This window comes from Magnolia sinica, chromosome 19, assembly GCF_029962835.1.
Source record: "Magnolia sinica isolate HGM2019 chromosome 19, MsV1, whole genome shotgun sequence".
NCBI lineage: Eukaryota > Viridiplantae > Streptophyta > Magnoliopsida > Magnoliales > Magnoliaceae > Magnolia > Magnolia sinica.
Window position 1 is genome coordinate 30,242,511 of NC_080591.1, and position 288,358 is coordinate 30,530,868.

At 40.8% G+C, this 288,358-nt stretch overlaps 3 protein-coding genes and 1 non-coding gene across 5 annotated transcripts; 2 read left to right on the forward strand and 2 right to left on the reverse strand.

Moving 5' to 3' along the window:
- Positions 1-6,291: 6,291 nt before the first annotated feature.
- On the forward strand, positions 6,292-25,193 carry LOC131234944 (uncharacterized). 2 transcript variants are annotated; one of them, XM_058231954.1, is made up of 6 exons: positions 6,292-6,587; positions 7,503-7,615; positions 9,090-9,225; positions 9,455-9,522; positions 11,482-11,568; positions 24,906-25,193. In XM_058231954.1, the coding sequence occupies exons 1-6, from the start codon at positions 6,320-6,322 to the stop codon at positions 24,984-24,986; spliced, it is 753 nt and encodes a 250-aa protein (XP_058087937.1). In that variant the 5' UTR covers positions 6,292-6,319; the 3' UTR covers positions 24,987-25,193. The 2 variants fall into 2 exon arrangements, with proteins under 2 accessions (XP_058087937.1, XP_058087938.1); XM_058231955.1 differs by lacking the exon at positions 24,906-25,193 and adding an exon at positions 21,140-21,160.
- Positions 25,194-27,957: 2,764 nt separating this feature from the next.
- On the reverse strand, positions 27,958-38,793 carry LOC131234324 (protein FAR1-RELATED SEQUENCE 4-like). Its single transcript, XM_058231121.1, has 3 exons — positions 38,575-38,793; positions 29,403-31,519; positions 27,958-28,538 (listed from the first exon to the last, which is right to left on the reverse strand). Exons 1-3 carry the CDS (start codon positions 38,662-38,664, stop codon positions 28,508-28,510), a joined length of 2,238 nt encoding a protein of 745 aa, XP_058087104.1. The 5' UTR covers positions 38,665-38,793; the 3' UTR covers positions 27,958-28,507.
- A 59,372-nt stretch (positions 38,794-98,165) lies between these two features.
- Positions 98,166-210,798, forward strand: LOC131235508 (BTB/POZ domain-containing protein FBL11). Its single transcript, XM_058232697.1, is given in 21 exon segments — positions 98,166-98,479; positions 99,611-99,661; positions 115,490-115,610; positions 121,097-121,238; positions 121,367-121,416; positions 128,981-129,069; positions 129,153-129,261; positions 129,466-129,606; positions 129,609-129,692; positions 148,011-148,047; positions 148,144-148,295; positions 156,821-157,346; positions 158,353-158,631; positions 158,715-158,860; positions 186,034-186,402; positions 186,872-187,115; positions 187,457-187,512; positions 188,047-188,127; positions 209,394-209,438; positions 209,522-209,590; positions 210,004-210,798. Coding segments are annotated over 21 exon segments (3,189 nt in total). The 5' UTR covers positions 98,166-98,258; the 3' UTR covers positions 210,181-210,798.
- A 1,802-nt stretch (positions 210,799-212,600) lies between these two features.
- On the reverse strand, positions 212,601-212,754 carry LOC131235875 (U4 spliceosomal RNA). Its single transcript, XR_009166392.1, has one exon. It is a non-coding gene; the product is annotated as a U4 spliceosomal RNA (small nuclear RNA).
- Positions 212,755-288,358: the final 75,604 nt, after the last annotated feature.

Genomic DNA, 288,358 nt, shown 5'->3' on the forward strand with positions numbered 1-288,358 from the left:
AGTTAAAATTTGAATCTGATCATGATGGATCCAGATTGAGTAATTTAGAGATGATAAATTCATACATCTAAATTTAATAAAACATCAATTGATTTCAAACACTAAGTTTAGAAATTCAAAAACAACAAAGTAAAATGCTTAAATTCTTCATGAAACCAGCTACCAAACTCAACTTACTGATGTGGCTAAGCTAACATAGCCCCATAACAAGTGCACTTAATGTAAGAATTAGCAAAGTTCGTTGAGTCAACTCACCTGAAAATGCCTTAACTTGAATCAACCCAAGTTCAACGTGTAGGAATAACCTCCTTCTAATGTAGCTGGACCAGTCTGATCCCACACTCAGCTGCCACATCAAAGAGAACTGACACTAGGTCAGCCACAATCAGAACTGGTGATTAGCCGAGTTAACTCAATAGTAAACCCATTTCGGACCCGATATCCCCTTCTCTCTATAATCTTCTTCTTCCTCCATTTCTTTTTAGCTTGACTAACAAGGTTTGCAAACTAGGCCCTGAGTCAAAACCAAGTCAACTTAGCGGGTTGAGTCAATGGAGTTAAACTTGGCTCGGTGGTTATCTCAGCGAGCCGAAGCGAGTCCTTCCCGATTCCTTTTATCCCCTTCTTGATTTTCTCTCCATAACCAGATGAGCTTAACAAACCCGGGCTTCCCTGAATCAAGTCATGACTTGGCCAACTCAGTCCCAGCGAGTCATTCTACTCGACTCGGTAGCAACTCGAGAAGTGAACCAGCGAGTCACTTCCCGACCTTCTTCTTTCTTTCCAATCTTCTTTTATTCTCTCTCTTTCTGCTTCACGTATCCTTCTAATAATAGAGTTGGAATCAACTTAACACAACACAACTCAACCCGAACCAAGTCGACTCAACTCAGTGCGGCACAAAGAAATGACACTCACTCACCCTAATTTTCTATTTTAAGCATGGTTGCCCTATAAAGGGAATAAAGTTATTTATAGTCTCTCAAACGTTCAGAAGGACCGACAACTCCTACAAGAATTTTCTAACACTTACAAGAATTTGTGTTTGTTGTTGATTACCCACAAATCTATTTGCATGAGTTCAAACAATGGTCAAGAATGTTTCTCTGGAACCAAGGGTTACACATTGAACGTTTGAGATCAGCCAAATGAGGCCCAAATAGAACTAATGTGTTTTCTTGCCAAAAGAAGAAGATGTGTTGGCTGATAATAGGGGTGTACATCGAACCAGTAGAACCGTGGAACCAGACCGGAACCTACCAAATGGCCTGGTTTGGTCCGGTTCTAGAGTGCACCAGTTCTGGTTCCTATTCTAAAAATCAAAGAACCGATTACATTGGTTTGGTTCTCGATTTGGGGGTATATAGAATCGAACTGAATCGTGAACCGATCCATAGAACCGAACCGTGGATCCGAACCGCGGAATCGAACAGTGGAACCAAACCTGGAACCGAACTTGGAACCGAACCAAGAACACTTTGATTGTTTCCATATTTGACCCATGGTTTATGGTTTACAATGCATCATTTGATTGTTTCTATAAATGTATTTTTGCACACCTTATACAATATCTAAATCATTCATCAAATGGATCACAACATAAATGGACATGGGCTAAATTATAAAATAAAAGATACAATTGGGCTCGATCATAAAAAGCCCAAAATTGTGGAACTGAACCGGTTTTAACCGTTCGGTTCTAGCGTGCTAACGGTCCGGTTCTGGTTCCAAATATCCTAGAACCGTTAGGAACGGTTTGGTTTCGGTTTCACCCCAGAACCGGACCAAACCGACCTGTGTGCACCCCTAGTTGATAATGGCAAATTGTGATTGATCGACTTATGTTCCAATCCGATGTTCATAGTCGAACCAGATTATTCCCAAGAAACTTGTGGGACCCACTAAATGAAGAGAGATTAGCAATATCTCATGGGTTGTGAGGTTTCATGATAATGCGCGAGATTTTGAGTTCTCACATGAGAATTTCTAACCGACTCTAAGGTAGCTCCTGAAAGCCCTATATCAGATGTCTAGGATGAGCCTGAGAGGGGTTTTTTTTAAAGCAAACGAGTGACTAGAATTGTGCCAACACTCCCATGAAAAGATTCTTTCTACACTCCTTAGGTTATGAAAGAAAACCCTAAAATGTGGTATGAATGGAGGTCTAGGATTTGACTCATTCCAATGGCTGAGATGATGCGAATCAAGCTGTTTCGGATTGCCAACAAGGCAACAGAGAATTGTTTCCGTTTTAAAAAAAATACAGCACACTCAAATTACGCATGTAACTGTGCACATGCACATGTATGAAAATGTGTGAAATGACCTATGGTTTGGTCGGAATTGTTTGTCTTACAAGATGGATGGTTTGGATCATTAAGGCCACTAATGATGGTGGGCCACAATATCACAAATGGACGTTGTCCGTTCGGACAGTGGCTGGGCAGGAAAAACGGAAGGAGAGAGAAATCTCTCCTTTTCCAGAAAATCACGGGGCAAACCCGATTGATTGGGATTCCCGATTCAGTGCACAATGGGCGCATGCCCCCTAATACACACGCAATTCTTACAGTGGGGTCCACAACGATGTATTGCAAAATCCACACCGTCTACTAATTTCAACTTGCCTTGACTGGACATTAGTCTAAAGATGAGGTAGATTCAATGCTGAGGTGGGTCATACCAACTGAAATATGGTATTTATGTGTCGATTATCGTTGATCCAACGGTCGGATTAGCCTTCTCCCAAACCTCAATGTTAGTGAGAGTCCACTGATGATAATAGGAATGATCAGGACCTCCCAGGTGTTTTTAAATACTATTATTATTATTATTATTTTTTAACATTATTTTTAATATCATTATTATTATTATTATTATTATTTTATTTATTTTATAATATTATGAATTGTACACATTAGATTTTATTTTTATTTTACTTTAAATAATCAAATCATTAATAAATAAATTAATTTATATTTATGCTTTATACGAGCTTACAATACACAAATATTATTATTATTATTATTTTACTTATTATATGCTTATAATTTAAGCTAGTAATGGTTCTTAAAATAATAGTTTGTTAAAAAATGATATTTTATAATCTATTCCAATAATACTTTATTTTCTTTATTGTATTATTATAATGCATGCATATAATTTTAGACGTGGGACCTACTTTTGATTAGAGACGTTCAATTAATTTAGACTATAATTGGCCATATACTTTAAGATTATGATCACTCAGTATATAAGTGGGCTACTTGACAAGAACCTATGTTAGTTGTAAAACTCTACATATCCAATGGTCAGATTGTGTAACCTACGGATAAAAATTCCTCCTCTTAACAGTCATATTCAAATTAGAATGAAGGTGAACATTCAAATAAATCAAATATGTTTATACTAAGTTAGGCCTTCATGGTAAAACCCGAGTACTGAAAAGTACGGGGTGTTACAGTGCGTGTAATAAAACAATACAATATGGACACTTTGGATTCATGACACAGACGTTGTTTGTAAACCATAAGTAAAAACATATGATGAGATGATACAAATGAATGATATATTTAAGCCAAATATACTTGTGAACTAATAAATTGCAAAGATGATAATGAAAATTAATGACATTTTGAGTTGATTAACAATTAAAATTGAGTCAAATCATACTGTAGGTTGGGGTCGCTATTTGATATTTAGGTGCATTTAGGGCAAATCATTGAAATTGTTAATTTGAAATTTGTGTAATGGATCTAGTTATAGAGGAGAAGGGTTAGGCACCACTTCTTGCACCTTTACATGGTTTTCACACTAAGAAAAATGAATAAGGGAGAGTATTCAACCCAACTTTTAATACATTCGACGGAAATTAAATATAATAAATGATATAGCTAGGAAAAGAACAATAGTAAGAAAGTAGTAATTCTTCGATGCGTTCTTATCTTTGTTCTCTTTTATTGATCAACAATTCAACTACAATTATTGGAATTTGGTCGGTCAAGAGGAAAAATGCAAGCTGGAGTAATTCTTTTTTAGTTTTTCTGCATTACACTAAGAGTGTATTTGTCTTACCACTTTAATAAATGGAATATGCAATGATTACAAATTGTTTTACTTGTCAATGGCATTTGCATTTGACCACAATGGTGACAATACTTTCATTATTTGTTTTATCTATGTAAAATTATGTAGATAATAATTTTATAATATAAAATGATAATAATTACAGATGCATTTACATATCTCCTATTACATCTGCATTTGACTATTGATTTATATGCTATAATACTGATTTAAACAAATATTATGAAATATCAATAATAGCCCACTTACATTATTTATAGTGAAATTTGGAAAAACAAACAAGCCCTCAAGTTCTAGCTCTTCTTCGTCTCCATGAATCCTAAACCAAACACGCTCTTAATTACTAATAAGTTTGGCTTTATTTATTTATTTTCTCTCTCCAAACTTGCATACCTCAGATCAGATGGAATGAAAATTTAGCACAATACGCACGTTTTAGGTGGGGACCTAAAATAAAATAAAATGACTTAGACCATTGGTCTTGCATCCACATTTCATAGGAGTAGCCTACCTCATGAATGAACTATCCTTGTTGTACTCCCCCGCCTATCCTTGTGATGTGACCTACCTTTTGCATGGCTTGAATGTTTTGCGTTAGCACCAACGTCTCTCTTTAAACAATAACCATCAATCTAAGAGCGGATTAGGTGAGACTGTGGCCTCACCCAAGACATTGCAACCCTCATTGTGGAATTACCGTGAGGCCCACCTTAGTGTATGTATTATGTATCGTTGCTATCCTTCCATTTTCTTAATATCATTTTAAAACATTATCCTAAAAATGAAATACAATTATCAGGAGGACCATACGATTAAAAAAAAAAAAAAACAATGGTGGTTGACCATACACCATTAAAAACTTCTTAGGGTACACCTTAATGCTTCCGTGTGTTTGTTGTGTTCCTTTGCCATCCAATTTGTTGACAAGGTCACATAAGCTAATGAATTATCCAAAACTTTTTTACCTCATTAGTAGTTAATCAACAGTGTTTTTCATGGTATGATCTACCCGATCATTGGATCCATTTCATTTTTTGGTTAATGCCATGAAATGATCTAAAAAAAACATATAGATGAATAGATACATAACACATATATCAAGGTGGGCCACACAATAAGAGCTGCACTGAGGCTGGTCTCACCTTCTTTTTTATTTACATATGCACTCACACCCATATACTCACATCACAGTGGGATCTCACCGCAGTGGATAGTGAACTCATGATCAGAAGGGTCAATGGGCCAGACTCGAGCGAGAAAAATTAGAATTTTGAATAAAGCTGGCAGGACAGCCTAGCCCGAAACGGTTTAAAATCCGGTTAGACTCGCAAGACTACCATAATACATGAATCTAAAAATCAGGCAGATCAAAAACACGTGGGCCACACCACATGAAACAAACAGTGGTAACAGAAACGTATGCCCTTGAAACCTTTATGAGCCGACCATGATGTTTATATGCTATCAAACCCGTTCATTGGGTTATTACCACTCAGATAAACGGTAGTCACAAATATCATCCTGACATATAACTTCTGTGGCCCCTACAAAGTTTCCAATGGTGGGCATTCAATCCCCAATCTTTCGTGTGGTGTGGCCCACATGAGTCTTGGATATGCCTAAATTTTAGAATCCTGTCCTACTGTGGTCTTTCAAAACTGATGGACGGGGTGGATTTATCAGATTTATCATAGGAATCTCTGTAGGCTACAAAGAGCTTCCCACCACAGGAACTTAATCTATGTCCAAAATAAATACTGTCTATGTTAAGTTAACACACACCAACATTTCTCTTTCAATAATAACCCTCCAAATCCCAATTAGTCAATCGTGTTCTGCTCTTTGAGGAGTTTGATGATCCGTGCACATATCCACCGTACATGACCACACTTTGCAAACATATACCTCAATCCAAACCATTCAAATCACTGGCCCCACTAAGATGGGACACCACCCGGTCCAAATTCGACAAATATGTCCTGCTGATCAGCTGCTACCTACGATCATCCAATCCATCTAATCGTCAGGCCATGCCCCATCTACGGTAGGGACCATGATACGAACGGCCCTGATTGTGCTATACATATGTATGCAATGCATACAACGGCTGTGTGCACCTGCATGGATTCTCAACCTCTGAATGCTTCGATAATGACGAAATAACCCTCCCATTTTATTTTCAGTTCTCTCAAATCCCAACTCCCTGCAGAGAGTGAGAGGAGAGAGAGTGCCGATGATGAGAGGAATCCACGGCGGTGTATCAACAGTCGTCCCAAATCTAGGATCCTGCCCTTCCTTTTCTACTTCAGAATACCCTTCTCCGCGCCTTCCAAATACCCCATTTCTTCATTTCCCTTCTCTGTCCACCATCCAAGGATCCAATCTCAGCCGTTCGTTCCCTTCAAAACACAAACAGCCCATCAGAGTCGCAGCGGCAATGTCTTCTTCTACTCCTCCATCATCAGATTCCAAACCCTTCTCCGTTCTTTTCGTCTGCCTTGGCAATTCTCTCTCTCTCTCTCTCTCTCTCTCTCTACTGAGCAATTGTACAGGTGGGGCCCACCTTTCGGCAGTCTAGAATGTCCATTCAGTGGGCCATCATCCAATATCTAGGTACCAGATGATCCCACGGGAGGCTCGCGAATGGGCAATTAGTGTCGATGGTCCGTGCTGGTGGAGCCTGATCGGACAATTTGGACCGTGCAATGGGAAGAAATTCTTGCCATGATAGAGGCCACCATATGAACGTTTTGGATCCCAAAAGGCCACACCTGATTGGGCTGTTTGGATATTGGATGGGGGAGAATTCTTGGGGTATCCCCCATAGATGATAGGGCCCACCATATGAACGGTACGGATCACCAAAAGGTGGCTCATATTAGTTTCCTGGGCTGATCAAAATTCTGGACTGAACATTTTACAGTTTACACTTCCGATTTCATTCACCTCTGGACGAAACACCACTTCTTTTTTTCTTTTTTTTTTCTTTTTTTTTTTTTAAATTTATTTCTGCTAGGCCCAGAATCTCTGCAGTCAGAGCCTGCCTTTCGGTGATCCAGATTGTTCATCTGGCGAGCCCCAACATAGATGGGGCCAGTACCTTTTAAAAGAAAAAAGAATTCCATTGTCTGAATTGTTCGATTGGTGGTGCTGCAAGTAATCTGTCTAGCCAAGAATCCACACTTGTCTGGATTTTGTAATGAGGAGGACATTGGGGGGTGGTCCATTTTATGATGGGGTCCACCAGGTGAATGGTCCCGATGGAAGAAAAGTGGTGCCCACCCGTCCAGTTGTTGGATGAACAAAAAAAAGCCATTTGCCCAAAACAGTTCTTCCTTCTTGCATCCTTCATCTCTGCCTAATAACTTTATTCGAATTCACTTATTCTGATTCTTTTTTTTTTCCCTTCTTTTCAGGCAACATATGCCGAAGCCCAGCAGCAGAAGGTGTATTCAGGGGCATTGTGAAACAAAAAGGAATGCTACCCAATTTCAGAATCGACTCTGCCGGCACAATCAATTACCATGAGGTAAGAAGAAAAAGAAAAAGAAAAAGAAAAAAGAAATTATGCACATGAGAATAGAGTATCATAATGGGATCCTCCACTTCTTCCAGTCCTGGATGGGGATCACTTGTGGGAATGACATAATGCTAATCCATGTTCCCATTTTGGAATCCATTATTTGTACATGTGAAATCACACTTATCTTATTTCAAATGAATGCAAAATCACACAAACAAACACAATCAAGTGGGAACATTTTAATTAGAAGAGAAACCAAATAAGAGAATTCAAAGGTTTTCGAAATGAGTCGATTTTGACAATCTTGATGTAATTTTAAACAATGTCTTTAAGGGTACATTTGGAAGTTCCGCACAATTCACGAGCGGCAAAACACAAGTGAGATATGTCTGGCAGGAGTGGAAAAAGCAAGAAAATTGAAGCTCGATTAACACAGGTTCCATTTTTCTGCACCTTCTCATTGTGGAAGTCCCACTAGCAATTGCTACTTGGCATTACATCCAAATACTATTGAAACCGAGATGCTCAAACCTATTCTATCCAAATTTAATGCAGTGATCTCCTTTGCTCTCATGGTATCATGGCCACGTTATTGTTGTAGATCTAGTTCAATCTTCAGTAACAATCCAGCTTTGAAACTTTGAATACAATTACCTGGCTTGCCAATGCACTATCGCACTTGCAGCATTGCCAAACTTCAGTAACATTTTCTTAGAGCATCCTTTGATAGCCCCAGTTCACTATCTTTTGGATCAATCAACACTAAATGTCTTTGTTTGCTCCAATCAAACAAAAACAAAAGGCCTACATTTGCATTTCTTTGGATCAGTTTGCCGCCAAACAGTCATTCTTTTGCTTTCTTCTGAATCACTTTTGTCGATGTCCAGTTTTGGATCACATACCTTTGAAAGCTTATGCTTATTGAGAAATTTTCGAATCTCGGATGCAATTGATGCGAAAACCTTCTCCCGGTTCCATTTGTTGGAAAAAGTTCAACTTCTTAAAACACGTGACTTCCCCCTATTCCAATTCAATGCAACTAGAATTGATCTATGGATGCAGGAAAAAAAGTTTTATGAGAAACCCCTGATAATAAATAAAAAAAAAGTTCTGATTAGAAAAGTGAGTGAATGACAACTTGACAGAGAGCTTCCACTGGCACTGTTATGCTAGAGTTGCGAGATGAAGAACCAGAGTGCATAGCAATCCCACTTAATCAGAAAATTCATGGCACAATTTAAAACATCACGTCTGATTAGATTATCTTCTGTAAGATTTGATCAATCCTATTTCAACTAAAAGAGAAACGATATAAGAAACCAGAATTTACTGCAAGGAGCTAAACTGTAGTCAACTCTAAGTTCTAACAATTCATGCGTCATAAGAACACTCAGGAAATCCTTTTAGAATTCATCTTTTCTGTATTAACAAAGAAGTGCTGCTGCTGATCTCTTAATGAGTGAAAGCTGTTGTATTTAAGGGTAATGAAGCTGACCCACGAATGAGAGCTGCATCGAAAACACGTGGGATAGAGATAACATCCATTTCAAGGCCAATACGACCGTCAGATTTTAGAGATTTCGATATTATACTGGCAATGGACATGCAAAACAGAGGTACAGAATTTTAGGCAATTGCTTTTTGTTATTTGATTTGGTGGTTTTGATGGGACAACTTTCTTTTCCTGTTATTTCATTATAGGGGTTTTGAGTGTTGACCCTTCTAGAACTCTAGTGTTTGTTTAGAATTATGAAAAAAATGGATTGGTTTCTTGTGAATGTGTTTTAAGCTTTTTATCTATTATTCAGAGTAGCCACTGAATTATATTGTTGTTTGTCGCTTCAGATGACATATTTGAGGCTTTTAATAGGTGGAAAACCAAGGAATCCCTCCCTGATGATGCTTATAAAAAGGTTAGTAGAAGCATTAGGTTTACTTTGATGGAAAAAATGAGGAAAGAAAACCTCATTAAACCTGTAATTGAAATTAAAAAATAAAAAATAAATAAATAAAACAATTCAGCTTCTGTATTACAATTTTTAAATTTTATTAAAGGTGGGAAGCATCAATGATTTTAATAAGATTTATTGTTATTAGAGGAATGATATGATCTTTGACCTGATTATATGTACGTTTACTTGGGTTTTCAGTTTGTACAAGTGGCAGTCATGGGATGGTGATCTGGACCAATTGTCTATTGAACCCCAAAATGGATGGATCATGCTTACTACTAACCTTTCAGTTTTGTGGCCTGCCAATTGCCAATTGACTTCAAGAAGATAAATATAGCAATCTCTGATGCCATCAGGTGGGTTTCTTATGCAATCATGTGGGGTCTTTGGAAGGAAAGAAATTTTAGGATCTCCAGTAAGAAAATAACCCCGGCCGATTAACTTCAGTGGACTTGATCAAAGGAAGAATCACATATTTGATCATTAGCTGGGCTTTTGTGAGACCCGAGTTTTTAAGAGATGTCACAGACAGATATTTTTGGGATTGGAAAGCCAAGGCAGGAGGACAGTGATCAAGAAGTTAGATGAAGCCAACTAGGAGCTGCCTTAACCATGTATTTTGAAGCTGAAATCCAATGGGTGCTCTCAAGGCATCCTAGGTTCATCTGGGGCTGGCAGTGTTCTGAGAAATGAAAGGGAGCTGCTGTGATGTCCTTCTCCGTGTCTTGCAGCAAAGTGGGGCCAAATGTCACAAAGTTACTTGCTCTTGGTGAAATGCTGTGAACTATATCTTCCTCTTCTTCAGCTCTTCTTGAAAGTTGATTATTGAAGGATTTTCTTGGAATGCCATCCAATGGGTGTCTTTGGATAAAGCCAGGGCAGTGGAGGGTCTGGAGGTTGCTTCTTGCATCTTAGAGATAAAACATTTAGTGGCTATGTCAATGTTTTTTCGTCCTAGTTCTGAGGGAAGCATTTGTTATGGCCAATAATCTTGCTGAAGAGGCAGTGACGAGTGGGCTCTCACTATGGATCCCTTGGGGCCTATGTAATACGTTTCCTTGGCTTCTTTAAATAAGATTTTGTTGCCTTTAAAAAAGGGAAGAAGAACAAGAAAGAGGCAATGACCCATATTCGACTTAAAAGAGGTGAAAATTGATGACTAGGATCTTCTAATCCAGGGGAGTTCGAGGGTGTAATCCATCCAAGGTGGGGTCTAGCATATGACTGGTTCGGATGACTGAACTGTGGGCCTGACTTAAACAAATTGAAGACCTGAGCATACTGTGAATAGCCTTGGGTATAATTCCTCCTATTATTATGCAGCCACGAAATCTTCTTTCTCTGCATTCCCTTGTTTGGAAGTGAGCCATCTTGTTTATGCTTTCATGGCAGTTCCCATGTTTAGATAAAACTCGCTTCTTGAGGGCACTGAAAGCACTGCTAAGAATATCGACGCAAAAAGGATTGGCATTCCTCTTCACAACATTTGTATCAGTGCGGCACACTCATCAATGGACTTCACAACATTTGTACGTGAGATTTGGACCATTTCATTAGGTGGGTGTGACCGGAACATGTTCTTGCCCCAAAGATCTGGCTGGCTCACTCATCAATGGACTGCACATTTATGATAGAAATGGATGGTTTTAAAGTAATTGATCTATGGTCCATAATCAATGCTGTATCTGTGGCCAACCCAATGAGCACACTAACCTGATTTTCAGGCCAGGGCATTATCATGCATAGCTTGCCTGATGAATGCCAGAATCTTGCACACATACTGTGAAATGGATTCTCACTCCTCTTAATGGGCCTCGATGTTTTCTCAAAATGAAAGTGAATACTATTGTAGGCTTTCTGTTACTACTATTTAGAATTGGTTGATTTTTTTTCTAACGATTTTGAAATTGCTTATTGCAGGTTAGGCTAATGTGCTCCTATTGTAAGAAACACAAGGAAACTGAAGTTCCTGATCCTTACTATGGTGGACCCCAAGGTTTTGAAAAGGTAAATGATTCAAGATACCATTGAACGTATTCTGTCCTGTTTCATGAAAGAAAATATGGCATTTGGATAGCCAACTAAAGTGCCTTGATAAGCTGTGATCCCCATATATACATATATCTATATGGTTGTATTGGGGAGCTGCCTTGGCAATGCTACTTGTGGGAGTAGGATTTCAAATTCTACTCTATTGCACATGCCAGTATGGTATGTGCTTGAGAGATCCAACCCATTCATCAGGTCAGCCCACCATGTATGTGCCATGGCCCGAAAATCAGTATTGTTAGATCATAGGTGTCTATGCATGTGCTTAATTGTTGACACCAAAATTGTGGTGCCCTACGATGTAACATCATGCAGCTTCAATCACTAATCCAATCCACGCAGATCCCAAACCAATACTCAAGGCGTGCCACCCTTAAAAAAAAAAAACAAAAAAACAAAAAACAAAAAAACAAAACAAAACAAAACAGAACCAAAAAGTAAAAAACCTTGATGGGTGCCCCATCATCAAGGTATGGTTCCGACCACTCTATGTTGTGCCCTATTACTAAAAGCTAGCTCCACTATATATGTGCTTTGACGATGGCCCGCCAGGCGCCACTCCATGGTAATCCAAGTATCCACATTCCCCGTATGCCTCTAACCAAAAGGTAAGCCTTGTGATTCACATGGTTCCCATTGCCAGGGAGCAGGCCCCACCATGCCATGTGGGTCCTATCACAAGAGGAGGCTTCCTTTTCACAAGAGATGTCTCTCTCTTCCCTTTTACAAGAGGCATCTCTCCTCCCCATGAGAGACGTGTATCTCCTCTCTTTTCACAAGAGGAGGCATCCTCTTCTCCATGAGAGACTTGTGTTTCTTCTCCTTCTGCAAGAGGAGGCACCCTTAATGCAGGGACATTTCACACCGGGCTCGAGTGGGGTAGCCCGTGGGATGCGGGGACACACTCGGGATGGGTGGCCCATGTGATTTGGGGCCCACGAGCCCATGAGAGGGGTTCAGCCGAGGTCCTAACCCATGAGATGTGGGGCCTGGGCTATGAGATAAAAGGATTAATTCGCCATACTCTAACAGTTCGAGCTTTTAGAGCAAGTAGTTAATTGTCTTGCATCAAATTGGTATCAGAGCGGGAAGTCTCGTGTTCGAGACTCCTCACCGAGAGTGATTAATGTAGGGGCATTTCACACCGGGCTCGAATGGGGTAGCCCGTGGGATGCGGGGACACACTCGAGGTGGGTGACCCATGTGATTTGGGGCCTATGGGGGAGGTCTTGTGTTCGGGACTCCTTACCGGGGGTGATTAATGCAGGGGCATACCGGGCTCGAGTGGGGTAGCCATCCTTTCCAAGTGAAAGATGTGTCTCTTCTCAATGTTTGCTAGGAATCCTACTCTCAACAGGAGTCATGTCTCGCATCTTATTTTACAAGTGGCCCCCCCCCCCCCCCCCCCCCAATGAGTGATCCGCGTGAGGCGTCTCTCTCCCTCATAAAGGAGATGTGGGTTGTCTCCATGGGAGACCCATCTCTCCCCTTACATATAAGAGAGCGCTCTTTCTAACAAAGGATTCTCTCTTAAGACAAAAGAGGTAGTTGCTCTCTTGGAGAGAGACCTCTCTAGCAAAATAAGAGAGGCATCCTTCCCATATATAAGGGGCGTCTTCTCTTTATGATCAACATATCTCCTATCCAATAAAAGGAGGCACTCCCTTCTTTGTGAGTGTTGTCTCTCTTTGCACAAGGCAAGGCCTATCCATGAAAGTCGTGGCTCTCTCCCTCCTTACGTAGGAGAGCCATCCTCTCTTCCTCAAGAGAGACATCTCTCATTCCTAACATTAAGAGAAGGCACTCCCCTTCATGAGAGATTTCTCTCTAAATTACACTCTCTTTCATCCACAGGAGAGAGGGAAGAGGTTCCTCTCTTGAGAAATCTCTTTCTTGGGCACCTTTTCTTGTGCATATGAGAGTTAGTAGAAATAAGATGGAGAGAGGACAACCACCTCCTCTCAACATCTCTATATAGGTTGCTGAGGCTTCTCCCAAATAAGGGCCCCCAAGTGTATGGTTGTAGTTGGCCTTTGGTAACATCAACCATGCCATCGCCATCTTTGACAATGCTGACCAATCCTCATGCTTCATGCACCAACAGTATAAAAGTCCTCACGTGACTGTTGCTATCAGTGCCGCATGCCCTCATGGTCAGCTACTATGTCTACTGCATCAACTTGCTCGGCATCTCTAATATGGTTTCTAAGACCATGAGGGAAGGGGAAGGCCCATTGCATGGATGTTGCACTCCAACTGCTGCCTTTGTAGCCGATGGTTTTGCACACTGCCAACTACTCTTGCAACCCATGCACATGCCTTGTGCACATGGCACGTTGTCTTTGCAACCTCTACTCATGTATTTCTACAGCCCATGCTCATGCATTTCTACAGCCCATGCTCATGCCCACAGTTTGTTACCTTTCCGCCTGCGCTCATGCACACAGCCTACTTGTCACGCCCTAGACTCGATGACTGGACTCACAAGGAACCCGATAGCCAGTTCTGATCGCAACAACTTCCGTAGAACCTCATTCTCGGCTCCTGACACCATTCACCAGGTTCCGATCCTGGGATCCCACAAGGAGGATTCCTATAACATAAGTCTAATCCATAAGAGCATACCCAAGATCATAACATAGTAACCAAAGGAAATAACTACAGGTACACATTACATCCGCTAGGAATTTAAACTTTTACAATATAGAGTTCCAAAAAGGGGAAATACAATGATAACAAGAAGAAAACTCCAAGAGGATCAGTGACATGCTCTAGCTGCTGACACGCTCTAGCTGCTGCTCCGCTCTCCAGCCTAGGATCACCTGGACGCATCAATCGTGCATAAGCTTATATAAAGCTTAGAGGGCGGTGTAAGTGTGTGTAGGACAAACGTCGTGAATGCCATGACAGAATACGAAGGATATGCGATAAGAACCATAAACACCGCTAGCCATAATAAGGCTATGAAATATAATGCAAGGATACTGACAGCCTTCCCATGGCTAACAATACAATGCAGGGCTTATGGAGCCGATGCCATGTGCAACATGCAATATGATCAAACTCATCTTCATATCAATCCAACGGATCAGTATAGTTTTACTCTGGGGAATCCACTGGGGTCAAATGCACTACAGATAGACTGTCACTCTCCTAGCCGCACAGCCCAACGAGCGTAAGAGACCTCGATACCCTCCCGTGGTCAGCCAATCACCAACAAGGCTCGTCGGTAGCGGACCCATTTACGAGCTGGTCAGACTCAGCCTAGCTATTGCCCCCTCACTCAGGCGGGTAAGGCCAAACCCCATCTCAACCGACCTCGCAAAAGTGGGAGCTGCGGCCTAATGGTATAAGGCACTCGGGTGCTCATGTTTTCCACTCAGTCTCAGCGTTGAGGCATCTCCTGGTACCATGAAGGTTTAGGGGCTTTCACCCAAGGACATCCTACGTGCCCTAAATGCTCAAGTAAATATTTCCGGTGTCCAAATCTAGTCATCCACGATATGCCTGTGGAGGCTATAGCCCTGATGGAGCAAGGGCGAATGTCAACGTGCTATGCAATGCCAGATGCATGAATCACACCAATCAATCATGCATCCAATCTTGCGCATCCAGCGCACCAAGTAGGGGACAACTCCATCACCTTGGGAGTCCCATCAGAACCTGCCCAAGGGCATAAACCATGACCAATCACATCAAACATACATATGATGCACATGGGAATGGGTCATGAAGATAACCAAGTATGCCATGCGGTGATGTTGTACTCCCTTCTAACAAGGTTAAGTCTAGATACTTAGACAATTTTCCAAAAATATAGAGGATACATACTACTAGTGGGGGCCCAAAAGTTTGGGGTGGCCCACTAGGCTAAGACGATGCTATGGGCCTAAATGGTAATAAAGAAGTGGGTCTAGCAAGAGACTAAGGTGGCCATTCAACCACACTTAGATATAATGGGCCTAGAGGGGTCCGAATGGGGACTTTCAACCACCAATTCCCTAAGGCAATCCAACAATAAGACATAAAGATACAAGGCCCAAAGCTCAGATTAAAACACAATGGGTGGCCACATACACATATCTCACATAAAGGGGCATACAGAAAGTAGTCAAATCTACATACAATAATATGGGCCAAAAAGGAAATCATGGCCCAAGAACAAAGCTACCAAATCCATACATTATGTAGGACTAGATGGGCAGCCCATGAACCCAAGTACATGGCCCAAAATCATGTCTAAGTTGGGTAAAACGAGCCTCACAACGTCAGCCCAAGAATTGGTAATATAAGTGGGCAACTAAGGGCCCAATTTCGCCCATAACTCAGCCCACAAGTCCAGCAAAATAGTGGAAAACAGCCCATGCATAAGGCTGGGCCAAAGGTAGACGTCCAATGATATATGGGCCTGCTGGATGGCCCAAAAATCTGATCTTCTATGGCCCTCAAGATCACCCCAAAGGTGGGCCCCAAAGGGCACTAATGAGACCCAAAAATATTTGAGAAATGAAGGCAAGGTTTGTATGCAAAATTCTCACAATCCGGTGGCCTCACAACTCCAAACAATACCATCAAATGCAGCAATTTTGGGCCCCTTGCCGGAAATCCAGCCCACCCACTTCCTGGGCTTGCTGGAGTCCAGCAAATTAATTTATTTAGACAAAATAGTTATTCCATGGTGACCCTCACATGTCACAGTGGGCCCCACCAGATGAAAGAAGTGAATACAACCCATATATCAAGTGGGCCTGCTACTGGTCTACAAGCCCAGCAGCACCCCAAATAGACTGGGTGTCCCAAGGGCTGGGCGGTCCATTGGGCTGGGCGGCTGGCCCTCAATCAACACTAAGGTGGGGCCCATGTGAGGCTGTGGGCTGCTGGTGCAGCTGCAAAAATCCCTAGACTTGGATGGAAATGGTGGCCCACACCTACCTGAGGTGGGTCCCTACATGTTGGACCACCAGATGGGCAATTGGGGAGGCCATAAACTTAAGCAAACATGAGACAAAGATATGGACAGCAAGGTTTTAAAATAAAAATTCTGCTGTAGAAATGTTGCTGTCCTCAACACTGTACGTCCATCAGAGTGGGCCCAGGCCTGTCTAAAAGGGGAAAAATGGGTGGCCAATAATTACCCTTAAAAGTATAGCAAGGTAGGGTACACAAAAGTGTTCCACCACTCAAAAAAATCAAGCTGATAAAAGTGTTTTCCCTTCATATGGCATGGCTGGACGGTCCAGAAAATTGGACCGTCCACCCCTATGGGCCTGCTCCTTTGGGTGCATTGTCGAGGGCGGATGAAGATGGGGTTCAACATACATCAAGGTGGGGTCCACTCCTCCAAGGGACACCCCACATCAGGGAGAAAAGAGGCTACAAACATGGGTAAACTCCATGCCAAAGATCAACTACATCAGTCCATGGAACAGTCCAAAATTTTCTGGACAGCAATATGTAGCTGGACATACCAGCCCATAAGATGAAGGATAAGGAGAAATACATCAGATAGGACATGGTGTGGCCATCTTTAGTGGGCCCCACAAATGTCTAGACCAAAATCCCAAGCCACAATACCTTGCATGCAACAAATAGGCAGCAAGTAGGACACCAATGTCCAGAAAATGGACAGCCTGGGCGTCCCACCTTGCTGAAATTTCTAGACGTCCCAGGCCCATCAAATGGGCCACACTCATCAGTAAATAAATAGGGGAGAGAGAGAGAGATAGATGATCCGGCCATAAGAAGTGCTCCGCCACTATGAGCCCTTCAAAATCAATCACAACAATACATCATGCATATATTAACAAGTACATCTTAGATCTTAAACATGCGTGGGTCTAGAATCAAAATCTAAGATGGGGATGCCACCCCCACCAGGGATCTAGGGTCTAGATGACCCAATCATGCCATGATATTAAGAAAACTACCATGATGGGGCCCATAGAGAATGGCCCCATGCATGGATCATGCATGCACATGGTGGGCCGTTGGCCACACCCATGGGATTATGTAGGATCTCCACCATTGATTGGTGGGTCCTACACCTCCCTCATGAAAGAAAGAAGAAGATCTCAGCAAAGAATTCAGAATTTCTATTTTAGGAGAGCACCCAGCTCTTAGATCTTCAAGCTTCTACCATCACCATGTACCTTAAGTTTCAAGGGTCATGAATCTATGGCCAAGATGAGATTGTAAGGGTGAGATGGAGGGGAAATAAGGAAGAAAAGGGGCTGGAATGGAGGGAAGATGGGCTGGACGTCTAAGGCTAGCAGGGAAAGAAAGAAGAGAAAATGAAAGAGAAGGGAGAGAGAGAAGTAGTTGTAGAGGAGTCATGATTGCCATGTAAGATGTTGGGAAGAAAAATAATGGTAGATTTTCTTGTTTAGAGAAGCAATGATGGGTTTTGGGGAAGAAAACTCATCATGAGTTGATAGGCTCTAGGTAGGCTAGGTGGGGTAGCCTTTATGGGAGAAGGTGCACTAAGGTGGGCCCCATAGGAAAACATGTACACCCTACTAGGTGGGTCCCACAAACATGATCAAAGGCTCAAAATGATGTGCGCCTACAACTTATGATATATAACTCGGATGGACGCACGAGACACGGCGTTGGAACTGCGGCGACGATGCCGTCGCAAAGGCATAGGTCTCGGGTCGGGTCTACATGACCAATCTCAAGGACGACCGCAAACACTATCCGTAGGTCACAGGTTGCCGGAATTCGACCAGTAGGACCGCAAGACCTAAAGGAACGACGCGCACACTTGGGTTAGGGTCTTACATACTGCCTTTGCAAGCCCATGTGCTCTCTTGCATCTGGCCTGTTGCCTTTGGAGCTTGTGCTTATGGACATAGGCTGCATGCTCTTGTGCACATGACTCACTATCCTTGCCGCCTGCACCCTCTCATGCACCTCGCCTACTACTGTTGCAGCCCATGCATATGAGCTACTTCATACGTATGAGGGAGAGACTCCACAATAGAGCTAGCAGGAGGGGCAGCTGCCCCCACCATGATGGACCTCCATCATGTGCAGAAGAAATGAAAGAAGAGGATGGATTCTCATCCTCTATTGATGGGTCCTTCAGCCCTTTTATATATAGGAAAGGTGAATCCCTTTCTTGAGAGACATTTCTCTTTTTTTGTACAAAGGAGAGTTCGAGACCCTCTCAAACATCTCTTTGTTTTTATGCAAGGAAGAGGGTAGGCCCTCTCCATGAGTGACATCTCTCTCATCTGATAGAAGCATTCTCTCCTCTTGGTGAGAGACATTTCTCTCTCATCAAATAAAAAAGAGGCATCCTCTTTGTATTCAAGAAATAGATCATCTCTTCTTTATGGGACATATTTCTTTTTCCCTTGCACAAAAGAGAGTCATTCGCTCCTTTTCATGAGAAGAAAACAAGAGGAATCTCTCTCTCTCCCTTCCTCCATGAAGAGAATCTCTTTTGTTCATGGAGCTCATGTGTCCATGTTTTTATTGGAGAGGAGGGTTCTTTTTTCTTATAGAATTAGAGACATGCCTCTCATGGAAAGAAGGGTGCGTCTTGTAGAAGGAGAGGAGACACAAGTCTGTAATGGAGAGGAATCTCTTTTTTAGAGAGAGAGAGAGAGAGAGAGAGAGAGAGAGATGCCACTTATGGAGAGAATGCCTTCTCTTGTGCAAGGAGAGGAGGCACACGTCCAGACGAAGAAGAGAGAAGACTCACGTCTCATGTAGAGCAATGCAATCACCCTCCATTCCATGTACACAAGAAAAAAGCCTAGATGGGGACCCACTTGATCATATATGTGGTAGGATACAAAGGCTCATTTCCCATTTTTAATTGATTTTTCCTGTTTTTGTTGTTCTTATGTTAGGAAAAATATGTTATCAGGATTTTCTATTATGTTATTTTAGTAATTTAGATTGTGAGGGAGATCTTTGCTAGCAGGGAATTTTATTTTTAAATTCTCTAGACTATGCTAGGGATTTTCTCAAGCAAGAAACCTTGTAAACCTCTCATTTTAAAAAAGACGCATGCCATGTGAAATAGCACAATTAAATGATATTAACGCAACTGGATTTGAAAGAATTGATTGTAAATCTGAGTTCTCTCACAAGATTTAGCAATAACAGTAAAGAAAAGAATAAAAAGAATGCCATGACTGTGAACAGTGCTCAACAACACTTTAGTCCATGATGGGGACGTCCAAGCTAGCCAGGAATTTTATTTTTAAATTCTCTAGATTATGCTAGGGATTTTCTCAAGCAAGAAACCTTGTAAACCTCTCATTTTAAATAAGATGCATGCCATATGAAATAGCACAATTAAATGATATTGATGTAACTGGATTTGAAAGAATTGATTGTAAATCTGAGTTCTCTCACAAGATTTAGCAATAACAATAAAGAGAGCTCCCGTTTCTTTATGTCTTGGTGATACATACATGGGGCCCCGTGGGCCCAATTCGAGTGCCTAGCCCGTTGAAGACCTCACATGCATAATCATGCATCTAGAGCTGTACACGAGTCGAGTCGAGCCGAGTATTGCCCAGCTCGTGCTCGGCTCGAGGCTTCGAGCTCGGTTGCCCAGCTCGTGCTCTGCTCGTCCGAGTTCGAGCAGATATTGAGCCGAGTCCAGTCCGAGTTTTCGAGTTGAGTTCGAGTCCGAGTCCGAATTTGAGCTGAGTTCGATAGGGCAGGGACGAGCAGCAAGGACTAGCACCGAACAGGGGAGTGAGAAAGAGAGAGAGGGATGGGCCGGACGGCACCGGATAGGGGAAATGAGAGGGGAAATGAGAGGAGAGAGAGAGAGAGAGAGAGAGAGAGAGCGAGAGAGGGATGGGTTTTTTGGTTTTGAACGGGCGCTGGGAGGGGCGTATGGTTTTTTTGAACGGGCGGGCTGAAAGCGATTGGGAGTTAGCGTATTTTTTTTTTATTTGGGGTATATATATACCCCTGGTCGAGTACGAGTCGAGTATTGCCCGACTCGTACTCTGCTCGAAATCTATTCGAGTACTAAAAATCAGCTCGTGCTCGGCTCAAACTCATTTTGAGCCGAGTCGAGTCAAGTAATTCCGAGTCAAGTCGAGCGAGTAATCGAGCTTACTCTGCTCGTGTACATGCATCTTTGAAGGCTCCACACTAGGAAGATGCATGTGGGTTACTTTGTTGAACCATTTGGACCATTGCATTTCTATCGTGGACCATTATGACTGTTGGATCAATGTCATTGGACGTCTTGATCGTGGACGCCACGGGCCACGAAATAGTTTAGCTTATTTAGTTGTTTATGTGTTTTTTATTATTATTATTATTTATTTATTTTATAGCTTATATTTTTTGCTGAGATTAGGGAGTTAGGAACAAATTTTATTTTATTGAGCATCTTTATGTGAAACTTTTATCTAAGAGCGTCTTTTTTTTTTTTTTTTTTTTTTTTTTTTTAAAGGAAGTCTTTCTTGAGACTATATAAGGCTTGGACGTCCAACCCTGGCTCATTATTGCATATGAAATAAAAAAATTCTCTCTTTGCTTTGTGATAAAGTAAAACCTCTTGTGATTGGAGTGGTGTGAAGCCATGGAGTGATTCTATCTTATCTCTCTTTTTTTCTTCTATCAAGGTAATATCTACACTTTTCTTTTCTTTTTTCTCCATCTACTTTCCTCGATCTCTCTCAATCCTTCTCTACTTCTTTATTTTCTTTGTTTTTCCTAAAACCCACCCCCAATCTCCTCAAAAACCCATCTAAACCTAGGCTGACTTACACTGTACCACCGTACGGACCTCCACACGTGACCGTATGACGGTACAAACAAGGCCATACGGCCAACCCATCTCCTCCCTATTTCTCTCTTTAAATGCCCGGTCTCAATGCTCGGGAGAGGAGGGAGGGAGGGAGGGTTTGGGTGCGGCGGGTAGGTTAGATTAGATTTAGGTTCACACACACATACACACGCGCGCGCGCGCACACACATACACACGCACTATACCCGAACCCGAGTCAAGTCAGGTTTTGGATCGAGTCGAGTCAACACCGAGTCGGATTTCGGGTCTGGTCGAGTTGAGTTACCCAGTGACCCGGACTCAACTCGGCTTGAGTTCAGATTGGGCAAAGTCTACCCAATTCGGATCGACTCACCCACTCGGTTCGGGTCGAGTCAGGTCTGAACGAGTCATGTCTGCTGAGTCGACTCGTCCCATGCCCAGCTCGATATTCAACGAGAACATGAACGGTACAAATCAATCTAACAATGCAATCCGGGGGTGGAAATCAGGCCAATGTATTGTATTATGGTAGCTAGCACCATAAACTATCAAAACTCCCATTAGAGAGGAGTGACAGAGTCCAGACTCTTTCATGTGTTAATAATAGCTATATTGGACTTTGTCTATGCATGAAGCTTGATTTGCAGGCACATAAAAAAGGTATGGTAGCATATATTTACTCAAATTAAACCGACTAAACTGTGTAGCCTGCTGTCACTAAGCCACCCTCCAAAAGCAGATTGTTTAAACAATCTTAATCACTGATTTCTGCACACTAGTTTGTTGATATAAGATCATGGAATATTTATATATTAACCATCTAGAAAATGTGTCCACTATTCTGACAGGCTGAAAGTCAAGCTATCAAGATTTTTGGTCCATGGTACATCTAAGTGTGATATTTAACTCTCTCCTTTACACAAGACAGAGGTTTGACCATCAAATATGCCACCCTTTCCCCAACTCATCGAAGATGCGGTCGCATTATGCTTATTAAGGCAGCCCTATCAAATCTCCCCTCATATTTTATGTCTATCTTTAAATGCCTGGCCTCAATGCTCTCTAGGCTTGAGAAAGTAAGGCACGACTTCTTGTGGTATGCTGTGGAAGATAAAAGAAGTTTCACCTTGTGGGTTGGAACAATGTTTGCAAGACGTGAAGAAGGTGGGGCAGGCATTAAAGACCTTAAAACTATGAATCTGGCGTTGCTTGGGAAATGGCTATGGAGATTTGGGAAGGAAGACGGGGGTGCTTTGGAAAGAAGTTATTAAAAGTATGGGTGTTCCAAAGTTGGTTGTTGGATGAGGGACTCATCTTATTATAGAGCTTCTGCTTTATGGAAAGGTGTGATGTCAGCAAAATCGGCGTTATGAGAAGGGATCAGGTTCTTAGTTGGGAATGGAGAGAGAATTCGATTTTGGAAAGATGTGTGGATAGGAGACTATCCTTTGACATGAATTTCCTTAGATATTCCTCCTTGCCTCGAATCCTTCTATTGCAGTTTCAGATTGCTTCTCCCATGTAGGGGAACAGGTGGTGTGGAACCCTCTGTGTAGGCGAAATCTTCGTGATGAGGAGGTAGAAGATTTCGTAGCTCTTCTGAATCGAATTCATCTGTGCCTCCCGGATTCTTCCTCTTCAGATAGGATGGTTTGGAGACATGATAAATCCAAAGATTTTTTGGTTCGCTCCTTCTACACGTTTCTTAGCAAAGTTCCCATGACAAGGGACAAGGATCTAACTCAGCATGTTTGGCACTATCAAGTTCCTCCTAAGATAGCGGCTTTTGGTTGGTTGGTAGGTAGAAAGAAGGTTTGGACTGTTGATAATCTGCGAAAAAGAGCGATGATTCTTCTTAATATTTGCTTATGCTGTATGGGGGATGAGGAAACGGTGGATCATCTCTTCGTTCATAGCCGTTCCATTGGTTTGATTTGGAGGGATATATTATCTTGTTTCAAAGTGATGTGGGCTTTCCTGAGGTCAGCCAGCGAGTAATTGAAAGCATGAAATGGAGTGTGCTTGGGAAGACAGAGGACAATCCTTTGGAGAATTTCCATGCTTGCTGTTTGGTGGGCGGAGTGGGAAGAAAGGAATGTGAGATGCTTTAGAGGGGTTAGTCAGTGGAGGGCATTTTCATTATTGAATGGGCCTCCACCATTGATAAGATCAAGGGATGTAATCTTCTTTTTTTGGGGATGTAATTGGATCGCCACCTTGGCGGCTTAGCGCTGTCCTTTTGTTTCCCTTCTGTTTTTAATAAAATCCTAGTCATCTTTCGAAAAAAAATTATTTAAATGCAAATCATTGGGACATTTGGTTCCTGCAAGATGTCTGGGCCAATGCTGAAACACATTGAAAAGGTACCTTTTTAAAATCGATTTCCCTTTGCTCCTTCTTGAAATGAAATGGACAGGGATACCCTATCCATTCAATGCCATCCCACATTCAAACAGACTCTAAGAATCATACCTTAGAATACCTTGAACTTTTTTAGACATCTCTCATCTTGGGACACTATGGAGTTTTTTGGTTGCATGGCTCATTCATAGGCACTCATTCTTGTTCTACTTGTACTGTATACCATGTAACACATGCACATGCACATGGACATGCACATGCACACGCGCACACGCTAACATCCTCACATTTATAGGGATGTGGATGTTAGCAATGTCCTGAAACATCTCAAATGGTACATGGTACTGTCCAATCATCGATCAAGTATTGTATGATCAACCTTCCAAATGAAAAATAAATGCACGATCAACTAAAGAATGCAATGGTGTCAGGATTCACAGCTGTTAATGATGTTAGTGTTACTTCAATCATATGATTGGAGGGAAATGAAATGGAATCATTGGTAACAGGCAACTCAACATTGGTGTTCCATCCCGCATCTGATGATTCTAAGGTGTTGACACCAAATAACTGGAATGAAGGTATGTTCTCGATGATTTGATTAATCGAAATATGCTGTATGTATTTTAATTAATGTATGGAAGAGCAATGCCACACAGAATATCACATCCATGCAATTTTAACCCATACCTCCATTGTGACATGTGTTGGATGTGTACAAAATCTGTACTAATTTGGTGGATCCCACCATGGATGGGCCATAGACCAAAAATCACACTTAGTTGGAAAATCATAGTTGCTTGATTGGAAGACTTCTATCTATTTGGTGTGAACCGTTGATCGACTTCCTCTCAACCATCCCCTTCTCTCTCAGTATTCCTCCAACCAGCATGCTTATTCGGGCATGGCCAATTCCATTCCAAGCCCGCATTATGCACGATCTAGATGATGTTTGTGTGTTCCATAATATCCAATGGTAGCGTGTACAGCATTCATATGAGCATAGCATTTTTGTGTAGAAACATGGTTAAATAGTCACTGTAGTTTCCATCTTAAAACTCCATTGATCCGATTTCTGTTTTATGATTGGATTCAATTGCTCATTCCTTCTCAAGTGTCGAACACATGCTCAGTACTAAATTCTTGCTCAAGCTGGGAATCTCATTTTCTCATTTCATTGCAGGTTTTAGATATACTAGAAGATGCATGCGGATCGTTATTAGACAGCATCTTGGCAGAGAACAGTCATATTTCTGATTCATAATTCTTCAAGACAACCATTTCTATCAAATTCCAGCTCGGATTTCGATTGATCTGTCTACCGAATCAGATTGCATCTGGAATTGATAAAAGAAAAAGAAAAATGAACACAGCTTGTTCTTAAAACTAGAAATGAATGTAAAAGATTATTGGAGTTTCTGTAACTTTGTTGTTCCTTGTTTCTGAGAATACCAGTGCACTTTGTAAGGCATTCATGGCCCATACACTAGAACATGGGTCACCCTTTCAAGATCCAATTCACTTATTTGGATGGCTTGGATCTTCCATTTTCATTTTCAATGGGCTGTGTGCCTGTGGGATCGCCACATCATTACCACGTACTTGTTGGATCTTCTGCGGCCAATCAGAGATGGACAAGTGGATGATGCTCCTGATGGATCCATTATCACTTGCTATGTGGGAAACAATTCACAAATGAAGTATGCTTTAATAGAGTAAATGATGTAAAAGCACCCACCACAACAGAAGTTTGATATAGATGAATCTTGTAACCGGCAGGCCTCACTTGCATTCACTGATTAGGAGCTGGTGAGAGAATGGACAGTGATAAGTCTCACCAGTAGTGAAATTTTCACTATGGGTGTTTCAAAGCAGATGAATATCCCTGATGTCGTGCACGCCGAAAGAATGTAATGTAGGACTACACCATTTGATCATGACTCATATGGCGATAGGATGTGGGGCCCAAAATCTGAGCAAGTCAATATGTGGGTCCCACATCCCATTGCTTTCTGATCATCAATCAGATGTCTCTCATTCAATTCCAATGGATTGGACCCACTGATGCTTATTTAGGGGGCATTTGGATCATAAATTACTTAATATAAGTTGCTTATGCCTTAAGTAGCTTATCTTGATTTCTACTTATTAAACTGAAGTGATTAAGTAACTTTAAATAATAACAAAAAAAATTAAAATAAAATTTATTTTTAAAAAAAGAAAAAAAACAAAACTACTTATAATTGATCATAAACCAAACTTATGTACTGCTGTAAGTAGAAAAAGTTATTTGGAGAGAGAGAGAGAGAGAGAGAGAGAGAGAGAGAGAATGTATATAAATGGTGGGTCCAATTCAACACTTGTGGGCCATTTGCTGCCACCAATCTGGCACCGTTGTGTTGAGCGTGGGCCACTCATTGGGTGTGGGGTCAGATAACTCATTATGTGGGCCACAGTTGTGCGAGGAAATGGTGTCCGGTAGAAGGAAAAAACCAACGTTCTATGTTCAACATGCACATCATCTAATGAATGGCACTCCCACCTGTTTGGGGCCACCTATGTTTCCTGTGGCCCCCACTTAATTGGAGCAAATCTGGCACGTGTGCTGCAAAACGCCCCCTTCAATTTCTCAGGAGACGTTTGAGGGATCAGCTACATCCAAAACTTTTGTGGCCCCAAGAAGTTTTTAATGGTGGGCGTTCAATCACCATTGTTTCCTATGGTGTGGTCCACCTGAGATTGGGATCTACCTCATTTGTGGGCTCATGCCCTAAATGAGCTGGCAAAATGGATAGACGGCATGAATAAAACACATACATCATGGTGGCGCCACTACTATTCCATAGCAGTGGGCCCCACAGAACTGCAGGCAGGGGTTAAGAGGAAAGTGGCGCCCATCCCACTTCTCCAAATGAGATTTGCTGAGACACAACTCATGCACACGCCACACATTTCCCATAATGGCAAATAGGTCTGAGATCCAGTCCATCCATTAGAAAGACACCAGTATATGATATGCCCTAGCACAAAATTTTGGTTGATCCACTGGTTTGGTGGGCTGCTGATTGAAAACAAACGTAAAGCTCCAAAATACTTGGCTGAATTTTCTAACCCACCCACCTGTTTCCAATACTAGAGCCCACCGTCTGAGCAGACCAACCGGTGGATGGATTTAGTCTCGAACCTACATGCCATGAGGGCACATGTGGCATAATTAACAAACCTTCCACACACACACACACACACATACACACACAGATCAAACATATAGGAAAGGGTGGACAAGACATTGCAAAAAAACAAACAAATTTGAAAAATCATTTTTCTAAAACTGATTAGTTAGGTGGCTGATAAAAACACTTAAAAGCCTTAAAAAAGTGATTTTCATGCCAGGAGATTACGGGCCAACCTCTTGCACACCTCAGATGTCCTACGCATGCAACAGATTGCTGGTAAAGAAGTACAGTATGGTAAGCTTATGGTACTTAAGTAGTACATGATCATTTCTCAATTACATCTATTGAATTAATTATTGCAATTCAATTTGATACTTTACCCAAATGCAAAGTTGCAACCAATTTAACAGATAGTGGAGACCAGATAACAGAGACTTCATTTATACAAACAGTTCGGGAATTTTTCAACAGAAAAGACTCGGGCCAAACCCGATACATTTTCATGGAGCTACTAGATGATCTGCGGTTACAAAATACATGCACCGACAGCGATCTTGGGCACCCAAATCACCGGCCTTGACGCAAATGGAGCATGGGCTGAAAATATGGATCAGATGATCATAACCATCTGGTTTTGCTTGTTGAATTTGGACTCCTCCATTTTAATGCCCACCTATCGTCTAATTTTGGGTGAATCAGTGTTTTCAAGCTATATGCTCCTGCCTCCAGATTTGGCCCCACGGTTTGGACAGTCAAAATTGATATACATGTATACCATGTGCTGTGTAGACAACTCACCGCCATTTCACCACCATAATCTTGTGCATTTTCTAGATTTCTATTGTAATTCTCACAAATCTCAGAACAGCACAAGCATCAGCAAAACACCAATCATCTCATGGAATTTAAAATTTTAAAAAATATATAACAAAAAACAAAAAGATCAACATGAACCAGTTTCTTCCCAGAGTTTTTAAGGGGTAGTAAGAATGAAATTGCCCTTTCTAGCCGCTGTCCTAATAAACTAGGACAACAGTCTTTCAGTTCTTCAAAGCCACAAACCAAAGATCCCTGGATTTGACCATATCTTAGAAGAGTTATATACTATACATCTTCACCATACACATGGCTAACATGGTGATGTGGACTGTTGATCTGGTTGGTCACAGTGATGGACAACTTTGACCATCCAGCTGTCGTGTTTCATCCCTCTGAATGTGGACCTTTGCACTGCTTCGAGTGGCCACCACAGTCCAACCCACTCGATTTTTGGCATGTGGCCCATCCACGTGGTGGCCCACCAAGGCAATAGTCCTTGTCACCGTACGCAAGTACCATGCGTATATAAAGAAATGATTTGCTACATTTTTTATAGTAGCATTCCTGAAAAACTAAAATACAGGTACTTCATAGTGTATCTGCACTACAGTTGGGAATATTTGATACAAATTCAGCTTACCTTAATCTCCTACCATTGAAATTCCACATACAAGCAGCAGATTGACAGCTGGCTATGTCCATGTTGGCTTCCCTGTAATCCAGTTTGGTTTTGGACAAACAAAGCATGGACCACACTTCATCCAAAATCAAGGCTTCCTGTAAAGCGCTTTCACCGTCGATCAGTCAAACCTAAGCCAAACCTGCAAGTAAACAGCCTCATGTCAGCTCATTGAGCAATGCTAGTGGGATTTGCAAGGCCATGTGCATATGTGAACTTTGCAGGATCCAAGCCATTCATCGGATGGGTCCCACTGTGACCATGTCCCAGGCTCCCAGCCCAAAAATAAGGCCTCTTGGCTCATCAGGTAGAATCCACATGTTGGACAAAAATGGGCAGTTTGAAAAAATGGCCAAGGTCCTATATTCAGTCTACACACATGCCCCACCAAATGAGTGGACTGGTCTTAAATTTCGGGCTGGTCTGAGTTTTAGTTAGACACCTAATGACTGATCGAGTTTTGGGCTGGGGCAAGTTTTAGTTGGACTGCACCTGATGATTGACCCGTATTGCCACATTGTCATGTATTCCACAAAGAAACCTCCCCATCACATGTGCACAATTCCTATTGCTACATTGTCTCTACCAGCTCATCTACTGAGCAGGAGACAAGCTTTTTGTTAATCATGATACACTGACCAACGGGCCTGATTTTCTGCTATGAAAAAAGGGGCCAGGCCCATGTTTAAATTTTACGACATTTTCTTTGTTACCATGTCCAAGCCTGAACTAGGTCTGTTCCGGCCTAAATTTCAGGCACGCGAGCCAGGGCGAGGCCTTTAAACGGGTCAGGCATGAGCTGATATCCTGGATCTGATCCTTGGACAGCTCCAGCTATTTTCATCAGATAATTTTCCAAGCCCTGGTGCAGGGATGCAGTCATGATGCACCTACCTGCACCATTCCTCACAAACCCAAGAAGAAGAAGAAGAAGAAGAAGAAGAAGAAGAAGAAGAAAATTTGCATCTTTGCATGAGAAATATACATGTAATCAGTTGATCTTTACCTCCAAGTATTGGTCTCACTGTCTTGGTGGCCATATTGGTTGGTAGGTATCGAAGGGCGCGGATTAATTCTCGGCGGTGCATTTCTTACCATCCCAATAGACTTCTTCGTAATTGCAAGTTGTTTCATCGCCTTCTGTAGTTCTTGTGATGCAGTGTTGTACATCTCTTCTGATAATGAGCCTTGCTGTGCGAATTGCATGAATCGCTGGCATATATCATTATAACGCTCACGCATACTTTTAGGGTGGTGAACACCAAATGTCGGTTCGATATGGCAGTCATCCATCACATGCCTATTCCTCATTTCCTTTGTCCATCGCTTCAAAATGTATTGTGATGGGATTGTTGGTACACCCGATGCCATGAGGACAACTAGTGCATGCCTACAAAGAAAACCTCTGAACTCAAACAAACGACAAATGCATGAAATACTCACCTCATACGCATTCCACAAAACCTTGTATTCCTTCCCCTTTAACTTCTCGAAATCTTCCCATTCTTTCACTACGTATGTTATGAGTGTCCCTTGTTGCTGCACAATGTTTGCATATGAAGCAGACATCCCAAGAACCTCAGCTTGGAACCTCTTGAATATTTCTCTAGTGTAGACAGCTGCTGCTTGTCGTTCGAAAGGTGATGGTGTACTCAACGAGGGCGTTTTGTGAAATGTTTCAAAATCTTCTTTGGCTTCCTTCTCGTACCAGCTCTCTATTGTCGACTCATACCGATCGATAAACTCTTTCAACGTGGTTCTTACATTCACATACTTATCAAAAAAAGGGTTGACCCTTTCGCCACGTTGGGAAGTAGACATACCGGCAAAAAATACGTCCTTCAAGAACACCGGAACCCAAAGCTGCTTATCCTCATACAGTGTCTGAAGCCATGGGTGTTCCCCAAGATTGAAATCTTTGATCAGTTCACTCCATTTCATTTCAAACTCGTCGATTGTCAAGGAGTCATATACGCAATCATGTAATCTATCAGTAAATGCTGGGTTAGCTCTACATACTTGATCCAGTTTCTCTGGAACCTTTTCTAGGATATGCCACAGGCAAAGACGGTGGCGAGTTTCTGGAAACACCTCCATTATTGCAGCTTTTATGGCCTTATCTTCATTGGTAATTATTGCCTTTGGAGGCTGTCCAGACATCGCCTCAAGCCATGTTCTGAACAACCAGACATAAGACTCTTTCGTTTCATTTGCAATAAGCGCACAACCAAGCAACACTAACTGCCCATGGTGGTTCACTCCAACAAACGGGGCAACCGGGACGTTGTATTTGTGTGTCACATACGTAGTGTCAAACGTAACCACATCGCCGAAGTACGTATACGCCGTTTTAGACCTGGCATCAGCCCATAAAACGTTTCCCATATGTTGTGCCCCATCTACTTCCACTGCATAGAAGAATGCAGGATTCACAGCATTCATACGTGTGAAATGAACGAGAATAGCTTCTGCATCTCCTCCCGCAAGGTGCTTCCGCCGTTCATCTGCTCCCATGATGCTTAAACCATCACCCCCATCAGCAGCATACCTGTTCCTTCTCATCCCTGAACCACGTGAACTTTTGGAAGCACTCTTTAGAGGTTTCCCGGGCTCCCTGTGCGACCGGAAAAATTCCGGTTCCCCAGGACGGAGTTCATGATTATGCCCCGTCAAAACTTCTGTCAACACCCATTTTGCAAACCCTTTCTTCTTCGCCTTTATCATTGCTTTGCAACCCGCCACCGGAGGCGGCTGCGGGTTCTCGGTTTTCCTTCTTTTAGACTTAAGGCCATGTTTCGTGCATGCATAATGCCCAGCAATTTTGGACCGGTTCGTACGTGAACGGCGGATTGATAGTCTCGTGATACCAAACCCAATACGCCTGGCATATTGATTGTAGAATTGATAAACCGCCTCTTCAGATCCAAACTCCATACCCACAGAGGGCTCTAAATTCAGATCTTCGTCATTTACAGCAAGCACCGTAGCAGGAGGTATCTCCACTATTGCATTCTCATTCACAATCGCAGGAGGCTCAACATGTTCGATTGCAAGCTGCTCACCCATTGCATAATTCTCTTCCGTTTCATCAGAAGAGTAGAAGATCCTCTTTGCAAATGCAAGCTGGAAGAATCAAATAAACCACTCTAAAGCAGCTGACTTCATCATATGAACAATACTAACTATAAAATCATAAATTTTCCGAAGCAACAAATTTGATAAAAACGGCGAAAACTTCCCAGATCAACCCACTAATTATCTTCAAGGAGAAGAAGAAATAAGAAATAAAGAAAAACAAAAACCACCCAAACCAGGAAAAGTAAAAAACACAAACCCAATGAATGAAGAAAACCCCACAAAAGAAGATCGGCTCATAAAAGGCACTCGTACATATAGAATGCTATGTATTGTGTATGTGGTTTGGTGGTTAGTGTAAGTGCATGTGCACACTTGGTTAGTGTAAGTGCATGTGCATACTTCCCTTTTCTCCTGTGGTGTACTATATGCTTTATTATAATAAAATATTATGTGTTAGGCCAAGCAAGCCTAACACAACATCTCTCCCAAACTCTCCTTCTTCTTCTCTCTCAATATTTTCCTCTCCCTTTCACATTATCATCATCAAATCTTTCTCTACTTGGTATCAGAGCGGAAGATCCTATGTTCGAATCTCGAGAATAGCAAAAATATGCCTCTCTAAAATATTATTCTCCCACAGGGGACCAGGAAAATCAGGTCCGTCTCCAGGACCGGGAAATCAAGCCCGGCCTATTTATGGTGTGAGTGTCCCTCCACCCTCGTCAGTATGTTCCCGTGTGGAGTTCCCACCCCGCATGTGTGGGGGGTGTTGAAGTGATAAAAGTCCCTTGATATACATTGATACACCACACTCTGACAGCTTGAGCTTTTGGAGTGAATGGTTGTTTAACAATACAAGCCAGAGAATAAAGAAGAACTATCACATCCTGACGCATTATGAGGACACCAAAAGTGTCTGGAGTCTCCTAACACAGCCAGTCTGTACACATGGGTCCATGGTTCGGTCCAGACCATCGATCCAATACGGCCAACTGCAGACAGGATACAGCCAATAAATCTATCAATCTAGGAAGATCCCAACCCTTCAATCAACAGTGTACATATAGACACTTAAAGAACACATGGACGGTTCCAACCCTTCAATCAGTAGGCGTAGCCTACATATAGACACTTAAAACACATGGATGGTTCAGGCAAAAGGCCTAAAGAGGATGGCTGGGAAGATCTTTTTTAGGGCAACCCCAATCCACAGGGATGCCTATCACATCAACGGTTCAGATCACCAGATAGCATCCCCCCATCAGAAATAATGCATCCCTCATTTTTAGCGATGAGTTAGCATCCGAGTCAGCATATGAGTTAGCATGTTAGTTGCATACAGGTTGAGTCAATGGATGAGTTGGCAAATATTTAACTAAATAAAGGGATGAGTTGTAAAAGGATTTGGATAGTCATTGACGATTGTTAGGATTTAGTTATTGGAAATGAAATGGGGATTATGCGGATGCAGTTTTGGCATTGAGGAATGAAACTCTAATATTTTTTAAGATGGATGATCACCCACCCAAGTGATTGCTCTTCTTTTCTTTTCTTTCTTCTTTGATTTCTTCTCTTATGCCTTCTCTTATCTCTTGATTCAAAGATCAAATAATCCTTTCCTTGTTGGGATCATTGGGGTCATAACAATTTGGTATTAGAGCCATGATCGATGGGACAAAGCTCATGCAATTAGACATTGAGATGAAGAGTTGAAGGAATCAACAAAGCGGCAAAATTTGGAATATCAACAATTCGCTAAGGTGTTCTTGCACGGCTAACATGGTGGAGGAGAAACACTGTCAAGTTTCTGCTAGCACAAAGGCTAAGCTCAATCAATTATTGAAGGGTACATCCAATCTTGGAGAGGAGAAGTCTAAGACTCTTAACTCACACCTTGAATCAATGGTAACAATATCTCCTCAAGTATTTACAAAGTCATCCAACATGCAAGCGGTCCACAACTCAAATAATGATTACCAACAAAGATCCCACAACATCTGATGTAACATGTAAGAGAATGTGGGCAATTGGTTGGCTAGACTAAGCATCTCAAGATTGACTTTCCTCAATTTGATGAGGAAGACCTTTGTAGGTGTATCCTTCAGGCTTAGCATATAAGATATATAACCAAATTTTGGATGGGGAAATGGTATTAACGCAAGGGCATTTTCACACCGGGCTCGAGTGGGGTGGCCTGTGGGATCCAGGGGCACACTCGGGGTGGGCAGCCCGTGTGAGGCGAGTGGCTCGTGTGAAGCAGAACCCATGTGAAGTGGGGCCCACGAGGGGAGTTCGGCAGAAGTCCTAACCCATGGAATATGGGGCATGAGCTATGAGATAAAGGGACTGATTCGTCATGCCCTATCAGTTTGAGCTTTTAGAGCAAGCGGTTAATTGTCCTGCATCAAAATGGCATCAAAGCAGGAGTTCTTGTGTTCGAGACTCCTCACCGAGGGTGATTAATGCAGGGGCATTTTCACACCAGGCTCGAGTGGGGTGGCCATGCTCTATTAGTTTGAGCTTTTAGAGCAAGCGGTTAATTGTCCTGCATCAGGTAGATTTAATGACAAAATATCCGTTTTGGAAAAAATGGCCCGTAACAGGCCGATACAAGCTTGTAACTATCCAATATGGGGGCTGACAACTTCTTCCTTAAAAAAAATTTAACCGTTACAGCCTGTATCATAACAACGATAAGGCTAGTAGCTACGACCACAATTTTTTTACTGTTACAGGTTGTATTATAACAGCCATAAGGTTGGTAGCTACGACCACAGTTACCATTATTGTATACCTTGTGCTATGCTATAGTTGCATGAAGCATGAAGTGAAGTGGTAACAGATTCGGGTGTGGGAGCGGGGAAGCTTCTATTTAAAATGTTTTCAAGTATAAACGGCTGGGAAGAGAGAAGGAACGCAAGTCCGACGTGCAATTCGAAGCAGAATCGGGACAGTTGGAAGGATACTACAACTAAGTGTGATTCCCTAGTACCAATGGGTTGTGAGAAATTTTAGAGCGGTGACATCGGTTTAGTCCACCAAAGCTTTGTGCACTGGGTTTGGGAACCAGAAGCAAGCTAATCCTGCAGGTGCATTGGCCAGGAAACTAATCCTAAAGATGCTTTATCCAAGTTGCGGCAAACATCAACTACCTTTGATTTCCAAACAGAGTTCGTAGGTTAATTAATCAAATCTGATGGCTACAGGAATCCTTCTTAGAAGAATTCTTTGTTGGAGGCCTTAACAAAGAAATAAAGGTGTGAGATCTGCAACATTCTCTATTCGCGTCAATGGATCACCTAAAGGTTTCTTCAAAATCTCACGTGGGCGTCGAGGAGGGGGGGCTATCGCCTTTTTCATTCTTGGTTGTGGCGGAGGCTCCAAGCAAAATGATACACAAAGGGGTAGAGGTCGGTCTCACTAATGGGCTCAAGATGGATAAAGAAGAGTTTTCCATATCCCACTTTCAGTTGGCATCTGATGCGATACTCTTTTGCGATGCAAATACTTTGGAGGTGGACAATTTAAGGAAAGATAATCAAATGCAAGGTATGTCAGGTTTAAGGGTCAATACTTCCAAAAGCGAAATATTGGGTGTCAGAATATCAACGGAAGAATGACTGCACTAAATGAGACTTTTGGCTACAAGAAAAGATCTTTCCCTACATCATATTTGAGGCTACTTCTATGTATTGCCAAGCATTTATGGAATAGGGTGCTTGAAAGAATGGAAAGGAAATTAACATCCAGTAAGCAACACCATCTCTCCATGGGCGGAAGGTTGACACTAATTAAAGTGGCACTATTGAATCTCCCAATTTACTATTTATCCCCAACATTTGTGTGAAACTGGACAGATTAAGGAGCGATTTCCTATGGAAAGGGTTGGAAGAGAAGGGCATGTTCTATTTGATGAAATGGGAGGAAGTCTGCAAGTCGTATGAAGGAGCAGATATTAGAAAGTTGGACACCATGAATGAGGCGCTTTTGGGGAAGTGGGTGTGTGTGTGTGTGTGTGTGTGTGTATATATATATATATATATATATATATATATATATAGTGGGGAAAGGGGGATGGTGTACAAAAGATTTGTTGCTGCATAGAGCCATGTCAGTGTGGAGGTCAATTGTCGGATTGAGGACGAAATTTGTGGAGGGTATTCACACCACATAGAGCTTGGAGTGGTAAATCCCGCAAAAATATTCAAATAACATAAAAGGGCTTGATTTGGGGGCCCTAGGAGAGCATCAATGGACACACATTCTTTAGTCGGCTTAATCAAAGGTTTTGAAGTTGCAACGCGGGGGGAGGGGGGCTCAGATTAGCCACCTTCTTTATGCAAATAACACCATTTTGCTATGTGATACGAATGCAGAGTCGGTGGATAACCTTCATAAAGTGATTGTTTGTTTTGAAGTTGCTTCTAGGCTTAATATCAATATTGCTAAAAGAAAAATACTCATAATACAGATGGGCATCGAAAAGCTTTCCGGGTTGGCAAAGACATTTAGATACAAGACTAGTCCGTTCCCTTTGTCTTATCTCAGTCTTCCTTTGTGTATCGGGAAACCGGCTAAATGCATATTTAAGATAAGGTAATTGAAAAAAATGAAAAAAGAAAAAAAGTTGTCAAGTTGGAAGAAAAGATATTTGTCATTGGGTGGCAAAATAACTCTTAGCAAGGCCACTTTTTATAATATGCCAGTTTATTACATATCTTTATTCAAATGTCCGAAGTTTGTGCTTCATAGATTGGAAAAGTTGAGATGTGCTTTTTCGTGACAAGCTTTGGAAGATAAAAGGAAGTTTCAAGGACCTTGAAACCACGAACATGGCTCTTATTGGGAAATGGCTTTGGAGGCTCGAAATTGAGGAAGGATGGCTTTGGAGAGAAATAGTATGGCAAAATGTGAGCTTTGTCATGACAGGTGGAGATTAAAATGTTCATCTTTATATCGGGCTTCTGGTGTTTGAAAGGCAATTTTTTCGATTGAGCATTGCTTTCGCGAAGGTATTTCCTTCTCCTTGGGGAATGGTAGCCGGATTCATTTCTAGACTGACGTTTGGTGCGAAGACCAGGCTTTGGTCCAATTTTTCCCTAGTTTAGCTCGTATTGCTTCAGATGGAGACATGTTGGTGAAGGATTGCTATTCGCTTTGCGGCGGTTCGGTGGTATGGTATCCTCCTTATAGGAGGAATTTGCCAAATAATGAGATTGTTGAGATGGTGGAGCTTCTCAAGCTTTTGAGGGACAGTCCCAGCAACTCATGAAACAGACTACTTGAACTAGCACGACCACAACTCGGGTCAGTTCTCGGTCAGATCCTTCTATTGTTTGTTGCATGAGAAACCTTCTATTCAGTCTTTCCCGTATTATTGTTGGTTTTATGAAGCTCCTCCTCAAGTGGCGCCGTTTGGTTGGTTAGTGGGAAACAAGAGAGTGCTCACTCTTAATAACTCATAAAGAAGATCTCTTATTTTGTCCAATATCTACCTTATGTTTATTGAAGCAACGGGGTCGGTGGACCACCTTTTTATTCATTGCTCTTTTGCTCATAAGGTTTAAAAGCATTTTTTTCAGGTCTATTCCATATAGATTGGGTGAGGCCAGGATCAGTTGTTGACCTGATGTGGGCTTCACGTAAGGGGGGAGTTGGAAAACTGGGCAAAGTGTTGTGGAGGATGCTTATTTTGGGGGTTTTTGACCATTTGGGATCATCAAAATAGGAGGGCTTTTCATAACAAAAGCTCTTCTATCTAGAGGTCATTAAGGAGATCAAGTGGATTATGGTGGTTTAGGCTTCTTTTGGTAAAGAAGCCAAATCTGTAAATCTCTTTTCCTTTTTTGGTTTGCAGTTAGCTTGTATTCGTTTGCGTGCTAGGCATGCCTTTTAATAAATTATTGTTATCTCTCTCAAAAAAAAAAAATCAACGGACACACATGCTAGACGGATTTGATGTCTCGCACCCAACATAATGAGCCCCACACACAATCTGGAAGGTTTTTAATGGTCTGCGTCACATCCCAATTGTTCCCTATTGTGTAGCCCACCTGATGATCAATTGGCCTTATTTTCTTCTTTTTTCTTTTTTCTTTTTAGGCCAGATGAGAGTATGAAGGTACATGCATGACGGATGGTTGGATGTATCGTACGCATTATGCTGGGCCGCACACAGCATATGTGTGTTCACCATTGTTTTCTGCCATGTATAATGTCTTTTCATGTGTAAAGACTTTACATGTGATCTGAAACATAGGTTTTTGCCTGGGAAGAGAAAAATGGTGAATTTTTGGTAAATTTTGCAATCCAAACACCTACCAGTAAACTCTTTACAAGTGGATTTTACAGGCATCCAAATGACCCCTTACGAAAAGGTGATGTTGTCAACAGTACTTGCCATAACAAAGTGGAGACCCCGACCTTTTAGGCCGGCACTTCATCATCCCAATCGACCATACAAGCAGAGGACATCTTCTAGACCAGAGAATCACTACCACTGCACCACAATATGATTAGCAGAGTTAACACTGTAAAATACTACAGGCAAGGTTGGAAATTTCAACATGGACACTCTATAGCAGAAAATAGAAATGGATGAAATCATGGCCAAATGACTCGGCAGATCAGATTGACTCATAAGGTCTCGACTCCAGTTGAGACTTGCCCGACGAGTGCTCTATAGCAGAAATAGAAGGTGGTGAAATCATGGCCAAATGACTCGGCAGCTCGGATTGACTCGTTTAGTCTTGAGTAGAGTCGTGACTCAGGCAAGTCGGGGGTGAATGAAGCTCTAGTCTTTTCAAGGTGGACGATCACCTAAGTAAGCGATCTCCCTTCGATTTCTTCTCCCATGCGATCTCTAATCTCTTGATTTAAAAGCCCAAACAATCCTTTCCTCGATAATTATAAAATTTATAATTTAAATAAAAAAAAAAAAAAAAAAAACCTAGTGCGCTGAAAAAGGAAAAGCATTTGCAAGCGAGGATAATACCAAAAAAACGCAAACGGTGCGAGCAAATGGGATTAAAAGGGAGGAGGGAAAGAAGAAGAGATGAAAGAGGGGAAACGAGAATGGCAAAATGGTAAATAAAGAGAACCTGTTGGATGAAATCTGTAGTGGTGACGTTGTTGTTGTTGCTGTTGTTGTTGCTTGGGTCGATAGCAGAGGCTCCAATCAGGGGCTGCATCCTCTCTCTCTCTCTCTCTCTCTCTCTCTCCCTGAGCCGAGCTGGAGATGGTAGCGCGATTCGCGAGAGGAGAGATGGATGTTGATGGGGTCCTGCGGGGTGATTCGCAGCGCACGTACCAGAATGCACACGTGCTTAGCTGGAGGTCAATGAGAGAAGCGGATTGGGTGGTGACCCATCACCACCCAGCTCGGTGCTGTTGGGCGCTGTGGGGGACACCTTGATCTATTTGTTTTATATCCACGCCGTCCATCCGCTGTGACAGCTGATTTTGGGGGCATCAACCCAAAAATGAAGCAGACCAGAAGGGGCGTGCCATAATACACACGTGCGCATATGGAGGTTAAAGACGAGAAGGCACGCACACGAGGGGGTCTGCGCTGGGAGCGTAGGTGGGGCTCACCGTGATGTTTGTTAGAAATTCACCCCGTGTATCCTTTTTCTGAGTTTATTTCAAGACGTGTAACCAGAAATGAGCCGGATCCAGTACTCAGGTAGGCCGAAAACGTGAAAATTGAAAGTCCGGTTCAAATAATCGTGGGGCCGCATAAGTTTTCAATCAAGATAATATTTGTGTTTTCAGTTCATCTTAGCCCGAAAAATGTTATGAACGGTATGGATGGCATATAAATATCATTATAGATCTTGGAAAGTTATAACATTAGGAATTTCCCTACCCACCTTTTCTTTTTACGGCTCACATAGATTGAGTCTTGGATTCTACTTAATTTTGGTCTCAAGTCTTAAAATGAGCTCAAAAAATGGACCAGTGGAGTGGATGTCTGGCAAACATTATGGTGGCCCCACTTAAGTTTCCCATGCAGGAACTTTCTGCACAAGGCTTTTCCAAAAGATCCAAGTCCGAGGAGGGTAAAGGGGAGACTTGCGAGGAGAAGTTGGATAGCAGGTAGGATGTGGGTTCATTTGGTCACTTATATTTTAAATGCACTTAGTTGAGGGAAAAATAGAACGACTTATGGAATGGACTAACTCTACAAACCAGCACAGACCCAATAGAGCTAAACCACTTAGGAGGCATCTACTGGTAAAAAAAGGTCGACCTTTGAATAGGTCGATACAACTGTAAGCCACTCAAATAAGATACAGCTGTAAGTCCACTCAAATGGCTGACTTATTGAATAAGTCGAGATAATCATTTATTGGTTATAGGTCGGCTATGGGTCAACCTAAACCATAGGTCGGATATAGTTCAGTCTCTACCGCCCTGCAGGTCAACCCGACCAAAGGTCAGACATAGCTCGGTCATACGTCGGGATAGCCTTCAACAAGATAAATGTCGAAGGTTGGCATTATTTACTTTTACTGTATCTAGCACCTCTATTGTCATGCCCCAAACTCGGAAACCGGGCTCACAAAATTTTCGATCATTGAATCCGTTGCCGGCAGCCTCTGTAGTACCTCATTCTTGGCTCCCAGCGCCCATACACCAGATTCGAATCATGGGATCCTATAAGGAGGATTTTTCAACGTACATTTATCTCGTAAGAAGCATAACAACAAGTTTACCCAAATCACAAAAGCAACATCATCATCACATATCCACTAATATAAATAGTTGAATACAGTGCTGAAAGGGAAATACATATATCGAGAATCGAAGCTCCAGAAGACAGTTGCGCGCTCCAAGCTCAACGCTGCTGCGATCTAACGTCACATGCACGCATCTATCATGCATAAGCCTATAGAAAGCCTAGAAGGTAATGTAAGTGTGTACGCAATATAAGCGTGCTCAAGATGCAATATCAGAGCAATGCAGAAACATGCTGGTAAGTCCATAAATATCATCAGCCTTATCCAGGCTATACAATACAGAAGTATAATAAACAAAATGTTATGTGCTGAGGATGCAATGCAATATATAGTGTGAATGAAATGACTAAGCTGGAGTGTGAAGTCGGGATGACAGTACGTAGTATCGCAGGTCACGGGGTCCATCACAAGGGACTTTTATCCAAACAAGTCTCATACCTAAATTTGGACAGATAGACTCAATGTGATAAACTCCTGATCTCAGGTTAATCGTGTGCCTCAACTGAAATCCTGGCCATTGTGAAGGTACACGTAACAATTAGCTACGCGCCACCAGCCCGAGTGGATAATGAATGAATGAATGACTAAGTAAAATGATGAGTATACAACTCCTGCTCAATAAGTCCACATATCAATTCCGTACATCTCTGGGATCATCACTGGGGTCTAGTACACTCCGCAATGGCTGCCGCCTCCCTAGCCACATAACCAGCAAATGGAAAAGACCTCATTATCCGCCTAGCCAGTAGTGTGTCAATACCTACCCGGCTCATCGATAGCGGACCCATTTATGAGCTGGTCAAACTCATCCTAGATTACAGCCCCCTCACTTGGGCGGATAAGGCCACACCCCCTTCCAACTGACCACGACACAATAGGAGGCGCAGCCTATTAGTATTCGGCACTCGGGCGCTTATGTATCTACTCGGTCTAGACTTTGGAGCGTCTCCCGGCCACGGAGGTTTAGGGATTTCACCAAGGGACATCTATAGCACCCCATGTAGAAAAAAATTTTTGGTGTCCCATCTGGCCATCCACGATATGCGTGTGGAGACTACGACCCTGATATCACTAAGGCGTACAGTAGTTATATCACAAACTGCAAGATGCATGAGTCATACCATCCAGTTATGCATCAAACCTCCGCGTACCATGCGCTCATGTGGGGCAACTCCGTCTATCAGGGAGTCCAATAATAATCTGCCCAATGGCACGTGCTATGATCAATCACTCTTCATATCAAGCATACATATAATGCGTATGAGCATGGATCGTGGAGCTATACTAAGCATGTTATATGATGATAATGTACTTTCCTCATATCAAGGATGGGCCTAAACGGCCTACTTATATCAAGAATGGGCCTAACGATGCCTAATGGAAGGTCACAATGTGGACATTTAACCATCATTGCCCATCAATGTAGACATTTAACCAACATTGCTCCCAAGGAGTGGCCCACATATAGCCAAACACATAGTGAGGCTCATGGCCTCATATAAGGGCCTCACATACAACATAATGGGCCTCACACAAGAGGCCAATATACATCATAATGGACCTCACACAAGGGCCTAATATACTTCTCGACGGGCTTCATCATATGGGCCTTGTATACATTATAATGGGCCGCATCACATAGGCTTCATATACAACACGTTGGGCCTCAGACACGGGCCGAACATACACACAATGGGCCGCATCACATAGGCTTCATATACAACACGTTGGGCCTCAGACACGGGCCGAACATACACACAATGGGCCTCATATCTGGGCGGCATATACATCACAATGGGCCACGCAAATGGACGACATAGACGAAACATGTACAACATGATGGGCCCACGTGGATGGACGGTGGGGTGAAACAAATACATTATGGTGGGGTCCGTGTCCAGGGATGGACGGACTGGATATAAAGCACATCTCAAGGTGGGCCCCACCCGTCCAGTAATTAGGACGGCGTGGATAAAACAGATACATTATGGTGCGTCCCACAGCACGTTCAGATGGACAGTGCTGATATATAATGCAGACATTAAGGTGGGTCCCACCCCAGAAAAATAGATGGACGGCGTGTCTACAAAGCATATACATCATGGTTGGCCCTCATAGCACCGTCCAGATGGACGGTGTGGCTGTAAAACACATGCATCACAGTGGTATCCTACTATCCCAATCAAATGGACGGTGGGGATATAGAATACATAAATCATGGTGGCCTCACATGGGACCCATGGATGCACGAAGTGGATACAACACTACATCAGGGTGGGCCCCACTTGAAATTTAGATCTTTCTCATTCTCATTGCAATGCCACAAAACGATCTCTGCAAATGGTTGGATGGTATGGATACAACACATACATTAAGGTGGGCCCCACCCCACACGTGCAGCACGTGTGGGTGGGTCCCTCGCCTAGAAAATGGATGGGCAGCGGGGATAAAATACATACATTATAGGTGGGTTCCCACCGTCGCAAATAGTGGATGGTGTGGATTTAAAACACACACATCAAGTTGGCCCACTGTCCAAAAATGTTGGACGGTGGATATAACACGTACCACATGATATTGGATATAACCCATACCTCATGGAACCTACAGAACTTGACACCTACATAGTAGTTGTTCTACTGCTGGGGCCACAGATGGACGGTGTTGATAAAACACTATCCTCACGGTGCAACCCACCATCTAGCAATCTGGATGGTGGTGATATAATAAATAAATCATGGTGGGTCCATGTCAGCGTGGCTCACCGTTAGATTAAACTAATATTTGCAGTTCCCTCTACACCAGGACCTGCTACAGGATAGCAGTTTGTTCGATCGATTACGGCCCATTTGGCCCACGTTTTGGATGGTCAGGGATTGGACGATTGGGATCAAATACCTACGTCCCGGGAGGGTCCACGCAGGTGGGCCACATGGCCCCAGGACCAATCTGATATTTATATTTTCCCTTGTCCAGCCCTGCCCGAAAATGGGCAGCAAGGTGGACCCATATATGGGCAGCGGATCGTCCCACTTAAATGGATAACATGGATGAAATCTATACATCGGGGTGGGCCATCGATCAGGGAAAGAGAGAGATAGAGAGAAAAGAAAGAGAGCGGCATGCGATAGAGGGCTCCACCACTATGAGCCCTCCTAGGATTTACAATACACACATCAAGATGGGTCCTAAATAGGATCTATACCATCAATCGATATGCCCCACTTGGTCAATCACAAAAATCATAATCTAATCCTGCAAACACCCACCGATTGCAAATCTTCTAAGCTCCTTGATTGCCCAAGCTCCTAAGCTTCCTCGTTGATGGAGGATGATGAGAATTGAAGGGTTGGATGGTAAGGCTGCTGGACTGTAACATCTCAGAAAAATCCGTACAAGGACCCGAGTACCACCTCAGGCAGAAATTACCCAGGACCAAAACCTTTAGAAATTAGGTTAATATTAGCAAGTGCTAAACTAGAGTGCTTATGAAATTAGCACTAATCACTTTAAATATGATCTGTAAGACCCAAACTGTGCAATATCATTGATGCTATGTTACCCTAAAATCTAGAATCCATCTCAAAACCCGGTTGCTCTCGGGAGCACACCGAAACTCCGTATCGGACCTGGACCGTACGTCGAAAGTCCGATTACCCCGAAACTATACGGATATGACCGCATTACTGGACTTGACAACCCCCTCGAAAATCAAGTCCTAATTGTGTCTAGAAATGCACAACTTGAGCCTGGAGCAAAGTGTGTGAGAAACGTGAATATATTTAGAAGTAAATTTTGAATTTAAGTAATCTGAGTCGTGTCGCTTGCGGGCCAAATATAAGGATTCAGACCATCAGAATCTGACCCAAATACACCCTCAGATCAGGAGAAATGTCCCACACATGTCGGTGAACTTGTGGCCCTGATCGAGTACCGGTGACCGTTAAACTGAAATTGGTCTACCACGGCTGATCTGTAAATCCGATCGGAACGAAAACTCAGCCTGACCTAGATCCATGGTCAGGGAGCTTAAGTCTGATCGCACGTGGAAAAGGGGCCACCAGAAGTGCTCCGTTGGACCGAAAAAGTCCGTATTTCGATATAACCTAAGTATACCTTGGGCCTAGGGCCATTTCCATCAATCCTGGGCATATATAAGGACCTTAAACCCTCTCTCTGTCACCCCATATGAATTTGAGAAACCCTAGGGGAGAGAGGAGAGAAAAGAGAAGGAAAAAGAGAGAAAGTGAGAGTGAGAGTTGGAGATTCTTCCTAGGATTCGATCCCGCTATTTCACACACTCAACCACCATTCCTGTATCGCTATACAGGCGATTCTGACTCCGTACTTAGGTAAGGAATCCTAACCCTAACCTGTCTTAAGGTTTTCAACTAGTGAAAGTAACGAAGTAACTAACCTATTTCATGAAATAGGTTGCCGTTGGGCCGTAGACGGAGCGTGAGTGAACAAACTGAGTTCGTTACGTATCTACCCGCGTAAGGTGCGGACTATAAACGTATAGGTTATGGTTTTCAAGGCTTTTAATGTTAGTTAATGGTTTATTACTGATGTGGGTGCTATTTCACATGCCAAATGCGATGTCTGTTTTGCTTTACGTATATATATGTGAACTATGTTGGGTATATTGTAATCCGTGTGTTCGTAGAAATGATCGTATATGTATGGAATTTGAAATTGTATTTGCCATGATTAATTGTTGTGTATATATGCAAAATGTATGTGTAACAACTCCTTGATGAAAGGATTTGCCCAAATACATGTTATCCCAACATACGTCGCGTATGTTATAAAGTGTAGCCTAGGTGTTTGTGAAAATGTCTGAATGAGTGGAGGATTTGCATTCGTGCTCGCCATGACAATTGTTATGGGTATATGGTTGTTGTGTAGGCGGCAACCCCTTGGCGAAAGGTTTTGCCCTAATACACATTATAATCAACATACGTTGTGTATGTTAAAAAGGTGTAGTCTAAGTGTTCGTGAAGATGTCTGAATGAGCAAGTGTGTGATAAATTGTACTTTATTTGGGTGTTGAGATAAGATTCTCAACTACCTTGACTATGTGTATGATTTCCTCCATGTAATTTATATTTTATTGTCTATTTTACTTATCAAATGCGCATGTGTGAATTCTTGTATATGTTGTACTCCATAACATGCTCAAATGGTTGTGGGATTAGAATTATATGTTTATTATGCTTTGACTATTTCATACGAATACTTGTTATAATTGAATGTGTTTGGGGCTGCGATATAGTCCAGGCAATCGAACAAGCCACGATTTGGTGGTGAGGTTGTTTTCGCCCCGCGGGACGTGTTCGATGAGTCCGAGTCGTACTTCGACTTGTCGCAGTGGTTAGGCCACACGGAGTACTCGTGCACTTCATGTAGATCAATTCGATGTGCGCTCGTACCAATCAAGCTCGTCAAGTAACCCTATTGACCCGATGTATGTTCATCGTGTATGGATGCTACGCTTGAATCTAAGGTACCAAACTCACCGGTGAAAACCCCTTTAACCTTAGTACCTCGATCCACTAAGACTCATGAGCCGGGCATGGTGGTATGGGACACCGTGGTCGGGCTTCGACCTACACCGGGGTGACGAGCCTCCCGTAGTGTCCAGTGAGCAACCCAGACACGTGAGCCGAATACGGTGGTATGGGACACCGTATTCGAGTTGTTGGCCTACACCGATAAGGTGATGAGCCCTTTATAGTGACCTTGAGCGTACTCTATGACCACGTAGAGGCGACGAGCCCTTACATAGCAATAAGAGTACACTAGGCCCGCACTGATAATGTGATGAGCCCTTTGCAGTGACCTAGAACGGCAACATCGTATGAGAATTGCTAGGACTGACGACCATAGAATGGATCATTGTTTGGGAATTGATATAAGGGAGGTACCTTAGCTTTCCAATCCTGTTATATGAAAAGGACTAATAAGAACTTGGTAATTATATTCATGCACCACATTGCATGTGCTGTTTGGCTATGTGTAGAGAGCACGAAGAAGTGACTGACATGCGCGAACGTTAGATAAAGATCGCTGAGGAAGTACAGGCGAGGGCATGCATCATTTATTCATACCATTCCTGCATTAATTAGAGTACTTAGGGATGTTCAATTGTATTGCTTTATCATTACTACTTGATTGAATTGATAACATGTTAACCTTTGCTTTATTGTTCCACTGAGTTGATCACTCACTCCCATGTTACGGGACGGTGTTTTAAACACCAACCAAACCCTGTTGTAGGTTCAAATGATGGCATAGTCCGAGAGGCGAAACCGGACTTTGAGGATGATGAGGAGGCATTCTCATATATGCAGTATTCAGGCCGGTTTACATAGACCGTTCTGAATACGGGGCTTTAGGGTTATACTTGTAGTGGACTATTACATTTTTGACATTTTGTATTTTGAAACAATACGTGTAATTATTGACCTGGCAATGCATACATACTTTGGGGACCTATATTGATTTGTAAAGTTATACGTATTCGTTTCAGTCTTCCGCTTGTGTATTACAACTATCCCTGGATTATGTTTTGTTGATTTGGCTTAATCTTATTCATGTTTTATGCATTAATGCAGACAACATTTAATCATCATTAAATATGTTGCATAAGTGATGCGTTGGAACTCGGGAGTTGGACTTCTACTCGACCCTCGATTTTCGGCCGCAGGGTTGTACTTGAAGCTCACGTAGATGAGAGGTTGTTTGGGCTACACCCGATTATGGACCGCTTGGTGGACGTTGAGTGGGGTCCCATGTTTGAAGGTAAGTCTCACGCATGTGAGAATACGGTTCGTGCTTTCTACGCCCATATCCGAGACCCATCACTGGAGCCTCTCCAGTTCACTGTTTATGTAGGGAGGCGGGAGCACACAGTCAATGTGGATCTGGTAGCCCGGATTATGGGGATTCCACGTGGTGAGGTACACGCCAATGAGAATTTTTTTAAGAGTGCGCGAGAAAGAGATCGCCGAACGCGATACCTCTGTGGCCGACTGGTTCCCTGGACGCGAGAAAATTGCCTCCCATCGACGAGGTTAACAGATGACTTCCGTTTGCTTCACCACATTTTCACGTACAATGTGTATCCACGGTGGGGCAACCGCACTGAATGCACTCGTTTGATGGTAGACTTCTTGTACAGGGTTGGACATGGGGACAAGTTGTGTCTGCCCACGTTCGCCCTACTCCAGATAATTCAGACCGTACACTCTGTCAGGAATGACGTCTCACTCTCGTTCGGCCGGCTGGTATGTAAGATTGCTCAAAAGGTCAGCTATAGACTTAACATGGATGTTATTACACCGATTCGGTTCATAAACGACGCTACGCTTAACAACATGGGGATCGGCCCTCGACAACGTCAAGCCCGACTCGATGAGTATGGCGAGGAGTCCGATAGTGAGGGGGAGGAAATTATTAATCTAGAGGAAGAAAGCGAGGGAGAAAGTGGTGAAGAGATAGAGGAGGAACAGAAAGAAGAAGAGGAGGCTCAGGACACGGAGGAGAGCTCCCCTCCTACGGCACCGGGGTGTGACATTAATCGGGCTACTAGGGAAGCCCACTTAGCTCGACTTAAGGAGGGCCAGGCTGCCCTGCGATAGGAGATTATTGATGTCCGGGCCCTCGTGAAGCATAAGTTTAAGAAGGTGACCTTGAAAACTATCCTGTGTTGCCCGAAGGATAAGGGCGCCCCTCCTCCGTTGCCAGACTTAGATGTCTAGTCATCCATGTCGTTGCCCTGTAGTTTATTTTATTGCTGTTTTAGAATATTTACATTTTAATGTTTAAAAGCTTAGTAGTATTGTAGGTAAATAGCGTGGTTGTGTTTGTTAGTGGTCTTAATGTTTACAGCTTTATTTGCAATGGCTCATATTCATTTCCTGTCATGATTCATGTAATGTCATATTTCATGTATTGTGACAATTTTAGTAAATGAAATGTATGAAGTTTCTTTAAACCGTGTGTAAATGTTGTGTGGTTGAGGTTGTGGGCATCTTGAATCTTACAGGTTGCACCCTATGTGGTATATAGGGAATGCCACCTAAGGCCACACGAGTACGGCACGGCTCACTCTTGGCGATTCATTTGACGGGCACCTCCCCCGAGCGATAGCCATACGGACCCTAGTTTGGGCCCGTCTCCCTCCGACACCATGCCGGACTCTCGGCTGGCCACTGCCCCACCAATGGGCCTACACTTGTTGTGCCACCGGTTCCAGGCAGAACCGTGCGTCCTCCTCGACGCCACCTGTATCTCGTCGGCTCCCCCTACCGATAGGTTGGAGCAAATGATATTGTTGATCGCAGCGAGCAAAGAAAGAGCACAAAAAGATCCACCATGGTGAGGAATTTTTGCCCAGAGCATGGGTGTGACTCCGCTTACTCCATTTACGCCCCCTGTTGGGAATGCAGGTGCCAGCGGCCACCTTGAGAGATTCCATCGCTTACGGCCCCCTACCTTTACGGGTACTCACAGACCCGAGGAGGCCGAGTATTGGCTTGACCGTATCTCTAAGATACTAAAGCCACTGCACTGCACAGAGCCTGAGTAGGTGGAGTTGGTTACCCATGTTCGAGAAGGAGGCCAGCTTATGATGGGATAGTGTCCTCCGTACTGTTGAGGTTGGACACATGTGGATGTGGGTAGATTTTGAGGCACACTTTCACGAGAAATACTATCCCGTCACCTATCACCACGAGAAGGAGAGTGAGTTCATTCGCCTCCGACAGGGAGAGATGACATTAGCTGAGTATGAGAACAGGTTTACGGTGTTGGGTAGGTACGCCTCGTTGATTCTGGCAGACGAGCCGATATGTATGCAGCATTTTTCTGAGGGTCTGCGACCAGATATTCGCTCGAAGATGTGTTGCACTAGCATACCTAGCTATGCTGAGCCACTGAGTTGATCACTTGCTCTCACATTACGTGACGGTGTCTTGAACACCAACCAGACCCTGTTGTAGGTTCAGATGATGGCGTAGCCTGCGAGGCGGAGCTGGACTTTGAGGATGATAAGGAGGCATTCTCATATATACAGTATTCAGGCGGGTTCTCATAGTCCATTCTAATCGATGGGGCTTCAGGGTTATACTTGTGGTGGACTATTACATTTTTGACATTTTGTATTTTGATGCAATACATGTAATTATTGACATGGCAATGCATACATACTTTGGGGGCTTGTACTGATTTGTAGAGTTATATATATTTAAGTCAGTCTTCCGCTTGCGTATTACAACTGTCCCTAGATTATGTTTTACTGATTTGGCTTAATCTTATTAATGTTTTATGCATTAATACAGACAACATTTAATCATTATTAAATATGTTGCATAAGTGATGCGTTGGAACTCGGGAGTTGGACTTTTACTCGACCCCCGATTTTCAGGGTGTTACACATATAGACATGGATTAATAGAAAACACAATTATAAGCTTAACTTGGACAGTTGCTCCCTTGGTTGCTTGGGAGTGAAGAGAGAAATGAAATAGAGAGAGAGAGAGAGTGATGGATGGGAGAGAGGGATGGTGATGGGTGTAAGAAAGGAATGGGTGGAGAGAGAGAGAGAGAGAAAGTTGACATTGGATGAGAGAGGTATGGGTTGTCATGCCTTGTTGGTAAGAGAGGGATGGGTGTTGTACTTTATTGATTAATGGGATTGATTTGATAGATTGTAGAGATTCTCTTCTTGGGATTTGCAATGCGCGACGTTTTCTCGAAATAAACGCGACCCCGTGACTCCTGACATAGGTATCACATCGATGCGCAAGACACAGTGTTGGAACCGCGGCAACGGTGTAGTCGCAAGGGTACAAATCTCCGGTCGAGTCAACTCGGGTGACAGGGTCCGACTTAGGGTCACGCGCAAATGCCGACTACAAGTGACGGGTTGCTGAAATTGGATAGGAAGGATCGAGGAAGTCTATGGAACGGTACGGACTAGGATACGGGTCTCACATCTACATTTCTACATTTTCTTGAACTAAAAGTCCGGGAAACCCTCCAACGGCCTGAAGATCTCTCCCAAGATCTTCGGGAGATAAAATCATATCCTGAGGATCTCGGACAACCATAATCTCGGGAAGATCCTTCGTAAATCTGGAAACCTGTGCGGGAAGATCTTTGACATATCAGGAATCCTAAATGAGAAAGACTCATTACGGTGTGATCTTCCCTATCATATCAATAGGGGTGCTTCTAGCCAATGTAAGGTACGCATACTTATCCTTATACTCACCTATATGCGCAACTGGTGACTCTTTTACTTGAGATCACCTCCTACAAAGACCCAAGGTCCTGACTTAGGCATCGAAGGGTCCCTTGTACTAGCCAGGGTATCCTTTGTCTCTTACTTTCTTTTGTGCAGGTCCCAGAGGGTTAGCCAAGGAGGGTTTATTGGAAAACTGCATCAACAGTTTGGCCCCGTCTGTGGAAAATGAGATCAAAGTTGTTTCCTGCTTTACCAAAAACACTGTAATGGCCAAAGGAAAGAAGAAAGTCTGAACTCCCCAGTTGCACCTAACCATACACCATCCCCAGAACAATCTGACAGTCATCAGGGTTCCTCATCCCAGCATCAGGCTGATTCTGGCCTAGGGAGGTAAGGTTAGTACATTCGTAAGTGGAGATGCTGAATAATAATATGAACACAACAAAACAATTGTTGGAACGAAAACAGCCCCAGCATATCCACGGGGCCACTAACGTGGATGGGCAAACGGGCCACATTCCTCCTCGGCCATATAACACGTCCGTTGCGTCTCAGAGGAGCCAGCAACATGGTTCGACCAATCCAGCCCCGACTCACGTTTATGGAACTATAACTTTATCAGCTTCCGACCTATGCCATGAACTAGATCGGAAGAAGCGTGGTAAAGCCTCGGCTAAAGCTACGGCGGAGAGCGATGAACCTTAGGAGGCCGAGTTAAAAAAACTTGCGAGATCATATCGGAGACATGTAGCAGGCCTACCGAACTAAGGCGCCGACTCCAATGCAAGCTATAATGGAGGAAACCGATCCCCCATTTACTAACAACATCATGCAGATGCGACTGCCAAATAGATTTCAGTTACCTCAGATCGCTCCGTTCTCAAGAAGTACCAACCCGTCGGAACACATGAAGTCCTTCAGAGTCTACATGGAACTCCATAATGCTTCTAACATAGTCATGTGTCGAGCCTTCTCCCTGACATTAACTAGAATTGCTTAGCTATGGTTCAAACAGTTGAAACCAAACTCTATTAGTTCGTTCTCCGAGCTCAGCCAAGTCTTCATCAAGAACTTTATCGGAGGGAAGAAAAGACTTAAACCATTCTCCCACCTCATTCATGTCGTTCAGAAGGACAGCGAGCTACTGAAAGACTACATCAAGCGCTTCAATTTGGAAGCGTTGCAAGCTCAGAAGCACTCTGAGGAACTTGCCTTGGCCGCAATCATGGGAGGATTGAGAGATCAGTAGTTTCTCTTCTCATTGGATAAAAGCCCAGCGACAACGATGGCTGACCTGTTGAACAGGTAAATATGCCAATGCTGAAGAAGCGCACGTTCTTAGGAATGCTATCTAGAGCAAAGATCCCCCAAATAAAGAACAACAGACAAGGACAGAGATAAGCTCAGCACCACAAATAGAAAGAGGAAGGACAACTAATCACGGGACAATCATCACTCGAACAAACGGCCCGACAGTAAGTTTAAAACTTACACTCCTCTCAACAAAACGCCTGAGCAAGTTTTATTGGAGATCCAGGACAAACGTATCCTCCATTAGCCAAGTAAGTTGAAGTCTGATCCCAAAAATAGAAGGAAAAAATAAATATTGCATTTTTCATCAGGATCACGGACATGTAACGAGTTATTGTTTTAATCTTAAGCAAGAGATCGAAGCACTCATTCGCAGCAGCCATCTTGGGGAGTACGTCAGTCATAGAGGAGATCGGGTTACATCAAAAGATAAACAACCTGTCAGTAACGAGCCAGTCGGGGAGATCCGAATGATCTTCGAAGGTCATAGTGGTGGAGGCAATTCAAACCGCTCTTGAAAAGCTCACACGAGGAGTATTGGTCATTCCGAAGAAGAGGTCTTCATTGTTGACAGGCCTCCGAAAGAGCAAAAGGTTGAGGCTCATAGTCTGACCTTTACCGAAGAAGATGCTCGAGGAATCCACCATCCGCACGATGATGCGCTTGTGGTTACCCTGACCATAGTCAATCGTAAAGTCTTCTGAATCCTTGTAGATGTCGGATCTTCAGCAGATGTATTCTTCGTGTAGGCATTTAACAAGATGGGAGTTGGTCGATCCCGATTATGGCCCGTCAAAACTCCATTACTTGGCTTCAAAAGTGGTCAAGTCATACCTGAAGGATCAATACAACTCCCACTTTCAACCAGAGGGGGACAAACTCAGGTAACTACGATGATCAACTTCTTGGTAGTGGATTGTTCGTCTGTCTACAACGCGATCCTCAGCCAACCATCCCTTAACACCCTGCACGCTGTGGTATCGACCTACCACCTGGTCATGAAATTCCCGACTGAGCCAGGCGTCGGATTCATAAAGGAAGATCAACATGAAGCTTGGTAGTGTTACGCGATGGCTCTGAGAATTCCGCACCAAATAATGACCATCACTTCTTTAGACCCCGTGGGAAGAGTCTGGAGAACAAGGCCGCCCTATGGAAGATCTCATGCTCATTCCACTCGACGACTCTGACCCGTTCAGAACAGTTCAAATCCGGTCATCTTTAACATCTCCATTACAGGACAGAATGATAAATCTCCTTCAGTGTTATGCAGACGTCTTTGCGTGGTCGTATGAAGACATGCCCGACATCGACCCAAAAGTCATCGTGCACTGCTTGAACATCGACCCCAATTACTGACCAATTCGGTAGAAGCGTCGCACGCTCGGCCCCGAAAGATATGCAGTGATCGGAGAAGAGGTCGACAAACTCCTCAAAGCTGGATTTATTGAGGAAATCTACTCTCCATATTGGATAGCCAATGTCGCGTTGGTCTAGAAAGCCAATAGGAAATGGCAGGTCTGTGTTAATTACACAAACATGAACAAGGCCTATCCCAAAGATAGCTTTTCCCTTCCCTGAATCGACCAACTTGTCAACAACATTGCTGGGCATGAGCTACTTAGTTTCATGAATACTTATTCTGGTTATAATCAAATTATAATGCACCTATATGATAAGGAAAAAATAACATTTATCACCGACAAAAGTCTTTATTATTACCGAGTTATGTCATTTGGTTTGAAAAACGCTGGAGTCACTTAACAGCGGCTGGTCAACAAAATATTCACCAACCAAATAGGGCGAACAATGGAAGTCCATGTCGACGATATGCTCATCAAAAGCATCAAGGCGACAAATCACATCTCTGGTCTCGAGGAAATGTTCCTCGTCCTTTAAAAATATAAGATGAAGTTGAATTCAAATAAATGTGCCTTCAGGGTTAGTTCGGGAAAATTCCTTGTTTTCTTGGTCAGCCAATGAGGAATCAAAGCAAACCCTGAGAAGATCAAAGCTCTGCTCGACATGGATTCACCAAAGATGACCAAAGATGTTCAATGACTCATGGGAAGGATTGTCGCACTCAATCGCTTCATGTCTTGAGCTATAAACAAATGTTTCCCCTTCTTCAAACAACTGAAAGGGACACAGGTAGTAAATTGGACCGAAGAATGTGAGACAGCCTTCCAGAAGCTTAAACAGTACCTTGGGTCACCTCCATTGCTCTCCAAACCCGAGCAAGGTGAATCTCTACTGCTATATTTAGTCGTTTCTGATGTTGCAATTAGCTCGGCTTTAATTAGAGAACATGAAGGGAAGCAATTTCGGGTATACTGCGTCAACAAAACCCTCATTGTGGCTGAAACTAGATACCCGAACCTGGAGAAACTAGCACTATCCTTGGTCATCTCTTTCCGACGATTGCAACTGTACTTCCAAGCTCACACTATCATTGTCTTGACCGAGTAGCCACTCCGTCAAGTGCTCCAAAAGCCTGAAGCTTCGGGAAGACTAACCAAATGGGCGATCGAGTTAAGTGAGTTCGATATCAAGTACCTTCCTCGAACAACCATTAAAGGACAAGGAGTGGTGGACTTTATCGTCGAACTACTCCTACACTCGGATAAGAAACCGACCTACCCAAGTTAGAACTTGTCCCGGGAGTTCAACAAGGTCAGACATCCAGTTCACAAATTGATCTCGACCTACCCAAATGGACGCTATATGTTGATGACTCATCCAATTTTGAGGCGAGTGGGGTCAGGATAGTCCTAAAAACCCCAGATAGTACATGCATGTAATATGCCTTGAGATTCGGATTTCAAGCCTTCAACAATATCACAAAATACGAAGCTTTACTCGTCGGACTCAGGCTAGCGACCACTATGGGAGCTCAGCACCTCGAAGTCTTCAACAACTTCCAGTTGGTCGTCAATCAAATAATATAGGTATACCAGGCCAAGAAAGGACGCAAGAAAGCCTATCTATGAAAGGCCAATGAATTGGTCGGAAAATTCCAAAAATGTAGTGTCGATTTGTTCCTCAGGTGGAAAATTCCAAAGCTGACATGCAAAGCCAGCCACTGCAGATGACGATGATATTCCAAGATCCGTCTCATTCGAGTTCCTTACCAAACCGAGCATTGACGAGGCCGACCTTGCCACAGTTCTTTCGGTAAGCTCGGAACCTACTTAGATGGATCCAATCGTTGAATACCTCAAAGAGGACAAGTTACCCGAAGACCGAATGGGCTAAAGTCAAACCTCTGGCAACGATAACCGAGCAAAAGATCACAGGCTTTGTCTGAAAGAGCATCATATGCAGATTCGGTATACCTCGAACGACCATCTCTGATAATGAAAAGCAATTCGATAATAAGCAATTCCAGGGAATGTGCGCGAACCTTAAAATTCGTAATGTCTACTCTTCACCGCGACACCCGTAGGCAAATGGACAGGTTGAAGCAATCAACAAGATCATCAAGCATCACCTCCGAACCAAGCTCGAGAAAGCTAAGGGAGCATGGGCTAAGGAACTCCCTAAAGTCCTTTGGGCATACCGAACTACTGCTCAAACGGCCACTGGGGAAACTCCCTTTTCTTTAGCTTACGGAGCAGAGGCAGTCACTCTAGCAGAAATCGGGTTAACAACAGCTCGAACAAAGACGTTCGACGAACAAATGAACTCCAAGCTAATGGCGCTGAGTCTTGACTTACTCGAGGAAAGGAGAAAATAAGCTCATATTTGAACCGCTATCCGCCAGCAGCAAGTGACACGTTTCTATAATTCCAAGGTTAAAATTAGGAGGTTCCGAGCTAGAGACTTAGTCCCTCGAAGAACCTTCCAAAATACCAAGGAGTCAGGATCAGGAACTTTGGGCCTGAACTGAGAAGGAACCTACGTAGTAACGAGTACAAGTTAACCCGGATCATACCGACTAGAAGATCTGAATGGTAAACTCCTACCTCATCCATAGAATTCTAAACATCTTAAGATCTATTGCCCTTAGCCGATCGACGTGAAGTTTACTATATATTGATCTGCCTCAAGATAGAACTAATAAAGATTTGTTGCAGCCTGATTCCTATTGGGTCCATTGTGTCTACTAGGTCCGACCAAGGTCTGGCAGATAGGATCCGACCTATGTCTGACCTATCTACTAGATCTGACATAGGGTCAAATTAACTACATGATCCGACCCATGTCTGATCTATCTATAGGATTCGATCTATCTATCGAATCCAGACCAAATCTAATCTATCTGCCAGATCTGACTCGTCTATTAGATGCAATCTACCTAACTTAGAAAAATCTATGAATGAATATAGTATCTCAAAAAAGGGGCAAAATTCCATTGATAAAGCCCTGAAGGGCATGTTTACATTGACCTACATTCAAAAAAAAGGGAGAAGTTGGTCTTTAAGCCTCGGGGGCTGCTTGGGAGCTGCGTCGTCACCAGATGCGTCAGAGCCTGACTCATAATCATCGAAGCCGAAGAAGTCTAACTCTGGAAATGCCTCCTCCATAGTCTCGACGCACTTCGAGAATCCTAACTAGTACTAAGAATTTTTATCATCCATATATGCCTAGGAAGACTTGTATTCTTTGACAGCATCCTCTCGAGTTAAGGCAATAGTTACTCAGGTTTCTACCTCGATCTTTTGGAGCTTTGCTTTAGTCTCCCTAAGCTTTGCCCCTGCACCCTTGAGCTTCGCATCTAGCTTAACCTCCCTCCAAGTTGACTTATCAGAAGCCTTTGCAAGAAGCTTCTTTGTGGCCTCCAACTCGGCCTCTAGAGAAAAAGCATGAGCCTGGGATTGTGTGGCCTCAAATTCCTTCTACGCAATCTTTTGATTGGTCTTGCACATTTTCCCTTGTAGTTCAGTGATCTCAAGATTTACCTTCAACATACAAGAAGTAAGCTAGCAAGGAAAAGAAAGAATGAGTAAAGTTGAATGATCATGGAGAAAAATGAACTACTTATAGAAACACACTTACCCCGAGAAGGCTCGTCGTCGCAAATGCGAGGACCAAGTTTGCGGGAGAGTCCAACAAACCAAGGAATTCTGCCTTGGACACGTGCCGATCCGCCCAAGGAAGGATCTCCTCAATAGCTCCGCGGAGGCCCCGACCTTCCTCCTCCTGGACTCCTGAAGAGCCAGCTGAAGTGCGGCCAGTCCCTTTGGTCTCCATAGATCGAGTCTCCATATAAGGCTCGGCAGCTCCCTAGGCCTAAACAGAAGAAACCTCTTCTCGAACGGTCATCCCGACCGTTGCAGCAGCAGCATCAGGGGTAGGCTCCACAGCCGTTTCCCCATCTTTGGCCTCCACAACAATAGGGAAAGAGGGGCCGACCTTCCCCTTGCTTTTTGAAGAGGTCTTTGCCTTCTTCCTTTTTGGCGCCGCTACTTCCTTCAGGGAAGGCACCTGAAGCTTAGAGGTAGGCCTTAGTAAAGGACAAGCTTCAGTCATTTCTACATCATGACACGAAGAAACTCATTTATATAATTCCATGAAAATTTTCTAAGTCTTAAAGGTCGGCCAGGGTTCTTACAGAAGCTCTTATCGGTGAGGGCGAGGTCTAAGCCCGACTTAAGCAACAGTTTAGGTTGGAGAAGTACTCTCCAAGACCGTTCCTCCTTCCCTAGTGCTTTTGCCTCCCTGATCCGAGCGAGAGATCCGACATCTAGCAGGGAAGGGTGCTTGGGAATAACCGCGACAGAGAATACATGCAAACAAGTCAAAAAAACTCAAAAACTTACCAACCAAGGAAGAGCTCAAGGATATCTAAGTCCGAGGAATACTGACCTAGCTCAGTAAAGGTTGTGGGGACCAAGTGTTGATCCAAGGGTAGGTCGGCCACTTCCTGACATCTAGAGGCCCAAAACCAATTATCCCTCCTATTCTTATTGGACGATGAGTAGTCGGTGATGAGGCTTCCTCTAGTCCCCCGCCAAGCAAAGAGGTAATGTCAGCCATGGTGAAACTTGTTCGGCTTTAACTGATATAGATGGAGGAACTCCTTGACAATGAGCTCGGGCTGCTCTAGCTCAGATCATAAGATCGCACAGCTGATCAAAGCCCTTAATCCATTGGAGATCATCTGCCCCAGATCCAAGTTTAAGTGAGTAAGTACTCGCTTTACCTGATCCCTCAGAGGGAGCCTAAGGCCACATTGAAAGGCGACCTGAAAAATGACAACTGCTCCCTCTAGAGGACGATCAGGAAGCTCATTTGGCAAGGGAACCCAAAGGATTATGGATTCAGGGATATGATACCCCAATATAATCTGAGCTAATTCCTCCTCAGTAAGGGTCAAGGGCACGGGACCTCTCGGACCCTCCTCGCCAGAGGACTCCTCCGGATCTTCTTAACCAGACAGGTCATGGTCCACCCTAATCAACCTCTCTGCTGGGGACCTCTCTATCGCCCTCGACGACTGTGATGCCCAGAAAGCGGCATCGGCCATCATCACCAATGGCAACGGTGGGTTCGACATTGTCCGAAGGCTACTCGCCTCACCGTCGCCGCTGGAAGCCCCCGCCCATGAGCTCAAAGAGTTAGACATGGTGGCTTTTATGGATGTTGAGAGTCACTGACAAAGGGAGGGAAAAGAAAGGAGGGGACGAGTGCAGAATGGAGCTAACCGGAGGAGAAATGATGCCTAGCCACTTCGTCGAAAATCGCTTCTATAGCCTAAGGGAGACGATTGAAAGGGGAATGGTATTAGGGCTTTCCTTATATAGGAGAGCCACGTGGCCGCCCTTGAGTACGCCCATCAATGCGGGTTCCGTACGATGTCCTCTCGGCTACTCCGTCTCAACACGTGGCGTGACCCCATGCATTGTTTGGCCTTAATATCGAGAATTGGCCACATGTCATCTTCTCGTTGGTCTGACACTAAAACGATGGCCTGGCAAACCACGTGACCTCGAGTCACGAAACGCTACCTTGACTACACCGTACATGATTAATGAAATGCCTCGACTACTGTGTTAGCCACCATACTTGACATTTAAGACAACATAACCCGACCTAAGCTATATTTGACTTACTTTTTGAGCCTCCAAGGATCAACTCGAAAGTAAGGGGGCTTACTGTTGGGGGAAAAATAAAATGAGTTATGTAATGGACCAACTCTACAAACCAACATAGACCCAATAGGGCTAAACCACTTAGGAGGCATCTACTGACAAAGAAAGGTTGACCTTTAAGTAGGTCGATACAACTATAAGTCCACTCAAATAAGATACAATTGTAAGTCCACTCAAATGGCTGACGTATTGAATAGGTCAGCATAATCATATGTTGGTTATAGGTTGGCTATAGGTCAACCGAAACCATGGGTTGGATATAGTTCGGTCTCTACCGCCCTGTAGGTCAACCCGACCATAGGTCAGACATAGCTCGACCATAGGTCTAGATAGCCTTCAACAAGATAAATGTCGAAGGGATCGGCATTATCTACTTCTACTGTCTCTGGCACCTCTACCGTCCTACCTTTTCCTGAACTAATAGTCCGGGAATCCCTCCAACGGCCCGAAGATCTCTCCCAAGATCTTCGGGAGATAAAATTAGATCTCGAGGATCTTGAACAACCATAATCTCAGGAAGATCCTTCGCAGATCTGGAAATCTGTGCAGGAAGGTCTTCGACATATCAGGAATCCTAAATGAGAAAGACTCCCTATGGATCTTCCCTCTCATATAAATGGGAGTGCTTCTAGCCAATGTAAGGTACGCATACCTATCCTTATACTCACCCATATGCACGACTGGTGATTCTTTTCCTTAAGATCGCCTCCTTCAAAGACCCAAAGTCCTGACTTAGGCATCGGAGGGTCCCTTGTACTAGCCAGGGTCCCCTTTATCTCTTCATTTCTTCTGTGCAGGTCTCAAAGGGTTAACTAAGTAGGGTCTATCGAAAAACTGCATCAACACATCAGAATCCAAATTACAATTAAAATAAAATTAAAGTAATTTAAAATCTTCAATTGTATTTGTTAGCTAGCAAGTAAAATAATTTAGAATTTAAAAAGTGTATTTGTAGGCTAAAGTTTGAATCATTGAATTCTTATAATATGTTTGTAAGAACTTGAATTTAATTAAATAAATCATTTTAAATATATCACAAAATTACATAATATATTATAATTCCTCGTAACAAATCTATTGAAATATATACTTTAGCTAAAATCGAAGTAATTAGAAACTTTATGTGAGCCCAAAAGTGAACTCGCTAATTTTATAAATAAATGTTTTCAATTTAAAAGGTAATGTATTTACAACATGGATTTAGAATTGTTGACGCAGAAATCTGGTTAGCCTTCCTAGACCTTCGTGTACCTGCACAGACCCTTGCCGGTACAGGGGACCTTCTGATGCCTAAGTTAGGTAGGAAATCTGGGTCTGATTGTAAACAGAGTTTTTGGCTAGAGATTGTGCGTACCTTTCACCATTGGAAGTGCTCTCCTTTATTGATAAGGAGAGACCGTGGCATAAAGGAGATCTTCCTACTTAGTAGGGACGTGTTGTAGAAGGATTAGTGTCTCGAACACTAGGGAGATTTCCCGAGATCCTTGACGAATATCTTGGGATCCCAATCATGTTGCGGATGTCCTGCTAGATCTTTGGAGAGTATTTTAAGAGGATATCCCTTAGATAGAATCTAATTATCCAGGGTCAGCAGGGGCATGCAGTAGAAGTCCAAGGTGAGGTTATGCTGACCTAACTTAGAGATAATGTGCCAACCTGGAGTTATACTGACCTGACTCCTTCGGCGAATAATCAAGCCTCTTTTGGCATCAGGCAGATTAGCAAATGTTTCGACCTGCTGACAACAGACCGAGCTCGACCTCAATTTCCCCTCGGTTTAGGGTTAAGGGGCGGATTTTTAGTCATGTTTGTCGCTATCCGACTTGGCGGAGTGCATCAAGTTCTGACCTGACCTCTTATTATTGGTCAGTCAATTTTTTCCATAATAGTAAGCCCCCCTGCTTTATAGGTCACGTAGTGGGCTTGACAAGTAGGCCAGTCGTATTAAGGTTGAACTATTGTATGCCCAGGGTGTTGAGTCGGCCTGACATTAATAACAAGTTAGGTAGCGTACACAGGAATCAGAGTGTATTTGCAATCATGACACGATGTAGTCGAGGTGGTGTGTCGTGGCTCGAGGTCACGTGTGTTATTAGGGCGCCTTTTCGGCGCTCGACGTATGGGTCGGTGACGTGTGGCCCGTTCTCAGTCGTGGAGTTATGTAGTGAGTGGTAGTGTTCCTCATGAATGAGCGGAAATATCGAGGAGTCATTTTTGGCTACGCATTAAATGTAAGCATTTATTGCTCTTACAAACGAGCTTACTATAAAAGGGGATGCCCTAGCATCGTCCAGGGCTATTTGCTATTTTGCCCTTCTGCCCCTTTGCTGGGTTCATCGTTCTTCTCTGGCATCAAGCGATTTTCGGCGAGGTTTCAAGCTTTCCTCCTCGGTGAGCCTCACACTCATTCTTCTACCCCTCCCCTCCTTGTCTCTTTCTTTTTCCTTAGGTTTCCAGTTTTCGGCGGCTTTTCTGCTTATAAAATATGTCCGAATTGCCTGATCAGTGGGGAGGCGAGTTCCAATGTGATGGTGGGGTAGATGATCTTCGCCTTATGTCGAACCCACCGTCACTGTTGGTGGTGGTGAGCGACGGGGACTTCCGAGCATCCCATGAGTCGCGGATGGCAAATCGGTCCTTGGTCGAGCGGCCAGAGGACGCAGATGGGGCTGCCTTAACAACTGAAGAAATTAGTGGGTCTTCATCATAGGAGGAGAATAAATGGATGGTAGGGTCCACGCTGAAGGAGGCCAACTTGGTGTGGATCTGGTTGGGGTATCATATTCCAGACTTTGTGTTACTCCGAGCTCCTGCATTGGTCGAGCTCCCAAATGAACCCCAGGAGGGTGAGGTGGCTATCTACCAGGTCACCCTTCAATGTTGAGGCTTCCTTTGCAGAGGATAGTGAGGAGAGTCCTTGCGTATTTGGGTTTAGCTCCTGGGCGGCTAATCCCTAATGCTTGGAGAGCATTGGTGGGGTCATTCATTCTCTGGTCCGAGCTAACCGTGATTAGTTTCTTCATTTATACCAAGTGAAGTCTAACCCATTTCATGAGGGCTGGTGCTATTTTGCCACTTAGCCGAAGACCGGCAAGGCCATAATCACAGATGTCCCGACCTCGAATAAGAACTGGAAAAGCAAGTGGTTCCGCGTTCTTGGGTTCCAACCTCTTTCGCTAAACCGGGTTGGTATATCAGAACTGCTTTTTCTTAGTTTATTTTATTTTCTTCATTTCTAACTGTGGTCGTCCAGGACAGTTCTACCCAAGTACTCTGTTGGAGTGAGCGAGGAAAAGCGAGCTCGGATTGCTGAAGCGGGGTCGGTGGACGCCAAGTTGAGATCTTGGAGAAGCTTGATCACACCCCAGCTATTGCTCAAATCATGTCTCGATTTATTATTGACAGGTACGTCTTTTTAGGAGATAATTAGAGATTCTTTTCGCCCTTATGCACTTACTGATCACCACTTTCTTTCGTGTAGAGATGTCCGAGAAGAATTGGCCCAAGCGAAAGGCTCCCTCTCCGACTGAGCTGGCCCAAAAGAAGCAAAAGCATGCCTCAAGGAAGAAGGCAGTTGTTGACTCTGCCATTGTCGTTGATGCTGCTCCTTCAGACTAGCCCGTGGTTTCTGGAGGTGTCGAGGCCGTCACAGGGGCAGCCTCTATTCTTAAGGCCCAACTTCCTAAAGCATGGGCAACCTCTAGCTGCGAGGTCCGACCTTCCTCGCTCCAGCTGGGTAGGTTAGCTGGAGGTCAGGGTGGCGAAACTCAGGCCCCCGACAGAGGGCCTCATGCCCCGAATTGCCCAGCACGTGCCTGATGCCGAATTCACTAGGGTGATGGACATGGCTCCGGAAGTTGTCGTGGGCCATATGGCGGCTCTCTTCTACGATGTAAGCCCCCGCTCTCCCCCAATAGCCGTCTTTCTATACTTAATAGCTTTTGCATTTAGTAATAAACTCAGTAAGACCGAGGTCGAATCCACAGGGACTGAAACCTGTACGTTATATGAAAATAACCAGATCTAGAACTAGGCTAAGATGAAATCTAAACCAATTGTGATTTGAGGAATAATGGTGAAATATTAATCTAAACTTAAAGAATTCAGAAAAAGGGAACTAGGGATTCAGAGGATCCACTTGTAGAGATCAGAGAGATCTTATGCCTGCTTCATGGATATTATACTGAACTTACTTGATACAGTTTTCAAGAGATGAAAGGTATAATAATTAGGTATGATTCTATCACAAATACATGCCTAAGAGACAAGGTAAACAACAGAACTTAGACCAATCCATAACCAACTAAAAGATGTATGAGTGTTAGGAAGGATTCCATCATCCAACCATGTCTATGAGACGATGGCAAACAACAGGGTTTCCTAACATCAAAATAAAAGGAAAGGAATTATTCAAGCCATCACAGATCTACTGTAATTTAAATCACAACAAACCATTAATGACTAAAAGAATTTCTTAAATTAAAACAGAGTCAATCAGTTCAGTTCAAATCAAATCTGTAGAAGCTCCCATCATGCCACAAGCTTCACCTCTTAGCCCTAGCTAAGAGATTTAGCCTAACATAATCATAGGAAAAAGAAGAAAAATAAAGAAAAAATACATAAAAATTTCAAACACTTCTCTCTCCGCCTCTCTTTCTCTATCTAACGTCCCCTATTCAACCACACCCTCTTCTCCACGTTTAGAACTCTTTTTATAGCTTTTGGAGTGGTGAAAATCGAATTTGGGAAGCTATCGTACGTGCAGCGAAAGCCTTTTCACAGCCAAGTTCGGGGCTTCATAACGCTTGCGTTCCTTGCATTATTTTTGTAAAATCAGCGTCTCTTGGAAATATTTTGGCTGGCCTACACGATGGACGGTTCAGATCTGCCATATGATCAAAGATGGTGGGCCACAACTGCCTGGAAAATCAGATTTCGCGGACGTGCGTAGCCTTTCGCACGTCCGGCGCTGACGTGATCGGTGGGCCCCACAGAGGTATTTTTTAAGAAATTCACCCCGTCCATTAGATTGTCCTCGAAATTTCGGTCAGAAACGGATGGTTTTTCATGTCCATTGACTAAGAATCAGAGAAGAAATCATCCAAACATCAATTTGAACGTTGTAGGGCAGTCCACTTATGGCCTCTGTATCGCGCACGTGTGCTTGCATGGGTCCAAAAGCTCAGCATGGGTTTGTAGTAGTCGAGGCCCTCTACACGATGGACGGTTTGGATTATCCATTAGGATAATGTGTGGGGCCCACTGGCGTCCGTAAAAACGGACAGCGTCCATCCGTTTCGCAACGTGAAACGACAGTTGCCGTTTTAATGAAGAAGATGCGGGTCAGCAGCGCTGACCCGTTTTACACGGTACGGTGCGCAGCTGCACGTGTAACCTTATTATACACGCGCTGTATATACGGGTCCCATTGTGATGTGATTCGAAAATCTGATCTATCCATTTACTTTCTCATCTTATTTAAACCGTCGAGACCAAAGTTGAGACAGTTCCAGATATCAGGTGGGCCCAGAATCAATGGTTTATGGGCTGATCTGTCAGTTGGGGTACTTCCATAGTGATCCAAGGGTTGAAATTTGATATGTACGGTTAATTTATGGCCCTCAGGCCATGTATAAAGTTTTGAGCCAATCAGATGGAGAGAACTATGTGATCTTGCATTTTTTACCATTTTCGGGCCTCTTTAACGTGAATGGCTTGATTTCCTCGGATCCCTGATGTGTAATTCCATCGATCTTGGTCCCTTGGAGTCCGTCCCTTGCCTTGGGTATCATCAGAGCGTTAAATCCATGGTTTAAGCACCCTTTTTCAGTTCATGCTTATAAATACACTCTGCATCACAAACACGATTAAATCAGGCTATTAAACGGTATCAATGATTGTAAATTCATGCAATAACTGGGTCTGATATGCAATATTTGATCCCCCAATAGCCGTCTTTCTATACTTAATAGCTTTTGCATTTTCTAATTATAGGTTTCCTCTCAGTTCGTCCCCTCCCTTGTGAACGCTCATCGTGATATACTGCACATCAAGATGGAGTGGAAGGATGTGGAGGTGACCTTGCTACAGAAGAGCGTCGAGTTCAAGCATCTCCACTCCAACAAAGTTGCTTTATTGGCTCAGGCAGAGGGGTCAAAGGCCGAGCTGGAGGCCACGAAGACCAAGATGGAGGTGGCAAAGATACTTCTTAACGAGGCCCTAGAGAAGGGTGCTCGATGGAAGTCTAAGCTGGGGAAACTGAGGCATAGCCATAACGTAAAGATGAAGGAGGTTCAGGCGGCCATCTCGAAGGCTAAGGAGGCGGCCGTGGAGGAATTGAAGACCTCCAAAGAGTGAGAGGAATATAGGGATGCTCTTTATAGTGTCGGGTACGACGAGTGCTTGGAAGACATTAGGGAGGCGCACCCGAGCTTGACCTATCCGCTTTCAAGGTCAGCCCCTTCGAAGACTCTACCCCGACCGGGAGCTGAGGTCTCCACTTTGGAGCAGTCTCATCCATTAGAGCCCTGAGCACTTCCTGCATCCTTTGTACCTCTCTTGCTTTGTTTCTTTCTTTCGTAGTCTTCTTATCATGTAAATGAAAGAAAGTTTTCGTTGATGATTATTTGTGTGGATCTTCTATGTGGACTGGTTGGATTAGTTTATTGTCAATGGGCAGGTCGACCCTTTTAAGCCATGTTGGGGCTAGCATCTGAGCCCTTTGTTTTTATAAAGTTAGTTTGACAAACTACGTCAATTCCTCGGTTGAACAATTTTGCTTTTAGAAGCATCGTTCCCCCTCATTGTAGGTTGTGTCATTCGAGTAGTGGTGATAGTTAGTGATCTGACCTCTTCTTCAAGGATCGGACAACTGGTCAGGGACCGTTCCTCCCTCGCACTAAGGGAAGTCCCCGGTGGGCCATGTAAGAAATTCAATCATCAATCCGACCTCTTCTTTAAGGGTCAGATTATTAGTAAAGGTTGCACTTTTCTTGTACTAAGGGAAGCCCTTAGTAGACTTACGTAGGTCGAACATTTGGGTATAGAAAAGTAGAGAGTAAACTTTCTCGAGCTCGGAAAGTTAATTGTGGATCCTGGAGAAAACATGTAGATCCCGACATAGTAGATTCAAAACAGCATGAAAGTAGATTTTTCCCTTAAGCTTGGTCGGCTTCTATGCATAGCAGTAAAATTGCGGTTTATACCGTTGATACTGAAGAATGAGTATGAGACAATGTCTTAGAGGGGGTGAATAGGACTTTTCAAATATTTTACCTATTTAGAAACTCTTAGTTGCCTACTTAAACAATCATTCAATTTAAATCAAGTAAGGCAATATAACTCTAAAAGCTTCCAAGTCAATAGAGGATCCAATTACGAAGGCTACTTAAGATATACAAATAAAGCAACTAACCTATAGTACTGTAAGCTTGTGTATGGAATGTGCTACCTATCAATCTCAAGCATTCATTTAATCATGCATAAACAATCAAGCATTCAAACTTAAATAATTGTGATTAACTAGATGCGTAAATGACAATTCCAAACAGAAGCATGTATAGTGGTTCGACTACTTGCCTACTCCACTCCTGACAACCACACTCTCTCTTAGAGTGTGTCAGATTTCACTATGAATGGTTTTAAATCAAGTTCACCATTAACCTTTACAGCCCTACACAAAGGACTCAACAATTTATGCTCTTCACACGAGTAAAGGCCTTACACTAAGAACCTACGTTTAGGCCTCACGGACAAGGTCCACACTAGGCACCTATGTGTAGGCCCACCAGCCAAGGTCCCACACAAGGCACCTCCGCTTAGGCCCACCGGCCAATGTCCTACACAAGGCACCTCCGTTTAGGCCCACCAGCCAAGGTCCTTCACAAGGCACCACACGAGTTTGTTGATAGCAAACTCTTAGCCTCAATCCTACATGAGGATATAAACTAAACTTTGGACTCTTAAAAATGACACTTACTTGTCGGAATACGTCTTCTCTTGTAGCTTGTCTTGGGTTGCTTCATCTTCGCGCTTTCATGCTTGAATCAGTTCCTCAATGCTCTCCCGATCTCTATGCTATAGTTTTCTCGTTGTGTCAGCTTCACGATCAAGAACCTTGCATATGATATTCCTATTAAGGTAACCAAGGTAATGGGAGTTGGTTGAATCTCTAACAAAGGTTATGAATGAATTTCCTAAGAGATTCAACTAATGGATACACTAAAGTATGGTTGAAACTAAGGATATACCTATAGGTTTGGTCTCAATACTCTAGTGAAGGCTTGAGATCATGTTCTTCATTAATAGGAGCTCTGAATGCTCATGAGTGAAGAATCACAATGAAAAGAATATGAATCTCATGTGGATAGAGTTTAGGATGAGTGATTTGAGCTTAGGACAACCTAGGGACTCTAAAATGCCTAAATCCACACTTTCCACAAAGTTATGGGTCCTATATTTATAGAGAAAAGGGCCCAATGAATATATAATGGCTAATTATCGGTGCTACCGAGTGAACCTTCGATAGTACCAAAATATAGTCGGTGGTACCAAATTTGATCCTAAAGTTGCTGAATGATTTTTGTTACTTTCAGTAGTACCGAAAGTTGTTCATCGGTAGGAATCGGTGGTACCGAATTTACAATCGGTGGTATCGAATATTCTTCGAAAGCTACTGGATTGTTTTGGGCACTTGTTTTGGGCACTTTCGATAATATCGAAGGTATCTTCGGTGCTACTGAAAGTGTCATTTGGTGACACCTTTTTTCCTACCAAATGTGGACAATTTTTCTTGTTTTAACTTATTGTCTATTAATCATTCAACAACTCGGAACTTCCTAAAGCCAAGAGTAAAAGAATAGAAAATATGAACTTAGAATTGGCCTAAATAGATGACTTAAGTGAGTTTTCCTATTTGGGTTAAAGTCATCTATAGGCAAGATCCTGATCGTAGAAGCTTCTTTGGATTCTGTCTTTGTAGCTCGGGCTTCTGCTCTAGTTGCATCGTCGATCTTATTTGTAAATGACTCATCCGACTACTTGACACAACTAGTCACGTGATTGACAAACATATGTGTAAATCAGTGCACTAATAAGTAGATCTTTAAGTGCTCAGTGTTTTATGGATGTGGCAGGGGTCATCCCTCCATGTCTATGAGCCAACATGTTCCCGGTCAGCTCATGCTTGTCACTTTGTAGGGCCCTTCGTAGTTTAGCCCCATGGTCCCTGAACTAGGCTTCTTGGTGTTCTGGAAGGTTCTGCAGAGGACCAAATCTCTAGCTCGGAACCTCCTTGTTTTCATTCTAGAAATGTAGAACGAGGTGACCTGTTGTTGCCAAGCTGTGACCTTAAGTTGATCTCGTTCTCTTCTTTCTTTGATCGGGTCGAGATACAATGTCATCTACTTGGCATTTTGTTGTTCGTTGTAGGAATGAGTCCAAGCAGTCGGGAGTCTGATCTTGACTGGGACAACGACTTCGACTCCGAATGCCAAGGAAAAAGGAGTTTCTCTTATGGCCATTCGAGCAGTGGTCCAGTATGCCCACATAATGTGGGGAATCTCTTCTGCCCAGGCTCTTATATATGATTTCTTTGCTAGAGAATTTTTACACCATTTCAATTTACCTAAGTTCGATGTCATTGAACTTGTAATGCCTGAAATTCAAGGCTGAGTAGAAACTCAGCTCTCAAATTCCCGAGTGCCACGTGTGCCTTAACGGGCATCATATGCATATGAATGTAAAGTATCCTGCGGGTAATGGAGAATTAAACCAAGCACAAAGTAACATTAAACCATACAGAAAATTTAGTGCTGCTAATGAAGTAAATATCCAAACATAAATGCAAACATCCGAAATATCATCCATCAGGGACCTAGTCCCATCCATACAGTGATCCCAAAAAGACTAGGGCCCTGACCCAATCCCACGATCACTAACCGAGCTAGAACGGCCCACCAAAAGTCTAGAAGTACGTCCGCTCCTCCTCGTCGTCCATGCCGGCATCCTCCAGTGCATCCTGCTCCATCATCCCTGCATCTATGACAGCTTCTAGTTGGTGTTTGAAAACACCGTCCCAGAGTGGGAGTGAATAGCTAACTCAATGGTACGATTAACAATAAGTTACACAAATTATCATGCAGAAGAGTAAATTTAGTGAACAATATATATCATAAAATCCTAGATACTATGGTTAATACAATGCATGATTTAATGACATGACGCATGCCTATCACCACCAACACTCCCTCGAGCGACAACATCTAATGATCGCGAATGACCAACACTCCCTCAGTGCAAACTCGACTGTCGAATCGCCAAAGTAAATAATGCAATGTCATGTAAATGTTAGCCAAGTTGATTAATTAGGTTCATTCATCTAGCAGGTTGGGAAAACTAAGATACCCTTGTCGAAAAATATTACCACAATCCGATTGCGCGACTCTAATGGTTGTGGTCGTATGACTCTTGCGATCCTTAGCCCTCATGGGTTTGTTAATCCTATAGCTTTTAAGCTTATACAAAAACACTTGGGACTTTAAAGTCTTACTCGCAGTCACTACGGGGAGGTCATCACCTCAGCATAGGCTTACAGCACGGGCACAGTGTCTCATACCACCATCCCCAGCTCACGAGTCTTGGTGCTCACTGGTCATTACGGGGAGGCTCGTCACCCCAACGCAAGCCGACAATATGGGTAAATTGTGACTAATAGTGGGCGCAGGGGTTACAGGGTACCTCAAGTTTAATCAGGCATATACAATCTTGGTTATCATACAAGGATAGCCAATCTGTGGGCTAATATGCCCCCACGAGATGAACCATAGACTATACGGCCTAAGAACGACGTTTCATGTAGTCCAACTACGGCCGACAATTCCCGATTTGACTAGTCGGGCCAAACTTTCCCGTGGGATGACCCAACGGAAAGGTTGCCCAGAGGGATTCCGATTGATCAACCAATCTATAAGGGGACATGTGCACGGGTAGATAACATATATTTAATAATTTCGGGGTCAATTTCATAAATGATAAGCATAATTCAGCATTCTAGGCATATGGACAGCAACATCCTAAACTCTGCCAAACCATCCGCATGTGAAGAGTCAACATTACAATTTCAACAACAATTGGAGATCAAGATGAACATATTCCAACAATTTAGCAGAGATGGATAGCTATAAACTCATTCAAAATAATTTTAATTCGCATGTGCCAACATGAATCATACAATTCAGCAACATAGAGGAAGTCAAGTGCAACAAATTTAGCAAATCAACAGGAAGACAAACAATGCATCCAATCTACACCTAGCAATTACATGCAATAAAGTTCAAGATACCAAATTAGCAATATATTTGGAAAATTTCACATGTAATTCCTGATAGACCAACAAACTGACATTCACACATCAGGGAGTTCTTAGGACCTAAATCCCTCTCCCAATTTTAGGGAAAACCTATGTCTATGTTCCAAATCCAGATATTCAAAAAATTCAGCAACATGCAAGTACGTACACCACTCACATTCACTAAGATCTATGTTAGGCACGATAATCGGCCATCTAAAGGTAATGGTCTGCACCTATTGTCGACCGGAAGCTCTTGTAGTCGCTCTAACGGCGTTGGGTCAGCAAACTCGACATGTCGAGGCCCTGCGTTACATGAAAATCGTGGTACGGTGCATGCATGTGGCTTATTACTAGAGAGAGATGGATTGGAGTTCGAATCTTACCTTGGATCGGGCGTAGATTGATCCTACGACGATCAGGTTGGAGTTTCTGGCAATGTAGGGGTGTGGGTGAGGGGAATTTTAATCCCCAAGCACCACATATGCTACACAGTCCTCCCTCTCCTTTTATCCCCCCCCCCCCCTCTCTCTCTTCTCTCTCCTCTCTCCCTTTCCCAGTTGCTGGATTTTTGTGGGAGTGAGAGAGAGAAAGGCTTAAGAGCTTATATACCTAGAAATTTGATCAATTGGCCCTGGGTTATGTTAATTGCTACAAACGGACTTGTGGGGCCCATTTCTGGTTGTTGGGGTGACCCTGATGGCCCCCTGGCCCATCCAATTCATGGGACAAGTGCCTCATGGCCTAATGAAGGGCTGGGTGAAGTTTGACGACAAACGAATGCGGGATTTTACTACAATGGTCCAATTTGCGATCAACGGTCACCGATTCTCAATCAATGGTCAGATTTCGTGGGCGAGTACATGGAAATATCTTCAGCCTTCGATGTAAGTTTAGAAGAGATCCGACGGCTAAAATACCCAAATTCGCTGACTCAAATAGCGGGGCCAATTGATTTAAAGTTCCAGATTTTTATTCCCCAGGTATGGTGACTTACGTCTTCCAAGTGCCGACCGGACAGCAAAATTTGTCCATTCCTAGGTGTAGTCCGAGTTAGTTGTCCATGATGGACCACAAGCCCAGTGAGGCGCAAGGCCTCCCCAAGTTTTAGAATTTTTGGTTCTTCCTTGGGCAGTGCACGGCTTGTACGGACAGTCGCCAAGTACAATTAGGCTACCTAGCTCTACGGCCCGTGTTCGTCCTAAACGCAATTGGATTTAATTGCATTAGTAGCTTAATTCGAATTAATTTACCGGTAATTAAATCCACACGTGTAATCGAATCGTACGGTCCTGTGTCAATTCACACGTAGACGCCTCAGGACACTATTCAGATTGGGTCGGGTGTCACAGCTAGCCTAGGGGTGCCAAGGTGACGAGTAGACATTCCAAATTCTAAGGTTCTCACACATACTTCTGAATTGATCATTATTAAACTGCTTCCAGTTGTCTGAGACGATCGTGTGGGGGATTCTGTACTGACATATGATATTCTTTTAGACGAAGTCAGTAATTTTTTGCTCAGTGATCTTGGCCAAGGGTTTGGCCTCAGCCCACTTAGTGAAGTAGTCGACTGGGATGACCACGAACTTAGTGTGTCCTTTACCAGTTAGTAGATGACCAATGATATCGATCCCCCACTGGGCGAAGGGCCATGGCCTGGTCATGGGAGTCAACTATTCTAGCAGCTGATGAGGGGTTACTGCAAATTGTTGACACTTGTCGCATCTATGAGTGTACTACCTAGCGTATGCCTGGATGGTTGGCTAAAAGTATCCCTACCAGATGACTTTGTGAGCGAGGACATAGTTGTCGGAGTGGTTACCGCAAATGCCTTCATGAATTTCTCTTAGGACGTATTCAGCTTCATCAAGTCAGAGGCACATGAGGTAAGAGAGAGAGAATCCTTTTTTATACAAGGTGTCCCCTACCATCGTATATCGAGCCGACCTAAATCAGAGTCTACACGCCTCTAGTCGATCTTCAGGCAGCTTACCCTCCTGAAGGTAATCGACTATTGGATCCATCCAGCTCGAGATCCAGTTCACCGGGAGGATTGTATCTGAACTGAAACTGTTGATGCTCGACTCGGCAAGAAACTCAATTGGGATTGACTTTGGGATGTCGTTTTCGGCCGTTGTGGCCAGCTTTGCTAGTATATCCACTTTAGAGTTTTCTGCCCTGGGGATCAAGCTAAAGTCGCACTTAGGGAATTTGCTGATGAGTTCCCAGGCCCTTTGTAAATAGGCGATCATTCTCTCTTCCTTAGCCTGGTACTCATTTGTTATCTGGTTGATGACCAGCTGTGAATCACTATAGACTTTCAAGTTCTAGGCTCCCATTGTCGCTGCAAACTTGAGTCCGGCAAGTAAGGTTTCATTTTTTACTGTGTTGTTCAATGTTTGAAATCCAAATCTTAAGGCATATTACGTGCAGGTCTGATCAGGAGCCTCTAAAACTACTCTGACCCCACTACTTTTAGAATTGGATGAATCATCGACGTACGATGTCTAAGTCGGTAGGTCTGGCTCGGCCACCTGACTTACAAGTTGATCGGTCTCGCTGCTTGGACTAGTTTTCAGGTCGTTTCCACATGCAAGCTTGACAATAAAATTAGCCACAGAAAGGCCTTTGATGGCGGTTCGGGGCTGATATTTAATGTCGAACTCGCTGAGCTCGATCGCCCATTTTGTGAGTCTTCCCGACACTTCAAGTTTCTGAAGTACCTGGCAGAGGGGTTGGTTGGTTGGGACTATGATAGTATGGGCCTGAAAGTAAGGTTGGAGGCAACGGGATGAGACGACCAGAGCCAAAGTGAGCTTCTTGATGTCTGGGTACCTAGTCTCGGCTAGGACCGGGGCTTTGTTGACATAGTACACCGGTAGCTATTTCCCATCTTGCTCTCGAATGAGGGCTGAGCTGACCGCTGCTATCGAAACTGCTAAGTATAGCAGGCGTGGTTATCCTCACTCAGGCTTTGAAAGTAGCAGTGGTGAACCCAAGTACTGCTTGAGCTATTGGAAGGCCAACTCGCAGTCCTCAGTCCACTCTATCTTTTGATTTCCTTACAGCTGTTTGAAGAAGGGGAGACACTTATCGATGTCTCGGGAAACGAACCGGTTTAGGGCTGCTATTCTCCCTGTGAGATACTAAATTTTCTTTATTGTTCTGGGCGAGCTCATGTCTAGCAGAGCACGAATCTTATCAAGGTTTGCCTCGATCCCTCTTTGGTTAACCAGGAAACCAAGGAATTTTTTCGAGCCGATGCCGAAGGCGCATTTACTCAGATTCAACTTTATCTGATATTTTCATAGTATTATGAACGTTTCTTTAAGGTCGGCGATGTGTTTCAGAGCTTTGATGCTTTTGAGGAGCATGTCGTCGACATAAACTTCCATGAAGCGCTCAATCTGTTAGGCAAACATTTTGTTGACGAGTCGCTGGTATGTGGCTCCAGCGTTCTTCAATCCGAAGGGCATGACCTTGTAGCAGTAGAGTCATTTATCAGTGATAAAGGTCATCTTCTGCTTGTCGTAGGGATGTATGACAATATGATTATATCTCGAGTAAGCATCCATGAAGCTTAGGAGTTCATGCCCGGCAGTACTATCGACTAGCTGGTTGATCCGTGGGAGGAAAAAACTGTCCTCGGAGAAGGCTTTATTCAAGTCCGTGTAATCGATATAGACCCGCCACTTACCATTAGACTTTTTCACTAAAATGATGTTGGTGATCCAGTTTAGATAGTAGATTTCTTCGATGAAACCCACTTCAAGGAGTTTGCCGACCTCTTCCCCGATGATGGCGTTTCACTCAGGATCGAATGCTCGTCGCTTCTATCTCACTGGTCGGTGGTCTGGGTGGACATTCAATTTGTGAACCATTACTTTTCGGCTGATGTCGGGCATGTCTTAATGAGACCAGGCAAACACATCGGTATACCGTTGGAGGAGATCCATGATCTCATCCTGTATAGCTAGAGTCAACGTTGAGCCAACCTATACTGTTCGAGTCAGGTTGGATTTATGGAGCAGGATGGTTATAAGATCTTCCATCGGGCATCCTCTTTCGATCGAGTCTTCCCAAGGATCGAGGGAGGTGATGGCCATTGCATGATGATGTATTCTTAGTGCCATGGAATAGCATTAGTGAGCCTTTTTTATCTCCTTTGACTAGCCCAGCCTCGTGCTTGGTTGGGAATTTCATCGTGAGATGGTATGTTGATACCACTACTCATAGAATGTTGAGAGAAGGTCGTTCAAGGATGATGTTGTAGCAGAGGGGCAATCGACTACAAGGAAGTCGATCATAGTTGTTGTCTGGTTCTGTCCTTCTCCCGCTATGACCAAGAGCTGTATAGATCCCTCAGAGGTGACTTCATCCCCAGCAAATCCGAGCAAGGGAGTTTAGATAGGTTGGAGTCGGGAGGTCCCAACTCCCATTTTGTCAAAGGCTTCAACGAAGAGGATGTTGGCCAAGCTACCGGTGTTTACCAATATTCGAAACACTTTGTAGTTGGCTATGGTCATAGTCACCACTAGTGTATCATCATGTGGGTGGTAGACACCTCGGGCGTCCTCTTCGGTGAAGGTCAGCTCACAGGATGTTACTTTCTGTTCCTTTAGAGGCCTGATGGTGACATGGATTTGATGCTCTGAGTTGCAATGACTGATACTTCAAGCGTGAGCTCTTCATGCTCGGTTTGAGTCTCCTCCCCCAGCAGGTTTGCCGAAGATGGTGCAGATTTCCCCATTAGCTTCATTGTTGATGGGTTGCTCGTTCTTTCGATCAGCCAACTCTTCCCTCCTGTTGACATATTCTCGCAAATGCTTGTTGTGGATGAGGGCTTCGATCACCTCTTTTAAGTTAAAGCAGTCGCTGGTTGAATGGTCGTGATCACAATAGAAGTGGCAGTACTTCCGCTTATCCTGCTTGTCGGCATTGGATTTCATCTTGTTTGGCCATTCGAGGATTTGTTTGCCCCATACTTCCATGAAAACCTGTTCAGGCGTCATATTGAGGGAGGTGTACGAGCTGAACCTGATCTCAAGCGGTCTACTAGGGCGCTGACTTCTAGTTGACTCATCGTCCTTTCTTCGTTTGTTGTTGTTGGTCAGGGCTTGTTCCTATTTAGATCGTTTTTCCTTGGTCGAGCTGCCCTTGCTCCGAGCAACTTTTTGTGAGCTGAAAAGCTCCTCGACGTTGGAGTATTTTTTAGCTTAATTGAGGAGATTAGCCAATATTGTTGCTGGGTTCTTACTGAGTGAGAAGAGGAACTGCCCCTCCCTCAAGCCTCCCATCATGGTGGCTAGGGTGATCTCTTCCGAGTGCCCCTCCACTTACATTACTTCTAGGTTGAAGTGTTTGATGTAGTCTTTCAGCAGTTTGTCTTCCTTCTGGATAATAGTGAGGAGGTGAGTAGTCAGCTTGAGCCTCTCCTTTCCTCATATGAAGTCGATAATGAATGCTTTGCTAAGTTGTGTGAATGAGCTGATAGACCATGGCTTCAGTTATCGAACCCACTTTTGAGCTGCTCCTGTTAGGGTTAAGGAGAACACTTGGCACATAACTGATGTTGATGCACCCTGAAGTTCCATCCAAGCCCTGAAAGATTCTAGGTACTCGGCTGGGTCGGTGGTTCAGGAATAAGGGGGGATCTGCGACATTTAGAATCAGGGTGGGAGTTGGGCGTGCATGATGTCGGCGGTGAATGGCAACTCGGTTTCTTCTGGTATCACTTCTACCGAAGTTGGAGTGTGTGTTCAGTAAGCCTGTTGGATTTCGCCGATCTGGCCCCATAATTCATTGAGCTCGGTTCCCATGGGTCTCCACTTTTGGTCTTTGCCTCAACCATGGTTTTTGGAGCTTCGTTGTGCCTTTTCTTCTCCAAGTCATGGCGTAAGTCAGAGGCAGTCATCACGACATTACCCAAGATGTGGCAGGGCACCGCCCTCAATATTCTGATCTGCCTGCTCCTTCGGGAGCCAGCGGGAGCTTTAGGTGGAGTGGTAACTTCTATGACTGCTCAAGCCACTCTTCCCTAGCCCCCTGGACGGGAGGAGGGTTCTATTGCTCTAAAAGTTGCTTTATTGAGTTGATATTGTTCGTCAGTGCTTTAACTTGTTGTTCAAGATAGATAAGTCGACCTCACCGACTCCTAGATCGCTGCATCGGCCTTGCGGGTGCAAAGTCAGCCTGAAGTTAGGAAGAAGAATCCCGGTGATCAACAGACTGCTCTGGTGGTGCAAGGTTGGGCGTAGTGGTGGAGGTTTGGGCTTTCTTCCTTCCTATCGCCATTGTTGAAACACTGTAGGTGAGGAGAACGGCTTTTCATTGTCGTTCCCATAGACGGCGCCAAACTATTGATGCAGAAATATGGTTAGCCTTCCTTAGACCTTCGTGTACCTACACAAGGAACGAACAATGGAGACCCCGACTAGTATAGGTGACCCTCTGATGCCTAAGTCAGGTAGGGAATCTGGGTCTGGTCGTAAACAGGGTTTTAGGCTAAAGATTGTGTGTGCCTTTCATCATTGGAGGTGCTCCCCTTTATAGGTGAGGAGAGATCGTGACGTAAAGGAGATCTCCCGGCTTAGTAGGGACGTGTTGTCGTAGGATTCGTGTCCCAAACATGTAAGGAGATTTTCCAAGATCCTTGGCGAAGATATTGGGACCCTAATCGTGTTGCAGATGTCCTGCAAGATCTTTGGAGAGGATTTCAGGAGGATCTCCCTTAGATAGGATCTGATTATCCAAAGTCAGCAGGGGCGTGTAGTAAAAGTCTGAGGTGACGTTATGCCAACTTAACTTAAAGATAATGTGCCGATCCGGAGTTATACCGACCTGACTCCTTTAATGAACAATCAAGCCTCTTTTGGTGTCAGGTAGATCAGCGGATCTTCCGACTTGTTGATGACAAACCGAGCTCGACATCATTTCCCCCTTGGTTTGGGGTCAAGGGGCGGATTTTTAGTCATGTATGTCACTATCCGACCTGGCGAAGTGCATGAAGTTCTGACCTGACCTCTTATTATTGGTCGGTCCATTTTTCCCATAATAAGAATCATTGAATTTTGTAAAATATTTATAAGAATTTGAATCTGATTTAATAAATCATCTTAAATATATCCCAAAATGGCATAACAAATTAGATATTCATCATAACAAAGTCATTGAATGTGTGTGTGTGTGTGTGTGTGTGTATTAGATAAAATTGAAATAATTTCAAGTCTCATGTAACCTACAAAAGTGAGCTTGCTAATTTTATAGTTAAATATTTATAATTTAAAATATTTTTAAGCCATACTCCATCAAGAATAATGTTAAAATCAACATTTAGATCACTAGCACCTCATGCTAAAGCACATACCGATGAGATTTTTATCTTTTATCTAGAATTTTTTATTATCAATTTTCTTTAGCCACGTACTGTGATTAACACCTCATGTTACAACATACAAGGTTGAGATCCAAGATGTCCACTGAGTAGGGTTGTCTATGGGTAGGCCCCAGCTAGGCATGGCCCACCAGCAAATCTCTTTACCATTCACCGCAAGACATGATTGTCCATTAGGTATGGCCTACCAGCAAATCTCTTTACCATCCACCACAAGACATGATTGTCCATTAAGCATGGCCCACCAGCAAATCTCATTGCCATACCACTCATCTTGAACCCATCTTTATAATCTGTCATTTGTAGTTGTCCTTCCCATGCTGAATGAGTCCAATGCTTATCCCCATTCAATAATCCCCCATAACTAGAAGAAAAGGGGCATTGGTGTTCTCTCTCCTTACTACTTTCCCAAGGACCCCCAAAATCTTCCAATCTTGTCACATAACCACTAGATCTAGCAAGGCCTACAATATCGACAATGGAGAACCCTCGTCACCATCTTTAACCTCCCCATATTAGATCCTCGAGAACATTTTCCTCTTCCTCACATCCTGCTACGACCACAATGCCACCTCCCTCATATGCAAGTTGTTGTATCAGTTATTGGTCTGGAATTCAGCCACTGTAGACACCCCACCTCAGGTTGAGAAGTTGATAGAGTTTGGACAGATGGATGGACCACCACACCTTGATCATAAACCCTAACCCTAGAAGCCTAAACCCTAGGAACCCCAATCCCAACCGAACCCCTATCCTAAACCCTAACCTTATAAGCCTAAACCCTAGGAAACCAGGTCCTAAACCCTCAACTCAGCCCATCCAACCAAGTCAACCCAATCAGCCTAACCCAAAATCCTAAGAACCCAAAACCCTATAACCTTGAGTTAACTCGGCAAGTCAACTCACCTGGTCGGCCTACCCAATCCCATAACTCAGTCTAGTCAAGCCCGAACCCAAGCCCAATTCCAAGCCTAATTGGAGAATTTGTTGAAACTCTAACCACCAACCCTCACACCAGAGCCTCAACACGCTTTGAAGATGTTGCCTACCAAAACAAGGAGTCTAAGTGGGGACCAGTGGTAGTCAGCTTGTCGTCGGCCCCATGACACTCCTCTCTTTCGAGCAGCAATCCTCAAGCATGTGGTTTGCTCCTTTTTCAAACCTCAAGTGTGTGGTTGAAGTGCATTTACTCTGATGCCCATCTTCTTACCTAAAATTATCATTTTACCAACTTATCCAACCCATGAGATGATGACATGTGGCAATCTCTAATCCCAACCATTCGACCATATTTTACCCATAGGATCACCAAGAATTATAAGAAAATTGGGTTGAGAGACTATAAAAAGACCCCCTCCCCTTCATATTTCATACACACCAAGCTTCACCAAGCATCCCTTCTCATTTCAAAGAGAGAGCCCTAGCCATTTCCTTTACCAAGGAGAGTGAGAGTGGGAGAGAGAGAGAGAGAGCTTAGCCCTAGTCTAGCCTAGCCTAGCCAGCGTCCAAGCCTCCTGAACCACCTAAGTTCAAATCTGAGCCACTCAATCTTGCCTTGCGACACAACCGTTCATCCTACTATCTAAACCTCCATCAATTTCATCAAACCAGCGCATTAGAATCGTGTAACATTCACTTCATTCTCAACCCCCTTGCTCCTCCTATGTGTCAGCATCATAACGCATTTTCATGCATTTGATTGGCAGGCGTGTGCTATGTGGTTTGCCAATATAATCAGATTTTGCCCATCAGAAACCTTACCTAGTTAGCCGTTGTTTTAACATATGCATTGCATCCCATCGTTTTCACTGTATTTGACTGGCAGGCATATGCTTTAAGACCTACTGATATAATCGCAGCAGGTCCACTAGAAATCTTAACCGGTTGGTCGTCGTTTTACCATAAGCATCCACATATCATCAAACATCCTTTACACCCTGCACTTGATCATTCTGAACGTATGCTCTGCAGCTAGCCAATATAGTCAGATCCTTCCATTAAAAAATTAAATTAATCAAATACCTTTACTACATCATCGCATTATACTTTCTGCATCGCATTACATCTATAGCACACAAGAACTACCCATATTCTTCAAAAGTTGGTTAGATCTTGTGAAGTAAAAACCATATATCCGTATGGGCATAATGGGTGCCTAACACCTTCCCTCTCTACAACCGTAGTCCCTTACTCGAAATCTCTGGAATGTAAACTTACAAGTCATCTTAGGGTTAAGGATCCTCACATCCTCAATCTTAAGCATTCCTACAGGTTCTAACCGATTGTAGAATCGTAATAATTGATTAGTGGCAACGCTGGTCAAATATCATATAATTTACTCATTTTTGCAAAAGCCCTTGAGCGAGGCAACCAATAGAAGGGAAGAGAGTATATCTCCTGTACCCTTAGGAAATCACGCCCTCCTCCACACAGCGTCCACATCCATGTAGTACACATGTGAGATATGCGGGCGTGCCAAAACTAATTAGGTCTGATTTAAACCAAAACCACATACCTTAGCATTGAGATAGAGCAGTTCTTGGTCGGAAGCACGACCGACCATCTATTTAGCTAACTATCAAGTGTTATATCAAGCGATTTGTAGAGGTTGGGGATAATCCTCCAATGAGTTCTTTATTGCCTTGGGAATCAAGGACTTTTGAATATGCAACAATTGTACGATTGAGCGGAAACAAGTCAAAGATGGATATGGAAAGGTGAAACTTATCACTAAAGCGGATCACCAACTTGACTGAGAGCAGTGGGATGCTTCGTTTAGCAATACATTGATGAGCGAGGATTGAGTAATGTCGAGATTATAACCTATTATTAACCCAGCATATGAGAGTAGGTGTCACAACCTGCCTCCGAAAACTCAAGCTTGCTTGACTCAAGTCGTCGAGTCGGAGGTGTGATTCGGGTGTGTATAATATAAAAGAAAATTTACAACACCAAGTTGGGTATTGAAATCCATAACTACACAATGAAGAATTCAATAATCATCTTCAACGTCATCCAACCTAAGTGTAACAATAATAATATCAAACACATTTATCCATAAGGCCACACTCCGCCAAATATAAACATAACATTATTCAAATTTAAGAATAGAAGTAACAATCTTTATTCAATCATCATGTTAGCAGGTGCATGCTTCTCAAATGCACCAGCCTGGTCTCGAAGTCTCCAAGTTTTTTAAGAACCTAAATGGTTTTCCATTCAACAACATGAGCTAAAAGTCTAGCAAGTAGTAATATGCATGATTCATAACATGATCAAAATACAAAAGTAAAAATATAAGAATTCAATATGTCAACAACTAAGGTATGGTTATAAGTTGAATCACCAAGGCCATGGCTGCACACAACATCCACACTGCCAATACCCATTCAACCAACACATTCACAAGTCCAAAACATATAGTAGCATACACATAAGACTTGCTCGTGGTTTCTTACGTACGATGTGTGACCATATAATTTGGTGATGAGTGACCTACATTGAAGCTAGCCAAACTTCTACCACAACCTTGAGCTCAGTTGAAAGAAAAGACCCTATTGGTATCAACGCAGGTCCATGTAAGATGCTCGACTGAGAATTTAAGGGGTACTCGTTTCCCGAATTGTCTAGTGTTCTAAGAGAATCAATCATCATCGAGCATTTACATACTTTAGCATATATTGATAATAATCAATGGTAAACAAAGCAAATATACATGATATGTCGTGAGATGCATGCCTAAAAATCCATCTATGTAAGTGACTACTTATCTAACATATCCACTCTCCTTGAAACCATTTGAACTTTTTTATCATCTCCCTAATGATCTGTCAACTAGATCTTATTGTACCATATTTATGGATATTCTAAGAAAGCCAATAGGAGGGCGACGTGTGGCATTGTATGAGAAATAGGAAGTGGATTAAAAAGATTTTCAAATATTTGGAGTGCTTTTTTATGGGATTACAGCTAGCATAAATCTAGTTCTACACATCAGTAGATGGTCGACGGAGTGTTGTGGTCAATATATAAGAAACACAGTTGAGTTGTTTAAGATATAAAAGGCGATCGAAGGCAACAAAGCCTTAGATGACATAAGTGGAACCATCGTAAAGAGAAACGTACTAAAAATAGGATCTAGTGAAGAGAATAATTTAGAAAGGCTTTTAGACTATTGTAACTGTTACAATAATATAATGCCTTGGAAGAATAAGCTGCAACAAAAATCTAAAAATAATAGAGGAATGTGACAAAGAAGAATTATCTTTTTTTTAAAAAAAAAAACAACCAACAACAATCAATCAAATATATCAACTTATCTTTTATCTTAACTTATCCTAGGAGTAGCGGTAATTCTTAGCTGTAATCTTTAGTTGTAATCAAAGTTTACACTCATACGTTAGATTTGTTATTTATCCAATATCAAGTAGTTCTTTCAATAGACACATTCTTACAGTTGCTCCTAGTGACCGATTATGAGTTTTTCCTTTTGTTTGATTTGTACTGGTATTCTAAAAGTCATTTCTTGTGGAAGGCATAAAGTAACCCATCCGTGGAGGAAGAACTCCACCCTTCGATTATCACCTGATCGTTATAAACTTCTACAAGTGGCTGGCTAAGTGATTGATCTTCTCAGCATCTGGTCATATACGTTCATATTGGACGTATCTGCTTATTTTAACGCTTAAAGTCAAAGTTGATCAGTTTAGATCGAGTTGTTGTATCGATTCTGGTACACCCACATAATAGAAAACAAACCAAGCAACCAACATTAATTGGTTACTATAACATTTGCTTGACATACGTATATTTTTTGATGCAGTAATCATTTGGAATCATGGGCTGAAGGGGTAATCATAATATTTCAATAGTCGTTGTTGTGGCTAACAAGCCTCCTACTCACGAGGAGGAGTTGCAAGTCTAACAAGCGCTTGAGCAAGGAAACCACTACCTAGTCGGTGCATGTTCCTCCAAATACAGATAGACCATCGACATTTCGGGTTGAACCTCTTGAAATTATACTAGCCAGGATTGTTGATATGCAAAGGGGATTCAACATATCGCAGAACTATCGCGAGTTCAAGCAGAACATTCATGAATTCAAACTGAGGCTTTTGATAGGTGATGGTCGGCCATATAGAGAGCATGAGTTTGTTGGTGGCTTTGTTCACTAATAGAGCACTTATTGCACCTCGACTATAGGTTGATGCAAGTTTTGTTAGAAATTGGGTACTTGTACTACTAGTCCAACCGATGTCATAGACACTTCTATTACAATGAAACATATCACTTGTTCCTATCCCTGGTCCAATGTAGGATGTGCGAAATTCATCACAACCAGTAGATTTCAAATGTCCTAAATGTATTCATGTTTAAGACATGAAAAATCCAACGTCATTGGTAGATTACAGACGTTTCAAACGTGAAATAGGTTTGTAATTCATGAAAATCAAGAATCAATGGATGCCTGGGGGGCAACAATTGCCTAAAAATCAATTGTATAATGAAAAATGATATCAGGATTGCCCTTAAGTACCTCCAATTGTCACACAATAATACTGGGAGCGTAATCAAATTGCTCAATTAGTTCAGGAAGTAACAGGCCAAGTTCTCGGCCGAACTACTATTCCATACAAATTTGGCAAGAAATGGAATAGAAATTTCATGCTCAGTTCCTCTATAAGGACAGAAATTTCCATGATTGATCTTGAAATTGCGTGGAATGGCATACCACGATTACGTGCAGACGTTTGGCGGAGCTATAAAATAAAGGTTATGTCCTAGAGGAGGTGATTAGGACCAATTAAAATTTCAGTCTTTTAATACCCAATTGTCTACTTAAGCTAATATATAAATTAAACTAAGCAAGACAATTAAATCTAAGGATTCTAAGCTATTAAAGGGTCCAATCACATAAAGTACAAGATATAGCAATTAAACAACTAGTCTATAAACAGGATAGTGTACATGTGTATGAGGGATGTGCTAACTATCAACTCCTAGCATTCATCTAATCATACATACACATAATTAAACATTTATCACATAAGCATAATTAAACATTCATCCTAAACACAAGCATGTATAGTGATTTGGTTTCCCTACCCCACTCCCGGTAAACGCACTCAACCCATGAGTGTACCAGATTTCACTATCAGAGGTTTTAAATAAGGTGCACCTCTAATATTTATAATCCTATACAATGACCGACTCTTGTAAGAGACTTTCTGTGGTTTTCTAAAGGCTCGCCATGAACCTCGGCCCTACATAAGAACCTACTGATGTACACTCCTGTTGGAGGCTCCCACAAGAGACTTTAGTTAGTTTGTCTTAGGCTACCCAATAACCACGATCCTAATCTAAGGACCTACATTTACTCCAGCCGGAGGCTCCCATGGAGACTAACACGAATGCACCCATATTCGGTGGCCTACATAAGGACTTTGATTTAGGCCCTACACAAGAATCTGTCAAGTTCGGTAATTCATACTCTTACACTCGATCCTATATATAGGAGTGATACTAACTCTTACATATGACAACTTACTTAGCGGATTGAGCTCCTCTTGTAATACCTTCTCGAGTTGCTTGATTGATGCTCTCCCATACTTCAACCAGCTCACATTTGCTCCCTTGATCATGATGTCGATGCTTTGCCAAGGCTTCAGCTTCAAGATTAAACACCTTGTATTTGATGCTCCTTTGAGGTAACCAATGTAATGAGAGATTGGTAGAATCTCCTACAACTTAAAGGAAATTATAATTCTTATGGGATTCACCTAGATGGATCTTCTAGAGGATTTAGACAAGGGTGTACCTATGTTGAGTATAATCTCTAGAAAATAGTGGAGTTCAAGCACATATTTAATACAAAGGTTAGAATCCTTATTAAAGTGTTGATCTCAAGGAAGATGACCTATAAATTTTTAGTTTAGAGGCTTAGAATAAGGGATATGATCATGAAATCACATAAGCTTCGATTAAAACATAAACCCATCAAATGGCCAAGAACTAAATGCCCTTTATAAGGAGTTCGAAGCTCCAACAGTAATAAAAAATGACAGATAACGACTCTTTCAATGGCATCAAGTAGGGCTTCGATGGCATCGAAGAAATCGAATTTTTGGCTAAACTGTTACTGGACAGTTTACGCACTTTATCCGATGTCATCGAGTGGTCTTTGATTTCATCAAAAGTTCCTCAATTCCATCGAGAAACTCAAATAACTTGTAGGACATATATGAGTTACCTACTCTATTCCATCGAAGACCCCCCGAGGTCTGCTCGATGGGATTAAGCAGCACTCAAAAGTTTCTTGTTTTGAGTGTATGATTTCATATACGCTTTGCATCTCTTCTAACCCTACTAATTAGGTTTCTAAGGTTAAGGGATGATCGACAAGGTTTTACCTATTAAGTCGGGATCATCTAAAGATTCAAGGGTTGTTTTGGGTCAAGGGCTAGGGTCACTAAGATAACTCATTTATATATTCTTTGCCCCTTAATGCTTTTGTCTTCTTATATCTTCGGTCTTCAGCTTCTAAAGGCTCAACCGACTATATGATATAAGAGCAAACCTAACCTATACCATGTCATGGTCCATACTAATGACATATAAAAATAACTCAAAATATTACATGTCAAATATAAATAATTTATAACTCAATACACTAGGACATGTAACAATTGCATTGCTCCCCTATAATTGCTCCCCCTATCTTATTAATTTTTACAACAACAAACCAATCCTGCAAAACAGAATTCATTATTTTTATGGGACTTGATCTTTCTATCCCTTTTTGTTAGTGTTTGACAAAGAGTTAGCTTTAATAATTAAACTAATAATAACATAGCATGGAACTACTCTATAATTCATAGATTTACCATTTATGAGGCGCATACTAATAGGGATTTAAATGGTGCATATATTCATTAAAAAAATATGGAGCATGCTTATTATGGTCATTCAAAAGATATATCAATTATAATGAGAATGACTAATGATAGTCTAAGCTAAAACATATGGTACAAAAATTAGCAAATTTAAAATTTCAATGAATATCTTATCCTAAAGAAACATGTATATGAAGTGTTCAATAAGATAGTCGATAGCAATAAGTACGAAGATGTCGTGAAGGTAGCCCTAATATTATGTGTAGAGTGGTTTATTAGGGGAACTGACACGAATATTATGTGTTATACAGAGTATATCGACCTTGTGGACTCGTTGGAAGACTTTAATATCTACCCATGGGATAGTTTGGCCTTTCAGATGATGACGAAAGGGATCAAGAGTGCCTTGATGGCATCGTGTGGGCTTTAGTACAATGTCGTTGGCTGCATATTTTCCCTACAGGTAAGGATTCTTTCCTTGTCTATTTTAATTTATAGTTTATACGAAACTATATTTATTTAAGATCATCTTGTCATTTCGTTGTAACAGATATGGGCCCTTGAGAGATTACCAGCTCTCCGAGAATGTATCATTTCATACATTTCCTCCTAAATTCCAAGATTCATATAATATTGGGGATGGAAGGGTTGGAGGTATAAGAAAATTCATCAAATACTAAAGAGTGAAGATGTAAATTAATTTCTATGAAGCTAAGTGATCATTCATTGAACTATATATATATGTTTCTGTACATGAACATGAATGGTGTTCTCTTGCAGAATGAGATAGTTCTTATCTTAGAACCCACCATTGAGGAGTTGGAGACGGAGGCCGTTCGTTTGGTCTGTGATAGATCTGATGTAAGATGTCATAAAAGTCTTCTTTTATGTTGATATTTTATATTTACTTTGACATGTTACATATTCGATACGTACATTGCTTCATTTTGTAAGGACGGGGAGAGGGAGAAGAAGGGGGAGAGGGAGAGGGAGTGGGATTGCAATTGATTGGGGAGTCGAGGGAGGATAGGGAGGAGCTGGAGGCAGAGAGGCTTCAGTTGAAGAGAGACAGGGAAGAGTTGAAGCAAAAGGAAAAACAATTCGATGAGAGGGAAGGCATGCTAAAAGAGAGAAGAATCGATGGAGAGGGAAAGAGAAGTAGTACTTAAGGAGATGGAACTAATGCTAAAAGAGAAAGAAGTCTTGAGGTTAGAGAAGGAAGAGTTAAATGAAAGGGCGGTTTTGAAGATGGAGAGGGAAATGCTAATGAGGGAGAAGGAAGAACTGATGATCAAGAATGAAATATTGAAGAAGGAGAAAGAAGAGTTGGAGGAGGGTAAGGTAGAGTTGAAGAAGCAGATGGAGACATTTCTTATAGAGAAGACGCAATTTTGGAAGGAGTTAGAGAAGGAGAAGGAAGAGTTTGAGAAGGAGGATGAGGAATTGGAAGGTAGAGACCAGGGGAACAGAGAGGTGGATGTTCAACACTCGGATGCGTTAGACATTGATATATGTGAAAAATCACTGCGATCCACTCCAGTCTATAGGAGGAGAACTAAGAGGGTGGTGAAGCCGTCTGTCTATAAGCATTCTCCATTCACTTCCATCTCTGCCATTCAAACAACTCTAAGCAACGCCGCCGACTATGAGAAACTGAGAGAATTGTGTACTTCTTCGATACCCTTCTAGGCCAAGATTGATCCATTTAGGGTAATATTGGAGGATGAACTGCATGGATTGAACAATTAGGCCAATGCAAATAAAGATTCAGTGGAATTTATTTGGTTCAGGACCATATGGGAGAAAGATGCATGGGTTGATAGCGTGGTAAGTAATTCACACACATACATCTATGTGTATTCAACTTTTATATTAGACTAGAGCTTAATTCGCCATATTTATTGATTAGATTATTGACAACTACGTTGATTTCTTGGAGAGAAGGCACAGTTCATTTCCTACTTTATATACTCAGGACTGCAAGTTCTGCCCCACATTTTTTCTGGTAACTGTATGAATTGGATCATGGTTATTATATCATTTGATTATATGATATATGTTTTAATTTGGTATGTTGTCTGTAATAGCCATGTCTCGACCTGCAAATGTCGACATTGAGAATGTATTGGGACATTGGTAACGATGAAGTGTGTTCATTATTACAAGTAGAGAAACTCACCGTGAGCGACATTGTTAAACCTTGAGAAGGGCAAAAGCCCATATGGCAGTATAAACAGGTAATGATATCATTACAAGTTCTCAACACTGGGTGTACCCATTTCTATAATTTTTATAATGATATCTTATCTTGTTATAATGATATCTTATCTTGTTAAACATGGACATGCATACGTACCAGTCAACCATGCTAACAGTCATTGGTACCTGATGGTCATGCACCCTCAAGACCAAGAAATCGTCATACTCAACGATTTATATTCGAGGACACTCAGTCGATACAGGGAACATATCGAGCTAATGAAGGAGGGCTTGCCTATATTATTCCATGCTGCAGGAGATATGTCTGCATTGGATGGGAAGGCTTGGACAATCAGAGAAGAGACTTCTATACCAAAGCAGATGAACTGATATGATTGTGGCATTTTTGTCATAAAATATATTGACATTTTGTGCAACGATCAAATTTTGTCAGGGACAGACTTGCAGAAATTCACTCTCAGCTTTAGGAACTTAATAGCCTATGATTGCCCGAGTGTCCACAAAATATAATATATTTGTCGTAGGTATGAGAGGAATTGGGAAATTTTGTGAAATTTTGTAAATTGTTGTAAATGATATCTTGTAAAACATTCAAGGTGAAATGAGGTACATGATATCTTATATATTTTCTCATAAATTAGTAGTAAATGATGTTTTTTAAATAGTGATTTCGTTATGAATGGTGATTTGTTTGTGTATTAGATTTCACTACTATGCGGTCAATTCCCTTCACTTCACGGTCAATTCCATGCATTTCGCGGTCAATCCCGGCAATTCCCCTTCACTTCACAGTCAATTCCATGCATTTCACAGTCAATTTCCTTTACTTCACGATCATTTCCATTCATTTCACGGTCAATTCCCTTCACTTCACAGTTAAATCCATGCATTTCATGGCCAATCCCGGCAATTCCCCTTCACTTCACAGTCATTTCCATGCATTTCACGGTCAATTCCCTTCACTTCATGGCCAATTCCATTCATTTCACGGTCAATTCCGGCAATTATCCCTCACTTCACGGTCAATTCCATTCATTTCACGATCAAATCCCTTCATTTCACGGTCAAATCCATGCATTTCACGGTTAATTCCCTTCACTTCATAGTCAAATCCATGCATTTCATGGTCAATTCCCTTCACTTCACAGTCAATTCCATGCATTTCGCGGTCAATTCCCTTCACTTCATGGTCAATTCCATGCATTTCATGGTCAATCTCGGCGATTCCCCTTCACTTCATGGTCATTTCCATGCATTTCACGATCAATTCCCTTCACTTCACAGTCAATTCCATGCATTTCATGGTCAATCCCGGCGATTCCCCTTCACTTCACGGCAATTTCCATGCATTTCACGATCAATTCCCTTCACTTCATGGTCAATTCCATGCATTTCATAGTCAATTCCGCCGATTCCCCTTCACTTCATGGTCAATTCCATGCATTTCGTGGTCAATTCTGGCAAATACCCTTCACTTCACGGTCAATTCAATGCATTTCGCGGTCAATTCCGACGAATACCCTTCACTTACGGTCAATTCCATTCATTTCACGGTCAATTCGCTTCACTTCACGATCAAATCCATGCATTTCACGGTCAATTCCCTTCACTTCACAGTCAAATCCATGCATTTCACTGTCAATTCCCATCACTTCATAGTCAAATCCATACATTTCGCGGTCAATTCCCTTCACTTCATGGTCAAATCCATGCATTTCACGGTCAATTCCCTTCACTTCATGATCAAATCCATGCACCTCACGATCAATTCCCTTCACTTCACAGTCAAATCCAAGCATTTCACAGTCAATTCCATGCATTTCGCGGTCAAATCCCTTCATTTCACGATTAATTCCATGCATTTCGTGGTCAATTCCTTTCACTTCACGGTTGATTCCATGCATTTCACGGTCACTTCCGGCGAATTCCCTTCACTTCACGGTCAATGGGCCTCATTGGGCTTGTGGCCCACCGTGGGCAACAGACTCAGACAACCAATGGAAACAGACGATTCTCTGCACTCATCCGCCAAAAGGTTGAAGATATTTCCCTGCACTCGTCCGTCAAATCTAACCCTTAATCGTGGAGCAAATCGGACCCTTGCCGTCAATGGAAACAGACGATTCCCGCATCCGTTTGCCGTCAAACCTTGCATAGCCCCTCATTGGGCCATGGGGCACCCATCCCATAATTCGGATGGGCCAGGGGACCACCGGGCAGCCCCAAAAGCCATAACTGGGCCCCAAAGGGGCATTTGAGGAAATAAGTGGCACCTAGGGCCAACTAAGCTAAGTTGCAGGGTATAAAACCCTTTAAACCCTCTCTCCTTCACTCCCACAGCAAAATTGAAGCAGTTGAGAGAGAGATAAGAGAGAAAGAGAGAGAAAGAGAGAGAAAGGGATGGTGTGAGTTATTGGAGAGCTAGGAAATTGGAATTCCCGCACTCCTACCTCCGACATTCGTCGGAAACCTGGGCCCTACCGCCGTAGAGACGACGTGTGGCCGATCTAAGGTAACAATTTGAGCTCTCCTTCGTTTTTCTTAGCTAGATGTAGGGATGACAGAGCTGAATGCATCATATCATTAACAACACTTATAGGGCCCTACGACTAAGCCATTTGGCCAATCCGAAAAATGAAATGCTAGCCTAGGGTTCATCTATAAAAGAGACTTAGCCTATGTGAAGTGATATGAATCATTGTGATGGGAAACTCGATGATTGGAGACGATTCGACCTAAATATGGTAGGATCTAACTGTGGGAGTAGCTTGCACTGTCCCAAACATGTACATTTACATCCCTACGATCGGCGGACCCAACCGATGTGCCAAGGGGTCGTCGCGACCCCACGAATCTCACAAACATGCAAGGGGTGGCGGGTAGGGGTGTACATCGGGCCGAACCGAGTCGAACTGGGCTCAACCTGGCTCGGCCCGGTTAGCAGCCAAACCCAGCCCAAACCCAGCCCGCCCAAACTCGGCCCAGTCAGCAATTGGGCGAGTTCGGGCTGAGTTCGGGCCAGTTTTGAATCTTACAGCAAGTTCATGGGTAGGGCAGCGTTCTCACTTCTCTGTCTCAAATGGTTAGGGTAAGGATTTAGGATACACACACACACACACATATAGCCGAGTCGGGTTTCGGACCGAGTTGGGCCGAACTGGGACCTGTTCGAACTCGGCCCGAACTCAGTTTCAAGCTGAAGAAAATGGCTCGTCCCGAACCGAACTCAGTTCCGGGTCGGGCCGAGTCGAGCGAGTAAACCGGGCTAGCCCAGTTCGTGTACAGCCCTAGTGGCGGGACACCGTCATTTGGGGCGAGCCACCGCCAAGTGAACCAGCAGATAGCGGGGCCACCGCCAGATCGGCGGGTCGCTGTCGGATCGTCCAGATGGTGGTGGGGCCATTGCCGAGTTAGCAGGCCGTCGTCGGTCAATCTATTGCATGGCGGGGCCACCACTAGGGCGGTGGGCCGCCGCTGGCCCGAAGCTCAAGTGGGGCCCTCCCACATGTGGGGACCCCTTCCAACCCCTTTTGAACCCCGTGAAAACCCTTTTAAAGCCCCAAATCCTACTCCCTTAAGCATTCTCTACCCATCTCTACCTCCCTCACTCTCAAACCCTCACCCCATTCTCATCCTAAACTTCCAAAACCCATTTTCTAGATTGTAACCCTCTTTTCAATCCATTCCAATCCCTAAATCCTTTAACCCATCCCAGCAATAACCCACTCCTACCCCATTTGAGTCAAAACCCCTCTTCTAAGGGCCCCACACCCCTCATTCCCTCAAAAATCATCAACTAGGACCCTTCTTTCCAAGAAGCTTCCATTCCTTGCTTCATTCTTGCACAAGGGAGTGGAAATCCAACTTCATGGCTCTCTTTGAGGTAATATCATTGATTTTCTCCATTTCCATGCTTTTGTCTCTTATGGGGAAGAAGCAGGCGGCCCTCGACGAAGCCGAGCCGAGCCACGAAAGGAGATCCAAGAAGAAGCAAGACAAATTTGTGGGGCCAAGCAATGAGCGAAGATTGAAACGAGGTTTCGACCCCCTAGCCCCGCCTACTAGAGCAGTACCGCCGAGCATTGAGTTTGGCAAGTTTAGAAACTGTAGGATTATTTTTGAGGTGCATGTGGATGAAAAGCTATTTGGCGAGTATCAATTACTCGGCCACCTCCTTAAGAATGGTTGGGGCCCGATGTTCGAAGGAAAGTATCGAGCCAATGAGGGCTAGTGTGGACCTTCTATGCACGCATGCGAAAGCCCTCTCTCTCGAGCCGCTCGGATTCACTATTGGCCTCGGCAAGCAAGAGACTCACATTGGCGTGGATGTTATTGCTCACATCCTCGGAGTAGGGCGCGGGACCATGCATGCCCACGAGGATAATATATCGGAAAAGCGGCAAAGGGACAGCCATACAAGCCACTTGTGTGGCCAGCTTGTTGAGTGGAGGCGGGGAGGTAGCATAAAGTCGACAGACCCCCGACTACTGCCTACTCCACCACATTTGCACTTACAACGTGTATCCGAGGGCCAATAACCGCACAGAATGCTCCAGATTTATGGTAGACTTTTGCTACCAGGTGGGGCAAGGAGAGAAGGTTTGCCTACCCACGCTTGTGTTGACTCAAATTGTGAATGCTGCGCTATCCAATCGCAAGAAACAGGCGCTTCCATTTGGCCAGTTGATATGTAAGATTGCTCACAACTTTGGGTACAGGCAGCCCGAAGAACTCCTCATCCCAATTAAGATGATCGATGAGGAAACTCTCAACCGCATGAAGATGGGCCCTAAGCAACGCAGAGCCCGCTTGCTGCCCGCATGGCCAAGATAGAAGAGAACCAGGGGGACCTAAAGAAGAGGCTTAAGAAGCTGTCTCACACAGTGAAAGCAATTTTGTGTTGTGTACAGAAAGAGGGAGCACCCCCTCCTTCGCCAGACTCGGAGGATTAGTAGCATGATGTAAGAGTTGCTTTCTTAGGTTGTTAAATCTAGATAGGGTTTCTTTGTTTGTTTAGATCATAGTTTCCTTAAGTTTTTCTATCTACTGGCGACTGTTGCATTTTCTGTCTTTGTACATGTAATGCGTCAGCCTATGTATCATTAACAAAATTTGCTCTAATGGAATGCTTGAAGTTGCCTAAATTTGAGTAATGTTTGAAATGTTAATAGTGGTCGTTTGCACTTATATGATATTGATATCGGAATGCGCAGGTGTTGAATGTCATATTTGTGGATTTAATGATAATAAACCTTATAAGAATGCCGTTAAGGAAATGAGGCCTCAAGGTGACGGTCGCCTGGTTACAACATACATTTCCAGGACAATTCCCTCCACTCCCTTATTGAGAATTGACTGAATTGACCGCGAAGTGAATGGAATTGACCATGAAGTGAATGGAATTCACAATGAAGTAACAGGGAATTGATCGCGAAGTGAAGGGAATTGACCGCGAAATGCATGGAATTGACCGTGAAATGCATGAAATTGACCACAAAATGAATGGAATTGACCGCAAAATGAATGGAATTGATCGCGAAATGCATGGAATTGACCATGAAATGCATGGAATTGATCGTGAAATGAAGGGAATTAACTGCGAAATGCATGAAATTGATCGTGAAATGCTTGGAATTGACCGCGAAATTGAATGCGGACCATTGGCTACTCCCCTTCATTCTAGGACAATTCCCTTCACTCCCTTATTGAAAAGTGACTGAATTAACCGCGAAGTGAATAGAATTGACCGTGAAGTGAAGGGAATTGGCCGGAATTGACCGTGAAATGCATGGAATTGACCGTGAAGTGAAGGGGATTGACCGTGAAATGAATGGAAATGACCATGAAGTGAAGGGAATTGACCGTGAAGCGAAGGGGATTGACCGTGAAATGAATGGAAATGACCGTGAAGTGAAGGGAATTGGCCGTGAAATGCATGGAATTGACTATGAAGTGAAGGGGAATCGCCGGGAATGACCATGAAATGCATGAAATTGACTGTGAAATGAAGGGAATTGACCGTGAAATGCATGGAAATTACCATGAAGTGAAGGGAATTGACCGTGAAATGCATGGAATTGACCATGAAGTGAAGGGGATTGACCGTGAAATGAATGAAAATGACCGTGAAGTGAAGGGAATTGATTGTGAAATGCATGCAATTGACCATGAAATAAATGTCTTATTAATTGAAAGTGGCCTTAGTGAAGAACTTGAACCTGTGACATGGATCATGTTATGCCGACAAGGATATCGGATAAGAGTTCCAAATTTATTGTAACTGATTTATTACAATCCTACTCACACTGCCCAAATCTACTTTTCATAACTCGGATTCCAAGCATAATAGTAGCAGGTTCCTGAATTCCCTCTAGGACATGGATTTTTAGAAAGTATCTGGCCAATCATTAATATTTATTCAAAATTTGAATCGTAGTGGTAAGAAATTTGCAATTTCAAAGAAAGCAACAAATGTATTCAATATATAACATTCACAATCGTATTACAAAAAATGCATTACAAATTACATTATTCTAGAGGTATTGGAAATTTGTAACTCCAGTGATTATGCCTTGTTTGTTTGCAATGTCCGCACTTTATTGTTTTTTGTTCCTCTCCACGGGAAAGGATCCGTGCCTTCTTCGGTCTTCTGGCTGCCCTCCTCTGTAGTGGGGGCTTCATACTCACACAATACTCATTGAATCTAGATGAAAATTTTCATTGGCTCTTGTTTCGTATTGGGTACACGGAATCTTCATACGTGATTTGGTAATTCCTCGCCATGCACAACGGGGAGCAGTACTCATAATGAGGAAGGTTATAGTTTCTACGCACTGAAAGAACATGAAAACAAGAGAAATCCCTTTACTTCAAACTCGCGACATGTACATGAAAGCTCACTGAGCTTGATAGTATTATTGTACTCTCCCACAATATAGTATTCATCCCGAGAATTATATGACAATGAACATCTCATGGATTCAGTATGAGATCCTTTAATTGTTTCTTGGCCCACGGTGTCAACGGTCCAACGAATGATGATGCTGATTCTCTTCTCTTATAGAACATCTCTTGAATTTTCATTCTGACCGTCTCTATCAGCATAGTCACGGGATATTTTCGTGCTTCTTTAAATAGAGCATTAACACACTCCGCTATATTTGTAGTGACTAAATTGAATCTTTTTCCTAGGAAGTGCAAAGATGACTACTTTTCAATCCCTATTTCCATCAACCATGCGTGTATCAAGGCGTTGACAAGTTCGATATCATGCATTAACTTTTCGAACCCAGCCCTCCTACAAGTCTTTACAGCTTGCCAGTAGCAGATTTCTAATGATTTGTCTTTGAATGTGTCCACCAAGTTTCGATATATATGGTAGATGCCATAGCCATGGATTGCTGCTTGGAAGACCTGGGAACTTCTTTCATTAGACCTTTATGCCGGTTTGATATGATCACAAGACTAGGTAGATCCCCTAACGAACAGCCGAGTACCACCTCAGGCGGAAATCACCCAGGACCAGAACCTTTAGCAATTAGGTTAAGATTAGTAAGTGCTAAACTAGAGTACTTATGAAATTAGTACTAATCACTTTAAATATGATCTGCATGACCCAAAATGTGCAGAATCATGGACGCTACATTACCCTGAAATCTTGAATCCATCCCTAAACCTGGTTGCTCTCGGGAGCACAGACCTTTATGCCGGTTTGATATGATCACAAGACTAGGTAGATCCCCTAACGAACAGCCGAGGTAGGTAAAAAACCAGTTCCAACTGCTGTTGTTCTCTGATTCTTTGATACTAAAAGCGATTGGAAAGATATGATTGTCGTCATCCAAAGCCGTAGCAACGAACAGAACACCCTTGTACTTACCTTTTAGATGCGTCCCGTCAATGGCCAATACCTTTCGCAAAGATCTTTGAAAACTTTTGATGCACTGTTCAAGCGCAACAACACATCTCTCGAACTTCGTCACTGTGGATCCACAAGCAGGGCAGTCACTGTCCCTGGGTTCGCCATCCTCAACTCATGCAAGTATATCGGGAGTTCTTTGTAAGAGTCTTCATAAGACCCCATTACGGGATTGATTACAATTTCTTTAGCACGCCATGCCTTCTTATAATTAATAAGAATATTATACTTCTCTTGCATTGCCAATATAATGTCCTTTGGCCTTAATCCTAGCCATTGCTCAATGTGATCGACAACCAGTTCACTGGCTAGCTTACTGCTTGCTTGCCAATGATCACTCTTCATCCATGACATTCCACATGTATGTATGGATGTGTAAGTCTTAATCTTGAATATCCCCGCATCATTCACCCTGAATGTGTGTACCCTCCAATCACACTTATCTTCCATACATGCCACAGTGAATTTCTTAGATGTGGAATACAGGACCTTGTATTGAAAGTTGTTGCAAATTGCAAATTGGTTTAAAATATACTTACATCGGCTCTTGTCCTTAAACGTTTGGCCAACGGCTATATCAATCAGGTCATCAAGTGGATATGAATACAATGACAGATATGTATTGGTCAAACCAGCATCCTCGAAAGGCACAATGGCAAGGCTGGTGGTGAAGTCTGATGTTCGAGCCTGCTCGGGCAATGGAATGTCGTTTCCACTTACGTTTCTAGCGTTGGATGTTGAGGGTAAATCTACTCTTGTAAATGAAGGTAATGTCGTATATTCACTTCTGATCTCCACGTCAGCTGACGCTCTCACTTGACTTGTCACGAAGTTTGATGTCTGAGCCGGCTCGGGTATTGGAGTGTTGGTTAGAGGAACCTGTGAAGATGATGCCATATATTCATATTTCAAGACATGTTCCTCACCCAAACTTCCCACTGCTGGGGCGTCATGTTCGAAACTACTGTAAGCCACCGGGTTTTCGAGTATTGCCTCATTAACGCGCTGCATTGTCTTAATGAATAAAGGGATGCAGTGATCTGGATGCTTCAATTGTGCTGCCAAGAACATTCTCACATCTTCGTCGTCTTTAATTACAGTCGGAGGGAGTGATTTGTTTGTGCAATGATACAATGCTTTCAACCTAATATCATAATCATCAGGTCTAATCTTCGCAATCCTGTATATTTTCGATAGAAGCTCATCATATGTAATGTCAACACCCACAACAATTATTTTCGAGTCTCCACCCTTGTACGTGTATCAATTGTTTTCACTTACTAACTCCCCACCATATGAGCATAGGATGATTATTGGAGCCATTTTTTGAAAACAAACATAATGATATAACTCGTTTAGTATTCACATATATAAGGTGGATTTGACCAAGTAGTAGGAAATCCATCGTTGTACTAGCTCAAATATGACCGACTTATCGGTCAAAATTTCAAAGTTCTCAATTGTAGGGCTGTATGCTACTTAGTTCGCGATAATTTTCACTCACTTCGCAGTCAATTTCACTCACTTCTATGGCAGGTTCACTCACTTCACGATAAATTTCACTCACTTCTCGGTCCTGAAGTGATTGAAAATGACTGTAAAGTGAGTAAACTTAAGCGTAAACTGATTGAAAATGACTACGAAGTAAGTGAAATTGACCACGAAGTGATTGTGCTTGAGCGCAAACTGATTGAAAATGACCGCAAAGTGAGTAAAATTGACCGCGAAGTGAGTGAACTTGACCGCGATATGAGTGAAATTGACTGCGAATTGAGTGAACTGACCGATAAGTCAGTCATATTTGAGTGAAAATGAGGGATAAATGTGTGAAATTTACCGAGAACTGCATGAAATTGACCAAGAAAATTCATTACATTTACTGCAAAACATCGTCAATTTGACCATTCACTTCTTAAAGTTGACAGTAAAATGCGTGAAATTGACCAAGTACTGCATGAAGTTAACCGATCAATTCAGTAAATTGATCGAGAATTGAATGAAATTGACTGCGAACTTCTTGAAGTTTATTGGATAACCACGCCAACTATGACTTAGCAGTGCATGAAATTGACCACAAACTTCTAGGTAATTTTTTAAGAATTTAAACATCCTTACTTCCCACAGCTGCCGTATCAGTGAAATCCGTGTTCAAGAAGAAGAATAAGAGTGCATTGATGTGAAACACATTCTTTGGAGAAATGCCTACAAGATTTCACGTTTATCAATGCATTCATGTCATCTTAGAAAACGAATGCAAGTAGCATTCAGTAGAATGGAACATGGAAGATGTAATGTGATAGTAGGATGGAGATATTACGGAGATTTAATAAAGAAAATGGGTGAAAAGAAGGAATATGGATGATAGAGATGAGTTTGGACGTATATTTGAGTGTAAGGGAGAGAATGGAGTGAAGTAGATAAAGTAGGGGCATTTTTGACGCGTGAAAAGGTGTCCGTACAGAAGGGGCTTATTCCTGGAATGTAAGAATAAGTGGGCTTGAATGGGCCATAAGTGGGTCGTACAGTGGGCAAAAACTCTTTATATTTTCTACTGCGGAGCCATGGTCAGAGAGAGCTTGCGGGGCTAGGATTTAGCTGCTGAGAAATCTCAGCCATGGATTCGACCTTGAACGACGAATCCGTCGTTCTGGAGCTGATAGACTGTGAGTCTTCGATGATCCTCGGAGGTGGAGATCGAGGAGAGGAGATCGCGCAAGAGAATGCAAAAGAGAAAGAGAGAGAGGAGATCTTCATTTCAACAGAAGAAATTGGGAGTTGGAATCTTCCTCTCATTCTCAGCTCTCGAATCGTCAGAATTCAAGCCAATCGAGATAGGCAAGTTTCTGTTCTTAGAGAATGATACAACAACCCCTCTAGAAAATGATATTTATGTAACAGCCGGATGGGTCCGTCCGCAGGATCTGACGGTGTGTATACGATCTTGTGACCTTCGCACCAAGCCAAAGATGGACAGTGTATGTCCAGCGTTCTGCCTAATCACTATGGGAGCAAAGAGGATCTGATCACCCCTCTAATTCTATGGATAAGGTGGCCCCCGGATTACAATTAATGGTTTAGATCGTCCAAAGGTGGGCCTAATGGACAAAGATCATTATTCTTCCCTCCTTATTTTCTCCGTGGGAAATTCTCTCCCATATCCCAATCCTCTCTGAATTTAAAATTCAAATTTATGTTCGAAGAGAAAATTGAAAGAGAGAGATGGGAGGAAAAATTTGTAGGTCCCACCGGCTAATGGTTGCCCATAAGTGGGCCCCACGGGTTGCACCTATGTTTTTTATGCTTATGACCCCCCACAGAATCACATGTGATGATTATCAGTATGTAGTGCTGCATTCTATCTCAAAAGTGATTACTAAAGAGAAACGATATTACCATCCCTAAAAACCGATAGTACCACCCCTACAAGGGTAGATTGATCAATTCAATAGATGGCTAAAATATCAATTTGAGGAGTTGAAAATAGCATTCTCTTATAAAAATAGTCGGCTCTCCACAATACATCTTGCCCACCCTTCATCATCCGGACCATTCATTCAATGGGTCCCACCATATATGGCCCCAATGTGCACCATATATTCAGGCTACTATTTGGTTTACTGAAGTTACCTGCTTACTATGGATAAAGGCTGTCCTTGATGAAGTTTCGGATTATACAATGGGAACCATCTTGAACCCAAGATTGTGGACTGCAAATGGATGGTTAAATCTGAAAAGGCCGACAGTCCACAATCAATGAGCTAATATTTTTTGCTTATATGGCTTAGGTTCATCCATCCAGTGCAATTTTCACAGTTTGCTTTCTACTGCGGGTCCCAATGGATGAATGGTTTGGATCATTGACAATTGGACCATGTAATGTGGAGGGACCTTAAACTACGAACTGTCCCGAGGGCTACCATGCTTTTCCTCTACTTTCATTTTTATTATCTCGCCTTGAATTTGTAGGCTTATCCACCAGTCTTCGTATTTCAGTGGCCTACTTGGTGGAAGTTTCAGGTGAAGTACCTAGTATTTCGTTGTCCTGTCGATAACTTGCATTGTTTTTCCTGTAGCTGCAACTTGAAGTAATTAAATTCCAGAAAACGTAATGAATTCCATGTGTTCTTTAATGGTACAATTTCAGATGTTTCATTGCTTATCCAAATCTTTTAGCTTCATTTTGCACTCTAGACTTCATTATACTTTCAGTTTGCCTATTAAATTGATTACTTTGAAAAAAAAAAAATCTACTTTTAACATTTATATTTGCAAGAACGTTGAGTTTCTTTTGGAAGTAAACTCTGATTTGATGTAACTAGAGATGTAGAGCCAAACATTCTTCTAAAAATACAGTTAGAGTAGAGAGTGCTTTATTGGTCTAGCTATGTGGGTATTATTTGGCAAGCTACACCTCACTATGGTGCCACGGCTTCTTCTCTATAGGCATGGCATATGTGCATGCCAAATTTAGATCATGGGCTCACCCAAGTCAACCCTATTTTTATGCCACACCGAGTCAAGAAAAGTATAGAGTAGACTTGTCTGGGGACAAAACCAACATGACTTTGACATGTTTTTCTAAGGTTTTTGTTTTTGTGTTTTGTTTTGTTTTTGGCAATCATTGATTTAAACAACAATTATATATCGCCTGATATTATTGGTAGCAAAGGTGACTGATAAGAAATACAGGGGGAATTATAAAATTCCCTCATGTTTCATGTGCAATACGTATTGAGAAAATAAAGGGTAGCACATTTCCGCTTCAAAAAAAGGAAAAAGAAAAAATCGAGAGAAATAAAAAAGCCATTTCTCCTAGATTCTTCCATAGGCATAAAACTCTTTTGAGTTTTTTCCAGATAAAATAAGATTTGGGGGAGAAATCGCAATCCAAGAGCAGAAACAGCCAGAATTTACCTTGAAAAGCGGGCTAAATATTAGAAGTTTCATTGAAAAATTTCATCATTTTTGCAATGTTTCCCTTAGACAGCAATACGTTCCCCAACACATGCAATATTTCCATGTGACATTGATATGTTCTGTATCCCAAGATTGTGATACATTCCTTCGATACTAGTACTGAAAACACTGGTGGCAAACCAAATAAAGAACTGCCTAGTCATGTCGCATTGTGCTGTTTGTAACATGTATGGTGTTAATATCATTAGGAATTTTTAGTCTAAACTCCTCTCAAAGTTCAATAATTACCCAAAACTCCTTAATGGAACATGGAAGATGTAATGTGATAGTAGGATGGAGATATTACGGAGATTTAATAAAGAAAATGGGTGAAAAGAAGGAATATGGATGATAGAGATGAGTTTGGACGTATATTTGAGTGTAAGGGAGAGAATGGAGTGAAGTAGATAAAGTAGGGGCATTTTTGACGCGTGAAAAGGTGTCCGTACAGAAGGGGCTTATTCCTGGAATGTAAGAATAAGTGGGCTTGAATGGGCCATAAGTGGGTCGTACAGTGGGCAAAAACTCTTTATATTTTCTACTGCGGAGCCATGGTCAGAGAGAGCTTGCGGGGCTAGGATTTAGCTGCTGAGAAATCTCAGCCATGGATTCGACCTTGAACGACGAATCCGTCGTTCTGGAGCTGATAGACTGTGAGTCTTCGATGATCCTCGGAGGTGGAGATCGAGGAGAGGAGATCGCGCAAGAGAATGCAAAAGAGAAAGAGAGAGAGGAGATCTTCATTTCAACAGAAGAAATTGGGAGTTGGAATCTTCCTCTCATTCTCAGCTCTCGAATCGTCAGAATTCAAGCCAATCGAGATAGGCAAGTTTCTGTTCTTAGAGAATGATACAACAACCCCTCTAGAAAATGATATTTATGTAACAGCCGGATGGGTCCGTCCGCAGGATCTGACGGTGTGTATACGATCTTGTGACCTTCGCACCAAGCCAAAGATGGACAGTGTATGTCCAGCGTTCTGCCTAATCACTATGGGAGCAAAGAGGATCTGATCACCCCTCTAATTCTATGGATAAGGTGGCCCCCGGATTACAATTAATGGTTTAGATCGTCCAAAGGTGGGCCTAATGGACAAAGATCATTATTCTTCCCTCCTTATTTTCTCCGTGGGAAATTCTCTCCCATATCCCAATCCTCTCTGAATTTAAAATTCAAATTTATGTTCGAAGAGAAAATTGAAAGAGAGAGATGGGAGGAAAAATTTGTAGGTCCCACCGGCTAATGGTTGCCCATAAGTGGGCCCCACGGGTTGCACCTATGTTTTTTATGCTTATGACCCCCCACAGAATCACATGTGATGATTATCAGTATGTAGTGCTGCATTCTATCTCAAAAGTGATTACTAAAGAGAAAAGATATTACCATCCCTAAAAACCGATAGTACCACCCCTACAAGGGTAGATTGATCAATTCAATAGATGGCTAAAATATCAATTTGAGGAGTTGAAAATAGCATTCTCTTATAAAAATAGTCGGCTCTCCACAATACATCTTGCCCACCCTTCATCATCCGGACCATTCATTCAATGGGTCCCACCATATATGGCCCCAATGTGCACCATATATTCAGGCTACTATTTGGTTTACTGAAGTTACCTGCTTACTATGGATAAAGGCTGTCCTTGATGAAGTTTCGGATTATACAATGGGAACCATCTTGAACCCAAGATTGTGGACTGCAAATGGATGGTTAAATCTGAAAAGGCCGACAGTCCACAATCAATGAGCTAATATTTTTTGCTTATATGGCTTAGGTTCATCCATCCAGTGCAATTTTCACAGTTTGCTTTCTACTGCGGGTCCCAATGGATGAATGGTTTGGATCATTGACAATTGGACCATGTAATGTGGAGGGACCTTAAACTACGAACTGTCCCGAGCTTCGATGATCCTCGGAGGTGGAGATCGAGGAGAGGAGATCGCGCAAGAGAATGCAAAAGAGAAAGAGAGAGAGGAGATCTTCATTTCAACAGAAGAAATTGGGAGTTGGAATCTTCCTCTCATTCTCAGCTCTCGAATCGTCAGAATTCACTGAAAATCCTAACTCAGCGACAAAACTTTTCAGCCACAAGATTTAATCTCTAGTATTCGCCATAACGTGGTACTCAACCTCTACACTGGATCACTCAGCATCGGTTTGCTTCTTGGTCTTCCACGTAACAAGATTTTCTTTAAAAAGGGTACAATATCCTGCTGTAAAGGACAATCATCAGGAGAACCTGCACAGTTTGCACTGGAATAACCTTCAATATTCTAATTATTATGACAACTAAATAGGATGTCACGACCTAGAGAAGACGATGTGCTGAAGAATGAGACGAATAACTTCAAGATGGCTGGAGTGAGGAACATGCACAAATCGACTCACTAGACTGACTGCATGAGATAGGTTAGGATAAATAATAGTCATATATCAACCGACCAACCAAACACTAGTACCTGTGAGGATCATCAAGAAGTTCCCATCATTGGCCCAAAGCTTCATATTAAGCTCTAAGGGGAAATGAAGAGGTTTGGCACCAAGATTAAAAGTGCTAGTTAAAAGATCAATAACATATTTTCATTGGGACAAAATAATACCCTTCTTCGAACGAGAGACTTCAATGCTAAGAAAATATTTTAACAGTCCCAAATCTTTGATGGAAAAAAACTTGCTAAGATAAATCTTCAATTCAGAGATTCCACTGACATTATTACCTATAACAATAATATCATCCACATACACAGTGACAATAATAGTGCTTCGACATGCCTCTCACACGAACACCGAGTGCGTTGACTAAGTACGAGTAAATCCAATACCAATCAAAGCCCCACTAAATTTCTCAAACCAATTGCGAGGGGCTTGTTTCAAACCTTATATCGCCTTTTTAAGACAACGAACCTTCTTTTCCTCTCCCTTTCGAGTAAAACCAGGAGGATGAAGCATATAAATTTCCTCATTCCAATCACCATTTAAGAAGACATTCTTAACATCAAACTGGTGCAATTTCCAATTTAAATTAACGATAAGATAAATAATAACACGAACTGAGTTAATCTTTGCCATAGGAGCAAAGGTCTTAGAGTAATCTTCATCATATGTCTGTGTAAATCCTTTAGTAACTAAGTGAGCTTTATATTTGGCTAGACTACCACTAGGGTGGTATTTAAGGGCATATATCTAGCGATAACCTATTGGAGTCTTCCCCATAGGTAAAGTAGTCATCTCCCATGTATAATTCTTCTCAAGAGCAACCATCTCCTCCTCCATGGCTTGACATAGAGGAGAAGTAAGAGCCCCTTTATAGTGTTTTTTTTTTTTTTTTAAATTATTATTTTTTTATTTATTTAAAATTTTATTTTTGTATGGTAGAAGAAGAACACTCAAGGGTAGAAACAATTGACATGTGTTTCGGAGACAAGGAATGATATGAGACAAAATTTGGATAGGATGAGCAGTACATTGTCTTTTACCTTTCTTGATAGCAATAAGCAGGTTTAAGGACGGATCTAGATAGGGATCATAATAAATGGGCAAACAAGTAGGAATACGACCAATACTTGAGTTCAAAGGAGCTTGCTTTGTGGTGGACTGTGGGTAGATAGATTTTCGAAAATTCCTTTCACACACCTTCAAATCTAGGTTAATCAGATTTGATTTCGTTGACTAAGAATCCTGAACCACGTTATCTGTACCAATATTAGATGGAGCAAATGGCCCTAGAATAGATGAAATAGAAAGAATTGGATCGAGGTCCAGAGCATGTATAGGAAGAACTATTAACTGTTATTTTGCATTATCTTTAGAAAAATATGGAACATTTTTAAGAAACTTGACATCTGTAGAAGCATAACGTTTTTTATTAATCGGATCAAAACACTTGTACCCTTTGATAAGCTGAATATCCCAAGAAAACATATTTGACAGCCCGGTTTAACGATTTATTTTGACGGGGGTCATTATCATAAACACAACAAAGACCCCCAGAGACTCGTAATGGAATTTCAAAAATAGAATAGAATATTGAGAAATATTGAAAAGGAGATTGACCCTCAAGAACTGTAGAGGCAAACGATTAATCAAATAGCAAGCAACAAGAACATCCCTAGCCCCAACTCGTTAACCGACGACGAAACGTCATTGAAGCATCTCTCGTTCCTTTCTAGCCAAATTGACCACCAAATAGCCAGAATGGACATTCTCCAAATGGGAGTTCTGATTTTTCCTAGCCTGAACACGTGCCACGAAGTTTTCTTCTCTTGTTCGTGTTTATAGAGAATGTAGTGCAAAACCACATTAGGTGTGAATCCGAATGAAAGCTTGGTGTGAAGCTTTGTTCATCCATCCATTCTCTCGTCTCAAGCTCCAAATGTATTTTTTCTCATCTCCTCTCTTTTTTTCCTCTCAAATCTCCCTCTCCTTTATCTTTTTTCTTTTCCTTTTCTTCGTAAACCCAAGCATCCTCAACCCATCCATAACTCAAACCATCCCAACTTATACCCAAATGAAAAGTCCGGTTGTAAGTGTGAATCAGTATATCCGTACAGACTGTTTTGTGAACCCCACTTCAATCATTTTCTTACATCATTCCTTATTATTCTTTCTTCAATCAAACCCTAACCTAAAACCCTAGATTCCCTTTTCAAATAAACCCTAATTCAAAATTCCCCAATTTTCATACCCTCACCTTAACCCTAATTTCCCTAAACCTAGAATCCTTTAGAATACCTTTAAGACTTGGATGATTCCCTCTAAAATAGTTCTACCCTCATATTTCAGATGGAATTTCTTAATTCCATTGGGCCTATTTTGAATTAACATCTTCCTAGTTCCTTTGTACAAGCATGTGGTAGCCTAGGATTACATGTAATTGCTTATTTGATTAATTATTTGGTTTACGATGAGGTTGTTGAAATTTCATACTTTTGTTGCTCATGTTTAAACTAAAAACCTGATTTCATCTATCATCCTAGGTTAGAAAACCATCCTTCATCGATGGCCATTTTGTTTTGTTTTTGGCAATCATTGATTTAAACAACAATTATATATCGCCTGATATTATTGGTAGCAAAGGTGACTGATAAGAAATACAGGGGGAATTATAAAATTCCCTCATGTTTCATGTGCAATACGTATTGAGAAAATAAAGGGTAGCACATTTCCGCTTCAAAAAAAGGAAAAAGAAAAAATCGAGAGAAATAAAAAAGCCATTTCTCCTAGATTCTTCCATAGGCATAAAACTCTTTTGAGTTTTTTCCAGATAAAATAAGATTTGGGGGAGAAATCGCAATCCAAGAGCAGAAACAGCCAGAATTTACCTTGAAAAGCGGGCTAAATATTAGAAGTTTCATTGAAAAATTTCATCATTTTTGCAATGTTTCCCTTAGACAGCAATACGTTCCCCAACACATGCAATATTTCCATGTGACATTGATATGTTCTGTATCCCAAGATTGTGATACATTCCTTCGATACTAGTACTGAAAACACTGGTGGCAAACCAAATAAAGAACTGCCTAGTCATGTCGCATTGTGCTGTTTGTAACATGTATGGTGTTAATATCATTAGGAATTTTTAGTCTAAACTCCTCTCAAAGTTCAATAATTACCCAAAACTCCTTATTTATATTGTCAAAGGAAAGAGAGAACTTGGGAAGAAAAGAAACTCTGAGAGAGATTTGGATGTCCAGTCCTCTCTCTTTATATATTAAGTGAAAGGCAAAATTACATAAACTACCCTTAGAGAAAAGGGTAAAAAGGGAACAAAAAAAAAGAACTAATAAAAGGGAAAATAGGAGGCCCATGATCCAAATCGGGCCCAAGTAAAGGGAATGACCCATTACCCAGAAGGATATATCCCAATTATGTCATGTGTGCCTTGCCTTGAATATGTTGTCTCACTTCAATTGAAAGAGCCTTAGTGAATATATCAGCAAGTTTTTTTGCAGAAGGGACAAACATAGTAGAAATTACGCCACTAGCAACTTTCCCACAAATAAAATGACAATCAGCTTCAATAAGTTTTTTGTGTTCATGAAATATGGGATTTGAAGTGATATGAACGGCAGCCTGATTATCACAATACATGGGTACATGAGTATTCACTGAAAATCCTAACTCAGCGACAAAACTTTTCAGCCACAAGATTTAATCTCTAGTATTCGCCATAACGTGGTACTCAACCTCTACACTGGATCACTCAGCATCGGTTTGCTTCTTGGTCTTCCACGTAACAAGATTTTCTTTAAAAAGGGTACAATATCCTGCTGTAAAGGACAATCATCAGGAGAACCTGCACAGTTTGCACTGGAATAACCTTCAATATTCTAATTATTATGACAACTAAATAGGATGTCACGACCTAGAGAAGACGATGTGCTGAAGAATGAGACGAATAACTTCAAGATGGCTGGAGTGAGGAACATGCACAAATCGACTCACTAGACTGACTGCATGAGATAGGTTAGGATAAATAATAGTCATATATCAACCGACCAACCAAACACTAGTACCTGTGAGGATCATCAAGAAGTTCCCATCATTGGCCCAAAGCTTCATATTAAGCTCTAAGGGGAAATGAAGAGGTTTGGCACCAAGATTAAAAGTGCTAGTTAAAAGATCAATAACATATTTTCATTGGGACAAAATAATACCCTTCTTCGAACGAGAGACTTCAATGCTAAGAAAATATTTTAACAGTCCCAAATCTTTGATGGAAAAAAACTTGCTAAGATAAATCTTCAATTCAGAGATTCCACTGACATTATTACCTATAACAATAATATCATCCACATACACAGTGACAATAATAGTGCTTCGACATGCCTCTCACACGAACACCGAGTGCGTTGACTAAGTACGAGTAAATCCAATACCAATCAAAGCCCCACTAAATTTCTCAAACCAATTGCGAGGGGCTTGTTTCAAACCTTATATCGCCTTTTTAAGACAACGAACCTTCTTTTCCTCTCCCTTTCGAGTAAAACCAGGAGGATGAAGCATATAAATTTCCTCATTCCAATCACCATTTAAGAAGACATTCTTAACATCAAACTGGTGCAATTTCCAATTTAAATTAACGATAAGATAAATAATAACACGAACTGAGTTAATCTTTGCCATAGGAGCAAAGGTCTTAGAGTAATCTTCATCATATGTCTGTGTAAATCCTTTAGTAACTAAGTGAGCTTTATATTTGGCTAGACTACCACTAGGGTGGTATTTAAGGGCATATATCTAGCGATAACCTATTGGAGTCTTCCCCATAGGTAAAGTAGTCATCTCCCATGTATAATTCTTCTCAAGAGCAACCATCTCCTCCTCCATGGCTTGACATAGAGGAGAAGTAAGAGCCCCTTTATAGTGTTTTTTTTTTTTTTTTAAATTATTATTTTTTTATTTATTTAAAATTTTATTTTTGTATGGTAGAAGAAGAACACTCAAGGGTAGAAACAATTGACATGTGTTTCGGAGACAAGGAATGATATGAGACAAAATTTGGATAGGATGAGCAGTACATTGTCTTTTACCTTTCTTGATAGCAATAAGCAGGTTTAAGGACGGATCTAGATAGGGTTCATAATAAATGGGCAAACAAGTAGGAATACGACCAATACTTGAGTTCAAAGGAGCTTGCTTTGTGGTGGACTGTGGGTAGATAGATTTTCGAAAATTCCTTTCACACACCTTCAAATCTAGGTTAATCAGATTTGATTTCGTTGACTAAGAATCCTGAACCACGTTATCTGTACCAATATTAGATGGAGCAAATGGCCCTAGAATAGATGAAATAGAAAGAATTGGATCGAGGTCCAGAGCATGTATAGGAAGAACTATTAACTGTTATTTTGCATTATCTTTAGAAAAATATGGAACATTTTTAAGAAACTTGACATCTGTAGAAGCATAACGTTTTTTATTAATCGGATCAAAACACTTGTACCCTTTGATAAGCTGAATATCCCAAGAAAACATATTTGACAGCCCGGTTTAACGATTTATTTTGACGGGGGTCATTATCATAAACACAACAAAGACCCCCAGAGACTCGTAATGGAATTTCAAAAATAGAATAGAATATTGAGAAATATTGAAAAGGAGATTGACCCTCAAGAACTGTAGAGGCAAACGATTAATCAAATAGCAAGCAACAAGAACATCATCTGACAAAAAAAAAAAAAAAAAAAACCTTGGGAACAAACAAAACAATGAGAAGAGCACGTATAATTTTCAAGAGATGTCCATTCTTTCTTTCAGCAATACCATTTTATTGCGGGGTATATATACAAGTCATTTGAGAGTTTATACCATGCTCTTGAAGATAAGGCAACATAAACTGAGAAAGATATTCCAACCCTAGCCTTTTCTTTTTTATGATGTGATGTTAATGAAAAAGCTTTAAGTTCTCTTCTCTTTCTCTTGTGTTTATGGAGAATGGGGTGTGAAAACTTGTTCATCCATTTCTTCTCCCTTCTCAAGCTCCAAAGGTATTTTTTCTCATTTGTTCTCTCTCTTTTTTTCCCCCTCTCAAATCTTCTTCTCCTTTATTTTTTTACTTTTCTTCTTAAACCTAAGCATCCTCAACCCATCAATAACCCAACTGTTTTGTAGACCCGAACAAAAAGTCCATCCATACATGTGAATCCGTACGCTCGTACGACTATAGGGATAGTCCGTACGAACTGTTTTGTAGACCCTACTTCAGCCTTTTTCTTACATCATTCCTTATTATTCTTTCTTCAATCAAACCCTAACCTAAAACCCTAGATTCCCTTTTCAAATAAACCCTAATTTCAAAATTCCCCAATTTTCATACCCTCACCTTAACCCTAATTTCCCTAAACCTAGAATCCTTTAGAATACCTTTAAGACTTGGATGATTCCCTCTAAAATAGTTCTACCCTCATATTTCAGATGGAATTTCTTAATTCCATTGGGCCTATTTTGAATTAACATCTTCCTAGTTCCTTTGTACAAGCATGTGGTAGCCTAGGATTACATGTAATTGCTTATTTGATTAATTATTTGGTTTACGATGAGGTTGTTGAAATTTCATACTTTTGTTGCTCATGTTTAAACTAAAAACCTGATTTCATCTATCATCCTAGGTTAGAAAACCATCCTTCATCGATGGCCATGGTCAACATCCCGACCTCCTTGTCCAGTAGCTCGACCTCTTCCACTACCAATATTATCATAATACTGAAGATAATTGCTGGACTTAAGCTTATGGGTTGTAATCTGTAACCCAACTTTCTCAGAATAAACAATCGACCATTCCATTTTAGACTTGATTGTATTTGCTAAGTTAGATGTAGATGAAGAAGCTATTTTTAAACTAGATGAAGAAGCCATATTTAGACCTGACAAGTCTCAAAATTTCACCAACTAGAATCCAACGGACGCTATAGGCAAATATAACATCAATATCTCAAAAGGAATACTCACGAACTAAAAGGAACTCAAAAGGAAATAAATTTCAAAGAATGAATATTCAAATTAACAAATCACCAAGAAATAAAAAAAGGGAGGGGGTGTTCTTATGGCTGAATTACTAAAAGAAAACAGATCTTGAAAAATCTAGGGCTGCTACGACGAGATTCTTATAAATCTGGAAGAAATATGGCAAAAAAATTGTCCAAACGATAATGACTCACAAACCATTATTGTTGCAATCTAGTTTCGGTAAATCTGGAAGAAAAACAATCTAGAGAATATGAAGAACTATGAGAGTCCAACAAATCAAAATCAGTTAAAACAGTTTTTGATCCAACCACAGGGAACAAATCTGTATAGAATTTCCAACAAAAACTTCAACAAGATCTCCAAGACAATACAACTGCGGGACCACCCCTCACAAATCATATACAATTAGTGATTAAAAGGTTAAGACTCTCAAACCAAGAGAGATTATATGAAAAGAAAAAGAAAAAGAAAAAGAAGAGAAGAAGAGAAGGCATTAGAAGAGAAGGGGAAGAGATCAAAAGATAAGAAACCCTAAGGACCTTCTTGCTTTGATACCATGTTAGAGGAAAGAAAGAACTTGAGAAGAAAAGAAACTCAGAGAGAGACTTAGATATCTAATCATCTCTGTATATATTAAATGAGTGACAAAATTTCAATAATTGCCCTTATAGAGAAGGGTTAAAAAAGAACAAAAATGAAAGAGAACTAATAAAAGAGAAATAAGAGGTCCACAATCCATGGCCCAATTATGTCTACATATACCAAGGTTTGATGTAGTCCTATATTGGTACATATCGCCTACGTGCCACTATTGTCCATGACGATATAGGGGCGATATGTGGAGGAGAAGGGGGGTCAATGATTCGGCACATGAAAACCAATTTGCAATGGGTTGCAAATCATGATCTACATTTCTATACTGATAGAAATATGAACGCTTCTTCATGGTTCATATCCATCTATTTGATATTTTGACAAAAGGTTGGTTGTTGAGCTGAATGTTGGGAACCGAAATTCATTGTTGGAATTCACTTGCCATGACTTGTAGGGGTTCCAGAATTTGGTGAAACTTGGGGAGACTATAGTTGTCTCCTGCAGGTTAAGGAGATGACTTGTTTTCGAGAACACTATCACATGTTTGGCGTATATTCCTTTAACATCCTTCTATGACACTCAATGTTGTCATATTGCATATGCGATCGTGTGCGATTGCATATGCGGTCGCTTATATATATATATATATATATATTGAAAAATTAAAAAAATCAGAAAAATAGGGGGAAAATAAGGAAAAAATGAAAAAAACATAAGAAAGTAGGGTAAACTTTCATAAGTTAATAGATAAATAATTTTATATGCTCTTGCAATACATTTGAGTAAAATAAAACCAATTAAATAATGAATTAAACATTAAGTCATCAAAATTTGACAATATAGTTAACAAATATCAAACAATAGTCAACAACAACAAAGTAAGTAAACAAAATGAAGAAGCTATTTATTATTGATCTGTTATAATTTATAAGTTTATAACAAAATAACACTAAATGGTAAATGCTACTATATACATTGATCTATTTGCCATTGTGGCATTTGATCACCACCACCATCGTCATCATCACCATTATCATTTGAGTCATCTCCTTCTTCCACATACACTTCTTCTCTTTCTTCATCATCTGTATGTAGTAATACTTCATCAACATCCAACATTGGATTTTCAGCTTGATCATCATCATCATCTCGTACTATCTCCTCAATTTCTTCTACGGATTGACTGCTACTACTTGCCCCTCAGTTCCCCCTATCCTTCGCCTTTGAGTGGAAGTAGAAGTACCGTTTCCAGGTGTCGATCCGTATGCGACATCTTCAACTTGCGCCCATGTCAGGTCTTACCCAACAAATACCGGGTCCTCTGTCTCTATGAGCCATTCGTTATCTACATTCAACTCATTTAAGCAGATAGGGTCAAAGAAACCAGGCTTTTCTTTCCAAGTCTGGAATCGTTCTTGCAATTTCTGATTGTATTGGACGAAGACCAAGTCGTTAAGCTTATTGTGCTCAAAGCGATTCATTTTCTCAGTGTGAATCTGTATGAAAGAAAGTGCATTTAGCATTAGCTATTTATTTAATGAGCTTAGACTTATAACTTATAAATTGAAGTGACAATTGCTAAACTGTAAGTCTGTAACATACTAACATAACATTTTCATTTTAAACTTACTGCCTCAAACGTGCTTTAGTTGCGCTCGCAACTGCTGGCAGGACACGTGAGTCCAACTGTCCAAGAATCCTCATAACTAGCTTCTTTAGAGCTGGATCCTTCTCGTTCGGATTCACTCCATAGGCAACCCACCAATCAGCTGAGAAAAATAGCTTAAGAAAGTTAGATTTTGTAGATTACATTGTAAAAAAACTATTTGTAAGAGAGCTGAGACATTCACACTACTTACTGGGCAATTTCATTGTCCGATGCCTAATGACAATATCCCTTGAGAATATGCCCTCACTAGAAGTCCAGTAGAGCTGAGATCTTGTCTTGTTCTTCTTTATCTGGAATCATTCTTTCCAACACATCAATAAATTCAACCATATGTATAGTAAGTGCTTCTGATGGATCAGGAGAAGCAAGTAAATAAGCTGGGTTAAGGATGTAAGCAGCCGGATACAATGAAGATGGCATTTGGCTGCCCATCTTCTATCTATAATATTTATAATTGGCTTATAATCACACTCTCTATAGTTAAAATTGTCCATAATCTTATTTCTCGCCTTTTCCGTCGTATCATATATGTAACCCATTGGAGGCTTCTCATCCCTGTCCACCAATCGTAATACAGTGACTAAGGGCTCGGATGCTTTTAGTGCCTTTACCACTTGAGTCCAAAAACTTTGTGAAAGGATTGTTTGTTGAACTTGTTTCCCTTTAGCTTTCTTTGACCAAGGCCACTTGTAAAATCGGCAGACACTACAAAGCTTCTAAGTTTTGATTTTTTTTGCATGTAATCTTTGTAGCGTGAAGAAGGCTGTAGCGAAACGGGTGACTGTTGAATGTAGGAAGTTACTCCCAATGTGTTTTCTCATTCGACTGAGAAGAAGGGTATGTTTGTACATAAAGACCGTGATTCTTCTAGCCATTGCAATCACATTTAAAAATAACCTACCTATATATTCTAACATCAGATCAACACAACGGGCTGCACATGTGGTCCAAAATAAACGACGCCTATTCTCCATAGGAAGACGACCGTTAGTTACATATGAGGCTGCATTGTCTGTAATTAACTGTATAACGTATTCCTTACCTATTTCCTTGACTACATTATCTAGTAAGCTAAACAAGTATTCTCCAGTATGCAAATGACCCGATGCATCCATGGACTTCAAGAATATTGTCCCAGCTGGACAATTTACTAGAAAGTTAATGAGAGACCGACCGGATTTATCGGTCCATTCATCGGCCATGAGTGAACACCCGTACATTTTTCACGATTCCTTATATTCGGCTATAAAAGATTGTGTATAATCAACTTCTGCTTTGAGGCACGTCTCCCTCATTTCATGATATGAAGGAGGTTTAATCCGAGGTCCAAATTGACCTATAGCCTCAATCATAATTTTGAAGCTTCTCGATTTAACTGCATTGAAAGCAATGCCAGTTTGGTAAAACCACTTAGCAATATATTGAATAGTGATTTTCCTATCTTTTTGTTTATATCGGTTTTTTAAAGTTGTTTGAGCCGGCCCTTTACCCTAACCCCTTTGGTTGATTACATCCTCGGGGTGTGGTCTACACCATCTATCTATGGGTCCATGCCCTCGGACTCTTTTCGAGGCTGTTGGTGGTGGTATAGACCGGCTTGTCGAAGTAGGGGGAGTAGGACTAGCTTCATCTACATCTACTACGTTTATATCATCGTATGCGTCTTGTTCCATATATTCCTCGTGACGTAGGACACTATCGCATCTCTTTCTCGATTGTTTATCTATATACTCAATGATCTCCCTTCAGATTTCTGGAGTAATTTTGTCACATGCTTTTGCATTTGACCCCGGTAAATGTGCAAGGTGTTGCTTGTGCTGCATAATGCCACCGGTACCTACATACCCACATAACTCACATACTATATGAGTCTTATCCGTAGCACTATGATAGTGCCCATACTTCCAACCCGGGTTATTTGACTTGGGTTTCAAAGAGGAAGATTGGGAAGAAGACATGGTGTAGTATATGTATTGATTTTTCTTGATATAACTTGTAAGTTGTAAATTAGTAAAAACTAAAAACTAAAGTAAAGACTAAATAGTCAAGACGAGAGAGAGAGAGAGAGAGAGAGAGAGAGAGAGAGAGAGAGAGTTACACTTACACTAGTAGTAGTAGAAAGGGAGAAGGAAAAGAAAAGGAGAGAGAGTTACACAATTACAAAAACATAAATTACACAATCTAAAATTCGAAAATATATTCTTCACTTCTTTTCTTCACTCTTGAGTCTTGAGTGACTCTTGAAGTTGTAGACTTGTAGTCTTCTACTCTTGTTGCTCTTGTAGAACGTAAATTCTTGTTTTCGAACTCTTACTTGATTCTTGAAAGTTGAATCTTATGAATCTTCTTGTAAGTTGTAGGTTGTAAAGAAAGAGAAATAGAAAGAGAGTGTGTGTGTATGGTTATGAATGAATATTATGTAACTAGAGAATAAATATAATAAATAAGACACTGTAGAAAATGAAATGAATGAGAATTATGAGATGTAGAAAATGAAATGATATCTAGAAGAAACTAGAAAGAGATAGATGTAGAAAATGAAATGTAATACTTGACTTAGAATTCAATTTTGATGTATTCTTGCTTGCTTTACTTTCTTGAATCTTTCTTGATTGAAACTTGAAAGAAATATGGAGCTTGGGCCTTGGAGGCTTCGAATTTGAGAGTTGAAAGATGGAGAATGTAATTATGTAAGAGAGAATGAGATATTTGAGACTTTGAAGGTGTATGAGAGTAGAGAGAGAGAGAGAGTTTGAGTGCATGTAGTATGCAAATAGAGGGTATGAATGCATTTTTTAATAGGGAAAAGGCTGATTTTTGAAAAAAAAAATTTCCAACGGTCAAATTTCTGGCCGTTGGCCAATATGCGATCGCATACATCACATATTGTCGCACGAGTGGCACATGTGATCACATATGTGCAGAAATCGCATATGGCACTGTGCCATATGCGATTTCCACTCCAATGTGTGCATATGCGAATATGTGGTTGCACAAGACAGCAACGATGACACTGTTTGCACTGTTCCTTAAGAAACTAATATGGCTTCCCATGATTTGGTAATCTTATATGACTGCAAGAGATCCTAAATCCAGATCTTGAACTGTATAGGTTCACAAGATGGCCTTGTACTTGTTGACACCTCTTATTTTACAGTGAATCAAGCCGCAACCATGTGTCTATCCTGTGGAACTGTGAAGCGGTTATCAAGGTTCTGCAGTTTATTTTTGGCTGTCCATTGGATGTTGCAGCTGATAATTTCCTTCCTATATTTGAGGTAATCACCATTGTGCATGCTTAGTTATTTCCTCCTGCCAATATGTATACATTTGAGAGCACTTGTAAGCTTTACACTCTTCTAAATACAGACACTACAGCCACGTGTCAACATGGCAGATATGTGGGACATCTGAGCCATAAGTTAACATGGCATCATGTCGGTTCACCACAAGTCACTCCAGCCAACTCATTCGGTGGGCCGCACATGTGACAAGTAGACAACATATTACAAAGACTTTCTATCGTCCACATCCAATTTATATGTGAGGCCTGCATGGTAGCGCACTCCCCTGATTTTTGGGTTCTGTGTTGATCCACAGACCAGATGTCCCGCATGTGCCAAGTTGGCATCCTTGGCTGTGGGTAGAAGTTTACTTTGCAAAATTCCTCAATCTAAACCCGGCTGTTTGTTGCCTGTGAAAATTTTTCTGAGTCGTTCATCATTACTCCAACAAACTGTTTTGCCTTACTGAAGGGGACTGTAGGTTGAAACTGGCAGCTAGGCTCCCCAATGATTTGGCACTTATCGAAGGGGACTCTAGGATGGTGCTGAGGTGGTTGGAGAAGTGTAAATACCCTTGGGAGGTGGCAAATTTGATTGAAGAGGCGATTAATCTGTTTGCTTCAAGGTTGACATGTTCTGATCATGTGGACTGATCTGACAATGCCCAAGCTGTTCGTTTGGCAAAGGAGGGGGTGCGTAGTCCTGTTGTGGCCATTTTTGCTTGGGATTAGCGGGCTGGCTTTGGTCTGGTTTGGCAAGCAGCCTCGGAAGTTGTTGCTTCTTCTTCTTCTTTTTTTTTTTTTTTTTAATTATTATTATTATTATTTTATTTTTACATCTAGGCACAACCTGACTTTTGTAAGCTCGATTCCTTCTTCTTTAAGAAAATCCTTTATTAAAAAACGGTTATTCATTTTAATGTGCTATCTGCACTATCGCCTTGTTATGATGACACATGGCACATCTTCTATGTTGCATGCCCCTTTGTGCATGGTGCTTGCATGTACTATATCGGACCTCTTCTCATCCATTTATTTGCGCTTTATAATAATAATAATAATAGTAATAATAATAAGTACCATAAAATTACCTATTTATGGTACTTATACCAAAGATTTTTGGAGCCGGGAACCTCAAAGATTATTGCCCAATTAGTTTGATTGGTAGCATTTACAAAATTCTTGCAGAGGTGCTAGCTTCAAGATTTAAAGGGGCCCTTCAAGGGATCATATCCAAGAACCAGGGGGCTTTTATAGCGGGAAGACATCTCATCAATAGTGCACTCATTGCCCTGGAGTGCCTTGAGCCCAGATTCAAGCAGAAATTGGGTGTGGTATGCAAATTGGATGTAGAAAAGGCTTATGAGCACGTCGATTGGGCCTTTTTAGATGACATGCTATGGAGGATTGGTTGTGGGAAGAAATGGAGGGACTGGATATTGGAGCGTACGAGGTCATCCATATTCTCGATCTTAGTTAACGGTTTGCCCAAAGGTTTCCTTTGTAGTTTGCGGGGTTTGAGATAAGGAGACCCCTTGTCCCCTCTCTTGTTTGTGGTGGTGGTGGTGATCGGGGCTTTGAGTAAAATGTTGGATTGCAGTCAACATATGGGTCTTTCATCTGGTTTTGCTGGTAGCAAATCAAGTTCCCCGGTTTCTCACCTTCAATTTGCAGATGGCACACTACTATTTTGTGATGCTGTCGGTATGGTGGAGATTCTGAGAATGATTATAATGTGTTTCGAAGTTGTCTCAGGGTTGAAAGTTAATGTCTTGAAGAGTGTAATGCTAGGAATACAGGTGGCCAAGGAGGAGCTTGCGATGCTTGCATCGAGGTTTGGTTGCAAGGTGGGTGAATTCCCACCTACGTATCTCGGTCTTCCCTTGTGTGTGGGAAAATTGGCCAAGCATTTATGGGATGTTGTGTTAGAAAGGATGGAAAGAATGCTAGCTAAATGGAGAGTTAAATATTTATCATTGGGGGGACGCATTGCAATGGTCAAAGCCGTGCTATCCAGTCTCCCGACGTACTTCAGGTCATTATACTGATGCCCGAAATCAGTTTTGGAGAAGATTGTTAGGATGGGTGAAGACTTCTTGTGGCAAGGGGTGGAGGATAAAAGAAAGTTTCACTTACTCAAGTGGGGCGAGGTATGTAAACCCTGCAAGGTGGGAGGGGCGGGCATAAAAAACTTGGGTGATATGAATATGTCTCTCTTCGGAAAGTGGCTATGGAGGTTTGCTTTGGAGAAGGATATAATCACTACTAAGCAATGTTTTAAATATCGTTATTGTGTAATGTATCGCACCCTTGGGATATAGATACATATCGGTTATCGCATGGTATATATCGGTTGTATCGCGTAATTTATCGTTGATGTTGGGAAACATGAGAACATTGGGAAATTGGTCGAATTTTTCAATGGATAATTGAAAAAGAGTGCACATAATAGGGGTTTCCTTTGTATGGGGTCCTTATATATGTACTTTCCAACTGGACTTGTGCAAGTATATTCAAACTCTATTTATATAATTTATAAACGTAAGAAGTCATGTATGGAAATCCAAGTAATACATTCAAAAGCAAAAGAAGAATCACTAGATGAGGTTACATACACGTTCAATTTTGTGTTTGGATACAAACATTGCAACTGATTTGTGAGATATTGAGAAATTTAGATTTTTCTCAATTTTTCGCAACTTAACCCATCTCCCCCAAATCTCGAAATCGAAGTTCCAATGATTTTTCATGGAAAATATGAAGAATCATAGATTTGTAACCATTTGACACCGGTTTAACGTGATTTACAGCAAAAGCATGGATAAAAAATTGAAAATGCTTTGGTTAGAGGAAGCTTTGGTAATGGTGTGCATTTCATGCTTGGAAATGGGGAAAACATCCATTTTTGGATAGATTTATGGATTGGAGACGAAACTTGAAGGTACGCTTCCTGCAGATTGGAAGGCTATCTACGGACCATAAAGTGCTTGTGGATCATTTCTTCTCCAGAAGTGGGAATATGTTGTTTGGACCCCTTGCCGACTCTTTATGTCCGAAGAAGAGGTGCAAGATTTTAGTTCCCTATTGGATCATATCAAATTTTGCTACCCCGCTGTCGATGAAAAAGACAAGATGTGTTGGCTGTCGGAAAAATCAGGTTACTTCTTGGTTCAATTATAGGTTGATCCAAGCCCATAGTATGGGTAACACCTATAATGGTGCGGCTGGTATTAGCTTTATTTGGTCCTACGGTGCCCTGCTGATAGTTGTTGCATTTGCCTGTTTGGTAGGCCCGGTAAAGTGTTGACAGTGGATAACCTACAGAAAAGGGGGATGGCTCTCCCAAACGTTTGCCTCATGTGGATGGCTGATTCGGAATCGATTAGCCATCTCTTTATGCAGTGTTTGACAACCTCCACTTTATGGAATGACATCTTATCTATATTCTGGATCCAATGGGTCTGTCCAAACTCTGTTGATCTCTTCTTTTTATCTTGGCACGGGATGCACTTGAAGGATGATTCGAAAATTGTTTGGCGGCTATGTCTATTGGTGGGGCTTTGGGTCATCTGGGAAGAAAGGAATGGGAGATGCTTTAGGAACTTGAGTCACACTATGGGGAGGGTTATATTGAAAGCAAAGGGTCTAGTTATTGAATGCACCTCGAGCTTGAAAGGGGATATTGATTATTCTTTTACCATGTAACTAGTTTGGGTGGTGTCCACCCTATTTTCGTACAATTTTTTGCCGCTTTGCTGTTTATTTATAATATACTTTGTGTTACATTTCAAAAGAAGAAGAAGAAGAAGAAGAACAATAACAATGACAACAACAACAATAAATAAATAATTAAGTAAATATCATTTACTCTCGCTCTCTTGTGCTTTTATGCTGGTGCAATCCTAAGGAGGTTGATGTGAAGGCAGATGGAAAAGGAGATACGTGGTACACATGACAACATGGCAACATGACATGTGTCCATGAATCCTGAGATTCATGCCAATGAGAAGGTGGGAACAGAGATTCATGCCGTTGAGAAGGTGGGAACATGCGCGGATCTTTCCACTCATCAAGTGGGCCATATGTGTATATTGAATATGGGCATTGGTCATTTATGTTCCCAATCGTCCATTTTTCTAATACATGTTTAGCCTGCTGTTTAATAGATTTTTTTTCTTTTGGCCAAGGCATGTTCAAATTGCCCCATCTGACGAATGACCTGGATCTTACACACACATGCCAGCCTCGATTCTCCTCTTCCATCCTACCTACTCTCAAATCCCCTTAGCATTCTCTTTCAGAGACCATTTGAGTCCTTCGGTCTTGCAACTCTGGATTGACACAGGACGACAGCCTTTTGATGGTCACTATCAACCCACAATCTCCATCTCAATACTTAGAGAATCTGTAGAAGCAACTTCAGATATAAACTACTAGATTCGTTCTTACCAGACAAGTTGGATGGCATTACAGCATCACACCATAAGATAGAAAACATCGTACCTTTGTATGAGCACAGCGTGCTTTATGCTTGAATTGGACATCAACGATCAAACCCAACAGGTTTTGAGGAATCACTCCCCACAACAAGAGAATTTCTCCATGCATAAAGGCTTCAAATTTTTATTTATTTATTTATTTTTTCACTCTAATCTATTCATAAAAGAGTCTTTAAAATGGTGTTTTTTTTTTTTTTTTTTAAAATATTTTTTCTCAAAGCAAAAGAAACAGTAATATAATTCTAAACATCCATTACTTCTAATCCGAACCATCTATTTAAATAAAATATTAAAAATGACTAAAATATCCTTCAATCCTGTCCCGACCTCTGTAAATCGGTCATAGCTTACATGAAGGATATAAGAATTACATGATTATCTCTTGTTTCAAAGCTTACTCAGTAGCTTTTCAAATGAAACCAATTTCGTGTCATTCCAACATCGTTTGAAACCTGAAAATTTGCCCATATAATAAGTGACGAAAATTCTAAAGAGAAACTTTTTCAACAAGTCATTTCTAACTCTACCTCAAGCAACTAATTAAATACAAAAACCTTTGGACTTGTGAACCATGGTTTGACTGCATCACGTGTGGGGTATTGATTGGCCACTCATGTGGGGCCCACAGATTGATCGAACCATTGTTAGGGCCCAGGTATCTAATCAGGATCAGCCACCTCCAGCCACAAGTTCTTTGTTCCTTTGGATGCAATAGAGCAAAAGGTTCATTTGAAAAAAAAAAAAAAAAGAAAGAAAGAAAAAAAGGAAAAAAGAAAAAAAGAAAAAAAGAAAAAAGAAGAAGCAATAGTGCAAAAATGTTCCATGGATGTGCTGCATTGGATCTGTTTTTTTATTTTTACTTTTTAATTTTAATTTTTTATGCTGGATAATTTTCATGCAACTGTAAACTACTTTATCAGTTTCCCATTCGTGCATTTTGCATCATATTGTACCATTTAACAATTCTCATTTACATTTTTAGGGGGCTTTGTTTTTTGGGGTGGAGACTCTCTTATTGGAGTGTGAGGATTGGTTCCATCGCAGCATCTCTGCAAGAGGGACCTGTTCCGTCCAATTGTCATTAGAAGCTCTAATTGATATCTGGAACTTTGGTTCAAAGCATGGTGAGGATCTTGTATGATCTTCAGATCATTCCCAGGATAACACTATAATAGAGCATGAAATGTTTACTTTTCTTATAATATCAACCGAGGCTTCTATTCTAATAGCTGGAGTTGGAACATGGTTGCAGCAATTGGCTTTATTCCAGAAGTATGCACGAGCTATCTTGCACGGAACTTTGTGGGTACATAACTTCTATTTTTCTTCTATTTCAGCAGTCACCAAATTCACTGATTTTTCATTTAAATGGTAAAGTTTCGTGGTTGCTTCTGTTTAACCTGAGATGCTTAGAAAGTGTGCAGTTTACTGGGGATTGTGTCATTAATAGTTAGTAGGTTAGATGCTGCAGTTGGGAGGGATTAGATTAGCTGAAAACGGAAACTGTGAGGCTGCAGTCCATTAAGTGATTTAGCATTGATAGTGCCAGTCTAGCAGGCATGTCTAATTTACAGAATAATAAGTTAAGACGTGTCTGGTTACATTGAGACAAGTTCTGAAGGCTTTATGGGTCCACCACTGTTCTTTGCCAGCACAATCATTTTATGCTCGTTCTGCTGATTTAAATAAATACACATTTGATTACTAGTCCTATGGGGCATTATACGTATGGGCACTGTTGTTTTCTAGAGCCCTTAACTTTCCTTTCTAATCAAATACACCATCTGCAACAAATAAAATACTGGCTCAGTGTAAAAGTGGGTTCTGAATTTTCTTATAGACTTGTGAAGAAGGTCCATAATAGTTGCTGTTTCCGTCACTGCTTCAAGGTATAAATATGATGATTGTGCAGCTCCAAAATTTAGATTTTGCATCTACTAAATGTCTAAAATGTAGAGACTCATTTCTGTTCTTTTCACTGTTTGCGATATATTCATAGAATGGGTATGAATCCATGCTTATTGGAGTAGGATAATTCGCTGAATGTAATCAAACTATGTAATAGACTATTAGATAGTGCTTGATAGTAATCAACATATGTAATAGTCCATTACATCGCACCTGTGGGAGTTTTGTTCTCTCATTACCAGTCCCAAGCTCAGATAAAGGAGGGTTGCGTCGGGTTGGCAGTCCGTGTCAAACTCATGCCATAACTTCTGTCATGAAATAGCTGACCTCAATTAATTGGGATAAGGTTTAGATGACGATGATGATGGTGATTGGAGGAGGATATACTGATGGATAGGCTGGATATATTCTTGTTCAGTGGAACTTGGGACTTGGGGGAGTCTTTTCCCAGAGGCATCACAGCGAGCACTCTCCTAGGGTGTTTCTGACCATAGGCCATTTGGTTAGCTTCGTCTTTGGAATCATGAAGCCCAAAGCTGTTCCACCTTGCATGTATGTGGTTCAATCCTGCTGATTTTCCGAGGGTGGTTAAGGATAGTTGGATGATGTCATTAGTGGGAAGGAATGCAGTTTCTTGCTTCCGCGTGAAACTCAAAGCCTTAAAGAGCAAGCTTAAGGCCCGGGATTCCGAAGTCTTTCGGGAATGTTTATGGCTCCAACAAGTCTTACTTGACTAGTTAATGGATCTAGGTATCCTCGAAGAGGCCAATTTTGGGTAGCAGAGCCAAGTTGCAGAGGAGGGTGGTAGTGGCTGTGTCCCTTTCTAATCTCTTGAGAAGGGAGGAGATATATTGGAAGCGGAGATCAAGAGAAAAGTGGCTATCAGAGGGGGGATAGCAACACAATTCCATAGCTTGGCAAGTGCTCGCTAAAGAACCAATAGAATTGAATCAATTAAGGTCGGAAACTCAATTCTTAATTCCAAGAGGTGGTAAGTATGAATTTTGTAAATTTCTTCCAATCTGCATTCAAAGAAGACTTTCCTCTCTATCCGCGCGTTACTCGGCTGGAATTTAGCACTATATCTCCAATCAAGCTTTAACGATTGAAAAAACGATTTGAAGTCCAATAAGGTAAAGCTGTTGTGTTTGATGCGACAGGTGACGCAGGGATGGACGTGATGAGGTTGATCACTGTCTTCCTCAAGGGGATAATTACTCCGAATCCACGGAGCTTCTCTAGACTCCTCATAGAGGTTCCTCAAATACACGAGGAAAATAGGAAAATAGAAATAATTCTAGTAAATTCGAAAAAAGCTTGATTGATGATAAAAAACGAATTTACAATCCTTTAAATAGTAATATCAAACCCAGGAAGAAGTTTCAGAATCAAACTCCAACTCAAACTCTCTAAAATCGTGACTTACTATAAATAGTAAAGTTACTATTTATAGACGGTCATGATTTCCACTAGACTTCATGGTTTTCGGCCAAAAATAGTAAGTGTCCAATTTGGCCTAATCATGTTATTCGCCTAATTTTTCTAAGCCCTTTTCATGTTGGGCACGACTCCTAAAATTCAATGGATCAAAAGTTATGATCAAACTAAAACTTACTGTAAATAGTAAAAACGGAAATAAAAAGGATTTTCGACTGTCGATCTGATGGAATCTCGCAAATTTGGCAGGGGTAACCCGGCGTAGCGGGGTTGGTTGGCTAAAGTAGCTTCTCCTACCCCAAAATCATATATGGTACGTCGAATAGCTCATTCCGGTTTGCGAGATATGCATGTTTTAGGGTTCTGACGGTCCTGATCACTTTCGCCTCCGATCGGGCCTTCTTAGGTCCATGTTGGACATGAAAGTGTCCGCGACCTGCTCTACTTCAGTTCACTACGTGTGTTGCGTCGAGAGTCTTCTTGCATGGGATAAAGTTCGCTACGTGTGTTGCATCAAGAGTCAGAAGTAATGGTCTTGGGAACCTCGTGTAACCGCATGACTTTTTTGAAGAATAAGTTCGCTACGTGTGTTGCATCAAGAGTCAGAAGTAATGGTCTTGGGAACCTCGTGTAACCGCATGACTTTTTTGAAGAATAAGTTCGCTACGTGTGTTGCATCAAGAGTCAGAAGTAATGGTCTTGGGAACCTCGTGTAACCGCATGACTTTTTTGAAGAATAAGTTCGCTACGTGTGTTGCATCAAGAGTCAGAAGTAATGGTCTTGGGAACCTCGTGTAACCGCATGACTTTTTTGAAGAATAAGTTCGCTACGTGTGTTGCATCAAGAGTCAGAAGTAATGGTCTTGGGAACCTCGTGTAACCGCATGACTTTTTTGAAGAATAAGTTCGCTACGTGTGTTGCATCAAGAGTCAGAAGTAATGGTCTTGGGAACCTCGTGTAACCGCATGACTTTTTTGAAGAATAAGTTCGCTACGTGTGTTGCATCAAGAGTCAGAAGTAATGGTCTTGGGAACCTCGTGTAACCGCATGACTTTTTTGAAGAATAAGTTCGCTACGTGTGTTGCGTCGAGAGTTTTTTTTGCATGGGATAAAGTGCACCATCTTTGAGAAACGATTTACCACCACAAATACTGAATCCATGCCGCATTGTGTTCGTGGGAGACCAAGCACGAAGTCCATAGATTAATCCTCCCAAGGACCATCAGGCATAGGTAACGGGGTGTGGAAGCACGTATTCTGAGACTGCCCCTTGGAGGTCTGACAAACATGACAACGTTGCACTGCTTTACCCATGTTACGTACCAATTGCGGCTAGTAATACTGCTCATCCACAAGTGCCTGCGACTTGTCTTGCCCAAGGTGTCCACCAAGGCCACCTCCATGTAGCTCTTGAATAATTTGCTCCCGCAAAGAACTTTGGGGGATGCATAGTTGATTCCTTTGAAGAGGAAACCATCTTGCATATGTAGTTTACTGGGATGACCTTCTTGGCACCTCGTCCATGTATCTTTGAAGTCCTCGTCCTCGACATACAGCTCCTTAAGACAGTCGAAGTTGATTACCTCATTGCTCATTGTAACAAGTAGTGAAGTACGATGGCTAAGTGCATCGGCCACCTTGTTTTGTTGCCCTGACTAGTGTTTCAGAACAAACATAAACTCTTGCAAAAACGCAACCCATCTAGCATGTAAACGATTCACGTAGCCCAACTATTAATGAATTTGAGAGCTTGATGGTCTATGTAAAGAATGAACTCCCTTTGAATTAAGTAATGTTGCCAATGTCGCAGTGCCTGGATCACTGCGTACAATTTGAGCTCTTAGGTCAACCACTTTTTGGGTTCATCACTAAGCTTTTCACTATAGAAGACCGACCTACCTTCTTGAGATAAAACTCTCCCAATTCTGACATATGAAGTATCACATTCGACCTCAAATAGTTTGTCGAAGCTGGGAAGTACAAGAACTGGGGTTGTGGACGATCTGTGTTTGATTTCAGCAAAGCTCTCGTCAGCTTCGTCAGTCTATTAAAATGGCCCCTTCTTCATGCAATCTGTAATTGGTGACACAGTGTTGCTAAAATTTTTCATGAACCGACAATAGAATGTCGCCAATCTGTGAACACTCCGTACTTCGTGGATTTTTGTTGGAACCGGCCATTCCTTGATGGCTTTCATCTTTTCATCATCCACCTAGATGCCCGTGGATGTCACGACAAAGCCCAAAAACAACAGGCTATATTAGTCAAAAAGCTATATTTTTTTAGATTGAGACACAACATGTTTTCGGTGAGCACTTGAAGGACCTGTTTGAGGTGTTCCATATGGCTTGCTTTGTCCTGACTGTATATTAGAATGTCATCGAAGAAGACTACTACGAAACGCCCAATGAATGGTTTTAGAACTTAGTTCATCAACCTCATGAGTGTAATAGTTCAGCAACCATTCATACAACCCTTCCTTGGTCTTAAATGCTGCCTTCTACTCATTGCCCGACCGTATTCGAATATAATGGTAGTCACTTCTTAATTCCAATTTAGAAAATAATTTTTCACCCTCAAGCATGTCCAACTTATCGTCCAGCTGTAGTATGAGAAATCTGTATTTTATGGTAATCTTATTGATCGCTCGACTGTCGACACGGTACGGTGCATGGGCTCATGCTTTCTTGGATTAGATCCTTACAGATCAATTCCTCTACTTGCGCTTGCAGAATGTTGCACTCCTTCGGACTCATCCGATGGTGAGGACGATTGGGTAAACTGGATCCGGGGACAAGGTCGATATAGTGCTGAATATCTCGCATAGGAGGCAATCCATCGGGGAGGTCATCGGGCCAAATTTCTTTAAATTTGTTCAACAATGGCCTTAAAACTCGGGGTAATGTTTAATGGCTCCGATTCCTCGCCCTTTACTACTACGGCGTACGCCTTGCCGGTTTCCTTGGATTCCTCCATAAAATCCTGAATGGTTAAGAGGGAACTCCTCTCAACTTTAGAAGCTTCAGGGTGATTCTCTGGTGCCATAGGGGTAAGGGCCATCTTTTGACCGTCCTTGACGAAGACGTATACATTGTCTTGTCCTCGATGGGTTGCATCACGATCCGATTGCCATGTTCGACCGAATAACATATGGCATGCTTCCATGTTGACCACGTCACAAAGTGCTTGGTCCTTATAGTTTTTACCAATTGAAAATAAGACAGTGCATTGTTCGGTTACCTTGGTCTCATTCACCTTTTTTATCCAGCCAATCGAGTAAGGGGAATGATACTTTGTCATAGGTAGCCGCAACTTGTCAACCATCACTTTCAAGACAATGTTCTTGCTATTGCCACTGTCTATGATTATATCACAGACTTTATCGTTGACGGTACACCGCGTATGGAATATATTGTGCCGTTGTGGATGCAATTCCTTCCGTAAAGTGTATAGTAATCTCCTCACGACCAAGGATTCGTCATGATCCTCGGCCAACCATTCTTCGTCACTAGTTCCTTCAGTGGCTTGTTCATCTTCATCAAATCCAGGGTCTTCTTCTGCTGCATCACCTTCAATGCCCCCTTCGTTAATGGTCAAGTGGGCTGTGGGGCATTGAGGGCAGGTGTTTGATAAGTGGCCTGGCTGGCCACAGTGGTAACAAGTGTTCGGCCTTGGCCGACCACAAGGATTTGAAATCTTACTCGGACCCACTGTTGTGGGTGCTACACGTTGAGGCTTAGACGGGCTGCTTCCTGTGTCACAGTTTGCGGTTGTAGGAGGTTGATGACGTTTTCCTACTGGTTCTTTTCCTCGTGTGAGCACTGAATCCTGCGTGGGACCCGTCATGGAGGGCCGCGTTGAAGGATAAGGCCGAGTAGAGACTCTTACAAGTAGCGTTTTTGCCCTACCTGCCAATTGAACCGCTTCATCCACGGTACCGACCGGGTGCATCTGAACTCGGTATTGAATCGTTGATTGTAGCCCACTTATAAATAGTGCTACCTTCTGCGATTCGGTTTCTGATCGCAATGTTTGGTTTTGATTGTTATTAGGCAGGTTAAATGGACTTTTTTTTTTGTTTTTTGTTTTTTTTTTTTTTTTTTTTTTTTTTTTTGTCTATCCCACAATGTGATTGAGTGAGAGATGTTGAACATATCACTAGTGGGTGGGTCCCATGAGGTTTGGCCTCTTTTTTATTAATCATTTTTCTTTCTTTCGTTTGAAGTTGAATTTCAAATTCAACTTTAAATGAAAATTTAGATGATGAGATAAGAATAAGATCGGATAATTTCTGGTCTCATCCAAACTCCCTATCCTTCCCTATAAATGGGAAGAGGCTCTCTTGTGAATAATACATAAAGCAACAACGAGAGTAAAAAGAGGAAAGAGAGATTGACATTTGTCCATTTAGCTTGTCCTTGGGACGATCTAAGCTATAGATCGTAATCCGAGGCCATCTATATCGTAGAATCAGAGGGGTGATTAGACCCATATGCTCTAGTAGTGGTTAGGTGGACCGCTAGATCTGGACTGTTCATCTTCAGCTTTGTGGAGGTCCCATCTTGTGTAGACCGTCAGATCTTGAGGGCTCACTCTTCTGCACAGACTTTCACTAGCGTTGTAGTTGGTTGAAGATTGGAGATTCATCAACTCTCTCCTCCCTTTGGAGGCCTTTTGTGTCTTCTCAGAGTTGATGGCCCTCTCATGAGCTCCCCATAATCCCTTACCTCCACAAATTGGAACAAGGTGATATAGTCTTCATCATAGTCTCCGAATGTCACCCCCTACTATCCTGCTGACGTGACCAAAGTCTTCCTGGATCCATCTCATGCCTCTAGCCATGGAGACTAGGTTCCCATCCTTTTCAAAGAGCAAGAGTTTATTGTGCATCGGAGAAGCCGACAAGAGCCCCTCCTCCTTTCGCAAATGGTAAATTGTAGTTCCTGATATTTAGGTCCTATGTCTATCAACAAACAGTCCAAAATCAGCACTTGCTGTGCCATGGGCCTACATCAAATATTCAATGGGATATGAACTCCTTCCTTGGCAATTTTGAGAAGGATCAGTAGGTTGCTGTTGGATTGGACAATAGCTTATTGCAAATTTAGAGGATATCGAGGGACTTAGATTTTCAATAAATGGGAGGAAATCCTGGTGTTTGATTGAAGAAGCTTGTCCTGTGTTTCGTTGTGTTTATGAATGATGCCTGGGCCTTCGGCATTTTCTTTTATGGCTATAGTTGAATTGGGTTTCCCTGTTAGTGTTTGTTTTTGCAGCTGGTTATTTGCATGGGTGTAGTGGGCTTTGTTGTAGTTTTTTTTTTTTTTTTTAAAGCATGCTTATTGGAACCCATCCCATCTTGTATATATATTTGTCGGATGGGTATGCTTACATGCCTTGAGGAACCTGTCATGTAATCCTATCTGGTTAGATGTATGGAGTAGTTCTTTAATTGGTTAGATTGTCTATTTTTCCTTTCCAACAATGGAAGCTGATAGTATGCCTATTCTTTTTGTATAGATGTGGGCTGTGTCTTGTAGCTCCTTCGCCGAGGTTCCGTATGATTTCTTGTCTTCTTGCATGGAACACCCTCATTTGACTGTAGATAGGTAAGTTGTTCATTGCAGTAACCTGATGCTTTTACTCGACAAGTATTGGAATAATAATTTCTACAATAAGTAAAATGTCACAGTGAGAAGCAACTCTGTGAAGCTCTTCTTGTTTGGCTCGCCAATGATCACAATTCTAGGCAATGTTCTTCAACCAATTTCAAGGATTGCTGCCCCGACATTCTCAAAAAGGTATAGCAACAAAACATTACATTCAGATGTTTAATGGCAATAACTATTAGTTAGTTTTGCTAATCCAACATGTTGTAGGTTCCAGCACCTTTACATACTGCCACATGGCACATGTGCAGGATGCAAGCCGTCTGTCAAGTGGGCCAATAATTTATTTGCCCTGGTTCATCAATCATGCTCATTCACTCATCAGCTGGATTTCAGTGTACCAGGAAATGGACGGTTGAAAGCAAGTCAATCAAGTTACCAATGGTCCGCAATCCACATTCAACCTGCATGTGTGGCCCACCTGATGATTGGACTGCTCTAATTCTTGGGCACGACACTTACATGTTGGGACCTACCTGATGGATGGCTTGGATCTTGCACACAAATGTCATTGGCATTCATGGTGGCGTTGGCCTGTTTGTTTCACCAATTACCACAGTAATGTAAAGGAAATGTGCAATGATTACAAATTACTTGTGACAACATCTGCATTTGACCGCTAATTTTGGTGTTTAGTTTATTGGCAGTAAAATCTTAATTATGACATTTTTACATTAATGTCAAATCATCACCAAAATATATTGATGTTGCTGTGTAGATTTGAGATTTTCACAGTAATGTCATAAAAAAGTGCAATGATTACAAAATCCTTTACTTCTCTCTTGAATACACTGCATTTGACTAATGACTACCATTTTTGGTTTGGCGGTCGTAAAATCGTAATGATAACACATTTCTTTTATGTTACTGGGGTAATTGGCGAAACAAGTAAGCCCTAGGGGCCTGTTTGATTTTTGTGTATCAGGGAAATACCCTTGAAAAAGGTCATTATTACCTTTTTACTCTGTTTGAAATTTCAAATGTATTTTCGTCTCGAAAATTGGTCTAAAAAAGTTGAAATAAATTTTTGGACCCCACTGTGATGTGCATGACATATATACACCGTCCATCTATTTTATCAGAAGATTTTAGGGCCTAAGTCCAAAATTGAGACAGATGCAATGCTCAAGTGGCCCATACCACAGGAAACAATGGCCTTAAATGTCCACCATTAAAAGTTATTTTGTTTATTGGGCCCACATTAATGTTTATTTGTCATCTAACCTCTTCATGAAGTCATAAAAACATTGATAAGGGGTAAACACAAATATCAGCTTCATCCAAAACTTTCGAGGGCCACATAAATTTTTATACGGTAAGCATCCAATTTCCACTGTTTCCTGTGGTGTGGTCCACTGGAGCTTTGGATCTGCCTCATTTTTGGGTTCATACCCTAAATGAGGCTGACATATAGGATGAATGGTGTTGACATCACGTACATCACAGTGGGCCCTACATTCATTTGGCAGCCGTCCTCGATTCTAGCGTCGAAAAGTAAAGCTGTCAACGTCTGCGTAAGAAACGACGCGGCAATTACCTGGGTAAGTAATTATTACCCATTTACCAGGTAATTACCTCTTACATGAAAAATCAAACAGACCCTAGATTGCAAAGAGACTGAGCTATACATGCGTGTAGGATTAGCAAACTTCTCTGTTACTTGTTAGAGATTTAATACTCAGCAGATGATGATTCCTTGAGATACAGGGGTCAATTGGATAGTGTTTCTATGCATATGAATGATGGAGCTCATTCTCATGTTTATACACACACACACACATGCGCACATGCACGTGCCCACACACACAGAGGGAACATGTACTATGAGGTTGACCTCATGGGAAGCTTCCCATGAGGTCGAGCTATGTGGGTCCCACCGTGATGTGTATCGGACATCCACCCCATCAGTTAGATTCACCCTTCCGTGGTGGACCATGGGCCTAATAATCAGGCCAATCCATGACTTGGTGGGCCACATTACAGACAACAATTGAGAGTGGATACCCACCCATTGAAACCTTCATGATTGTTTATGGGGTAACGGTGATACGGGAGTGTAACGGCCCGTAATGGTGGCCGAAAAATATGAAAAAATATGGATTAAATCCGGAATATTCTAAGCATTCCAAATATGCATTCATTTATAAATTGGAACATGTTTATGGTGGTGTAACGGTCCACTCTTTGGTGAGAAGTTGTATCGGTCTGTCTGATGAATTTATGAACCAGAAAACCTGAATTTGACTACAAAATTCATATATTTTCTAAATATCTAATTAATGATAGATATATTAGAATGAATGTAATATGAAAATATCTTACATTGGGCGTTTGCAATTATTTTTGAGGAATTTCTCGAACATACCTGTGGACGTGACTGTGATTCTTGTCTATGACTTGTCATCCTCAAGTCAAGAATATTAAAAAATAAAAAATAAAAAATTAGTAGTGTCTGATATACTCCCTGCAACTTGATTAAGGATTACTTGATTGGTTGTCGGGGGAGCTATTTTAAATACAAGTTCGGCAGTGTCAAGTGTGTACTCGCGATGCAATAACACTGTTGTGAGCTGTCTGCTGCAACAAATACTTACCTTAACACAAATATATACTCACAAGTCACAATCACAAGTCACCACCAAAATGAAAATCTGCTTTTTGGTTGCTCGACCTCCACATCATCGTCATCGTCACCATCGGGCTAATAGGTGTAGGTGCTACATATCCATAATATCCAGGCCGGAAGGAAATACTAGATCAACGAAACTAGAGGATGGTGATCCGACTGGCAACGACTCGACCGGAATAAGGATATCTACCGGGTGCGTCGAATAGCCATCGGTGCCCATACTCGTTGAGAATCTTGAGATTGAGAGTGCGTCTGTTGATGAGTAACTTGGATTTGGATCGGATATCTATAATCATATGGATATTGATCGGGAGGGCTACTCACATGAATGTGATGGAGCAGGCTCAGGTATAACCATCATAATTCAATTCACCATAAGAATATCCATCATAATAACCAAGACCATGAGCCTGCTGATATTCCGAACCTCTCGGACCCGGTGCACCACTAGATGTACCCACCTCCTGCTGGCTGTATCGTGACTCGGTACACTCATAAGTCCGACCTTGTGTACCACCTCGTCGTTGTTCCTCGACATCATGATCTGTAGACGGCTGTATAGGGCACTGAGCAACACCAGAAGTGCCAGCACCAGGGGCAGGGGGGTCATCGTCGTCATCTTTTGTTGATCTTGAGCCGTATCCGTACGTGGCATAAACGCCTTACTGGGTCCAACACATCCGCACGACTCTCTTGTTGCGCTCTGCGTATTTCTTGGTCATCAATTTCCAATTCTTCACTATCCTCTTCAATTTGTTTTTCCTTTGTTCCAACCAAGGTAGAAGTGGGTCATCCTCATCATAAAGATTATCCAAGTTTATTGGACAGTAGTCTCCGTCATCAGCAGCGGTAATGCTCCTATGATGTCATCGCATTCTAAGTTATCTATTGTAGTGCACGACGACAAGTCTATCTACTGTTCTAATCTGCAACATATTCCAATTCTTTGAATGAATGAGCGCAAAACAACTCCACTTCCTTTCGCAGCTAGAGGAAGATGTTGTCCGGCTCAAAACTTTTACTGCAATTTTTTGGAGAGCCTTCGTACTCTCTCCGAAAATCCACCATTCGGCCGGTTGCAATCTAGATGCTGTGCAAGAGCATCTCCAAAGCTACCAAGGCGATTTCCAAATGTATCTAATTCATTTAATGCCTTTATTTGCAGATCTAAGTCGGGCTCTAATCTCTTTATCACATTTTTTAGCCCGACACGAACTTCATCATAACAAATGATTGGGCATATCTATACCTAGGATTTAGGTAGTAACCTGCTGCATGAAGATCGTGATGGAGTTGGTTTGTCCATCTCTTGTCGATCATCTTCCAATAAGTCTGCCAACTTCTACAATCACGTTGAATTGCAAGCTTTACCTTATCCATGGCATCATATATGAAGCCCATGGTAGGTGCTTCATCGGATTCAACAAGACGGAGTACCCTCATTAGTGGCTCCATCACCTTTAGGATCGCCTTGACCTTCTTCCAATATTTGTTGTCCCGTATGGTGTTCACAACTTCGACCGGTCTTCTTCCCATGTTTTGTGTTGAGCCATTCTCGGGAAGCGAACATCTCACTCAACTCTTCTCTATGCTGGAATAAACTCTCTAATGTTATAAAGTTTGTTGCGAATCTAGTCGCCGCAGGCCTCAACAACTCTCGTCCTTTCGTAAACTTTCTCATTATTGCAACTACTTGATTATGGTTGTAAATAAACGTCGTCACTTCCCTTGCCCTTTCAACCATTTCCTTAACATTCTTCTTCTTCCCAATATCTTCCAATATAAGATCAATACAATGGGCGGCACATGGTGACCAAAAAAGATGTTTTCTCTTATCCATCAACATATGTCCTGCATATGTTGCTTCATTATCTGTCACAATCTGCACTATATTCTCCTCTCCAATCTCGTCCACAACTTTATCCATTAGTTCATTAATATAAGTAGAATTTTTGGTTGCCTCCGAGGCATCAATTGACTTGTGGTATATAGTTCCTAAGTGGCGTTATACCATGAAGTTGATCATGCTGTCTGTGGGCCAGTCCAACCATCACACATGATTGTGCATCCTCGGCTTGCCATACGGGTTTAAAGGTAGCCACGTATGCTTTCACATCCGCATACTCGCATCTGTCCATTTCCCCTAATCTCCTTAGCCTTGGGAGCTTTTATTCCTTCACCCGCTTTTGCTGCTGCATCAGCCAATATGGAGAATTGGCTGCGTTAGGAGGTATGTTGGCATGTATAAATAACTTTCTGTGTTGCTCTACCTAATTTCTCAACGGAAGTTCTACTCCACATTTGTTTTATCTTCTTTTGTTTAGTTGATTCTTTCTAAATAGGATTGGATCAATAGAGGGTCTTTTAGGCTCATTTACTTCTTCATCCAAACGTATAGGGGCATCATGTGAAGATGTCTGTTGTCGGCTCCCAAACATACGTCGTAACCCACCAAAAATACCCCCCCACCCCCACCTGCATAAGCATTTGCACTCCCACTCCCCCTCCCCCCCCCCCCCCCCCCATATCACGCACTGACCCATGCGTGCCAAACATGCTGCGACGTTCTTCCTCTTCACGAGCTAGACGCAAGCTCTCTCTCCTAGCTATAGTAAGTTCTCGATCTGAATCTTCGTCTGAATCAATAATATCTTCATCACGAATGCCCATATATTCAGGACCAAACACTTCCTGTCAGCTGCATCCAAAATATCATCTTTCTTCTTTATAGCAGCACGTTTACCCTTCGACTCATCCAGACTAGCTTGCATTAAAAGCATTATCTCTTTCGGTACTCTACTACATGGCGCAACTTGACCCTTTCGATGTGCCAAATGTTGTTTGAGACGGGTAATTCCACCAGTCACTAGTCTATCACAATACTTGCACTTCATTTGGTGCCTAGTACCACCAACCCTCTCACAATGTTGCCATCCAATATCATCACTTACTTGTTGTTGGCCAGATCCAGACATTTCTTTAGGCTTAGGTAGACACTAGATAATTAGATTTGAGTATGAGTGTACGATATGACCTATGTTAATAAAGATGATTTTATATTCTAACTAAACCCTAAGAAGCTCCAAGGAAAATCCAATATAAGCAAATAAAAACATAAAGTCACTAATTCGAAAATAGAAAAAAATTATAAAATGACACCCCAAATCTGTAAAATGCACATTAACATATTCTACCATGATTAACACATCATATGGCATGATTAAAACAGTAATACAACCATTAAAAATTGATTTTTAATTTTAAAAAAAAGGGCAAAATTCATGCGTAAATAGAAAAAAATATTTAAAAAATATAAAATGGGACCCCAAATCTGTAAAATGCACATTAACATGTTCTACTATGATTAACACATCATATGGAGTGATTAAAACAGCAAAACAATCATTAAAAATTGATTTTTCGAATTTTAAAAAAAAGGGGCAAAATTCATGCGTAAATAGAAAAAAATATTTAAAAAATATAAAATGGGACCCCAAATCTGTAAAATGCACATTAACATGTTCTACTATGATTAACACATCATATGGAGTGATTAAAACAGCAAAACAATCATTAAAAATTGATTTTTCGAATTTTAAAAAAAGGGGCAAAATTCATGCGTAAATAGAAAAAAATATTTAAAAAATATAAAATGGGACCCCAAATCTGTAAAATGCACATTAACATGTTCTACTATGATTAACACATCATATGGAGTGATTAAAACAGCAAAACAATCATTAAAAATTGATTTTTCGAATTTTAAAAAAAAGGGGCAAAATTCATGCGTAAATAGAAAAAAATATTTAAAAAATATAAAATGGGACCCCAAATCTGTAAAATGCACATTAACATGTTCTACTATGATTAACACATCATATGGAGTGATTAAAACAGCAAAACAATCATTAAAAATTGATTTTTTGAATTTTAAAAAAAAAGGGCAAAATTCATGCGTAAATAGAAAAAAATATTTAAAAAATATAAAATGGGACCCCAAATCTGTAAAATGCACATTAACATGTTCTACTATGATTAACACATCATATGGAGTGATTAAAACAGCAAAACAATCATTAAAAATTGATTTTTCGAATTTTAAAAAAAAGGGGCAAAATTCATGCGTAAATAGAAAAAAATATTTAAAAAATATAAAATGGGACCCCAAATCTGTAAAATGCACATTAACATGTTCTACTATGATTAACACATCATATGGAGTGATTAAAACAGCAAAACAATCATTAAAAATTGATTTTTTGAATTTTAAAAAAAGGGGCAAAATTCATGCGTAAATAGAAAAAATATTAAAAAAATATTAAATGGCACCCCAAATCTGTAAAATGGATATTAACATGTTCTACTATGATTAACACATCATATGAGATAATTAAAACAGCAAAACATATTAAAAAAAGTATAAATACCTATTTTTGATAAATTTATGAAAAATGGCCCACCAAGCTTTGATTCAACAAAATCCGCCAATATAATGTGTTTTTTACTCAAATATCCAGCCAAGGTTGGTCGAAATTAGCCAGTAGAAGGAGTGAGAAGGAGTTTGGAAGCAAGAAGTTTGAAAAAACATCAAAAACGGACCTTAAAATGCAAAAAAAAGGCCAATTCAAGTCCGTTACGGGGCTGACCGTTACGGGTGACCGTTACGCCCGTGTGGGTCCCACCGTGATGTGTATCGGACATCCACCCCATCAGTTAGATTCACCCTTCCGTGGTGGACCATGGGCCTAATAATCAGGCCAATCCATGACTTGGTGGGCCACATTACAGACAACAATTGAGAGTGGATACCCACCCATTGAAACCTTCATGATTGTTTATGGGGCCCACTGAGATGTGATTCACACATCCAACCCATCGATTGTGTGTCCCACTTGGATGAGGGGTCACACCAAGTTTCAGCTGAATCCAAAACTCAGGTGGGCCCCACCAAGTGCTTTTAGATGTTTTAGGCATTATTCACACAATATCAGATGGTATAGCCCACTTGGGTTTTGGATATGGATGATTTTTGGGATATCCCATAACTTAAAGAGGGGACCCAACAAATGCACGGTGTGGATGTCCGATACACATCACGGTGGGAACCACACAGCTCGACCTCATGGGGAGCTCCCATGTGGTCGGCTTCTTAGTACCATTTCCCTATATATATATATATAGAGAGAGAGAGAGAGAGAGAGAGAGAGAGAGAGAGAGAGAGAGAGAGAGAGAGCTCCTGCACATTGGTACACATATAGCTACAACGAGTCTTTCTGCATTTAATGGAACAGTGATGAGAGACTCGCCGCTGTCGTGCACACCGAGACCCTCTCTCTTAACTCTCGTTCTCTCGATGAAGCGAATTGGTTGGTGTGTTGACAACACCAAGTTTTGTGGGGCCCACCATAATGTATGTGTTATATTCACATTGTATATCCACCTTGCGAGATCATTTTAGGTGATGGGCCTAAAAATGAGGCAGATCCAAAGCCCAAGTGGACCATACTGCAGAAAGCAGTGGGGACAATGACGCCTACCATTGAAACCTTCCCAGGGCCCACTATAATCTTTATTTGCCGTCCAACTTGTTCATAAGGTCACATAGACTTGGATAAAGGGAAACAAATATCAGCTTGACCCAAAACTTCTATGGGCCCGAATAAGCTTTCAATAGAAGGCATTTAGTCGCCATTGCTTTCGATGGCGTGGTTCACTTGAGCTTTGGATTTGCCTCTTTTTGGGGGCCATGCCCTAAAATAATATTGTAAAATGGATGCATAGTGTGGATATAACACGTACATCATAGTAGGTCCCACAGAACTTGGTGACATCCACACACCACAGAGGTTAGTGGTGCATGGCACACCACGCAATCCACTTCGGACTCAGATTCGGTAGTGACCCCCCCAGTACCGAGCTCGGTACTGGTCGTGCTGGAAAAAGCTAAGTGTGCCTACCATGATGTATGTTTATATCCACGCTGCCCATCCATTTTTCCAGATCATTTTATGGCATGAACTCGAAAACAAGATAGATCCAAATCTCGGGTGGACCATAGCATGGGAAACAATGTTGATTGAACGTTCACCATTAAAAACTTTTTAGGGGCCACAAAAGTTTTGGATCAAGCTGATATTTGTATTTTCCCTTCATCCAGGCCTGTGTTAACTAATCAACAGGTTTCATGGAAAATAAACATTATAGTGGGCCTTAGGAAGTTTGTAGTGGTGGGCGTTCAATCACCATTGTTTCCCAAGGTGCAGTCCACCTGAGATTTGGATGTCTCATTTTTGGGCTCATGCCATAAAATGAGCTGGAAAAATGGATGGACAATGTGGATAACACACATACATCATGGTGTGAACCCTAAAGTTTTTTCCAGCACCGACCCATATGGTACTGGGGGGGGGGGTCACTACCCGAGCCGAGTCGATCAGACACGGATTTCTTTTGCAGTGAAGTTCTTGCGCTGGGATGCTAGGTGGGGCCCACCGTGATGTTTGTGAGAAATCCACCTATCCATCCATTTTTCTAGCTCATTTTAGGACATGCGACAAAAACTGAGACGGATCTAAAATTCAAATGGGCCGCACGAGGGAAAATTGGGAAAGAAATGCCTACCATTAAAACCTTCCTGGGCTCCTCCTTGATGTTTATGTGCCATCCAAACCATTTATAAGGTCATTCCCATTGGGATGAAGTGAAAACACAAAAAACTTAGCATGATACAAAACTTTTATGGCCTTACGAATGTTTTAACGGTGTACATTGATTGTCACTTGGTTAAATAATTACAAGTTTAGTTCCAAAATGTACAAAAGGAGAAAGTGTAATGTTCTTTATCCAACACCCTGCAGCCCCGTTAGTGCTACATAGACCCGCTAGGGAGTTGCATATAGGAGAACTCCTCGTCATCGTAATAATCCGGCTCTGCCTCATAAACATCGCCATCACTGCGGCTAAGGCAGTGTCGGTTGGTGTGTACAACATCATCCCAGAACGTGGGAGTGAGTAATCAACTCAGTAAAGTTATAAGGCAAAGGTTAACAAGTTATCAATTCAATCAAGCAGTAATGATAAAGCAATACAATCAAGCATCCCTAAGTACTCTGGTTAATGCAAAAAATGATATGTATTAATGATGCATGCCATTGCCTGCACTCCCTTTGCGATCTTCCTCTTACAGTCGCGGCATGCACCCCTTTCTCTATGCACTTCCACGCCAAAGTACCGTGCAATACGATGCATGAGCATGATTACCGAGTTCTTATTAGACCTTTTCATACAGCAGGATTGGGAAGCTAAGGTACCTCCCTTATATCATTTCCCAAATGATGATCCATTCTAGGGTCGTCAGTCCTAGCTAGTCTCATACGATGTTGCGGTTCCAGGTCGCTACAAAGGGCTCGTCACCTCAATGCAGGCCTAGCTTATACTCTAGTTGCTACGGAAAGGCTCGTCGCCTCAGCGCAGTCTCAGAGTATGCTCGAGGTCACTACGAATGGCTCGTCACCTAATCGTAGGCTGACAGCTCGAATACAGTGTCTCATACCACTATATTCGGCTCACGAGCTTAAGTTGCTCACTGGACACTACGGGGAGGCTCCTCACCCCAGCGTAGGCCAACAACGCGACCACGGTGTCCCATACCACCATGCCCGGCTCATGAGTCTTGGTAAATCGAAGTACCAAAGTTAAACGAGCTTTTCACTGGTGAGTTTGGTACCTTAGATTTAAGCAGTAGCGTGTATACATGGTGAACATACATCGGCCAATCGGGTTACTTGACAAGCTCGACTGGTACGAACATACGTCGAGCCGATCGACATGGAGCGCGTAAGCACTCCTCGTGGCCTAACCACTGTCGACTAGCAGTGTACGACTCGGATTCCTCAAACGTGTCTGGTGTGGCGAAACTAGCTCGGCCACTAACTCGGAAAACATTACCGATCACCTGGACTACATCGTAGCCCCAAACAAACCCCAACAATGGTATTCGCATGTGATAATCAACGTCAGCATGTGACAACCAATGTAAATATAAATCTTACTTAAGCATTTAAACAACCACATCATGCACATGTTATCACACATAAGCATTTCATCTATAATCATATAGTAGTAAGATAGGCTTCACACAAAAAACTGTAACTACTTATGAGGGGATTAAAAATCCTATCTCAACACCCTCATTAGGTACATTACATCAGGCATTTTCTTATTCAGGCATTTGCCACATGTGCAACCATCATGTATACTCAAACATCAATCATAGAAGCACAAATCATAATTCCATACTCATTCAAATATTTCATCAAACACTTGGAATGCGTTAAAATCAACATAGTTTATATCGGGAAACGTCGTATCTAAGCATGTGAGATGGCAATCAAGTCAGTCATAAATCATTAACTGACATTGAAAGCCTTGAAAACCATAACCTAAACATTTATAGTCCGCACCTTTCGCCGGTAGACTCGTAATGAACTCAGTTTGTATGTTAAGTCTTTGTCTACGGCACAACTGCAACCTACAGTATGAAATAGATTAGCTATTTCATTCTTTACTCTATTTGAAACTCTAAAATAGATTAGGGTTAGGTTTTTCTTACCCGAAAGCGGAATCAGGATCGCTGGTATAGCGACACGGTAGTGATGGTTAAGCGCGTGGAGTGGCAGGGAAGAATCCCAGGAACAAACTCCAACACTCTCTCTTCTCCTCACTTTCTTCTTCTCTTTTCTCTCTCTTCTCTCTCCTAGGGTTGTAAATTCATATGGAATGAGAGAGAGAGAGAGGGTTTAAGGTGTATATATAGGCCCAGAACTGATGGAAATGGCCCCAGGGCCATGGTATACTTGGGTTATAGCCAAATACTGGCTGTTTCGGTCCAACGAAGCTGGAGGTCCCTTTTCGCGTGCGGTCGGACTTAAGCTCACGAATTGGATCTAGGCCAGGCTAAGTTTTGATCGATTGGATTTCTGGATCGGCCAAGTGGAGGACCGATTTGATTTGACGGTCACGCACTCAATTAGGGCCACAAGTACACCGACATGTGTTGGAAATTTTTCCTAATTCGAGGGTGTAATTGGGTGAGATTCCAATCTGAATCCTTAGATTCGGCTTGCAAGTGAGCGACTCAATTCACTTAAGTTTGTGTTCATCTTCTAAAGATATTCGCATTTCTCACACACTTCGCTCAGGGCTCAAGTTGTGCATTTCTAGACACTATTAGGACTTGATTTTCGAGGTGGATGTCAAGTCCGATGGCGGTCCTAAGCGTATGGTTTCGCGATGTCGGACTTTCGGCCAGCGGTCAGTGCGATACGGAGTTTCAATGTGCTCAGGAGAACTGGGTTTTGAGTTGGATCCTAAGTTTTAAGGTAATGTAGCGTTCACGGTTCTACTCGTTTTGGGTCTTATAGATCGTATTTAAAGTGATTAGTGCTAATTCCATAGGTAATCTCATTTAACACTTAGTTGGGTTTCCATGCTGTACAAGTGAGTCCTTAGGGCCCGTTTGGCCGGGTGGATTGGGAGGGATTGAATGGTATTAGGGTGGATGGCATGGATTTCTAGGTAATGATGGTGTTGTCAGTGGATTGTCTGGAGATCCATGGGATTGCTCTATCCCTGGATTGCTATATCCAGTCTGTTTGGCACGCCCGGCCAATCCTGGGATTAAACCTTTTCATCCCTCAAACCAAACACGTCCCAGGCAAATTTGAACGGATTGGGGTGGATTGGATGGGATTTAAAGGTATTGATGGTGTTGTCAGTGGATTGTCGTAAGATCCATGGGATTGGGATCGGATCACCGACCCTGTTTAACACGCTCGGCCAATCCCGAGATTTAACTTGCATTCCCTTCCAATACCATCCAGTCCCTTCCAATCCGACTGGCCAAACAGGCCCATCTAAAATTCAAATGGGCCGCACGAGGGAAAATTGGGAAAGAAATGCCTACCATTAAAACCTTCCTGGGCTCCTCCTTGATGTTTATGTGCCATCCAAACCATTTATAAGGTCATTCCCATTGGGATGAAGTGAAAACACAAAAAACTTAGCATGATACAAAACTTTTATGGCCTTACGAATGTTTTAACGGTGTACATTCAATCCCCACTATTTCCTTTCATGTGGCCCAATTAAGTTTGGATATGCCTTATTTTATTTTATTATTTTATTTTTTTATCACATTTCCTACAATGAGCTTGCAAAACGTATGGATGGGGTGAATTTCTTACAAGCATCACGGTGGGTCCCACCTGATCCCAGCGCAGGAACTCATACGAAAGTCGTTGATAGGAAATTCGCTTCCTTTTACCACCCTGTCCCACTTGGACGTTGAATGCCTAAGAAAGCCTTTGGCAGGAATTTCCTGTGACGGTAACTAAGTGGGGCTAGCGTGATGCTTGTGAGAAATCCACCCCATCCATCCTTTTTGAGAATTCATGTTTGGACATGGGCAAAAAATTGAGGTAAATCCAAAACTCAAGTGGGCCACACGACACGAAACAATGACAATTGAGCATCCACTGTTGAAACATTCGTGTGGCCACAAAAGTTTTTGGTCAAGCTAATATTTTTATATTTTCAGTTCATCCCAGTAGGAGTGACTTGATGAATGGTATGGATGGCATATCAACATCACACTGGATTAGGAAGAGGGGTTTCAATGTAGGCATTTCCCTACCCACTTTTTCCTGTCGTGCGGGCCACTTGAGTTTTGGATATGCCTCATTTTTGGGTCCATGTCCTAACATGATCCGGAAAAATGGATGGACTGGGTGGATTTTACTTAAGCATCACGGTTGGTCCTATCTAGCTTTCGTCATTGGAAGTTCATGCAAAAAGCTTTTGTAACAATCCATGTTCGAGTGGTGTGCCACACACCATCGACCTCCGACGTGTGTTGATGTCACCAAGTTCTGTGGGATGGTAGATGTTGCATCCTAGGCGGATCGGTCGTGCTTCCATAGGTGCCTTTTTCAAGGGCTTTTGCTTAGGTTGTTGATGTGTTATGTTTGACTGGAGTTGCCACTAGCCAATTATCCTATCTCTATGGTCGGCTAGACCCTATAGAAACATTAGAAGAGAGAATTCGAAGATTCTCAGTCCTAAAATGACTTATTGATTTACGACTAAAGATTTAGGGTAAGGGACCACGGTTATAGAGAAGGAAGGTGTTAGGCATCTACTATGCTTTTACAGGTGTACGATCTCTACTTCACTGGATCTAATGAATTCTTGAGGATTGAGATTAATTCTTGCGTACTAATGATGTAGCAGTGTGTGCAATGTAGTGTTAAATGCAACGCCGACAACAGGCTGTAGCCTAGGCTAGGTAAATCTGCCTCAACTCTCCCGCTTGTCGTGCATAAAACTAATCGGTCCAGGTTTCTGATGGGCATGATTCGACTATGCTGGCAAGTTGTAGAGCATATGTTTGAGCTGACTGGGTGCTGAGTACTATGTATGCAGGACTATATATGTAATGTTATGTATGCGATGCTGTGTGTGCACACGATGTGGTGTTAAATGCAATGCCGATGACAGGCTGTAGCCTAGGTTGGATAAATTTGCCTTGACTCTCCCACTTGCCATGCGTAGACTAATCAACCAGAGTTTCTGATGGGCAAGATCCGATTATATCGACGAGCCACAGAGCATATGCTCGAATCGATTAGGTGCATAGTGTTATGCAATGCAATGCTGATGGATACGTAGAGGGGTTGAGAATGAAATGAATGTTGCACAATGTTAACGTAAGGGTCGATGGAGCTTATTCAGAAGTTGGACAGTTGGATGGACAATAATGTTGCAAGGATTGGATTGAGTGGCTTGGGTCAGGACCTGGATTGCTCAGGAGGCTAGGGATCTGACTAGATTAGGCTAGACCTAGGCTAGGCTCTCTCCTCCTACTCTTTCCTCTCCTTGTGGAGGGGATGGAATGGCTAGGCTAAGGGTGGCTTAAGGGACTTAAGGGATTTCCTGAAGAAAGAGGTTTGTTGAAATGAAAAGGGGAGGAGATCATTTATAGCCTCCCAGCCTGGCTTTCCGGTAATTCTTACAATGTCCAGGGGTTGAATATGGATGGATGGCTAGGATTTGAGATTGCCAAATGGCAAGATCTCAAGGGTAGATTGGATGGTAAAACAATAAATATGGGCTACGGATGAGGTATTTGTGTCAATACACTTTGTCACACACTTGCACCTCCACCTTGGAGCGACCCCACATGCATGGAGCTCTCCTTGCTAAGACAAGGGAGTTGCCACGTGGCTAGTGGCTTCCAAGGGGTCGTTAGCATCACACAGAGCTCCCTGCTTTGGCAGGTGAGCTCCCCTACACGTGTGCCGGCTGCATTGCTGGTGCTCCTGATTTTGCGAACGGGCCTTGGTTTAGGGCTTGACTTGACTAGGTGAGTTGATTGGGTAGGGTGACCGGGTGAGTTGACTCATCGAGTCGACTCAATGAGTTGACTTGGGGTGCGACTGGGTTTTGACCGGGTTTTTACTAGGTCTTGACTGGGTTGAGTCGGGTTTGAGCCTAGGGCTTAGAATTTGGGTTTGGACTAGGGTTTTGATTAGGATTTGGGTTTAAGGTTAGCCATTGGGTTTAGGCGATCCAATCTAATAAGCTTGTCAGCCCGGGGTGGGGTGTCTAAAGGGACCCACTATGATCATGATGTACATGTTATCTCACACCGTCCATCCATTTTACGAGATTATTTTAGGGCATAGGCTAAAAAAAGAGTCAGATCCAAAACTCAAGTGGACCACACCGCAGAAAGTAGTGGCGATTGAATGCCTACCATTGAAAGCTTCTTGGGCCCACAAAAGTTTTGGATGAAGCTGATATTTGTGTTTTCCCTTCATCCAAGTTTGTGTGACCTTATGAACGAGTTGGATGGCAAATAAACATTATGGTGGGCCTTGGGAAGGTTTCAACGGTAGGTGTCACTATCCACACTGCTTTTCTACGATATGGTTCACTTGAGATTTGGATCTGCCTCATTTTTGGACCCATGACCTAAAACGATCTAGCAAAATGGTGGACCTTGTTGATATAATACATACATTATGGTGGGGGCCACATAACCAATCTACTTCCACGGGAGGGGAGTTGAGAAGGATGTTGCCACCTGCAAGAGAGCAGCAACCCTCTCACCGCTCTTCTATTGAATGCGAAAAGACCTGAATTGCGGTTTCAATCTCAACCGTATTCTGAATCTAATGGCTCATACTATGGTGCGCTCTGTGTGTGCGCACGCGCGCCCATGCGTGCGTGTTTATCATGAGAGTAGCCACAAAAAGGATATCAAACATATGAAAGGTATTTAGGTCATTGTCAAATTTTGCATGCTTATCAAGTATCCACCTATGGCTCAGATTTTGTTTGCTCCCCATCATGAGTGGTAATGGTTTTACCTGCTCATGGGCACCCTCTCTCCCCTCCCTGCATGTAGCCCACACCTGCCCACAACCTCTCCCTCTCTTTCTCCCTTCCCCCCAGTTAGTACATACACATACTTTTTTGTATTATTGTATGCCTTTTCTTATTGGAGCTTTGCCAAGTCTACATGCATCCACCTATGGCTCAGATTTTGTTTGCTCCCCATCATGAGTGGTAATGGTTTTACCTGCTCATGGGCACCCTCTCTCCCCTCCCTGCATGTAGCCCACACCTGCCCACAACCTCTCCCTCTCTTTCTCCCTTCCCCCCAGTTAGTACATACACATACTTTTTTGTATTATTGTATGCCTTTTCTTATTGGAGCTTTGCCAAGTCTACATGCATGTACAAGACAGCCCATGTTCATGCCACACATGTGCCAGCATGGTACATTGGTACGAGATCCAATCCATTCATCAAAGAGGGGACTACTATGTAGATGCTGTAGCCCAAGAATGAGGTTGGTCCACTCATCAGGTGGGCTATAGTCTGCTGAACAAATTTATGGATGAAAAAACTTTGCTGAAGTTTTCTTACTCGTCCAATAGTTTCTAACATCGTGGCCACCTGCTGAATGGACTGGATTTATTTGATGGAACAGCTTATGGTTGGACCACCTGATGGAAGGCTTAGATATTGTACATGCTTATGGCCAAGGTGAAGCTCTTCTTATCAAGTAGGATGATGCTCACAATATGGTTTTGTATGACTCTCCTTTGTTTAGATCTATCATGGTACTTTATAAGCTATATTGAAATTTGTTCCACCCGGGAAGTGCGGCCCGCAAATTGGTACTGTAAGTTAATGATTTGGTCAGCCCCATCATGGGTTAGGCCATGGCCTAATATCTGTCATATTAGATTATTCTTTTCATCCAATGGAAACATGCAATCTCAGCCAATTATTGACATTTGACTGGCATCCAATTAGACATCTAGCTTCATCCAGTGGGGGAGATTTTTAGGGTATCTCACATCCACTGTGAGGCCTTAAAAATGAAGTGGAGCCCACATTTTTAATTTATGAATTGAGACTTTGAGCAATTTCTCTATCCAATGTTGTAAATTTCCTCTAATATAATATTCTGGTTAACAATAACATTTTATTGGAAGTTGGAACTAAGGTTACCTAGACAGTCCGTCGATCTAGCATGTGGTTCACTTCTTTGTCCAATAAATGATATGCAAGGGTAGGAACATGCAGGTCATTCTAATACATACTGCAAGGTATACCCAATGTAGTTATATATTCAAATTGATTTTTAATTTATATATGAAATGATAAATGCTATCATTGTAGGTCTTGCATGCATAGTATTATATTGTATGTCTGCTATTGCATAAATCAAACTATAAATCTCTATATTCTCAATATAAATTTGCATTTTGTTCACATCCCCACCTTCATGGGGACATTACAACCAATGTTTTAAATATTGTTATCGTGTAATGTATCACACCCTTGGGATATGGATACATATTGGTTATCGCATTGGATCTATCGGTTGTATCGCATAATGCATTGCTGTTGTTGGGAAACATGGGAACATTGGGAAATTGGTCAAATTTTTCAAGGAAACTTCAAGGATTGTTGAAAAAGACATCAATACACATTAAAAAATTAAAACATTACAAAAAAAATGCACATAATAAGGGTTTTCTTTGTGTGGGGTCTTAATACATGCATTGTCCAACTGAACTGATGCAAGTATATTTAAAGTCGATTCATATAATTTATAAACATAAGAAGACATGTATGGAAACACAAACAATACATTTAAAAGCAAAAGAAGAATCACTAGATCAGGTTACATGTTTGATTTTGTGTTTGGATACAAAGATCGCAATTGATTTGTGAGAAATTGAGAAATTTCGATTTTTTCCAATTTTCTGCAACTTGCCCCATCTCCCCCAAATCTCGAAATCGAAGCTCCAAATCCATGATTTTTCATGGAAAACATGAGGAATCGTAGATTTGTAACCATTTGACATTGATTTAACGTGATTTACAGCAAAAAAATGGATCAAAAATAAAAAATACTCACCGGATCGAATAAGTGGGATATGTTGGCACTATATATACATTTCGTATCGCATAGGTGGGATACAAGATATATCGTGAGATATATCGGCCGATATCGTCGATATTTAAAACACTGGTTACAACATCCCTAAAGCTTTTAAAAATGGCACATGGGGTGACCTATCATTGATCTGAACCGTTCATTCATTCATACAATTTGGAGCAAGCCATGGTGTAAAAACCACACCAATCGGATGATCCTAAGAGTCCGACCAATAGCATGGAAAATGGGCAGCCAAGATTGAGCAGTGAAAAAATAAAACTCCAATCTTTATCTTGAAACATCTACTAGATAGATCCCACTTTGTATTGCTTATGATTCCAAAGTAGCACTTTGGTATGATGATTCTAACTATGTGATCTCTAGTTCGTAAACAACAAATGGTTGTTACAAATTGGCCCCATTCAAAGGGTTAGGATCTTCTAATTGGTGTGATTTTTGCACCATAGCTTTCTCCCATTGGTACTATTGAATGAACTATCCCTATTGGTGATTTGGCATACTCATGTGTCATCCAAAAGGTTTGGGGATGTTGCTCATGTCCCCATAAAGGCGAGAGTTTAGCAAAATCCAATAAATTTATGTTATGACTTAATCAGCGATAAAGTAGAGCATCATATCGTCAGGTCGTTAAAAATGGCGATCCTGCAAGTGAGGTGTGTTTGATGAGCTATGTAACGCTGATTGGAACATCATTTATCTTGTCTTGAACAGGTCCGAAGTTGCCTCTTGCCTTTGGACTTTATTGCAGGTATGGTTTTTCTATCACCTTCCTTACTGTAAATTGATAATATTGGTCAACTCAATTATCATCACTGGCATTGGTTGAAACAAATGCTTTTTGCAGAGAAAAGAGGGAATCCTTTCTTCTCAAAGCTTGCAAATGAGACTGTTAGTGCCTTTTTCGATCCAAGAAAAGATGCTTCCATTAGCCTACCGCATGATTTAATAGATGATGGATATGATAATTTTCAAATCCGCTTGACTGAATATACTAAGGTGTTACTATTTCCTATACTTTCTTTGATTGTTTTATTTTAGATTCATTCATACTTTTTTCTCTTTCCTCACCCATATTTTGTCACTTAATGAAGTCTTATTGAAATTGACGTCAGTGGATATTACATGTACCAAAGGGTTTGTTTGGGATTGGGAAAATGAGAATATGGTGTTGGCAAATCCACGAATTTGTATTTTTCATGGATTTGCATGTAATTTAGATTTTGATAAATCTTGAAATATGTTGTTTGGTATTTGTAAGGTAGAAAAGCTTTGAAAGAAAGGAAAGACCAGTAGGGTTGTCAATTATGCCCAGCTTGTGAGGCGGGGACACCCTGATGTTATAAAAAAATTGCAAAATTGGAAACATGAAAAAACCAAAGAAATAACATAAAACTAATAAGCCCAAAGGCCCACAGTCCAAGCCAGGGGCCCATGTAAGGCCCATATATGATATAACATGGAAGTCTCTTGAAATAGGGTTGTCAATTATGCCCAGCTTGCCTTGAATACGTCTTCCCACTTCAACTGAAAGGGCTTTAGTGAAGATATCAACAAGTTGATTTGTAGACCTAACAAAGGGAGAAGAAATAATGCCGGTAGTAACTTTTTCACAAATAAAATGACAATTAGCTTCAATATGTTTTGTGCACTCATGAAAGAGGGGATTGGAAGCGATATGAATTGTAGCTTGATTGCCATAATACATAGGCACAATAATCACCAGAAATCCTAACTCAGTGACAAAGCTTTTTACCCATAAGTCATATGCAATATTCACCATAGCTTGATATCCAACCTCAACATGAGATCTTGCAACAACAATTTGCTTCTTGGTCTTCTATGTAACAAGATTTCCTCCGAAAAAAAGTACAATACTTTGTCATAGAATGACGATCATTGGGAGATCCTTCCTAGTCTGCATCTGAATAACTTTTATTCAAATGGTTATTACAACTAAATAAAATGCCATGTCCTAAAGTAGATGATGTAGTGAAGAATGCGATTAACAACTAATGACTAGAGCGAGGTGCATGCATAAATTGGCATACCAGACTGACCGCATGAGATAGGTCGGGATGAGTAATAGTTGAATATATCAACCAACCAACTAGGTGTTGATTCATGTGAAGATCATCAAGAAGCTCCACATCAGCTCGAAGTTTCTTATTAAGCTCTAATGAGGAATCAATGGGTTTGACATCAATATTACCAACTAAAATTGAAATATCAAGAGCATATTTTTGTTTGAGACAAAACAATACCCTTCTTTGAATGAGAGACTTCAATGCTAAGAAAATATTTGAGCAATCCCAAAGCCTTAATGTAAAAAACTTTGCTCAAATACAGCCTTAAGTCAGAAATCCCACTAGCATAATCACTAGTAACAATACTATCATCCACACACACACACAGACAATTGTAATGACTAGCACAAGCCACTTAATGAACACTTAATGGTCTAACTGTGCACGAGTAAATTCAATGCCAATCAAGGCCCCACTAAATTTGTCAAACCAAGCTCGAGGGGTCTGCTTCAAACCATATATTACCTTTTTAAGACAACATATCTTATTTTACTCCCTCTTTCGAGTAAAACTAGGAGAACGCATAAAATTTTTCTTAGTCAAATCACCATTTAAGAAGGTGTTCTTAACATCAAACTTGTGGCTAATTCAGATTAACTACAAGAGAAATGATAGCACGGACTAAGTTCATCTTAGCAACAAGAGCAAAGGTTTTAGAATATTCCTCACTATATTTGTGTAAACCTTTTAGCCACTATATTGGCTTTATATTTGGCTTTACTACCATCAGGGAGGTATTTAAGAGCTTATACCTAGCGACGACCTACCGGAGTCTTCCTCCCCATATATGATTCTTCTTAAGAGTAGCCATCTCCTTCTCCATAGCTTAACACCACAAAGGAGAAGTTAGAGCTTCTTTATAATTTTTAGGAATAGTAGAAGAAGAGCACTCAAGAGTAGAAACAAAAGACTTGCCTTTAGGAGACAAGGAATGATAGGAAACAAAATGTTGAATAGGATGAGTAAGACACCGTCTTTTAGCTTTACTAATAGTAATAGGATGATCAAGAGACGGATCTAAATATGGATAAGAATAAATGGGCAAGCGAGTAGGAATATAATTAGTAACTGGATTCATAGGAGCATGCCTTGTGATGGACCGTAGGAAGACTGTTGTTCGAACATTCCTTTCATGCACCGTTAAACTAGATTTAGTTGTGTGAGAATCAAGAACCACTTTTTCTGTAACATCATTGGGTGGAAAACATGCTTTTAAGATGGAAAGAATTGGATAAGTGTCAAGAACAGGTATAAGAAGAACCATTGATTGGTACTCTTAAGATCTCTGAAAGTTTGAAACATTTTAAAGAAACTTGACATCCATAGAAACATGCTTGTAAGATGGAAAGAATTGGATAAGTGTCAAGAACAGGTATAAGAAGAACCATTGATTGGTACTCTTAAGATCTCTGAAAATTTGAAACATTTTTGAGAAACTTGACATCCATAGAAACATAACATTTTTTTTTTAAAACTAATCAGATCAAGACACTTATACCCTTTTTAGAAGGCTGAATATTCTAAGAAAACACATTTAATAGTTTGATATGGCAATTAATTTTGACGTGGATCTGTATTAAAAACATAACAAACACCTCGAAGTCTCATAATGGAATTTCAGGAATCGGGTGAAAGGTTGAGATTCCTTGAGATTCAGCTAATGATGAGGTTCGGTCTCCTATTATGAGCATGAGTAATACCCTCCAACACACCGAAGTCTCTATGGTTCTTGAGGTTCAGTCTCCTATAGAAGAGCACGAGTAATTTTTAGAAGATATCTATTCTTTCTTTTAGCAATACCATTTTGTTGGAGGGTATTATTCACAAGTGGTTTGAGTGCTTCTAATGATAAGACCACATAAAATGAGAAAGATATTCCTTTGCATTATTAGTACAAAGTGTTTCAATATTTATATTAAACTGGTTGTTAGCCAAAGCATAAAACACTTTGAAAATTGAACCAACCTCATCTCTATTTTTGTTATATTTTTGTCAAATACATCCATGTCATATAAGAAGCATCATCAATGAAGGTGACAAAGTATTTAAATCTATTAGAATTAATTGGAATTGGCCCCCATACATTATAATGAACCAATAAAAAAAATTTATGTAACTTTTTTTTTCATAGAGGGATAAACAAACTTATGATGCTGAGCCAAAGCACGTGCCTCACATTGAAAATTCTTAATATCATTAGACTTAACTAACTGACGCAACAAAGTCTATACGATTTAATTAGAAAGATGACCAAACGACAATGCCAAAGATAAAGGTCCTTTTTTACAGCAAGACACTCACCAAACTGATTTGAAGAACGAAAATATAGCCCATCCCTCTCAAGTCCATCACCAAGCAGTTCCTTTGTCTTTAGATCTTGAAAGACACAATTATCAGGAAAAAATGTCACACTATAATTTAGATCCTTTGTGATCTAACTCACAGACAATAGATTAGAAGTAATATTAGGGACCAATCAGACAAAAGACCAGGCAAACATTGGTGAAGTTGAAACAGTACCCTTTCCCTTAACAAGTGTCAACATACCATTTGCGAATTTCACATGACCTAAATGAATATCTGAGGTAAATGAAGAAAAAGAAACAACTATACTTGTCATATGATCAACAACTTCTGATGCAGGACAATTAACCACTTTCTTTAAAAGCTTGAACTGTTAGAGAATGGCGAATCAATCCCTTTATCTCATAGCCCAGGCCCCACATCTCATGGGTTAGGACCTCGGCCGAACCCCCCTCGTGGGCCCCAAATCACATGGGTACCGCCTCACACGAGCCACCCACCTCACACTGGATGCCCACCTCGAGTGTGTCCCCGCATCCCACAGGTTACCCCACTCGAGCCCGATGTGAAAATGCCCCTGCACTAATCACCCCCGGTGAGGAGTCTCGAACCCGAGACCTCCCGCTCTGATACCAATTTGATGCAAGACAGTTAACCACTTGCTCTAAAAGCTCAAACTGTTAGAGCATGGCGAATCAATCCCTTTATCTCATAGCCCAGGCCCCACATCTCATGGGTTAGGACCTCGGCCGAACCCCCCTCGTGGGCCCCAAATCATATGGGTACCGTTTCACACGAGCCACCCGAATCACACGGGTGGGACCCCCCTCTTACAAGCCACCCGCCTCACACGGGCCGCCCACCTTGAGTGTCTTCACATCCCACAGGCTACCCCACTCAAGCCCGGTGTGAAAATGCCCCTGCATTAACTTCTGAATCAATTATTCAAAGATTGGACTCAAAAGTAGTGTGAAGAGCAGTGAAGCTATTACCTTTTTGAGCAAAAAATGTAGATGGGGAGGTCTTAGTCTAGGTGGTGTCCCTTAATAAAGCATTAAACTCACTTTTTGAGAGATGGACTACATCCCCATCTGGTTGAACCATGAGTGACTTTGCCAATTGAGCCATTTCCCCAATAGTAATTGAAAAGTCTTTATTATTTTTAGTTGTTGAATTAGCGCAACGACCCTGAGGTGGTCTACCATGAAGTACCCAACAATAATCAATAATATGGCCATATTGACAACAATGAGTATACAAACGGTCTGCACCATGACCATGACCAACAAAACGACCACGCCCGCGGCTTGCATCTCGACCTCATTGTCCAATAGCTTTACCTCTTTCAGTGCTAGCATTTTCAAAATTTCTAAACTCGGCCACGAGAGCAAATGATTAACCGCTATAGATCTTATAGCCGCACAACGCCTCTCATCTTTTAAGAGTAAGGCATAAACACTATTTAGGGAAGGTAAAGTTGATGAACCAAGAATTTAAGCCCACACAGGTTCAAAATCAAAAGTAAGACTCGCTAACAACTCGAATATCCTCCTTTTTTTTAACCCAATACTTTGTTTATATGCCTCTGCATCAGTGGTACAAGCAAATTGAAGATTATCCAAGAATGATAATTCTTGTCACAAACTACGCATCTTGGCATAGTAATAAAAAACTGAACACTCCCTCTGCCTCAAAGTCCCAATTTCTTGGTAAATATTATAAATCTGAGTCGTATTATTTTGATCGATATGTAATTCATGAGTAGTCAAGCAAGTCTAACGGGCAATAGATAATAAGAAAAGGCCTTCACTAACTTCTGGTTCCATAGAATTCAGAAGCTAGGACATGACGACTAGATTATGTGATTTCCAATCTCCATATGAAGGGTCTAATATAGCAGGAATAGGTCTAATATAGCAGGTTCTGGTATTCTACCATCTATATAACCTAACTTCTATTTCCCCCAATAAACATCTCAACTGCTTTCGACCATTGAAGATAATTATTGGACTTTAGTTTTTGGGTTGTAATCTTCAACCTAGGTTTTCTAGAATGAACTATAAATCTCTCCAGCTTAGAGTTGATTGAATCAATCGTCTTAGATCTTGACGAAGTGGCCATAATGAATCCACACAATATGGATAAAAACAAAGGTCAAACTAATAGTCAAATCCCAGTTCACCAAAAACCAATAAGAGCGAGGGAAGATTTTACAACTGGATGAACAAATATGAAAAGATAAGGATTATTGTATGCAGATTTCAATAAATTTTTCTCGGGATTCTAGAGAACATTCTAAAGGTTGGAATCTTTATTCAAAGAAGGAATCCGATACGTGATTTACAATGGTTTTACAATCCTTTATTTGGAGGATACTTGGTGCTCTGACCAATCTCTCTCCTGCCTGTCCCATCTTTAATGTCGATGAGGGAGAATGATGTGATTGTGGACCGTTGCATCTCATTGGAGGGAGGGCGGACTATTTGGAATATTCAATTTAGAAGAAATCTCATAGATGAAATTGATCCTTACATTCATCTCCTCTCCTAAAAGTTCTGTTTATATGATAGTTGGCAGGGTAAGCGAATTTGGAAATGCGACCTGCTTGGTATGTCCACAGTAGGCTCCTACAGGCAGATTTCTGGGGCAGGCATGTAAAGGCCTCACATATATCATTTGGAATCTTGGGTCCCTCCTAGGGTTGCTGTTGTTTGTTGGGTGACTGACCTAAATAAAATCATAACCCTCAATCACTTGATAAATTGGCAACAACAACAACAACAAGAAGGCTGCTTCTTCTGTCTGCACGCTGGGGGAATCTATTAGCCATATCTTAATGCATTTTATATTTACGCACGGAGTGTGGTACTCCGTTGGAAGTTTGTTTAGCGTGGCTTGATGTCAGAGTCCTCAATGATCTTCATGAAGCTTCAAATTTTTGCTATAAGTTGTAAAGGGGGGTGGCTTTCTTTGCATTTGGCTCTTCTTGCAATCTATTGGTCAGTGTGGAGGTAGCAGAACAATAAGGCTTTTAGGAACAAGTGCAAAAGCCTATCTCAGGTGGTTTAGATCAATGTTTTAATTATCAACGATATCGACCGATAAATCCCACGATATATCTTGTCTCCCACTTGTGCGATACAAAACACACTAGTGGGATATATCTCACATGTTCGATCTGGTGAGCATTTTTTATTTTCGATTCCTTTTTTATGCAAATCATGTTAAATCAGTGTCAAATTGTTACAGTCATGATTTTTCATGTTTTGCATGAAAAATCATGGATTGGAAGCTTCAATTTCGAGATTTGGAGGGGATGGGCCAAGTTGCGGAAAATTGAAAAAAATAAAATTTTCTTAATTTCTCGTAAATCGGTTGCAATCTTTGTGGCCAAACATAAAATCAAACACATATGCAACCTGATCTGGTCATTCTTCTTTTGCTTTTGAATGTATTGCTTGTGTTTCCACACATCCTCTTACATTTATAAATATACGAATAGACTTTGAATATTCTTGCATCAATTCAGTTAGACAACGCATAGATTAGGACCCCATACAAAGAAAACCTATTATGTGCACTTGTTTTTGTACTGTTTTTATTTTTAAATATATATTGATGTCTTTTTTAACAATCGCTAAAGTTTCATTGAAAAATTCGACCAATTTCCCCATGTTTCCAACAGCAACGATACATTACGTGATACAACTGATATATCCCATGTGATAACTGATACGTATCTGTATCCCAAGGGTGCGATACGTAACACGATACCGATATTTTGAACATTGGTTTAGATATATTCTCATGGCCTTTAATTCATATGACTTTGAAAGGGTTAGTAGCAGCGATAGAGGAACTTATTTTGATTTTCTCTCACTCAATTATTGAGGGCGGTTTGTCTAACATAATTCAGTGACTGCCATAGAATCATCCTCGCTATTTTTTTATTTTTTATTTTTCATTTTGTGTGGTGCCATTCATACTCTTCTTCCTCCAAATCCACCCTACATCGTAGGATCATCCATTTGGGGGCGATTTTTGTTCTATCCCATTCAACTTTGGGCCTGTCATAGGAACAATTTGGATCACTAAAAGATTCTGCCTGACAGTCAAATTTTTTCAAATTGTGTGGTGCCATTTCGTATCATAGGATCATCCATTTGGGGAGATTTTTGGGATTTATCCCATTCATCTTTGGGTCCACCACTACAAAAAATTGGATAACCAAAAGGTGTGCTCTGATTGTACAATTTATTGGGTTGGGCAAAATCTTTATATTTCCTCTTATAGGAAGGCTCGGTGACAAGCAACTGATTACTACATCATCTCATCTAATTTACTATAAGTGGTTTGCAATTTTTGGAGCCTGAAGCCAATTTTTTTCTTTTTTTCTTTTCAAATTGCGTGGTTCCATTCGTATTTTTCTTCCTCCTACAAATCCACCCTGCATCATAGGATTATCAATTGGGGGAGATTTTTTATCTATCTCATTCAATTTTGGGCTTGTCATAGGAACAGTTTAGATCACCAAAAGGCTTGAGCCTGACAGTCAGATTTTTTTCAAATTGTGTGGTGCCATTCTTATTCTTCCTCCTACAGATCCACCCTGTGTCACAGGATCATCCACTGGGGCAGATTTTTGGGTTTATCCCATTCATCTTTGGGCCCAGCTCAACAACAATTTGGATTACCAAAAGGCTGGTCCTGATTGTACAATTTATTGGGCCAAGGAAAGTCTTTACATTTCCTCTTATAGAACACTTGGGACCCGTTCGGAAACCACCAAATAAGTTACTTTTTCTACTTACAACAGTAGATAAGTACCTTATTTGAGATAAGTAAGTTTGGTTTAAGATTCAGCTTAATAATTTGAAACCAAGATAAGCTATGATCTCTCTCTCAAAAAAAAAAAAAAAAAAAACCAAGATAAGCTACTTCAGGCATAAGTGGATTTTAAGTAACTTACAATCCAAATGCCCCCCAATCAACTGATTACTACAATGGGCCTTAGTTCAAAAGCATGTTGCCTAATTTTCTGTAAGTTGTTTGCAATTGTTCAACTGCCTGCTATGCTGCATATGGTTCATGAATTTAACACCCTCAACTTATTTTTTCCTGTTCTGTTTCCAGAGAATAGATCTTTCAGGTTGCACCCAGATCACGATGGCTTTTCTCCTCCTATCCACGCTTCCTTCTTCGCGTAACACGGACACTTCATTGAGAAAGAGAATGCAACAATTTTTTATTGAGACCGATTGTCTCAATAGAAATCGATTTCGAATCACACAGGAGTCTCTAGCCACATTGTCTTTTGAAGCAATATGTGAGGTGGATATTTCCAGGTGTCCTAGGTTACATCTTGATGATTTCATCAAATGCTTATACATGTTATTCCCATCATTGAGAATATTGAAAGCATCCCACTGCTTGCACTTCAAGATGTCAACTTTATGTAACTTAATGCAGAAATTTCCTCTGGTTAATGAAGTCGATTTGACTGTCGATATCAGTCCTGTGATACCCATGCAAGTAACGATCACGTCTTCTGGTACTGAAGGATGTCCAGATTATAATGGACGATATATTACGTTGAACGAAAAACCTTTATTGACAAATATTGCAAAACTCACATTGGAAGGCCGAACTGACATTAATGGTAAGACACTTCTAAACTGCTGATATTCTGCCTAGTGCATTTCATAACTATGAATTGCAAACTGGATGTAACTTTCGGACGTGTGCACTGTGCACACATGGGGAAGTGCTAATGCCCCCACTTCATGGGGACGCTAGCAATGTCCCTAGAGCTTTAAATTGATATATGGGATAGTCTATCATTAATCTAGGATGTCCATTCATTCCACGCCACTAGGCAGGCCTTGATGCAAGCCAATAAGACGATCCTAACCCTTTGAAGTTTGGCCATTTTGTTATGTTCATCCGTTTTTATAGAACATATATCAAATGGTCAGCATCATCTAACTAATTGTTTGTAGCATCATCCAACTAAAGTTCTTCTTTCCTTTGCTTGGTTTCTTCCCGTCTTGCTTGGCGTATCTCTCCTTTGTTTGGTTTCTAGTAAAATTATCAGTACTGTTCAAAAAATCCAAAAGTTTAAAATGAGTAAAAACCAAAAACTTAATTCCTTAGTTGCAGGATCCTTCTAAGTGTCACTCCTGCTTTGAATCCCCACTTCGGACTCATGCTCTTGCTCCCGCTTCCTAACTATTTATACTTGGTTCAGATTTTGAAAGAGATGCTTCCCTGCTCACCCAAAATTTTGCTCTGCTTCATGCTTTGTGCAGCTATACTCAATTCTTTTTATGTAAAAGATATCCTGTAAATTAATAAAATCTAAGAATTAGTTTCATACGTGGAGCCATGCTTTCAAGAGCATTGGACATGCCTGTTCATGTCACACGTGTTGACATTGCACCATTTCTTAGAAATGCCATTTACTTATTGTAGTATCATTTTCTTTTCTTTTCTGCTTCTAACATGAATTAACATAGCCTGTCAGGATTTCTGGTCTCTGTTGATGCTATTTAATGCACTCATTGTGTTTTGGTGATGTTTACCACTTGGTTAGGGATGCTAATATTTTTGTCTGCATGCATTGGAATGGGCTGGTGAAACTATTCTCTTTTTCATGCCAATGCCAGATTCGGACCTGCAAACTATCTCAGCACTATCAAGTTCCTTATCTCACCTGAACCTTAAGGGGTGTACTTTGGTAACCGATATGGGTATGTCCAAACTCATATGCATGTGCATGAATCTCTGCTCCCTAGTTGTTTCTGATACTTGCTTCGGGAGGAATTCAGTTATAGGCCTTTGTTCCGAAATTACTTTTCCCAATGGCTTTCCTGGACGGCATCAAGAAAAGCATTCGTCTACATTGGCCTTTAGACTTCAAAAACTTCATATAAGTGGCTGCAAGAGTGAGTGAATTCAACTTTCATGCTTCCCTCTTAAACGGATAATGTTTAATCTATTTGATGCATGCCCATTGTTTTTTCTGCAGATGTTGACCAAACTTCACTGTTACATCTTATGAGTCATGTGTATATGCTGAAGAGCCTGAGCTTGAAGAAGACTTCCCTTGTCGATGATGCTCTCTTTGTTTTCCCATGTTCTTCTCTGGAGAACCTTGATGTTTCTGAAACAATGGTATGTTTAGGTACTTTTTTTTTCTTTCATGTTCAAGTTAATGGTTCCAAGATGAACTGGATTGTTTAATTGCTCACGGTAATTCATCTCACTTTGTCTGCTCCTTTCTATGACTTTTATGTTGCTTGCAGCATGCCTTTGTCCTTCTATATTTAGGAATGCATTACGAGCGACTAGTTGCTTTCATTTCATTGGCTGAATAGATTTTTTGCTGAAAGTCAAAAGGATGCATGACTCTGTAGTCTTCCTGCATCCTACTACCTCAAGGATATTTAATTTCATGCCCAGGGGCATCAACTATCTTCTTCTTTTTTTTGGATGTGTTTTCACTTGATCCATTTCAGCATATTCAATAACCTTAGGCTGGAACTACTATGATGGTAGATGCTTAATGCCATTCTGTTGCCTCTTCCACGATCTCCATGTAAGTGCTATCTGCTATGAGCCAGCCTAGTGAAGTTGTAAACAACCTTTTTGGTCCTTTTTGTTGAAGCTACGTTGAAGCTTGTACCTTTGGTTTGGGTTATCACCATTGAAGTCAGGCTTGTCACAGCTTGGGGAAGGTGGGTCCTGGGATCATGGTTTTAAATAGCAATTCTGAGCACGACTCGCCTGGAGCCCAAACCAGTCCAATGTGTTGAAGTGATAAATTCCCCTGATATACATTGATACACCAGCTCAAGCTTTTGGAGTAAATGGTTGTTTGACATGGTATCAGAGCGAAAGGTCTTATGTTCGAATCTTGAGAGCAGCAAATATGCCTCGCTAATATATTATTCTCCCATGGGGGGTCAGGAAAATCAAGTCTGGCCCAGGGACTGGGAAATCAAGCCCGGCCTATTTATGGTGTGAGTGTCCCTCCATCCTTGTCAATATGTTCCCGTGCAGAGTTCCCGCCCCACACGTGCAGGGGGTGGGGGAGTTGAAGTGATAAATTCCCTTGATATACATTGATACACCACACTCTGACAGCTTAAGCTTTTGGAGTAAATGGTTGTTTGACTCGATGCCCTCTTGACTCTTCCTGACTTGGTCAGGTTTTAGGGTGTGGCTCTCCCCGTTACTTGTTCCATTCTCCATCAGCACCCAGTCAACTAGGTTTGAGATGATACTTATATCCGTGCTTATGAGTTTTCAGCTATGCATGGTGGGTTGAAGTTGCGAAAGAATTTAGTTTAATCTACGCTCATTCCGTTGATCTAGGGAAAATCTATCTACAATGTAGTAGACACGTCACCTAGCATGATCATAAGATTAGTTTATTCTCAAAGTGGGAGTACCCAAATCGTATAGTAGTAGCCATCTGATGCACCATTCTTCATTGATGAAACTATGCTGAATATGGATTCTTCACCACACCAAATTTTTATGAGTATAAAGCTATGAAGATTTCTTTGGAGCTTTTGAGTTTAATGTTTAAAACTTAAGATGGTAGGGAGCTCACATTTCGTTGACGCAGTCCTAGTCTCATAAAGTTTGACCAGATTTAATTAAAAATGTAATAAGAAGAAGAAAAGAGAAAAATGAATTAGGCATTTATAAAACAGAGAGTTAAGCTTATTATATTATCTGCAGATAAGATAAAACAATTAAAATTTTAAGAAGTTCTACAGAAAAAAAAAAAAAAAACTTGATAAATGATATGGTGGTAGGACCACCTTTTTTTCTTCCAGAGTAACACAAAATAAAGAATTAGGACATGTATGGTGTTCCGATGTGCCCATTTTGTTGAGATGGAGATCTAGACTATTAACCTGATGTTCCTTGCCATAGATGGTTTGTCTTAAAAACCTTCCAAGGTATAAGATCATGTCCATCCAATTGTTGAACTTTTGTTTTTTTTTTTTTTTTTTCTAGATCTTGTTGTATTTCTCCATTTTCTCGGCCACTTATAAAAGGGTTAGGATTTTTCAAGCTAAGAGATTTTGTGACATACCCCATCCGTGATAGGCTCTTTCATTGTTGTCATATGCCATCACGGGTCCTTGGACCATATTATAGAGAATGCTAGTGTATTGTGTATGTGGTTAGTGGCCCTCTTAGTCCCTTTTAGTATAAGTGCATGTGCATACTTCCCTCTTCTCCTGCGACGTACTATATGCTTTATTATAATAAAACATTATGTGTTAGGGTAAGCAAGCGTAACACAACATCTCTCCCAAACTTTCCTCCTTCTCTCTCAATATTCTCCTCTTTTCTCCACATTATTATCATCAAATCATTCTCTAGTTGGTATCAGAGCATAGATCTAGGCATTCCGCATCCAACAAATTGAGAGGCAACACGTCAGCTTGCTGACGTCAGCCGTACAACTGCTGACGTCAGCGTTGTACGGACATATGGACTCCGTTTGAGCTAAAAGTTTAGGGGTATGATAGATCTTGATTTTAGAAGATTTGTCATGATTTTTTCAGAATTTTTTGGACCTCCTTTCATGGTATTTTGGGCGAAATAGAGAAATTCGAAAATCGGGCCAATCTTCCATTTTTCTTCGATCTACTTCAAATCGGTAAGCTTGTCTTTGGTTTCTTTGCTCATGATGGACCGAAATCTCCCTCCTAAGCTACCCATGGAGGATTTTTTTTACTTAAGATCAATGTTTGAGAGGTTTTTAACCTCAAACGGACGTGCGGCTGAGCCGTTTTTCACTTGGTTGAGCCTTTTTTTTACTGAGTTTCATGGTATTTTGGATGATTGATATTTGTTTGAGGTTTATCTCTTATTATCTTGAAGGATTGAGTGAGATAGAGTTGTTTGAATCAATCCTTCTTGGCGTAGGGCCTCTCTTAGCATAGGTTTGTCTCTCTTGGACTCTCCTATAGCTGACAAAGGGCCCTCATCTCTTAGCATAGGGTCTTTTGAATCCAACCCCTTGCAGATTACCTCCACTAAGTTGAATGGTGACAACTATCTTCAATGGGCACAATCTGTAAAAGTATTTCTAGGAGCCCGTGAGAAGTTGTCGTATATTTTGGATGATCCCCCAAGCTCTACAAATGTTACCTACAAGTCTTGGACAAGGAAGAATTATCAAGTTATTGCATGGTTGTTGAATAGTATGGATTCCTTGATTAGCCACTCAGTGATGTTTTTATCCTCGGCTAAAGGCATTTGGGATACGCTTCATGATATGTTCTCGGAGTCTCAGATTTTCACGGGTATTCTAGCTTATTTAAGAAATTGGTCGGTTCCAACAAAACTCCAGATCATTAAAAGATTACGATTCAACGCTTCGGGGTATGTGGGATGAGTTGGATATGTATCAGCCTCTTCTTTCCAAATGTAAAGAGGATCATGAACATGCTCATAAGCAGTGGGATGATACTCGTATCATGCAGTTCCTAGCCGGGTTGAATTCTGATTATCTTCATATTCGAGATCGGGTTGTTTTGCAGGATCCTCTTCCCCCATTGACGATAGTCTATGCTATGTGTTAGTGTGCTACTGCCTCTACTCTTCCTTCTCATTCATTTGTACCACCCGAGCGTTTGTCACATCTTGCTAGCAATCAGTCCTCTCTTGGTCTTCGGGCACCATCCTTGAGTTCGGGGCGCATTTCTAGCTTTGGTGGTCATGATAGAGGCCACGAGGGAGATCATAGTCGTGGCGGTCGTAGTCTTCGTGATCGTGGTGGACGTGGACGAGGACGTGATGGTTTCCACATTTGTTCACATTGCGGTGGAACTAATCACACGGTTGATTATTGCTGGCAGCTACATGGTCGTCCTACGTATGCTGCTGCTTCTGTTGCATCCACGGTTGCTTCTGAGACACAGTCTTCCACCTCGACAGCTAAGGAGTTTACTTTATGAAAGTCTCTTATTATTTCTCGGGCTGCATATGATGCCCTTATGTGGCTTCACATTCGTGATATTCCCGAGTCTTCTCACTCAGCTTCGGCCCAGTTAGGTACTGCCCTTCTTTTGTCATCATCTCCTACCTCCTGGGTCATAGACTCTAGAGCTTCCTCCCATATGACTGGTAAGTTTCCATTCTTTTCTTCTTATTCTTCTTCTCCTCACACTCAGTATGTCATAGTCGCAGATGGAACCCAAACTCCCATATCTGGGATTGGTTCCATCCCTCTTTCTTCTTCCTTGTCTTTGTCTTCAGTCTTACATGTGCCTCGTTTTCCATTAAACTTATTATCTGTTAGCGCTCTTACTAAATTATTAAATTGTTCCATTACCTTTTTCCCTTCTTATTGTTTGTTTCAGGACCTACAGACGAAGAGAGTGATTGGTGGGGGGCATGAGCGAGGAGGCGCTTATCTTCTCGATGATACACTCATTGCCACTTCTAGTACCCTTTCTCTGGATCGGGAGTCACGACTCGGTGGCATTGTCGCTTAGGCCACCCATCCATATGTAGATTGAGAATTTTGTTTCCCTCCTTATCTGTCATTAAACCGTTATGCTGTGATATTTGTGAATTGTCTAAACATTATCGTGCTACATTTCCTCCTAGCTCTTCTGGGAGGAAATCTCAACCTCTTCTTCTGGTTCACTCGGATGTCTGGGGACTAGCTCTGGTTACCTCCACTTTTGGATTTAGATATTTTGTTACCTTTATTGATGATTATTCATGCATGACTTGGATTTATCTTTTGAAATCTAAAAGTGAAGTGTTTGATGCGTTTAAAGTGTTTTATCATGACGTGTGCACTCAATTTCAATGTTCCATCAAAACCCTCCATTCTGATAATGTGGGGGAATACATGTCTACTGCATTTCTGTCCTTCTTGCAGGAACGTGAAATTGTCTAGGACGTCGTGTGCTTGCACACCTCAACAAAATGGTATTGCAAAACGAAAGAATCGTCATCTTCTTGAAGTTGCTCGCACCTAATCTTCCCATTGCCTTACGTAAACCTTCTAACTCATGCGCAAGGCATCCCATTAGTAATTTTATTTCCTATCACCATCTTTCACTTTCATTCAAGTCATTTGCAACTTCCTCAGTAGAAAATGATTTGATGATGATAATGTGAAGAAGAGATGAGAATATTGAGAGAGAGAAGAAGGAGAGTTTGGGAGAGATGATGTGTTAGGCTTACTTGCCTTAACACATAATATTTTATTATAATAAAGCATATAGTCCACTGCGGGAGAAGAGGAAAGTGTGCACATGCACTTACACTAAAAGGGTCCCTAACCACATAAACAATACACTAGCATTCTCTATACTCCCCCTCAAGTTGGAGCATAGATGTTGATCATGCTCAACTTGTCACGACCACGATGAAGAGCATATCGACTCAAAGACTTTGTAAGAACATCAACAAGTTGATCCCCAGATCGAATAAAAGGAGTGACGATTTCCTTAGAAGCGACTTTCTCCCGAATAAAGTGACAATCGACCTCGATATGCTTAGTTCGCTTGTGGAAAACTGGGTTACGAGCAATATGGATGGCCGCTTGGTTGTCACAGTGAAGAGGAACAGGATCCGAAGGAGGATAGCCAAGTTCTTCAAGAAGGTTGCGAAGCCACACGAGTTCACACGTCGCATGAGTCATAACATGATATTTTGCTTCAGCCGAGGATCGGGCAACAATGGGCTGCTTTTTGCTCTTCTAGGTTATAAGATTGCCACCTATGAAGGTACAGAAGCCAGATGTAGAGCGGCGATCAAAAGTATTACCTGCATAATTAGCATCAGAATAGCCAGAAAGATGAAGATGACCATGCAACTGAAAGCGGAGGGTGGGCTGATTTTAAATACCGAAGTATGCGGTAGACAGCTGTGAGATGGGAAGTACGGGGAGCTTGCATGAATTGGTTAACAACCCTCACCGCAAATGAGAGATCTGGGCGAGTAATAGTCAGGTAAATTAGCCGGCCTACAAGTCGTCGATACATCTTGGGATTAGTAAGGAGAACACCATCATCTGGTCGAAGCTTCTGTAAAGTATCTATGGGAGTGGTAGCAGGCTTGCACCCTAACGTGCCGGTCTCCATGAGAAGATCAAGCGCATATTTTCATTGTGACAAAACCAATCTGGATGATGAGCGAGCAACTTTAATTCCAAGGAAGTAGCGAAGAGGACCAAGATCCTTGATCTCAAACTTGGTCTTCAAAAAATCTTTAACCTCCCTCATTCCAGCAGAATCACTACCGGACAGAACAATATCATCCACATAGACAATGAGAACCATGATGCCCGTCGATCGACGACATATAAAGAGAGAATGATCGGCATGACTAAGAACAAAGCCAAACTGCAAGAGAGCCTGACTAATTTTTCGAACCATGCACGTGGGGATTATTTGAGTCCATAAAGCGCCTTCTTCGACCGACATACAAGTGCAGGGTTGTGAGAAGCAGCAAAGCCAGGAGGTTGATGCATGTAAACTTCCTCTGTAAGATCCCCATGGAGAGATGCATTCTTAACATCAAGCTGAAACAAGGGCTATGATAGATTAACGGCCAAAGAGAGCACAATGCGAATCGAATTAAGCTTAGCCATCGAAGAGAATGTCTCGAAGTAATCCACACCATGAGTCTGTGTGTAACCTTTAGCAACAAGACAGGCTTTACAACGATCAATTGAGTCGTCTGGAAGAAACTTGATCGTATAAACCCATTGACAGCCGACAGGTTTATGGCCTAAAGAGAGTGGCACAAGGTCCCAAGTATGATTCTTCTCAAGAGCAGACATTTCTTCTATTATCGCCTTTGTCCAATCAGGACTCTGAAGAGCATGTGAAAGAGATCTAGGAATAGTCTGTGATGAAAGGGAAGCTGCAAACGACTGAAAAGATGGTGAAAGATGATCATATGAAACGAAATTACTAATGGGGTGTTGAGTACAAGATCGTGACCCTTTGCGCAAGGCAATGGGAAGATCTAAACCCGAGGTAGGAGAGTCACCTGAGCCAACATCCAACGTGAGCGGAAGGGTGGATGGCTGAGTGTGTGAAGATTTATCTCGACGATGATACACCCGCAGAGGCTTAGGCTCACCTATATCACCAACAGGATGCTGAATAGCGGGGAGAGGAGTTTTCACATAATCACTAGTGGAAAGAGGAGAAGAGTTATACTCCCCTTGACTCGCAAGAGGATCACAGAGGGATCGGCTTGGAGTGGAGAAAAAAGAAATATCCTCAAAGAAGGTTACATCGGCAGAGACATATTTCTTGCGAGTCAATGGGTCAAAGCATTTATACCATTTCTGACCCCGAGTATACCCTAGAAAGACACATTTAATTGCCCTGGGGCTAAGTTTGTCATTACTCCCATCCAAAATTTGAACAAAGCATGTACAACCAAAAACTTTAGGTGGGAGAGGAAATGGATTATCATGAGGATACAATGTAGTAAATGAAGATTTGTAAGACAAAATACGTGAGGGTATACGATTAATAAGAAAAGTAGTAGTGAGAAGAGCATCACCCTAGAAATGTTTAGGTAGATGCATACAAAGCAGAAGGGTGCGAGCAACTTCAAGAAGATGACGATTCTTTCGTTCTGCAATACCATTTTGTTAAAGTGTGCGAGCACATGACGTCCTAGACAAAACACCACATTTCTGCAAGAAGGATAGAAAGGCAGTAGACATGTATTCCCCCCTATTATCCGAATGGAGGGATTTGATGGAATAATGAAATTGAGTGCACACTTCATGATAAAACACTTTAAACGCATCAAACACTTCACTTTTAGATTTCAAAAGATAAATCCAAGTCATGCGGGAATAATCATCAATAAAGGTAACAAAATATCTAAATCCAAAAGTCGAGGTAACTGGAGGAGGTCCCCAGACATCCGAGTGAACCAGAAGAAAAAGTTGAGATTTCCTCCCGGAAGAGCTAGGAGGAAATGTAGCAGGATGATGTTTAGACAATTCACAAATATCACAGCATAATATTTTAATGACAGGTAAGGAGGGAAACAAAAGTCTCAATCTAGCAATGGATGGGTGGCCTAAGCAGCAATGCCACCGAGTCATGGATTCTCGATCTAGAGAAAGGGTACTAGAAGCGGCAATGGCTGTATTATCGAGAAGATAAACGCCTCCTCGCTTATGCCGCCCACCAACCACTCTCTTCGTCTGTAGGTCCTGAAACAAACAATAAGAAGGGAAGAAGGTAATGAAACAATTGAATGATTTAGTAAGAGAACTAACAGACAATAAGTTTAATGGAAAACGAGGCACATGCAAGACTGAGGACAAAGACAAGGAAGAAGAGAGGGATGGAACCAATCCCAGAGATGGGAGATTGGGTTCCATCTGCGACTGTGACATACTGAGTGTGAGGAGAAGGAGAATAAGAAGAAAAGAATTGACACTTACCAGTCATATGGGAGGAAGCTCCAGAGTCGATGACCCAGGAGGTAGGAGAGGATGACGCAAGAAGGGAAGTACTTGACTGGGCCGAAGCTGCGTAAGAAGACTCAGGAATATCACGAATGTGAAGCCGCATAAGGGCATCATATGCAGCCCGAGAAATGATAAGAGACTCCCCTGAAGTAGACTGCTCAGCTGTCGGGGTGGAAGACTGTGCCTCGGAAGCAACCGTGGATGCAACAGAAGCAGCGGCATACGTAGGACGACCATGTAGCTGCCAGCAATAATCAACCGTGTGATTAGTTCCATCGCAATGTGAACAAATGCAGAAACCATCACGTCCTCGTCCACCACGAAGACTACGGCCGCCACGACTGCGATCTCCCTCGCGGCCTCTACCACGACCACCAAAGCTAGAAATGCTCCCCGAACTCAAGGATGACACCCAAAGACCAAGAGTGGACTAATTGCCAGTAAGATGTGCCGAACACTCGGGTGGCACAAATGAATGAGAAGGAAGAGTAGAGGCAGTATCACGTTGACACTTGGCATAGACTATCGTCAATGGGGGAAGAGGATCCTACAAAACAACCTAATCTTGAACATGAAGGTAATCAGAACTCAACCCAGCTAGGAACTGCATGATATGAGTATCATCCCGTTGCTTATAAGCATATTCATGATCCTCTTTACATTTGGAAAGAAGAGGCTGATATATATCCAACTCATCTCACAAACCGCAAAGCGTTGAATAGTAATCTTTTATGGATCTGGAGTTTTGTTGGAACCGACCAATTTCTTGAACAAGCTGGAATACCCGTGAAAAATTCTGAGATTCCGAGAACATATCATGAAGCGTATCCCAAATACCTTTAGCCGAGGATAAAAACATCACTGAGTGGCTAATCAAGGAATCCATATTATTCAACAACCATGCAATAACTTGATAATTCTCCTTTGTCCAAGACTTGCAAGTAACATCTGTAGAGTTTGGGGGATCATCCAAAATATACGACAACTTGTCACGGGCTCCTAAAAATACTTTTACAGATTGTGCTCATTGAAGATAGTTGTCACCATTCAACTTAGCGGAGGTAATCTGCAAGGGGTTGGATTCAAGAGACCATATGCCAAGATATGAGGGCCCTTTGTCAGCCATAGGGGAGTTCAAGAGAGATAAACCTATGCCAAGAGATCCCCTACGCCAAGAAAGATTGATTCAAACAACTCTATCTCACTCAATCCTTCAAGATAATAAGAGATAAACCTCAAACAAATATCAATCATCCAAAATACCATGAAACACAGTAAAAAAAGCCCTAATTGAGTGAAAAACGGCCCAGCCGTACGTCCGTTTGAGGTTAAAAACCTCTCAAACATTGATCTTAAGTAAAAAATCCACTATGGGTAGCTTGGGAGGAAGATTTTGGTCCACCTTGAGGAAAGAAACCAAAGAAAAGCTTACCGATTTAAGGTAGATCGAAGAAAAACGGAAGATGGGCCCGATTTTCGAATTTCTCTATTTCGCCCAAAATACCATGAAAGGAGGTCCAATAAATTCTGAAAAAATCATGACAAATATTCTAAAATCAAGATCTGTCAAACCCCTAAACTTTTAGTTCAAACGGAGTCCATGTGTCCATACAACGCTGACGTCAGCCGTACGGCTGTGGACATCAACAAGGTGACGTGTCGCCTCTCAATCTGTTGGATGCGGAATGCCTGGATCTATTCTTTGATACCAAGTAGAGAATGATTTGATGATGATAATGTGAAGAAGAGATGAGAATATTGAGAGAGAGAAGAAGGAGAGTTTGGGAGAGATGATGTGTTAGGCTTACTTGCCCTAACACATATTTTATTATAATAAAGCATATAGTACACTGTAGGAGAAGAGGGAAGTGTGCACATGCACTTACACTAAAAGGGGCCCTAACCACATATACAATACACTAGCATTCTCTATATCCTCTACCACCTAAAGTTTTTGGTTGTACATGCTTTGTTCAAATTTTGGATGGAAGTAATGATAAACTTAGCCCTAGGGCAATTAAATGTGTCTTTCTAGGGTATACTCAGAGTCGCAAAGGGTATAAATGTTTTGACCCATTGACTCGCAAGAAATATGTTTCTGCCGATGTAACCTTCTTTGAGAATATTTCTTTTTTCTTAGCTCCAGGCCAATCCTTCTGTGATCCTCTTGCGAGTCAGGGGGAGTATGATAGGCTCTTTCATTGTTGTCATATGCCATCTTGGGTCCTCGGACCATATATGCCATAGTGGCATATGCGGTTTTTGGATTCTTGGGGCTTATGCGATTCCATACAAAAGTATACGATCACATAAGCCATGTTTATGTGATATGCCATCTCATACTTTGTATGCGATGGCATAATCTCTCTCTCTCTCTCTCTCTCTCTCTCTCTCACACGCACACACACTCTAATACTCTCATTTTCTTGATCGCTCTTAATTCTCTTACTGTCTCATCACTCTAATATTCTCATATTCTCATTCTCTTGACTCTCGTACTATCTTACTCTTTCTCATCACTATAATACTCATCATATTCAACACTAACGCTAACACTAACACTAACACTAACAATAACAATAATATCAGCTCATATTAGTCGATTGAAGATGAAAACATCAAAAGAAAGCGAAGGTTCTGATGTTTCTATAATAGTCCACTTCTCTTCAATTTGTCGAATCCCACTCAAATAATTTATTTTGATCCTAAAATAGGTCTAGATCAAGCCTAAAATGACTTTCTAAGTTTCCTCCATGGTTTAAATGAAGAAAGAACAGGAAAGATGAGTAAAATTTTGGAAAAAAAGAGTCAAAATTGTGCTTTTATGGGTGTATCGGTCCATATAGGACCCTTAGGTGTTGATACGCCCCATATATGATATGGGTCGATACAGCCCTTTTTTAAAAAGCTAGGCTGATTTGATCTAGTATTGCATATTGTATTAGGCCGATACAGATACGATACGGCCATATCAGCCGATATGATACCAATATTGAAAACTATGATCTGGACTCTTGGCCATTCATTGGGTTCACCCCACTTTTCATGGGCTGAATGAAAAGTCTACACTAATCAAAGGAGCTCTACCATTTGATCAATGCCATACAAAAATGGATGTTTGAATCAGAGGTCCAATAATCAATAAGAATGTTCCAAGATAAAGTCCAATTTAGATAATGTCTCTAAAGAGTCATTATGAATAAAATACCGTACTCATCCCATCCATTGCTTGACAAACTGATGTTTAGTAAAAGAGTTAAATATATGCAAGTGTAGCATGCTTGGATCATAATGATTGTTTCTTGGTCTCCCATGATTAGTGTTCATAGTATCAATATTGTTGCATGCATCGCTGACCGGGGATACGGAAACATGTATCGATATCGCCAATACCAGCAAATGTATCGCTCAATGTTTGAAAAATCGGTATCGCACTACGTATCGCACCCTTGGATACAAATACATATCGGTTATCGCATGGGATATATTGGTTGTATCGCGTAATGTATCACTGTTGTTGGAAACATGGGAAAACATTGGAAAATTGGTCAAAATTTTCAAACTTCAATGATTGTAAAAAAAGACATCAATACACTTATAAATCAAAACGTTATAAAAAACAAGTGCACATAATAGGTTTTCTTTGTATGGGGTCCTAATCTATTCGTTGTCTAATTAAATTGATACAAGTATATTCAAAGTCTATTCATATAATTTATAAATGTAAGAAGACGTGTGAAAACACAAGCAATACATTCAAAAGCAAAAGAAGAATCACTAAATCAGGTCACATACGTGTTTGATTTAATGTTTGGACACGGATTGCAACCGATTTGTGAGAAATTGGAAATTTTTTATTTAAAAATAAATAAATTTCGCAACTCGCCCATCTTCTCCAAATCTTGAAATCGAAGCTCTCAATCCATGATTTTTCATGCAATTTGACATTGATTTATAGAAAAAAAAAAAAAAAAAATCAAAAATTGAAAATGCTCACCGAATCGAACATGTGGGATATGTTCTACTACTTGTGCGTTTCGTATTGTGCAGGTGGGATACAAGATATATCGTGGGATGTATCGGCTGATATCGTCGATACTTAAAACATTGGTATCGTTGACTGAGGAATTATTTTTGGTTTTTCACAATATTTGCATATGTTTTCCCCCTTCTCAAGTTTTCCTTGAAACTGAGGGATTTGATTCATGAAAATGGAAGAAGACAAATGGTTGAAATCCAGTCTCCAACTAGATCTCCCATTTTCAAGATTTTTTTTTTTCTATTTTTTAATAATTTTATGATTGTTACAATATTTACAAATGTTGTACCCCTTCCCATTTCCCCCCTCAATTGATATAGGATAATGCAAGATGGGTCAAAATCCACTCTCCAACTATATCCTTTAAAAAAAAAAAAAAAATTAAAAATGATTTTTCTAATTTTTAAAACTTTTTTCTGATTTTTGCAGTATTTATGAACGTTTTACTATCCCCCCCTGGGAAAAAAAAAAGTTTTAATTTTCCAATGATTTACTCAGTTTTCTGGACATGAGATGGTGTTGGTGATAATATTAAAGTTGGTGATAATATTGGAAGTATCGCCGACACCTTGAATTTTTATAAGGAAAATATCACGATATATTCAATATATTGACGGTGTTGATATTTTGGCGTTATTATCGCCAATACCTGGAATGCCAACGAATAAGATGTGTTTTGTCATCACCAACCTGATGATACCGATATTGTCACTAATATCACTGACAACAGGAACACTGCCCATGACAAGTATGACAAATGTAATGGATGGTCTAGATCGGTGATTAGATGATCCATGTGTCATGTGCACGTAGGACACACTAAGAGACTCAATGTGCCCTTGGGGAACATAACCTTTTCTGATATTTATGTTATGAAGGCAACTTTATACACAACATCCATGTTTTGGTGGTAAAGTACCTTTTGTATGTCTCACAGGAGATGTTTAAATACCCATTTGGTATTTTGTCAAACACAACAACTTCACCCACCTTAGTCATATGCAATGCAGTTGTTCCTCCACATCAGTATATAACTTGGGTGGGCATAAGAGAAATTAGTTGATTGAGAAATTGGTCGATTATTGTATAGACTAGAGTCATCTAGGAAATTAGCTGGCCAGCGGCCACTCATCCATATAATCCCCACTTTCTAATTTTATCCTTGTCTAGTGGTGCAACTCGGTTATTGAGTTAATGAAATCTTGATACATGAATCACAAAGAAATGAGCAAGCATACACCCACAAGAATATTTGAGTAGAGAGGGAGAAATAACTTTATTAATATCAAGCTTCTTGTTACAATACTTAAGAGAAGATCCACACTTAAAAAACGTGTGAATATCTACCTCCTACCCCTCATAGACTCTAAATGAATCTTCAATGAAACTCCATTTTAACAATGACATCATCTTGCACCTCAGCCCTCTCCATGGTACTTGAACAAATTCGTCACATTGGAAGTCGATGAGATGGAATGAAATGGGACATCATGCTTTTGTATGGAATAAAGTGGGCCATCTTTGAAAAACGGTCCACCACAACGTCTAAGGAGAAGCACCTAACCACAAGAATATTCACATCCAAGGCTTCCTCTTTAAATGAGTTCTTCCCTGCCTACATGTCTTCCTAGAAGTGAACCGTGCTTCCATCCCCCAGTGAGAACCCAATACCCTTGGGCCCAACTTGGTATTTTTTTTTTCCAACGCACAATGGCCGCTATATAAGGAATGTTTGGTCCACCACCCCCTTTCCTAGACCCCCATATTTGCATTCAATCACCTGCTTCCACAAACTATCATCCTCCGACCTGAAACACCATAACCACTTCTCAAGAAGCGTCTCATAATTTCCAACTTCCTAATCCCTACTCTCCCAACCCCATCCGGAAGGTAAACCTCCTTCCATTTCAAAAGGTGGATCTTTTTACTGTCCTCTATTCCTTGCCATAAGAAATCCCTCAACTTCTTCAACCTTTCAACTGCCGCCTTAGGACACCTGAACAAATACATAAAGGTGCAAATTTGACATTGTTGACTTGATTAAGGTTAATCTCCCCCTAGGGAAAGATGTCGACTCTTCCACCCAAGGGCTTCCTCCTAACCTTCTCAATTACCTTGTCCCAAAGATGTATTGCAGGTTTATTGATGCACAATGCCAGGCCCAATTATGAAGAAGGAAAGGAGCTCAGCCTATAGCTGAACACATTTTGCAAGTTTTGACACCTCTCTAGATATTCACACCTCTAACATCTCACTCTTTTGGATATTTATCGTCAAACCCAATACCACTTATCTTCCTCATATTGTCCACTTTTTCCTCGTCTGCAAACTGAAGATGAGATACGTGAAGCCCAACATTCCCCATCCTATAGCCACTAATTAAACCCACCAAGAGACACCTATCAAGCATTTTATTTAGAGCCTCCACCACCACCATAAACAAAGAGGGAGAGAGGGTCCCCCTACCAAATCCCCCTCATAGTGCCAAAGAAGCCTTTTAGAGGTCCCTTTAACTAGAATAGAGAACCTTGCTGAAGATTTGGCTTCTTTAATCCAGCTTTTCCACTTCTGCTCACAGCCCACTCGCCCCAACATGTAGTCTAAAATATCCCTATCTACATGGTTGTAAGCTTTCTCAATGTCTAGCTTACACAATGTCTTGAGTCAATGCATTTATGTGCTATCAATGCACCATCAACAAGTTGTCGGCCTGCCACGAATAGAGCTGGACGTCGAGCCGAACCGAGTCGAGCTTGGCACAACTCAACTCGGTTCAGCCATTAACCTACCTCAGTTCGAGTTTGACTCAGTTCAATCAGTAGCTCGGGCCATCTCGAGCCAAGTTCGAGTTTGAGCACCCAAATAGAGAGAGGGAGAGAGAGTTGAGAGAGAGGGATATTGGCTCAAGTGCAACAGGGCCGGATGGCCGGACAGAGAAGCTTGAATGCTTGATCGAGTGCTTAGATAGGGATGACTGAGTAGATAGGGACGAACGATTGGACGGGGATGGTCGGATAGGGAAGGACGGTCGGAGAGAGAGAGTCAGAGATTGAGAGGTTGATTGAAGATTGGCAGAGAGAGAGGGTCGGTTAGGGAGAAAAAAAGGAAAGGGAATTTAGGGATATATATATATATATATATATATATATATATATGTAGAGAGTCGAGTTGAGTCGAATTAAACTAAGTCAATTTCGAGTTGAGCTCGGCTCGAAATTTTTTCAAACTAAAGAAAAAAACGGCTTGACTCGGCCCGAATCCAGCTTTCGATCCGAGCCAAGTCAAGCCGGCCCAAGCCGAGTCGAGCGAGTTAATCGAGCTAGCTCGGTTCATGTCCAACTCTAGCCACGAATGCACTCAAAACTTTGAAATGATGCTAGCAATGACCACATAAAAACTACTTGCCAAGATTTTGGCCTAGAATCTTATAAGGGCTCCCAGTAAAACTAATAGGTCTAAAGTCACTAAGACCAACTACCCCTTCATTTTTCGAGATAATAGCAGTGAAAGACACGTAACTCTTTCCCTAGTTTCCCATTTTGAAAGAACTCCATAACAAAGCTAACCACATCTTCCTACACCATCTCCCGAAAGACCTTAAATAAATGTCATTGGAAGGCCATCTAGACCCAAAGCCATATCCCTAGCCATGAGAGACTTTGAGCCCACTTTTGAAAAGTCAAACAGTCTCCAAATGAGATGATCCTAATCCTATTTGAAAGCTCGTCAAATTATTTTTTCAACTAGTCTAAGATCGCCCTAATCCAACCTATAACGAGGGAGTTGTGACCGTTTTCATGGGATCACGCGATGCTAGAAACGAGAGCGAACACATACAGTTCGCAAACTCCATAATGGACTTTGGGCCCACTTTTGAAAGGTCAAACATTCTTCAAATGAGATGACTCCAGTTCTATTATTTGAAAGTTCGTCGTATTATCTTTCCAATAAGCCCAAGATTGCCCTGATCCCACCTTTAATGAGGGAGTTATGACCCTTTTCATGGGATTGGGTGATGTTGGAAACGAGTGTGAACGCGAAAAAAACTCGCTCTCGCTTTTAGTACACACTCGCTCTCACTTAGAATATGAACCCTTGTTCGCGTTCACACTCGTTTCTGGCATTGCACAATCCCACCTTTTGACAAGTTTCAAATAGAACTAGAATAATCTTATTTGGAGACTGTTTGACCCTTCAAAAGTGGGCCCAAAGTCTATGATGGCATTTGTGAACTTGTCACGCTCGCTATCATTTCCAGCATCACGCAATCCCACAAAAATGTTCACATCTCCCTCATTACAGGTTGGATCGAGGGATCTTAAGCTCGTTGGAAAGATAATTTGACGAGCTTTGAAATAGGATAGGAATCATCTATTTGGAAATTGTTTGACCTTTTCCAAAGTGGGCCCAAAGTCCTTGATGGCGTAACTCACCTTGCTTGCATGATCAACATTGCGTGATGGTAAACAGACTGGATGTTTATTGTTTACCTTGGATTTGATTGATCTTGGGCTTATTGGAATCAGTGTTCGAAATATCGGTATTGTGTTACGTATTGCATCCTTGGGATATAGATACGTATCGGTTATCGCATGGGATATATCGTTTGTATCAAGTAATTTATCGCACTTTTTGGGAAACATGGGAAACATTGGGAAAATGGTTGAATTTTTCAATGAAACTTCAGGGATTGTTAAAAAAGACCTTAATACACACTTTTAAATCATAACATCTCAAAAAAGAAGTGCACATAATAGGTTTCTTTTATATAGGGTCCTAAGCTATGCACTATCTTACTGAGCTAATGCAACTATACTCAAATTGAATGCATAACATTTAAGAGTGTATGTGATGATCATTTCATTAAACACTCCTAAATACGTCGAAATTAGTCTCAATTTCGTACACATTTCCAGCATAGGATGATCCCACAAAAACGATCATAACTCGTTCATTATAGGTCGGATCGGGGCGATCTTGGGCTCATTGGAAAGATAATTCAACGAACTTTCATATAATAGAACTGGAATTATCTCCTTTGAAGACTATTTGACCTTTCAAAAGTGGGCCCAAAGTCCATTATGCCGTTTGCGAACTACTCGCGCCCTTTTTGTTTCCAGTATCGCTCAATCCCATGAAAACAATGACAACTCCCTCATTACAGGTCGGATCGAGGCAATCTTGGGCTCGTTGGTAACATAATTTGATGAGCTTTCAAATAAGATTAGAATAATCTCATTTGGAGACCGTTTGACCTTTTAGAAGTGGGCCTAAAGTCTCTGTAAGTGTAACTCACTTTGCTTGCACAATAAGCACCGAGACTTCGATAAACGGACTAGATCTCCCCTGTTGCACCTCAAATCTGAGTGATCTTGGGCTTGATGGAAAGTTAATTCGATAAGCTTTCCAATGAGCCATAAACCGCCTCAATTGGGAACTATTAGGTTTGTTATCTTCTGACTCAAAATATACCTTCCGTAAGGACCATAACACCAACCACCAAACAAAGATCTTCCAAGAGAGACACTTTCATAGGTGAAAGCATGAAAGAATGTAAGAGGGAGTAGTCATAAAGTGCAAAAAATTGTCTGAATAGTTAGAAAGTATGAAAAATTGTTAGAGAGCACAAAAAATGAATAGTAATTTTAAACACGTGAAATAATGATCAGCCTCCTAAAAGTTTTCCATTGTTGATGGCATGTCCATTTTCATCTTAAAAACTATACGAAAGGTGACATCTTTTTAATTTTTTATTTATTGATAAGGCATAGATGAGGAATCTACAGTAGAAAAACACAAAAAACCAAACAAACCAAACAACACAAAACCAAACAAAAACAATCAAAGCCAACCAACTGACGAGGCTAAAGCACAACTATAAAGTGATCTAGTGGAGGCATCCCAATACATGACATCCAACTTAGCCTTCCTAAAAGTTTCATTTGAAAGTCGATTCCAATTTCAAAATAACCTCTCATGTCACCGAGCCCAAGTTGACTACAGACCATCATGAGTCGAAAGTCTCCACATGACTTCCATTTTTACCATAACCACCCGCATGCCATTTAAGGAAGAACTTACCAATCAAGAATGGCATCATCCAACGCATTGAAAAGAGATTTTTAAAAAAGCATTCCTGTAAGTGTAACTCACTTTGCTTGCACAATAAGCACCGAGACTTCGATAAACGGACTAGATCTCCTCGTCACACCTCAAATCTGAGTGATCTTGGGCTTGATGGAAAGTTAATTCGATAAGCTTCTAACGAGCCATAAACGCCTCAATTGGGAAGCATTTGGTCTGTTATCTTCTGACTCAAAGTGTACCTTCCGTAGCATCAACCACATGACCACCTCTAAGAGTCCCGTTCCGATTTATCGACACTCCACATCTAAGAGTCCTGCTCCGATGTTCATAGAGGCCCACCTATTAGGTACAACGGGAAGCTGTATTATGTCCTTGGATTCTTCGTCTGATAAATCTCTTTAGCATGGAGGGGCCCAAACCACATGACCACCTAAAAAATGAGCAACAATTTGTGTTGGATTTTATATGAAACGCAACGGAATATTTTATTTTATTTTTTATAGAAAAACCTAATTTTAATAAGCCCAAATGGATCTTCATTTATGATTATGTCATGTTTCTATAAACAAAAAAATATTCATCCACAATGCATATCCGTGCCTAGAAAATCTGCCTTGTTTTTTGCTGCTCCTAATCTTCCAACTGAGGAAGTCTCTCCCTAATCTATCTCAGATGTAGGAGAGGTAGAGAACTACCATAAAATACCTTTGGTAGGGGCCAAGGTTGACCTGAGCCATTCACTAAGGTAGGCCCCCCACGCCTAGGATGTGCTCATGTGTGGAGAAGGGTGGGGCATCCCACCTTCTCTCTCTCTCTCTCTCTCTCTCTCTCTCTCTCTCTCTCTCTCTCTCACTCACTCACTCTCTGGCTCTGTGGTGATGCGAAAGAGGGCTTGGATGATCAAGCTCTCTCGAGCTGGGGATGCTCTCCTTCCTTTGATATAGGATCTATTTATAAGGAGGAAGCTAGGGTTTCAAGAGGTGCACCTAGTATGATGCTCTTCCACCCTACAAATGTTCGTATAACCTACTGTGAAGGAATTCTATTTATTCTCTTATGTCATGCACCTTAACTGTCCAAATCTCTCCACTCTCCGTGGTCACCGTCCTTAAGCAATTCCCGTGCCGCCCTAAGGATCATATTGATAGATCATGGCCATTGAATGTTCACAAAGTAGGATTTTAAAAAAATCAACAGTTAAGACAAAAAGTTAATAGTTAAAAACTTGCGATTAATTAATCGAAAACCTTAGAAGCAATGGCTAACTTTTAAAACACCTAATGGATCGTCCCTTCAGCGTACCACCCATGGCACTCATATACTCATGTTGGGTAGGGCAAAGATGTACTGACACAAAGTCTCCCCCCTATGGTGGAGACTATCCATCCGAACAACAAATCAATCCCCTCACACAAGATGACAACTTTCTGAATATCACAGGCTTGTCCTACAACTTGTGTGGTCATGGTCAGGGCACTGAGATCCGTGGACTACAACTCTCCCTTGGCCACTGGCCGCTTTGTCCAATCTTAGGATCAAGTGGTAGATTGAGTGAAGATAACCTCGTTTCAATACTGAGGTCTTGGTATTGATTCCCAAGTGGGGTGTGGCTAACAGTGGGGTGTACTAACGTGTGTACTAACAAAAGAAAGAAAGAAAGAAGGACAACGAGAGATAACCCTCTTAAACCCATTAGACTAAACATGTTCCATACACATTAACTAGGCCAATGAATGAATGAGTAATTCATGCATAAAACTAGGTCAAGCACTCCAACATTGGTTTTTCAGGGCACAACCTGAATAGTTAAGAGACCAAAATCTGCGGGTCTGTTGAATTCTAGCCAACATAGGAAACAATGAGCTTAAAGTTCTATTCGAGTGGGTGAGCACCAAGAGTCTTACCAAAACCTTGTGCAAAGGCCATTTCCTACTAAGTGCACTACCTTTCTTGAAGCCTTCAACATGCCTTGTGATGTTCCTCCATTTCTGGAGTGATAAGGACATCATGTCACGTACACCCTTACGTACGTATCAGAGGAGGTGGGCTGTGCCGATTTCCCTGTGGCCAGGCGAGTACCCGTGATCGTGCTGAAGACCCCATGTGCATGTGCGAGCATCTGGAAGACCTCACACTGGGAAGATGCACATGGGCTGCTTTATGGAGTGATCCAAACCATTGGATCGGAGGGACGCGATGATCGGGCCATTGGATCGCATGGATCACGTGATCGGGCCATTGATCGTTGATCGTCCACATCAGTTTTAGACTTTATCATATTTTAGGATTTAGTTTTTGATTATTTTATATTTGGACACATTATGAGTGTTTTAATTAATTTTATTTAGACCAGGGCTATTTTCGTTAAAGTTCACAAGACGGAGATTTTTGTAAATTTTGAAACTTCTTGGATCTATAAAAAGAGGGGGACGTGTGACCTCTCTCCCATTGAATTTCATAATAAAAAAGAGAATCTCTTGCTTTCTTTTCCCATTTTCATGCGATTTGAAGATACTTTCATGCGATTTGGAAAGAAGATTGGTGTGAGGCTAATCTTCATCAACGGAGGTGCGAGGTCTCCATCTATCCCCACACCTTCTCTTTTCTTTCACATCCAGTTATTTTCTTCAGATTCTTAATTCTCTCATCCAAAATCTTCGTCTTCTCCCAAACCCAACTTTTCCATACCTATCCATAATCCAAACCCTAACCGACCTAAACCCATCCTCCCACGCCACACATGTGAAACCCACCTGCCCATTTTGGTTTCCCACCATCATTATATCAAAACCCCTTTCTTCCATCCCCGAAACCCTAATCCTAAACCTAAATTTCCTAAATTTCCTACTTTCCCAAATTACCAAAACCCTAGTTTTCACCCTAGGTTGTATTAGGTTTCTTATTTTGAAATAGACTATATCCTATGCTAATTGGATGTCCCTACATCCATTGGATCCTAGTTTCTTTTTGTTTAATGATCTTGAGTTACGATGTTGGTAGCTTAGGTTAGAATTATGCATGGTTTTCTTTTGATTTTCATGATATTTGTGATGATTATAGCGATATTTGTTTTTATATATATATTAAATATCTTAATTCAATCATTTGATCTCACATGTTACTCAGTTCATGCATCAGTCCTGCATCACGGCGGCCCTATACATTGAAGTACTGACCTCCCATTTCTTTATTGTATTTGCTTGCAATCACTTTTCTCTACAAGTCTTCCTCTTCTGAACAAGATCTCCACAATCATTTTTCTAGAAAAGCCACATTCACAGATTTTAGGTCCTTAATCCTTGTGACACATTCTTGCACTAGCTTACAAATCTCTCTCCATTGTGTTAAGTAGAACTTATGGGTGCCTTCAGCCCCTCGCGAAAGAAAATCAACGTGTTATTCTTTCCAGCCTATGGATAACTCTAGCTAGCCATTGAAACAAAAGCATGAAGTAAAGTGGCAATTGGACATTGTTGCCTTTATCAGTGTAATGCGACCACCTAAAGGAATGCATCTTATCTCCTAGTTGAGCAACTTTCTAGGCTATTCTTAGAAAATGTATTTTTCTTCCAGCTACCTTTATTAGAATCCTCTAGAACTTCTATACTATTCTACAGAACTCTAGCTACAAAACTCACTAGAGAACCTTTTAATCTTTTAGAGATTTGTACATATCTCTACAAGGGTCTAGCCTACTTTAGATCCTGACACCGTCTTCTACATCTACAAGCCTCATTGTTATGTTCATGTAGAGCCAAGAATGGCCAAGTCCGTGGGGTTATGTATCTTCTGTCATCTAGGGCTTGTTCGGCAAAACTTATTTTCAGCACTTATCGCTGAATTAGACCATTTTCAATGATTTTGCCAGATTAAGATTGTTTGGCAAGTCCTAATAATTAAGTGCTTAATTTAAATTTTCACTGCCAAAGTTGATTTATTATTTATATATATATATTTCCAGTTTCCCTCCTTTGACTTAAAACTTAAGACAGAATGCAGAGAATTTATTTTTTTTAAATGACAACTTTACCCTTTTCTAAGCAACTTCCCCTACACATTCAAATGGGTAAGTGCGTACGCTAGAAGCTAACAAAGTACTTTAAGCTCATCATGATGTATGTTTATATCCACACCGTTCATCCATTTTGCAAGATCATTTTAGGGCATGAGCAAAAAAATGAGGCAGGCCCAAAGCTCAAGTGGACCCCGCTGTAAAAAGTTGTGGGCATGGTATTCAGTATCGGCAATGGTGGTTGTAACGGTCACCACCATTACCAATACGAGTATTGATGGGGATATCATGCGCACATGCACGCCCTCCTACGCACGTACGCAAGGAGGAGGAGGGCCCCCCCCATCGATCTAAATCAATGACGACGTTAAGGGAGGGCCTCCTAGTTAGAGGATTGCATTTTGGTTCCTTGGAGTGGACCCGATCGGCATGTGAATCCCACCATGGGTTCTTATAACCGTGTCCCAGTATTCTAAATAATCTAGTACTTTGGGTTTTGCTTATTATTATTATTAGGAATATCATGGACAATTTAGATTGCTTTGATTAGTTGTTATTTTTAATTACTTCGTCTCCAAGTAATAGGTTGTGCACATGGCGCAAGTTTTGGGATATAGGGTTTTATTATAAATAGGCACCCCTTGTAGTTTTTTTTTTTTTTTTTTTCTTAATGAAAATTATTAATAAAATTCTGCGTTTTCTTGCTTATCTAATTCTCTGAGTTGTGGAAACCTAATTAGGTGAAAAACCCTCCCTTCTTCGAAGGGCTAACTACCGTGGTGCGAAGCCACACCCATCCCAAATCTCCCTCATCTCCTACCCTCTATATTCATCATCTCCCCTAGCCATCCCACCATCAAATCCACCCCCTTTTGTAGCTAATCCTTCCTCTACAGCAGATTTTCAGAATCTGGCCCTGCAGAAGGGCTAAAACTTTGGCGGAGCACCGCGTTCAAACCGATCATCCGTTTGGTCTGAAATTTGGAGGGAAGGTGGCCCAACCCTGGCCGACCAGGCCCTAGCTGACCGATTCCAAAATCGTGGGCCCCACACACATGTAGCCCGCCATCCACGCACGTGCGTCAGGCCGGTTTGCTGTCCACACGCGCGGGCTGATCACAGGTTCCCTCTCGCCTCTATTTCACTCCTCTCTCGCCTTGTTTCTAAAACCCTAACCTTAGATCATCTCAAATCCCCAAGTTCTATTCCACTTTTTCAACCCTAGGGTTTTCCGAATTAAAAATGTGAATCCCTTGGATTGGGGAAATATTCCTATGCATGTGTGGATGAATCTACTATCCTTTGAGCATTGTTTGATCTATAACTTTAAATTTTCCAGCCCTAGCATGCGTAGGCCTGGACCCGCATAGATTCCCCTTGATTGAATGCTTGACTTTATGTGGGATGTGAAATTTTGTGTGATTGTTTTGAACTAATATAATGTAAAGCCTGGAATCTTGCATATCATGTTTAAAATTTCATGTCCTGCATCAGGTATCGCCCGTAACCCTTGATACGGGGGTGTAATGACCATTACAACCCTCATAACGGTTGAAAATTTTCTTTTGCTCAAAAAATTCTGAAAAAAATATTTTAAAAATCCAAAATAATGTAAATATTTCAAATATGTATTCATTTTTTAAAACATGTTTATGGTAGTGTAACAATCCACTCTTTGGTGAGAGTGTCGTGTTGTGCTATCTAATGAATTTGTGAGCATGATTATATGTCTCTGATGTTTACACATCACAATCAAGCATTAGAACTAGAAATCATAAAAAAGGTATAAATACGATTTCAATTTTTTGAAAAAAAAAATGCCCTCAAAGCTTATGTTCGCTCAAATCACTTCAATTTACAATTTTAATCTTAAAAAATATAGTAAGAGTGGTTGAAATCTATTATAAAATGCTATGAGAGTTTTTGGAATGAGAAAAGTGAAAAAATGAGGAGAAAAAGGGATTTATATAGAAAAAAAAAAGTGGTTTTTTTCAACCCTTATGGGGGTAACGGTTGTTATGCCCCGTAACAGCTTTTACAGTCACCATAACGGCCGATATGGTCCCAAAAAATCAATTGCCCCGTTTCACCCCTGTATTGCGTAACGGTCATGGCCATTGCCTATAAGTATCGGCCTTTATACGGAACACCTTGGGTGTGGGGTAATGATGCCCACCATTGAAACCTTCCTAGGGCCCACCACGATGTTTATTTGCCATCTAATTTGTTCATAAGGTCACATAGACCTGAATGAAGTAAAAACACAAATATCGGCTTGATCAAAAACTTCAGTGGCCCCAAGAAGTTTTCAATTGTAGGTGTTCAATCCCCACAATTTTTTGTGGTGTGGTCCAGATATGCCTCATTGTTGGGCTCATGACCTAAAATAATTTGAAAGAATAGATGGACGGTGTGGATCTAACAAATACATCATGGTGGGGCCCATGTAACTTTGCCACGGACATAGGCGATGTGTTCCATGCTACACAATCCAAGTCCCCTTTTTACAGGGAGCCATTTAGGTGTCATCCAAGTAACATCCCTCACTGAGGAAGATGCAGTAGTAGTGGATGAAGCAGTCCGTGAAGCGTCGAGCAGCAAGGCATAGACGTTAGTGAGTGTTGCCCTGGCCGTGCAAGCCACCTTGATATACATATTTAATATCCACACTGTTTATTAGTTTTTTCTAGCTCATTTTAGAGTATGGTCCCGAAAAATGAAATAGATCCAAATCTCAAGCGGACCACATCACTGGAAAAATGGTCATTGAATGCCCACCATTAAAACCATCCTAAGGCACGCTGCAATGTTTATTTGCATCCAACCTGTTTATAAAGTCACAAAGAACTAGATGAAGGAAACAATCAAAGATCAGCTTGATCCAAAACTTTTGTTGCCTCCAAAAAGGTTTTAATGGTGGGAATTGAATCCATTTAGTGTGGTTTGCTTGAGATTTGGATTTGCTTCCTTTTTGTAAGCCTACCCTAAAATGATCCGGAAAAACAGATGGACGGCGTGGATATACAACATATACATCAAGGTGGGCCCCACGGTCAGGGCAACACCCACTATGGTATTACCCTGTCGCCAATAAGCCACTCTGGTTTGGTTATGTTGTCCAACAGAGGACTCAAATTGGGCATGTTGATGTGACAAAGTTTTGTAGGCCCACCATGATGTAAGTGTTATATCACACCGTTCATCCATTTTTCTAGATCATTTTAGGGCATGAGCCCAAAAATGAGGCAGATCCAAAGCTAAAGTGAACCACAGCATAGAAAGCAGTGGGGATTGAAAACCTACCATTGAAAACTTCTTAGGGGCCACAAAAGTTTTTGAGGTGGAAAATAAACATCATGGAAGGCATGGATCTTCCGATCTAAGGAGATTTCCAAGTAAGATCCTTATCTTATTCACACTTTTAGTCCGTTGGACTACCGTAATAGGTGGCCCGTAGTCTCTGATCTGTGCTGATCATGGGCCCACTCAAAAAATTAATGCTTTCTTTGGGCACCATCTTTACTCAAGTGGGGACATCATCGTTATCTCATTTGTTAGTCTTTAAAGGCAGCCAATCTAGACCATATATTTTATTGCATTTCTAATAATATGCTGGTTGTAATGGAATAGAAAACCCACTACCATGGAATTACGAAGTCCATATATAACCGCAGGAGCACAACGATTTTTGGGCCCCAACAATCATTATGGTACACATCCGTAGGGCCCATCCTCTGTCAATGGCCTATCATGCAAGAATTGAACCACCCATCTTATAAAAAATGGTGTAAGACTTTACATGTGTGGCTCATCTTCCACTGATCTAGATCCTTTATCAGGTTGGCCCCACACGGGATGAACCTAAAAACACTGATAGAACAATCTCAACCATTCAATTGGTGGTTATCAGATTGATGATTAGAAATAAAGTATAGAGTGGTTCATATTCAATGGGCAAGATCAGATGGTTCGTTTCACCCACTTGGTGTTCATGTCCCCTGGTGACACCAATCATAGCGTTATGATTCCTATATAAAAAAGGAATATAGTTCATGGTCCATTAATGGCATGGCCCATCTCAATGTGCGTAGAAACTGAAAACCTAAACATATAGTGTTGGGATGAGTATCATCTACTTGCCTCCTTACACAACTAATTCATATTACCGGACATGGCAAACATAAAAGATCCAGACCATTCATCTACTTGGCTTTATTTGGTAGGGAAATTATTAAAATTTTATTGGCTTGTGCATAGGTATGCTAAATTTGGTGGCATGGTAATAATATGTTTCTTATTATACTCTACAAAAGGTAAAAATTGAACCAATAAGGGCAAATATGACAAATTGTCAATTTTCAGACATTTGTAGTCTGTGTTTACCAAACAATTTTTTATGAAAAAGTACTTATTTTCAGATATCAGGACTTTTTTCAGACAATTAACCGAACAGATTTTTCAGTACTTTCAATACTAAAATTCAGTACTTTAATTAATTTTCAGACTTCATTTTTCAGTACCAAACAGCACCACCTTAGTACTATCATTTTGAATGAACTAAGCAAGTATGCATTGCCAAGTTTACCTGTATGAATATTTACAGATACTTTTTCATTGACAATCTTAAGTTCTTGAATGAAAACATTCAGGTACCGCCAAAAAGACGATAGAAAAATGCTTATCTCTAATATTTTCTACACTTGCAAACGCAGGTTTCTGGAACTGCTTTAGCACACATAATCAGAAGAAACCCCGGGCTGAAGTTTCTGAATGCAAGAGGTTGTAGGAATTTGCATTGCTGTGAAAATGAACTCAACAGGGATACATTTCCACACGAAGTTTTGCCATTCTCTGGCAGATGTGAAGGGGAAGAACTGTATCATGAGTTAAGTAGGACATGCATTTTGAAAGAAATCGAATTTGGATGGGGATTTTCTCCACTCTCACTGGAAGTCTTGAGACCCGCAATTAGGACATTGAAGTCCATTACAGTGGGTCTTGGTGCATCATTAGGTGAAAGTGCACTCGCTATGCTACCTGAGATTTGTCCTTTGTTAGAGATGGTGGTTCTTAATTTTCAGGTAATTCAAAGTGACTGTTTACTGTCAAAGCATATGATCCTCAACCCGTGGAAATGCACAGTATCCTTGGGTTTCAGTTTGTACAAGTAAGGCCCATGGTTCAGTGGCCCAAAATGTTGAAATGGTGTCCCACTGTGGATGAACGATATACCAAATATCTCCCAGACCAGAGGTCCTAGGCTTCGAATATATGGTCTTTGTTTCAGTAGAATGGGGAGTGTTGCTGAATATCGTTTCATATGCCTGTTTGCAGGTCACCAATCAATAGGATATCCTTGTCATGGTCCGACTCTGTGGCCCACCAAAATCAATGGCCTGGGTTGCCAGACCATGGGCCTCCACTTGTGCAGACCAAGGATCCAATGATACTCACACATATCTCCAAAAAAAGAAAAAATAAAAATAAAAATCCTTGCTATAATAAAAATGCATGTTTTTCAGTATTTTCTTTCATGGTTGTTCGTAACAGGTGATATCTGATAGTGCCATGAGAAGCATTATGGGATCCTTGGTACATCTGCAAGTGTTGAGCCTATGCTGCTGCCTTGGTGACTTGACTTCACTAAGCTTCCAGTTCAGTATGCCAAAGTTAAGGACATTGAGGCTAGAAAGGGTGACTCCATGGATGAGAAATGCTGATTTGGCTATTTTGACACAGAAATGTTCAAGTTTACATGAGCTTTCTCTGTCAGGATGCAAGCTTCTCGATTCAGGTCAGACAACAGTTAATGACAATGGTTGATATGTTTGTTTAGGGCCATTTTGAATGTGCCTCAAACTGAATGCATGCATGATAATATGGTGGAACGGACGATTACTGGTTCCACCAAAAGTTTTGGGTGGCCCCAAAACAATATTGCATGGGTGCCAAAATGGCAATCCCCAATGGTTTACACCCTAAACCTCTGATTTGAATCGGTCAGATTTTCCTGTTGGAATCGAGATTTGTGGGGAAATTGTGAATCCACAACCATTGGCAGGTACATCCAAATGTGCCCTTAGTTTAGTGCATTGCATCTTTTGACATTTCTGGTTCCTGTCGCTTTCCTTACAGATTCCCAGCGAATCATTTCATCTGGATGGCCAGGTTTGAGATCTATCCATTTGGAGGTACAACACTATCATGTTTTTGCACTTTCAAATTTGTTTGCTTGATGCATTCTGACCCCTCATGCAATTTATTAAGTCTGTATTTTAATATGTTCAGTGAAGTGGTTCAAACTATGGCCCATTGCTCTTGGTGAAGGATAACCAAAATGCATCAGGAAGAAACAAATAGATGCAAAAATGGTGAACTATGAAACTAAACATGAAATTGGAAGCAAGAAAGCGAAAAGGGCTTTGATATATAAACCCTTGCCTTTTGCACCCAAATAACCCCCTACCTTTTAAGTATTCTTAAATAAATCCCTACCTTCTCAAACTACAATTAAATACACCATTAGTTGGTGGGATGGAAAATATAAAAAGCAACAACTAGCAAAAGGAAATGACCGTTTTGCCCTTGGTGACCAAGGAAAAGATGAAATTGCCCTTCTTATATCACTATTTAGTACTAGTTTTCATCCATCAGATTAGATTATTTCCTGTAGGATGCAATTGCCCTTCAAAATCTCTGACTGCACAATATGTTTTGTTCATCAGGATTGTGGAAAATTAACATCCAATGGGGTTTCTACTCTTTTCGATTGCAAAGCAGTTGAAGATCTCTTGCTGCGTCACAATGTGAGTATTCAGTTGGTGCTTATTCTCCTGAGAAATGCTAATTGCACATGATTATTGACATGAGTTCCCATGGGGGACACCTGGTAGACAGTACAAGATCCCAACCTCTCATCAGTGCTTCCAACCATATTTGGGCCCTGCCCAAAGAATCAGGCTGATTGATGATCTTAACCGCTCTATTTGTCGAAGAAAGTGATCACCAACCATTTTTTTGCCTGGTTGGGGACTGGATGAATGGTTTTGGTCATGTACACGTCTGGCACATCTCCCCATGGGAACTAATATGGAGATCAATTACGGAAGTGTGCTATTAGCATTCATGCATGTAATTCTCTTTCATTTTGATTTCAAATGCAATTAAGGTCAGACAGTTTGAAGGATACAGAAACTATATGTTAAAGACAAATCCTGATGTGTTTTTGTTTTTGTGGTTGGTGAATAGCAACCAGCTTTAAAGGAAGACTACTCTAGGAAGAATACTCTCGGGGCTAATGACCATGGAATTTTTGTGTGTTAGAAAGTCTTATATGAACACTAGACACCTAACTGAATGACCCATTCATACAGCCATAGGAGAATGTTGGAAGGAGACATGCTAATCCTACACTTACATCTTTACACACAGGCATGCATGCCTATGTGGCATGTTTGTTAGAAATCCAAGCCATTCATCATACTAGACCCACCATCTAGAGCCTTGGCTCAAAAGTTGGTACACTTATCAGGAGCTAGTTGATGGTTTTAATTGGCGGTTTTGGAGTGCAACTTGCTTGGAGATTGAAACTGTTATGACTTCCCCAACTCATTTCATTTCGCTCCCTATTTCAATCTAATGACTTTGAAATTGCATGGATTGTCTACCACGGCATGTGGAAGCTTAGCGGAGCTTAGAATTACGGCTAAGTCCTAGAAGGGGGGGTGAATAGGACCACTTAAAATTCTTTGCCTAATTAAACTAATTTACCAATTAAATGCAAAGGCATACTGGTCCAATTTTCATAGACTACAAAAGATTCAACTAATTGAGCCACTAGTCTATGGGTGAGATAGTGATTTATCAAGTGTGTGCAATTGAGTTAAACACTAAACATTCAATCTATTCATGCATTCATATCTATCAATTCAACTCATAGGCATAAATAGAAATGTACGCAATTCATAATCATAAACACAACGATATATAGTGGTTTGGCTAATTGCCTACTCCACTCCTAGCGGACGCACTCTCCTCAAGTGTACCGGATTTCACTATCTTAGGAGTTTTCCATAGGTTCACCCCTAACCTTTACAATAGTTTTACAAGTTCACCACAAACCTACACATGCACACCCGTGTCAATGGACCACGTACACACCTGTGTTGGTGACAGTCCTATACAAAGACTTACACGTACTCACCTGTGTTGGTGGAACACGTCTCCACCCGTGTTGGTAGCTCCTGCGGAGACGTGGTTTTTTATCGGCTAACCAACAACCTCTATGGTCCTAATCCAAGGACTTATGTATACTTCCACCGGAGGCTCCCAAAGAGACTAACACGTACGCACCCGTGCCCGGTGACGATCCAATCCAAGAACCTACGTACACTTCTACCGAAGACGGTCCTAAACAAGAATCTATCGAGTTTGGGTCAGAAACTCTATACTCTATCCTACACAAGGAAAGCGTATATGGACTCTTACAAGTTACAATTAACAACCTAACTTGTCGGATTGAGCTCCGTTGATGCGCCTTCTTGAGATGCTTCTTTAATGCTCTTATGTGCTTGAATCAGCTTCTCATTTTCTCCCTCGATCGTTGATGTAAATGCTTCAACTCTTACGATCAATCACCTTGCATTTGATATACTTATGAGGTGACCAAGGTAATGAGAGGATGGTTGAATCTTCCACAACTATGGGATAGTTCTTTTCCAATTAGGGATTCACCTATATGGGTATTCTAGAGAATTTAGAGAGGGATTTACCAATAGGATTGGTGTTGAATTTCTAAAAAATGGAGAGAACATGAACACTTTCATAATGGAGCTTGGAATGCTCATTAGAGTGATTAATCAAAAGAAATGTGTCATGAATCTCTTTGGTTTGGAGTCTAGGAGAGGGATAATGAGTGGAGAATTACCTAGGCTCTAATTGCACCAAAAACCATCCTTTCGCCCAAGAACCAAAAGCCCATTTTATAGAAAAAGTATTGCAACGGGTGTAAAATGGCTAGTTAACAACTCTGTCGGTAGAATCGAAAGGGCCTTCAATAGGATCGAATAGTCCTTCAATACCATCGAGAAAATCCAAGAAACAAACAATTTGGTTGATGGATTGTTTCTTCGATCCTGTCGAGCTGGCCTTCAATTCTATTGAGTCCCATCGATGGCCCATCGATAGGATCAAAATCCACTCGAAAATCATTGTTTTGGGCTATGTGTTTACAACAACTTAGCACCTCTAAAGCCTGATCAAATTAAGATCCTAAGGCTATGTGATGATCAAGCAAAGGTTTACCAATTTGGGAATGGATCATTTAGAGGCTAAGGTTAGGGTCACCAAGGCACCTCAATTTGCATGTTTCTTCACTCCTTGATGCTCCAAGTCTTCATGTGTCTTCGGTCTTTAGCTTGCAAGGGCTTAACCAACTCACTGACGCACATGATTGACAAACAAGTGCACTAATAGACTTGTCCCTATCCCAACCAAAACCCTACAACTCGAGTGAAACTAAGTCATATCAGGCGGTCTTTTGAACCATTTATGCTTTTGGACCTTGCATGATTAGGGATGTGGTATGGCCTGGCCCACTTTGGCCAGGCTTTGGCTGCCAAATCAGGCCCAAGGGTTGGCTCAGGCCCAAAATTCAAGCATGTTTAATAATTGAACTGACTCGGGCCATCTAAAAGCCCATTCACCCGCTCGAGCCTAGCCTCTGTAGGGTTGTCAAAGGCATTTTCAGAATATGTCACATATTTGTATTGTATAAATTCACATATTGCATTCATTTGTAAATATTTTGCCCAATTGATCATTGGACTGGCCTGTTTTTTGCACCACGATACATGCACAATGAGCTACACCTAATTAACAGTCCCACTCTTGTACAAAAGTGGGTGAATGGGCCGAGCTCATGCACAGACTTAGCATAATCATCTCAGGCCAGACTGTTCTAGCCATCAGTGGCCTAGGTCAAGCTCAAGCCTATGTGTTACCTTGCAGGCTAGGGTTGGCAGGCCTATGCTTGGCCCCAGCACCATGACTCCCTATCTCATAATGTTGTAAGTGTATAGTTCATATGATGAGCTGATTGGCCTGATTCTTTTGGCCAGGTCATGGGAGAGGTTGGGCCCTCCAGATGAATGTCTTGGATCTCACAAAAGCATGCCAAATCGGCTAATATTCTTGTGTAGTACCCCATTCTCAGCTCCCAGCGCGCATGCGCCGATTTCCGATCCTGGGATCCTACAAGGAGGATTTTCCAACGTGCATTTGTATCATAAGAAGCATAACCACAAGTATACCAAAATCACAAGAACAACATCAACATCACCTATCCACTAATATAAACAAATGAGTACAATGAAAGGGAAATACATATGCCAAAAATCAAAGCTCCAGAAGATCCCGCACGCTCCAAGCTCAACGCCGCAACCTAACGCCACCGCACGCATCTATCGTGTATAAGCTTATGAAAGCTTAGTGGGTGGTGAAAGTGTGTGCACAAGGTAAGTGCCCGTAAGCAATATCAGTAAGCGGAAATATTGATAAACCCATAATCATACAATATCGAAACACTAGCAAGATCATAAATCATACGAAATCGGAGTAATACGAAAACATACTGATAGGCCAATAAATACCATCAGATGATGCAGAAATATAATAAAACAATATCATATACTGATGAAGCAATGTAGATCGGCTATGCAATGCGGAGACAACAAGCCAAATATCAGAGGTCGCTGATGCAATACAATATACAAATCGATGAGTCCACGAATACCGTCGATTGTATCTAGGTCATATAAATGCATAAGCATAGTAACCGAAATGCCATATGCGGCGAATGTAATGCGATATGTGGTACGAATGGAATGACCATCTTTGGAGTGTGAAGTCGGGATGATAATACGTAGTATCGCAGTCACGGGGTCCACCATAAGGGACTTCTATCCAAACGAGTCCCATACCTAAATTTGGATAGTCAAACTCAATGTGGTAAACTCTTGATCTCAGATTAGTCACGCGCTCAACCGAAATCTTGGCAATGCGAAGGTACACTAAACAAATAGTTACGCACCACTAGCCCAAGTGGATAGTGAATGAATGAATGAATATGCAATTTCTGCTCAATAAGTCCACATATCAGTATGGTTCCTCTCTGAGAAATCACCAGGGTCTATTACACTCCAAACTAGATTGTTGCTCCATCGCGCGCAATAAGGTGAGTGGAAGAGACCTCACTATCCGCCTACCAATATCGAGCCCGACTCATCGATAGCGGACCCATTCCTTGAGCTGGTCAGACTCAGCCTAGCATTGCCCCCTACTCTCGGGCAGGTAAGGCCGTACCCCCTTCCAACCGACCACGACATAGTGGGAGATGCGGCCCTCATGCGCTCATGCATCTACTCGATCTAGACGTTGGAGCAACCTCTGGAACCAAGAGGGTTTATGGACTTTCACCCGGGGATATCTATAGTACCCCATGTAGAACAGATTTTCAGTGTCTCGTCTGACCATCCACGAAATACCTGTGCAGGCTACGACCCTGATGTCGCTAGGGCGTACAGTAATCACAATACATAATGCAAGATGCATGAGTCATACAATCCAGTCATGCATCAATCCTGCACATACCGTGTACTCATGTAAAATAATCTCCACCTATCAGGGAGTCTCATAACAACATGCCCAATGACATATGCAATGGTCAATCACATCTCATGACAACATGCAGATGATGCGTATGAGCATGTATCGTGATGCTATGCTGCCACATACTCATAATCGGTATCAATAACCTGCATCAACGATCGACCTCAACAATGAAGACATTTAACCAACATTGCCCTTAAGGAATGACCCACATAAAGCCTAACATATAGTAGACCCATGGCCTCACAAAGGGCCTGATATACAATACCATGGGTCTCACTCAAGAGCTTAATACACATCATGATGGGCCTTTTACATGGTCCTAACATACATCACAATGGGCTCCATTGCTTGGCACTCAAATGTATCACAATGGGCCTTATCACATAGGCCTCGGCAATAGGAATCGACACTCAGAATCGGCCTCGATTATCGAAATCGATTGATAATCGAAATCGACAAATTGGTCACGTCAACCGAAATTAGCAATTGGTCATGACAATTGGAATCAATCGATAATCAGAATCGGCAAATCGGTCATGACAATCGGGATCGATCAATAATTAGAGTCGGTAAATCGGTCATCAACAAATCGGTCACGACAATCAGATCGATCGATAATCAGAATCGGTAAATCGGTCACGATAATCGGATCGATCGATAATTAAAATCGGCAAATCGGTCACGACAATCGGATCGATCGATAATCAAAATCGGTAAATCGGTCACGATAATTAGCCTCGATCGCTAATCAAAATCGGCAAATCGGTCACGACAATCGGATCGATCGATAATTAGAATGAGCAAATCGGTCACGACAATCTGGATCGATCGATAATCAGAGTCGGTAAATTGGTCACGGCAATCGGTTATGACAATTCAATCGATAATCGACACCGACAACCAATAATCGGGATTGATCGATAATCAGAGTCGGTAAATCGGTCACGAAAACCGGATCGATCGATAATCAAAATCGGTAAATCGGTCACGATAATTAGCCTCGATCGCTAATCAAAATCGGCAAATCGGTCACATTAATCGAAATCGGCAATCGGTTATGACAATTCAATCGATAATCGACACCGACAACCAACAATCGGGATTGATCGATAATCAGAGTCGGTAAATCGGTCATGACAACCGGATCGATCGATAATCAAAATCGGTAAATCGGTCATGATAATCAACCTCGATCGCTAATTAAAATCAGCAAATCGGTCACATCAATCAGAATCGGCAATCGGTTATGACAATTCAATCGATAATCGACACCGACAACCAACATATAAACAAGACGGGGTCCATATATGAACAGCCGATCAACCATAATATAAAGATCGGCCCTCGGCCGCGGTTATATCAAATCCAGTAGCATGGAGCCATCCATCTATAGTGAATGGGGCCCACTTATTTGAGTTAACCCATGAAAAGAGTGGCCTAACAAGGCCTAAGGGAAGGTCACAATGAGGACATCTAACCATCATTGCTCATCAATGTGGACATCTAACCGACATTGCTCCCAAGGAGTGGCCTACATAGGGCCAAACATATGGTGGGCCCATGGCCTCACATACAACAAGTGGAACGCATCACAAGGACCACATATACATCATATCGAGCCGAAAATACGTCACAATGGGCCTTACCAAATGGGCCGAAAATACATCGCAATGGGCCTTACCAAATGGGCCGAAAATACATCATGAAGGGCCTCGTCAAGTGGACCGAAAATATATCACAAAGGGCCTCGTATATATCAAGTGGGCCGCACAAATGGGCCTCATAAACATCAAGTGGGCCAAATCAATGGATGGTATAGATAAATAATACATCCATCACGGTAGGCCACACAAATGGATGGTGTAGGTGTACAATACATGCATCAATGGTAGGCCCTTGGACGGTGCGAATATAGAATACGTATACCAAGGTGGGCCTCATCACATGAGCCTTAAACACAAGGAAAGTGGGCCCTATCGCATGGGTCTCAAATATACATCATGATAGGCCTCATGGATGGCCGCACCAATGGATCTCAAGTGGGCTTAGACCACAAAATCATTTCAATAATTGTAGGTGTAACATGAGTATGTACACTGTCATTCCATGGGGCACATGGCCCACTAATGATGATCGGCCCTGTCCAAACATTATCCAGGTAAATCAGCACCATTCAAACACTTCCCATGTAAATCAGCACCATCTAAACATTTCCAGCACCGTCTAGCACTGTCCAAACGGCGTGGAGGAAATAAATATGTTATGTAGGCCCTATGGCGATGGGCAATTGGGATCCAACACATACCACACGTACAGGCATATATATATATATATATATATATATATGTATACATATGTGTATATGTATATATATATGTATATATATATATATATGTATATATATATGTATATATATATATATAGATATATCTATATATATATATATATATATATATATATATATGCTTGTTGTGTCAGACCCCCCGATCGGCTGACATGGGACCACTAGTGAATGGTCACCTGATGGACGGTCACCCTTTGCTCGTCTAGCTGATGAACGGTGCCTATACAACACATGATGCTGGTGGGGGGTCCACGTGCACGTGCTGGACACAGTACACGTTAGGTGGGATCCATAGATGGTGCAGATGAAGCACATCCATCACGGTGGTTCTCACCGTCCTAACTGGACGGTGTGCACATTCAACGCATACCATAAGGTGGGCCCCACCCCTCACACATGTTGTACGTATGGGTGGGTCCCACGTCCTGCAAGAGGATGGGCAGCATGGGAAAACAATATATACATACAGTATTGTGGGGCCATGGATGTAAGCACATACATGAAAAGTGGGGTCCACACCCTATCTGGATGGCGTGGATGCCACACGTGCATGATGTGGGCCTCGTAGATGGAGGGCGTGGATGAAATACAAACATCATGTGGACCACATCCACGAAACTTGCTGTCGTAGTACAACATCTTTGCTACTGGGATCCACTGTCCTTCCAACGGACAGCGTGGATACAGAATGCATACATCGATGTGGGCCCCACCTCCACATGTGCAACATATGTGGAGTGGGTCCCACGGCTGCAAAAAATGGACGGATGGTATAGATATAACATATGCATCATGGTGGGGTCCACACACGTGGCCCACCAAATATAAAATATTATATGTATATAAAGTTTCTAGTGTCAGGAAGGGATAGACGGCTGGAAAAGAGAAAAAAACACATGAAAAAAGGTGGGTCCCACGTAGGGCCCACCATAATGTTTATTCACCATCCAATCCGTTGATAAGGTCCTATGGACCCAAATGAATAGGACGAACAAATCTCAGCTGGATCCAAAATTTCTGTGGCCCAGAAAAGGGGTCCAAGGGCAGACATTTATTCCCACTGTTTCCTATGATGTGGATTAAGCTGATTTTTGGAGTGGGCCCACTTCATGGAGTGGCCCACCTCGTGAACGGTGTGGATGCAAAATATACATCATGGTGGGGCCCACGGCTGGGGCCGTGGGTAGCTGCCCGGTCCGTCCGTCCGCTGCCACGCAGCAGCGACTGCTGCCTTCTGACACAGCTGCATCCCTTTTGTTTATTTATTTTATCTATTTATTTTTTTATTATTTTCATATATAGGACCCACATCAGGGCAATCCAGTCCGTCCACTGGGTTCACCTGCTCGTGATGGGTCTAATAAGCCCGATATTCAACATATTTGATGTATAGAAACATTGCAGTGGCTCTAACAGATTTTAGCCATAAATATCGCTATTCTCAACAACATGGCCCGCCAAAGATTTGGGTTGGATCCATTTTTTGGCTCAACGCCTGAATTGAGAAGGAAAATAGGGTGGACGGTGTGGATTAAACACATGCATTATGTATGGGGCCCGTTGTGGGCCCACTCTCCTCTCTACTTAAAACAAACCGGACGCTGCTTGCAGTAGCGTTCTGTGGACGCTGGCAGCAGCGTCCTCCATGCCCCATCACACTCATGCTGTAGTGGGATTTCGCCAAATATGTGGGCCCACCTGGTGGATGGTCCGAATAAAATACATACATTATGGTGGGGTCCATCAAGGTGGGCCACAAGGCCTGATCATCATCATAAAGTGAAGGAGAGAGAGAGAGAGAAAAAAAAAAGAGATCGATGAGAAGGGGAGGGACCCGCCACTATGGGCCCTCCCTATACAATGCATATATCAAGATGAGTCTCACCATAAGTGGGCCCTTAAATCACAAATTAAAGCATAAGATCACCCACCTATGATCTTCTCCTCCTCCTTCTGCCAACGCATCCTAGAGCTCCAATGGATGGACTTCAACGGTTGAAATCGGACTTGGATGGTGGAGATGGAAGGTAGGAAGGTGGGCCACACTAATTTGTTTCCCATGGAAGCCATGGACGGTTGCTTGGAGAGAATGAGGGAGAGAGAGATGAGAGAGAGAGGTTGAAAGAGAGAGATGGGTGAGTGATGTGATGTGTGTACTTTGTGTAAGGGAGAGTTTAACTTTGGGGGTTGCTTGGGAATGGGGTTGTACTTTGACATGTGAGGTGATGTGCAATTGATTGATGGGATTGATGGGATTTGATGTGATGTTTCTCTTGGGTTTTGCAACAGCGCGGTGTTTTCCTCGAACTGAACGCGGGCCCACTCTTCTGGCCTGGGTATCACCTCGGCGCGCGGGATGCGACATCGGAACCGCAGCGACGGCGCGGTGTTACCTTGCAGGCTAGGGTTGGCAGGCCTATGCTTGGCCCCAGCACCATGACTCCCTATCTCATAATGTTGTAAGCGTATAGTTCATATGATGAGCTGATTGGCCTGATTCTTTTGGCCAGGTCATGGGAGAGGTTGGGCCCTCCAGATGAATGTCTTGGATCTCACAAAAGCATGCCAAATCGGCTAATATTCTTGTGTAGAACTAGAGATGCATTGAAAGAGGCCATTACGGCTCATATCGTAATGATCAATAGCCCGCCATTACTCCAGCTATTACCATTACTGAATACCTTGGAAATGATCCAGTGTTCTCAAAGCATTATGCTAGAGTGCTCCAAGTTGCACTAGGACACTCGAACCATCCACTCAATAAGTCTAGAATGCCATTAAGTTCTACATGTATTTCATGGTCTACATTGTAAAATATCACATCGATCGGATGATCCAATCCTTCCACAAGTTGCCATTCTTTCTAAGGCCATCCATTTTCCAAGCGATGGATCAGATGTTTAGGATTCTCTGACAAATGCAATTCTTCAGGATAATAAGCAGTCCTTAGTGGGCCCCAACAAATGGATGTCCCAAATTGCTGCTTAGGCCTATTTTTTCGTAAATGATCTTGACCATCATTTTATAAGCTAATGATCAAATGTTTAGATGTATCCCATCGGCCATCGGTGCAACTTTTTACATGGTAGCTAATAAAATGTGGGTTAGACCTAATGGGTGGTCTAGATAGATCGAATGAATTGTCCTTGTCCAAGTGTTGAGATGCAAAAAGAGCATTGTTTTACACACACACATGTGTGTGTGTTTTATACACACAGTAGTGCTATAAGAACATTGGATATGTTGTGCGAGTGCCTTGCATTCTGCAGGGTCAAGGAGCTCAAGCAAGGCTTCGTCGGTTGGACCGATTGAGTGTCATCCCGACCTATAGAGTGTATATTTTCTCAGTCTGAAGTCTAGAGCAGAACAGTGTCTATCGGTCCAACCGACAATGTGGTTGGTTCGGCCGACGGACTCCTGTTTAGTTACGGGTTTTGCGAAAATCGAGGTATTTAAGGCGTAATACAATTAAGGCTTAATAATACGAGTGTTTTCTCTCAGAGGGCAATGATTTTGCAAGGTGAGAGGGTTTTCTACACTTGTAAGGGCTTGGAAAAGGATTTTCTCAAGGGTTAAGGCTTTCCTAGGGTGCGCATTACAAGGGGAGATCAGGTTGATTCTATAATCGAAGAAGGTGAGTGGTATAACTCTAAGGTTTTGATTATAGTGGAGATCTCTGTCGCTTTGTGCCCTGGTTTTTTCCGAAAGGGTTTTCCATGTAAAATTTGTGTTTGTGTTTACTTGATTGGTTGTTTCTATTTTGATTGTTCTAGCTTCGTTGAACGTGCTTCCGCAAAGCGTTGGATTAACCATGGTATTATATCCGAGTCTCTAATATCTAGGGTTAATCCGGGTTTGTTGTTGTTTGAAATTACAGGAAAGTGGTATCAAAGTGTAAGGTTAAGGACGTTTGGGGATTCAACGATGATGTCAAGGTCGAAATTCGATATCTAGAAATTCCACAGGAAGAACAATTTCAGTTTGTGGCAGCAGAAGGTTAAGGATATTCTAGTGTCACAAGGGTTGAGCAAGGCGTTGTTGGAGACTAAACCAGAGAAGATGTCGGAAGATGACTGGAGCAAACTCGGGGAGAAGGCTATGAGCGCCATCTGTCTCTGTCTATCGGATGAAGTCATGTACAATGTTCTGGATGAGGAATCATCCTTGGATATGTGGAAGAAACTAGAAAATTTGTACATGGCGAAGTCCCTCACCAACAAGTTGTTTGCGAAGAAACAACTTTACAGGCTACGAATAAAGGATTTGATCTTTTGGGGCATATGAACTCGTTTACGAAGATATGTAACGAGTTGTTAAGGCTCGGAGAGACGATCAAGGATGAAGACAAAGCGTTACTACTTCTAGTATTGCTTCCCATATCATACGACCATCTCGTTACTACTCTGTTGTATGCGAAGAGTACTCTGAAGATGGAGGAAGTCATCATTGAGGATTCCCATGCAGAGGGATTAGTTGCGAAAGGAAGTCAGGGACGTGGGAGATCTGTGGAGCAATCTCAATCTGATAGGAAGAAGTCTAGATCGAAATCGAAGGCTAAGGACAGATGCTTCTATTGTGGCATGAAGGGACACTTCAAGAGAGACTGGCAAGAACGGAAGGAAGACCTGCAAAGTAAGAATAAAAAGATCATGGATAAATCGGCTAGTGTAGCGGAAGAGAGCTCAGAAGGAGATCTCCTCTCGGTCTCCTCAGGTATGAGTCATCTTACAAATACATGAATACTCGATTCGGGATGTTCGTGTCATATGTGCCTGAATAAGAGTTGGTTCAATACCTACAAGTCCAATGATAGTGGCAGTGTCCTAATGGGGAACGCCGCTGCATGCTAGGCTATCGGAATAAGGACCATCAAGATAAAGGATGTTCAATGGAGTCGTACGGACTCTAGGTGATGTCAAGCATATCCCATATTTGAAAATTAACTTGATATCCTTAGGCATTCTAGATACAAATTGGTGCACATTCACTGCATCTAGCGGTGTAATCAAGGTCACCAAAGGTGTAATAGTGTTAATGAAGGGACATCAAACGACAGATCTGTACAAGCTGGTTGGGAGCATGATTATAGGTGAGGCTGTTACCACCTCACACGCGGAATCCAGCACAAATGACACTTATCTGTGACATATGTGGTTAGGGCATATGAGCAAGAGGGGCATGTTGGAACTCCATAAACGGAAACTATTGAAGGGAGTTAAGCTGTGCAAGGTGGATTTTTGCGAGCATTGCTTCTATAGGAAGCAATGCAGGGTAAGGTTCAAGTCTGCTACACATACTAGCAACGAGGTGCTCAATTACATACATTCCGGTATCTGGGGGCCAGTGACAGTAGTGTCTAAGGGAGGAGCACGATATTTCATGAGCTTCATAGACGATTGTTCGATGAAGGTTTGGGTGTACTTCTTAAACACAAGTTTGAGGTGTTCGCCAAGTTCAAGGAATGGAAGGCGGAAGTAGAGAAGCAAACCAGGAGATAGGTTAAGTGTCTTGGGTTAAATAATGGTGTCTCATGTTAAATAATGGTACGGAGTACAAGGAAGCGGAATTCCGAATTCATGGAATTCCGCAAGGAACATGGCATCACAAGGCACTTTTATACTCCAGGGACCCCACAACAGAACGAGGTGGTAGAGAGGTTGAATAGAACTCTGTTGGAGAGGGCGAGAAGTATGTGGTTGCATATGGTGTTACCAAAAAGCTTCTGGACAGACTCGGTTAATATGGCATGCTTTATTGTGAATCGGTCACCATCTACAACATTGGACCTTAAAGTTGCAAAGGAAGTCCGGACAGGTAAGGATGTCGATTACTCAGAGTTGAGCATCTTTAGATGTCCAACATACGTCCACATGTAGAGCGGACAAAGGACGAAGTTGGATCCCAAATCTAGAAAGTGCATCTTTATCGGGTATAAAAAAGGTGTTAAGGGTTACAAGTTTTGGGATACAATTTCTCAAAAGGTGGTCATTACCCGAGATGTCATCATCGACGAGGCAGCTATGTTGAAGGCCAATAAAGACGTTATATATAAACCAGAAACACATGGTGAGGCAGAGAGATTGTCGGTGCAGGTGGAGCTAGTTGAGCTGGTTATTGAAGGTGAAATTCAGCAAGAGCAAGAAACTGATCAAAACAATCAGCCAGATACCCAAAGAGAATATAGTCAGGAACGAGGAGAGACGAACTATTAGAGCCCCGGTTCGATATGGGTTCGAGGACATGGTTTCTTTCGCATTGTTCACAGGGAGTGGAGATCCCTCCACCTTTCAAGAGGCTAATTCTAGAAAGGATGGCGACAAGTGGATGTCGGTCATGGTGGAGATGGAATCTCTATATAGGAATCAGATATGGGAGTTTGTGAAACTTCTAAAAGGTTAGAGGGCCATAAGGTGAAAGTGGGTGTTCAGAAAGAATGAAATATTAATAGAAAAAGAGGGCAAAAAGTTTAAGGCATGGCTTGTAGCAAAAGGGTATTCGCAGAGGGAATGAGTAGATTACAATGAAGTTCTCTCTGGTTATGAAACATATGTCAATTAGGGTGTTACTGGCAATGGTAGCGGAATCCAATTTGGAATTTGAGAGCTTGATATAAATAAGACATTCTTTCATGGGGACTTGGAGGAAGTTATTTACATGAAGCAGCCAGAAGAATTTGATGAGCTTAGTAAGGAAGATCACATGTGTAGGCTGAAGAAGTCATTGTATAGGTTGAAGCAGTCTTTGAGATAGTAGTACAAGCGGTTTGATTCCTACATGGTGGAGATTGGCTATATCAGATATGAGTACAATTGATGCGTATATCACAGGGTGCTTGAGGATGGGTCCTACATTGTATTGATGGTATATGTTAATTGTTGCGAAGGACAAGAGGGAGATACTCTTGCTTAAGTCTCTTTTAAGCAAGGAGTTTGATATGAAGGATTTGAGCACTCTGAAGAAGATCCTAGGAATGGAGATTCACAGAGACAGAGAGTCTAGGAAGCTATAGCTGTTTCAGAAGGGATATATGCAAAAGGTGCCAGAGAGGTTCTACGTGGAAGGTATTAAGCCAGTTAGCACGTCTCTAGCAGATCACTTTAAGTTGTCAACCAAGTCATGTCTAAGCATAGAAGAGGAGATTTTATAGACATGTCACGGGTGTCATACGTGAGCGCAGTGGGGAGTCTCATATATGGTTTGCACGAGGTTGGATATATTACAGGCAGTTAGCGTGGTCAGCAAATATATGACGAATCCAATAAAAGAGCATTAGAATGCAGTTAAATGGATTCTCATGTATCTCAGCAGCATAGTCAACACTGTGATCATGTTCGGGGGACATGGAGCTTCAGGTGGAGTTGTACACTACGTGGATGTAGATTATGTAGGAGATCTGGACAACAAGAGGTCCACTATGGGATATGTTTTCACATTAGCAGGAAGACCAATATGTTGGAGATCTACACTACAATCTAATATAGCGTTATCTACAACCAAGGTGAAATATATGGCAATGATGGAGGCGTCAAATGAGGCATTATGGTTGAAGGGTCTGATTGGAGAACTCAGGTTAAAGCAGGAGGCGATTCGGTTGCATTGTGATAGTCAGAGCGTTATCCATCTAGTGTTGAATCAAGTATATCATATAAGAACCAAGCACATCGACGTGAGGTTCCACAAGATACTAGAACTGATTGTTTCAGTAGAGATTCAATTTCAGAAGATTCACACGGACAAGAATGCTGCAGACATGTTGACAAAGCCAATCACAAACAAGTTCAAGCATTGCTTGGGCTTGATCAATCTTACCAGCCATTGATGAGATTGGGCACCTTTACACAGGGGTGTGAATGGAGCTACGTTCCAAGTGGAGGATGTAGGGAGCGGTCTAAGCTCAAGGTGGAAGCTAGCACGAGAGATTTTCAAGGTGACTTGGCAGAATACAAGTCAAGGTGGAGATTGTTGTGTGAGTGCCTTGCATTCTACAGGGTCAGGGAGTTCAAGCAAGGCTTTGTCGGTCAAACCGATTAAGTGTCGGTCTAACCTACAGAGTGTATGTTTTCTTGGTCCAAAGTCTGGAGCAGAGTGGCGTTTGTCGATCGGAGTCGATCCGATCAATAGTGCGATCGGTCCAACCAACGGACTCAAGTTTAGTTACATTGTTTTACGAAAATTGGGGTATTTAAAGCCTAATACGATTGTTGCTTAACAATACGAGTGTTTTCTCTCAGAGGACAATGGTTTTGTAAGGTGAGAGGGTTTTCTACACTTGTAAGGGCTTGGGAATGGATTTTCTCAAGGGCTAGGGCTTTCCTAAGGTGTGCATTGCAAGGGGAGATCGGGTTGATTCTGTAATCGAGAAAGGTTTGACAAAGGTCTTCAGGGTTGCCTCTTTAGGGCCTGTTTGGATTGACAGTTCTGATTGAATTGTATTGTATTAAACGGGTTAAAATACATTATACAATGTTTGATTTGGAGTTGAGATCCATGGAGTACCATGCGCACGAATACATCATTTCATCAAAAAATTCAAATGATGGTAGTGTATTGTTAGACGGCTCTACTTCTTGCAGTACAACCTATTCAAGATAATGTATTCGGGTGCGATAGAGGTTGCGTCTGTTGCAAGGGGTTTTCTATCTAAGGACGACCAAAAATTCCTACTCCAGCATCACCTTAGATCATCTCCCACCTTTTGCACGTGGTCATTCAGCTGAGAAGGTTCGCTTCCGAAAGTCTGACTTTCATAATACAGTCAAAAAATACACTTCTTACCATGTTGGATCGGGGCAAATCAGGAAATCGTCCAATAGATCGTCCGGCGGAAAGCCGATCGTTCAAGTGTTCGAGTGACTTTCAGATCGGATCAACAATCCGATCACATGTTCTGGCTTTAACAAGTTGTTATTTTTTCCCCTTTTTTTTTAACATTTTTTCTTTATTTATCCCCCTTATATTCTACGTCTTTTTTTTTTCCTAGAGATTGTACGGATCAAAAAAGTGGGCCAGATCATGGTGGGTCCCACAACTAGTAGATGCACGGTTGGAATCGGATCACTTCACAAAAATGTAAAGTTTCTGATGTTGGATACTATGTGTCCCAAAATTCCGATCGGACGGCATCGATTGGCTACTTGGCCCTAATCGAAACAAAATCAAAATCTGACAACTAAAATAGATGGACAGCATGGATGGCTCGCAGACGTCATTGAGGGACCACATAGCCCCTTAGAATCAACTCTACTCTAGCAGCTATTGAAAATAGCCAACGTCGTACAAGTATCCTCAATATTATACGTATATACAATACATAGCCCGAATACGTCGTATCCAAACATTGATCAGATGAAGAATTTGTATACTTGCCCGAACAATTCCTCCTATCCAAACATTGATTTATGGCATGTTGATGTGGATGTATTCTGAAATTGATCGAACGTATACATGAATAGTAGTTGGATACAATACAATACACCCTTGTACGTCAATCCAAACAGGCCCTTAGCAAACCTACAATTCTCGAGATTATGACCCTATTTTCTACACCTCGAACGGTTTTTCGGAATGTTCTCATAAAGTCAGTCTCTTTTGCAAAAATCCTTTCGAGTTGTAGCAGCTAGGGCAATTCACTCTGTTAACTCACGGCTCTTGTAGCTCAGGGAGTGTAGTGAAGGTCACCTCCTTTGTAGATAAGGGGGGCTCAAGAGGGTGTGGGGCGCATGAGTGGTGTAACTCTAAAGTCTTGATTATAGTGGAGAACTGGAGATCTATGTTGCTTTCTGCCATGTTCCCACAAGGGTTTTTCACATAAAATTCGTGTGTTTGTGTTTGCTTGATTGGTTGTTTCTATTTTGATTGTTCTATCTTCGTTGAACGTGCTTCCGCAAAGTGCAGGATTAACCATGGTATTAGATCCGAGTCTCTAATATCTAGGGTTAATCTTGGTTTGTTGTGGCTTGAAGTTACAACAAGATCATTTCTCATTATAAGATAAATCCCAAAAAAAGGATGTGTAAGGTTTTATCCAGATTGTCCAATTGATGTAATGGTGCCATTGTTAGTTTACATGAGGTGCGCTTGGGGGTGTGTGTGTGGTGCTATAAGAACACTGGATTATTTCTCATTATAAGATAAATCCCCAAAAAAGGATGTATGGAGGTTTTATCTAGATTGTCCAATTGATGTAATGGTGCCATTGTTAGTTTACATGTGCTTAGGGACGATAAGGCAGGATTGGGCTCATTTTTTCGAGGCCATGCAGTCGGGATTGAAATATATGTATCGTATTGGCCAATATATGCGATTGCATCTATATTGGCTCAATATGATACACGATATGGAGCAATATCACCCTAGTTTTTTTTTTTTTTTTTTTTTAAATGCCATTTCAGCCCCTATTAGCCGATACAGTTTGATAAGGCCATAAAGGCCCAAATTTGAAACTTTTTTTTTTATTTTATTTTTCAATTTTTCTCTTCTTTTTTCCATTTAAGCCATGTAGGAAGCTTTGAAAGTTATTTTAGACTAGATCTAGGACTTTTTTTCATAAGAAAATATTTGAGTTGAATTCGATGAAACAAAGCGGAATGGATCATTATAGGAAAAATTAGAAAAAGGGTAAATCATCACTTTCATGGGTTCTAGTCTTTGTTGCATTCTAATCACCAAATTATGTTTGATTTTTCTTCAACTAATGCCCATTTTGTTTACTTTTAACATGTTAAGCCGACGGACAACATTCTTATTAAAGAAAGGTCTAATATACCATTATATGCATGTCCAAAATAATGATAATAATAATAATAATAAATGATAGATTTTTGAATATCTCATTGTTTCTCTCTATTTTTTCTTCTTCTTTTTTTCTCTTTTCTTTTTTATAACTTCCTGAATTCTTTGGCTTAAAATACTTTCAACTGATATAGGCTGATAGAAGTCGACATTAATACGCAACACCTATATTGATCCATTTCCACCAGGCCGATATGCCCCACAATACCTCTATTCAGAACCATGCTTGTCGTATGAGACTCTAACCGTGTGGAGTTAGAAGAACAAAAACATTTGAAATTGGCTAAAGTTGCCGTTGGATCTCTAGATCATCTTATTGCGGAGGGGGCATCCAAAAGTGCTCTTTCTTGGGCTAAAGGTACTGTTTAGGGTCCTTAGAGACGGGTCTTTAATGTAAACGTTTTTTTTTTTTTTTTTTGTGGTCGATACATTAGCTAGGGTTAAAAATTAGAAAAAGAAAAGAGAGAGAGAGAGAGAGAGAGAGAGAGAGAGAGAGAGAGAGAGAGCTAACTTTAATGTAAACTGGAGTCATGGCATGTGTGACGCACATGGAAGGAGGAAGAGAGAGATTGGGAAGAAATCATCTCAAGGAAAGGATGGAGGGTAGTAGGGAGTGAGCTGGACATAGAGAGGAGAGCGAGAGAGATGGGGTTTTGATACGAAATGGTGCTCCATACCACAATACTGCACTAGGTGGATTTTCACCCCTGATTGCATCTTATATGATCTGAGCTATTTAGGGCCTGTTTGGTGCACTGTATTAGATGGTATTATATGGAATTGAATTGGGAAAATCACTTTTTCAAACCTAGCCACTGTTTGGTTATTACCTTTCTTGGTGTTGTTTTAAGGGTTTGGCAATGCGAGATAGAAATTTTGAATTCAAGGGATTCTCCCAATCCTGCTTGATTTACAACTGATGGAGCGAATCCCTCGAGGGATTTGAGAGAGAAAATGGGAAGGTGATTGCATGGCAGTGTATGGACGTCACCAAGTTCTATGGGCCCCTCCATGGTATATGTATTATATCCATACCATCCATCCATTTTTTGAGATCATATTAGGCCACGAGCCTAAAAATGAGACAGATCCAAAGCTCAAGTGGATCACACCACAAAAAGCAGTGAGGACTATGATTCCCACCGTTGAAACCCTCCTAGGGCCCATCATGATGTTTATTTGTCATCCAAGCTATTCATGAGGTCACACAGACCTAGATGAAGGGAAAAAAAACAAATATTAGATTGATCCAAAACTTTTGTGGCTCCCAAAAAGTTTTCAATGGTAGACATTAAATCCTCACTGCTTATGTGGTGTGGTCCACTTGAGATTCAGATATGCCTCATTTTTGGGCCCATGCCCTAAAATGATCTCGTAAAATGGATAAACTGTGTGGATATAATACATACATCATTGTGGTGTCCACAGAATGTGGTGACGTAAACACACTCAGAGTTCGTGCGTCTTCATCACAACTGATGTATCTCCTCCACACCTCCACTAGAACCGGTGGGTTTTCACCGTTGCTAGCCAAACATTGTATCTTATTCATCTTTGATATACATGGGAGTTTTTTTACATTCCAAACATGGAATGGGATGTCATGAAAATTTTGAATTCCACGACAATCCCTGACTACCCATAATGATTATTTTCAAACAATTTCCATCCCACCTAATCCCATGCGCCAAACATGCCCTAAAGTTCTCATTAGTGTTTTAAATATCAATGATATCGGCCAATATATCTCACAATATATCTTGTATCCCTCCTGTGCGATACGAAATGCACAAGTAGTGGGATATATCCCACATGTTCGATCTAGCGAGCATTTTTTATTTGCGATCTTCTTCTTTTTTTCCTGTAAATCAATGTGAAATTGTTACAAATCCATGATTTTTCATGTTTTGCATGAAAAGTCATGGATTAGGAGCTTCGATTTCGAGATTTGGAGGAGATGGACCGAGTGGCGGAAAATTGAAAAAAATCAAAATTTTTCCAATTTCTCGCAAATCGGTTGCAATCTTTGTGTCCAAACATAAAATCAAGTGATTTTGAATGTATTGCTTGTGTTTCCACACGTCTCCTTACATTTATAAATTACACGAATAAACTTTGAATATACTTGCATCAATTCAGTTAAACAACGCCTAGATTAGGGCCTGATACAAAGAAAACCTATTATGTGCACTTGTTTTTTGTAATGTTTTGATTTGTAAGTGTGCAATGAAGTCTTTTTAAACAATCACTGAAATTGCATTGAAAAATTCGACCAATTTCCAATGTTTCCCATGTTTCCAACAACAACGATACATTACTCAATACAACCGATATATCCCTTGCGATAACCGGTACGCATCCATATCCCAAGGGTGGGATACGTAACGTGATGCCGATATTTCGAACACTGGTTCTCATCACTCCCTTATAAAAGCGATAATCTTATAATCATGCTTTGTTGATGATCTTGACCTCTGATTCTTTGATTTGATAATGAGCCATTAAAAATTTACTTTTCAATTTCTAAATTCACCATCTGCATATTGTTCGAATTCATGGAAGGTATGGCAAAAGTCTGACATCGGCTGCCAACCTGACACAAGCCTTTAACGTTCCGAATTCATCCTCATACAAAATTATCCTCAACAAATCTTTCTTGGGGTGGGCGGCACCATAACCTATCCAAACTGGAGGCACCCTGTGGCTACAACATTGTGCACTCTCTTCTTGCAGGTAAAATCTAAGCCGTTCACCAGCTTTTTGCCCGAGCCACATGTTGCCAAGCAACTATGCCTTCAAATTACTAAAATACCCTGCCTCTTTTAAAGTGTCTTCCCTTGTCCTTTCGAAAAATTTCAAGTTTGGTGCTGCTGCAAAAGTAATTGTGGGGGTAAAATTGTCCCCTACTGGCGTTATTTATAGTATTAGTATGGTCTCCTTTTTCATTAGCCCCTAGAAAGGCTAATGCTATTGGTGTGGCCAAGCATTTCGTTTTTGTTGGCAACTTTTATAGATAGCGAGAATGCATTCTTGCTTTTAATAAATTATCATTGCTTGTAGGGAAACAGCTCAAACATATGCGTCTTGGACACCTGCAACACCAAAAAATCTGATATATTATAGTACTTCCAAGTAACTTTATAATATAAAGAAGATGTCTAAGAACATTTAAGAATAGTGTTGAAAAGAAAACATTTCAGTACTGCCCTGATTGGCGATCTACAAATGGGCCCATCCATCAAACAAGTACTAACCATCATATTACAGGGCCCAGGAATCCCAAGGAACTTCATTGCAGATGCTGCTTCAGAGGTAAGCTTATCAGATTCAAAAAAAGCACCATTTTGATGAGAGGGCCTGACATTGAACCAAATCTCGCATTGTGATAATTGCAGTGGCCGCTGCTCCGGACCGTTGCATTAGATTTGTGTGATGCAAAAGAAGGCGGCTTTGACAGCCTAAGTGTAAGTTACAGAGACCCATGTCTCATGTTGTTGGCATTTCATTGCAACTGAAATGAGGAACGTCAATTGTATGCGACTTGCACACACATGATCTGGACTGCTCGTCCCAGGGGCCCCACCATGTATAGGCCCCATAACCCAGCGTTAGTTCATAAGGTGATCCCAAGTAATCAATCATGACAAGGCCCAAAAATGGGCAGTGATCTTTCTTTTATCCATTGAATCAAGTAATGGGGTTCATCCGATCTGTCCTATTTTTCAGCAATGTCCAATTCATAGTGGGGCCCCTCAGACAGACAGTCCAGATCACATACACATCTGACACATGATCAATAGTGTACCATGAGCGTTGCTTTCTAACTAGTGGTACATATTTAAGATGAAAGGTGCTTACAGGTTTTTATCTGCCTCAGTGGGAAAACAGGCTCCTCTTGAGCACAGTGAAAATCGCCCGCTGCAAGTCCCCGAAGTGTTCATTTAAGCTCAGAAGAGGCGAGGAGGCTTGGAAACGGGCAGTACACAAGGAAACCATAGTTTTGGAGTGGAACAGCAAGGAGCTGAGGACTACAATAGTGAAGGAAAGAGTGTAGTGTTGCATCTCAAATTGCATTGATCTTGGTTGGGCCACTTTATAGGTGAACACCATGAGATCTGATTAAACAGTGTGAAGAATAGATGAGGAAGGTTTGTTTTTAGCCACAGCCGTGTGTTTGCAAGCAGCACATATACCAACCTGTTAAGTGCATCGGATATCTCGCATTGCATGAGATAGGTCCCACTGAAGATTACTGATGGTGCAATCAGGTTGGTCTGATAATCAGGTGGCCCACCCCTGTCCAATACATTAGTTGGTTCAAAACTGATCTGCCGGTGTCTCCATGTACATATGATGAGCAGAACGACCTGATATTTTCACCATACGTGGACAGTGAAGTCCACATTAGCAATAGCGCAGATGTTGGACATGTGCCAAGTCGGCAAATGTGTTCTAGGTAAAGGTGCATTGGACCAGCAAACGTATAGAGGTATGAGATGAGCAGTGCTAAGGCCAACCATTTCTATTCTTGCCATTCTGTAAAACGCCTATGAGTCTAAAGAACTGTCAAAACAGTTTTTTTTCTGAATCAGTATAATGTTGAGATTTTATTTTATTTTTTTCCTTTTTTGTTAATACTATAGTTTGATGAAATTTTGACTGTTACATGTGATTTTCATGCCCTAGACTGAGATGAGATATTAAACCAAAGGATGATGTGTACCGTTTATGGAAAGATTAGCACCCCTTCGGAAGTAGAGCTGGATGCAAAGCTCGAAAGGTCGGCTTGGATTGGTTCGAATAGAAGTTCAAACCAAACCAAGCCTTGGAGTCCAGCTCGTTTGAACAAACAAACCAAGCTCAAACCAGGGCAGTGCCGGCTCGGCTCGGTTTGATTTGGCTCATAAATTGTATGCATGTTGTTTCCTATGGTGTGATCCACTTGAGTTTTGGATATGGTTCGATTTTGGGATCATGTCCTAAAATGATTCATAAAATTGGATGGACGTCATGGATAATACATATACATGACGAAGTGGATAATAGATTTTATATATATATATATGCACACTGTTTCATGTGGTTTGGTCCACTTGAGTTTTGGATATGATTCAGTTTGGATCATGTCCTACAATGATATGTAAAAATGGATGGACAGCGTGGATAATTCATGATGATGGGCCCACAAAGTTTACTTAGTATGCTAAAGCGGGATTCGAATTAGCTGGTCAGCTCAACGCCTGTGGTGTAGTTGGTGCCAAAGCTCTCTGGGCTCCACCATGATGTATGTGTTCTATCCAGCTGTCCATCAAAATTTTCTGCTCATTTTACGGTATGAGACCAAAAATAAGGAATATCCAAACCTACAGTAGACCACAACACAGAATCCCAATTTATTGGGGGACACAAATTTCATATCAATACTATTTTCCACTGGTGGGGCCCACCTCAATGTATGTGATGCATATCCACGCTGCCATCCATTTTTTCGGCTCAGTTTATGGCATAGGCTAAAAAAAATGAAGTGGATCCAAATATTAGGTGGGCCGTACCATGTGAAACATTGATCATTGACCGCCATTAAAATCATCATAGTGTCAATATCATCTTATCTAAAACTTTTGTGGCCCACAGTATTTCATGGTCAATAACCTTTATCACACGTCGATGTGACATTACGAACAGTTTGGGTGACGAATAAACATTACGATAGACCTTAGGAAAGTTGTAATGGTGGTCATTCATTGATCAATATTTCCTGTGATGTGGCCTACCTGGGATTTGGAACAGCTTCATTTTGGGGCCCAGGTCCTAAAATGATTTGTAAAAATGGATGGGTGGTGTGGATATACAACACATATATTTAGGTCGGCTCCACCGAAAAATTCAGACGGAACTAGTCTTCAAGCAGACTTGGATTCAGTTGGTCGGAGTTGGAAAAGCTGCATGGGCCACACCTTTATGTGTGTGTGTGTGTGTTTTATCCATTTTATCCCTTCACTTTAGTGCATCATTTTTGGTAAACATCGTAGCTCACTTACACCAATAACAATTGAGGCCCTCATGTGTTGCCGGGAGGTTGTATCTGTTTGGAAAGGTAATAGTAATGGTTTTGAGGAGGATGGAGATGAGCATGTGGGTCAAAGCCAGACTGCGTCTGCACGAAGGTCACTTTTTTTTTTTTTTTTAACCTACATTGAGATGTTCCTTGCACGTAATTAAATTACTTTGGTCATGATCTCCTATGATTAGGACCTTGAGACTCATATATGCTTGTGTTTTAAGTCATAACTTTTTATTCATTGTTATTTTTTAGTGTTGTTATTTTTGAATTAGTCTTTTTTAATGTTATTTTGTAACGTTATTTTTATAATTAAAAAAAATCCATATTATATATATTGTTTATTTATTAAATAAATAAATAAAAACAAGTTGATTCACGTTGGAACTTTCGTTTTTTTTTTTTTTTTGTAGGGCCTTACCCATGATTAGTGGGGGCCCTTCCAGAAATTCTCAGTGGCACATGGCTGGACCCTGGCCAAAGAGGGGGTTTGGAAATAGTTTTCAACCAGCAATTGACGCGCCTCTATTGTAACCTCACTGGCTGCGTCATTGACCTTAAAATGATTCACGTTGGAACTTGGCTTGGTTCGGCTTGGCTTAGCTCAGGTATTGATCAAACTAAGCTCAAGCTTGTATAATCTAGACCAAACCAAGCTCAAACAGTAGGAACAAGCTTAAAGCTCGGCTTGTGTAAAGCTCGACATTCTCCATGGTGTGTTTCACCCCCACTGTAGTGTGGCCTACCTGAGTTTGGACGCAGTTTTGCTAGTGAGGTTGCCGCTAGCCAGGTGGCTAGTAGTCAGTGCTGTGGGCCCCACGATGATGTATGTGTTTTTATCCATGCCCTCCATCCATTTTAACAGGTCGTTTTAGGGCTTGATCCCAAAAATGACGGGATCTAAATCTCAGGTGAACCACACCACAAGAAAACAATAGTGATTAAATGTCCAGCGTTAAAAACCTCCTAGGGCACACCCGTAATGTTTATTTGACATCCAACTTGTTCATTAGGTCATATAGACCTCGATGATGGGTAAAAACAATTATCGGCTTCATCCAGAACTTTTGTGGCCCCAAGAAATTTTTAATGGTGAGCGTTCAATCAATGTTGATTCCTGCTGTGATGTGGTCCACTTCAGATTTGGATCTACCTCATTTTTTTGGTTCATACCATAAAATGATCTGGAAAAGTGGATGTGGATGAAACACGTACATCATGGTGGGGCCCACATAGTACATACTACTAGCCATTGGCTAGTGGCAGGGTCACTAACCAAACCATTTCCCTTGAGTTTTGGATCTGACTTATGTCCCAGCATGAGTTGGCAACATTGATGAACGGATTGGATGTCTCACAGACGTTCTGGTGGGACCCACAGTTTCGTTCTTGGGTACGTATAGATCTTTGCACGGAGATGCGGAAGATCTCTACATTTCCGAATCATCTCTCGTAGATGAGTAAGATCTCTCTCGAAGTTTCATCTGAGTACTTTTCCTCATTGAGTTTTAATGCCAATAATATAACAACTGTACAAGTGGGCTCCATCTTTTGGTCTGATGGGCTCCACTAAAAATCTCCTCCATCAAACAATCTTAACCGTCCAATTGTCAGTTGAAAATGCGACTGTCAGTGTCAACTCCTTAGTTTTGCACCATTTAAAAAATGGTGGTGACCCATCCTCCTCACACATGACCCTGATGTGCAGATATCTAGACTATCCAATTTGTAGGTTCCACTGTTTTGGACTGGTGGATTGGCAACAATGATAATTGGGCTGAGGGGTGTCAATGGGCTGACTTAGAATGGAGTGTCATGCCCAAGGGTGTACGAGCCGAGAGACACTGTTAGACTTCTTTACTGCGTTGCGAAGAGAGATCAAAGATGAAGATTTTCTGACCATTGTTACCACCCGTATGGGAATCAGAGTAGGAAAGCAGTAAGCAAGCGAAGGGAATGGAATGACTGGGCTTGGGCTTAAAATTTAGGCCAGTTTCTGAATCTGGCCCATCTTGGACCTTGTACAACAGCCCATTAGACCGGTCCATTAGAAATCGCAAAGGAAATTTTATAATATGTAAAAATCCTCTTTTACTCTGTTGCATAGCTCATGTTCTTTTTGTCGCCTATCCACCTAAGAGACTCTTGGGCTTGGGCCCAGCATAAACATTATGGGCCAAACTCAGGCTAGAGATTTGGGCTGATCACTTGCCCAGGATAGGCTGGGGCCAATGTTGAACAATACAGACTGGGCTTGAACTTGGCCTGGCGCCAATCCAGCCCATCGACACCTTTAGCAATGGCATTTATTTTTTCTTTTTTAACTTTTCCAAGCATGTGTGAACTTTTTTTTTTCTATTTCTTTAACTTTTCCAAGCAGGCGTGCACCACCTCTCTCTCTCTCTCTCTCTCTCTCTCTCTCTCTCTCTCTCTCCAGGTGATGGATGGTTCATATCAAAGGTGGCCGGCGTCTGCGCATGATGGGCGACCCACATCAAAAGTGGGTCCTACACAATGAAGGGTCTACATCAAAGGTGGGCTCCACATGATAGGCAATAGACATTAAAGGTGGACCCCACATGCTAGACAATTAATATTGATGGCGAGTCCTATATGATGGATGGCCCGCTTAAAATGGGGCCCACGTACTGGACAATAACATCAAAGATCAGCCTGGCAGGCCCCGCATGATGGACGGCCCATACAATGGCCGATGGTCCACGTCAAAGTAGGCTCCACATGATGGGCAGTGGAAATTGAAGGTGGGACCCATATGATGGATGACCCACATTACTGATAGGTCCTATAATAGACCGTCCAAATCAAAAGTCAACCCTTAATGATGAATGACCCACATCCAAGGTAGGCCTTGCATGATGGACAGCCGCCCACTTCAAAGGTGGTGCCACATGACAATAAAGGTGGGCTTACATAATGGGTGCTTCACAGCAAAGGCTGGCGCCTAATGATGAAATGGCCCACATCTAAGGTAGGCCTTGCATGATGGACAACCCACTTCAAAGTTAGGCCCCACATGATGGATGACCTACATCCAATGTCCAACATGATGGACAGCCCATATCCAAGATGTGCCCCACATGATGGATAGCCCACATTGAAGAGGGGCCTCTCAAGTGGATGGTCCATGTGGAATTTAGGCCCTATATGATCTATGGTTCACATTAAAGATAGTGGCAAGGTAGACTCAATACAATGCATAGTCCACATCAAAGGTTGATCTCACATGATCAGTGGTGGAAAAATGATGGACTGCACATGAATAAGTAAAATGGAAAGAGATTTAGAGAGAGAGAGAGAGAGAGAGAGAGAGAGAGAGAGTAGAAAAATATATTAATGGAAAAAAATTAAATTAAATTACTCATGTGATGTTGGTTTCCACCATACTCTTCTACATTTTTACTGATAAATTTGTTGTTTTTTTAACATACTTATCCGCTCGATAAGTAGAAACCAAAAAAGTTACTTGAGGCTTAAATAACTTAAGTTAAATCACTTAAGATCCAAATGAACTAGTGACTAGCAATTAACAATATACAGTTCCTTGCTAATGAGAGATAACACTATTTCTGAGGAATCATTAAACACAGCTCCTCTATGCTGTGCTTACAATGCAAGTAATTTATGTGGTGAATTCAAACCCCGGAAAAGGTTGTAAGCATCATGAAAATCACTACCAAAAAAAAAAAAAACGCCATGTCACTTAGCATGTGGGTCACCCTGTATTTTAGATCTTATTGTTGGTTGTCAATAGATGTCAATAATGTGGCCCACCTGCTGAGTGGATTGGCCTGAATTTCACACTTGACCATCTTCATGATATGCCCACTTTTTCAATCCCAAATATCCTGCAAATGGGACACTTTGGTTGAACCCAGAAAAAAAATAAATATACATCATGGTTAGCTTCGGATGTTAGTAGGGATGTGTGTGATCATTCCTCAATTTTTGTACATAAATAGTATTATTTGACATAAAGGTTAGGGTCAAATGATACTCATGAGACATGGACCTAATTTGGGGCCCACGTTTTATGAGAAATAATCACACAGAACTCAAATCTAAACCTAATTTGGGGCCCACATTTTTTGAAAAATAATCACGCATGCACTCAACTGGACCTAATTTGAGGCCCACATATATAAATGTTAATTAGGGCATTATTTTAACTTGTAATATATTGATATTTAGAGCACTATTTTAACCTAGGACCTAGGCTCTTGTATAAGGTTGAATTCACCGAAAACAGGTGTGTACGTGTTAGTCTCCATAGGAGCCTCCGACGGGAATAAATATGTGTCATTGGACTAGGATCGTGGTTGTTGGTTAGCCAATTGAAAACCAACTAACATCTCTTGTGAGAGCCTCCGGTAGGAGTGTACGCAAGGTGGGTCCTTGTGTTGGGCCGTAAAGATTAGAGGTGAACCAAATTTAAAACCTCCAATAGTATGAAATCCAATACACTCATGGGTTGAGTGTGCCCGTCGGGAGTGAAGTAGGGAAACCAAACCACTATACATGCATGTGTTTAAGATTATCTTTTAAGAACATTTCTAATTATGCATGTGGATTTAATTTGATGAATTATATGCATGTATGATTAGACATATGTTAGGATTTGATAGTTATAACATCTCGCACACACATGTACATTATATCTTATAGACTATGTACTTAGCATGTTACATCATTTGTAGTTTATGTGATTGTGAAATTGCGACTTTACTACTACAAGCGAATCTTGAAGATATTTCTAATATCTTAGAGAGGGGTGAATAGGACTTTTCAATATTTATTTAAACTAATAATATACACTTACTTTTAAATACACAAGTAAAGAATTCTAAGTGATAAGAAGTGAATAAACATAGTCTAATCAGTTAAACACATCATTCATGCATTTTAATAAACATGTTTGCTGCAAAAATTAAACAAAGAATAGTATTTGGTCAAACATTACTAATAAGAAATTAAATCATTCACCACAATGAACACGATGTATAGTAGTTCGGCTACGTGCCTATTATACTCCCGACAGACCCACTCTCTCCTAGAGTGTGCCGAATTTCACTATTCATATAGTTTTAAATGAGGTTCACCATAAACCTTCACAACTTACATAAGGTTGACGTTTTTCATCCATTGATGACCTGCACAAGGTCTTTATCAAGTCCTACATAAGAACTTAAGAAGTCCTACACAAGGATAACAAAAGTTACTCTCCCATCAGAGGCCTACACAAGGACTTGTGTAGTTTGAAAGTTTAAACTTTGAAACTCAAACTTACACAATGAATGGTTTCCGGACACAAATAGACTCTTGGTACTTACCTAAAAGTGTATGAGCCTCATTAAGCACTTTGATGAAGATCTTCTTGGATGATGAAGGATCTTCAGCTCCCTTGTACCGCAACCATATGATGATGCTCCGTTATAGATGCTGAGGTTGATGAGTCAATGGTTTGGTGAATCCTAATTAGGTATTGATGGGTATTTAAGAACTAGTAAGGATCATTATGGCTGAGCATTCAATGCTTGCTAGCATACAGATTTTTTAGTAAAAGAGGTTGGTAGAGCATGAATGAACGCTGGAGTTTATTATTTAATCTAAGCTTTGAATACTCCAAAGATTACCTTTAAGACGAGGATTGAATGATGAACTCCATGAGGAAAAAGAGCTTGAGAAGATGGGCATTAGCTTTATGTATTAACTCTCACAAAGCTCTCTCAATAGCTCACCAAATTGCCAAGAAACACCTCACACAATAATATAGAACAAATTTCTAATAGTCAAAAAACAGGAAGAAAACTGTCAGTTTCGATATCATCGAAGGGTCTTCGATGCCATCGAAGTGACCTTCGATGTCATCAAACGACCTTCAATGTCATCGTGAAAATTAGCAATATATTCAATTTGGTTGTTGGACTATTTTCTGAACTTCTGACGATGTCATCGAGTGTCCTTCAATGTCATCGAAGAAGTCCTTTGATGCCATTGTAAAAATCTGAATTTTGATAATGAGGTTGATGGACAATTTATTGAGCTAACCTTCAATGTCATTAAAGGCTCCTTTAATTCATCGAAGGCTGGTTCGATGCCATGCAAAAATTCAGAAGATATATGATTTCTTGCCGGGCAGTTTAAGCACATCTTCGATGCCATTGAAGCTAAGCTCGATGTCATTGAAGTTTAAGTTCGATGCCATCGTAAAAATTCATATTTTCCTTGGTTACTTACTAGAAAATTTGAGCTTTTTTTCGATATCATCGAAGCTATGTTTGATGTCATCGAAGAGGTCTTCGATGCCATCATAAAAAATCAAGTTATACTTAATTTCTTGCTAGACAATTCGACCTCTAGGTTCAATCTCATTGATCTACCTTCAATGTCATCGAAGACACTTCGATGCCATCGAAAATGTCTAGTTTTAAAAATAATTCATTCATACAAACATTAACCCTTATAACTTTTTAACACTTTTAAATATAGGTTTTGCTATATGGTTTTGGCTAGATATAGGGCTTATGTTTGGAGGGTTTTGGTATAAGGTTTGATAAGGTCTTTCTTACCTTATCTTGACTCAGTTGTCTTTGAACCTTCGAGTCTTCAATCTTTATTCTTCTTAAAGCTCACTTGACTCTAAGACTCTTACTTCTCGCTAATTAATAAACTATGACACTTGCAAATTTGACCCTCTATTGGCTTGGAAACCTTAGAGTTAATTGTCTTACTTAAGTTAATTGAAAATTAGTTTAAGTAAGCAATTATATGTTTAATTGTCTAAAATTTTAATTGGTCCTAATCACCTGCATATAGGACATAGCCTTCATTCTATTACTTTTCTAAGCTTCTGCAAGCATAGCCCGTCGGCCCACCACGTGCAATTTCATAGCGTTATATTGTAACAACTCAATTTTTCTCAGCCCAAGTATATACTCATGTTCGAGAATTTTGGGTATTAGTAAGGATACACGTAAGCATACTTCCATATCTCCATTATCAATGCAATCATATTTTTAAAGTATCCATTCACATGAAAATCAAATAAACCAAACCTTATGAACAAGGGTTCAATCATCCTGAAAGTTAACTAGTTTGTCCACTTAACTGGAGACTTATTACAATTCTACCAGTCTAAGTTCAAGTCCCTAAATATATAAAGAACTAAAAATAAGTTAATCTTGTGTCGTAAATTCTTCAAGCTCCTCCTTGGACAAGTAAGGCCACTTATCTCTCAGCTCATCATCATGCTCAACATATTCATTTACATGTTCATCACCTACATCATCTGTTTGGTGTTTTAAACCACCAAAAGGGTGAGTGGCCAACTTAGTGAAAACTCCCCCGAGATTTACATATCCATCATCATAATCTAGTATAGTATACTAACACAGAGCAAGGCAAACACGATATTCTCATCATATGCAAATCTTAATTAATGTATGGATGTATGAATGCACATCAGCCTGGGGATACACATTTAGTTGGAAAATGTGAGTAAAACCCACTATGCAAGTTAATGGCCACACAATGACCAAAATATCGGGTCCATCTGACAAAGTTCTAAAAATGGACATTCGCATAATGACTCGAAATCACGAGTGACACAAATTGGAGTCATCCAGTAAATTTAAGAATGAACATCCGCATAATGACCCAAATTCACAAGTGACAAACATCAGAGTCATTCGGTGAATCCTAACAAGTGTTATGAATTGATGATTAATCAAATCTATTATTATTCTAGTTTATAATCAACCTAATATGAAATCCCTTTACACTTGGTGGCCTTTGGATTCATCAACCCATGATCAATAAAATATTCATTGTGAACACAAGTCCATTCATGGGCACCAAACAAATGGCTCATCACCCACACCACTTGGTTACCAAAATTGTATCATCTCATTTTTTTAACGGCTGGCATTCTAAATCCCATTGTTTCCTCTAGTGTGGCACACTTGAGTTCTAGATCTACCTCATTTTTTTGCTCATGTCCTAGTAAGATCTCACAAAACATATGGATGATGTTGATCTCTCCCAACCCTCTTAGTGGGCCCATGAATCCCAAATTAAAAAAAATAATAAAAAATAACAAAGTGTGCAACATGCGTCAACACACATTGCCATCAAGAACATAATTATTTTGTCTTGTTCTCCAACTACACAACTCTACTCCCGTTTTCTTCGTTACACAAAGTGGGTCTACACCAACCCACCTATGTCATATCGTTCAACACGTCAAGACCCACCTTCATGATCCAAACCATCCATTCGAATCAGAACCTCAAAAACTTCCAGTTGTAGTTGTTCCTTGTCCACTTGAATTCCGAATCTACTTCGTTTTTTAGCTCTCACCATAACTTAACTTATAGAACCTAATGGACAGACATGATTCCTCTCCAAACTCTAAAGTGGACCTTACATTATCACTTACACTCTTCCACGTAATGTTATATAAAAATAAAAAACCCAAAGCTTTCTGCATGCCAAAACCTTCATGGCTCTCTCATCTTCTCCTTTCATTTTGAAAACAAATTAAAAACCAAGAAATTCTAGTCGCCGATATTTCTTCTTAATCCAAACTGTAAGTACAATAGTTATTTGTTACCTTGATTTTCAAATTTTGTAGTGCCAAAACCACAATCTGTATCTTGTGTAGCACATTGATATATCTGTTCAAGGCAATACATCATATGTATAAGGACAATGCTTCAAGTCAAGAACAATGATCTACTTCAAGTAATGCAAGGTCAAGTACATTGTTCTCTTCTTTAAAGCTTTAGAGTTTTAAAGCTATGAGATCTTGTTCAAGACTCAAGGTGAAATACAACTCAAGAACTACAAGTTCAAGGTTTCAAAGATCTCAAGTTCAAGCTTCATCATATGTCAAGATCTTAAGTCTCGTGAACTTCAAAAATCATCCATCATCTGAAGAAATGAAGGTTCAATGTCCATACTTTACATTTAAGGTATGAATGACCTTAGATTGACCTTAGGGTAAGTCATTTTGTATACATAATTCAAATTGAATCATTTTATAAGTATTTGTTCTATTCTTAGACTAGTCCCGGACTCTATTCGACTAGTCCTAGAACTAGCTCGACCAGTCCAAGAAATTTCAAGACCAATCCTAAGTTGTTGCAAATTTTTAAAATTTTTTGGTTGAGGTACGACCAGTCCTGGAGTCTGCTCGACCGGTCGTGTGAACAGTGCACGACTCACTCACGACCAGTCCAGCAGCTATAACTCAAACTCCAACAACTATTCCTGGCTCCTCACGACCAGTCGTGAGCAAGTCATGACCAGTCGTGAAGTGCCTACGACCAGTCGTGGAATGATTTTATCTGATCGCGCTCAAAATTTCAAAATGCTGTTGGTCCTACGACCTATCGTAGTGTCCACAGGACCAGTCGAAGATGCGATTTCTGCAACTATAAATAGAGCACGATTTTCAAAGTTTGATAATCCAATTTAAGTAAAATCAAGGCATCACTCTGAGAGGTATGTTTGTATTCTTTTTAAGCTACATTGTGCATCTTTAATATTCTCTTTTGTTAGCTTTTTATATTTCATTTTGTTTCTGCATTCCAATCTGATTTGAAAGAGGAATTGTAATATTCAACTTCTTGGAATCAAAATCAAATAGATCTGGCCCAACTTGATTTAATTTAAAATCAATTAGAACTTAGAACCATTTCAAAGTGAGTATTGGACATTGAACTTCTCTATTCAAACTTCTACTCCGATTTGGTTCTTCCGGGCTGCTACAAAAGGAGAAATCCAGGTATTTTACATTTGTGTAAATCTTCTATGTTTTTGGTTTCTTTGAGATTAAGCCAGAAAAATCTCTAAGGGTTGATTATCTGAGGAGAACCAGAAAACTTAAAGTGTGGGGTAAGCCCATTTGAAAGACACAATTGTGAGGGTTTTAAGTGAACCTGAGAAAAACCTATTTTCATAGTGAATGCTAATATCCCCTGTGTGACGATATTAGGAGTGGAGTAGCAAGCTGTGTGGCTATTGTTTAACAGTACGTGAACACATAGGTGAACCACTATAACTCTTTGTGTTTTATGGATGTGTGATTTATTTTCTATGTCGTTAATCATTCAAGTTTGTGGGATGTATGTGTGAATGTGAATGTTGTAATATTTACATTTCAAGCACTGTGGGGAATGTTGTAATAGTTTAGACTTTCATTTCTTGCTATTTCCTTTCATTCCTCTTCAGTTTGAGATATTGATACTTAAACAACCCTTGGTTTTTGTAGTGTAAGGTTGTCCTTAAAATAACATTTGTATCAACCTCTCAAGACTTGAATTTTGAGGTTGTTTTATATTTCCGTATTGTGAATTGCTTAAATTGCTATCTTTCCTTTATTCATTTACATTCCGCTATTATCATTTTAATTTGGCATACTCCTATTCACCCCCCCTTTAGGACTCATAGCTAGGCCTTTTCAAGTGGTATCAGAGTCTAATAACTCACCTTAATTGTTATATTTTTTGTATTTATTTTCTGAGCTAATCAATCTAAGCTATTTATAAGATATCAAATTTTGATAGCCTTTCAGTCACTAGGCCTCCTCCATTTGATGGCTCCAATTATGCCTATTGAAAAGCCAGGATGAGAATTTTCTTAAAATCTATGGATGAGAGTGTGTGGCAAGCCACAGTGACTGAATGGACCTCTCCTACCACTGAAGTAACTGGTATCAATGGATCAAAATCAATGAGAGTAACACCTTATTTTTCTTGGACCACACTTCAGAAAAGTGAGAGTAGTGAAAATGTAAAAGCACTAAATGCAATCACTTGCGCACTATCACCAAATGAATTCAAAAGAATTATAAACTGTGATTCTGCAAAGCAAGCTTGGGATATTTTAGAAATGACACATGAGGGAACATCAATTGTCAAGAAATCTAAAGTCCAAATCCTCACAACCAAATTTGAGGAAATACATATGGAAGAAAATGAAATGTTTATGGATTTCTATACTAGATTAAATGACATTGTGAACTCTATGTGGGGTCTTGGTAACAAAATCACTGAAAGTAAAGTATGTGCAAAGATACTGCGTTCACTTCCTGAACGGTTCAATTCTAAGGTAACTGCAATCCAGGAACTTCGTGATACGGATAATATGAGAGTTACAAACCTATGAGTTAAATTTTAAAGCTCCTAAAGGTAAATCTATTGCCCTTAAATCTTTTAAAAATGTTTATCAAGAAAACAATAGCAATTCTAATTTAAAAAACTCAGAAGATGATATGGCCCTTCTAGCAAAAAAGTTTTACAAAATTTTCAAAAGTAAAAAGAGAGTTGATTTTCAAAAAGCTAATGAGAAGAAAAGATCTAAATCTAAAACTTGAAAATCATTAAAAGACAGTTAATGTTACAACTGCCAAGAATATGGGCATTTGGCAAACAAATGTCCTAAAAAGGACAAACCCAAAAAGAAGAGTATGTTGGCTACTTGGGAGGAATTTTCCGGTTCTGAAGCTTCTTCTGAATCAGAAGATTCTGAAACCGAGTCGGGCAATGAAGTCAAAGCCCTTATAACTCTAGCCAAGTTCACTATTTCAGATAACGATGATTTAAGTAGTGAAGAAAATCTGAATAGTGATCATGAAAATGAAGAAGATCTTCAAGATACCTATAATGCCCTTTACAAGGAAAGTTGTAAAATTGCTGTTAAATTAAAACTTCAAAAATAAAAGTTTTCAAAGTTTAAAGAAAATTTTGATTCTCTTATTTTAGAAAAATACCATATTTCAGATTGTTTTGAAAAATGCAAATGCGATTTAGAATTCAAAACCTCCCAGATTGAAAATCTCGAATCTGAAAATGAAAAACTTAAACTTGAAGTTTCTTCACTTTTAAGTTTAAAGGATACATGGAAGTATGCCCAAGGTGATCCAAAATTAGAAAAACTTTTATCTAGATCAAGAAAATGTGGCGACCGATCCGATTTGGGCTACGATAGAGATATTCCTCCTAAACAGAAGAATACTCCTCCTAAGTTTGTAAAAGGAGATTCCTCAAGCTCAAAAGAGAAAAGTTCTAATCAAAAGTTTTCTAAAAATACTAAAACATTTCAATCTTTTAAACCTGAAAGTAACCATATCAACTATAATAATCAGAACCGAAACCCTCTAACTAAAAAAAATAGTTGATTTGCTAAATGAGCTCTTAAAATCTAACTCAGTGGGTCATTCTTACAACAACTACAATATAAGAAGACCAACTATACTCCTAAACCCAAAACAGTTATGAAATGGGTTCCTAAGGTTACTTGCTTGGTTGCCCACATGGCTTTCAAAGCTACAAGTCACTTAAAGAAGTACTTAGATAGTGAATGCTCAAGGCATATGACTGGGGATAAAGGTCTATTCACCGATCTTAAAGACATGGCTGATGGTTCAGTCACATTTGGTGATGGTAGCAACTGCAGGATTATTGGCCAAGGTACGGTTCAACTCTTTAACCTTCACTTATTTGAGAATGTGTTATATGTTGAAGGGTTAAAACACAATCTGTTAAGCATATCTCAAATATGCGATAAAAATCATAGCGTAAAATTTATTAACTAAGGTTGTGAAATTTTAAACAAAGAGGGTTTTGTAATATTAACTGGTCGTAGAACTTCTGAAAAATGCTATATTGTTAGTGATTCTAGCTCATCTAATCAATCGTGTTACATTGTCCATACCGATGAGGCTGAGTTATGGTATAAACGTCTTGGACATGTACACTACTGCAATCTATATAGATTGAGCAAAAGAGAACTGATAGGAGGTCTATCTAAATTACAAAAAGTAGATAAAATATGTGGCGAATGCCAGATTGGCAAACAAACTAGGAGTACTCACAAAAAGGTGAACTCCAATGCCACATCAAAACCGCTCGAGCTTCTCCATATGAATTTTATAGGACCAACCAGAACGGAGAGTCGAGGTGGCAAAAAATATATATTGGTAATCGTAGATGACTATACCAGATTTACTTGGGTAACCTTCTTAAAGGATAAATCAGAAACCCTTGATGAATTGAAAAGAGTTCTTAAATAAATCCAAACGGAAAAAGGTTCTCGAGTCTGTAAGATCCGTAGTGATCATGGATCAGAATTTGAGAATGACAGTTTTGAGAAATTCTGTTGCGATCAGGGAATATCACATGAATTCTCTGCACCCAAAACTCCACAACAAAATGGAATTGTTGAAAGAAAAAATAGAGTGCTTCAAGAAATGGCAAATGTAATATTGAATAGTCTGAAGCTCCTTAAAAATCTTTAGGTTGAAGCTGTAAATACTGCATGCAATATAATCAACCGGGTTTATATAAGTAAAACTTATAATAAAATGGCTTATGAAATGTAGTTCGATAAGAAGCCTACTGTCAAATACTTTCGAGTTTTTTGCAACAAGTGCTATATTTTATGTGACCATGAAAATCTGGGCAAGTTTGACACTAAAAGTGATGAAGGGATCTTTTTAGGATATTCTTTAAATAGTCGAGCATATCGAGTACTGAATAAGATGACCGGTGTTATTCAAGAGTCCATTAATGTGGTCATTAATGATCACTTGAATACACCTGCCACAAGTTCAGATAATGATGAAGTTCTTTTAATTGACAAACCAGATACTTCATCAAGTCAAAATAACTCTAAACTGAGGACTGTCAAAGATCATCCAACCACTCAGATTCTTGAAAACCCTCTCACTGGTGTACGCACTCATAGACAACTAGAAGATATATGTAATTACATGTACTTTAGATCCCAGATAGAACCGGCTAACGTAAAAGAAGTTTTTATTGACAAAAACTGGATAGTAGTGATGCAAGAAGAGCTTAACCAATTTGTGAGAAATGATGTTTCATATCTTGTTCCTACACCTAAAGATAAACATATTATCGGAACTAAGTAGATTTTCAAAAATAAGTCTAATGAACTTGGTAATATAATTCGAAACAAGGCTAGACTTATTGTACAAGGGTACACTCAAATTGAAGGCATCGATTATGATGAAACCTTTGCCCCAGTAGCTCGTCTTAAATCAATCGGACTATTTATATCCATTGCTTGCTTTAGAAAATTCAAAATTTATTAAATGGATGTAAAGAGTACCTTCTTAAATGGCAATCTACATGAAAAAGTTTATGTTGAACAACCAACGGGTTTTGAAGACCCTAAGAATGTTGATCATGTCTATCACCTAAAAAGGTTCTCTACAGTTAGAAACAAGCTCCCAGGGCATGGTACGAAAAATTGACTAAGTTTCTACTAAGTCATAATTTTCAAATGGGAAGTGTTGATAAGACTCTTTTTGTTAAGAAACATAAAGATCATATCTTAATAGTGCAGATCTATGTTGATGATATTATTTATGGATCTACCTGCACTAACATGACTGTTGAGTTTGTAGATTTAATAAAATCTAAGTTCGAAATGAGCATGGTTGGGGAATTGAATTATTTCATAGGGTTGCAAGTAAAACAATAACCTGATGGTATTTCTTTTCTCAAACCAAATATGCTCTGAACTTAATTAAAAAGTTCGGATTTGAGAATGGAAAAAATTTTGATACTCCTATGAATACAACTTTAAGACTCTCAAAAGACTCTACAGGTAAAAATGTGGATCCTAAATTATATCGTAGTATGATTGGCAGTTTATTTTATTTAACTACAAGTAGACCTGACATTGCTTTTAGTGTTGGTATTTGCGCTAGATATCAATCTGACCCTAAAGAGTCTCATCTAACTATTGTTAAATGGATATATGTCGCAAGTTCGACTAATTTGGATCTCTGGTATCCATATGATACTAGTGTTCAGTTGGCAGGGTACACTGATGCTGATTGCGCTAGAAATATCGATGATAGGAAATCAACCAGTGGTAGTTGTTTTTATATTGAAAATTATTTAGTTTCTTGGTTTAGCAAGAAGCAAAGTTCTGTATCACTCTCAACTGCTAAGGCTGAATACATCGCAGCTGCAAATGCATGTACTCAGCTTGTATGGATGAATAGAATGTTAAGCAATTACGGAATTGTACAGGATTCAATGGTTTTATATTGTGATAATTCCAATGTAATAAATATATTTAAAAATTCAATTCAGCATTCACGAACCAAGCACATTGACATTAGATATCACTACATTCATGAATTAGTGGAAGAAAAGACAATCTCTTTGGATTACATTCCGACCGAGACTTAACTTGCTGACATTTTCACTAAACCGCTTGACAAAAGTAAGTTTAATAAATTGAAATTTGATCTTGGTATGTGCAATTTAAATTAATTATTCATGCATTTCTGTATTTTAATTTATATATTTGTTAAATTATAATTTTAAAATTTCAGAATTATGTGAAAAATGCATGTTTTTGTCTTTGCACGACCAGTCGAGGACGTACTCGACCAGTCGTGGCACGACCGGTCGAGGACGACCCACGACCAGTCGTGTAGCGCACTGGACCTTTTTTAATTTGGGAAAAAACCATTTCTTCCTCATTTCCTCCCTCTTCTCCAACGGGCTGTAGCACAACTAGTCGTACCCAACTTCTTGATTCTTTAAGGTTAGTCCATTATTTTCATTTTCCTTTTAAATTTAAATGCATATCACTTCATTTTCTTCCTTAGAGTCTTGATTTCAAGTTTCCTTGAAGATTTTGGGGTTTTCTTCACCCAAATCTATTTTTGAGAAAATCCATTCTACATCTTTTGCAACTCCTTACTTCTTTGATTTTCTTATTGCAAATGAATGCTAGAGGGGAAAAGAAAACTTCTCGTGGTGCTTCCTCATCTAGATCGGCTCCTTTAACAAGGCGCCATCTTCAGTCACCCGAAGATGATCCACCACATGTGCAAGATTTACGATTACGCAATGTTATTATTGAGCGACCTGTGCATATTAAACACATTGCTCCTTTTAGTCTCCTTCCACTTCTCCAATTTGTAGGTTGAGATAACATCCTACTTTGGGGTGGGCTAGCATACCAGTTTATTGCGCAGGCTATGTTTGCTTGTATTTCTGATTTTTCGACTGAGAATTTAACATTTATAATAGCAACTAAAGAAGGTCCATTTGAAATTGATCATCATCTGATTTCAACTCTAATGGACATACCTGTTATTGACGAGGGTATTCCTATTCACACTCTAGTCGAGAAACTTTCGGAATAGGAAAAAACGCATGCTCACTAGAGCATTATGCAATATAAATGTGCAATGGACTCATAAGGGGAATGTGCTTGCTTCTAAGTACTTGTTACCCAGATATAGGGTTCTTCACAGAATATTTATTTCAAATCTGTATCCGCGTTCAGGTAACAAAGCCGAACTCACCTCTTTCATGGTTCGGATTTTGCATTCCGTCATCTCTGGTACTAAAGTTTGTCTTCCTTCTTTGATTTGTCATTCTATCATTCAATTTTGTCTCCACCCTGGATACAGTGATATTCCATTTACATATCTTATGATTGTGTTAGTTACTAATATGCTAGTTGTTATGCCTGTTGGAGAGGCTCCTATTCATCATCTTATTTTCAACAATTCAAATATAAATAAGATATTGGAACTGGCTCCTGGCCAAGTAGATGTGGGCGGTGGAGCTGAAGCAGGGAATGTAGAAGAAGGTGGCGATCTTCCTCCTGATGATATCAATATGGATGACATTTTTGATGAAATTGAATCAGACTCTACAAATGATCCTGACTATGAGCCATCCGATTTTGATGCTCGTCTTCGTGCACTTGAGGAGAAGGTCGAGAATATGAATGTTGCCCATGATTTACAATTTAAATATATGCGCAAGTATCTTAGGCGCTTAAACAAGGACCTTCATCAACTTGATCCTACCATACCTACTCCTTCTTCAGGATCTGATTAGGTGTTTTTATCCTATGGTCTGTAATAACTCTTATACTACTTTGCTTTCTTTCAGTTTGTGAGACTTACTTTGGTTGACTTTGGTATATGCTGGTTAATGATATGTGAACTTTGAATTTGCTTTTATATCTTTCATATCTTGCCTAATTAACTCCTTTATTACTCTCTTGTTAAGTCTTCCTCTTCCATTTCTTCTTTACTTCCTTTGTCATATTGTGACAAAAAGGGGGAGAATATTTCTTTGGATTAATTTTTATGGATTTATGATGTGGGGTAGTAGCATAATTTTTATGGATTTATGTGTGCTATTTAGGGGGGGTAAGTAAGGAGGAGTTTTGCCTACTTCATGATGATGAGTGCTAGTTGATGATAACTGGTGCATGATTCTTTAACCAGGTTGTAACTGATTTTCTTTTATAAGTGCATGGTTCTTTATTAAGCATGTGATGCTACTCTTACTCTTATTCTTAATGGAGTGTGTTTTGTCACAAATTTGACAAAGGGGGAGATTGTAAGTGTAATGGTTATTTGTTATCTTGATTGTCAAATTTTGTAGTGCCAAAACCACAATCTGTATCTTGTGTAGCACATTGATATATCTGTTCAAGGCAATACATCACATGTACAAGGACAATGCTTCAAGTCAAGAACAATGATCTACTTCAAGTAATGCAAGGTCAAGTACATTGTTCTCTTCTCTAAATTAAGTTTCAGAGTTTTAAAGCTACGAGATCTTGTTCAAGACTCAAGGTGAAATACAACTCAAGAACTACAAGTTCAAGGTTTCAAAGATCTCAAGTTCAAGCTTCATCATGTGTCGAGATCTGAAGTCTCATGAACTTCAAAGATCATCCATCATCTGAAGAAATGAAGGTTCAATGTCCATACTTCACATTTAAGGTATGAATGACCGTAGATTGACCTTAGGGTAGGTCATTTTGTATACATAATTCAAATTGAATCATTTTATAAGTGTTTGGTCTGTTCTTAGACTAGTCTTGGACTCTGTTCGACTAGTACTAGAACTGGCTCGACCAGTCTAAGAAATTCCAAGACAGTCCTAAGTTGTTGCAAATTTTTAGAATTTTTTAGTTGAGATACGACCAGTCCTGGAGTCTGCTCGACTGGTCGTGTAAACAGTGCATGACTCATTCACGACCAGTCCAGCGGCTACGACTCAATCTCCAGCAACTATTCCTGGTAGGTCACGACTAGTCGTGGAGGACTCACGACTAATCATGAAGTGCCTAAGACCAGTCGTAGAAAAGTTTTATCTGATCGCGCTCAAAATTTTAAAATGTTGTTGGTCCTACGACCTGTCGTAGTGTCCACAGGACCATTCAAAGATGCGATTTGTGCAACTATAAATAGAGCATGATTTTCAAAGTTTGATAATCCAATTCAAGAAAAATCAAGGCATCACTTTGAGAGATAAGTTTGTGTTCTTTTTAAGCTACATTGTGCATCTTTAATATTCTCTTTTGTTAGCTTTTTATATTTCATTTTGTTTCTGTATTCCACTCTGATTTGAAAGAGGAATTGTAATATTTCACTTCTTGGAATCAAAATCAAATAGAGCTAGCCCAACTTGATTTAATTTAAAATCAATTAGAACTTAGAACCATTTCAAAGTGAGTATTGGACATTGAACTTCTCTAGTCGAACTTCTACTCCGATTTGGTTCTCCGGGTTGCTACAAAAGGAGAAATCCAGGTATTTTACATTTGTGTAAATCTTCTATGTTTTTGGTTTCTTTGAGATTAAGCCAGAAAAATCTCTAAGTGTTGGTTATCTGAGAAGAGCCGAAAAACTCAGAGTGTGGGGTTTTTGAATTGTGTAAGCCCATTTGAAAGACACAATTGTGAGGGCTTTAGGTGAACCTGAGAAAAACCTATTTTCATAGTGAACGCTAATATCCCCTGTGTGAGGATATTAGGAGTGGAGTAGCAAGTTGTGTGGCTGTTGTTTAACAGTTGATGAACACATAGGCGAACCGCTATAACTCTTTGTGTTTTGTGGATGTGTGATTTATTTTCTATATCTTTAATCATTCAAGTTTGTGGGATGTATGTGTGAATGTGAATGTTGTAATATTTACATTTCAAGCATTGTGGGGAATGTTGTAATAGTTTAGACTTTCATTTCTTGCTATTTCCTTTCATTCCTCTTCAGTTTGAGATATTGATACTTAAATCGTTCTAGTAAGGTTGTCCTGCCATAAAACCTAGGTTTTTATGGTGTAAGGTTGTCCTTAGAACAACATTTGTATCAACCTCTCAAGACTTGAATTTTGAGGTTACTTTACATTTTCATATTGTGAATTGCTTAACGTGTTATCTTTCCTTTATTTATTTAAATTCCGCTATTATCATTTTAATTTGGCATAGTCCTATTCACCCCCCTCTAGGACTCATAGCTAGGCCTTTTCACAAACATCCAACGAACGTAACTTATCCAATAAAATCCTCACCAATAGTCATTTTCTCTCCAAACATTGTGCAACACTAAAACCCTTGGACCAAAGAACCCACCGACCTTCTGGATCTAAACTTATGATTTGTGGGGCCCACAAGCTTCATGGGACCCATTGCAACCATCCACCATTGTTCATTCAAATAAATACTTCCAAAATCAAAATCTTCCATGGTGGATCGAGTCATCTTCACCGTCGAACCCACCATTGTTTAAGCTGTTTAAAACCTCGTATCAAGGTATAACCATATGATCGACTAGACCAATCCAGCCTTTTGAAATAAAATGACCTCGAGTGTAACTTTATTTTCGCTTGTACTTCATCAGGAGCACTCCTTGTGTAGTCATGACTCCAGAAGTTGTTCTCCTTGAAAGCCTTGGGTGCTTCCACTAAGACACTCCAACAATTCAACATCCAGAAACTTAGGAGGAAGAAGAGAGATCAAGAGAAAACTGCCAGAGAGAGACTGAGAGAGTGATTGCCCACCGAGTCCTGACTCGTCGTACCATTTAACGATAGCATCTGGGTTAGATTCTCACACCAGGTAACTCCTCAGCACCACGAAATCAAGTGTGCACACCTTGAGTCCAAATCAGTAGTTGTAAAGGAATTCTCCTCCTGTATATCACGACTGTGTTAATGTGAGTGGTTGTATCAACTCTAACTACCTGCACTCTTTGATTTTTGGAACCATCCTAATCTACACTCCTATAACGTTAGTTAACCCTTGCTCCAATCAAACCAAACCACATTCACCGATCAGTTATTGCACCTTTATGGTGGTTGCATAACAACCTCTTTAAAGCCTTACTTGATAGTGCATCGACTCACTGAGTTGACTCAATGAGTCAGCATGCAGTTTACCTAAGGACCTAATTTAAGGAATTTAGAATCCCTCATTGCTAGTTGATAGCTTTACATGCAACCCGCAAGGAGATCGGGTCAACTCGAAGCACAGTTTGACTAGATAGCCTATAGTTGCAACTGTGTTTGTTTCACCAACTTAAGTCAGATAATTGTCAACTCTAAGAATATCACACGTTGGATCAAACCTTCTTCAGATATTGTACACGTCATTAGGTAAGAGATCTTCCCAATTGAAAACCCTATGTTTACATAACATTAGTATATAGATTTATTTTATTTGAATATTGTTACGTATTATAGATTTGAATTATTTGATTATTGTTACATATGGTAAACTAAATTTAAATTGATTATTATTCCGTGTTGAAGTTGAAGTTGAATTGATTATGGTTACATAAAATTTATTTATTTATTATTACCTGATGTAGACTTAATTCAGTTGTTATCGTTACATGTTGATGAATGAATTTATTTATTGCCACGTGCTTTAGAATGAATTTAAGTTACGGGTGCTCTGCTCTGAAAGGATCACGTGTTTTACGGGTGTTATGCCCTAAAAGGATCATGAATGTGTTGTGGGTGCTCTGCCCTAAAAGAATCATATTAATTGACGGGTGCTTTGCCCTAAAAAAGTCTAAAAAGGATTGAAATGAGTTATTTTATTTATGTTATCTTATTTCATTATTTCAACTTAATAATGTGGAGATGTCAATACCAAATTATTTTAATTGATTCTGTTTATTTCATTGGATTTATGATTGATCTTAACGTAGAATTTTTAATTTGGCAATGATGTGACTATACGAGTCGTCGCTCTCACACCCCCATAAATTGTTTGGGATGTGCATAGTCGAAGTAGTGTGAGCATTGGACAATGTTACTAGTTTTATTTCTAGTATTAGAATTAGTTATAGTTGGATTTTATTTTTGGTTCATTGGGATGGTTTGATTTTGAAATCATTGTAATAAAGATTCAATTGATAGTTGAATAATGGATTAGTAAATATTTATTTAATGAGAAATTATATTTTATTTTCCCTTTAGCTCCTCTGATTGCCTGTGAAATTAATGAAAATTTTGTGATTTAAAATATAAATTGATTTAAATTTACCACATGGTTCCAGAATTTGGATTTGGGCCCAGCCAACTCAGGTATCGAATTTCGAGGCATGACAAAAACAATGTCACCAAGTAATGTCAAAATCATAAGAGATCATGGTGTTAAGTATATAACAATATAGGCCCACTAAGTTTTAAGTTACAGTCTAATAAAGTGTGTTCCCAACAAATCACTACATAGTATTCTAATAATTAGTTTTTCACATACGTCGTCCACATGTATCATTCTCAAATAAGTCCTTGATGTAGATGTTGAGTGAAAAATATTGCATATTTTTTCCTATTTATACCTTGGTTTTATAAACATGATAGTGCTTAATCGATTTAATTATGCATGTTTTCATGTGCGAGGTGATTTCGAGAGCTTCAGGTGAAATTAATGTCAAAAGGAAGATTTATGCTTAAAAGATTACAAAATGAAGATTTGAAGATTTTGAAGTTATTAATGAAGAATTCGCATGCCAAAGATCTAAGAAAACCAAGTGAGGAATGAAGAGAATTAAAGATTTGAAGTGAAGAAAAGGAATCTTGAAATTGTCTTGAAAACAAACATATTCCTGAAATTGTCCTAAAAAAGCATATTCTAAAACTTTGAATATATTTTGAAAAACTGCACAAAGTGCGTAAATTTAAGGTGGTTTAAACTCCGAGTCTATTTTAGGAAACCGCGTAGAGTATATAAATTTGAGGCAGTTTGTAGATTTTTCCAACTTTGTGAGAAAGTTGGAGTTCTACAACTATAAATAGGACTCTCTAGGATGCTCCAAAACATCTTCTAGTGTTTGGAAAGGTCTCAAGGAGCACACACAAGGGTGGAGCGGCCACCAAAGAGTTTTTCTTCTTTCCTAGTTTAGTCTTCATGCTTTGTTTAAGAGCTTTGGTTTCAATCATGTCTATGGTTGGCTAAACCTCTTAGCTAGGGGTAAGAGGTGAAGCTTGTAGTGTATTTAGATGTTTATTTTGCTTTAATTCTTGTTCTTATTGAACTTCATTGATTTCTAATTTGATATTAAGGGAATATTTTTAGTTTTCTATAATTTATTGTGACTCAAATTAGAATAATTTTGTGATAGCTTTGGATATCTTCTTTTCTTGTTTTAAAATAGTGAGATTGGTAAATCCCGTTGTTCATCATCGTCTCCTGGGCATGGTAGGGTGATGGAATCCCTTCCAGTCATCACAATTTTCTTTCATTGAGAATTAGGTCAATAAAAAGTTCAGACTTGATTGAAATCCTTTTATCTTCCAATTGGATAGGATAAGACTTCAATTCTAATTGTGTTACTTGAATCAAGTAAGGTAGCATTTTGATAGATGCAAGTGGATCCTTGGCACCCTAGTTCCCACCTTTAAACTCATAAGTTTTAATCAACATTATTCACCGCTACTCTCAATTATTCAGATTTCAATTTAGATCTTTTTCTAGTTCTAGTTCTAGTTCTAGTTATTTTCATAATACGTACAAGTTTAGTCCCTATTGATTCGATCTCGATCTTATCAAGTTATTACTACATTGCAACCTTACACTTGGGGTTGTAAATAGTGGATAACCATACCACACATCCAAATGTGCATAATCCAGTCCTTAATTATTGTTAAATCATTCTTATCATAAGTGGTGTAAATATCTCATCATGTAAACAATCACATAACAATAAAGTAAATTTTGTAATAAAGCATATCCAAATTGTACCTAGTCGATTCCTATTTATGTTAGAACATATAAAAATATATGAATTACAAGAAATAAATATGAATGAAAATATTAACTTATAATAACAAAATTGACGGGCTATAGTTATTCCATGAATCAGGTTAAAATCTTAAAGGGAAATCCTCACCCCTTGAGTCGGATCGTCCTCAAACGTTGGTAGATGTTTGTAGATACACTTTAAATTCGAATTCTACCATAAATCACACAACTAGTACGAATATAATTTAAACTAGAGTTTGATCCAGGATCTAGTTCTAGGTTAAACTCATTAATGATTAAATAAGAAGACTTAAAATAGGGTGTTACGTTGATGGGCAACTTACCTACTTCAGCACTTAAGTCTTGGCCCAACAAAAACCCAGAGTTTAGCAAATCTCTTCACTAAGTCAACTCGGCTATTAAGCAATCTACACAACTCACATCTAAAGAACTCCTGAACCGAATATGGACCTGACTCTACGACTCAGTGATTCACAATTCAACGTGCAGTGCCTGCTCCCTCTCTATTAAATTCATTATATACCTATCTAGTTTATGTTACTGGGATCATATTCGCACTAGGTAAGGTTATTATATAGATTGTTCGGACCAACCTTGTGCAAGGAGAGAACTCGACATCAAGTAACTGTTGAGATGTGGAGCCACATCTGGACAGGGTTGCTCGACCGGTTGAGTGCCCGGCTCGACCGGTCGAGTAGCCCACTCGACCAGTCGAGGACTGACTCAACTCAAAGTCTAGCAAGAAAAATTGATTTTTGGTCCGAGGTGTTCGACCGATCAAGGCTCCTGCTCGACCAGTCGAGGGTTCGCTCGACTAGTTGAGGTTATGCAATTCGTTTCTGGATTTTGCACAGACTGTGGATTTTTGAGTCGATTTTTGTAGAGGTGCGAAAGGGAAGTTGCCTAAACTATAAATAAGGGTCCCTAGGGCTTTTTTAGAGTAATGAGAGTTATTCAAAAGTGTGGGCAAAGGGTTTTCTCTATTTATCTAAAGGGAAAAGGTTAGTATATTACTTGTAATCTTCCTTCTCTTCATAGTGGAAGTTTTGCACCGTGGTTTTTTATCCTTGTTTGGGGTTTTTCCACATATATCTTGTCTTCTTGTTTGTTTGGTATGCTTTGATTATACTTCTAGATTATATTTCTTTCTGTTTATCGTTTGTGGGTGAGACCGGAGATTGAATCTCGGTTCACTGCGTTGTTAGCATGCTGCGCAATAACTGGTATCAGAGCTATTAGTTTAGTTTTATTGGGAGTGATGATGGAAGAAGGGAAGACTAAAATTGAAAAGTTTGATGGTTCAAACTTTGCCTTCTGGAAGATGTAGTGGAGGATTATCTGTATTAGGACATTTATATTCCTCTAGGAGGAAAAGAGAAGAAACCAGAAAAGATAATAGATGATGAATGATCTTTATTGGATCGGAAGGCTTTAGGAACGATCCGACTTTCTTTGTCTAAGAGCGTCGTCTTTAATATATCTAAGGTAAAGACCATAAAAGAATTAATGGAAGCCCTAGCTACAATATATGAAAAACTCTCAGCGTCCAATAAGGTTTATCTTATGAAATGGTTATTCAACATGAAGATGTCAGATGGTGGGAGTGTGGCTGAACATCTAAATGCATTCAATACAGTCACAAGCCAGTTGGAATCCGTTGGCATTATTTTTTAGGACGAAGTCAGGGCATTATTGATCTTGTCTAGTTTGTCAAACGGTTGGGATTGTTTGGTGATTGTTGTGAGCAATTCTTTAGGGTTGACAAAGCTGAAATTTGATGATGTGGCTGGTCTAATTCTTAGCAAAGAATCTAGAAGAAAGGTATCAGGAGTTTCAAGGGATTCAGGGAATGCTCTAAACGTTGAAGGAAGAGGAAGATCGCTGAACAAAAGAGGCAATAAACACGGACGATCTAAGTTGAGAAAGAAGTCCAAGGGACCGAAAGACAAAGACGGGTGTTGGCATTACAGCAAGAAGGGGCACATGAAACGTGATTGTAGGGCGCTTAAGAAATAAGAAGGAAGCTCTCAAGGCGGGAAGGATTCAGTGAATCTATCTGAGGAGAGTGACACAGAGGCATTGATCTTGTCTCTTGATGCGAGGAATGAGTCTTGGGTCATAGACTCGGGTGCTTCGTTTCATGCCACTTCGTGTAAGAAAGTTCTGCACGATTATGTGTCAAGTGACTTCAGGAAAGTCTACATGGGTGATGATGAGCCATGCAATATTGTTAGAAAGGGAGACATTTATATAAATCAGAAAGAAGGAACTACGTTGAAATTGAAGGATGTTAAACATGTACTGAGTTTGAAATGAAATTTGATCTCAGTGGGACAGTTGGCCGATACTGGATATGTGACAACATTCACTAGTGATTCCTGAAATATCACAAAAGGTGCCTTGGTGATATCTTGAGGTAAGAAGGTACTTTGTATGTGACTTCAGGATCGTATAGTTCACTCGCAGTCGCATCAACTGGAGTGAATGGGCAGTTATGGCATCAGATGTTAGGACATATGAGTAAGAAATGGATGAAAGTGCTATTATCAAAAAGGGAAGCTATCAGGGCTGAAGTCTATTCACTTGGAATTATGCGAGGACTGCGTGTATGGCAGGCAAAAGAGGGTAAGTTTCAAGAAAATAAGACGCGCCCAAAAGACACATCTATTAGAGCTTGTGCACACTAATGTGGGGACCGGCACAATATTATCTTTTGGTGGCTCACGTTATTTGGTTACTTTTATTGATGATGCTAGTAGAAAACTGTGAGTCTATTTCTTAAAGCATAAATCTGATGTATTTGATGTATTTAAGAAGTGAAAAGTTATGTTAGAAAATGAGACAGGTAAAACAATAAAATATCTCAGATCAGATAATGGGGGAGAGTACTGTGATAAGAGGTTTGAAGAGTATTGTGCAGTAAATGGAATCAAACATCAAAAAATGATTCCAGGGGCACCACAGCAGAACGGTGTGGCTGAGCGCATTAACAAGACCATCCTTAAGTGCATTAGGAGCATGAGGTTACATGAAGGGTTACCCAAGACGTTTTGGGTAGATGCTGTGAATACTGCCGTATATCTCATCAATAGAAGTCCCTCAGCACCATTGGATGGTGGGCTACCAGAAGAAACATGGACTGGGAAAGAAGTGAACCTTACACATCTCAGAGTGTTTGGTTGCACTCCATATGTTTACATTGATGCAGAGCACAGAAACAAGCTAGATGCGAAGTCTAGGAGGTGCACGTTTATAGGCTACAAGTAGCATGATTTGGCTATAGGTTTTAAGATACAAAAACAGAAAAATCATCAGAAGCAAAGATGTAGTCTTAAATGAAAAAGTGATGCATAAAGACAGTGTACAGGAAAATAAGGCCGAAGAGAAAGAATTAGTAGAGTTGGAAGAGTTACCAGACAAGAGTGTTACAGCGCCACAGGATGATCATGCACAGAAGCATTATGAGGCAGAGCCACAGACACCGGTTGTGAGGAGGTCTACTTGGGAGAGGAGTCCCACGGCCTGATGCTCACCCTCCTTACATTATCTACTGCTGATATATAATTGTGAACCAGAGTGTTTTGAAGAGGCATTACAGTAAGATACACGGGTTAAGTGGGAGCAAGTCATGGATGATGAGATAAACTCTTTTAAGTCTAATCGTACATGGGAGTTAGTCACTCTACCTAAGGGTAAGAAAGCTCTTCATAAAAAGTGGGTTTACAGACTGAAAGAGGAGCATAATGGTTCGAAATGGTACAAGGCTAGATTGGTTGTGAAAGGGTTTTAACAAAAGGCAGGTATCGATTTCACTGAAATATTTTCACCGGTAGTGAAAATGTCTACAATTCGCATGGTCTTGAGTATAGTATCTACAGAGGACTTACATCTAGAGCAGCTAGATGTTAAGAAAGCCTTTCTTCATGGAGACCTTGAAGAAGAAATATATATGCATCAGTCGATAGGATACGTGGCAGCAGGAAAGGAGAACAAGTGTGTAGACTGAAGAAGAGTCTATATGGCCTGAAGCAGGCCCCAAGGTAGTGGTATAAGAAGTTCGACAGTTTCATGTTGGGAAATAGTTTTATGAGATGTCATGCAGACCACTGTTGTTATTTAAAGAAGTTTGATATGTCGTACATCATTCTTCTTTTGTACGTTGATGATATGCTTGTAGCCGGTTCAAGCATGAAGGACATCTCAGATCTCAAAAGACAACTGTCTAGAGAATTTTCCATGAAAGATTTAAGAGCTGCAAAACAAATCCTAGGCATAAGGATAAAGCGTGACAGGGAACACAAGAAACTAGTTTTGTCACAGGCAGAGTACATAGCCAAGGTACTTGATCGATTCAATATAGAAAGTGCTAAGTCAGTTAGTACTCCATTAGTCAACCACTTCAAGCTTTCTAAGGAGCAAGGTGTAACGCAGGAGGAACGGGACTACATGTCTAAAGTCTCATACGTGTCAGCTATTAGGAGTCTCATGTATGTTATGGTGAGCACAAGACCAAACATTGCTGAAGCAGTGGGAGTTGTTAGTAGGTTCATGAACAACCCCGGGAAGGAACATTGAGAAGCTGTGAAGTGGATCCTCAAATACCTGGTAGGTACTGTGGATATAGGGTTGTGCTATGGTGGATCGAAAATCAAGTTACAAGGCCACATAGATTCAGATTTAGTAGGAGATATCGACAACAGAAGAAGCACTACAGGTTATGTCTTTACTCTGGGTAGTGCTACAGTCGGTTGGGTCTCTCAATTACAAAAGATAGTATCTATTAATATGACGGAAGTAGAATATGTTGCAGCTACAAAAGCGTGCAAGGAGATGGTGTGGATGCAAAGTTTCATGGAAGAGTTGGGTAAGAAATAAGCAGATTGCAAGTTGTACAGTGACAGTCAGAGTGCAATACACTTGGCTAAGAATTCAGCCTTTCATTCAATGATCAAGCATATTGACATCAGATATCACTTTATACGTTCATTAATGGAAGATGGATCGATTGTTCTGGAGAAGATTCATACAAGTGAGAATCCTGCAGATATGCTGACCAAATTGGTCACATGGAAGAAGCTGAAGCTCTGTTCAGCTTTGATTGGTTTCAGGCTTGAAGACGGGGAGATGGTGCACTCCGGATGTAAAAGACGAAGGTTTATGGCGATATGTCTCCAAGTGGGAGATTGTTGAGATGTGGAGCCACATCTAGACAGGGCTGCTCGACCGGTCGAATGCCTGCTTGACCAGTCGAGTAGCCCACTCGACCAGTCGAGGACTGGCTCAACTCAAAGTCTAGTGAGCGAAATTGATTTTTGGTCCAAGGTGTTAGACCGGTCGAGGCCCCTACTCGACCATTCGAGGGTCCGCTCGACCAGTCGAGGTTACGCAGATTCGTTTCTGAATTTTGCACGGACTGCGAATTTTTGAGTCAGTTTTCGCAAATGTGCGAAAGGAAAGTTGCCTAAACTATAAATAGGGGTCCCTAGGGCATTTCTAGAGTAATGAGAGTTATTCAAAAGTGTGGGCAATGGGTTTTCTCTATTCATCTAAAAGGAAAAAGTTAGTATATTGCTTGTAATCTTCGTTCTCTTCGTAGTGGAAGTTTTGCACCGTAGTTTTTTACCCTTGTTTGGGGTTTTTCCACGTATATCTTATCTTGTAGTTTGTTTGGTATGCTTTGATTCTACTTCTAGATTATATTTCTTTTTGTTTATCGTTTATGGGTGAGACCGAAGATTGGATCTCGGTTCACTATGTTGTTGGCGTGCTGCGTAACAGTAACAACAAATCGTGCACGTTTCTAGCAATGTAGGTTTTTAGGTCCGATGTAGTGTCTTTTCTCACAATGGATCTTACCGAGGTTTTAGAGACTTGTCAAAGTCTGTGAGGTCCATTTATTAATCATCTATGATCTCCAGATTGTGTCTTGAAAAGATCACGCAGTTGCCGTCGAATCAGAGAATACAATGAGCACTTTAATGACAGATTTCATGTCGTAACGTATTTCTTCAAGCAGCATCTTGTGGATGGCTTAGATCAATCCCTAAAAGCTTAGGGAAACCTTAAAATAAAAGTTCAGATTCGTTTTTATGGTGGTTCGCAAGAAACGTGATTTCGGCCCGACGCACTTTCCTTCCGAGAAAAATGAAATTCGAACGTTGAGTTTCGATTTTGTAGTGTCTTATCTGGATCTTATTTGAACAATCTAGATTGATTCAGGATCTCGATTAGAATCCTCGAATACCCCTTGGCAACGATCAAAGAAGAAATGTTATGACCACGATTAGTTTTCTTAGTTTTCCATGGTGATCATCACAACGTTAGTTGCGGAGGGTGAATGGCTAAGATTCTTCACTTGAACAGTGTGGATCAATTGGAGATGACTCTATTGGATCGTAGTTGGCTTGTTTCTTCTAGAGCAAGGAAGTCGGAGAAGGAAAATTCTTTCAAATGCGGTTGCATGCGCTGGAAATCGACTTCCGATTTCATATTGTGGAAACGGGCTGCTTATAAAGGCCAGGTGGGGTCCACAATGATGCTTGTGAGATAAATCCACATCATTCATCAGTTTTATAAGATCATGTTATGACACAGTACCGAAAATGAGGCATATCTAACATTTTGGTGGGCCGCGTGGCTTGGAATAGTGGCAACGGATGCTCACCATTAAATCCTTCCCTGGGTTTTGTGTTAAACTGCTCAGATTATATGGGACCCACTACAATAGATGGTTCAAATTTCACAAATGTGGTTCTCGTGCATTGTTACAAGTTAGGTTTTCCAATTCGAAGAGGATGGAGAAAGATGTATCCATCGAACATGGTTTGTGCGTGGAAGGAACTTGCATGCTAGAACAATCGTGTTCTTATTTGTCAGGAGCACATATGTGCGTTGTTGCTTTGTACATGTGATCGATATAAGTTAGACGTTTACTAGCCACGATCAATGGCCCAACCATCTTGTGGTTTTGATTGTTCAAAAAACTTATTCAAAATCAATAATTCTATATAATGTGGTTATAAATGGTTAAATTTGAAGTTCGACGGTTGGATCAACTTCAGAATTATAATACAATGGTTTACGATTTCTTTAGAATGTCAATATGTAGATGTGCGGTTAGTTTCTCAAATTAACGGTCAGATTGAGTTTTATTGGGTGAAGATGTACAATGAAGGGTGCACATGTGAGAAAGGATAGGATTCCTTCAAATGGTTTGGAATCTTTCAACTCGGTCATGATATTCCCTTGTGAACAATGTAAGTCGATATATTCATCGTGGATCATTTGTAGATCGCAATGATGGTCTTTTACCGATTTTTGGGTGGGCTATCCTACAAACATGACACAAAATATGATGGATTATGGATCTCATGAGTTAGGTTCCAAAATTGATAATGTACGATTTAATTATACTAATAGAGCATCATGTGAAATTTCATCACGATTGGGTCCTTAAAAGTAGATTTTCATGAGTTCAGAATCGGGTATGAGCATATAAGCCATGGAAAACCATGGATGGTGAATGGTGTATTTACACCGGTTAGAAATTTATTTTAATGGTATAAAATGTTTATCTATATATTAAGATCATGATTTAACATTCGGTTTCATTAATGATTAGATTTAAAGGCTTATATTGTGTCCATAGTCTATTTTCTTGATGATGTGATGGTTCATCTTAAAAATCAACGGTTAGATAACTTGATATATGAATGAAGATTACTCACAATGGTTAGATTTAGACTAGACTATAGGTGGACAGTTAAAGTAAACTAGATTGATGGGCGTGTAGGTTATGTGTGGCCCCACACACATATAAATTACATCAAATTTTCATGGTAATTGAGGACTTTCAATACTCGGGTATTAAAAAGTTCATGGTGTTACATATATATAGAAGAGAAAATGATTGAGGGGAGGTTTCTGGATTAAAGCTTAAGTGGTTTGTTTAGAGCTGGGCATATCTGACCCAATCCGGTGGATCCAATCTGACCCGTTCCGAACCGAACCGATGGCCTGGATCGGTGTGGATAGGGTAGGGCCATTCAGATCTGACATTTTTTCGGATCGGGATCGGGTTGTGGTTAATCCAGACCGATACGATCCGAAAACCCGATCCGAATGGATCCGGACTAACCCGATCCGAGGTGGTTCTTATCAGTAATTCTACTTTTTCTAATGGTATGGTTCACTTAGAGCTTTGGATATGCATCAATTTTGGGTTCAACCACTGAAATGATCTGGAAAAACGAATGGACGGCGTGGATAAACCACATGCATTTACGGTGGGCCCCAACAGAGTTTACTTAGTATAATAAGAAGAGGTTTGCTAGTGTACCATACACAGCTATATAGCTGTTGTAGGGTAGGATAACTAATGTAGGCTATAGGTTATACCTGGCGGTGCGTGTCGTGCAAAGACGAGCACTAACGCTCCCTCGAGCTCCGAGTTGTACCTATGGATCAAAGGAGATCAAAGTTAAATGGGTCCCATAGTGATGTATTTATTTTATCTACACCGTTCATCTATTTTTAGAGATCATTTTAGAACATTATCCAAAAAATGAATCATATCCAAAGATCATGTGGACCACACCACAAATAGCAGCGGAGATAATGATTTTCACTGCTAAACAATTCGTAGGGCCCACCATAATGTTTATTTTCCATCCAATCTATTCATAAGGTCACAAAGACTTGAATTAAGAGGCAAAACAAATTTCAAATTGATCCAAAACTTCTGTGAGGCTTGTGACCCCAAAAAGGCTTTCAATGGTAGACGTTCAATCCCCACTACTTTTTTCAGTGTGGTCCACCTGATGGTTAGATCTACCTTATTTTTCATCTCAAGCCTTAAAACTAGCTCGCCAAATGGATGGACGATTTGGATATAACACATGTTCCATGATCAGACCCACAGAACTTACTAACACAAACGCAGCAATGTAGGCACTTTCGTGCACGGCACGCTGCACGCCGTGTACAGCACGTAAACGCAGTTGTAGCCTGTAGCGCCTTGAGCTCTGAGTTGTACGAACGACTCAAATGGGAATGGAGTGGTTGGTGGTCTTTGGGGCCCAAAATGATGTATGTGTTTCATCCATGCCGTCCATTTATTTTTCCAGGTCATTTTATAGTGTGAGACAAAAAACGAGGTTTATCCAAATCTCAAGTGGAACACATTACAGGAAACAGTGTTGAATAAGTGTTGACAACTAAAAAATTTTTGGGAGCCATAAAAGTTTTGGATCAATCTATTCTTTATTTTTTCCATTCATCTGGACCTTTATGACCTAATCAACAAATTGGATTTCAAATAAACAATACATTGGGCATTATGAGGATTTTAATTGTGGATATCCAATCACTATTGTTTTCCAGTGGTGTGGTCCACCTGAGATTTATATCCCTCTCATATTTTGGGTCAAGTGCTAAAATGATCTTTTAAAATAGATGAATGGAATGGATTAAAAACACACATCATGGTGGGTCCCACAGCAACAACCACCAGCCACGGGGTTGGTGGTAGGGGGAGTAGCCAATCCGTTCCGGCATATTAACATCACATGGGCCCCACAATGAAGTATTTATTATATCCATACTGTTCATCCATTTTTCGTGATCATTTTAGAGCATTTGGAAAAAAATGAATCATATCTAAAGCTCAAATGGACCACATCAAAAATAGTAGCGAGGATAATGATTTTCATTGTTGAAAAAAGCCGATCTGAATCGTACCCAACCCGATCTGACTTGGTTTCCCTGACCGAGTTGGACTCAGTTCGGGTCAGGCCAACCGTGTGTCAGATCAGTTCGAGTCCTGTGTCCCAGACTCGGTCCCGGATCGGATCGGGTTCGGATCAGGCCAGCTACATTTCGGACGGAATCGAGTTGGACCGAATCCGATCCGACTCGGTCCGATGCCCAGCTCTATATTTTTCCTACGAAATCATGGTTTAAGGGTGTTAATGACACCTTAGTTAACCACAAGTTGCTTTTCTAAAAGAGTAGGGCGATAAAATCTTGGCCCTTCTTAATTATAGGAAAAGATATTTGAATTTTACCCATGCACTTTATTAACCTTAATTTACCCCTTATTCTAGGTTGATTAATCACACTTAAAGGGCCTTAATGGTCCTTAGATTGGGCTTAATTGTTTCTAGAAAAGGTGTGTTGTACCAAAAGGAAGGAATTGGCTTCAACATTCAACGGTGTAAGATCAAGGTATAAATTTTGTATAACCTCATAGTCATATGAGACCAAAGTTTGGTCTAAATTTGATTTGCGATGGACGGCAAGAAGTGGTTAAAGCGAAAGATCCAGATTTATAATGAGTTGGTAAGCCTCGAAATAATAACTTTGTGCCTAAGGAAAAGCCTACCAAAGTGGGGTCTTTATATTTCACAATTGGTCTATATAATGGGCAATCCAAGTCATCCATATGAAGGGAAATACCATAGTATGTTTACCCATGAAGTTTCTTCACTCGATGGATACCAAAATCAACGGTTAAGGGATTGATTTGTCAATTGGGTCACTTTTATAATGATCTAAGGGCCGAAAATTTGACAAGTATTGTTAATTTATGATACATATGCATAGTATAAAATTTCACATCAAACGGATCGTGAGAACCATGTGATCTGGAATTTAAGGGTTTAGGTTAATGGCATTTTCGTAATTATTGCTGATATGAGACTTTTGGAAAATCTAATGGTTTTACATGGTTATAGGCACTTTTCTAAGTAATTTTTATAAAAGAACTTATATCTAAATCATTATGAATAAGGAATTATTCACTAAATTAATTAAGGGAATGTACATATATCAGCCAACATAATGGATGGTCAGATGACATGTTAAAAATAGAAAACTTGATGGTTAGTACTCTAATCATGTATGTAAGTGGGTATACGGTCAGTTTTGTAAACGGATGACAAGTGAGTTTTTGGAGTGATCAAGAGATAGAACATGTATACCGTTAGATTCAAAAGACTTGTTCACATGTGTAAGTTTCTCAAATTATAATTTTGATGGTGGGTTAAGCATATTCATCGATGGTGAACAAGATGAACGAATCGGAATCTCAATTTGATGTGTACAAGTGGATGCTGAGTCAAGTAGCTAGTTTACTGTGATCAGGTGGTCCAAACTCAGAGTGGACGGTCAGATATCTTTACCTAGCGGTGAATAATTGACTAAACGGTTGGTTATGATGGACAAGTGAGAATACTTGGGTATATGATGGTCCTATCTCAAAATCAATGGCCAGATGCCTTGATATATGAATGGAGATTATTCTCAATGGTCAAATTCATATTAGAGAATGGATGTACGATTAAGATAACTAGATTGGTATCATATACATGTACATAATAAGTTAAATTTCATGGTAATACTCGAGAAACTTTTAATACTTGGGTATTGAAAAGTTCGGGGTGTTACACCAGGGTCGGGCTCTCTCTCACTCTTACTCTCCTTGGTGGAGGAATGGACCAAGACCTACTAGATGTAGTGGGGGACTCCCTCTGAATTCTTAATGCCTCTTAGATCTGATGGGTGGTTTGAAATGAGAAGGGGAGGGGGCAATTTATAGTCTTTAAACTGATTTTCTTGTAATTCCCAGTGATCCTAGGGGTAAAAGGTGGTTGAAGGGTTGGAATTGGAGATTGGCATATGGCATCATCTCATGGGTTGGATGAGGTAGTAAAAGTGTAATTTTGGGCAAAGAGATGGTCATCGGAGTAAATATACTTCAACCATACACTTGATATTTGAAAAAGGAGAGTTCTACATGCTTAAGGGACGCTGCCCCAAAGAGGGGGAGTGTCACATGGCTAACGGCAACTTGGCTACCGTCAATCCCCACTTGGACTCCCTACTTTAGCATGAAGCATTATCCAAGCATGTGGAGACTTTACTATGAAGGTTGTTACTTTGATGTTTCGACCATTTCTTCGATTGGGCATGCTTTTGGGCTTGGGTTCGGGCTTGGGTTCGGGCTTGGTTTTGGGCTTAACTAGTGAGTTGACTGAGTCGCAGGGTTGGCTAGGCTGACCAGGTGAGTTGACTCAAGGCTATAGGGTTTTAGGTTCCTACAATTCAGGGTTAGGCTGATTGGATTGACTGGGTTGAATGGGATGAGTTTAGGGTTTAGGATTAGGGTTCGCTTGTCCATCCATCAGTTCAAACTCAATCAGCTTATCATCTTGGGGTGAGGTGTCTTCAGTGTGCAACATTTGTGGCCCACCATCTGAAATCATGTGAGTGATTTGAACCATCCATCATGCTCAAACAATAATTTCGAACAAAACCCAACCTTCTCCACACATTGAAACACGTGTGCATGCACACAATTTCCATCACAAATAGATATTTTATGCGGGTGTTTTACCGAAATCGGAAGTCCTCATTGGCAATCCGAGTGGATGCATCTTGACCCTTCGTCGTATTTAATCCCAGTCGTGCAACTTAACCCTTTGTTTTAGGGTTTCTTTCCTTAGCAAGATAAGAGGTTAAATGAAATCTTTTATGTTTCAGGTGTTGGCGCAATCCCAACCTCTCGTTTGCTTCTAAAAACTCCTCTGGATCATCCTAGAAGTAGGATTTAGGGCTTCAAGGAATTCTCATAGCGTCAGTTATTAGATCTTGTGAGAGATATCACCAGCACTCGAAATATTGCCCATAACCAAATATCTCGTGCACCATCAAGAATTTGTGATTGTTTCTCCAAAAAATGGGTCCCACAGTGATTGTTAGACAAATCTATGCCATCCTTGTACATTGGATCAAAGGAATACCCATCCGTTCAACTAGAAAACCCATCATCTTCTTGCGGGCCCCATTTCTTGATCAAAGACATTCATCGGGATCCCATGGCTTCTGAAAATCATCCCCAGCAGTTGTAGATAGCCATGCAGTCGGATCTGGATGCATCACCTAAAATTTTAACAAAGGATGTCCTGAGTTTATACTTAGTTGATCCTAACTAATCTATGGATTTAATGGTTTCAAATCCTCTAGAATAGGATTAGTAAAACCTATAAAAACCTCCCTTTTTAGGGCAATCCCTTTCTAAAAATAGAAAGTGAGAGAGATAATTTGACTCGAGTCGTGCTGCATGGTTTGACTCACCGAGTCTTATGAGTGGGTTTGGGCATCTGGAAGAGTCCACACTCAGTGTGGTGACCAAAAAGAGAGGAGAAAGAGTAGGAACAGGATAAAAGAATAAGAAGATCAAGAGGGGAGGAGGAATTGAGAAGAAGGGGAGAGGCGAGTCCAAGCCACTGAGTTGACTTGGATTCGACACAAGGCTGAGTTAGGAGCTGGTCTATACAAACCTTGTTGGTCTAGCCAAGTCAACATGTTAAGTCTACTCTTGTCCAGATTCATCTGGTCATTTCAAAAGTAGAGGGTAAATAGAGAATGCAAAATAAGAGGAAGAAAGTTTGGGGGCGACTAGTTAACTTAACTCAAAACTGAGTCATAGAGTCCTAAGTCGAGTATGGATAGGATCAGCACCCTGCAGACATGAATTTTAGTAAGGAAAAGATGGAAAGAGGAAGAAGGAAGAGAGAGAGAGAGAGAGAGAGAGAGAGAGAGAGAGTTTATGGGTAGAGCGAGTCGACTCAGCACCTTGCTGAGTCTAGGTCTGTTAGGTGCAATTTTTGGGGCGATCAGTATGTAGCATGTGGTGTTTTGGGTTGATTTCAACCTATCAATGTAAAGAGATTCCATTGGTAGAAGTTGGTTTTACAACGAGTTGGGAGGAACTCGATTTAAGGTTGAGTCCTTGTCAGGTTGTAACTATGTTGGCTCATTAGAGTTTGTTGAGTCTACTTCCAAATAGGGCGAGTTCGGACCTGATTCGATTAGCATTCAACAGATTTCACTGCTTGAAGGCCAGGTTGGAGAGTTCGACTCAGTTTGTTTCAAAGTCGAGTTATGCCATAACTCATCTAAGTAAGTTGATTTTTGGAGTTCTACTTAAATTCCAATCTAGTCATCGTTAAATTATTCTAATCTTATATTGGAATTTGAATCGCTTCCTCTAACGCTTCTATATCTAGCCAAGTTCTATCAAGTTCTCCTCAATTTGTATCAATTGGGTCCAAATCAGGCCAGGTCAAGCTTGTATCGGTGTGGTAAGGATTGGATTCTTGAGCATGCACAAACAATTCCAATAACACTGAAAGACATTTCTCAACTCGAAAGGTGAGCATCACCCATCAAGCTTTCCAACATTACGATAGTTAGTTCAGTTCATTTATTATCATTAAATGCTTAATGTAATATTTAGCAGAATGAATGATAAGTGTTAATTTCTATTTGAATAATCCTTCATAAACTATTGATGATTTGATTTAAATTCAAGTATGCGAACATGTTATGGATCTCAAATATCTTCTTTTTTCTTGTTTAAGATGAGCACTTTACATGTGCATTTGCTATTAATATTATATGTGGCTTGTTTTGTCCCTAAAGATTATCAAATGGTATTATTGGAGTTTCCTCAAACTAGTGGCTACTTGTGTAATGGATTAAATAAAATTTTGATATAGAGTTACCCTCTCATGAATCATTTGTGCCTATGTGGCTTTTGGGTAACCCATCTTCGTCGTGTCCTTAAATGAACTTGTCATGTATATGGCTTTAATGGACTATTTTGTATAAACTTCCTGATTTCCTAGTTATTAGGCCGAGTTATTTATGATTTTTGAGTGATGCTAGAGTTCATGTGTTGATTTTCTATTTACTTTGTGGAGTTCACTTGTATTGTGATTTTCGTGTGAAGTTGAAGTTCACTAGTGATTTTCTAGTTATCTTACGAAGTTCTTATGATTTCTGGGTGACATTGAAGTTCACTTATTGACTTTCTAGTCATCTTGTGGAGTTCACATGCAACGTGATTTCCGGGTGTCGTTGAAGTTCACATGTTGATCTATCTGATTATATTATTATATTCACATGTACATTGTCAATCGACCCAATTTGTGTGAGCTTGTCACTTGAGCCCGTGCTTGATGTACTTTCACTGGTGACTAATCACTTGATATTGCATGTGGGTTTCGCCCCACTCGTGGGTTTTGTCTAATGCTAGTTTGATTAGCATCTGCAGTCTAATGTGCATATGCATATATTCATGCATTTAAAAAAGATCATATCGTGAATTATTTCGTATGATTCTTATTTTAGAACTTTCAATGGCTAATGTGATGGATGGTAATATCATTTGTCATTATTATTACGAATGGTTTAGTATAGACCTATTTTGATAAACTATGTTTAACTATTTTGATGATTTAGTAAATCTTGATGGGTATACCTACTGAGATAGCCATTGACGCTATCGAACCACATTCAGTTATTATAGGAGACGTAAATGATGTACAAGTGGGTGCTCACGTGAAGCATGAGGAGTTAGATGATATTACTGCTCTACATTCTAGATTTTGCTTATATTAAATTTTGTACTTCCCTATATTTGTAAATTTTGAGACATTGGTTTGTATAAGCCCTATGGGCAGCCGCTCATATATCTTGAATGTGTATTCAGACTTTTCTCTATGATTGTTTTGTTTCTCTTCCGCTATAGTGTTCACTCATAAGAAAGAAAGAAAAATATACGTGAAATGTGGTTTATCTTTAAAGGTTAATACTCAGAAATTTGGAAAACAAGTACTAAACTCGGGTTATAAAATCCGAAGCGTTATAACAGTTCATGTAAGATCGAGTTGCAAGTATTATAGTAAGTAGTCACCGACATGGAAGAATTATTAAAAGCTAAATGAGTTCTACATAGAGGAGCATATCTGTTACAATATATGAATGATCATGAAAACAGAAATCCCATCAATGGCAAGTACCCAAAGAAATACTACACAATGTTATGAGAATCAATGTAGACATAAAAAAGAAATGACTGTTGGGTTGGGTGATTAGAATGAAGAGTAGAGCAGAGAAATAGTAAAGATCGGTCGCTACATAGATGTAATACGAAACGCAGTTTTCTCTTACGAGAAAATTAGAATATAGAAACTAAACAAATGTTTTTGCCGAATTGAAAGCCCAATTTTATCTTCGTTCTTTTAATGTTCAAGCCTTAAGCTTTGGGCGCCACCTATAGAGAGTATCATTTTTTTAATAGAATCTTTTCACCTCATGCACAGAAGAAGTACCATTGATGGAAAGACTAAATTGATATCAAGACGACAAGGTAAAAATGATCATCACTATTTGTATTCGTATGAAAAGATGACAAGCATGCCAGGTGAATTTTGATGCAAGGATTGAGCACACGAAGATTAAGCACAAACCCCATGCCATCGTGTGTTGCACGTTGGAGCGGCCGCAAAAAATCGAATGTCTACTTACATCTAAAGATAACATTCACCGCTCTTATTTTCAGCGATACAACTTTCATTATTAATGCAGTGATATAAAACCGCACGCATGCCTATAGTGGATTGAAACATCAAATGCCATGTGGCTATAATTTGGTGGCATGAGAACGCTGCAACATACTCAATAAGTCTATAAAAGACCTATCAAGGTAAGGATCCTATCACGGATCTGGATATGATATGCTCGGTAAAGTTGTCTCTCACAATCCTTCTAAAATAGAAAATCTTCCCAAAGACATTCGGTGCTCTCACGACAATTATAAAGATTCTAATATCCAAGAATCAGATCAACACCTAAGAGGGTTGGCACCAATAGATCAAACCAATATCAGAGCATATCAGAATGAAAATAATAGGAGATTGAGATTTAGTGGATATGGTCCCATCAAATCTACAAATATTCAAGGGCACGATAAGAGGAAGGGTAGATGTAAGGCCCATATCCTAAACCGTACCATTCCGTAGGCTTCCGCAGTCCTCTCGGTTGAATTCCGACAACCTGTGACCTGTAATCGGCGTTTGCACGTGACCCTAAGTCGTATCCTATATATCTATGTCGACTCGACTCGAAACTTGTATCCCAGCAACCGCACTGTCACCACGGTTCCAACGCCGCGTCTTGTGCGCCGATGCGATACCCAGGTTAGGAGTTGTGGGCCTGCATTCATTTCGAGAAAAATGCTACGCATTGCGAATTCTGAGAAATCTCTATAACCCATCACATCAATCAATCAAGTACATAACCCATTACAAGTCAAGTACCAACCCATACCCTACCCTTCTCTCTCCTATCCCCAAAGTCAACTCTCATGTCCCCTCCTTACACCACTCATCCCTTCCTTACACGCCCATTCCTCCCATTCCATGTCTTACAACACCCTCTCCTCTCTCATTCTCTTCACCATTTCCAAGCCTCCATGAGAGAAAAATTCTAAGAAGATAAAGCCTAGTGTGTGGCCTACTCCCTACCCCTAAATCCTCATCTCCACCCTTCAATCTTCATCATCTTCCATTAAAGAAGGAGCTAAAGAAGAAGGCCAATTGGTGGGTAATTTTAGGATATCCACCGTTGATTTCCATTTAAGGGCCCACTTATGATGGGACCCACTTTAATGTATTTGTTGTGATCTAAGAGGGGCCCATAGTGGCAGGGTCCCTCCACTACACTGATCACTCTCTCCCTCTCTTTCTTCTTCTTATGATTGATGATGATATGTGTGTGGCCCACCCTGATACACCCCACCATGAAGTATGTATTCTATATCCATGCCGGCTACTCGTAGGGCCCACCTTGTCGGTGCCCAGCAAGTGGCTGAAAGGAAAATACAAATATCAGCTTATTTAGAGCTAAGGTGGGCCACACGTGTGGACCCCACCCATGACGCATGCGTTTCATCTACTCCATCCACCATTTAGCCTGCTGGACGATGGGGTCTGCTGGATGCATGGACCGTCCACACAGCCCAGCCAGGTGGACAGTGGACCCACCATGTATAAATGTGTTATACATACACGCTGTTCGTTTTTTTTTGGGATGGGACCCACCCCACACGTGCTGCACGTGTGGGGGTGGGGCCCACCAAATGTATGAATTGCATATCCACACCGTCCACACAAGGGACGGTGGGGCCCACTAGGCGCATCCCATCCTGACCATCCAGATCATGGGCCAGCCATGATATATGTGTTTTATTCCATACCGTCCAGATAGGCTGGACGGTGAAGTATGCAATGTGATGTATGTGTTTTAATCCACACGTGGGACCCACCTTGATTCATCCAGACCGTCCAAACCAGGGACGGTGGGTCCCACACAGCTAGTGCTGCTGTTTGACGCCAGCGAGTTCTGTGGGCCCAGATCATGGGGTATGTTTTATATCCAAACCGTTCATCTGTGTGGGGCCCACACGTGATGCATATGTTTTATATCCACACCGTCCATTGCTTAGATGGTGGGAACCCATCCCACATGTGGGGCCTACTTTGAGTGGAAGTGGATTGGCTGGACTACCACACACCAGCTATATAGCTGTTATAGTGGCATCACCAAATTCTGTGGGACCCACCGTTGATATGTTTTAGATCCAAACTGTCCATCCACTTTCTGAGATCGTCTTAAGGCCTGAGACGAGTAATGAGGCAGATCTACCTATCAGGTGGACCACACTACAAAAATCAGTGGAAGATGATCGTCCACCATTGAAACCGTCTAGGGTCACAGAAGTTCTGGATCAACATGAAATTTGTTTCTCCCCTTAATTCAGGCATTTGTGACCTTATGAACAAATTGGATGTAAAATGAATGTTATAGTGTGGCCCATGTGATGAGGCCCACCTTGATGTATTTGTGGCCATCCATGAGGCTCACCTTGATGTATTTGTGGCCCATCCATGAGGCCCACCTTAATGTATTTATGGCCCATCCATGAGGCCCACCTTGATGTATTTATGGCCCATTCATTAAGGCCCACCTTGATGCAATTGCGGCTCATTTGATGAAGCCCGATGTGATTATATTAGCCTATATGATGAAGCCCTTCTTGATGTATATGAGGCCCATTGGTGCGACCCATATGATGTGGGCCAGTTGATGTATATGAGGCCATTGGTGCGGCCCATGTGATGTGGCCCACTTGATGTATATGAGGCCCATTGGTGCGGCCCATATGATGTGGCCCACTTAATGTATATGAGGCCCATTGTGATGTATATAAGAACCATAAGTGAGGCCCAATGAAATGTATGTGAGGCCTTTGTGCAGGGCCAAATGTGATGTATATGAGGTCCATTGCGATGTGTGATTCTACCATGATGTATGTAATGATGTTTATGGTCGATCATGCCTTGGGAGCAATGATGGTTTGGCGTCCACATTGTAAGAGAAATGATGGTTAAATCTGCATTGTAACTCTCCCTAGAGCCTATTGTTAGGCCCATACTTATTGTGTGTAGGCCGTCTAGGCCCATCTTCATAATGAAGATAGTTCATCACCATATAACATGCTTAGAATAATTTCATGATTCATGCCCATACGCATCATATGTATGCTTGATATGAGGAGTGACTGATCATAGCATATGTCATTGGCCAAATTGTTTATGGGACTCACTGATAGGAGTTGCCTAAATGAGCGAGTGGTACGCGCAGGATTACTGCATGACTAGATGGTGTGATTCATGCATCTCGCATCTGTGTGACATGATTATTGTCCGCCCTAGCGACATCAAGGTTGTGGCCTCCACAGGCATATCATGGATGGCATGTTCAGACACCGAAAATACTGCTACTAGCATTGGGGCACCATAAATATCCTTGGGTGAAAATTCTTAAACCCAATGGTACTAGAGGATGACTCCAACATCGAGACTGAGTGGATACATGAGCGCACGAGGGCCGTATACCAGTAGGCCACATCTCCCACTGTATTGTGGTCGGTTGGAAAGGGGTGTGACCTTACTCGCCTGAGTGAGGGGGCAATATCTAGGTTGAGTTTGACCATCTTGAGGAATGGGTCCGCTATCAACGAGCCAGGCCCAATATTGGCAAGCGAATAGTGATGTCGCTTTCACTTACCCAATAGTGAGCTCGGATAGGGACGACAAGTTAGCGTAGAGTGTACTAGACTCCGATGATTATCGAGCGTGAGAACTGTACTAATATTTAATGCTCTAGTGATGAGCTACATTAATATGTGGATTCGGATGAGGACTAGTATGCTTGAGTTACATCTCGCATCGCATGGCCTTGGTATGGCCGACATCATTCACGCCTTACATCACATGACCTTGATATGGCCGATAGCATTCATGCCTTACATCACATGGCCTTGATATGGCCGATAGCATTCATACCTTGCGTCGCATAGCCTTGGTACGCTGATAATATTCATGGATTCTAACATATTCCACATTACTCAGATATTTCATTCTGAGAATGCTTATATTGCGCGCACACTTTCACCACCCTCTAAGCTTTCTATAAGCTTATGCATGATTGATGCGTACAGGTGACGCTAGACTGTAGATGAGCAGGAGCAGGAGCGTGCGGCAGAGCTTCTAGAGCTTTTGATTATCGCTATTGTATTCTCTTTATGCGCATTGTACCTTAAAGCTTTTGATCATAGTGGATTTTATGATAGTGTCTTGGTTATTGTTCGTGGGTTATGCTTATTGTTGTGCTTATTACGAATCAAATTCATGTTGAAAATCCTTCTTGTAGGATCCCAGGATCGGAACCTGATATATGGGTACCAGGAGCCGAGAATGGGGTACTAAGGAGGTTGTCGGCACCGGATTCAGCGATCGGGAATTTTGTGAGCCCGGTTTTAGAGTTTGGGGCTTGACAGTAAAGATGGCTCTGATCAAGCCAAATCTTGATGCGACTGTGTTTTAAAGGTCTCCATAGGGGAGCATCTACATAAAAGGAAGATTTGACCAACAATTTTAAATTTACAAAAACTCCCTATGGGAAGACTATCAACCATAAATGCGAATGATCCTGGAGCATCAAGGAAACCCAACAAGGGTTTTACTGCCTCGGTAACCTATAAAAGGAGAATATGATGAAGAACACGAGGGTCACACCAAACACAATCTATCTTCTTTGCATTTATCTTAACATAGCTTAGTTTAACCTTAGTTCTAGCATATATCGCTAATGTCTAGTGACATCACTACAGTATCCTATAGTGATTAATCATCCACAACCTTACATTGTTGGAACCCAATCAACCGAGTTCTTACTTGGATGATCATCATTCTGGTCACATCCTGTTGAACATCCACCTAAATTGTTTGTTTAGACGGATGAATTAGGTATTTATCTATTTTATTTCTCTATTTATTTTTACTTTGTCAATTGTAATAACCATCATTCATATATTAATAAAATTGGTATTGCTTTAGCTTTTTTGTTTATATGTTCATCTTTATTATTTTGAGAAATACGTTGGATACGATTATCGATGAAAGAAAAGCCTTCAATGTGAGGTAAAAAGAATCTATCAGAAGGACTAACCCTTACCCTTTCACAAATTACCTAATCGCTATTACAACCGGTGATTGAGAGGACAACTGGATTTCTAAATCTGGTCTTACCTAGTCCATCTCAATGTGAGGTTATTAGCATTCAATCAAACATTGAGTCGAGTGCGACCTTGGCACATCCACACTTTCTAATCAGACATGCAAATCGAATACAGGCCCCCGATCACATGTGTGGCCTCATGTTTGATTGAATTGCACAAACAACACCCACCTGTAGAGCGTGACTTAAAATTTCCAAGGCAAGATAATATCAATCAAATCATTTCATTTTACTTTGGAATTTAGATTACTCACTATTTGATATCTTTAATTAGATGGTTACGATTACTTGGAAAGTATAAAATTAAAAATGCTCCATCCTCAGTGAGTCCTGCTATTTACAGTCTGGATGGGATGCAAAATAGCTATCGATGGCTAAGTGGTGAGATTCGCTACTGAAGTGACGTAACTAAGTTCTATGGGGCCCACCATGATGTATGGGTTGTATCCACACCGTCCATCCATTTAGAGAGATGATTATGGGGCATGGAACAATTAATGAGGTAGATCCAAATTTCAAGTGGCCCAACTATAGAAAACAATGGGAACAGTGACTCCCACCATTGAAACCTTCTTAGGCCTAGCATGATGCTTATTTGAGATCCAACTTGTTCATAAGTTCACATAGATATGGAAAAAGGGAAAACACAAATATCAACTTAATCAAAAACTTTTATGGACCCCAATCAGTTTTTAATGGTAAGCGTTCAATCCCCATTGTTTTTTCTAGTGGGGTCCACTTAAGCTTTGGATCAGCCTTATTCTTTGGCTCATACCCTAAAATGATCTCTCTAAATGGATGGACTGTGTGTATACAACACAAACATCATGGTGGGCCCCACAAAACTTGGTGATGTCACTTCATTAGAAAATCTTGTTATTAAAGCTGTCAATAACCAATCCACGTCCTTCTGGATGGTGGTACTTGAGTGAAACACACTAGAGGAGCAGATGCAAATTGCTTGCGAAAGCCTTTTCATGGGAACTTCCTACTATACGGGAAGCTAGGTGGGGCCCACTGTGATATTTGTGAGGAATCTACTCCATCCATTTTTCCATATCATGTCAGGAGAGACCCCAAAATGAGACATATACAAAACTCAAGTGGGATGCATGACACGAAAACAGTGTGGATTGAATGACCACCATTGAAACATTTGTGGGCCCAAAGAAGTTTTGAATGAGACTAATATTTTTATGTTTTCAATTCATCCCAGTAGGAATGACATTTTGAAACAAACATAATGGTGGGCCCCAGGGAGGTTTTAATGGCAGGCATTTCCCTACCCACTTTTCCTTGTCATGCGGCCCACTTGAGTTTTAGATCTTCCTCGTTTTTGGGCCCATGTCCAAATATGATATGGAAAAACAGATGAAAAGGGTGGATTCCTCCCAAACATCATAATGGGCCTAACTAGCTTTAGAAAGGCATTTGCAGGCAATCCTCGTACAGAAGCTACTATTAATTTTTTAAATGTTTAAAAACTATCATGCTTTGGGAGGAATAACGAACAGGCATGTAATCGACAATCAGAGAGGAATCATGTAGTATGTGGCTAACATTTTTAATTGAATTTCAATTTGTATAAATGGATCTTTTATGAAAGAAATACAATGGTCTATGTTGAGGGTTAAATATTGCATATTAGACCCCAGTTATTACTTGATTTTACGAACATAATACCATTTAACGCCCTATTTTAATCATGTTTGTGCTGCAAGGTGAATTTAGGAGCCTGGACTAAAAAAGGGTACTAAAAGCATGGATTTAATGCTCATAAATCACCAAGTTAAGGTAAGCACCCCAGGGGACTGAGATTGAAGAATTTATACACCAAAGATCCGAGAAAATTAAGTGATTGGGTTTAAACGGGCCTAAAAGTCGTCCAGAATGCAAGATCACAGGGTTCCACCATCTGTTTGACTCAAAACTTTATATATGGCCTGAGGACCATAAATTAACCGCACATGTAAAATTTCAGCCATTGGATCCTTGTGAAAGTGGCCCAACGGACAGATCATCCCATAAATCTCTGATTTGGGGCTCACCTGATATCTGGATATGCTTCAATTTTGGTCTCAACCCCTTAAAAGGGGTGATAAAACGAATGGATGCAGAGGATTTCGAATACACATCACAGTGGACCCCACATGTGCATTGTGCATACACAGTGCACACGTGCACTGGACGTGCACCAGACTAAGGTCCGGTCAACAACAGAGCTGACCCGATCCTTCTTCCGCTGGAACCAGCAGACGCACCGCGTCCGGTGGGTTTAGCTAGTTAGTCCCACTCATCTTCCAGATTGATGATCTGGACCTTTCATATGCTCTAGGGGGTTGGGAAAACCCTAGTCAAGCTCTCCTTTTAATCTCATGGACACGTACATGCGTAGATCGCCAGAAAACGCAGGATGAATGGCGAGTTGATTTGATACAGTATACCACACCAAAACTTGACCAAAACTACTCTTTTTCGACTTGTTTTCTCCAAGAATCTAATGAACGGAGTGGATCTTTCCTAAAATATCACTGTGGGGCCCACCGAATATCTCAGCGCACCCTTTACGTAAGTCTTACGCATGCTCGACGTCCGGTTCTCTGTGGGCCTTTGTATGAGCTTGGAAACAATCGCTTCAACGATCTGGACCATCCAAAAGGTCAAGAAGGTGTCCACGACCCTCACCATGGAGTCTGATTCCAGTTTTGTGATGATCTTCCGTGCCAAAACGCTTCCAAATGCAAGCTGTTTGCGTTTTTCTTACGCATAAGCACTGTTGCTGTGTAAACAAGGTCGGTGACCGACCTAGCTTTCATCCCAGCCTATAAAAGGGAGAGAGATAGAGAGAGAGGGGGGACGTGTGGAGGAAAGGAAAGAACAAGAGAGAGCGTGAAGACGGGAGATCGGCCGGCATCTAAAGTCCTTTTCTTCCTTCCCTTCTTAATTAGTCTTATAGTTTTTTAAGAGATTTCAGTTTAATCATGTCTGTGATTAGCTAAACCTCTTAGCTAGGGCTAAGAGGTGAAACTTGTAGCATGATGGGTGGTTATCTATTGCTTTGATTCATGTTTATGAACTCTCTTTGATTATAGTTTGATTATATTGAATGTTTTTTGTCTTTAATGGTTTATTGTGACTTAAATTACAATGGATTTACGATGGCTCTGAGCATGTTCTGTTCATTATAAGGATTATGAACGTGGGAGTCATGTTGTTCGCCATCGTCTCATGGGCATGGTAGGATGATGGAACCCTTCCCTATGTTCATAACTCCCTTAGATTGGTTGTGGATTGGTTAAATTTTGTTGTTTGCTTTGTCTCATAGGCATGGTTTTGTGATGGAATCAATTCTAATTCTCATACCTCTCATCTCTTGAAAACTAATCAAAGGAAGTTTAGATTTGGTTTTTATAATTATATCTTCTAACTAGATGAAGATGGGACTTTGAATCTAGTTGTGTTTATGAATCAAGCATAGATCTCTCTAATCTCTACAAGTGGATCCTTGGAAACCCTAATTCCCCACTTTTGAATTTTGCAAATTTTAGTTAATTAAATTTACAATTATTCCATTAATTTTTCCTGATTTAAATACATCTTCTTCTAGTTCTAGTTTTGGTTATTTTTAGATTACATACAAGGTTCAATCCCTGTGGATTCAACCTCGTTCTTATCGAGATTATTACTACATCACAACCTTATACTTGGGGTGTGAACAGTCTATAATTAGTTATGGATGCGACAAGCCCCAGCACGACTTGTATACGGCGCAGAAGTAGCTTTAAACGAAATCACACAACACATATAGGGAAAAAAAATTCAAGCAACCATAGAGAACACAAGAATTTTATATGAAAAAACCCATGTGAGAAAAAACCACAACACCAAGCGACAAACAATCCACTATAATTAGAAAGTTACAAAGAGATGGAACATCTTATAAATGAGAAACTCTAGCTTCTCCCTTTAAACCTTTAAAAGTGTGTTAAGCTCCTTTCGTTCTACCTTAATTGCATAATGAGAAGCCTATTTATACACTTTCGTACAAATTAGAAATAAAAACCTACACTTACGCATTCCACTAAATCGCACCTTCGGTCGACTAAGACATCAACAAAGTATCTTGGTCAACCGAAATAAATATTGATCAATCGTGAACATCATAATGTGCTTCAGTCGACCCAAGAATTCCTCACTCGATCGAATAATACTATACTACATTAAAGGCACTATATCAACAATCTTCACCATGGCTTTAATCCTCTAGCTCCACTGCTCCAAGTTGCTATCACCATCTCTACTCTCTTTCATAATAACACCATCATCATCGCTTCTCGTGCATACTTCGCCTTCATTCCTTCTTTGCCAAGCCCAGAGAGGTTGAATAAAACTAGAACTTCTCTGCAGGAACCACTTTCGTAAGCATGTCCATCGGATTCTCATCGGTGTGAATCTTCTCAAGAGTGACACCGACTTCCACTAACATCTGTCAGATAAAACGACAACAAACATCAATCTCTTTAGTTCAAAAATGGTACGCCAAGTTCTTTACTAAAATGATAGTACTCTCGCTGTCATAATGCACGGGTACAACTTCCTGCTAAAGTCATAACTCATTCACCATCCCTTTCAACCAATCAACTTCCTTAAATACTTCCGTCACTGCCAGATATTCCGCTTTTGTTGTAGAAAGATATAACACCTCGTACTTTTCAATACTCAGGTGTTATAGTGTAACATAACTTATTATAAATATAAACCTAGCTTATTCGAACATTCACCTTCATTCTAGTCTAAATCCAACCGTTGAAAGTAATTTTTATCCACAGATTAGGACATCACACCGTTAACTGAGTTGTGTTTTACCCACTCAAAGTTCACACTTTTCTAACTATTTGATTTTAAAATCAACTAATTAATTACATTCAGTTACACCCAGATACCTTTAACAACTCATAGGACTATCATTCAGTAATTGTTGGCTATTGAAAGCCATCCATCCATTGATTTTCAAGATTAGCCATCAAATCATTAAATCCACCGTTTATCAGGCCTACAGAACTCAAGTTCATAGCCGACTACTTGAGCACCCTTATCCCAGCTTTTGGTAACTGAAGCTACCATGGGAATTCACTTAAATATGGCCCGGGAACCTTTAGACAGCGATGATTACTAATCGTCGATGTTCAAACTGGTTTTAATCTTACCATTGGATTGATAAAGAATCACAAATGAACGAAATTTACTGATGTGGCCCACCTAAGTGTTAGTATGCCCCATCTACAGGCCAATGTCCTAATAGGATGATTCAAGTTGAATGATCGGATTGGACGCGTGAAGCATTTTATGGGCCCCACACTCATGGTGTGTGTGCACTGAGAGTGTGTACACTCACAGCGCATGGAATCAACCAGCCCAATCAAACGGGTGCTGACCCGATAAAGGAGAGAATCTCTCTCTCTTTCCATCGTCTCCCACCAAAATGAATTCGAATGGACGACATCTGTTCCATTCATAGGTGGCCCACCATTTTGGACCATAGGGATGATCCGAACCATCCATCTTGTTCGGGGCATGGATTCGACCAAGACTATGTTAACTTCGCATGAGCATACTCACACACATGAGCACCGTTTCCAACACAAGATCAGATGGCGGGTGAAAGTTTTCGAAAATGGAAACGATTTTTCTTAACAAGCTGTCGATCCGTGCGCGCCTCTTTCTGGGCATCATGACCGTCTATTTGAACAGATCCCCACCCTCCATTGCAAGGTTTTCTCCAGGATTTCCAACTCAGTAAGGGAGGCCCGGTAGGAATCTTTCCATTAGAGGAAAGCAATGCCCTAGATAAGATTGTAGTCATTCATCATTCTTCCGACAATCTCATTTGTCCAAGCAAAACCTAATAGGGAGCCTATAAGCTTTTCATTGCATCGATTATGTTTTTTTAGCCCTTGTTGGAGTTTTCGCTCCATGTCGAACTCGAACCCATCGGAATCTACCAGTGAAAGCTCATTGAAACTTCAATTTGAAGCTACAAGAATCTTCCTACGATCAATCCGAGCCATCCAGAAGGAGCAGAGAAAAGAAATATGGCTTGAGACGAAATCTACCATTAGAGGCACCTTCCTCCTTGCTGAGAAACAAAGACTGCATGTTCTTGTAGGAGTTTTGATTCCAAATCTGAGTCGACCATCAGGTGGGCTTCACGATCATCACATAATCACTGAAGTCTGATCTGGAATCCGCCCAGCAAGCAGAAATCGAAATCCAATACAACACAGTGTCGAATTTGTTTTCATGCACAGTCTATTAAGTGCGTTAATTCACTGTGATGCTTAGAAGATCCTGGTGCAAGCGTGTTTTCTAGAACTTGTCTGAGAGTTTTAGAAAGAACGTCTCTCAGACATTGAATATGACTGCAATATGAAGAAAGCGATCGAGAAAGAATGGAGAGACCGGGCATTTCGAATCGAGTTTGACCAAGTTGTAACTGATCCAGTAGTAGTAGAAGTTAAGGGCCAGCAGTTCTTTGAGTTATTACTGCTAAGTCGAGATCTGCTTGTTGGATACCAATTCGTTGTTAAGTTCATGCATTTAGTTACTGATTTGCCAATTCAGCAAGTTACACATTGTCCGAGATCGATTTTGACCTAGCGTGAACCCTCTTTTAGTTCAGCAATACATGTTTCCCTGCTGAAGACTGGCAACAGCCACTAGTGCAGGAAGATTGAGTCGACATTGTGCTGAGTTGCTGCCCAAGCATGACCATTCAAGCTCTGTCTGAGTACAGACATTGTTGGACTTTGAAATAAAGAAGAAGAAAAGAAAAGAAAGAAGAAAATCAAAGAGAGGGTTGCTAGTCGAGCCCTCTTGTAGCTCCACACCTAATGAGTTAAGTAGGGATTTTGACTTGCTGCCGGGTCATGAACTCGAAGTGGGTCAACTTTCGGTCATTTTTTATTGAATCCAGGAGAGTTTTGCCTGAGTTCAGCATCCGCCGATCATCTACTGAGACTAGGAAGAAATAAAAAGAGGGTAAAATGAGAAGAATGTTACTAAGTAACTCATTAGTCGAGAGTTGTTGAGTTTTGCTGAGTTTGGGCTTTATTTGGCATCCAGAGAAAAAGAAAGGAAGGAAGAAGAAGTAGAGGGAGGGAGGGAGTCGCTAAGTCGACTCAGTTGAATCGGGTTGCTGATTCTGCTCATCCTCTCGAGTTAACTCCTTGGACATTAAGTTGGGCCACATCCAACTTCTGCTGAGGTAAAAACTCCCACCTTCCTTTTTTTTAAGTTTTTTTAATCGAGTTCTTTTGACTTACACTAAGTTAACTCAGTTGGAGCCTATGTCCAAACATTCATAGTTGTTAATATGTTGGCTTGAAGAGTTTTATTCAGAATAGATTGTAGGCAAGTGCAGCTGAGTTCAATTGAGTCCAGTCAAGACCAACCAAGTCTAACCAAGAACAACCAAGTTCACCGAGTTCAGCCCAGTCGATATTGCAGGTCAAAGTTTACTAAATTACATAATTAAAACCCTAACGTTGATCCTAACTGTAGGTAGTTTGTAAAACTTTGATCTAACCGCACAATTTCATTATTCGTGGTAGGATTCGACTATAAGGGTGCACACATTCCCTAGTAACATTGATAGGCGATTCGACTCATAAGGTGACGATGTTTTCTCTTAAGCTTTTGGCTTTCATGTTAACTTAAGCGATAGTTTTATTTTAATTATTGACTAATAATTGATATCCTTATTTTATGATTGATTGTGTTGTTATTGGGATGGATCATCAAATTTTATGGTCAACATTTATTTTGTATAAACACTTACATGTTGCACTTGAATATCTTTTCATACTTGTGGATTGTCTATGAAACTTTAATTGCTATATCAATTTATAATATATAAAAAATCACTTATTTATGTATATCCATATTTGGGATAAACTTGATTGATTGTGATTACAATGGATCCTCGATCTAGTGCCCATTTTGTATATTGGATTAAATGAAATTTTATTGTGGATTTACCATCTTGTAGATCATTCATGCCTTTGTGTCTTTGATTAAATATGTGTCATTTGTGGCTTTGATTAAATATTTACCATTTCTGGCTTTAATGAAATATTTGCTCTATGTGGTTTAGATGGATTGTTTTCGTATAATCTCACGATAATAAGTCCTACTTGTTGAGATCTGATTGGCCACTAGTTGAGAATGTTACTATTAAATATCTTAATATTGGAGTGTCATTAGCTGGGGATGGTGGTATAGGACACTATGCCAAAGTTGTCGGCCTGTGCTCGGTGACGAGCCCCCCATAATGACCTTTGAGTTTTCTTAAAATTGTTGTTTGTAATTTAACTAATAACGGTTGGACTAATCATGCATTCAATGGCACATAGGGTATTATCGGGTGCCTGGTCAACTGTTTGGAAAGACCAGTATATTGTTCGAACATTCAAATTTGTGTGAGCTTGTTCACTTGAGTAAATACTTATTGCACTTTCATTAGTGACTAGCCACTTTGAGGTCGCATGGGAGTTTTGCCCTACTTATGGATTTTGCCCAAAAGTCAACTGGATGAGCATCCCCAGGCTGATGTGCATTCACGCATCCATGCACTTAAATAAGATTGCATCGTTGATTGCTTTGTATGTTTTCTTTTTTAAATTATACTTAACTAATACGGTTGTGTGTAATCTCGAGAGGAATGCACATTGTTAGCCACTCTTTTTAAAAATATATAACTGTACAAATGTGCATGTTATTTAAAAGATACTTATGTTCAGACTAATGAGGATCATAATACATATATCAGGGATGTATGGCCCTATCTACTCCAAGACAAGTTGCGTGAACTTACAACTCAAGTCTCGCTGTATTTTATTTTTATTTCATGTGTTAAATTGTTCCTTTCTGTATTTGTTAGCATTGAGACATTGGTTTGTATAAGCCCTATGGGCAGCCGCTCGTATATTTTGAATGTGTATGCAAACTTTCCTTTATGCTTGATTTGTTTCTCTTCCGCTGAATTGCTCACTCTGAAAAGCAAAGAACAAAATATATATGTGTGTGTGTGTGTGAAATTTATGCTATCTATAAAGGCAAACATTTAGGTTTTTGGAAAACGAGTAGTATACTTGGGTTTCGAGAATTGGGGCATTACAAAAGAGCAACCACATAATGAAGTTTCGACATCCAACTAATCACTCCACACACTAACACAAATGAGTAACTATAAGTAGACCTTCTATTGTCCATATTACCAACATAATCCGAATTCATATAGCGTACTAGTCCCTCTTTAGATTTTTCAAATATCAAAACATAGTCTATCGTACCTCGTATGTAATAAAGTAATCATTTTTACAACCTCTCAGTGTTGCTTGCCAATGTTTGACATGTATCAACTCATAATACCCACCGCGTGTGAAATACCCTGTCTAGTATAGATCGTGGCATAGATAAGATTCTCAACCGCACTTGAGTAGGGCACACAAGACATGTATTATTTTTCTTCTTTTGATGTAGGATATTGTTCGAAGAAAGTTGTAAGTGAGCAGCGTGGGGTATGCTAACCGGTTTAGCCTTATCAAGTCCAAACTTAACTATGACATTTTTAAGATACTCCTCTTGAGACAATCATAGCCTCCTCCTTTCCCAGTTTCTCTGTAAGTTGATGTCAAGAATCATTTTTCTAGTCTCCAGATCTTTCATCTTGAATGTCCTAGATAACTGAGCCTTCAATATGTTGATTTCAAACATTTTATGGTTAGCTATTAACATATCATCGACATACAATACCATAATAATGATTTTCCCATCACTTAATGATATGAAGTAGACATCATAATTGAACTCACTTATGATAAACCACTAACTCAACATGAAAGAATAATTTTTTTGTAGCACTACCTAGGCAACAATTTCAAGCCGTATAACAACCTCTTTAACCTACAAACCTTATTCTCTACTCATTGTACCTCAAACCCTTCAAGTTAAATCATGTAGATTTTCTCTTCTAGTTCCCCATATAGAAACACAATCTTCACATCTAACTGCTATAATTTCAGATTGTATCGATAACCAACACTAAAATGAATCTAATAGATACTTGACCATATGCGTGAATATCTCACCAAATTTGATGCTTTTTTTAGTATAGATCTTTGCAACCAATCTCGCCTTGTACTTATCCATTTTATTGTGAAATCTCACTTGCACCTGATTAATTTCCTTCCAACAGATAGCTCCACCAACTTCCACATTTCATTTTTGTATAGATAATTCGTCTTATCATATATTGTTGCCATTCACTTCTCTACATATGAGTCATCTAATGCTTCTTGGAAGGTAGACGAATCTCTTTCATCTGTAATGATGGCGAATGCAACATTTAAGTCATTCCTATATCTCAACGGTAACCCGCGATTCCTCAGTTAATTTCTCCTGACAAATGGTGGCTCCACCTCTTCATGTACCTCTTCCTGTAGCTCAGCTTCTTCAAGTGTTTTGACTTCTTCTGTTTTAATGTCAACCGTTGATTTTTCTATTTTATTGTGCTCATTCTTACGGAACAAGGATTCCTCATTGAATTTAACGTCTCAGCTAAATATAATCTTATGTGAAATCCAACCATATAATATGTATCATTTCTCCTCATAACCATAGCCAACAAAAGTAAACTTTTTAGCTATTTGGTATAGCTTATTTCTCTCAATTGACGATACATGAAAGTAAGCATCACTACCAAATATGTACAACCCCGAGTAGTCAACTTCATGACTACTCCATACTTCCTTTGAAATTTTATAATCAATTAGTGTAAATGAAGATCAATTTACTAAATAGCAAGCCATGTTTACGGCCTCAGTCCATGACTCCTTGCCTAACACAATATTCCTCAACATACTTCGAGATCTTTCTAGAAGAGTCTGATTCATACGTTCAGCCAGACCATATTGCTCTCGTGCATGCGTCACAATTTTCTCGTTCTTGTAATACTGATTAAATTCTTTATTAGTAAACTCTCTGTCATTATTGGTCGTCAGAATTTTTAACTTTCGCCTTGTTTAATTTTTTACCATTGCCTTCCATGCCTTAAAAGTGGTTAAAATATCGAATTTATATTTCATGAAATAAATGTAAATCTTTCTAAAGAAGTCATCAATAAATGTGGCAAAGAATAATGACCCTCTTTTAAAAACTAAAATTATGCGGAATAGTCTACCAAGGCACGCAGAAGCTTGGCAGAGCTAAGGAATGAATGGCTATGTCCAATAGGGGAAGGGAGGATTGGGACCAGATAAAAACTTTCTAATTAAAACTCAATTGCTTACTTAAACTAATATGCCAAATTAAACTAAGTAAAACAATTTAATACTTGTTTAAGGGTTATTTTAGGACAGGGCTAAGGTCACCAAGGCACCTCGTATACTTTTTCTTTGCTCCTTGATGCTCGTGTTCTCTTATGTATTCGGTCTTATGCTTCTAAGGGCTCAACTAACTACATGACACATGGACTCACGTGATTGACAAGCAAAATTCACAAATCAGTATACTAACAATCTCCCCATTTGTTAATTACCTGACAAAAACCTAACATAAACCATGTCATGGTCCATACCAAGACATACCATAACAATAAAAAATATTACATGTCAAATATTAATTATTTACAACTTTATACAAATAAGACAAGTAAACTATTAATGTTCTCCCATACTTGCGCCTACTATCTTCATCAATTCCTGCATAAAACAAACAAATTATGTAAAAATATAATTTAAATTGTTTTAGTGGGACTTGATCTTTCTTTCATTTTTGTCAATATTTGATAAAGAGTTAATTTCAATAGATATACTAATAAAAACATAGTATAGAACAACTATATAAGTCATGGATTTAACAATTATAAAGCACATACTAATAAGGAAATATGGTGCATATAAATATTAAATGCATGGAGCATGCTTATTGAGGTCATTCAAAAGATACATCTATCGAAATAGGAATGGTCAATGATAGTCTAACGACAAATATATGATACTTAAAATTAAACAATTTTAAAGCTTAAACTATCAAGATGAATGAGGCTTAATCTTTAAATTTAACAATCAAGCATGAGATGAGGCTAAAATCTTCAGATTTTTCAATGAGCTAACACACGAGGCTATCATTTGATATAACAATTCTGCCCAAAGATATCTTCTATGGTCACCTATCTAGGATGTTATGGTCTCCCAATTCTCTAGAGAGAGAAACAATGGTGGAGGCATTTAAGACACGTAAGTAGCTAAGGTCTTCGTTACTAGAGGAGTCTCCTAAATTACATTCCGACTCCTTCATATTATCCCATATTGCCGTCATAGCTAGCATTTGGATCTTACTTTACTAGGACAATCAGTGGGAATATGTTTATAACCCTCACAATTATAACATTGGACTTGCTTAAGTTATTTAATAGATTTACCTTTTATGATTCTCAACCGTCTTGTCCTTCTTATCACAACTCTTCTCTCTATTTAATTTGAGGAATTTCTTGATTTTTCTTTTGAAATTCTCATCCCATCATTATCATCATTATCGCCATTAGATTTAATAATCTTAAGCCTATGTGAATGGCTATGAGATGTTTTAAGGAATGATAATTTCTTTACTATAGAGGATAACTTAAAGGTTAGTTCATAAGTTTGTAGGGAATCTAAGAGTTCTTTTACATTCATCTCATCTATATTCCTACACTTATATATTAAGATTATCTTGGGAGTGAACCTATCTAGAAGGGATCTAAGTATTTTCCAACATATACAACCATCGGAGATACATTGTCCTAAACCCTACATGGAGTTACAAATATCATTAAGTTTAAAATAAAACTCAATGAAAGTTTCAGACTCTTCCATTCTCATGTTTTCGAATTGGGTCATTAAGAGACGAAGGTTTGATACCTTTATTGTACTAATTCCCTTGTAGGGAGACTTCTAATATGTCTCACGCTTTCTTACCCATTTCACATGTGCAAATATATTTAAATTCATTAGAAAAAACTGCATAATAAATAACATTGAGAGCTTTGTCTCGTGGGTATACTGCGCTCTTTCATCAGCGCTTTGATACCACTTATTGGCGATGCGAGAAACCATAACACAACTGTAAGACCCGTATCCTAACCCGTACTATTCCGTAGGCTTCCGCGGTCCTCCCGGTCGAATTCCGATAACCCATGAACCATAATCAGCAGTTGCGCGCGACCCTGATTCGTATCTCATATTCTAAAGTCGGCTCAACCTGAGACTTATACCTAAGCGACCGCGCTGTCGCCACGGTTTCGATGCCGCGTCTCGCGGGCTGGTCCGATACCCAGGCTAGGAGATGTGGGCCCGCGTTCAGTTCTAGGAAAATACCGCACGTACGAATTTCGAGAGAATCTCTATAACATGTCACATCAATCAATCAATCCATCAATCACCTCAACCAAGTACACATCACTCCCATCACTCACACCCATCCCCAAGTATAACACCAATCTCTATAGTCAACTCTTCCATCACTCACCCATCACTCACCCATCTCTCTCTCTTACAACCTCTCTCTCTCATTCTCCAAGCACCTAACCATCCAAGGCATGAGAGCTCCATGAGAGAGCTTTGTGTGGCCCACTTTTCACCTCCCCATCTCTCATCTTCACCCTTTATTCTCTCATCTTCACCCGTTAAAGTCAAAGCTGAGGAGTTCAGCGTTCCATCGGACCAAGAAGGAGGCTAATAGGTGGGTGATCCACCGTTGATTCTCTATTAAAAGGCCCACTTGTGATGGGACCCATTTTTTTATGTATGTTTTATGATCATGAAGGACCCATAGTGGCGGGGTCCCTCCATTACCATCCGACCTCTCCTTTTTCTCTTTCTCTCTCTTTTCTTTTTAGTATAGTAATGATGATGAGATGTGTGGCCCACCATGATGTTTACATCCAAGCCATCTATCGGTGGACCCCATCCATGTGGGACACACCACGATTTATGTATTTTATTGACGCCATCCATTTGTTTAATCCAGGCCATCCAACGGGCCTGGATGATGAGAAAACACAAATATCATACTGATCAGGTAGGCCACGTCCATGTGGGACCCACCTTAATGAGGTATATATCCACACCGTCCGCCTAGCATCCCTGGACGCTGGACGTAGCAGACGGTGGGGTGTGGCTAACAGTGAAGTGTCAACTAACAGTGGGGTGTAGCTAACAGTGAATGTTAACTGACAGTGGGGTGTAGCTAACAGTGAAGTGTGAACTGACGGTGGAGTGTACCACCCAGCTAACCCTTTTCTTTTCTTTTAAATATAATATAATAAATATATTATATATATTATACCATCAGGTGGGCCACGTCTATGTGGGACCCACCATGATGTCTGTGTTGTATCCATACCGTCCAGCATCCAAGGACGCTGAACATCATCCATGTAGTGTGAGCAAACAGTGGGGTGTACTACCCAGTTTAATAATAATAATATATCTTATTAAATGGGAGGGCGGCCCATCACGTGGGACCCACCTCCTTTTTCTTTAAAGAGATGCAACGTGTAGCAGCACTTCGTCAGCAGGGTCCGTGGGACCAAATCGCGTTGTCCATCCATTGGATGGGCCACACCGCATTGCATGTGATGGTGGGACCCACCCCACGTGTGGGATACCCCCTTGATGTATATCACTATCCAGGCCATCCAGGGCCTGGACATTGATATATACATATATATATATATATTAGTATATATTATATTAAATAATATATACATGATGGTGGGCCCTACGTGGGACCCACCTCTGCCCTTTTAGTGCAGCAAGCTGCATGTACAACAGCTATATAGCTGCTCCTTTGATGGCAGCAAGCCCGCAGGCCCCACATTGATGTATGTATTTCTACACCGTCCACTGTTTAGACCGTGGGCCCCACCATGATGCACACATTATATCCATACCGTTCAAACATTTTGAGATATCATTTTATAACATGAGTGCAAGGATGAGTCAGATCTAAAGTTCAAGTGGACCCCACCATTTAAATAGTGGACAGTGACATCCACCGTTCAAACTTCTAAGGGCCACAATAATTTCCAATTAAGTTGATATTTGTTTTCACTTCATCTACCGCTATGTTAACTTATGAATAGGTCGAATCTAAAAAATACATAAGGGTGGGCCCGATTTAATATACATGAGGCCCATTGGCGCGGCCTAATTTGATGTATATGAGACCCATTGGTGCGACCCGTTGATGCAGCCCACTTAATGTTTATAAGGCCCATTGGTGCGACCCACTTAATGTATATGAGGCCCATTGTGATATATATATGAGGTCCATGTGATGCGGCCTATTGCGATGTATTTGTGGCCATTTAGCAAGGCCCACATGTGATGTATATTTGCGGCCCATTGTGATATATTTTCGGCCCATATGATGAGGCCATTTGTGATGTATTTCCAACCCATATGCCGTGGCCCAATGTGATATATTTTCGGCTCATTGTGATATGTGAGGCCCACTATGTTGTGTATTAGGCCTTGTGTGACGCCATGGGCCCACTATATGTTAGGCCCTATGTGGGCCACTCCATGGGAGCAATGTTGGTTAAATGTCCACATTGATGGGCAATGATAGTTGAATGTTCACATTGTGACCTTCTCTTAGTCCTTGTTAGGCCCATCTTATCGAGGTCGATGCTGATTATCAAGGCCTAATGTAATGTATATGCGGCCCGTATTTAAGGCCCATTGTGATGTGTATTCAGCCCATGTTTAAGGCCCAATGTAATGTATGTGAGGCCTATGTAATAAGGCCCATTGTGGTGCATTTGAGAGCCAGGCGATGGAGCCCATTGTGATGTATATTAGGCCCATGTAAGAGGCCCATCGTGATGTGTATTAAGCTCTTGAGTGAGGCCCATGGTATTGTATATTAGGCCCTTGTGTAAGGCCATGGGTCCACTATATGTTAGGCTCTATGTGGGTCATTCCCTGGGGGCAATGTTGGTTAAATGTTCACATTGTCGATGCCGATTGTTGATGCTGGTTATTAATACCGATTATGAGTATGTGATAGCATAGCATCATGATACATGTCTATACGCATCATTTGCATGTTTTTTATGAGATGTGATTTTTATTATATTTTTACATCGCATAGCCTGGATAAGGCTGATGGTATTTATGGGCCTATCAACATGTTTTCGTATTACTCTAATATCGTATAATTTATGATCTTGCCAGTATTTCTGATATTGTATGATTATGAGCTTAGCGGTATTTTCACTTACTTTGATTACTCTAATATTGCTTACTTAGCACTTACCTTGTGCAAACACTTTCACCACCCCACTAAGCTTTCTATAAGCTTATGCACGATAGATGCGTGCAGGTGGCGTTAGGTTGCAGCAGTGTTGAGCTTGAAGCATGCAGCAGACCTCTGGAGCTTTGATTTTGTCATATGTATTTCCCTTTCGGTACTGTATTCAAATGTTTATATTAGTGGATATGTGATGATGATGTTGCCTTTGTGATTTGGGTACACTTGTGATTATGCTTATTACGAGTTAAATGTAAGTGCAAAAATCCTCCTTGTAGGATCCTAGGATCGGAATCTGGCGTATGGATGATGGGAGCTGAGAATGGGGTACTACGGAGGCTGTCGGCACCGGATTCGGCGATCGGGATTCCTGTGAATCTGATTTCTGGGTTTGGGGCGTGACAACAACTTTTCTGACATGAAAGAAACTTTAGAAAGAATCACACAATGTAATATGGAAAGAAACATTCAAACAATCACAAAGAACACAGATTTTACGTGGAAAAACCCTCGTGGAAAAAAATCACGACACCAAGCAATGAACAATCCACTATAATCAAAAAGTTATAAAAGTTGGAACAACTTACATATGAGAAATCATAACTTCTCCCTCAAAACCCTTGAAAACATGCTATGCTCATTTCATTCTATCTTAATTGTGTAATTAAAAGCATATTTATATGCTTCTGTACGAAATTAGTTTTTTTAAAAAAAACCATGCTTACACATTTCACTCGGTCGCACCTTTAGTCGACTGAGACATCAAGGGAGTCTCTTACTCAACTAAAACAAATCTCAGTTGACCGAAAATATCACAGTTTGCTTTAGTTCATCGAACAACACCATGCTAGGGGGTCGTTTGGCACCATGGATTTAAGGGGGGGGGGGGATTTTAAATCCCATAGTTGTTTGACACCATAAAGTAAATGAGGGTTTTAAATTTAAATCCCCTAGTTGTTTGACACCATAAAGTAAATGAGGGTTTCAAATCCAAGGGGGTTTCAAATCCACCGTGAAAGCTTAGATTACATATAAAATCCTTCCAAGGAGTTGCATGTGTAACATGTGTGTCACTAGACTATTAATCTATTGGGCACATGGCCCACTGATGATATCCTAAAATAATTAGATTATCAACTGCATCACTATATTTACTTTAATACGATGATCAACACCATCTAAACATTGCCCATGTAAATCAACAGTTAAAAATCATTGGTTAGTCACTCAGATGTGATCTAGTGCTTGTGGCCCATTTGAGACTTAAAATTTCATCATTTTTGAGCCAAGTATATATTTTAGCATCCTTATTCCAACCTAAATTCACACTCCCAAACAAGACCTTTTTATTTTTTATTTTTTACACATGCACACACACCCCCACACACTCACGCGGTAGTGGGATTTCACCACCTATGGATACTCGAACCCTTGATGGGGTGTTGAAACTCCTTAGGGCTTGTTTGGGAGCGTGGATTTGGAACCCCCTGGATTGGCAATCCTCCCGGTGTGTTTGGCACCTTACAGTGTGAATCAACTTTAATTCAAAAATACCCGTGCATGGTATATTTACAGGGGTTTGAATTTAATTACTAAATCAACTTTAATATCCCTAATTAGTGAGATATATAATTTTTAACACTATGGTTGTGATAAGCTAGCTAAAATATATGCTTTGCCTGAAAATGATGAAATTCCAAGTCTCGGATGGACCGCAAGCACAAGATCATGCCTGAGTGACTAACCAACGATTTTTAATCGTTGATTAATATGGACAATGTTTAGACGGTGCTGGACAATGTTTGGATGGTGCTGATTTACATGGATAATGTTTGGATGGTGTTGATCGTCATTAGTGGGCCATGTGCCTAATAAAATGATAGTGTACAGTGACACACATGTTACACCTGCAACTATTGAAATGATTTTAGGTGTAATCCAAGCTCTCACCGTGGATTGCAAACCCCCCCAAAGAGGGGATTAGAAACCCCCTAGATTTGAACCCCTCAGTTACTTTATGCTGCCAAACAACCAAGGGGATTTAAAACCCCCTCCAATCCCCTCCAATCCACTGTGCCAAATAACCCCTTAGGGTGTGTTTGGCCGGCTGAATCCCATGGGGTTAGGAGGGATGGGATCGTTTTTAAGGTAATAATGATGATGTCAGTGGATGGGTTGAAGTTCCATGGTTTTGCTATATCCTAGGACAAGTTCCTTGGGTTGTTTAGGCAGGTTGGAAAATCCCAGGATTATAATTGTGAAGGTGTTTGGATGTGACATGGGATTGAATGAATCCACTGTGGAAAACAACTCCGCCCATTTGGATATTGGGATCAAGGAACCCAGGATTGTTTCCATGTAAAAAATTTGTGGGCTTTGTGGTTCGCTTGATGGACGGGGATAACGTCCTATGCCCAGCCGGACAGTAATCTGTCCGGGTAGGAATCTGTGCGGCATACCATTTTAGGACTGAATTTAAAAATCTCAGGTGGATACAAAACTCAAATAATCCACACCATAAGAATCAATGGTGATTGAATGCCCGACCGGCCCACAAAAAAATTTTGATATAGGCTTATATGTTTGTCTTTGAGCATGGTGGGAATCACCTTATAGCTTGTAGCAGGTTCGATGGTATATAAAAATCATGTTGGGACCTGGAAAGGTTTCAATGACTGGAGTCACTTTCCCCACTGGCTCTTATGAGTTTTAGACCTACTTGGTATTTGGGCTCATGTACTAGAATAAGCAGGCTAAATTGATGTACAGAGTAGATGGTACATAAACATCAAGGTGGGCCCCATAGAACTTCACTTCGGCCACAGGCATGCCTACCTTAGTCTTCCTTTATTCTTTTCTTTGTCATTTCTGATACATACGTAAGAGATAGACAATTCATTCGGTATTTCTAGTGATTAGTGGGCTTTGATTGAAAAATTCACGTATAGATGATCCTGGCGTGGTTCGGATCATCATGCACATGTGCTACATGTATGGTACACCATCTGGAGGCAGGGGCAGTGGATCCACCATGACTAGATGGATCACTGTGTAGCAAGTCCACCTATCTACTGAACCACACCAACTAACTTATCTTGGGATTAAAATCACAATCAAGGGGAAGCAGACGTAGTCGTGTAGCATCCTGAAATTGATGATACCCATGTGGTGAAATCAACCACCATAAACAAATAGTTCATGATAAGTACTCTCCCATACACAACCAATAATATCTAGAATTTAAAAATAATATATAAAGCAAAGAAAAGAACCAAAATGGCAATCATCAGTGCACAGAATCTCTCTCCTAAAGATAGGGCGGGATCAACAGTGGACGTGGCCTTAGAAACCATGGGCTGGGTCGTCTATTGGATAGACAAAGTTGATGAATGATGGATATCAACCTCGTCAAAATATGTGACCACATATCCTGAATGAGATCCTCGTCCAAGTCCCGACTGTACAATGATAATACCGAAAAAATTATCCCAACATGCAGCAGCTTCCTTCCAATTCTTAAATGCTCGATGTCTGCCTCCATTGTCCCCCTTGACTTCCAATTGCGCATCATCCAATGATAGATATATGCCCGGCTAACGCCCCACCGGTACAATGTAGTACTTTTCTTTGGCCATCTGCAAAGACGTGTCCATTATCAGAATGTATACTAACATATTTGGATAGAAATGCATTTAAAAATTATGAGGCATATCTAATCGACAAAAAAGAGATATTATTTGTGATCAAACGTAATGAAAAAGTTGTGAGTATGTACCCTTTCTCCATTGGAAGTGTGTAGTCCTATCTGTCAAAATGTGCATACAAAAAGCATTTGATTGACATGAAATTAAGATATTACATAACCAAAAGTCATCCTAGGAGCAATCTTCCACGTTGGTATACATTGGATACCAGATATGACTAATCTAAAAAATTAAAACCAGAAAGAGAAAAAAAGAAGTTATTACATGTCCACACAGAAATTCATCAAAACAAATAAAGTTTATTGTAGCAAATCTTCCCCCACCCCAAATATTATCCAAACTGTACTGTAAATTTCAAAGTTTTTAAACCCATTGAATCCTCTTCCATCAACTAGAAGCACCACCATCATTACCCTTCAAATCAGACAGAGTTTTTTTTTTCAGCCAATCAACATGACGTTCCGGTCGTAGAGCAATAAAAAAGGATGCAAGCTTGTCATCCTTACTCGGGAGCTGACTCGTGATACCCGTATCCTAGCCTGTACCGTTCCATAAGCTTCCGTGGTCCTCCTGATCAAATTCTGGTAACCCGTGACGTGTAGATAGCAGTTGCGCGCGATCCTGAGTTGTCTCATATTCCAGAGTTGGCTCAACCTGAGACTTGTACCCTTGCGACCGCGCCGTCGCCGCGTCTCGCACGCTAATCCGATACCCAGGCCAGGATATGTGGGCCCACATTCAGTTCGAGAAAACGCCACACATTTACAAACCCAAGAGAAATATGTCAAATCAATCACATCACTAGTCAAAGTACAACACTCATCCCTAAGTACAACTACCCTCCCCTAAGTCAACTCTCTCTTACAACCAAGTACACCCATCACTCATCTATTACTCACACCCATCACTCACCCATCTCACTCTTACAACCTCTCTCTTATCTCTCTCTCTCCCTCATTCTCCAAGCAACCTACTTCTAAGCTTTCATGAGAGAAGCTAGTGTGGCCCACCTTCCTACCTCCCATGTCCACCATCCAAAGATCATCTCGACCGTTGAAATCGTTCCCTTGGAACTCTAGAGGCTATAAGCAGAAGAAGGAAGAAGAGATCAAAGGTGGATGATTTTTGGTTTTGATTTGATGATTTGAGGACCCACATATGTGGGACCCACTTGATGTATATATTGTATGGCTAAGAAGCTCATAATGGCGGAGCTCCCTCCACCACACGATTTGATCTCTCTCTCCCTCTCATATATTTATGGCCCACCTGATGAATGGGTTGTACCCTCGCTGCCCATTGTGGGGTCCACCTTGCAGACGTCCAAAAATAATGCTGCCTGGACCATCTGGGGCAGGCCACCTGCATGAAGAGAAAACACATGTGAGCTTGATCTCACAAGCTGGTGGGTCCCACACGTGTGGACCCACCTTAATCCATGCATTATAGATCTGGGACGTCCACCTGCTTGACGGCCAGCAGCATACAGCTGTCAGACCAGCATCAAGTTCTGTGGGCCAATCACAAGGCATGTGTATATTCAAACCGTCCGTCCACTTAGTTGTATGTGGGGCCCACCCCACACGTGCTACACGTGTGAGGGTGGGGCCACCTTGCTGTATGTAATTCACCAGCACCGTCCATCTGGACAGTATTGTTTGGAGACCACCATGATGTATGGTTTCATCCGGGCCACCCATTGCTGGTGGGCCCACCTGGACACTGCCCCTTTTGAAATAATAATAATAATAATATATTATATTATATTATATTATATGTGGTGGGACCCACCTGATATGGAAATAGATTGGCTGGTGTAACTCACACCAGCTATATAGCTGGTGTATGACATCAGTAAATTCTGTGGGACCCACCTTATATGTATATGTAATTCATCTGCACCGTCCATCTGAATGGTGCCATGTACTGCCCCACCATGTTGTAGTGATGTATCTGCACCGTTTGTGCAATGGCCCACCTTGATGCACCGTCCACACCATAGGATGGTAGGACCCCTAATGTACAGCTGTTGTACGTGCAGTAGTAGGACCATGGGTCCGATTTTAATTCAGACCGTCCATTCGAGAATGCTGCTGGACACCATTATGATGTATTTATTTCATTCACACCGTCCAAATTATGCTGGAAGGTGCTGGACAATGTTTGGACAGTGTTGATTTACATAGACAATGTTTGGATAGTGTTGATCATCATTAGTGAGCCATATGCCCCATAGAATGATTGTGCACAGTGATACACATGTTGCACCTGCCACTATTAAAATGATTTTAGATGTAATCCAAGCCCTCACCCACATTATAGTGAGACCCACCACGATATATATGTTATTCACATCGTCTATGTGGCCCTCACGTGATGTACGTGTTTGATCCGAGTCGTCAATGGATGAGGCCCAGGTGGTGTATTTGAGGGCCCATATACAGGGCCCACCTGTTATGTATTTGTGGCCTTTAACAAGGCCCAATATGATGTTTTTATGTCCCACTTTGATATAATTGTGGCCCATATTTGAGGCCCAGGTGGTATGACCCAATGTAATGTATTTATAGCTCAATTGATGCGGCCCACTTAATGTATATTTGAGACCCATATATGAGGCCCAATGTGATGTATTTATGACCCATGTGTTGAGGCCCATTGTGAAGTATTCGAGGCCCATTGTGATGTATATTAGGCATGCGTGATGAGGCCTATTGGTGCGGCCAGTGGATGCGGCCCACTTGATGTATGAGGCCTATTGGTGCGGCTCATTGATGCGACCCATATGATGTATGTGCGACCTATGTAATGAGGCCCATTGTGATGTACTCGAGGCCCATTGTGATGTATTTTTGGCCCATACGTGTGGCCCAATGTGATGTATATGTGGCCCACGCGATGCGGCCCATAGTGATGTATATGTAGCCCTTGTATAAGGCCCAATGAGATGTATTTACTACTGTTGTGATGTATTTATGGCCCATGTGAGAGGCCCATTATTGTGAGGCCCATTGCGATGTATATTAAGCCTTTGTGCGAGGCCATGGGCCCACTTTATGTTTAGCTCTATTTGGGCCACTCCTTGGAAGCAATGTTGGTTAAATGTCCGCATTGATGGCCGATGATGGTTAAATGTCCACATTGTGACCTTCCAATTATTGAGGTCGAATCCAATTGTTGAGGCCGATTATCAAGCACGATTTTGATTGCCGAGATCGATTGTCAAGGCCGATTATCAGGCCGATTGTATAGGTCGATTATCGAGACCGATTATCGGTGCAGATTGTCGATACCGATTATGAGTATGTGACAGCATAGCGTCATGTACATGCCCATATGCATCAACTGCACGTTTATTATGAGATGTGGTTGACCATTGCATATGTCATTGGGTAGGTTGTTATGAGACTCTGTGATAGGCGGAGATTGTCTCACATGAGCGCACGGTATGCGTAGGATTAATGCATGATTGGATTGTATGACTCATGCATCTTACATTGTGTGTTGTGATTACTATACACCCTAACAACATCAGGGCCGTAGCCTTCATAGGCATGTCGTGAATGGCTAGATGAGATACTAAAAATATTTGGTTCGAGCATCTGGGCACTTTGGATGTCCATGGGTGAAACTCCCTAAACCTCCGTGGCCAAGAGACGCCCCAACGTCTAGACTGAGTGGATACATGAGTGCCTGAGTACTAAATATCGGTAGGCCGCGTCTCCCACTGTGTTATGGTCGGTTGGGAGGGGGTGTGGCCTTATTCGCCCAAGTGAGGGGTCTGTAAGCTAGGCTGAGTTTGACCAGCTCCCAAATGGGTCCGCTATCGACGAGCCGGGTAGGCATTTATATACTACCGGCAAGCGGGTAGTGAGGTCTTTTCCACTTGCTAGGCTGCGCGGCCGACCAGGGCGGTAGCCAGCTTCGAGTGTACTAGACCCCGGTGATGATCTTAGAGATATACAATATTGATATGTGGACTTATTGAGCAGGACTTACACACTAAGTATTTTAACCATTCATTCACTATCCACTCGGGGTAGTGGTGCGCAAACTAAATTGATATATGTACCTTCTTAATGGCCAGGATTTCGGTTGGGGCGTGCGAATAACCTAAGATCAGGAGTTTACCACATTGAGTCTGACTATCCAAATTAGGTATGAGACTGGTTTGCATAGCAATCCCTTGTGATGGACCCTAGCCTGCGATACTACGTACTATCATCCCGACTTCACACTCCTGCATGGTCATTCGCATCGCATATTGCATTGCATCCTCGGCATCTGATATTTGGCTCTCTATGTCTCCACATTACATAATCGATCTGTATTACATACTCTAATATTGTATGATTTATAGATTTGCCAATATTTTTGACATTGTATGATTCATGTACCTGTATTGTATACTTAGCACTTACCTTGTGCACACACTTACACCACCCTCTAAGCTTTCTATAAGCTTATGCATGATAGATACGTGCATGTGGCATTAGGTCGCAGCAGCTTGAACTTGGAGTGTGCAGCCGTCTTCTGGAGCTTTGATTTTCGATATATGTATTTCCCTTTCAGCATTGTATTCAACTGTTTACAGTAGTGGATATGTGATAATAATGATGTTGCCTTTGTGATTTAGGTAAACTTGTGGTTATGCTTATTACGAGTTAAATGTATGTTGGAAAATTCTCTTTGTACGATCCCAGGATCGAAATCTGGCGTATGCGCGTTGGGAGTCAGGAATGGGATACTACGGAGGCTATCGGTATCGGATTCGGCGATCGGGAATTTTGTAAGCCCGGTTTCCGAGTTTGGGGCTTGACATGGCCAACCTCAATAAACTCAGAGTTGGTTAGCCCCTGAACCTCTTCAAGTATGTCTAAGACCCTACTTGTTCGGTTGACCTCCTTCTTAAGTTCGAATTTACGCATTGCCTCTGCTACAGTCATGAGAGACATGCCTAGGACGTCACAGGGACAAGCAGGTCGCATCCTTTTTGTTGTTGCACTCCCACTGCGAGTACTATCGGAATCAGTTCCACGAGTGGGAGTGTTCTAAAACAACTTATTTTCCTTTGATTGACTTTCAGTTGAATAGCCATAATTTTCGGGTGATTCATGGAGATTTTCTTCAGAGAGATCCATGGTAGCATCAGGATCATCGTCCAGTTCTATCTACGCTTCGTTCAAGTCTCTATAAACACGAGACGAGGATGCGGCCATGTTCCTACTTCCTTGAGCATATCGTCCCGTAGCCTAGTCAGAACCTACAATCACTGTTAAATCATTCATCCGTTCCATTTGCTTGCCACGCTACCTCTCAGCTCTCGAATGAGACTACAAATAATGAAGAATTTGGTAATTAGATTAGACACAATAGTTTTAAATCATAGATACAAAAGGTGTATTAGTTGACCTTCAATGTTCTTAAACCATAATTGGAGGGATTGTTACCTTTAGATAGTCCTCTCAAACTTCGTCTGGTGCCGTCACAACCATGCACTTACTGTCCCAACCAAAGCCACTCGCAGCCAGCATGTCCCTTATATCATTATACTCTCTCTTGTGATACCTCAATCTATTCCGGACATTTTGCCAGTTGATAAGGATTTGAGTACGTTTATGCATCTCGTCGGCCGCCGCTTAATAAGCTTCTCTTTCGAAGTCATTATCAGCCTTTCAACCTAACGCAATTTGCTCAATCAAGGTGTCGAACAATACTTGATCCATACTTCTAGTCCATTTGATTTTGGCGGTGCGAGAGGAAAGCTCTGCGAGGGATTTGACGGACTTCTCACATGATGAACAACGCGTCGGTAAGACCAGGGTTCTCACCGGTGACTGCGTCAGAGTTGGTGTAGAACCTCCCCAAATGTCCGACATCTCACCTATGTATACATGCGAAGACAATTACAAAAGAAAACCATGCGAGTTGTGTATCATTCAATCAGAGTATATGTCAATGAGAATGAAATAAATGGTAGCTAATGTTTCATGGTAATTTATCAAACCCGAATATAAATACCAAATATTAACATATACAACTTATACAGAAATCGGAGTATCCATTATGTATATATTAAGTGTCAAAGTACATAAGAAACTAAGTAGGCCTATCGAATCCTACTATTTTGGGCATCTACCCATATGTGTTCCGCAATCCTGTCACGAGTTCTGATCTACTCATCTTTCTCTCGTTGAGTGACTTGGACTAGCCATTGCCTTTCGTCAACTGATGATACCTCATTTGGGGTAGGATTAACCTTAACGTCACCCACGAGTATACCAATATCACACAAATCTTGGTCCGATCCATTTTCTTTTCGTATGAAATTATGTAGCACACAATAAGCAACAACAATTTTGTCTTGTATATCAAAAGGATATTACACAACCGTCTTTAAAATTAGAAATCTCTCATTCATCACACCGAAACATCACTTATTTGTATTTCGCAATTGCACATGTTGATAATTAAATAATTCTTTCATATTCATGGGAGCTCTCCGGTACAATACTCTTGTAGATGGTATCGAACTCCATGATAAGGGCGCATGAAGCCTGGTGAATGAGCGTAACTTGCGTTAATGACGAAATATTTTCCTACATAATTGCAGGAATGATTCTTTCAGTCTTTTAGCAACACAATTTTACAAAACAAATGATGAGTGAATGATGGTGAAGGTGTTATATAGGACCCTTGCATAGGATCATCATTTCGCGTTAAGGTGTTATATAGGACCCTTGCATCTGACGCTGAACCTTCCCATCCAGCTAACACGTATAATATTGACATATCAAACAAACAAGCAACAAGTATATTCTGAGATAAGATACCCTTTCAGTTGGGGAAGCTTGCATGTTCTGATGCTGGTATATGTGCAAAAATATGTGTCTCGTCAATTGCACCTATACAATCCTATAGTGGAGGAGTTTTCGAGCCCATAAAATTAGTATGAATGATGCAAAATTTAACCTTTAGATTCACGAAGGAATCGTTGGTCGATAATGGTACCTGAAAATAGCTGGCCCAATGTGTATTTGATTGAATCTCATTCGGAGTTTCTGCGTCGGCTTGCTTAACATAATCAGGGTATAGGGAGACAACCACATCTAGAACTTGGTGAAAGCGACGACTTATAGTTTCACCTGAACGACAAAATTTATGTCATATTACACGATTATGCACATTATGCCCGACTGTATGTTGGAACACGACTAGTTGTTCCTCCAAACTAACATTACGTATATCGTACAGGGTCGTCCTCTCATGCACTACTTCACATAGATGAAAAAATGCATCTTGTTTCATCCTTAGTTGAGTAATACAGTCTCTATCACCTGTGTGAATAATAGAATTGATAAATTTGGCCCGCTCATCTTCCCCTACTCGAGCCAGCTCTCTTAAATGTAATGTCGACAATATTCCCCAACAGCTGCAACGCATGCAACCATTGCAAGAACAACGATGGAATCAATCATCTCTTCCTCATCTTCATCTTCCATCATCTGTCTATCACCTATGTATACGAGTGGAAGTAGAAGACTTTAACATTAGCTTGTATAACGGATGTTAAAAAGCCAACACTCTAACAATGAGATGCTATCTCTCGGCTATGAAAATTGACTTTTAACACTTTTCTTTTTTGGAAGAAACCAATATCCAAGTTTCTAAACCTTGGAAGTGGAGAATCCATGGAAATATAGTTTTCCCTATTGTTGGGCCCTACCTTTCTTTTTGTCCAAAACACCTAGGGGTAGACTGGTAATAAAAACCACCTAACTTGCCTTCTCTCTCTTAAAACTTCACCCACCTTAGTGTGTGAAGATTAATAAATAACAACAGGTGAAATGAATAAAACCCACCAACAAAATTTTAAAAAAGCAAGAAAACAAAAAGAAGAGGTCACTTGCTTCCTCTCCAATTCAAAAATCCCATTGGAAAATTCAGTAGATTCGGATCTAGAGAGAGAGAGAGAGAATCAAAGAAGAAGAAAGCAAAGGCCAACAATCAGAGAACGTGTGTATGAATGTTAGGTTTACTAGTTCCCCACATGTGGAGCCCTGACCACACACAGAGGCCAACAATATGTAATACATGCAATATCAGAAGTTTCCATCAGACAGGCTACAATGTTTAGCTCTTCTGGCCTATAAATCAAGCTACTTCACACACAGGTGTCGTGGGCTACAGCACAAAACAAATAGACAGAGAAAAAAGTTGTTTCAACAATTAGTTTACTTTGTGCATTGTGGCCCTGCATGAGTGCAATTGACTGATTTTTGAAGCAGAAGATCTAAGCACTATTTCCAACCAGATGGAAAGCTCACATCTTTCATACATGTTCCATGTTAGCACTTGTGCCTGAGTGTGGAATTAGCAAGGCTCATATACAACTAATGGAAGTACAAGTTTGAGCCAAACACATTTATGGAGTCATCACATGTCTAACCAAAATCTGCGGAACAAGTCATCACATTTGTGGTTCTTCTCTCTCTCTCTCTCTCTCTCTCTCTCAAGAGAGAGAGAGAGAGAGAGAGAGGAATAAGAAGGGAAAAATAGAGTAGTGAACAAAGTCCTTTGCTTTTTATATTTGGACGAATCCAATAGCAGGTTCACATAAGTTCATTCTTTCTGATACAATGACTAATGCAAATATTTGGACAAATCCAGTAAGAAATTGACATTAGTTCATTCTTTGTGATAGAAGGAATAACGCAAATAATTTTTCAAATCTAGTATCAAGTTGACTACAAATGTATTTCATGACTTCTACTTACTTGAACAGATATATAATATAGTAGAGGGTTGGAAGAGGTAGATATTCAGAAACCTTATAGTTAAGTTAGAACAAAGAAACAGTTGAGATTAGGAACAAGGGCTTATGATCTTAACACTACCTTGTGGTAAGTTGATGCTAAACTATAACATGATGTTGTTGACATATCAAAATCCCCTTAACAGTTAAACATTTGTAGCTATTGACATGTTTAGAAAATACCTGGATAGGTGTTGCAATTATGTGAACGCTGTAAATGTGGGTGGAGAATGTCTACACAGAATCTGCACAATGAGAAAAATTAAATATTTGAAAAGAGAGAATCAAATTTGATTTTCGTATCCAATATGAATTCCGCATATTTATCGGTTTTCTCAGACTTGAGACCAGGTGATAGAGTTTTCTTTTTCTTTGAAGTGAAAAACTGCAGATAGCAGGAACATGAATCAAATGAGCAAGAAGTCAGTGTAGTTTTAGGATGCGTTTTGGTGCGCCAGTGAAATGGATTGTGATAATTAGTTCAGTAGAGAGGAAATGACGGTACTATAATTAAATTCCTTGTACTCATAACTACAGAATGGCCCTTAGATTGCATATACACTCCTTTTAGGACTAATTTGAAAGTAGCCTAATTGTGATTCGATTTAATAATACATCCAAACACATTGTTTAAGTGAAGAAGCAAATGAAATAATCAACAATTTTAAGTCAGCAGGATGCAGAAACAAAACATAGTAAGAGAAATGCCACTTGGAGTAACACTTCAGACAAGCTGCATGGAGTGTGGTCCTTAACATACATGGAACAAATGTGTAAGGTGATTGGATGATTAAAGGAACTACTATATCAATGGGCTGCCATTTCAAAAAAAGAAAAAGAAAAAAGGGAATAGATGAGTTGAACCATACAATATTTCACTGTTTTCCTGCTGAATATAGCCATTGCTCATTTACCGGCCTCAGTTATGAGTCAGCTGTGCATTTTCATACCAATTTATTATACAATTCTCTGGGCAAGAGACTATACGTACCATTTGGGATTTCCATTTATACAAGTGGGGCCCATAGTTCAATGATCCAAACCATTGATATCATGGACCACACTCTATGTCCATGCCCCAAAATTCTCAGATAGAAAATTGCTAAACCTTTGGATATGTGGCCAACAAAAAAGTAGTGAAATAAAAAAATTCAGTGTATTGAATAGGAGGCCCCACAACAGATGTGGATCATTGGATGGATGGCCCCCACTTTGAGGTGTTGAAAAACACTTCAGATTAAATAATCCTCCATTGGACAAATAGACTTCAAGCTACTAATCAAAGAACAAATAAATGGAATTTAGGCTAGGCGATTTTGCTGTACCACCGTGTTGGTCAAAATACATAGCTAAAATTATTTGATTAGAATTTTATGGCCATGGACACATCAAGATCAAAACAGATAAAAGACTTACTCAATATAAGAGTTTGCCATGTTGAATTTCAATTGGGACTGAGCATGACATAGGGCAGCATGGACGAGTGAATTTGGATGGGACAAAGCAACTCAAACTGCAAAGCAGGGTCCTTACTCATGCCTTAGTGGTAGACTCTCTGGAGTTTCGACACAAGGCAATGGGTTCGAGTACCCATTGTGGTGTGAGTGCATGCATGTGTGTGGGGGTGTGAGTGCTTGTCAAAATAAAAAATTAAAAACTTCAAAGCAGTAGGGTAACTTGGTTTTAGGTCAACCCAAACCTAATCAACTTAGGTCAAGTTGTCAAGGTACTTGTGTCAGATTCAGATTGGAAAACTACACCAACCTAATTTCAATTCAGGTTGAGTCCAGGTTGAGCAAATTCAGTTGGGTTAGGTTGGGGTTGGGAATAATCACATGTACTTGGGGTTAGGTTGGATCAAGTATAGAGGATTTTCAAGTTGGGCACCCTTTGTTGGAACTTCAGGTCAGATTGGATTGCAGGTTGAGGCTTCTTGATGTTTGGTTGGGCTCAGGCAGCAGGTTAGGTCCTCTTGATATTGGGTTGGAGTCAGGGTTCAACACGAACCCAAATGACCAAGTTTTTGCACCCCTGAGCATTCCTAAGGGATACTGTGGGATCAATGCAGGCAGTACATGTGATGTTGTTAACAATGAAAGGTAAAATGCAATTGTAGTCTCATAACACTAGTAGTTATCAGAAAAAAGGGAGGGCCATCATAATAAGCTTAACATTCACAGTAAGCACCATCTTGCAGAGAACACAGGCCACATAAAGACAGACCCAGCAAAAGCCACAATATCCAAAAGTTTCATGAGTATAACATTTGTGTTCACGAAAGTGAAATCAATTTATCAAGTTTTTTAAGGAACTTGACACACCTCAATTTTGAGCACTGCCAGGAGAACAGGCAAATGAAGCATGGGCCCAAACATACATAGACCTGTTCCTCTGTAAGTTATACATTTCCCAAGACTTGGAACCATATATTTCATATATATTAAAATGGTAGAAACAGGATGAGGACAAAGATGACTTTGTAACCCTTCACATAACACAAAACAGATATAGGATGCTGCTGACTTTTTCTTGAACTCCAGGAACACAAAGCAATGATATGTCTAGGAAAGGCTGAGCCCATGTCTCACGCTTTGATGATTCAGAAAGGCCATTTACGGGTTGGTTAGGAATTCATTTGTGAGAAAACTGTCCCATTGAATGCAAGCACTCTATGGTATAATGGGCTTCAAAACCACCATTAGGAGAACGAAAC

Excerpts from the sequence above, each read along its gene's own strand:
- LOC131234324 (XM_058231121.1), bottom strand. The coding sequence starts at position 38,664 with ATGCAGCCCCTGATTGGAGCCTCTGCTATCGACCCAAGCAACAACAAC. Across the intron at positions 31,520-38,574 it reads CTACAGATTTCATCCAACAG|CTTGCATTTGCAAAGAGGAT; the intron begins GTTCTCTTTATT and ends TGATTCTTCCAG. Across the intron at positions 28,539-29,402 it reads AGTGAGACCAATACTTGGAG|GTTTGGCTTAGGTTTGACTG; the intron begins GTAAAGATCAAC and ends GTTTACTTGCAG.
- LOC131234944 (XM_058231954.1), top strand. The coding sequence starts at position 6,320 with ATGATGAGAGGAATCCACGGCGGTGTATCAACAGTCGTCCCAAATCTA. Across the intron at positions 6,588-7,502 it reads CGTTCTTTTCGTCTGCCTTG|GCAACATATGCCGAAGCCCA; the intron begins GCAATTCTCTCT and ends CCTTCTTTTCAG. Across the intron at positions 7,616-9,089 it reads GCACAATCAATTACCATGAG|GGTAATGAAGCTGACCCACG; the intron begins GTAAGAAGAAAA and ends GTTGTATTTAAG.